Source organism: Nothobranchius furzeri, chromosome 11, assembly GCF_043380555.1.
Source record: "Nothobranchius furzeri strain GRZ-AD chromosome 11, NfurGRZ-RIMD1, whole genome shotgun sequence".
Lineage (NCBI taxonomy): Eukaryota > Metazoa > Chordata > Actinopteri > Cyprinodontiformes > Nothobranchiidae > Nothobranchius > Nothobranchius furzeri.
In genome coordinates, this window is record NC_091751.1 from 46,946,149 (window position 1) to 47,209,940 (window position 263,792).

Here is a 263,792-nt window from a genome sequence, read left to right on the forward strand (position 1 = left end):
GGTATCTGAGAGACGACTCAAAAGGTGACTGACCTGTGGCAGAGGATATATGGCTAATGTGCGCATATTCAACCCAAGGAAGGTGAGTACTCCAGGAGGATGGATGAGACAAGCAGACACAGCGCAGCATGGCACCCAGCTCCTGGTTCATCCGCTCCCACTATCCATTGGTCTGAGGGTGATGTCCCGAGGTGAGCGCAACCTTAGCTCCTAGGGCCTCCGCAAAATCCTTCCACACCCTGGAGACAAATTGCGGCCCACAGTCAGACAGGATTTCCTCTGGGATGCCATGGAGACGGAGGGCGTGCTTTACCAGGAGCTGCGCTGTGTCTGCAGAGGAGGAAAGAGATTTAAATGGGATCAGATGACAAGCCTTAGAAAATCGGTCGACAATGGTGAGAATAGTGGTGAAACCGTTTGAACTAGGCAGACCACATACGAAGTCCAAGGCTATGTGAGACCAGGGGTGAGATGGAGTGGGTAGTGGATGGAGAAGACCGGCTGGGAGGCAATGGTCCCCCTTATGTTCTGAGCATGTATGGCAGCCTGAGATATAGCTCTTGGTGTCTTTGAAGATGAGGGCCACCAGAAGGTCCATCTTATGAGCGCCATGGTTCGACCTACTCCTGGAAGTAAGGAAAATTTGCCTGTGTGTGCCCAGTGTATTACCTTACTCCGCATGAACTGAGGTACGAACAGCTTCCCCGGAGGACCGTGGTTGGGACCAGGGTCCCTCCTTTGGGCCTCCAAAACCTGGTCTCTGATCTCCCACGTAACACTTCTGAGGATACAGTCAGGAGATAGGATGGTAGCAGGCTCTGCTTCCTGATCAGGAGCGTATTGTCTGGACAGGGCGTCTGGCTTGATGTTCTCGGAACCGGGGCGATAAGAGATCTGGAAGTTAAATCTTGAGAAGAAAAGAGACCAGCGGTACTGGCGGGGATTTAATTGCTTGGCTTCCTTGAGGTAAACCAGGTTTTTGTGGTCAGTCCAGATGATGAACGGATTCTCCGCCCCCTCCAGCCAATGCCTCCATTCCTCTATTGCCAGCTTTACCGCCAACAACTCACGATCACCCACATCGTAGCGACTCTCTGCTGGGGTGAGGCGCCACGAGAAGAAGGCGCATGGGTGGAGGCGTTGGTCCTTGGCAGAGACTTGAGACAACACAGCACCCACTCCTGTGTCTGAAGCATCCACTTTCAGCGTGAATTGTCGCTGAGGATCCGGACAGTGCAGGATGGGGGCATTGGAGAACTTCTTCTTCAGAGTTTGGAAGGCAGATTCGGCTTTTGAGGACCATACAAAAGGCTTATTTACTGAGGTGAGACTGGTAAGTGGAGCTGCTGTCTGACTATAATTTCTTATAAATCTACGATAGAAATTAGCAAAGCCCAAAAACCTCTGAAGTTGTTTTCTGGTCGATGGAGTGGGCCATTCCTTTACTGCTTTGACCTTCTCTGGATCTGTCTTCAAATGCCCGCTCTCAATGACGTAACCTAAAAACTTAACTGTGGTGACATGAAACTCGCACTTCTCAGCTTTAACATAAAGTCTGTTTTCGAGGAGACGCTGAAGTACAGCTCTCACGTGTTGGGTGTGCTGTTCCATGGTCTTTGAGAAAATCAAAATGTCATCAAGATAAACTGTAACAAACTTGTTAATAAAATCACCCAGAACCGAGTTCACTAGAGATTGAAAAACAGCGGGAGCGTTTGTTAATCCGAATGGCATTACCAGGTACTCAAAATCTCCCAATGGAGTCTTGAATGCAGTCTTCCACTCGACCCCTCCCTCACCCTCACTAGGTGGTAGGCGTTCCTGAGATCGAGTTGGCTGAAAATGGCTGCGTCCTGAATAGGTTCAAAAGTGGAGGAGAGTAGAGGCAGTGGATACTTATTGCGAATGGTGATCTGGTTCAAACCTCTATAGTCTATGCAGGGTCTCAGTGTTCCTTCCTTCTTAGGCACAAAAAAGAACCCAGCACCCGGGGGGGAAGAGGAAGGTCGAATGGCACCTGCGGCAAGACAGTCCTGGATATACTTCTTCATGCTCTCCCTCTCAGGCTTGGAGAGATTATAGAGACAGCTAGATGGCAGTAGGGCCCCAGGTAGCAAGTTGATGGCGCAATCGAAAGGCCTGTGTGGAGGCAGAGAAGATGCGCGATCCTTGCTAAAAACCAGCTTGAGGTCGTGGTAGATCTGAGGGACAGAAGATAGATCAATATCCTCCATAGGAGGCGCAGGAGGACTGCGAGTGAGCGAGGAGACAGATTTTAAACATGTTTGGGAACATTCAGGGTTCCATCCTAAAATTGTATTTTCTCTCCAGTCCAGGATGGGATTGTGGCGAACCAACCACAAATGTCCCAAAACTAGTGGCGACTGAGGTGAGGGAAACACATAAAAGCTCAAAGTCTCTGAGTGATTACCTGACACCAACAGGCAGATGGGTACGGTCTGGTGGGTGATTGTGGACAGACCTTGGTTATCCAGTGAGGAGACAGATAGAGGTTTAGACAACCTGGTAGTGGGAATCCTCCATTTTGTCACCAGCTGAGGGTCTAAAAGAGACTGCTCACATCCAGAGTCCAGGAGAGCCTCGAGAGATATCTGCCTAGAATCAATTATCAAAATACAGGGAAAAGAACACCGAGAGCTAGCAGAGTCTGAAAACCCACCCACCAGTAGTCCCGGTTTAACTGGTGGGCAGAGCGGGGCAAGTGCTTCGAAAACGTCCAGCCATCCCACAGTACAAACACAGTCCTGACCTGATCCGATGCTCTCTCTCTTCCTGAGAGAGACAAGTTCTCCCCATCTGCATAGGCTCCTCCGCAGAGGGGGAGTCCATTTGTACACGTCCTTTAGCTCCATACACTCTCTCATGTGAGGAGGAGACCATGGGCTCCGACTCACGTCTTCTCAGCTCACGGTGCCATTTGTCGATGGAAATAGCCCGCCGTATAAGCTCCTCCAGAGAAGTGGGTTCCTGGCATAAAGCCAGCCGGTTTTGAACTCGATCACTCATGGCCTCAGTAAATGCTCCGATGAGGGCGTCCTCATTCCAAGAGGTCTGAGCTGCAAGGATCCTGAATTCCACAGCCAAGTCTGCCACCGATCTCCTGCCTTGAGATAGATTCCATAATTGCTTTCAAATATCAGAAACAGACTCAAAGCTCCCAAAAGTCAATTTAAAATCAGACAAAAAATCACAGAAAAGACCATTAAAAAAAGAGTCATTATGGCTTTTGGCCTCTGCCCAACGTAGGGCTCTTCCTCTCAACAGCCCCACGATGTAGGAGATCTTAGCCGAGTCTGAGGAAAAGGCTGTAGGGCAACATTGGAATGCTAGTTGGCACTGTAGTAAAAAACTGTGGCAAAATTCCTCAAACTCACCATCGAAGGTGACTGATGGCGGGGATGGAGCAACACGGAAGTGGGTCTCGTTCCAGGACCTTGCTGTTTCCGGTCCAGGACTTCCGGCGGCAACCCGACCTACTGCTGAAGGTTCCGCTGAAGGGGGTGGCTGGTGTGTGTGGGACAGGGCTTCTTGAATTTGACGAACCATATTTTCCAATTGCTGATAACATTGGTTAGCTGCTGTAAGTTGTTCCATAAGTAAAGAGAGAGTTTGTTCCTGCTGAGATAAGCGATGAGAGATGTTAGAGATAACTGATTCTGTGGGGTTAGCGTTTTGGCCGGATGATTCTGTCATGTTGTGGGGCAAGAGTCTAACCCAGGACATGCAGAATCAGAGTCAGAGTCAGATTGTATAAAAAAATAATAATATTTATTGACGAAACGGTGAACTAAGGGCGCACTGGAAAATCCGGCGGGTGCAGAAACGGGAAGCAGCGTCTAGAGGGAAAAGTAGCAGAGGTGAGTATGGGAGTTGTAGAATGGCAGGGGAATTGCTGGCTGAGGGACTTACGGCTTAGATAGACGAGAAGCGTGTGGGAGGGGTGAGCCGGGGTAAGTCCAGGTAATGATTGTAGAGCGGTAGAGGTGAATGAGGAATGGGATCCGGACTGGTGTGGTTCTGGAGAGGGAGCGAGAGGTGGAGGAGATCGGGTCGGCACTTGGAGGAGGGTGAACCAGGAAACGAACTAGATAAAAATCCAAAACGGCATCGGGGAAAACTCTGATGATTATCCAGACCAGTCAGTAGTTAATCATCCGGCGTCGAGTCATGTCCACCTTCCTCCTTATAAACCGGCCCGCTGATCAGCTGATTGGAGACAGCTGTTGCTCCCTCTCCTGAAACCAAAACACTCAGAGATAGTGAGAAGATGAGACGAGTACTCACCCCGGCTCATGACAGAAATGATCAGTTTAAAGACTGAAGGCAGAGAGGAAAATTATCTCAGCCTGACCCAAACAAATTCTTGTTATCTGAATCTGACGCCCTGGTAGCCTTGAGCTGCAAGAAACTAAAAAACCCCACGAAGGAATGCAGGCAGATGCTGTGAAAACCCGACCCTTTGAGTTCACCTAGTAATGCTTCTGTGAATGAATTCGCAATAAAGCTGCCTTGCCTGAATAAAACAAATTTTACAGCTGCTACCAGGTAGTTAAGATCTGTTTTTACCACCTGAGACATCTCTCTAAAGTTAAGCCCATTTTAAAAAGGCTTAATCTCCATTCAGTTGTCCATGCCTTCATTACTTCCCGTCTCGACTACTCTAATTCAGTGCTATATAGTATCTCCTCCTCCACTCTTGCTCGCCTTCAGCTTGTGCAGAATGCAGCAGCTTGACTCTTGACTGGCACCAGGCAGCGAGAACACATCACCACTTGCCCCTCCTGATCAGACTCTCTTCCTCTCTTTCCCTTTTTAAGTCTTGTTTAAAAACTCACTTTTATTCGTTGGCTTTTAATTCAGTCTAACTTATTCTCTTTCTCCTTTTCTTTTTGATTTGAATTACTCGATTTTAATGGATTTAGTTTTTATTTTTGATTGTTTTTATTGTGTGTTTTTGTTCAGCACTTTGGTCGGATCTCATGCCGTGTTTAAATGTGCTATACAAATAAACTTGGTATGATATGGTATGGTAAATAACTCATAATGAGTAAACACAAACATGTTTGCCTTGCTGTATAATTGAAGAAAAAAACATGAAAAATGTCAGAAATTTACATCTCTCACCAATAGTCACGGCTATCAGAGTGGTGGCGATGAAGTAAATTGTAGCACGCAAAGCAATGTTTCTGGAGGTGCTGATGCTGAGACCCGCCACTCCTGTAAAAATATAAAACATAAGGAAACAGAAGCTGTGCAGGTGAGTACAGTCAGTATACCGAATAAAACAAAAAGGTGACAAAACCAGAAGACACTGATTATTTGCCTGCATGCCTGAAATACTGAAGATTGAGATATTAAGTTGTTTGCAAAAACAATGTTATGCAATGGTCATGACAATAGTTTTAGTTAATGGTCAGGCTTTGTGATCCAGTACAGCAGTTTCTAGTCATAACTGGAACTATCAGCCAAGAGAGGTTTTGGAGGTAGAAATATTCAAATGAATCCTTAACGGGTGTTTATGTCATGCATTAAGTAAATTTAGATGATGATGAAAAAATACCATCATAATTCTATTATTTTCCTAACAGAGGAAATTTAAACCTTTTTACGATGAAATAACAAATGTTTTAATGCAATAAAGAATAATAATAATAAAAGAAAACTGCATCACACACAGAATTTTCACCTAAAACGATCTAATATTAATACATCAGCTTTGTTACAAAATCAGTGCAGGAAACTTTTCTTTCTGATTTTAATTGGACCTAAAATCACATTTTATTTTATTTATTTATTTTGTCAATAGAGAACATGAAAAAAAAAACAACTTTGCAGGGACATTCAAGAGGAAGAAATGTTGAGAAAACGAGATTGGCATTGTTGAAATAAGATCTGGTCATAATGCAATCTCTCTCCAATTGGCTTACAAGCATATAATTTTCATCTCTTGATTCATTTTCCCCCTCAGAAAAAAGTGTTTTGCATACTTTTTACGAGGAAAACTTTAACTTTTGGTGTTTTTTTCAAACGCAGTCAAGCATTAACCTTACCGAGCGTTACGCTCGTGGTGATCAGGGGAACCGACACAAACTGCAGCATCCGCATCAGAATCTCTCCTGGGAATTTGATGTACTCCTGCTGTTCATCCGTCAGGATGACGTAGGTTTTCAACACGACGCCCAGAACGATCCCTGCGTGAAGAGCTGCGTTTAGATGGGAGTTTAAACCTCAGATCTACAGTTCAGTCAGAAACTCACCCAGAACGACGGCCACCAGACTGGCGACTATGAGGTTGTTCTCCTTCATGTAACTTGTAAACGCTCTCCATTTCCGTTCTGCAGCTGGTTCAACCATAATCATGATTAAAGTATTAAGTCGCACTGAGAATATTTATGTATGCCTATGCGACCAAGGATCCGGTCCCTGTTGCCAGGATGCGCAGTTCCGATGGTAACGTTAAACATCATGTTTAAATGATGCCACTTTAACAAATTATTATTTCACGAAAAGTGACTTAATATGACTGCGATCAGACTTTAAAACAAATTCAGGGAAAGTCTCCCGAATTTAGAGATTGATCTGTACTGAGCTGGTGTTGCATTCACGGAAAGCCGCATATTTTACCTCCATGCTTGCCACGTGGCTCTTTAGTAATATGTGTAGTGCTTTTTTCTGAGACTAAAAATTCATAAGGCACAGTTACATTAAAAATATAATAATAATAATAATAATAATAATAATAATAATAATAAAGATGATTCCACCACTCATGTCATGATAAATGATTCACACTTATATAGCGCCTCTTAGAATAAGGACCCCAAAGCGCTTTACACTACAGTGTATCATTCATCCATTCACACACACATTCACACACTGGTGGTGATAAGCTACGATGTAGCCACAGCTGCCCTGGGACGCACTGACAGAGGCGAGGCTGCCAAGCACAGGCGCCACCGGTCCCTCCGACCACCACCAGCATGGGTTAAGTGTCTTGCCCAAGGACACAACAGCAGAAATCTCTGTCCAGAGCCGGGATCGAACCTGCAACCTTCCGAATAATGGACAACCCGTTCAAGTTGTTGAGCTACCGCTGCCTCATCAGAACAAATGGATGAAATCTTTACAACACTGTAGTCTTCTCCTTGGCCACTCTAAGATTGAAATGGTGCAGAAGAAATTCCAAGGACTCTAAAATATGTTAAACACAGGCCAGTTGGTGCTGTTTAAAGGTTTTTTCATTCTCTAAAGATGGCAAAGTTTTGCTTCATTTTTATGGAAACAAATATTATTTGAAGGGATCCTAAAAATTCTAAAACATTTAGATTTTTCAATAAGCAATTTTTTTTGGTTGTGCAATGAAAAACAAGCAAAAATGTGAAAAATACATAATAAAATATTTTCTAATTTGCCCTAAAATGGAACATAATTTAGGACTGATCTTCTCATATGCTAAAATTCAGTCTCAATGTGATGAATGTTTTTTGCATTATATGTTAACAGGTGAGCTGCAGAGGGCTGGAGATTGGCTCAAGAAGATTTTATTTAGTCGTGGAAGGAGCGGCAGATTCCCCCATCACTTTTTCTCCTTGTGCCATTTCTTGTCGTTTGTTTAAAATCCTGCACAGACAAAGTACAACACACCAGATAACACAAAAAATATAAATTTTACCATCACTGATTTGTTTAATTATATTTAAATAGTCCAAAACATACAAAGGCTACGTCTTTATGTTCTTTACGCTGAGTTAATAAAGCAAATAGTTTGTGGGGCTTTCTAAATAAGTTCCTGAAAAGTGAATCCTTCAAGAACTGACCGGAATATTAGAAAAACAAATCAAAGGGCCAATAAAATGCAAATATTCTACAGCCTTTCAAGACAGAGTTTTAAACATTTATCTTGAACAATGTTAGGGATGATAATAAAGGATAAAAGTGTCTTCACCTTCCAGTTTCCATGTCCTCTTTGTCCATTTTCTCCAGTTCTTGTCTTGACATTTCATGGACAAGAGAAACACCGATGCAGTCTCCAAACACGTTAATCACCGTGCTGAATCGGTCTCTAAAATAAGGAAACAATATTAATTCTTCCACATGAGTGCCAGGTGTGACTTATAGTCATTAGATAGTTTTATAATTTATTTTTTTCTGTTTGTCCCTGATTTAAAGCATTGCTGAACTTACAGCAGCCACTCGGTCACCACCAGGAGGGCAGCGTCCCTCACAGGCAGGCCGACAGCGGTCAGAACGAAGAGTGTGGTCACTGCTCCGGTCGCTGGGATCCCTGCAGCTCCGACGCTGGCAATGGCAGCTGCCAAACTGTACAGAAAATGTTGTGAAACATGGCAGTGAAACAGACTTCCCTAAAGATTGTTCTCATTTATCAATCACTGCCGATCAGGACTGAAAAACTGACCCAATGATGAACAACTGAGTCACGTCCAGATAGATGTGACTCAGCTGTGCGATGAAAACTGCAGCAGCCGCCTCGTAAAGCGCCGACCCGTCCATGTTGACGTTGGTCCCAATGGGCAGCATGAAGCGGACGATTCTGCCATCAATCTTGTTGTTTTCCAAGCAGCAGCGTAAAGTGTGAGGCAGTGTGGCAGAACTTAGAGAATGGAGGTGAAACCCAGAACATTTTATCTCTCTCATATCACGGTGCTGAGGTAAATATAAAACCAGTGGTGGTGATAAACGGACCTGGAGGCGATGAGCAGAGCCGTCAGCAGTGCAGGAGAAACCCCCCGGATGACCTTAAGGGGGTTTTGTCTCGTAACCAGGATGTATATCATTGGCAGGACGATGGCTCCATGAATTATGAGCCTGAAACAAATACTGTCTGGGATCAGTTCCTGATCTAACATCGCAATTAAATTAGGATTACAACAGCAACAACACAAATTCAAAGAGTTAGAGTTCATATTATTTAATTTTTCCAGATTTTAAAGATAAATCATTTTCCAGATGTCAATAGATACAGATAAGGCATTTGTTTTACTGCCTGGTTCACACATTTTGTTTTAATAGTAAACACCTTAGAATTGTGAACTGTCCATGGTCCTGAATCATCAAATTAAACAGTTTCTAAAAGTGTGTTGGATTATTAATCAGCATTATTCTGTCTAAGTAGACTATTTTTAGCGTTGTTTGAAACAAGATTACTTCCTCTGATGACAGATGGCTGCTCCAATTTAAACTTATTCCTGCATTGCAAACATTCACTAAAGTATCTCTGTAGCTGAAAAACATTTTACCCAGTGAGGACCACAGCTATGAATTTCCCCAAGTTCTCCGTAGTTTGCCAGTCGCGAACTTCAAGGACATGGGTCGTTATCATGAAAAAGACTCCGACTGGTAAGAATCTAAAGCAGAAACAATGAAATCTCAACTACGGAACTCTGTGATTTAGTATAAATTAGCAATGATAAAATAACTTAAAGACTCATAAAAGTTAAGGATATTTTTCAACACATTTTATCAGATGACAGTAATCCACCTCACCTCAGAATCAAGTTGACGGCAGCTTTGGTGATGTCATTGATGGCTTTGGCAACAAGCACTAATACATTTTCCTTTTTCTTTTTCAGAGAGTTGATTGCCAGTCCAAGCACAAAGGCGAAGGCAATGAGGCCAAGTGTGTTTGCACCGTCAACATAGTGACCCCTCGGCACGTCTGCTGTGTAATTCTGAGACATCAACACAACAGATTATGTAATTCTTGCTTATAAATCTATTTTTGCACTGGTGTGTCTTTGGTCTTGCATAAAAAGGCAGAAAGAAAATTCAACATTACCTGGCTAGAGTTGGAACCTTCAAACACTTGTGGTTTATCGGTCTGGTACTGCACGAATAATTAAAAACCCACGTAAGCATATATTTGACTCAGAGTAAGACAGTGGATTTGAAAATAAGATGACCTGTTGGAAACAAGCCTGGAGGAAATCCGGCGGAACCATGTTTCTAGAGAGACAGAAGAACACATAAAATAGGTCAAAACTTCTTATTGTTCTATAAAATATTTAAGGGGATGCAGATTTAACATGATGTAGCATGACCTCACCTGCCCAGATCCAATAAGGCATCAATTGTTGAGAAATCAGTGTTACTTCCTGTGAAATCTTGACCCAAGTGATTTACTGCCCCTGGTCTTATGATCACCGCCAATATCAGACCTGCAGCGCGCGTGCACACACACACACACACACACACACACACACACACACACACACCCACACACACACAGCTGTTTACATGATGCTAATCCTAAAAAACAAGTCCTAAAAATAACGAGTCTTTAGCTCACGTGGAAAAATCTCGATAAATAAAATCAACTTTTCTAGTTGCTGAAAATATCTTGTAAGAACACAATTCTGCCTTTAGAATAATTCAAGAACAGAAGCAGGAATTTAAAAGCCATCCCTCACCAATTGTCACAGCTACCAGAGTGGTTATGGTGAAGTAAAGTGTTGCACGGAAAGCAATATGCCTGGAGGTGTTGATGCTGAGCCCGGCCACTCCTGGGAAAATGATAACATATCAGAAGCGGTGCAGGTGAGTACAGATAGTATACAGAACACATCACAGTAGTAAATTAAGGTTAGTTAAAAAAAAACTGAGACAAAAGTGGAAAACTTTACAATTACACACTCATGGAAATGAAGACAACCGGGGCATTTTAATTAGCTTGCCATGATAATCTAATGCAATGTCCATAATGATAGTTTTAGTTAATTATCAGGCTTTGTGATACAGTACAGGAGTTTCTGACTGGAATTATCATCAAAACTGGAAAAATACTTTCCACAGTAAATGGAATTATTACACAAATCCAGTAATCAAAGCTTCCTAAAAGGAGGTAGCAGCAACAAAGCCAGGGACCTAAAACGATTCAACAATCTGAAGAAAAAGCCTGGTTCCTTTCTGGGGACTACTGTGGAACCACTGGAGATGATGATGGAGCAATAAATAGATTCTTCATAAAATAAAGACAATTATGGAAAACCCTGATCATCCTCTTCATGACACCATCATTCAATTCATTTCAATTCAATTCAATTCTTCAGCTTGTCCAAAATGCTGCAGCTATAGTTCTGATGAGAATTAGATATCATATCTCTCCTGTATTAGCTTCCCTACATTGGCTGCCTGTTAAATTCAGAATATATTTTAAGCTCCTCCTTCTCACATATAAAGCTTTTAATAATCAAGCTCCATCATACATCAGTGTCCAGATTGTTCCATATGTTCCTAACAGAGCACTTCGCTCTCAGACTGCAGGTTTACTGGTGGTTCCTAGAACATCTAAATATAGGATGGGAGGCAGATCTTTCTGCTATCAGGCTCTTTTTTGTGGAACCAGCACCCAGCTTTAGTCCGCGAGGCAGACACCTTGTCTACTTTAGAGACTAGGCTTAAAACTTTTTATTTTATTGGCCCTAGATTAAATTCTGATGTTAGCCCAGATCTGGACGAGTGGGGGAGTAGAGGGAGGTGGAGTGTACAGTGGAGAATACAGTCGGTAATGGCGGTTCTCCCTTGCCCTGCCTCCAACATGCCTCCAAAAGGCTAGGTTACCCAGTCATCTCTGTAGTTATGAGGCTAAAGGACATTTCGACCACTCTCCAGACTCTGTTACTTTCTTGTACCACTTCTCTCTAATTGCATTATTTCCTGCTAGTTCAGCTGTTACCTTTCTTTTTTCTCCAAGTGTTTTTCTCTTCAGAAGAAGCTACAATGGTGTTCTGCTGAGCTGTGGTAGCCTCGTGAAGGGGGCCATCGGCTGGCACACTGCTGCTAATCATTTAACATTCTCCCTCTCCCGATAACATTTTAATATCTTTGACATGGAATGTGCTACTACTAGTTCACCTGTTGAATCAACTATAGGTTCACTAAGATAAAGACAATAAAGTTAATCTCTTACTTAATTGAATATTAGTACTACTTGGTATAAATGTTATGTGTGTGTGTGTGTGTGTGTGTGTGTGTGTGTGTGTGTGTGTGTGTGTGTGTGTGTGTGTGTGTGTGTGTGTGTGTGTGTGTGTGTGTGTGAGAGAGCGTGCGTGCGTGCGTGTGTGTGTGTACTTCTGCTGTCTTCTCGATCCCCATTGAGTCATGGTGGGTGGCTGCTTATCCTGAGCCAGGATCCTCTGCAGGTTTCTTCCTGTTAAAAGGGAGTTTTCCTCTCCACTGTCGTTACATGCTTGTAAGTATGAGGATTGGGTAAAGACACTGACACTTGTCAGTGACTTGATGCAATCTGCTGGGTTCTTTATATCGGAAACTTTTTAGTGATTGGCGTAATGAACTGAACTGTAGTGGAATGTTTACTGTGTGAAGTGCCTTGAGACAACTCTTGTTGTGATTTGGCTCTTTATAAATAAACTTGAATTGCATTGAATTTTAATGTTTTCATCATTGCTTTTCAAGAATGAGTTACAACAACTAACGTCCCTCTGGCATTACTAAAATATTGTTGAATAGGATAATTATAAACTTATGATGACGTCATAAATGTTTGAGGCAATAATGGTAAAAAAATAAAAGAAAATCCTGCGCCAAATACAATATTTTCACCAATAATAATTTAACCAATAATAACTCCCTATCACACCGCTTTACTCCAAAACCAGTCCTGGAAACAACTTTTTACAGACTTTTATAGCAACGTTTTTGAAATCTAAAATCATATTTCCCCCAATAGGAACACGTACAAAAGGTTTAAAAGAACATTTAAAATGCCAAATTTGAGAAAATTACAAATGCGCTGTTAAAATAAGGTCCGATTTTATATTTAAATGAGTTGCTTAAACCTTACCGAGCGTTACGCTCGTGGTGATCAGAGGAACCGACACAAACTGCAGCATCCGCATCAGAATTTCTCCTGGGAATTTGATGTACTCCTGCTGTTCATCCGTCAGGATGACGTAGGTTTTCAACACGACGCCCAGAACGATCCCTGTGTGAAGAGCTGCGTTTAGATGGGAGTTTAAACCTCAGATCTACAGTTCAGTCAGAAACTCACCCAGGACGACGGCCACCAGACTGGCGACTATGAGGTTGTTCTCCTTCACGTAACTTGTAAACGCTCTCCATTTCCGTTCTGCAGCTGGTTCAACCATAATCCTGATTAAAGTATTAAGTCGCACTGAGAATATTTATGTATGCCTATGCGACCAAGGATCCGGTCCCTGTTGCCAGGATGCGCAGTTCCGATGGTAACGTTCAACACCAAGTTTAAATGATGCCACTTTAACAAATTACTATTTCACGAAAAGTGACTTAATATGACTGCGATCAAACGTTAAAACAAATTCAGGGAAAGTCTCCCGAATTTAGAGATTGATCTGTACTGAGCTGGTGTTGCATTCACGGAACGTGGCATATTTTACCTCCATGCTTGCCACGTGGCTCTTTAGTAATATGTGTAGTGCTTTTTTCTGAGACTAAAAATTCATAAGGCACAGTAACATTACAAATATAATAATAATAATAATAATAATAATAATAATAATAATAATAATAATAATAATAATAATAATCAAGATGATTCCACAGCTCATATCATGATAAATGACTCGCACTTGTATAGCGCCTCTCAGAGTAAGGACTCCAAAGTGCTTTACACTACAGTGTATCATTCATCCATTCACACACTGGTGGTGATAAGTTACGGGACGCACTGACAGGCGAGGCTGCCGAGCACAGGCGCCACCGGTCCCTTCGACCACCACCAGCATTGGTTAAGTGTTTTGCCCAAGGACACAACAGCAGAATTCTCTGTCCAGAGCCGGGATCGAACCTGCAACCTTCCAAATACTGGACAACCCGTTCAACTTGTTGAGCTACCGCTGCCCCATCAGAACAAATGGATGAAATCTCTACAACAATGTAGTCTTCTCCTTGGCCACTCTAAGATTGAAATGGTGCAGAAGAAATTCCAAGGACTCTAAAATATGTTAAACACAGGCCAGTTGGTGCTGTTTAAAGGTTTTTTTTTTTTCATTCTCTAAAGCTGGCAAAGTTTTGCTTCATTTTTATGGAAACAAATATTATTTGAAGGGATCCTAAAAATTCTAAAACATTTAGATTTTTTAAGAAGCAGAAATAATTTTTTGTTGTGCAATGAAAAACAAGCAAAAATGTGAAAAATACATCATAAAATATTTTCTAATTTGCCCTAAAATTGAACAAAAGTTAGGACTGGTCTTCTCATATGCTCATATGCTTCTCATAGTCTCAATGTGATGAATATTTTTTGCATTATATGTTAACAGGTGAGCTGCAGAGGGCTGGAGATTGGCTCAAGAAGATTTTATTTAGTCGTGGAAGGAGCGGCAGATTCCCCCATCACTTTTTCTCCTTGTGCCATTTCTTGTCGTTTGTTTAAAATCCTGCACAGACAAAGTACAACACACCAGATAACACAAAAAATATAAATTTTACCATCACTGATTTGTTTAATTAAATTTAAATAGTCCAAAACATACAAAGGCTAGGTTTTTATGTTCTTTACGCTGAGTTAATATAGAAAATAGTTTGTGGGGATTTCTAAATAAGTTCCTGAAAAGTAAATCCTTCAAGAACTGACCGGAATATTAGAAAAACAAATCAAAGGGCCAATAAAATGCAAATATTCTACAGCCTTTCAAGACAGAGTTTTAAACATTTATCTTGAACAATGTTAGGGATGATAATAAAGGATAAAAGTGTCTTCACCTTCCAGTTTCCATGTCCTCTTTGTCCATTTTCTCCAGTTCTTGTCTTGACATTTCATGGACAAGAGAAACGCCGATGCAGTCTCCCAACACGTTAATCACCGTGTTGAATCGGTCTCTAAAAGACGGAAACAATATTATTTCTTCCACATGAGTGCCAGGTGTGACTTATAGTCATTAGATAGTTTTATAATTTATTTTTTTCTGTTTGTCCCTGATTTAAAGCATTGCTGAACTTACAGCAGCCACTCGGTCACCACCAGGAGGGCAGCGTCCCTCACAGGCAGGCCGACAGCGGTCAGAACGAAGAGTGTGGTCACTGCTCCGGTCGCTGGGATCCCTGCAGCTCCGACGCTGGCAATGGCAGCTGCCAAACTGTACAGAAAATGTTGTGAAACATGGCAGTGAAACAGACTTCCCTAAAGATTGTTCTCATTTATCAATCACTGCCGATCAGGACTGAAAAACTGACCCAATGGTGAACAACTGAGTCACGTCCAGATAGATGTGACTCAGCTGTGCGATGAAAACTGTGGCGGCCGCCTCGTAAAGCGCCGACCCGTCCATGTTGACGTTGGTCCCAATGGGCAGCATGAAGCGGACGATTCTGCCATCAATCTTGTTGTTTTCCAAGCAGCAGCGTAAAGTGTGAGGCAGTGTGGCAGAACTTAGAGAATGGAGGTGAAACCCAGAACATTTTATCTCTCTCATATCACGGTGCTGAGGTAAATATAAAACCAGTGGTGGTGATAAACGGACCTGGAGGCGATGAGCAGAGCCGTCAGCAGTGCAGGAGAAACCCCCCGGATGACCTTAAGGGGGTTTTGTCTCGTAAACAGGATGTATATCATTGGCAGGACGATGGCTCCATGAATTATGAGCCTGAAACAAATACTGTCTGGGATCAGTTCCTGATCTAACATCGCAATTAAATTAGGATTACAACAGCAACAACACAGAAATTCAAAAAGTTAGAGTTCATATAATTAATTTTTCCAGATTTTAAAGATAAATCATTTTCCAGATGTCAATAGATACAGATAAGGCATTTGTTTTACTGCCTGTTTCACACATTTTGTTTTAATAGTAAACACCTTAGAATTGTGAACTGTCCATGGTCCTGAATCATCAAATTAAACAGTTTCTAAGAGTGTGTTGGATTATTAATCAGCATTATTCTGTCTAAGTAGACTATTTTTAGAGTTGTTTGAAACAAGATTACTTCCTCTGATGACAGATGGCTGCTCCAATTTAAACTTATTCCTGCATTGCAAACATTCACTAAAGTATCTCTGTAGCTGAAAAACATTTTACCCAGTGAGGACCACAGCTATGAATTTCCCCAAGTTCTCCGTAGTTTGCCAGTCGCGGACTTCAAGGACATGGGTCGTTATCATGAAAAAGACTCCGACTGGTAAGAATCTAAAGCAGAAACAATGAAATCTCAACTACGGAACTCTGTGATTTAGTATAAATTAGCAATGATAAAATAACTTAAAGACTCATAAAAGTTAAGGATACTTTTCAACACATTTTATCAGATGACAGTAATCCACCTCACCTCAGAATCAAGTTGACGGCAGCTTTGGTGATGTCATTGATGGCTTTGGCAACAAGCACTAATACATTTTCCTTTTTCTTTTTCAGAGAGTTGATTGCCAGTCCAAGCACAAAGGCAAAGGCAATGAGGCCAAGTGTGTTTGCACCGTCAACATAGTGACCCCTCGGCACATCTGCTGTGTAATTCTGAGGCATCAAAACAGCAGATTATGTAGTTATTACTGATAAATTTATTTTTGCACTGGTGTGTCTTTGGTCTTGCATAAAAAGGCAGAAAGAAAATTCAACATTACCTGGCTAGAGTTGGAACCTTCAAACACTTGTGGTTTATCGGTCTGGTACTGCACGAATAATTAAAAACCCACGTAAGCATATATTTGACTCAGAGTAAGACAGTGGATTTGAAAATAAGATGACCTGTTGGAAACAAGCCTGGAGGAAATCCGGCGGAACCATGTTTCTAGAGAGACAGAAGAACACATAAAATAGGTCAAAACTTCTTATTGTTCTATAAAATATGTATAGTGTTTAAGGGGATGCAGATTTAACATGATGTGGCATGACCTCACCTGCCCAGATCCAATAAGGCATCAATTGTTGAGAAATCAGTGTTACTTCCTGTGATATCTTGACCCAAGTTATTTACTGCCCCTGGTCTTATGATCACCGCCAATATCAGACCTGCAGCGCACGCACACACACACTCACACACACACACACACACACACACACACACACACACACACACACACACACACACACACACACACACACACACACACACACACACACACACACACACACACACCTGTTTACATGATGCTAATCCTAAAAAACAAGTCCTAAAAATAACGAGTCTTTAGCTCACGTGCAAAAATCTCGATAAATAAAATAAACTTTTCTAGTTGCTGAAAATATCTTGTAAGAACACAATTCTGCCTTTAGAATAATTCAAGAACAGAAGCAGGAATTTAGAATCCATCCCTCACCAATGGTCACAGCTACCAGAGTGGTTATGGTGAAGTAAAGTGTTGCACGCAAAGCAATATGCCTGGAGGTGTTGATGCTGAGCCCGGCCACTCCTGGGAAAATGATAACATGTAAGAAGTGGTGCAGGTGAGTACAGATAGTATACAGAACACATCACAGTAGTAAATTAAGGTTAGTTAAAAAAAACTTGTGTGTGTGTATGTGTGTGTGTGTGTGTGTGTGTGTGTGTGTGTGTGTGTGTGTGTGTGTGTGTGTGTGTGTGTGTGTGTGTGTGTGCTGTCCTCTCGATCCCCACTGAGTCATGGTGGGTGGCTGCTTATCCTGAGCCAGGATCCTTTGGAGGTTTCTTCCTGTTAAAAGGGAGTTTTCCTCTCCACTGTCGTTACATGCTTGTATGAGGATTGGGTAAAGACGCTGACACTTGTCAGTGACTTGATGCAATCTGCTGGGTTCTTTATATCAGAAACTTTTTAGTGATTGGCGTAATGAACTGAACTGTAGTGGAATGTTTACTGTGTGAAGTGCCTTGAGACAACTCTTGTTGTGATTTGGCTCTTTATAAATAAACTTGAATTGCATTGAATTTTAATGTTTTCATCATTGCTTTTCAAGAATGAGTTACAACACCTAACGTCCCTCTGGCATTACTAAAATATTGTTGAATAGGATCATTATAAACTTATGATGACGTCATGAATGTTTGAAGCAATAATGGTAAAAATAAAATAAAATCCTGCGCCAAATACAATATTTTCACCAATAATAATTTAACCAATAATAACTCCCTATCACACCGCTTTACTCCAAAACCAGTCCTGGAAACAACTTTTTACAGATTTTGATAGCAACGTTTTTGAAATCTAAAATCATATTTCCCCCAATAGGAACACGTACAACAGGTTTAAAAGAACATTTAAAATGTCAAATTTGAGAAAATTACAAATGCGCTGTTAAAATAAGGTCCGATTTTAAATTTAAATGAGTTGCTTAAACCTTACCGAGCGTTACGCTCGTGGTGATCAGAGGAACCGACACAAACTGCAGCATCCGCATCAGAATTTCTCCTGGGAATTTGATGTACTCCTGCTGTTCATCCGTCAGGATGACGTAGGTTTTCAACACGACGCCCAGAACGATCCCTGCGTGAAGAGCTGCGTTTAGATGGGAGTTTAAACCTCAGATCTACAGTTCAGTCAGAAACTCACCCAGGACGACGGCCACCAGACTGGCGACTATGAGGTTGTTCTCCTTCACGTAACTTGTAAACGCTCTCCATTTCCGTTCTGCAGCTGGTTCAACCATAATCATGATTAAAGTATTAAGTCGCACTGAGAATATTTATGTATGCGACCAAGGATCCGGTCCCTGTTGCCAGGATGCGCAGTTCCGATGGTAACGTTCAACATCAAGTTTAAATGATGCCACTTTAACAAACGTTTCCATGAAAAATAAAGATATGTGTAACTTTGGTTAAACTGTGATCTGATAAAAAATATTTCTTGGAAAATCTCAAAATTCTGAGATTAACCTGATATTGATCTGGTGTTGCATTCATGTAACGTCGTATTTTGCACATCCATGCTTCACTCGTTAAAGAGCAAACCATCCCCAAATCAACTTGTTTTTGCTGATACAATATCTAAATGAGTGTCTAATTGTGCTGTAGACACATGTAGTCAACAACTTGGCACATTAGTGCATCTCAATTAAAATGTAAGTATTCTGTCTAAAACTGTCAGTGTAATGCCGTCATCAGGTAAAAATTCTGCACTGCATTTGAATTTGTCATGTTGTGTGGTAGATGCCTAACCCACGACATACAGAATCAGTCCACAGAGTCAAAGAAGATCGCAAAAAACAATTTATTAGAAAAGGAGAACAGAAGGAGCTGCTAGGAAGTCTAGCAGTATTCGGCAGAGAAGCGAGGTTCGGGTGTGGAGAATCCTGGAGGAACAGGGAGAGTTAGGTCTGGCACTCGGAAATCTGAATGTTGGATCTGATGGAACTTACAGGTTGGAGGTGAGACCTCGTGAGAGAGGGAGGAGTGACCGGTCTGGGGAGGGCAGGAGGCTTACGGGAGGCTGATGAGCTTGGAGTCCAAATGAGGAGGGAGCTGAGCATGAAGGGTAATGGTGATCCAGGAGGGAGGGTGGGCAGCCTGGAGTGGGGAGACCAGAGGAGGACGCTGAGAGACGAGTGGACAGTGAAGAAACCAGGTTGGTAGCAGCAAACGAGGTGAACTGATAGGTGATATCTGCAGGAGGCAAAACAAGCAGTCAAAAACACAGAGATCTCAAAAATCAAAAATCCATAACCCAGAAATTCTCAAAATCAAAGCTTAGTTTGGATTTGGCTGTTAGGAGAAATACCCAAGTTGAGTTAATCATCCAGCGAAGTGAAGGCGTCTCTCAGGAGCTTAAATATCCCTGGCCAGCTAATCAGCAAATTACCTGCAGCCTCCCAACTTCCAGGCACGCCCACCTGCAGAGGAGAGATGAGACTCTACACCAATTAGTGTGTGAAAAAACCCCAGACCGTGACAGAATTTAAATTTGCCATCACTATTGGCTAAGAGGTACACAATGACATTATGATGTCACAATATCGTTGTGAGCCAACGACAATGTGACATCATAATGTACCTCTCAGTCAAAAGCAATCGCAGATTTAATTGAGTTTTCCCTGATGACGATGCAACACTGACAGTTTTAGGCAGAATATTGAAATTTTAACAAAGATGCACTACAGTGCTGAATTATTGACTACACGTGTGTACAGCTCGATCAGACACTCATTCATATAGTTTATCAGCAAAAAAAAAAGTTGATTTGGAGTGACTTGCTCTTTAAGGACAAATACTGGCCAAGGCCGGTGTACAAATATAGTATATATCAGCCCGATGTTTAAAGAGCAGGTCAAGTGTGCCTCAGAGTCCTTCTCCACCCACGTATCAATTTTAAAAACTGCAACATTAGTAGGCGTTGCCTGGAGGACCGAGAGGGCGGAGCTGCAGCAGTGACGAAGACGATGGCTAACTAGACGATGCTAGCTCCCTTCACTCTGAGCAGTCATTAGAAGTGGAGGAAGTTTCTCCCCCTCCTTACACAGACACTCGAGAAGAAAGGGACCAAGTCTATTTGGAGGAGACAAGCGGACCTGAGCCTTATTGTTTTGAGCTTGTGAGTTGCCTGAAACTAGCGGAACCGACCCAACAGAACCAGCTCTGAATGGTAAGTAGCCGTTAGCCATAGCATTAGATTAGTTGCAGGGTTTGGCTCCACGGCCCTAGAGAGCTAGTATTCAGCATGTTTTAGAGTTTTATCTGCTTCAACACACCTGGTTTTAATCAACAACAACTAGCTGAGCTGCTTAACAGCTAATCTAACCTGTTAAAGCAGGAAAACCACTGAAACGTGCTGGATAGCAGCTCTACAGGAGCCCTGGGCTTAAGTTACAGTCTGCTGCAGAGAAAGTTATGAAACTACCCCATGAGAAAATTATTCTGTAATGTGTTCAGCCCACTAAAACTGCCCTGATTTCATTATTTATTTACTGATACCAGCTGCTCTCTTGGTTGTAGGTGATCCTCTGGTGTCTGCAGCTGGTCTCCTGCTGGTGTCGTCAGGATCAGGAGCTTCCAGAAGAATGTGCCTTTCAATGACTCTTTCCCCCTTATTTGTTAAATTAATTAAATAAATCTCAATTTATATATTTCCTGTTTTTGTTCATGTCCATAAATACTTAAACATGCTTGAAATTAAAGCAAACTTTTAACAGTGAGGTGCTAGTTTAATTCATCACAATAGAGCTAGTTAAACATGCAACAATGAGATAATTCAATTAATGTAATTTATAAATATCCATTAAAATATCAAAACTGGAATAAAAATGAGATATTTGGCAGCACAAAAAACTTGTCAAACACAATATTTATTATAATAATTGTAGGCAGACAGGAGACAGAGCTGATGGAGGTTCTCAGTCATCAAAGGATGGCTGAAGGCTTTCCAGGAACAGTAGATGTGGTGTTGTCTCCTCTTTCTATTCTGCCAGATGAGCTGATAGGTTACAGGTGTGTGAGGACATCCTCATGCTGTCATAACCAGATGACATGAGTTATCAGGTGATCAGCCAGGCTAATGATGAGATGCAGAAAGAAAACAAATCCAGGACAGTGTACAGTAATAATAATATGTGGTGTTGCTCACCTTATGTGTATTAATGTGTGCCTGCCTCATGGTGTAGAGTCCATATTTTGCTGAGTGTCCTGCAATAATGCAGGCTATTAGTTAATTTACTTTTGATAGCAAAGAACAAAATATTTAATGAAAGTTATTTACCAGGTGAATCAGCTCACACGTCACCACCAAGTGTCACGGGGCAGAATCAGTAGCCTCCTTCATGATGTCATGATGTAATCACATACATTTATTTAATTGTTAATATCTTAAAAATTCTGAAATGTTTTAATTTTTTACCTTGAACAGTTCACTGAGCTTGCACTGTCACTGAGGTGGAGGCTGGAATCAACAGCAGACACCTCACATCTTGGTCTTTTCAGGGGTGTGGACGCTGCTCTGGGACTTTCTGGAAGAGGAATTTCCGTCATGGTCTCTGTGTCACAAGACACACAGCGGCTGGGAGCTCTAAACTGGGTGTCTATGTAAAAAACAAAGAAGAAGCACATTCATACATTTTTAAAAGAGCATAAAATCACGTATAACAATAATCTGTAAAACAAATTAAAACTAGAAGGTGATAATAAAATGTTTACATAAATGATTATTAAAAATAATTCACCTTTGCTACGCCGGTAAGGCTTCACGTCAGCCTGGACAAGTGCATTCTTGCAGACTACTAAATCAGTCTGACTGCCAATGTCTTGGGTAGATTTAGGCTGAAAAAAAAAATATAAGCACATTGTTTTTGGAGTTTATAAAGTCATAGATAATATACAAAAGAAACTGTCCTATATAGGCGCTTCATAACATTCCTAGTGTGTGATCGTTGTTATACCGTAAAAGTCAGTCACATATGATGTGAAGAGAGCCTGAAATGTGACCTCCTGAACAGAATTCCTTACAGAACCGGGTCACGCTGTGGTGTAAAGCTGGATTTCACGCTGTAATGCTGTCTGTCAACTAGTGCTGCGTTAGTTAGAGCCACTGTTGCAGAATTACCGACTGACACAAAAACAACCCAAATTTTCTCCGAGCCTTACAGTAATAGTCATGTGGACCGTTTCGTCGGCCAGGGCTTCGAGATATGTTCCGATTCGCCGCTGATTCTAACCTTACATCCCGTTCCACATTTTGTGAACTTGACAAATCAGCCCAAAGGCAGTGCAGGCTGATATTAGCTAAATTAAGTGAACCAGGTCTCTCAAACTTTGCATTTAGGTAGGGAATTGTCTTTAGAAGATGTTAAAAATTTTTATTTAGCTTACTCACCTCAGACTGGAGCACGCCATGGTGGGGGAGCAGAGTCGGTAGGCTGCATCTAAATCGTGGAAGAGCCACGGTGGGCACGGCCTCCCTCTTCAAACGGAGACGTGCAGAATAACCCAGTTCAAACTCCATCATGTTGGCGAAGGAATCACGGGTAAAATGCTGGTTGCAAACTACAGCACCAGGGAGCTGACTGATTTCCAGTACACCGACTGCGTGCAATCACTGGAGCCTAATTTCTAAGTCCAGTGGAAAGGAGTGTAACCCCATGGAGCCACCACAACCCATTACTGTCACACCCTGTCCTGTCTCCCCATTCTGTTATATCAAGTGTCTCTGTTAATTGCTCCCACCTGCCTCTCGTTTTCCAATCACCCAAGTTCCCAGCCCTCATGTATTTAAATCCTTTCAGTTCTGTGTCTCTTGTTGGCTCATTGTTTCCATGTCAGCGTGTTCCTTATTAAAAGACTTTATCTGTCCCAGTTTGTCTGCCTGCCTGATTCTTCCCCAGCGTGTGGATCCTCACCTCCACTCCACTCACCAGCGCGCCTGACAGAATGAGCCAACCCACAGAAGGATCCAGTGGGGAGGTTATCCCTAGGAGTACCTGCTCCAGTTTCTCGCCGCGGACCAGTGGCCGGCTCCTCTTCCTCTGGCATCCCTCGCCGCGTACGCCACCGCCGTGCCCGGGCCTCAGGGATCCTCTCCACCCTCCCGGAGCCGGATGGAGAGTTGGACGGGGAGGCGCAGATGGACCGCTCCTGCTATGTGGGCACCAGACTGGCTGTGTGCTCCCCCAGAGTTGGCCCACGGCGTTGGGAAGGATGCTGGGCTCCACCGTCACCCCTTGTCCCAGGACAGAGCTGCGAGCTCGCCGCTGCCTCGGCTCGGCACGCTAGCTTGGACCCGCCCCCAGTCAGACCAGCAGTCCCGTCTCCGGTCCAATCAGCGCCTCCGCCATCTGCAGGCGGAGGAACCACACCTACAGCCCAGCTGACAGAGCTCGCCGGTCTCCAGGCGGAGCTTGGCCGGATCCGTCAGCTCGTCAGCCTCCAGGAGTTCCAGCTGGACACCCTATCCTCCCCGAATCATCAGGAGAAGGTTTCGGTCCAGTCAGCAGCTCCCTCGTCTTAGGGCCAAAGGATCGAGCCCACAGTCCACCCAGCAGAGCTCACCGGTCCTCGAGCTGAGCTGCCCCAACTCCATCAGAGCCTCAGTCTCCAGGAGCTCCAGCTGGACAATCTATCCTCCCTGCTCTTCCAGTTACCAGCGCCACCAGTTCAGTCAGCTCCAGACCCAGCGGTGACCCAAAAGGCTTTTCCCCCAGGCCGGCCTGTCCAGGTGTCAGAGCCCAGTCCGGCTGCTTCAGCCAAGGAAGCGGCCCCGTCTTCAGCGGCTCCGCCTCCACTCCAGAAGTAGACGGATCCGGTCCAGAAGTCGACGGTTCCGGTCCAGAAGTCGACGGTTCCAGTCCAGAAGTTGGCGGTCCAGGTCCAGAAGTCGGCGGTCCAGAAGCCGGCGCCTCCGGACCAGAAACCGACAGTCCAAGTCCAGAAGTCGGCGGTCCAGGTCCAGAAGCCGTCGCCTCTGGACCAGAAGCCGGTGCCTCCGGACCAGAAGCCGACAGAGGTCGACGCTCCTTCCAGTCCAGAGGTCGACGCTCCTTCCGGTCCAGAGGTCGACGCTCCTTCCGGTCCAGAGGTCGACGCTCCTTCCGGTCCAGAGTTCGACCCTCCTTCCGGTCCAGAGTTCGACGCTCCTTCCGGTCCAGAGGTCGACGCTCCTTCCGGTCCAGAGGTCAACGCTCCTTCCGGTCCAGAGGTCGACGCTCCTTCCGGTCCAGAGGTCGACGCCCCTTCCGGTCCAGAGGTCGACGCCCCTTCCGGTCCAGAGGTCGACGCCCCTTCCGGTCCAGAGGTCGACGTCCCCTCCAGTCCAGAGGTTGACATCCCCTCCAGTCCAGAGGTCAACGTCCCCTCCAGTCCGACGTCCCCTCCTTTCCAATGTCCCCTCCAGTCCAACGTCTCCCCCTCCAGTCCAGTGGCCGACGTCTGCCCCTCCAGTCCAGTGGTCGACCTCTCCCCCTCCAGTCCAGTGGTCGACGTCTCCCCCTCCAGTCCAGTGGTCGCCCCCTCCAGTCCAGTGGTCGACGCCGTCTCCAGTCCAGTGGTCGACACGGTCTCCAGTCCAGTGGTCGACGCCGTCTCCAGTCCAGTGGTCGACGTAGTCTCCAGTCCAGTGGTCGACGCCGCCGTCTCCAGTCCAGTGGTCGACGACGCCGTCTCCAGTCCAGTGGTTGACGCCGCCGTCTCCAGCCCAGAGGTCGATGATGCCGCCTCCAGTCCAGAGGTCGACACCGCCGCCTCCAGTCCAGAGGTCGTCACCGCCTCCAGTCCAGAGGTCGTCGCCGCCGCCTCCAGTCTAGAGGTCGTCGCCGCCACCTCCAGTCTAGAGATCGTCGCCGCCGCCTCCAGTCCAGAAGTCAAGGACGTCTCCTCTGGCGTCTCTGCCTCTGGTCACCGCCAGTCCTGCCCTCACAAGGCGAGGGCCCCCAAGAGCCCGTCGTCACCTCCTCCTCTGCCACAGACGCAGGCCCCCCAGAGCCCGTCGTCGCCTCCTCCTCTGCCCCAGATGCAGGCCCCCGGACTCTACTGGTCCCTGCCTCCTCTCCATCGGTCCCTCGGTCCCTCTCGGCCCTCCCTCCGGGTCCCCCTTCTCCCGCCCTGCTCTGTGTTCCTATGGGTGTCTGGGATCCGCCCTTTTGGTGGGGGGGGGGGGGGGGGTACTGTCACACCCTGTCCTGTCTCCCCATTCTGTTCAGTCATGTGTCTCTGTTAATTGCTCCCACCTGCCTCTCGTGTTCCAATCACCCAAGCTCCCATGCCCTCATGTATTTAAACCCCTTCAGTTCTGTGTCTCTTGTTGGCTCATTGTTTCCATGTCAGCGTGTTCCTTATTAAAAGACTTTACCTGTCCCGGTTTGTGTGCCTGATTCCACCCCAGCGTGTGGATCGTCACCTCCGCTCCACTCACCAGCGCGCCTGACAACTACACTACACCTTCTCACCATACTAACACGACGTGGAACACTAAACCCGAACTACTTTCCTAATAACACTAACAGCTAAACACTAACTAAACTACAATATCTAACAGCCAAGCTAACACTAAATAAGTATGTATAACACTAAAAGCTATGCTAAAGATTATAATATGCTAATGCTATATGCTAATGCTGAACTACTGCAAACCCTCCTACACTCGCTTGCAAATCCAGCTCCCAACTCGCCACAAGGCGTGGCCGAGACTCTCGATGCTTTTATAACTTTGACACAGAGCTGCTACGTAGTACTCTACTGGTTTATGGCTAAAGCATTTTCAAAATGACTCAAACTGTGTTTCAAGCTGAAGGTGGCGCTATGCTGTGGTATTTAGGCAGAATTTTTAATTTTTAAAGAAAATGCACCAAAATGCTAAAATAATGAATACACACATTTAAAACACTATTAGACATTCATTTATACAGTTCATCAGCAAAAAAAAAAAGTTAATTTAGACGTTACTTGCTCTTTAAGTCAACCTCTACTACTCACGTCTGTGTTCGTGAGTTTATTTGTATAAATGTAACAATAAAAAGCCCTATTTTCTGCAGTGGATTTTCCCTAGCAGCTAAAAAGACTTTGGATGTATTTTGTCCATTTCAGAGCATTAATTGTTGGTTTATGATCAGATCTTGTACTGCTTTTTCTTACAACACTCTTCTCTGAACAAGTCTCTTCTCTTGTCCAAATACAGTGGGGCAAAAAAGTATTTAGTCAGCCACCGATTGTGCAAGTTCTCCCACTCAAAATGATGACAGAGGTCAGTAATTTTCATCATAGGTACACTTCAACTGTGAGAGGCAGAATGTGAAAAAAATCCATGAATTCACATGGCAGGATTTTTAAAGAATGTATTTGGAAATCAGGGTGGACAATAAGTATTTGGTCACTTCAAACAAGGAAAATCTCTGGCTCTCACAGGCCTGTAACGTCTTCTTTAAGAAGCTTTTCTGTCCTCCACTCGTTACCTGTATTAATGGCACCTGTTTGAACTCATTATCTGTATGAAAGACACCTGTCCACAGCCTCAAGCAGTCAGACTCCAAACTCCACTATGGCCAAGACCAAAGAGCTTTCGAAGGACACCAGGAAAAGAATTGTAGACCTGCACCAGACTGGGAAGAGTGAATCTACAATAGGCAAGCAGCTTGGTGTAAAAAAAATCAACTGTGGGAGCAATTATCAGAAAATGGAAGCCATACAAGACCACTGATAATCTCCCTCGATCTGGGGCTCCACGCAAGATCTCATCCCGTGGGGTAAAAATGATCATGAGAACGGTGAGCAAGAATCCCAGAACCACACGGGGGGACCTGGTGAATGACCTGCAGAGAGCTGGGACCACAGTAACAAAGGTCACCATCAGTAACGCACTACAACGGCAGGGAATCAAATCCTGCAGTACCAGACGTGTTCCGCTGCTGAAGCCAGTGCATGTCCAGGCCCGTCTGAAGTTTGCCAGAGAGCACATGGATGATGCAGCAGAGGATTGGGAGAATGTCATGTGGTCAGATGAAACCAAAGTAGAACTTTTTGGTATAAACTCAACTCGTCGTGTTTGAAGGAAGAATACTGAGTTGCATCCCAAGAACACCATACCTACTGTGAAGCATGGGGGTGGGAACATCATGCTTTGGGGCTGTTTTTCTGCTAAGGGGACGGGACGACTGATCCGTGTTAAGGACAGAATGAATGGGGCCATGTATCGCGAGATTCTGAGCCAAAACCTCCTTCCATCAGTGAGAGCTTTGAAGATGAAACGTGGCTGGGTCTTCCAACATGACAATGATCCCAAACACACCGCCCAGGCAACAAAGGAGTGGCTCCGTAAGAAGCATTTGAAAGTCCTGGAGTGGCCTAGCCAGTCTCCAGACCTCAACCCCATAGAAAATCTGTGGAGGGAGTTGAAAGTCCGTGTTGCTCGGCGACAGCCCCAAAACATCACTGCTCTCGAGAAGATCTGCATGGAGGAATGGGCCAAATTACCAGCTACTGTGTGTACAAACCTGGTAAAGACCTATAGTAATCGTTTGACCTCTGTTATTGCCAACAAAGGTTATGTTACAAAGTACTGAGTTGAATTTTTGTTATTGACCAAATACTTATTTTCCACCCTGATTTACAAATAAATTCTTTAAAAATCCTGCCATGTGAATTCATGGATTTTTTTTCACATTCTGTCTCTCACTGTTGAAGTGTACCTATGATGTAAATTACTGACCTCTGTCATCATTTTAAGTGGGAGAACTTGCACAATCGGTGGCTGACTAAATAGTTTTTTGCTCCACTGCACTTGCTCTCATATTGACTATTCTCACTTCTATAAAATAAGTCTTTGATTCACGTAAAACTGCCATTTCTGCTGTATCTTTTCTTGAGAAGTACCGGCCAAACTCTTCCTTTTTAATCATCTCAAAGTAATTTCATAATCTGGATATAAAATGTTACCTGTAGTAATCTAATGAAGTAAAAATACATCAAGTATGGAGGTTGACATCTGTCAGTAACCTGTAAGCTGAGCAGAAATAGTTTCTGGTGCACAGAAGGATCATCCTTCCCACTCGTAGTTTACGCTGAGTAAAACTATTAGCTGAGCATTTAATTTGAATTTTTATTTATGACATCTGCTTTCTACTGATGAGCCTCTCACGTAGGGCGGGGTAAGACACTCATAAACTTGAAAATTCCAGCAAAACATTTAAATTGATTAATTGTGTAAATTTAGAGTGGACACACTCAAATAAAAATATGTTTCAACTATTTTTAATTTCACCACGTTAAACCGAATTGCTTAGAAAAGAAAAAGCACCCCAACCACGACCGAGCCGGTCGATTTGATGTATAATTTGTGGGGTTGCGCACTGCTGTTCGCGTTGCATTACCGTCCATCAAAGAATATTAATGAAGGCGACCAATGTATGAAAACTCCTCAGGTGCGTAGCAACTAGAGCTCCGCTTGCTGCAGCAGAAGGTCCCTTGATAAGTGAATACATAGAATGACACCACAGCTGACGGAATAATTTCATGTAATCATGTGACCTTTGTGACAGAATCAGACATAAACGCTCACAGTGCCCTGTCAACACACAAAGACAGACCTCTTCTGTGAAACATTGCACTCTTGGAGATTTCTTTGAAACACAAGAATATTTACACATAAACACAGAAATGCCTGGAAACAGCACGTCTGATAACACAAAACAGCCTTGGTTTGATAAATGCCAACAAGAACCAGAGATGGATTATAACTTAATCATTCATTTTGATTCAGATGGGGACGGACAGCAAACCTCTGAAAATGATTTAAACCACAAGAAAAGACTCATCGATCTCAGAAAGTCCAGCAGGACTCACCCGCTTGTGAGAAACAAGAAATCACGGAAGATCTTTTGAAGGAGGTGAGCAAACTTAAAAAACAACTGAGCTTCACAAACGAATCTGAGTATTGAGAAGGCAAAAAGAACCAAAGTGGAGTCTGAATGTTCTTCCTACAAAAAGAAAATGAATCAACTGGAACAAGGGCTCGATTATTATCAACGAAACGCAGAAACCCGCAAAAAAACGAACGCAGGCCTTACAGATTCAGCTGCAGCAAATCAATAGAGGCAAAGGGAAGAACAAGATGTGGTAGAAAAAAGTGTACAAGCAAGAGATACCTGCACCCTGGGGAAGATTGTAGAACTAACCTATTCGAAAATGTGGAAGAGGTTCACAAAGAGTAGACTGCAGCTGGAGTCAGTGCTTCAAGAACCACCACGCACAGACGTGTGCAAGACATGGTTTCAGCTGTCGCATTCCTTGTGCCAAGCCACTCTTTAACAAGAGACAGCATCAGAAGTGTCTCACCTGGGCTAAAGCTGCTGAGTGGTTCTAATTAAGTTCTCTGATGAAAGTACATTTTGTCTTTCCTTTTTAATCAAGGTCCCAGAATCTCGAGGAAGAGAGGAGAGGCACAGAATCCACGTTGCTTGAGCTCCGGTGTAAAGTTTCCACAGTCAGTGATGGATTGGGGCACCATTTCATCTACTGGTGTTGTTCCATTGTATTTTCTGAGGTCAAAGGTCAACGCAGCCATCTATTAGGAAGTTTTAGAGAACTTCATGCTTCCTGCTGATGGCCAACTATATGAAGATGCAGATTTCATTTTCCAACAGAACTTGGCACCTGCACTCATTGCCAAAGGACCTGATTTAAGGACCTGACCTTAACCCCATAGAAAAACTATGGGTTATTGTGAAGAGGAAGACGCAACAATTCAAAAGAGCTGAAGGCCACTATCGGAGCAACATGGGCTCTCATAACACCTGAGCAGTGCCACAGACTAATGGACTCCATGCCATGCAGCATTGCTGCAGTAACCCATGCCAAAGGAACCCCGACTAAATATTGAGTGCTGTACATGCTAACATTTTTCATGTTCATACGTTTCAGATGGCCAACATTTCTTAAACTGCTTTTTTTTTTGCATTGGTCTTCATGATTGATTCTAATATTCTGATATACTGAATTACGGATTTTCATTATTTGTCAATTATAATCATCAGCAATATAATAAATATACATTAGAAATTATCCAGTCTGTGTGCAATAAATAAATCTAATATATGTTTTACTTTTTGAATGAAATTACTGAAATAAATCAACTTTGTCATGATATTCTAATTTTATGACCAGCACCTGAATGTTAATTTATGCACAAGAAAAGGCTGGAACTTGTCTGCAGAAGTCTTTATTTGCTGCGAAAAGAGTCGTTGAAGGAGTGTCTGGTTTCCCACTAAGATTTTTCTTCTTGTGGTTCTTCTGGTGGTTTGTTTAAAGTCCTACAAAAACAAAGCTAAACACGTCAGTGGGGCATGAAATAAACGCGTACAATCACGGATTTACTGATTTGTTTAACAGATTTTTAATTAGAACAAATAACTCTGAGTTAGTATAATGGGAACAACTAGTGGGTCATTCCAAATAAGTTTCTGAAAATTAAATAATCTCAGAACTGACTTATTAGAAAAAATAATTAAACGGCTATAATTCCCACCATACTTCCAATTAAGGCAGAGATTTAAACTTTTATCTTGAAAAACAATAAGGATGAAATTACAGGATAAAAGCGTCTTCACCTTCCAGTTTCCATGTCCTCTTTGTCCATTTTCTCCAGTTCTTGTCTTGACATTTCATGGACAAGAGAAACGCCGATGCAGTCTCCCAACACGTTAATCACCGTGTTGAATCGGTCTCTACAAGAAGGAAACAAGATTGATTCTTCCACATGAGTGCCAGGTGTGACTTACAGTAGCTAAAAGTTTTTATTTTCAAAACATTCTTTCTGTTTGTCCCTGATTTAAAGCATTGCTGAACTTACAGCAGCCACTCGGTCACCACCAGGAGGGCAGCGTCCCTCACAGGCAGGCCGACAGCGGTCAGAACGAAGAGTGTGGTCACTGCTCCAGTCGCTGGGATCCCTGCAGCTCCGACGCTGGCAATGGCAGCTGCCAAACTGCACAGAAAACATTATATAAATGTTAATGACATTTATTTCCCTACATATTCCTCCAAATCATTGATCACTTATCTTGTCTGGACTGAAAAACTGACCCAATGGTGAACAACTGAGTCACGTCCAGATAGATGTGACTCAACTGTGCGATGAAAACTGTGGCGGCCGCCTCGTAAAGCGCCGACCCGTCCATGTTGACATTGGTTCCAATGGGCAGCATGAAGCGGACGATTCTGCCATCAATCTTGTTGTTTTCCAAGCAGCAGCTTAAGGTGTGAGGCTGCGTGGCAGAACTTAGAGAATGGAGGTGAAACCCAGAACATTTTATCTCTCTCATATCACGGTGCTGAGGTAAATATAAAAACCAGTGGTGGTGATAAACGGACCTGGAGGCGATGAGCAGAGCTGTCAGCAGTGCAGGAGAAACCCCCCGGATGACCTTAAGGGGGTTTTGTCTCGTAACCAGGATGTAGATCATGGGCAGGACGATGACTCCATGAATTATGAGCCTGAAAAAAATACTGTCTGGTGTCAAATACATCTGGATGAGACTGGTCACAACACAAACATTAAAAAAGTTCATCCATCCATTTTCATATTCTTATCTTGTGTTGGGTCATGGGGGCAGCAGCCTTAGCAGGGATGCCCAGACGTCCCTCTCCCCAGCCATTTGTTTCTGCTCCTTCGAGGGAATCCCAAAGTGTTCCCTGGTTAGAAGAGAGACACAGTCCCTTCAGCGTGTCCTGGGTCTTCCTTTAGGTCTTCTCCTGGTTGAACGTGCCCAGAAAACCTCTCCAGGGAGATGTCCAGGAGGCATCCTAACCAGATGCTTGAGCCACCCCAACTAGCTCCTCTCGATGTGGAGAAGCAGCGGATCTACTCCGAACCCCTCCCGGATGACCAAGCTTCTCACCCTATCTCTAAGGGAGAGCCCAGACGCCCTGGGGAGAAAAGTAATTTTGTCCGCTTGTATCCACAATCTCTTTCTTTCTGTCATGACCAGGGGCGTCGGACTGGGGGTGGGGGGGTGGGGGGGAGGGTACCGTTTACCCAGGGCCCACTGCAGAGAGGGGCCCTGAGACAGCTTTGAATAAAAATGTTTTTATTGTTGTTGTTGTTTCCCCCCAACTTACTTAATGTCTTAATAAACTTCCCTTTACCTGGATAAAGAGGTTAAGAAACAGAATTTCGCCTTAAAAATAATAACTGAACAATCTCTGAGGCATCCATCACCCCTTAAAAATGTGCAAAGTGGTTTAGTCCACACCTGCGGCCAGCTAATGAGACATCGCAGATGCCGACAGCCAGAGCTGGAGGCAGGAGAGTCAGTCATGTCTTTTTCCCAAGAAAGGGAAATCTGGCTTCCAGAAAAGAAAAGAAAAGAAGGAGAAGGAGGAAAAGTTAATTGAACAGAAGCAAGTAGAAGGAAGGTGAGCAGCGCCAGCAGCAGCAGAACAGTTTTAGCTGATATTAGCTAGCTCTCAGAAGCTGCATTCATGTTAGGTGTTCAGTGTTAAACACCTTTAGTTTCACCATCAAGATCAAATATAAATTAATTAGTGTTATCAGTGAAAACACTAATTAATATATATATATATATTAATCAGAATTATTATCGCGGGCGGCCGCCGCCAATTAATTCGCGGACCTCGCAGTAAAAACAGGTTCAGTCTGTGTGGATATTTCAGCTCCTTCCCAGTCATGGACCAGGACAAACTTGGTATCGATGGATTCGTGGTAATCTCAGGAATGGGAAGCTGCCACTGTTTTTCGTATAGCATGATGACACTGGTGTTAAAGGATTGTTATTTACTTGGTTAGATATTTTAAGACTATTTTAAATTTCTTTATATTTGATCTTGAAAACGGACAATCTTATAATTTGGCTGATAATGCAGGGATTATAAAATTTAGAGTACATTACATTCACAGAGAGAACCTGGTTTATTTCATGTCATATGTATTTAATATCAATACATATCAGCAAAGCTTAACATCATGAACCATGATAGACATGACCAAAGAGCAGATGAAGATATCATGCCAGGCACTGATGAGAAAATATTACAAGGATCTCACAGCTGAATTTGAGAATGAGATGCTACACCTGAGAACAATATATGGTGCCACATTTCCACACATTCGGTCTCCTCTTGAGCTGCTTAATGCCATACAGGATGCAATTACAGAGAATTTTTGGAGAAGTTTGTATTGGACTGAGGATATTTTGCACACTACCTGTGACTGTTGCTGGGGGTGAACGGGCTTTTAGCAAACTGAAACTGGTGAAAAATTATTTGAGATCAACAATGTCCCAGGATAGACTGAACAGCCTAGCTCTTCTTTCTATTGAAGCCAATTAGCCAAAGGATTGGACTTTAAATATCTCATAAGTGATTTTGCTAACATGAAGACCCGTCAGTGGGCATTTACTGGAAAATAAATTCCAGGATTTTTGTTTGAACACATTGTTGGCAAATAAAAATAATTATATGTGAAGTCTGGGCATTTCACTTTTATTATGCTGGCATTTGTATTTGCTCAATATAGAGGTTAAACTAAGATCATATTTATTATCTTGTCTTATAGCATGACAAAAAATGTGTAAGAGAGATATTAAGTAATTGAGCATGGGGGCCCACCTAGAAGACTTGTACCTAGGGCCCAGAATTTGGTGCTATGCCCCTGGTCATGACCCAAAGCTTGTGACCATAGGTGAGGGTAGGAACGTAGATCGACCGGTAAATTGAGAGCTTTGCCTTCTGTTTCAGCTCTCTCTTCACCACGACAGACCGGTACGGCGCAGCACCAATCTGCCCATCGACCTAATGCTCCGTCTTACCCTCACTCATGAACAAGACACCAATATACTAAGATATTTTCTTCTTCTTTCTTCTTCTTAAACTCCTCCACTCAGGGCAGGACCTCGTCCCTGACCCAGAGAAGGCCTTCTATCCTTTTCAGACTCAAGACCATAGTCTCGGGTTCAGAGGAGCTGATTCTCATCCCAGTTTCTTCACACTCAGCTGCGAACCACTCTGGCTGTTTATAAAGTTTTAAATGAAAAAGAGCCACGTTCACTTTGATGTCCCACTGTGCAAAGACATTAACATTCGACAGAAGAGGTCTGGACCAATGGATGTGACAGATACGATCTGCACATCTATGCAACATTGATCGTCTTTCAGATTTGAAAATGTGATGATGTGTTAATCACTTCATACCATTTTAAAATGAGTAATTCAATATAGAGCTAAAAAATGACCAGAATAAAAGTAACCCGTGGCATTCATCAAGAGCTTCAAACTTGTTTACCGTCTGATAATTTTATACAGTTTTGTTTTGTTTGTGACACTGTAGAACCACCTGATGCCACTTACACAAGTTACAAATGAAGAAAATTTAGGATTTTTTTACATAAACAAAAATCTTATATCACATTAGGTTTGAGCTCATGTTATTTTATTTTTTCAGAGGCAAAATGATTTTCTAGATGTCAAAAGATACAGATCAGACATGTGTTTGTACTGCCTGTAGGCACTTTGTTTTAATATAGTAGTAAACAACTTAGAGGTGTGAGCTGTCCCTGGTCCTGAAAAGAAAACTGATTATGATCAAACCTCTAAAGGTATGTTTGCTTCATATGTGCATACGTATATATGTCGATGGTTTGCTTATGAGGCAGAATTTATCCGCCTTAGACTACTTTTGGTCATGACTGAAATGAGCTGAGTGCATCTAATCACACATTTGTGAAAAGTTAGAACTGAAGAAGATGAAAACAACAAACCCTGTGAGGATGACAGCTATCAATTTCCCCAAGTTCACCGTAGTTTGCCAGTCGCGGACCTCGAGGACACGAGTTGTGATCATGAAGAAGACTCCGACTGGCAGGAATCTAAAATAGAAACAAGAACATTTCAAAACTCAAAATAAAACCCAAAGCTAAAATACGTTTAAGAATGCACTGATAAAAACGCTTCAGAATTCAAAAGTTGACATTGTTTTATCAGATGACAGTAATCCACCTCACCTCAGAATCAAGTTGACGGCAGCTTTGGTGATGTCATTGATGGCTTTGGCAACAAGCACTAATACATTTTCCTTTTTCTTTTTCAGAGAGTTGATTGCCAGTCCAAGCACAAAGGCGAAGGCAATGAGGCCAAGTGTGTTTGCACCGTCAACATAGTGACCCCTCGGCACGTCTGCTGTGTAATTCTGAGGCAACAAGACAACAGATTATGTGGTAATTGTGAATGAGAGAGAGAGAGAGAGAGAGAGAGAGAGAGAGAGAGAGAGAGAGAGAGAGAGAGAGAGAGAGAGAGAGAGAGAGAGAGAGAGAGAGAGAGAGAGAGAGAGAGAGAGAGAGAGAGAGAGAGAGAGAGAGAGAGAGAGAGAGAGAGAGAGAGAGAGAGAGAGAGAGAGAGAGAGAGAGAGAGAGAGAGAGAGAGAGAGAGAGAGAGAGAGAGAGAGAGAGAGAGAGAGAGAGAGAGAGAGAGAGAGAGAGAGAGAGAGAGAGAGTGTGTGTGTGTGTAAAGAGGCAAAAAAAATTCAACATTACCTGGCTAGAGTTGGGAATGGCGAACACTTGTGGTTTTTCAGTCTGGTACTGTAAAAAATTATTAAAAGTCATGTAAGTGTAAATTTGTCTCGGAGTAAGACGGTGGATTTGAAAATCAACAGACCTGCTGGAAACAAGCCTGAAGGACATCCGGTGGAACCATGTTTCTGGAGAGCCAGAAGAACATTTAAAATATGTCAATCGTTCTGTAAAATATATTTAAGTTTGGTGGGGAATGCAATCAGTTCCAGATTTAACATGTACAGTGTTATCTCACCTGCCCAGATCCAATAAGGCATCAATTGTTGAGGAATCAGTATTACTTCCTGTGACATCTTGACCCAAATGATTTACTGCCCCTGGTTTTATGATTATGGCCAGTGTCAAACCTGTAGAACGCACGTACGCACGCACGCGCGTACGCACACACACACACACACACACACGCACGCACACACACACACACACACACACCGTTTACCAAACTAAAAACAATTCTCCAGAGTAATTATAGAGGTTTGGACTATTTGCTAAACTCTGAAAGAGCTGTATTTTTGTGACAAGACCATCATGTCTCAGTAAGAATATGCCGCTGCCCTGTTTTAGTCCATAATCAATACCAATACCACAAAGTACACTTGAAACTTGAAAGATTAGTGCAAAAATCCACTTATGTCAACTTAGTCTGAGAGGTCATCTAAAGGCTTTGCAGCTGTTTTGTATTCATTAACTAATTAGTGACACTTTGTGCCAAGAATCCTTTTCACAATATTCTAAGTCTGAGGTTTTTTTAATTTGGGGTTTTCATAAGCTGTAAACCATAATCATCACAATTATAACAAATAAAGGCTGAAATATCTGGCTTTGCATGTAATTAGGCTATCTCATATACACTGCCTGGCACTGGATTTAAGAAAATATTGTATGTATGTGCCCTCTACTGTATGGACGATTATCTTTCAAATGACAACAAGGTATTTAATCCCAACTAGTGCAATGAATTGTTTCTCATTTCTTAAACAACCATGTGGAACGACACATCTGATGGTTGTGGAAAAGATGTTAGTCTGTTTGAGAAGGGTCAGATCATTGGCATGCATCATTGGCATGCATCAAGCCAAAAAAAAAAAGAAAAAAGAAAAAGCATCTAAGGAAATTGCAGAAATGTCTAAAATTGGCTTAAGAACTATCTGACGCATTATTAAAAACTGGTCTGATGAGTCCAGATGAACCCTGTTCCAGAGTGATGGGCGCATCAGGAAGAAGAGGCAGATGAGGTGATGCACCCATCATGCCCAGTGCCTACTGTACAAGCCTGTGGGGGCAGTGCTATGATGTGGGGTTGCTGCAGTTGGTCAGGTCTAGGTTCAGCAACAGGATGTGCTTCAAGAAAGAGGTCAGCTGACTACTTGAATATTTCTCTGTTTACTTTACAGCACAATGGTAACCCTTTAAACTGACTTGATAAATAAAATCAACTTTCCAGTTGCTAAAAAACATCTTGCAAAAAATACATAAAAACATTTCTACCATTGTGAATAATTCAAAAACAGAAGCATGAAAAATGTCAGACATTTAGAATTAATCTCTCACCAATGGTCACAGCTACCACAGTGCTTATGGTGAAGTAGAATGTAGCACGCAAAGCAATATGCCTGGAGGTGTTGATGCTGAGACCGGCCACTCCTGAGAAAGAAAAAAAAAAAAAAAAAAAAACAGAAGAAGCCAGTGAGCACAGTTAGTATACAGAACACATCAGTAAAATAAAGTTAGTTACAAAAAATATAAAAATAAAAAAAGGAAATTACAGCTCCTGAAAATAAAGGCAACTTAAATATTTTTATTTTCTCATAATTTAATGTTCACAATATGTTTAGTTAATGACCAGGCTTTGTGATCCAGTACAGCTGTTTCCAGTTAAAATGAAGTTATCACCCAAACTGGGTTTGTTTGGAAAATGGATTAGACTTGAATGACTCAACCAACCACAAAGAAACCCCAAAAGGCTGTTTGTGGCAGAAATAAAGTAATTTTAGATCAAACATTAATTAGAAGTAATTATGCCCTATGATGTGATTTAACCAATTCTATGATTAAGTTACAGATTTGAAGCATAAATAAAATAAATAAAAACAGCGCCAAAAACGCTATTTTCACCTTTAACGATTTACCAAGAAAAACAAAATCTCAGCTTTTCTCCTAAATCCGATTCCGAAACAACTATTTTTTCAGATTTTGATGGGATCGTTTTAAAAACCTAAAATCACACATTTATATCCCTACAACTATAAAAACAACTACTTTACAGGGACATTCATGAGAAAAGAACTGCAGAGATTGCACTGAAGAAATAAGATTGCGATCTCTATCAGTGGATTACTAAAATAGTTACTTTTCTGTCTTTAAGTATTTTCTTTAATAAATGTGTTTTGTATCTTTCTAACGGATAAACATGTTGTTTAAAGTTTTCCTTAACCTTACCGAGCGTTACGCTCGTGGTGATCAGAGGAACCGACACAAACTGCAGCATCCGCTTCAGAATCTCTCCTGGGAATTTGATGTACTCCTGCTGTTCATCCGTCAGGATGACGTAGGTTCTCAACACGACGCCCAGAACGATCCCTGCGTGAAGAGCTGCGTTCAGATGGGAGTTTAAACCTCAGATCTACAGTTCAGTCAGAAACTCACCCAGAACGACGGCCGCCAGGCTGGCGAAGATGAGGATGTTCTCCTTCGCGTAACTTTTGAACGCTCTCCATTTCCGTTCCGCAGCTGGTTCAACAATAATCATGACGACGGAATTAATGCTCACTGAGAATAATGATGTGTGCGAGCGAGGATCAGGTCCCTGTTGCCAGGATGCGCAGTTCCGATGGTAACGTTCAACATCAAGTTTAAACGATGTTTTCTTTGCGCGAAAGTAGAATTTTATTTTGTTTGAAAAACTACAAATGTGAGCGGAAATATGAGATTTTCTCTTTATATTTTTACGAAGCGGGAAAAATTCTTAATTTTATTTTCATGCTTAATTTTGTTTAGATCATATTTTGGTGAAACTGACACGTTTTTAATTGATGAAATGTCCAAATGTACTTTATAGTTCAGTAACATTGTGTTTGCAATTTCTAATCAACTCAAAAGATTATCTTGACATATTTTAAAATAACAGTAATCAGTCTTTTAATCTTCAAGTTCTCTGTAGATTTCCTCTGGTTGAAGGAGGGTGCTAAATGGCTAAAAGGAATGGGATGATTGATCAGTAAAATGCAAATTTGCTGCTTTCTATAGCAGATATTTTTCTGACATACTAGCTTTCATGTTCCATGTTGTGCAAATTTAATCATAAATCATGTAAAAATTGAAAACTTTATAAGATGTTGAGGAGATGATGATGCATTAAGAGAGGATTATTTAATGCTATTCTTGTCAGTGAGCATTAAACTTTCCTTTGATGATTAATAAAATGTGCAAACCTTTATGGAGAACCCTTCATTGTTGAACATGAATCCTTGACTCTCATGTAAGAAGGAATAGATGCAGACTACTGTGTTTTCCATTGATCATCTGAAGTATAAAGAGCTGAATAAGTGCTCATCATCACATCAGACATCATTTGCAACCTGTTCTGCACTAATTCCTTCCAGCAGATTACAGAATGAATCAGTTAGAGGGAGGGTAATCATGGCTGGGAGGAAATTAGGGGAGATTCATTGTAGTTTTCATACCTGTAAATAAAATATAATTACATTCAAAGGTATTTCGTTAAACCCAGAGGGAAAATATAACTTGAGTGTCTTTAAGCTAATTGGTAAAGGAGGTTCAAGCTGCAGCCAGGAAGGATCTGGATGTGCAGCAGATCAGAAGAAACCTGTGACTGAAGACAATGGTATTGAATTACTGTCTTGTGCAAAAGATGCTAAATGTTTCCCATCATGTTCTTAGTTGTGAAGCATACTCATTTTGTAAAATTCACTCTAGAAGCTCCAAGGAGAAGCAGAAGCCGAGCACAGGCATTTGAACCACCTGTAGACGGTTCAGGGAGGTTCTGCTCAGACACGTGAAAAGAGAGTTACAGTAGTCTAAGCGTGAGGAGATGAAGGTGTGGATAACAATCCCAAGTTCAGAGCGAGACAGAATGAGACTCAGCTTAGCAATGTTCTTGAGATGAAAGAAGGAAGAGTGAACAAGAGAATGGACATGAGAATCCAGGGTGAGGGATGGGTCAAAGGTCACACCAAGATTCTGGACAGACTTCCTCAGGATGTCTACTCTGCTCTATCTCTACAGCTTCAGTATTGTCTCCAGCCCAGTTGGCTGGTCAGCTGATCACTGATGGATCTACATCCCTCATCCACCTCTACTCCTACTCCCATATTCTAAAATCCACATTCGTCTCCTTTGTTTTGTCATTTCAGATGAGATAATTTTTCTCACATCATTCCATAAAGTGCTCCACCAGGTTTCTGCACTCCGTCTCATTTCTGAAATGCAACAACTGCAGAGTCACAAAATGAAGTCTGTTTGTCAGATAGCCTTTAAAACAGGTGTCTTCTGGAGCTTCGTACATAATAGATCAGGTTGGGTTGCGTTGAATAAACTGAAGAAACATTCTGAAAGCTGCCAGATGACTATAGGTTTGCTGAAGCAGGTGAAGCAGACATCTTCAACTCCAACCCCACACAGTGATAAGTGTTTTTTCATTCATTCAGGTGGACCAGTAGCAGTTTCTCCTGGACTTTCATATGTGATGTTGGAACAACAGAAATGTTGTTGTTTAAGACTGAGGGGTGAGATTTCCACATTGGAATCTTCTGGGCCACTCTAGGGATGAAGAGGTGCTCCAGACTAGGTCACAGCTCCTTATTTGGTGACATATTAATCACATCATCAGTAAAACCCTTAAATTTATTTTTAACATAAATGTATTACTTTATCAGCAGCAATGCAGCAATTTCTCATTTAAATGACTAAATTCCTTCAATAAATTCAGTGCTTTGGGGTAGGAATTGGTTTGGGAGCTCCGTTTAAATGTTCTTCCCCAGCAGCACCAGCTCATCCATCACAGGGACCAAAACCGAGTTCAGAGTGGATGCAATTCTGTGAAACATGTCCTGGTGAAGGAATTCAGGCGACATTCTGCAGTGATACGAACAGGCAAATGTAGATATTAAAATACGTAAAAGGATTTTACCCCAAAGGCCTTTAAACAAAAATGAAAATTCCACAAAAGTTTTCTACATTTCACATGTGCAGTTTCTAAAAAAGCAAACTTTGCACTGTTTTAACATGCACTTTCAATCAACCCCTGTTTACAAAATATGTTTTAATCAAATAAACGAGTAATATTTGTATAATTATTATAAAGTGTGCAATACCACCTAACTCTAACCTCAAACACAAGAGAGCATTATGGCATGAAAGGGTTAAAATTCATTTTCAGAACAATTGTTTAGATCTTAATTAAGAACATATTGTAGCAAGCTTGAATATTTTGTTTATTTAGTTTCTTAGAAAAAAGCTGCTGAGAGCCTAAAAGAAAATGATTTTGACATATATATATATAAAAAGCACATGTCGATTTTGTCCTTTAGGAAAATTACGATAACAACACATTTAATGTGTTGGGTATATATTTAAAATGTACAAAAGAAAACTTACTCATAAATTGGTTTACAAATGCAGAGGAAGAAACTGAAAAATGTAGCAGACGTAAACTCAGATATGAATAAATAAGTCAAGATTTCAAAATGTTATTAAAATGAAAGGTTGTGTAAAACAACCCACAACTTAATTATTCTTAATTTACAGGTGCTGGTCATAAAATTACACTATCATGATGATGCCGATTCATTTCAGTGACTCCATTAAAAAAGTGAAACTTACATATTAGATCCTTTCATTACAAAACAGACAGATATATTTCAAATGTTAATTTCTTTAATGTTGATGATCATAACTGACAACTGGTGAAAATCCTACATTCAGTATATCAGAGTATCAATTAAAATCAATGCAAAAAAAAGTTTTTTTTTTAAATGTTGGCCATCTGAAACATATGAGCATGAAAAATGTTAGCATGTACAGCACTCAATATTTATTTGGGGTTCCTTTGGCCTGGGTTACTGCAGCAATGCTGCGTGGGATGGAGTCCTTTAGTCTAAGGCACTGCTCAGGTGTTATGAGAGCCCATGTTGCTCTGATAGCGGCCTTCAGCTCTTCTGAATTGTTGCATCTTCCTCTTCACAATACCCCGCAGTTTTTCTATTTCGCTGTCTCTTGTTCAAGAATGGCTTGACACATTGAATGTGACAGCTGAAACCATGTCTTGCACACGTCTGTGCGTGGCACTGACTCCAGCTGCAGTCCACTTTTTTTTGTTTTACCCTCCTTGTGCAAGGTGTCAATGGTCATCTTTCAGACAACTGTCAGCAGTCTTCCCCATGATTATGCAGAACTAGACTGACAGACCATTTGTAGGCTTTTACAGGTGTTTTGATCTAATTAGCTAATTAGAATGTAGAACCAAGGATCTTCATTATCGAACCTTTTCACAATAGTCTAATATTCTGAAGTGCTGGATTTGGGATTTTCATTAGTTGTCAGTTTAATAATCAAAATTAAAGAAATAAACATTTGAAATATAGTCTGTGTGTAATAAATGAATCGAATATACACATTTCAATTTTTGAATGGAATTACTGAAATAAATCAACTTTGTCGTGATATTCTAATTTTTTGACCAACAGCTGTATGTTGACGACTGGTCTCTTAATGCAAGTCTCTTGAGCTCCAAGTTTCTTTGGCTCCTTTCTTATCTAAAGAAATCAATCCACTTCAAAACATGCTCTGCCTTTTAAAAATCCTCAGCTTGGTCAGCCACGTGAAGTAGATGTAAGTCAGGGTGACCAGAACATTTTTCAGTGGATAAAATATAGGCGTTACAAAACCAAACTCAGCGATCAGACCCACCCGAATGATGAAGAAAGGAAGATCCTGCAGAGCAACTCCAGCTAAAGACAACAAGGAGCTGTGAGGCGTTATTATCATTTGCAGGCAGGAGAGGAAAGCTAAGACGTAAACTGGGAAGACCCATGCTGAGTAGAAGACTGATGGTTCCCCTGCTACCCGCACCATTTCCACAGTGTCCAACCAGAACATGAAACCCTCCACAAACACCTCTGACCTTCCATCTTTCTTCCACAGAACATGGAGAGGACCTGAGTAAGTCCTATGGGAGGATGAGGAGTACAGGTAGGCAGCGCTAGGAAGCCGGATGCTGATAGGCGATCGACTGGGCGTGTCTGTGAAATCCTGCTGTCTGCCAGAGGTGATACCATTTCTAGTCTCTGGCTGGTTTTGGGTGAGACCTTCATCAGCATGCTGCTGGCCTGAAACGGTGGTCACCTGTTGCAGGTTGGTGAGAACGAGACCCGACATGTCCAGATCCAAGTCCAGATTGTCAGCTGCAAAAGAACAGACCAGATGTTAGTCAGTGAACTCTGGATAACATGCATGTGGTTATTTATTCATCATCTAACTGCTCTTGGCGGGTCTTTGAATATGCTAAATCACATTGTGTACACTTTACACAATTTATACTTGTTTCTTCTGTAAAAATCTTTAATTGACGTAGACTTGAGTTAATTATTAACAAAGCAGAACACACTAAATTTCCTTGCATTGACAAATTTAAATCAACATAATCATGTCCAACAACAACCAAAATTGACATAATGCACAGAAAAAATCTAAATCATCTGTTCAAGTCTTATTTCTTACATTTAGTTTCTACATAACTGGATCACGTTTGTAGGACGAACATAATTAACTTGTGTAGCGCTAACCTAAGGGTACAATGAAGTTTCTACTTGGTTCCTTCTTGTTTTGGTAACAAATAGATTGTGTTCATGATTCAGTTCGCGGATTACTGCTAGGATTGAACAGATTTCCCATCATGCCACGCTTTTTTTTTAAATGTTGAAAATCAAAATAAATCAGTTAATTACAGTTTTAGCACAAAAGTGACAGATACTTTCACCTTTTGGCCACAAGAGGCCCTCGGTACTCTGCCTGCACAGCTGTGGGCTGTCAGACCAATTGTGCCTCCCTGTTAAAAGGGAGCTCTGCCTGTCGTTCTAGGAGAGGTTACAGATGGGCGTCGACACGGAGGTGTTTACTCTCCTCTCTAGCTCTCCTCGCATTATAGACGTTAAAGTCTTCGTTTGACACCTGGACTGGTTCTCCAATTGTTACCTGAGTGGTTCGTTTGGGTTTGACACCTTAGTGGTCCTTGTTTTGCTACCTGAGTGGTAATTTTGGTTATATTAATAATAGTAGTAGCTGTGTGTCCTCGTCTACTGAGAGACTTTGCTCACCCTTTTGGTGCAGATTTTGTGTTTATCCATGTAGCATTATTCCAGCCCTTTTTCTCTGTGCCTCTTGTTTATAAAAAAACATTTTATTAGTTAGAAATTCCTTTTGTTTATTAATTCCCAGTACTTGGATGACCCTTTTGTTTCCCTTTTCTGCCAAGAGCTTCGTTTATGTTAATAAATTTCCTCCAGAGAGTTTAAAAAGTTGTTTGTTTCATTCCGGTGCAAAATCATCTTTACTCCCTAAATCACACCGTGCTCCTAGCGAGGCCAAGGGACGTAAAAACAAATAATTATTAATTAACTGAAATATATATGCATACATACACACTAAAAGGTTGTGTATAGTTCTTCAGCTGGCAGTGAGCAAAAATAAATCAATAAAATTAAAAAAAGGAACATGACTGTAAAGGATAGTGGTACAGAGGAGTTCAAAAAGTAGTCACTAGTATCTCAAACTGGGATGACGCCTAAATCACAGGGAGCATGAGCATGTGCAACTTGGTCTAGACAGACAGGTGCACAGACACCCCAGCCCCAAGCTCAGATCATCCAACTAAAAAATGAATGACATCAATAAAATCCAGTTAATTTAGTTCATAAAAAGCATGCAGAGTCAACATGATTTTCTGTTTCACATCAATGAAATATTTAGTTTGACGAGAGTTCATTAGTAAAGGGAAAGAAATATTCTATTGGTTAAACTTATTTTAATCACGTGGAACCAACGTACACAATAAAATCATGCAACTCCTAAGAGTTTTTTTTATGCGCGGTCCAATCTCAAGCAGTCACCATTCCAAATAATTAACCCTTCGGGCCCGAGCGTCCCCTGTTGGGGGTCAAACGTGTGTAGCAACAAAAGGCCTAGGGCCCAAACAGCATGAAGATAAATTATTTTTATCCTCTTATGAGCTATTGTCACAAGTTAGCGCCTAAACCTGTTAAGCTGTACTATTATATTATACCTTTGTCAAAAGCCTCTCATACCCATGCCGCTACATAATGGCCTCTGGTGGATCTACGGGTAGCAAGAGCCTATTTTATTTGTCTATTACTGTTATATCATTACAAGTTTACATAATAAAATGAAATATATTTTGCAGTTGTTTTATTGACATTAGGCCTTAGAAAATCATTGCAATTTACAGAAATATGTTATGTTAACGACAGCGTAATGACTGACTGGCCAGTAAAACAAAGTGTTATTGAAATGAATAAATGAGCAGAGTTCAAATGAAAATGAAGCTAAACTACTCCCACTGTGTTTATAAATAATTAATCAGCCTTGCTTACATTTGCCCATCAGCCTGCAATGCCGGATCCTCTCTACGATATCCACACAGACGAGAGAGAAAAGCACCAAGGACGCAGGCAGCTCAGAGAAATCATTGTAGCGTTTTCCACAGTCCACCTGGATCTACAACAAACACATCGGCATTTAACTTCCTCCTCATTTATTAGTAAATTAGAGGTTAAATGAAACAACAAGCATGTTGGTAAAAGTTAATTGCATTTCAGTTCGTAGTTGATAGTAACCAAGTTAATATGCAACCTGTGTTATCCACTAGCTGTTACTGAGTATCTAAAACAGGCAGCAGTCTCGTGGCTGAGTTTTCACTACCTTCTCCTTTTATGTGTAATGGTGCCAAAGTCCTGTAGCGTGCTTTCAAAACCATGCTTGGTTTAAAGCACAACAGCTTCCTGGTTCTTGCATCAAGATCAAATAAAGTAGAATTTATTTTTTTTTATTAATCATTTCATGAACTCTGATTGATCTTTGGACTATTACAATCTATTTCTATACCAACATGAGTGTAATAAAGGATACTAAGTGATGCTAATAAACTAAAAACATGTCTAAAAATATGGGAATGTTTTAATGAGAGAAACAATGTAATAATCTGTTGGAAATTTTAGGTCATTGAGATTATATAAATAACTTCCAGGTCTTTCTGCATTATCATGAGTAAAATAGACAAGATCTGACCCCTAGGTGATCTTTAGCTCTGATAATTGTAATTATTGCTGTGGTGTAGATGTACAGTATGCGTGCTAGAATCCCTGTTTTTCACAGCACGTGTGACAAACTCTGGACCAGTTTTAAATATTTAATTCGGTGGCTTAGTTATTTTTCACCAACTCTTCCAAATCCTGTTAATCACCCATTGTATCAAAGCAGGTGTACTGATGCAGAGATACATCTAAAACATGCAGGAAAGTGACCTTCAGAGATCAGAATTTTTATTTTTGCTGAATTAATTGACAAGATAATATGGTTTTCTACTAATAAACAGTAAAACATGAGGCTTAAAGGTGCAGTTTACTGATTTATTCAACACGTTTGCAGTGTTTTCTAGTGCAATTCAATGCCTTATGAGTCATTAAAAAAGCTATGATGCTCCTGTTCTGACAAAGGTGGGCTGAAAACAGCAGGATTGCTCCTTATTATTAATGCTATGCACACACCTTGCTTCTGATTGGCTAACAGAATGCATTCAACATTGTTGCAAAGTCACTATCACCAAGACACTCTCTGCTCTCTCTCTTCTCTACAAATAAGCCTTCCTGTGGGCGGGAGTGAGCCAAGATGGGCAAGGCCATAAAAGCAAATTCACAGTCTGACATCACAATGTGAAGATGTTCAAATCCTAGCATTTCACCATTAACACAGGAGATAGGTGAAGACTCTTTTCATGTTCAGCCTGCAGTGACCAAGTAGAAGAAGAAGAAAAGAAGAAGAAAATATCATTTCTATAGCGCCTCTCAAGATAAAAATCACGAGGCACTTCACAAAAAACAAAAAATGTAAAAATATGAAAAAAAATTAGAAAATGGTTAAAAATATATGTAAATGAGCAAAAAAATAGACAACTGTGATTTTTAAAAAACTGCTAAGAAAGAGAGAGTGAACAGGAAAGAGGGAAATCAGTGGATCCTGAGGAAGGTGGAATAGGTGGGGAGAGCAGAATAAAGAGAGAGTGGTGAAGAAGGTCATACAAAAGTCCAGCTTGAACAAGTGAGTCTTCAGCTGCTTTTTGAAGGAGACCACTGAGTCCACTGATCTCAGGCTCAGGGGGAGAGAGTTCCAGAGTCTGGGGGCCACAGCAGCAAATGATCTGTCACCTTTGGTCTTTAGCCTGGTGCTGCACAACCAGTAGGCTTTGATCACTGGACCTCAGGGACCTGCTGGGGGTGTAGGGACTAAGATCACCAATGTAAGATGGTGCTTGTCCATGTAAGGCCCTATAGACCATAACCAGGATCTTGAAATGAACCCTGAAGTTGACTGGCAGCCAGTGAAGCTGGAGGAGAAGCGGGGTGATGTGGGTGTGTTTGGAGGACTTGGTCAGAAGCCGAGCACAGGCATTCTGAACCAGCTGCAGACGGTTCAGGGAGGTTCTGATCAGACACGTGAAAAGAGAGTTACAGTAGTCTAAGCGTGAGGAGATGAAGGTGTGGATAACTGTCTCAAGTTCAAAGCGGGACAGAATGGGACTCAGCTTTGCAATATTCCTGAGATGGAAGAAGGAAGAGCAAGCAAGAGAAATGACATGAGAATCCAGGGTGAGAGCTGGGTCAAAGGTCACACCAAGATTCCTGACGGAAGGTTTGGTGTGAGAAGCAAGCTGACCAAGAGAGTCTGACTTTGGGAACCAGCTTGTCTGTATAAGCTCCCAGCCATCCAGGTTTTGATAGAGTCTAAGCAGGTGTGTAACAGCTGCAGCTTAGACATCTCATGGGGCTCAAAGGAGATGTACAGCTGGATGTCATCTGCATAAAGATGGTAGGAGATTCCTTTGAAGGAGCTCAGGATGTGCTGAAGAGGGAGCAGATAGAGCAGGGGTGTCAAACTCAAACTCACACGGGGCCGAAATGAAACTCTGGGACGAAGTCGAGGGCCAAACTTAATATTTTTTGAAAAAGTGACGGCAAATTTGCACATTTTCTTTATCAACATATATGCAATTTTGAACCTTTAAATTTGGAAACAAACTTATTTCTGCATTAACACTGAATGTGGAATAACCAAATTACACACAAGCAAGTCAGTTTTAAATAAAAGGCATCAGTGGTATTCATTACTTGTGGTATATTCAGCATTTTTAAAATCTATTCAGGATTTATGTTTTCTTGTTTATTCATTTTTCTTATTTTTTATTCTACTTTTTTTCTCCTGTAATACGTGTCATCGCTGCTGTGACGTCTAGCTTTCCCCACTGAGGAACAATAAAGGGATTTTCTATTCTATTCATCTATCTGCAGCCTTTCCACTTCCTGTTTACTGTAGGTTAAATCTTTTCTCACGGGCCAACAACAAAATAAAAATATCATTTTATCTTAAATGAAAATGCAACATCTCATCTGTTAACTTTCAAGTTTTGGAGCAGAAAAAGAGCATAAAACCAACATATTTAAAGCTCAGTTTGTTCCACTGGTTTACTGTGATGCTCACCTGTTCCAGCCAGATACCTGCATTATGGGGATGATCTGAGCTGAGGAGACTCCTGTTATTTTGTTCATCTTCATCATAATAATGACAAGATTAGATGACAACAGGTGCTCACATAGGTTTGTGCTGATGAACATGTCTGAGCAGCTTGACCACGTTGCTGTGTGTCGGGGAGGAAACACAACCACAGAGTCGTGCTGGTTTGAGCGTGTCGCTGCTCGCTGGAGTTATATCAGCTCTGTCTGGACGTTGGTTGAAAAACTTTCTCTGTCAGTCGTGAACACATTACTGAGCGGCTAGAATCTCCGTTTCTGGGCTTCAATGTCAGAAAACAGCTGAGTGAACTCGGCGCTGAGTGAGAGGAGTGTAGTTTGTCCGAGACAGCGGAGCTGCAGAGACCGGCAGCAGGTGGAAAAAACACAAAGGAGGGGGCTTCGTCGGCTCCGCGCTGACACCGCAAAGCATCATGGGAGTTGAAGTCTTTGCGGTAAAATCGGCCAGCGGGCCAGTTTTAATATATTTTTGATATTTATCTCGCGGGCCACATAAAAATGCTCCGCGGGCCGCATCTGGCCCGCGGGCCTTGACTCTGACATATGTGAGATAGAGGAAGAGAAGAGGCCCCAGCACAGAACCTTGTGGGACACCATGGGTAAGGGAGGTATTGGAGGACCTAAACTTGGAGACGGCCACAGAAAAGGAGCGCTCAGAAAGATAAGAGGAGTACCGCTCCAGAGCAGTTCCTTATGGGCCTACCCAGTCTCTGAGCCTCTCCAGTAGCAGGTGATGGTCAACAGTGTTAAAGGCTGCAGTCAGGTCCAACAGGACCAGAACAGAACAGTCCCCTGCATCACTGTGAGTCAGAAGGTCATTAGAGACCCTAAGAAGAGCTGTTTCAGTAGAATGAGCTCTACAAAAACCTGACTGTAAGCTATCATAGATGTTATGTTCATCAAGAGCAGCTGTGAGTTGTTTAGCCACAACCTTTTCCAAGATCTTGGAGATGAACGGAAGTTTAGAGATGGGTCTGAAGCTGCTATAGAGAGAGGGGTCAAGACTTGTTTTTTTAAGAAGCGGGTGGATTACAGCGTTCTTAAAGTAAGCAGGGACCTGACCAGAGACCAGAGAAGTATTAATAATGAAGAGCAAGCTGGAACAGATGGACTGAAAAGCACTTTTAAACAAAGATGAGGGTAAGATGTCGAGGGGGCATGCAGAGGTCTTCATAGAGTTAACTAGTTTGGTTAACTCAGGCAAAGAAACAGGAGCAAAGCAATCTAGGATGATGGGCCTGGTTGGAGTTGGGAGAGGCGGCGATAAGGCTGAAGGAGAGATGCTAGATCTAACCTTATTGACTTTGTCCACAAAGAAAGACAGAAAGTTCTCACAGTCTGTAACAGAGTGGATGGAGGCTGTAGGAGAGGCAGGAGAGACGATGCTGCTGATGGTGTTAAACAGCTCCTTGGGGTTCCCTTTGCTCTGGGACACCAGGTTGGAGAAATAGGAAACCCTAGCGTCTCTGACTGCAGAGTTAAAGGATGTCAGAAGATCCTTTAGGTGCAGCAGATGGACGTGGAGATGGGTTTTCTTCTACAAACGCTCAATTTTTCTGCATTGGCGCTTCAGGCTGCGAAGGCCGTCATTAAACCAGGGAGTAGGGTTCACTGCAGGAACTGATCTGGTTCTGACAGGACAGATGTTGTCCAGAATGGAGAGGCAGTGCTCGTTGAACTGAGAAGTTAAGGAATCTGGGTCGTTATCAGAAGAACAGGGTGGATCAAAAGCAGCAGAAAAATTGCTAGCTGTGCTCTCATTAAGAAAACGAGAACTAACCATACGGCGAGCAGGAGGTGGGGACGCAGAAACTGACAAGTTAAAGAAAATGCAATGGTGATCTGAAATATAAACATCCTCAGGACAAACACTGTCAGCATTTAGACTCAGGAAAATACTCTAAGAAAAGAATAACCACTTGGGCAGAGTTCAATCAGACCAGAATAATCTGATGTTTGCTGCCAAACTTCAGTCAGAAACAGAAAATTCAGGTTTTTAAGAGAGAATTAAATCATTGAGCAGGAAGGACTTATTGTTAACAGAGCGGGTATTTAATAGAGCCATGCTGTATTATCAGAAATAATCAATAAAATCACGTTCAGTCAACCACACCTTTAAGAGCAAAACAAAGAAATTGTTTTGTGGTTCAGAGCATCTATTGACACTCGATGAATAATAGCTGCACCTTAACATACACAGACGGTCGTAAACTAGGTTCGTGCCACAACTGGGCTGTTTATAACAAATATGTGCCTCTTCAAGGACCCAGCCGCAGCATGACAGGACTAAACACCAACAGGTGCACCGTGGTGACAGAACCAATCAATCCTGAAGACAGTCATTACCTTAGAGCTGGCTATCACAATGGCAAAACACGGGAACGTACACAGGATGAGATACGCCAGAGCTGTAGGTCTCCTGGAGAAGAGAACATTTCTTTTTGAGAAAAAATTAAAAGGCAATGAATGTTGCTTGTTATAATTTACATTTATTAAACAGAGGCATGTTTAAGGTTTTTATTACAGCATCAACCAGCTGCAGTTAAAGGCATTGTTCCTTTAGAAATATTTTATTGCCATTTCAAAATTTCCCTCATTCCTGAAGTGTTCCTATTTTAACTGAAGGTTTGGATGTTTGAAATTATTTGGCTCGTCACATTTTCATTTGAAGACACAAGTCAGACTGAACTCACCACTGTGTGATCTCTGTGATGAACCTCCGCTGCTTCAGGATCACGTATTTGAGAGGTAACCAAGCCAGCAGGGTCACAGAGGTCACATAAGCTATAGAGGCCGACACCACCAGCCAGTACGCCGTCACATCCTGTCCTCTCACGTCTCTTATGAGCAGGGCGAACCGCTCCATGATGACAAAGACGGGCACAATGAGTGCTGCAAACTGCAGCAGCTCATACAGAACGAGCTTGAGCGTCTTCCCCGAGGGCATGATCCCTGAATGCTGGTGTCTGGAACAAACTAAAATACTTGGACAATCATCTCCCTCGAAACGAGCCAGTTAGGATGTTGGACTCTGCACACTGCTTACTCTGCAATGGAGGCTGAATTGTTATATTGCTGTGCTAATGAGGTGGTCACACTTGTCTCTTTATAGCCACAGGATGAAGAAAAATCATATCTCAAGATTTTAGGAAGACATTCTACAAATGATGAATTTTACAAAAGGCCTGTTACAGTGAAACATTCCTGTTTGAACAGCTGAACAAAATAAAAATACTTGCTCCAACAATGTGTGAATTTCCTGTTAATCTGATGTAAACTGGCAATAAAATCTTACCAGAAAGAGAAAAGCAGTTAAAATGCCACAATGGCTTCTCGTCAAATCATCCTAGAGCAGCTATTATTAAAACAAGCAGATTTCCATCTAGTGGCAGAAAAGAAGATGAGTTAAAGTTTTGTGTGTGCATATATATATATATATATATATATATATATATATATATACTGTATATATATACTGTATATATATATATATATATATATATATATATATATACGGTATATATATATATATATATATACACAGTATATATATATATATACAGTATATATATATATATATATATATATATATATATATATATATATCTACAGTATATGTTGTGTTCTAACTTAATCTCCAACCCTTTATAGATATAATGAAATAAATATACAAAACACACACAAACACACACTTACTTAATCTTAATATTTAGTGTTGGTGATAAACGTTGGAACTGGCCACCTGTAGCTCTTGGATCTAAACCAGAGAACTGAAGATGTGTTATCCACTTTTTTTTTGGGTAGGCTCATGGATGTCTACTTCTGCCTTCATTAGGGCAACCGCCGATGTTGGTGGTGGCACTTCCCTTTAAACAGACGTGACGGCACCAACATTGGCAGATGCTCTGACGAAGGCAGCAGTAGACATCGAAACATGTCAGCAAAGGTAAAATCAAGCTTTATTTGCTCTGTGTATGTGGAAGAACCACTAACAATGTGAGTTTTCACCACCTCCCAGAGATGAGGAACCCAGAAGGATGTGGCTGAAAAATGTTAAGGTGGATAGGCTTTGGTGCAACAGGTTGAACATATCAATCCTGTTTAAGAGGGAAAGCTTTTCAAAACTCAAATTCAGGCTTTTCAATGATACGATATGTTTTGGTTTAAAAGAAACAATGTTTGTCCTGATTGGTTTGATGATTCAGAAAAGTAATTTACTGATTCTTATAAAACAGCTTTGTCAAAAGGACTGATACACCAACTAAATTACAACATTAGATAAATGTGTGAATTAATTATCGAGATTGGCCAGAAAACACAAAGATGCTGTCAGATGTTACTTTTCAAGCTACTCTTGTTTAGGGATAAACAATTGGTGGCAATTGGTCACAAAATGTTGAGAACAATCCTATAGCAAAGTCCTACTTAAAGGTGAATAACACAGTTAGAACCGGAAGAGAGACAAAATGTCCTTTTTTAATTTTTTTTTTACTTTTGCTAATTTTGAACTCAGTTCCCAATGTTAGGACAAGAACAGCAATCACAAAATAAAATGAGCCACTTGTCAACTCTCATTTATGAGTTAAAACATCATTTGTCAAATGTTTCAATGTTGAGTTGAAAGGTGAAGAAAATCACTTTTCCATTGGTAAGAAAGGTCACTATTAAATGAAAGTTACCAGGTTGAATGCATCTTTTCCCTGAGCCAAATAATAATAAAATAAATAATTAAAAAAAAACATCAAATTTGAATGATTTTGCAGAGGTTTAGTCCCTCACTAAAAATTGGAACCAGAGGAGGTTGTCTTTGCGTTTACATCTTACTTCCTAGTCTTGTTTTAAAACTGAAAATTATGTTTTTGTTGTATTTTGCAAGCTTTAAATCATGGTGGGTGTGTGTGTGTGTGTGTAAAGAGTTGGGGAAAAAAAAAAAAAAAAGAGAATAAAATTCCAGCAGCCAAACATGTTTTTAGTCTGTACACTTGGCCTGGTTTTATTGTGAATAAAATTATTAGGTATGGTTAAAATAACACATAGAAACAACAGAGTACAAGTTTAGACAGAACTTTTACAATAACATTATTTTAAACTTAAAAACAGGCAGCATCTCAATCCTGAACAAAAGAAAATTTCACATCGGGGCTGAAGTCCAATACAGCGCTGCAGTAAGATGCTCCGTTTGGATCGGATGACGATGATAAACTGGCTCTTTGTCTCACAGTCCTGGAACAACGGCTACTTTGACCTTTGTTGACCCTTTTAGAACCAACACATTTATAGTTCTTGCTTCAAACTGAAGGTGGCAAAATTTGTTTGAATTAGTGCTTTAAATAAATTGTAGAAAATGTAGAAGAGGAAATAAAGTTCAGTTAGGAGTAGTTTCATATTCCTAGAGGGATGACGAGAAGTAACATGAAGACAGAAATCTGTCCGGTGAGGACTGAAACTTCACCTCCATATTTAAAAACGTTGATGTTCCTTCATGACGTTCCTTCAGCGTTATATACATTGGTTTTACTTCTCCACTGCGTTAGCTTATTGCAATCCTATCAGTTTTTCTAAACATCAACTTTCTGAGAAACTCTACATGTAAAAGCCATCAAAAGGACTCAGAACCAGGAAAACGTGAAGTGCAACACTAAGAGAAGTATTGATCGCCATCTTGAATGCCTCTTTTTTTAGTGAAACACAATTTACAAATGCCGAATTATACCCACATTCCTAGCAGCCATTTTTCTTCTGTCTGAATGTTCTCAGGTTTAAGAGAAAAGTAAACGAATCAGGGTTCTGTCAGTTCCAAGGTCGGCGTGTAACCCTACAGTACAATAATCACGTCTCATGAGCTCCATATACAACTAAGTTGGGCAGAATATGGCACACCCTGCTCTAGTCTCTGAATACATACATCCTGCACATCTTCATTTAAACTGGTCTTAATTATCAAGCATAAATTAGAACGCACTACAAAAAATAACACTTTTCAGCAATGACAGAAGGGTGTCTGTTAGCAAACGCCTCATAGAAACAACCAAACCTGCATTTATAAAAGAAGGACAAACGGCTTAGGTTGAAAGTTTGCAGTACAGAGTCTGGGCCGGTGATGCTGAACAGAGGACTAACTCTCAGGCATGTGGGGTTAATTACACCTGCAGTTCACCAGGAGCATGCACCTGCTGCAGAAGTTCATCCTGCCGCTTCACTACTACTTTACAGTATTTACCCGAGTCATGTGCATGCTGCAGTTCCTCTCGTTTCTTTTCCATCCAGAACAAAATAGTTACTTCGGTTTTCAGCACTTCTAAAGGCGGACGACACGTGTAAAAGGTGGCAGCGGCAGCACAATCTTATCAGATTAGATAATCCTCTGATTTTGAGTTAAATAAAAAAAAAAAGTAAACAAAAAGTCTGCACCTTCTTTTGAGTAGACGCCAGCTGTGGTAGTGTATGGATTTTCTTCTGTGTGAAGTCGTGTCTGTCCACTTGACTAATGTGAAGGAATGTTTGTGTATTTCCCACACAGTTCAGAAGCTACACTTAACTCAACCATTGTTACCACATCTACATAACCTGTTAAATAAATTATTTATTATATTTTCATGTTGGGTACAGCTGAGAATAAGATCAAATGTGGAAAATAATAACTAAATAACAATGTTTTGCACAAAATCATGCCAGAAAGTTCTGAGTCAAATATCCTTACACCAAAAAAGTCACAGCCCCGAGAACATTAAGCGTTACCACAGATGTTTCTGTCAAAAGTTAAAGTTTCAGGAGTCCCAGATAATCGGCTGGGTGTGTGCGATCCAGCTGGAAGCTGCAGTAAGTCCTAATGTCTCAGTCAGTGAAAACCTAAAATATTAAACTCAAAATGTGCAAAATTATTTATGTATACTAAAGGACTTGTCAGCACTTCCAAGTCAAAACCCCGTGGACACGTTTTAACCTGAAGACAAAATATTTTGTGTATCTGACAAATTAAACACAAATGACAGTCTGCCTGCAATGCTGTGAATTTTAAACCATCCGTTGCCTCATAATAAAAAAAACGAGAACTATTTACTCAAGTGTGTGTGTTTCTTTACTGGGGGATCGTTCCAGAGGCCCTATAGCAGGGCCTTCTCCGAGTAAGGGGGCTGTGGGGTGTCTGCCTGAGGTGGTAGACTTGTGCCAGAGGGGGCGCTGTAGTTTCCTGTGTGTGTCATGCCTGCAGGTGTGCACGGCGCGGGGCCTGTGGCGCTGGCTGGGTAGGACTGCATGTCTGCTGGGGCCATGGCACCAGGAGCTGCGGTGTAGACTGGCGGCTGGCTCATGTACATGTGGGCGTCGCTGTGGAGAAAGTAACAAAGCGTCCTTCATACATCAGGGAGGTGGAAATTAAATCAGTGATTCAAAGAAAATACAAAAGAACAGAGGTGGGACCAAGTTATTATTCTGCAAGTCTCAAGTCATTATCCTCAAGTCCCAAGTCACGACTGACAAGTTTCAAGCCAGGTCCCAAGTCTGAAGTGTTGAATTTCAATTTTGAGTCATTATTTCCTAACAAATTACTCTTTGAAACAAATAAGGAGCAGTTGGTTAGGGTGGCTTTTCCCCCCTTTTTAAATCTGGGGAATCTGTATTGCAGATCTTGCACACATACGAGCCTACAGAGAGAAGTCTCTGTTAATACGGGATGAGTGAAACTAAATCTATATGTATAGTTATCATTTATTTTACCAAGCCAACTGATGACCCAACTTCAAGATAACCGTTAAAAAAATGGTTTCAAAATGAACGTATTTTTACCTTCATCACTTTTATACCCGACAATGTATTTAGAAAAAAGTCTTGCAGGAAAAGTGAAAATCAATGTAGACTATTTTGATTTGTGCTATTTAATCATAGAAATAATCTAATCACTGATAATTCTGGATTTTGGGAGATTTCTAAAATGATGACTGAGACTAAACTAAGAAATGAGACGAGAATAAACAACACACATTCACTGAAGTTTCCATATAAGCCCATCCCCCCAATAAAAAAATGATAATAATAATAATCAAAGCTGTAATAAACAGAAGTACAGAGGTCTAAACTTCACTATATTATCAAACTAACAAAATATCCAAAGGGGTGGCAGAAAAACTTCATCTTTCAAGGCACAGAGCAGAATTACAGAGAAATGTTGATGCTATAGTGCAACGAAGGTTTAGGAATGTGAAACTGACCTGGGAGCAGGCTGAGAAGCAAGTTGGGTTCCAGCAGGAAGCTGCTCAAGGGGAACACTATAACCTTGCACCCCGGTACTGCTCATAGCGTATGACCCTGATGCAGGTGGACCAGGGTAAACCTGCAGACACACACACACACACACACACACACACACGCACGCACGCACGCACGCACGCACGCACGCACGCACGCACACACACACACACACACACACACACACACACACACACAGAGACAGAGAGAGAGGCTTTGGGAGCTATAGGATCCTTTAACATTGTGAAATGAATTTTTAGACACATATTTCCAGAAGCATCACGATAGAATGTTAAAATCGACTGTACCTGCTGCGCTACGCCGGCAGGCTGTTGCATGTAATACTGCTGGCTCTGCAGCTTGGCATACATGGCATAAACTGGATCTTCATTCATCAGCTTTGCATACAAGGACAAAGCTTCCATCACCTTGACGTTCAGCTCTGACAGCTCCGAGTGCTTCCTGATGACACAAACATTAACATCTCTGTAAATGAATTGAACTACATCTCTTCAGATGATGGCCTGATGTATTTTTACTTTGCTTTTTCCTGAACAAAACCTCTCAGTACATACATACCTGTCTATATCCTCCAACTTCTGGTCAATAAGAGGTCCCATTTGATTACAGGCACCTGATGAACAACATGAATGTTGTGATTCATCTAGAATAATAAAACACCTGTACGTTTCTGCTACTAAACTGTTGAACTGGTGTTACCTTCCAGCTGCAGTAACTCAACACTGTCTGACTGGTTGTCTGTTGGATCTGCACTTTGGATCATTTGCAGTAGCTGGTCCATTTTATCCTAAATGAGTCCATGAAACAGACTCGTAAGTAATTCAATTACATTTACAGCAATCAAGAAGCAATAATTTATACTTACATCTTTAAAAAAAACATATTTTTGGGTACGTGCTTAAACAGATGCTAATATTTACATGAGCATTTAAAATGTTGACATTTTGAATGAGAAAAAGGATCTTTATCCATTTAACTGTGATATGTTGAAATGCCGTTACCTCGTCTATATACACAGGCTCCTGCTCAGGCTCTATGGTCTCCACCTGGATGTCCTCGCTGAACTGGACTGTCTTCTTTTCTGTTTTCACTGCAGATTTCAAAGCAACAGACGAAGTAGCAGATGAAGAAAATAACAATAAAGGTGATCAGTTATATGCATAAGACTTAAACGTTAATCAGAAACAGTTTGATCCGAAGACAGAATGCTGCTCTGGACTTTAGATTAAACTAAAGGACGTACGAGTCTGTAAATCACTTGTTTATTGATTTTTATAATATTTGTGATTGAATGTTAAAAATAGTAAGAGTTAAAATAGACATGAACTTCAGATATTTGGAAGTGTAAGTTGCAATCACTATAACTGTTTTAACCCTCCCACTGTCCTCATGGATGTGACCCCGCGAGGAAAGTTGACCATTGAGCAGGATTGATGGTTGATCCCTTGAGGTCCACGTGGCAGGGGTGAGGTGGTGCTCCCTCCTCACCCCTGCCACGTGGAGCCAAGGGATAAACCATCAATCCTGCTCAATGGTCAACTTTCCTCGCGGGGTCACATCCATTAGGACAGTGGGAGAGTTAAAAAGCTATTTGGATGACTTCCATTTGGAGAATTAGTTCAATGCTGACTAGATCGACATGCTAACAGCCAGTCTAAGAATATGGATAGCTGCCATCTTTAAAAAAAAACACCAAGTCTTAGAAATCTCATAGAAGTTCATGTAAACACTAATTTATAAACTATTACACCAGAAGTTCCCAAATCATTTTAATTGAGACCAACATAATAACACTGACCATTAGTAAACCCATTAGTATACAAATACTGTAACAAGAACACGTTGACAATACAGAAATATTCTATAATTCTGAACATGTGTTTATTTAAATCCACTATGCTATTAAATGCTAATAGCAGGGATGTTTTAAGTGCATTTATCATTCTAAAAATCATCTTTATTTGTCGTTTCAGGCCTCACAGTGGGTTCCTGACTCCGACTTGGAAACCACTGCTTTGCATCACTGTCATTTTCACATTTCACAGCCATTCTAGCAAAACGATTATGATAATACCACAGGAAGTACTCTAGGCTAGAGATAACAACATAGCTTCATGTAAAGAGCAATACAAAGTAGACAGTGATGCACTTGCTTTTAAAAACTCTGCATACGCTTGTACAAAAATGTTACGTTGGTCGCTGCTCAGATAAGGTTAGAATTAAACTCCATTTCTCCCAAATGAGGCTTGTTAAAGAGCTGCTGAACATGATGGACACACTCAAATATGTAACAATATGAAAACTACAAAATCTACTTTAGATCAACTTTTTCTGTAAGATTAAACATCTTAAGGCAAAACTCAGTCAAAATAAAATCAAGTGGCCAATTTATGTATATGCAGACAACAACATTCTTTTTTTTTTATTCTGTAGTGGTATAGATAATGAAAAACAGTAAAGAAGAGTAGAATAGATCACTTCCTCTGTTATGCATGTCCAGTAAAATAATGGTCTAAATAAGAAGAGCTGAAGTTTGTAGATCTCCAGAGTTCTATGGAGCTCATTGATCTAGGAGGAAAAGCTTTTAAATGCCATCGCACACAGCAAGGCTGTTCGCATGTGCATGTGAAGTGCTCCATCCCTTTCTGTTTATGCCACTGCCATACTGACTACGTTATCTCTCTAAATGAACTGAGGTCTTTGTGCTGTTTATAAACGATGAAGCATTTTCCAATCCAGGATCTATAACTAAATGTACTCACTCATCTCAGGTTCTGCAGTGAGATCAGCGGTGACGAAGTTGGAGGGGAACAACCCGACTCCCTGGTATGTTTCCCCCTTCCACCAGTTGGGGTCACTAAGAGACGAGACACATACAGAAGAGCAGGAAGGGAATCAAACTTTTGTTAAAATATCATTTTACTGATCTGCAGAATGAGCTCATGCAGAGTTTCTACTCACCTGTCATCCAGGATGGTGATGATTTCTCCTGACTTAAAGGTGAGCTCGTTGTCTTCTGCAGCCTCAAAGTCGTAGATGGCGCGGACTTTTCTGCCGTCAGACTTGTGTGTGGAGAGCAGGCTAGAGGTGTTCGGGTAGAGACTCACCAAGGTCTGCGGCTGCTGGCGTTGCTCCTTAAGAGACAACTCAATAGCTGCAAACAAGAATGGAGAAATATGAGCAGCGTTACAAATTCTTTTTTTTTTTTCAGGCAATGGCACATTTAAGTAAACAAGGTAAATATAATCATATTATACAAAGGAATAAACATACATGGCCATATTATTCTGCCCGAAAGGGAGTGGGAAGAAGAAAACTAATATAATCCCACCCCCAAATCCCCATACAGTCAAAAACAAATAAGAGTTTTGCTATTACTTTGTTTAACTATTTCGTTTTACATTTTTATAGCATGATGGTGTTACCATAGGCAACAGGTCATTTACTATTTACATGTTTACACTATACAATTTTACCGTTGACCACAACTCGTATCAACGATGGTAAAAGACAAATACCAAATTTTAACAGGCAATATAGCAACAATTGTAAGGAACCGTAAGCACATGTTTATGCTTTGAGTAAAATGACAGATTAATTTAAAGACCCTCATCTCTATATTTTGACCAGACCTGATGTTTATATAACAATTTAAATTGATGGACAGTTTGACTTTGCTTTTTTTGTAAGTCCAGTTTGTTCCACATTTTCACTCCACATACACACACACAAAAACATTTCTGAGTGGTTTGGGCTCTCGGCAATGAAAAATATCCAAATCCTCTCGAGGTATAAACTCGCTCTGGAGTTATAAAAAAATCATTGTAGGTTAGATGGTAATAACTTATTGAATGCTTTATATAAAACTATTAATGTATTATATTTTACGAGATCAACACATTTTAGCAGCTTTGACTGTGTAAATAAATTATGGGTATGTTCCAAAAAACCAACCTTGTGGATGATCCGCACTGCCCTTTTCTGTGATATGATCGGAGGATGTAATGTGTTCTGTTAAGTAACCCCACACTTCAACACAGTACATAAGGTATGGGAGTACCAAGGTGCAGTATAAAATACGGAGTGCATTTCCATTAAGGTATAGTTTTGCTTTGTTTATAATTGAGAGGCTTTTGGAGATTTTTGTCTTTATGTGTCTAACATGGGGTTTCCATGGCAATTTACTATCAATTGTTACTCCAAAAAACTTAGTTTCATTTACTATTTCAATTTGGATACCATTAATATGTATTTTCTGTTCAGACATTGTGTTGCAATTTCCAAACATCTTTATCTTAGTTTTATTTATATTCAAGGATAATTTATTTACGTCCATCCACTGTTTTATTATATTTAGTTCATTGTTAACCGTATTTACAAGCTCATTATAATCATCATTACTGTAAAGTATTGTCGTGTCATCTGCAAATGATCTTTAACATCTGTAACTCAACCCTGACAAAACTAGAACTGAACATCTTCCGTCACAGGCTCAGTGACTGCAGAAATCAGCTGATGTGTGGTCGTAAACCCAAAGCCTCTTCACCTTTAGCCAAGTCTTCTTCTTCTTTTTTATTTGTGGAGGTGGCAGGATCCTTCACCGCCAATGCTGGGCTTGCTTTGGCTTGCTCTGCAGCCTGTGTGAGAAGACGGTTGTGTGTCAGGCACATGGGACTCAGGGAAGGAAAACATTAGATCTGTCTCACTTTAGTTTGACTAAATAACAGAACCGAGACATAATCCACCACATTGCAAACCTGGGAGCCCACAGCAGGGAAGGTGACACCTTGCTCACGTAGATTCTTGATCATCGCCGAGATCAGACTGAGCTGTGGGTCGTTGCGGAAGTCCTCTGCCCACTCCACCATCAGCGCTTTCAGCTTCTCACACACTTTAGGATGACCCTGGATTAAAAAAAATACATGACAATGAAAATTAGTGCACAATCTACGGTAATGATGAAACATGCATAAAACAGTCTAAATACCTTGTTTAGGACGTTACTGACTTCACTGGCAAACTCTCTGGAGCACACCTCCAAGTGGAAAATTTTCCCACAGTTGGACACACAGGCACCGAGAAGCTGAGGACAAACATGTTCATGCAGGTCGTCATAAGACCACAATACTTAAACTAACTTTGATCATTCCCACAACTTATGTCACAGTGAGTAAATTTAACATAGCAAAGTTCTACTTGCCCAAAGCAGAGATTAGCTTTAATTAGCGTAGCTTTACTGTGGTAAAAAAATGTTTACAAAGCAGATTAGTTCAAGAAAAGAAATGAAGTAGTGAATGCTTATCATCATTTTGTTTTCTGGTGTTTTGGAAGAAAAAATGTTTTCCTGGAATAGTAAGCAGCTCCACTCCAACTTTTTCTCTTCCTGTGATTTAGATTCATTCTAGTTTCACATTTCCAGAGAATGAGGTTTTACAACAGATCTGACCATTTAAGAGGTTTACTCAACAACGATTCGACTGAAGTTTGTATTTCTGATTCTTCAGAGTGGGCTGTCTGCTTTTATTCTCATAAAACCTCAAATTTATGTTAGAAATGTAGATTTTTCTCTTGAAATTTAAAATCCAAAACTACAGCCCACCTGTTATTTTATTTATTTATTTATTTTAAATCAAACAGCTTTTGACTTTGCTGGTGTAGATAAAATGGAGATAATAGCTTCAATTTCAAAACCATTGCTCCAACCTGGATGCAAATGGCCTCCAATTACAGTTGACAGTCTACACTTAAAGCAGAGTTTCCCTGTAATTTCATTGTGTTGCTGTAAACGGCTAAAGCAGCAGCCTCCAAATGTTTCCGGTCTACACTGAATCGTCAGCAGGGCTGTTTTGTTTGCAGGTTACTTACGGTCAGGGCCTGCATGGCTACGTGGGGATCCTTGTGGTTCACTCTTCTCATTATGGAGCGGAGGCATTCTTTAGGGCTGGAACAGAAGAGCACAATCTGGAATTCTGAAGACATAATAAAAGCTTAAGAGCAAAATGCTTTGTTTAATTAGAAATGTTTTTGCAGAAAGATTATTTTTTGTTTGTTTTTGTTTCCTTGAATTTTACCTCAACAGTTATAGCAGAGGATATTTTTCTTCTTTGTGGATCATAGGGCTGGGGGTAAATGATTATTTCTAAAACGATTACTCTGACAATTATTTTATCGAATAGTCGACTATTCTAATGACTATTTAGACAATTAATCAAATGATTATTTTTCTATTGCACAGTTAATAAAAACCAAAAAATCTCTAATAAATTCCTCAAAAAAATTGATAAATTTTTACTGTAAGAGAATAAACCCTACAGGCCTTCCATTTTGTATAACACTGCTTTTATTGTGTTGCGGTTGGTTATGTTATGGTGACGTGTAGAACTTGGGAGAGCAGGCTGCTGCCTGAGAGGTGGTTGAAGATGGAGTGTCTCCATACTGCTTTGTTTTGGTCACTTATGAGCGTGATGCGAGTGGTGTTACGACTCTTCCTGGGGAGTTTGGCTTGTGTGCAAAAAGGAAGAGACAATAATGTGGGATTTAAAAGTTAAAATGATGATCAGGTTTATTCAGAACTACAAAAAAACAAAAATCTTTCCATCCACAGGTTGGGAATTAATAAAACTAATTCTGCCTGTGGGGAATTAAAACAAAAGTACAAATAAGTATGTCCCACTGGGCAAAGATTACAGGGTTCTGGACTAAAATAAGAATCTCCAAAGGTCCAAACTCTAAACTGGGTGGTTAAACCAAACTCACGGTGATATTTTAAACCAAACCGAAAACCCACAACACTCTAAATGTAATAAAAGGGAGATCTGCACCACAAAAAAGATGAACTCTAAACCAAAACGTAACAGCTTATCCAAACGCAAGAAGCTGTTAGCGAAAATGCTAACAGTAGCTTTACCAACATTAAGGTCAAGTTACCAAGTTTAAATAAACCAAAAACGCCCAGCAGCAAACAGACCAGCACGGAGGAGAGACTGCTACCACCAAAACAGCTCTCCTAATGTCTGAAAGAAGCTCCCTTATGAAGGGAGAAACACTCCCGGTGATTTTCTACATCTGCGGTAGAGACGAAGCAGCGCATCTGACCCTGGAAGTTGTTGTCCGTTGTCGGGAGACGAAGGCAGACAAAACAGGAAAGGAATCTAGTAGCGGACGGACGTTGTTCCGGGTCTTCGGTGTTTGGCGGAGATGTTAGTGAAGGCGGAGAAGAGGGCGAACTAGAGGAAAAACAGGCAGATTCCACCTCTAATTACAAACTCCTGGGGATGCAACAAGTGGGTGTGGTGCGTCGACTACCGGATCTGAATGCCAACGAATTTTTAGAATTGAGCCGTCGACGTCATCGAGGCTTCGCTACAGCACTAGTGGATCATCGGAACCATTGGTCCGCATAACCGTCAATCACTCTGGTGGAATGCCTTTGTACGTGCTCGTTCCTGGGTTAGTGTTCACTTCCTGTGCATGCGCATTCTGTTTATGTGTAGAGCTTTACGCCATCAAGCATTCATTCTACCTTACCACTCTCACCGGGTTCTTTTGAAAATGGCTGAGAGAAAAAGTGTCTTCAAATTCAACGATAAGAAGAGAAAGGCCTCCGACGTGAGAAATAAGACCAGAGTTTTTTTGAGAGAATCTTTTCAACGATGGCGTGCGCTGAAAGCAAAGGTTGGGCTCCGCACAGACGCCTTTGTTGCTAAAGCTAAAGTTTGGCATGCTATTTGAATAAATTCATCTCAGACTACTGCTAGAAGAAGTTATCTATGGCTATGTTCTAACTTTCCAGGGAAGAATTGTTTGATTCTGATCAGAGAACAAACCTAGTGTTTATTAGCTGAGACGTTAATCCCAAAAAAGGAAATACTTTATTGATCCCACGGGGGAAAAGCATAATCTATGAAAGCATAAACAAATCAGAAAAGGAATAAAATGCAGAAGTAGAAAGACAGCAGTGGTACAATATGGGTGGAAGAAGAAAGAAGTATAATAAAATGCAAAAAAAAAAACTTATATAACTACACATAAATGTAAATGTGACGTCGAAAAAACACAAATCTTTTCTTGAGTGAGCGTGTGCTGCAAGGCCTGCAGCTACTTGTAAACAGAGCATGCACGAGGATAACTGGGCGTTCTTTCTCAGGCACAATTTCTCCAAAATGTGGAGAAGGCAATTCTTTCCTGAAATTCAGAAACATCCTTCGCCATACTTTTAATCCACAGTTCACATGTTTTATAAAAGCCTTTTAAAAAAATGTCTCAAATGTGCTTGTGTACTATTTTAAAAACAATGAAAGTTGAGTTACCCGGTGCGGGACTGTCCTATCTTATCACATATGTCCAGAATGAGGCCCCAGTCTTCAGCTGTGTTCATCTCACTGGTTGCTTTCTCTATAAGAAAGGATCAAAACCAGGATGAGTAGAGAACTCAAAAATAACCCAGAAAAAATACCATTCAATTTCTCTTTTCGTGGCTTTATTTTCACAGATCTGCCTATTTAGTATAAAAACTGATTAGCTTATTTCAGTGCACATAAGACCCTTAACCAGTTTCAGTTACTGGTTAGGGTTAGGGTGGTGTCATGATCAAATGGGGAGCTTCAGCAGGAAATTATATTAAAAATCAAACTAAACATGGGCAGTTTGTTTAACTTGTTGAACACAACCAGCTGAGATGGTAAACTGGGGTGATGTAGAGCTCTGGGAGCTTTTCTCCGTTAGCGCCAAGCCCCCACAATGCGGGTGAAAAATTGAGGCAAACGCGGAAGTGACAAAAATTGCAGTTCCACCCTCATCCGCTGGGGGCTGGTGTCAGAAGCGAGCAAATCTTCATTGACTCCCATGTTAAAAATACCAATTTCACAGCAGAAATAAACATGTTTACAGCCTGGTACCAGAACATGTTTTTGGTTTAAATTATCTAGTTTACACTCATGACAACTCTGAGGGGGGTGAATTTTTTTCTCACTCTTCTGTTTAAGTGTATTAAAAGCCTAAAATTCTGTATAATTAATGAGCATCCGACCCACGTGACCGCCGCCTCAGACCCATGTGACCACAGAGCTAGCTCCGTGGAAAGGCCTCAGTAGAGCCTCGGTCTGGCCTGGAAACTGTTCCAGGATTTTGAGTCTCTGTGTGTGTGTGTTCTTTTTTGGATATTATTTGTGAAATTGTTGGACAAAATGACTTGCTGTGGCATTAATTGCACTAATAGAGAGTCCAAGGAGTCTCCACTTCATTTTTTCGGTAAGTAAAATTATATTTATGTATTTTAGGTCACTGCCGAGCTGAGCTTAGATTTTAACATGTACTGTTTAACCATAAAATTTAAATGTAATAGGGTAAAACCCAGTGCATTTAACATAATGCTGTACTTTAGAAAATGGGTTGAAATATAACTTGTTGGTGGAGCTGGGTTCCGACTATCGGCTTGTAGAGCTCTCGGAGACCGATGTTTTCCACCTGGTTCTCCCCTCCCCGCAGCTCGGCGCATCTCTGTCTGACCGCGGCTCCTGACTGCTGCACGGGCTGTCGGCTTGTGGAGCTCTGGGATGGAAACATTTCCACCCGGTTCTCCCCAGCGGCAGCTCTGCGCATCTCAGATCGCAGCAGCGCTTGTCTGCTGTGCGGCTGCTGGCTTGTGGAGCTCTCAGGAGACCTCTGTGTTCCACCCGGTTTTACCCAGCGGTCAGCCCGGCGTATCTCTGACTCAGAAGCTCTGGTGTTGTGCACAGTTAACTCCGGTTGTAGCTAGGTTGCTACCTCCGTTAGCTTAGCTCCCACCTCCGCGTTAGCTTTGGGTTAGCTTCAGGTTAGCTTGTAGCTAGTTAGACCGGGTGTTGTCAGTTGATCCCAGCCTTACAGCCCCACCCTCAGCTCCACCTCTCTTCCCTTTTGTGGAATTGTCTGGGCTTGACGGAACCTGTGACACGGTCAAAATGGCGGTGGTGGCCACCTCCCATTTATCTTCCAAAACGTGTTATTGGAGCCTATGGAAACCCATTGTCTAATATTTATATGTCGATGGTTAGCGCTGGAGCTCAGATCACCAGACAGTTCACAAGGACTGTGATTGACAGCCACCTTTAGAAGCAGCTTGTCAAAAAAAACATCATGAGCACACCTTCGATTGCAATAAAAGCAAGTTATGTCCAAGTTAAACAAAAGTCCGCAGCATAACCCCTTTACACCGCCATTGCGTAATCTTTTGTAAAAAGGGCATGATTACATCACATTAACACCACGGTCTGACCACTTATAAACAATCCAAGGCTCCTTGATGCCAGTTCAAATTAGCGACACTGTTTTCTAAAAGAGTCTTATGTAAGAATGAAGTAAGAACGACATCCTTTGGTCAAATTTGGTTACTTCAGTCTATTTTTCTTCTCACTCCAGTTCTGTGAGTTTCATGGCTGTTGCCGGTTACAGATCAGTGCCAGCAGATTCAACAGGACAAGCAAAGATGAGTCATACACTGTAGATAAATACCTTGTTATTATCTGCTGTTAGTGTTTAATGATAGAAAGCACTTTAATAATATTCCATCTTGCCGTTAGCTTGCCGTTTTAGTCCTGAACGACTCATTAAAGAAAGTAAAACGCCACGACTGACTCATTATTTACTTCACACATACAACTCACTGTAATAGGGAGTTGTCGGTAATTGAAAAAGTGACTTGAGACATTTTTTAGAGACAACCATTTGTTTCTAATTCACCGTTAGCATCGTAAGCTCAACATCAGCCTCTAGCCTTCTTTACCCAATATTAGAGTAAAACAAAAGGATGCCGTGGCTTCTTGGGGTAAAATAAACAACTTTTGGGTCACACCTGTTTACTAGCTTTGGGTTTTTTAAACAACTCTAGCTTTTTGTCTGCCGGTGTCAAATAAGGAAATGCCTATGCTGCAGCGTTAGCTATGCGCAGACTCTGCAACATCGCGGACTCACAGATTGTGACTGTGTCCTGCTTTAGTTAAATAAATAAGTAAAACTGAGAAGAGAATCTGTTTCAATCAGTGTGCATCAGCAAACCAAACTACTGCCTTGAATAGACTTTTAATGCATGTATATGCATTGGTTGGTTGAAAGCAAACTGGTACTGGAAGAACATATATTGTGGTTGGAGCCTGGCTTCCTCAGTCGAGCTGATATTGGCTGGACAGTCGCGCTCTTTAGCTGTCTGCTTTGTTCCTGCCAGCATTTTCTATTTGTGTTGCTATAGGCTAACTGGAAGAATGCCAACATGAAAGGGTGCATGCTGCCACCACCTTAGAGGAGTGGAACATGCTGCATTCAAGAGTTTGGTTTTCTAACGTACATGTAAACTAGGATAAAGGCTCCCAGTTTATTGCAATAGATCCACCTAGATCGACTTGGATGTACATGTAAATGCACTGAATATAACCTTCCTTCCAACATGACTGCAACATTAGACTGTTTTCATTGTACAATTCTGACATTTAGCATGCAGTTTCCACTGCTGATGCTGTTGTTTTTATTGAACATAACATGAGCAGACACAGAGGTGTCATCGCTGTTTATTGGCTTGTTTGTTTGGGTTGTAAAATTTTAAAACTATAAACATGATTACTTTCATGAAACTTGGTAGAGACTTGTTGAATACAAATTACTTTTAAGTTGGACACAGACTAATGTTTTTGTTTGTTAAATCTACTTAATACAATGCAAAATTGCAAAGTACATGAGCTGCTGTCAAGACTAATGTGTTGAAAAGCAATGATGATTTCAATTTATTTATGAATCATTAAAAAAACAGATTTACCTCAATATTAAAATGACAGAGGTGAAATAACAAAACAGTCGTAGCGCAATGCAAGAAATTATTTGGTTCTGGTGGTTACTTTAATAATTACCGTAAATCCTCTAATACAGGCCGGTATTCAATTAAAAGCCGGGTCTCCAATTGTGGCCGGTGTCGGAGTCGGCTGAGGTGAATAGTGGCCGGTCTCTTATTGTGGCCGGGTGGAATGTGGTAACAGGCAAGTACCACAGGGGGGCGGTAGTGCCATTCGTCTCACTTTTGATTTGCCGGTGATAGACCACGAGGGTAACTACGGTGAACATGGCTGGTGCAGAGCGTGCAGAGCCGAAAAGGAGGCGAAATTTCGATTTAAAGTTCAAAGAGAACGTGCTGATTTATGCTGCGGAACACTCTGGGGAGCAAGCTGCTAAACATTTTAACATTGACCCAAGAAGAATCAGGTACTGGAAAAAGCAGAAGATGGATCTAGCCGCAGCTAGCAAGAAGCGAGCGAGGCTCCCAGGAGGAGGGAGAAAAAAGATTAGCGAAGAATTGGAAACGGAGCTTTGTAACTGGATCCATTTAATGAGGGCAAATCATAACCGAGTGTCTAGAAAAATGATCCGAAACAAGGCTTTGGAAATATATCCAACCATGAGTGATGCAGGTGCGCGATTCCTGGCAAGCAGGGGTTGGCTGGAAAAGTTTTTGAACCGAAATGGCTTCGCTTTGCGACGTCGCACCACAATGGCGCAGAAGGACCCCGATCTTCTCACACAGAAACTTGTCTCATTCGTCGACTATGTGAGTAAGACTGTCGTCTCAAAAAGAATTTCAGAGAAGGACATAATTGCCATGGATGAGACTGCTGTTTGGTTCGATATGGTGTCTCCCAGCACCATTGATGTAAGAGGGACAAAAAGTGTCGCGCTCAAAACAACCGGCCATGAGAAAAGCCATCTCACTGTTGTTCTCGCTGCTAAGGCTGATGGCTCTAAACTGAAGCCTTTTATTGTTTTCCGTGGGGCCGTCCGTGAAGTGAAGGCAATGCAGCAAGAAATCACCAGAGCAGTCATTGCTACATCTGCTAACGGCTGGATGAATGACGACTTGACCTCAGCCTGGCTCAAAACAGTGGTGGGAAAATTCAGTTTCCACCCGCGCCTGCTGGTGTGGGATGCGTACCGCTGTCACATCAGCGCCTCCACCAAGCAGGAACTGAAGCCCTACAACATCACCACCGCGGTGATCCCAGGAGGCTGCACCAAGTACATACAAGCCCCCGATGTTGTGTGGAACCAGCCCTTCAAAGCAAGCCTGCATGCGTCTTATGAAGAATGGATGTCTGGCGACACAAACAAGCAGTACACAAGTGGAGGGAACCTGAAAGCACCATCTCGCCGTCTGCTTGTGGACTGGGTTCTTGCTGCTTGGGACAAGCTGGACACGGAGCTGGTCATCAAGTCCTTCAAAGTGTGTGGCCAGTCTGTGAAACCCGACGGGAGTGAGGACCACCTCATACTGTGCTTCAGAGACGGACAGGTACGTTGAAATAATGTATTATTATCAGTCTAATTCATCTACCATTAGGTGAATTTATTCGTGAGTGAACCTTTCCACTGTTACTTGCAATTGCAGCTAAACTAAAATGTAATGTATCGTAATCTTTGCAGCCCTGCGCTGCTGGACGGCAGGCCCTGACCACTGCCCGCCTGCGCCAGGATGAGAACAGACGTGCAGAGGAGAATGAGGAGGACGAAGAGGAACTGTTCAATAATGAACTTGTTATAGAGGATGGCGCAAGTGATGAGGAGACGACAGGGAGAGATGAGGAGGAGGACACTGAGGACGAGGAAGATTAAGCTGAATTGGACCCCCCCACACACACACACACATTTTTTTTCCATCAAACTGGATGAGGATTAAAGTGAATTGGATTATTATTTTTTTATATTTTATTTTACTTTAAACAGGACAAATATTGAATTGAATTTGAGGGGTTTTATTTTATTTTTTGCTACAACTGAAGAGGTAAGGTGGCTGTTGCCTTTTCTAATACCGGTATTATTTAATAACATTTAATATACAATACAGGTATGTTTGCTATTGTTTTGTTACAATACAGTATTTCCCTACTGTAATTTAGCCTTGTTAATGTTTTATATGCAAACTGTACCACGTTATGGTAACTGTACATGTTCAATAAATGAACCTAGTATTTTATAGGTTCAAATAGACACCCCGTTTTTATTCATTCTACTGGTAGTTCGTTTTGCTCAAATAGAAATAGAGGCCTGCCTCTAATACTGGCCCTCCCTCCAATAAAGGCCTGGGGCTTGAGGAGCTTGAGTCAAATACAGGCCCGGGCCTGTATTAGAGGATTTACGGTATTACTCATGATAATGATACAACAGTAAAACACCAACTCTGCATACAAAAGTACTCTATTTTTAGCAGCTTGGGCTCTTAAGGGTCGGCAATACTGTCTATTAAAAATCAAAATGCAGCACAGGAACAGTTCAAGGGAAAGGCAAAAGTTGTAAATTGACCTCACAGGACACCATAGATCAGGAATTACCTATTCTGGTCCTGCAGTTCCGCTATCCAGCATGTTTTAGTTGTTTCACTACGCCAAACTCACCTGATTAACAGGCTTCTGCAGAGGCGGATGAGCTGATAAATAGATGTATTGGAGCAAGGAAACCACTAAAGGGTTGGTAGGTTTTACTACAGGTAGGACGAACATATTTATTGTATTAAGAAATAAACAACTCGTAGCATTTCCCCCCACAGAAAACCTGCTAACTGTTCGCTCCAAATAAACGCAGACGCACGTTAACCGCTGGGTCTGATGGTGTGCTAGCTTTGCATGGTACTGTTGGTGATTTGTTTTTGTGTACTTTGTATCCACCCCCTGCACCACTGCATGCAAATGAAGTGGTTAACCACGCAGGAAATACAGCGTTACATTATGGTTTCTTCTAAAACCGCATATTCTTTCACTTCCTCTGATAGGTTAATATCAAACACACGATGAGATACTGAAAAGAAAGCTAATGATCAGCTGGCTAAACTAATGACAACATATGTGCCCCACGTCTTTTTTTTCAACACATAACGTGACTGTGAAGGAAATTACACACATTTTGGGACTAAAAATATATTTTTATTGGGTTTAAGCGAATTCAGGATGCTGCTTGTTGCGGGGCTGAAATGCTTCGAGATCCCAAACAAAGCTGTCTAATCACAGCTACTTATATTAGCATTTGTTGTGGTTACTCACCAACATCTTGGTCAAAAGGGTTGGTCGTGAAGAGAGGCATCGCTGGTGTGTTAACAATAGCTTTCGCCTTCCCCAGATGTTCGTTTTCCTTTTTATTCTCACTTCATGCGATATAAATGCATAGTACCAACAACTAAATGGGTGTCAAATGGAGCTAGCCGACTCTTTTCTACACAGTCACTCCTTCTCGTCAGTCGGCAACAAGCGGGGCATGATGGGTAATTGAAGCGGCTAGTCGGGTGTCGAGTAAATCTCTGACACCCACTGATAATCTACCTCACAAATCGGAACACTTGCCACCGTTTGAAGTCACCATAAACCGGGGGAAAAAACACGCAGTATACAATACAAATTACCTTCGCTGGAAAGAAAATAAACATGTCATCGTCAGGTGATGGTGGTCACGTGACACTTTGTCAGCACCGTCAGCACTCGATTAAGCGGTTTATAATATTTTCTTAAACAATGACGCTAAATTGATGTAATATGGTGAACTATTAAAATACAGCTTTTTATCATTTTTATAACGCAATAAAATGAGATTTTCCTGTTGCAGTTTTCACCTTGAATTTATTATATGAAAGGTATTTCTGTACATTGTTGATCTTCCTGGTGTAATTTTATTTCTTTTAAACAATTATTGTTCCAAAATAATTTACTTTGTAACACAACAATAACATTGCTACTACTACTACTACTACTACTACTACTACTACTACTACTACTACTACTACTGATGATGATGGTGATAATGATTGTGATGGTGATTTTAATCTACATGTAGATAATCTTTCAGATCCTTTAGCCACAGAATTTTTAAACATCTTGAACTATATGGATTTTATTCAACATGTCACACAGCCAACTCACGACAGGGGACACACCCTGGACTTGGTCATCGCGTATGGCCTGTTCACCGGTGTGTCCTCTGTCGTGGATTTAGCGATCTCTGATCATTTCTGTGTGTTTTTTTTAACAGCACCAGTATAATTCAGCAGGAGACCTCTGTGAGAACTGTAATGAAACGCCATCTAACCCATGAAGTGGTTGCTGGTTTTCTGGACGCTTTTAAAAAGATCCCTCCTATTAATTCAACTGTCCCCGTGATCGTATTCTCAACGATTTAACAGTAGACTCAAATCTACTCTGGACTTGCTTGCCCCATCCAAAGTCAAAACACTAAAGTCAAAACATACATCTCCTTGGAGTAATGAAAATCTGAAGCAGCTAGAGAGAACTTACAGGGAGATAGAGAGGAGATGGAGGAAAAACAAGATCACAATAAATAAGCAAATATTTAATGAACAGTTAAATTTATACAATAAAGCAGTTAGAAATTCCAGAAACAATTACTTTTCCGAAATCGTCGTTGTCGTCTTCCTCCGCTTATCCGGGTCCGGGTCGCGGGAGCAGTATCCCAACTAGGGAGCTCCAGATCATCCTGTCACCAGCCACATCCACCAGTTCCGCCGGCAGGACCCCATGGCGTTCCCGGACCAGATTGGAGATGTAACCTCTCCAACGTGTCCTGGGTTGACCGGGGGGGGGGGGCTCCTGCCGGCAGGACATGCCCGAAACACCTCCCCAGGAAGGCGTCCAGGAGGCATCCTGACCAGATGCCCAAACCATCTCAACTGACTCCTTTCGATCCAGAGGAGCAGCGGTTCTACTCCGAGTCCCTCCCGAATGTCCGAGCTCCTCAACCTATCTCTAAGGCTGAGCCCGGCCACCCTACGGAGGAAACTAATTTCGGCCGCATGTTTTTGCGATCTCGTTCTTTCGGTCATTACCCAAAGCTCATGACCATAGGTGTGGATTGGGACATGGATCGACCGGTAAATTGAGAGCCTGGCTTTCTGGCTCAGCTCCCTCTTCACCACGACAGATCGGCTCAGCGTCTGCGACACTGCAGACGCTAAACCAATCCGCCTGTCGATCTCCCGATCCCTCCTACCCTCACTTGTGAACAAGACTGACATGAGTACCCAGCCCGGAGGGTTACCGGGGTCCCACCCTGGAGCCAGGCCTGGGGTTGTGGCCCGTGAGCGAGAGCCTGGTGGCCGGGCTTTCGCCCATGGGGCCTGGCCAGGCCCAGCCCGAACCGGATACATGGGCTCATCCAACTGTGGACCCACCACCAGCAGGAGGAACATGAAGGGTCCGGTGCAATGTGGATCGGGTGGCAGACCAAGGCGGGAGCCTTGGCGGTCCGATCCCCGGACAAGAAAACTGGTTTTGGGGACCTGGAACGTCACCTCGCTGGCGGGGAAGGAGCAGGAGCTTGTGGCAGAGGTTGAGCGGTACCGGCTAGATATAGTCTGACTCACATCGACACATAGCATTGGCTCTGGAACCCAAGTCCTTGCGAGGGGTTGGACACTCTCCTTTGCTGGAGTTGCTCCTGCTGAGAGGCGGAGGGCTGGGGTTGGCTTTTTGTTAGTCCCAAGACTCTCTGCCTGTGTGTTGGGGTTTACCCCGGGGGACGATAGGGTAGCTTCCCTGCACCTTCGGGTCAGGGAACGGGTCCTTACTGTTGTTTGTGCTTATGGGCCAAATATCAGTTCAGAGTACCCACCCTTTTTGGAGTCCCTGGGACGAGTGCTAGATAGTGCTCCATCGGGGCACTCCATTGTCCTGCTGGGGGACTTCAATGCTCACGTGGGCAATGACAGCTTGACCTGGAGGGGTGTGATTGGGAGGAACGGCCCGCCTGATCTGAACTCGAGTGGTGTTTTGTTATTGGACTTCTGTGCAAGCCGCAGTTTGGCCATAACGAACACCATGTTCGAACATAAGGATGCCCATCGGTACACTTGGTACCAGGGCAGCCCAGGGCAGCCTAGGTTGCAGGTTGATGATAGACTTTGTAGTTGTATCATCTGACCTGCGGCCGTATGTTTTGGACACCCGAGTGAAGAGAGGAGCGGAGCTGTCAACTGATCACCACCTGGTGGTGAGCTGGATCAGATGGCAGGGGAAGATGCCGCGTAGACCTGGCAGACCCAAACGCATAGTGACGGTCTGCTGGGAATGCCCGGCAGAAGAACCTGTTAAGACGGTCTTCAACTCCCACCTCCGGCAGAGCTTTGACCGCGTCCCGAGAGCAGTGGGGGACATTGACACCGAGTGGGCCTTGTTCCACTCTGCGATTGTTGAGGTGGCTGTTGCTAGCTGTGGTCGCAAGGTGACCGGTGCCAGCCGTGGTGGCAACCCCTGTACCCGCCGGTGGACACCAGAGGTTCGGGGAGCCGTCAGGCTGAAGAAGGAGGCCTACAGGGCGTGGCTGGTCTGTGGGTCTCCGGAGGCAGCAGACAGGTACCGGATAGCCCAGCAGGGTGCAGCAGTGGCAGTTGTCGAGGCAAAATCTCGGGCGTGGGAGGAGTTTGGTGAGGCCATGGAGAAAGACTATCGATCGGCTCCAAAGAGGTTCTGGCAAACTGTCCGGCGCCTCAGGAGAGGAAGGCAGCAACTCTCTCACACTGTTTACAAGGGAGATGGGGAGCTGTTGACGTCAACTGGGGCAATAGTCGGACGGTGGAAGGAATACTTTGAGGAGCTCCTCAATCCCACCTATGCACATTCCGAGGAGGAACCAGAGCCGGGAGACCTGGGGATGGACTGTCGAATCTCGGGGGCAGAAGTTGCTGAGGTAGTCAAACAACTACACAGCGGCAGAGCCCCGGGGGCGGATGAGGTTCCTCCTGGGTATCTCAAGGCTATGGATGTTGTAGGGCTGTCATGGTTGACACGTCTCTGCAACATTGCATGGTCATCGGGGGCAGTTCCTGTGGAGTGGCAGACCGGGGTGGTGGTCCCCATCTTTAAGAAGGGTGACCTGAGGGTGTGTTCCAACTATAGGGGGATCACAATCCTCAGCCTCCCTTATAAAGTCTACTCCAAGGTACCGGAGAGGAGGGTCCGATCGATAGTTGAATCTCAGATTGAGGAGGAGCAATGTGGTTTTCATCCTGGCCGTGGAACTGTGGACCAGCTCTATACCCTTGCAAGGGGGACGGAGGGGGCATGGGAGTTTGCCCAACCAATCCACATGTGTTTTGTGGATTTGGAGAAGGCTTATGACGGTGTCCCCAGGGGCACCGTGTGGGGGACGCTCCAGGAGCATGGGTTGGGTGGCTTTCTGTTAAGGGCAATTCAGTTCCTTTACCAGAGGAGCGTGAGTTTGGTCCGCATAGCCAATAGTAAGTCGGACCTGTTCCCGGTGAGGGTTGGACTCCGCCAGGGCTGCCCTTTGTCACCGGTTCTGTTCATTACCTTTATGGACAGAATTTCTAGGCGCAGCCGTGGTGTGGAGTGTGTCGAGTTTGGTGGCAGGAGAATCTCGTCTCTGCTTTTTGCGGATGATGTGGTCGTCCTAGCTTCATCATGCTCTGACCTTCAGCTCTTGCTGGGTAGGTTCTGGCTGAGTGTGAAGCAGCTGGGATGAGGATCAGCACCTCCAAATCTGAGACCATGGTTCTCGACCAGAAAAGGGTGGCTTGCCAGCTTCGGGTCGGGGGAGAGGTTCTACCTCAAGTGGAGGAGTGTAAGTATCTCGGAGTCTTGTTCACAAGTGAGGGTAGGAGGGATCGGGAGATCGACAGGTGGATTGGTTCAGCGTCTGCAGTGACGCAGACGCTGAGCCGATATGTCGTGGTGAAGAGGGAGCTGAGCCAGAAAGCCAGGCTCTCAATTTACCGGTCGATCTACGTCCCATTCCTCACCTATGGTCATGAGCTTTGGGTAATGACCGAAAGAACGAGATCGCGGATACAAGCGGCCGAAATGATTTTACTCCATAGGGTGGCCGGGCTCAGCCTTAGAGATAGGTTGAGGAGCTCGGACATTCGGGAGGGACTCGGAGTAGAACTGCTGCTCCTCCGGATCAAAAGGAGTCAGTTGAGGTGGTTTGGGCATCTGGTCAGGATGCCTCCTGGACGCCTCCCCAGGGAGGTGTTTCGGGCATGTCCTGCCGGCAGGAGGCCCCCAGGTCGACCCAGGACACATTGGAGAGGTTACATCTCCAATCTGGTCCGGGAACGCCATGGGGTCCTGCTGGAGGAGTTGGTGGAGAAGGCCGGGTAGAGGACAGTCTGGAGCTCCCTAGTTGGGATGCTGCCCCCGCGACCCGGACACGGATAAGCAGAGGACGACGACGACAATGATAACGACGGCGTGTGGAGTTGGAGAGGGAGGGAGCGGAGACGTGGTGGAGAGCGGGTCGGCCAAGTGGGTGATGGTGAACCAGGAAGCAAGCCGGTAAGAGATCCTTGCAGGGTTGGATGGAAATCCAGAGGAGAAGCCAACCTGAGGTGAGTAATCCAGACAAATATCCAAAATTAATCGAGGTTCAAAAACATTCACAAAAGTTCAAAGACAAGAGATGAGTTTAGTTTGAAGGGCAAGAGACTACCAGTCAGTATTAATCTTCCGGCGTCGAGTCATGTTTACCATCCTCCTTATAAAGCTGCCCCACTGATTAGCTGATGAGGATCAGCTGCCGCTCCCTCTCCTGCAACCAAAAATACTCAGAGATGGTGAATGATGAAAAGAGTACTCACCCCAGTTCATGACAGTGTGCCTCAGGGTTCAGTTTTAGGCCCAGTACCTTTTAACCTCTATATGCTCCCTCTTGGCGGCGTCATCAGGAGACACAGAGTGAATTTCCACAGTTATGCTGATGATACACAGCTGTACATCTCTGTATCTCCTGATGCCACACGGCCAATGGATGAACTTTTTAATTGCATTTTAGACAATAAATCCTGGATGGCAGAAAACTTCTCCAGCTCAACCGGGACAAAACTGAAATTTTAGTCATCGGTCCTGAGGCCCAGAGGGAGAAACTTTTACCAATACTACAATCAATGTCTTTTAATCCTTCTTGACAAGTGAAGAACCTGGGCGTGGTTTCCGACTCTGAGCTGACTTTTATCCCCCACATTAAAACATTACTAAAATAGGTTTTTATCATCTCAAGAACGTTGCCAGAGTCTGCCCCATTCTCTCTCGGGCCAATACGAATACGGAGACGCTGTTGCATACTTTTATCACCAGTAGAATAGACTACTGCAATGTCCTGCTTTCTGGTCTTCCTAAAAAGAGCACTTCAGGTCTACAACTTTTACAAAACTCAGCAGCTCGTGTCCCGACGAAGACAAGGAAGTGGAAGCACATCACTCTGGTTTTAGAATCACTGCACTGACTCCCCGTATGTTTCAGGATCGATTTTAAGATACTTTTAATGTTTTTTTAGTGTCCTAATGGTCTTGGCCCATCTTATCTCTCACAACTGCTTTTACCAAATGAACCCTCACGGTCCCTGCACTCCTCTGGCAGCCGTCTCCTTGTCATTCCTAAAGTCAGGACACACACTGACGGCGAGGCGTCTTTTAGTTATTGCGGCCCTCGCCTCTGGAACGGGCTGCCGGAGGATCTCATGGTCGCAGAGAACGTTCAAGTTTTTATGGTCAGGCTCAAGACCCACCTTTTTAGTTTAGCTTTTAACTGATTACTATTTATTGTATTGCTTGTTTTACTTATTTGTTTGTAAATATTGTTGTTACATATTTATGTTGTTTTATTTGTATTATCACATTTTATTGAATATTTTACATCATTCATTTTAGATATTTTCCATGGTAGCTCTTGTTATTTTACATGATACATATTTTAATTCTTCCAGTGTTTCCTCTGTGGAGCCCTCTGCCTCGGGACTGGTGGTCGGTGGCGGCGGCTGGGGCGCTCCTAGGGTAGTGCCCAGGTAGTGGTGGAGGCTGCCACCCTTCCTTACGGGGTGTCCTGGATTGGTGTCTTGGCTGCTGCCATCAATCTGCTGCTGTCGAGGCAGATGGCTCCCTTGATGGCGTGTCTTTCATTACCCATTCAAAAAAAAGAGGACTTCTTTCTAACTTTTAGAGAACATGTGGCACAGCAACGATCAGTCATTCAATGTTGCTCCTGGTGTGTTGAACAAATAAACTTTAAACTGCTTATTCACAAATATGTATAGCCTAAATTGTTAATAGGTACCAGATATTAAATGTATATATTAATATGTCATTACATTCAGGTTTGGGTCGGAGAAGGTCAGTTATAACAGAGCAGTACAATGATGTTATAATTGTGAAAAGATTTTCTTTAAAGCTGCAGACATGTGATCAGTGTTAGTAAGAGCACAAGGCATTTATGTTTGCAGCTGGTGAATTATTAAAACGGTGGAGTATTTTCACAAAATCTAAACTAGTTCCACTTTTTTAATTATTTGAAACTGATTTCGTTCTTATTTCCATTTTATTTTACTGCAAGTGTTAAAAAGAGAAAATTGTCAGGACATTCAATAGTACAAAATAATCACACTTTTTGTCTGATAAAAGGCTATTTACAGATACTTATGTACAAAAGTAGCTTTCCAAAACAATGCTTTGGTTAAGCCTAATGAATGACTACAATCTTATGTTACATTAGTACCAATTTTAACCAGTACTGCAGTGGAGCAGCTCTGCTCTTGCTCCATCTTAGGCGTTATTGAGTGTTTAAAGTGTCTCAGAAGACCATTATGAGTCCTTGTGACTCTGATCAAGCATGATTTTGCAGAGTCATTCATGTAAAAGACTGATTATCATCTTCATTTTCACTCTCTTTTCCCAGCAGAGGTCTTCCACGGATGCTATAAAACAGGAACTTCCGCTGTGAAGAGAACAGCAAAAACACAACACATGAGGTAAACATCCACACCTCTGATGTATGCTTACTGCATTTACTGTAAAAGCATTCCATGTGGTTGACATTTTACCAATATAGAAAAAGCAACTGTGATGCACGATCCAATTACTGTTGGGATTAAATAATTCAAATTTATTCTAGCATATATTCTCAAAAATAAGTATTGCGTGTCTGATCCCTTAAATTGAACCCACAAAAAGTGTCTACAGTTTGTAAAAAAACCTTAGCTGTATTTGATTTATTTGATTTTATTTTTTATTTTTTGCAGGGTGTGTTGGGGGTGATAAAAAATGAAGACTGTGGTATAAAAACTGCAGTAAAAAATTTTAAAATTTTAAAATGATACTAACAGTCTGATGGGCGTTCGCAGATAAAACCAATGCTGTCAGTGCAGTAGAAATCATTCCAGTTGGCATTATGGATGAGACCTGCACAATCTTCGCCATCTTCATGACCGTGAGTCCAGTTATCAGGCTGACCAGGTTTCCACTTCCTGATAACAAAACTCAGGTCAGTTATTAAAAGAAAATGCCACAATCAAGCTCAAAAATATAATTCGAAATTTCAAACTCACGTGAAAACTGGTATGGTTCCATCCACCCACTTCCAGACATTTTCCTTCTCCTTGTCAGTAAGCCCAAGCCAGAAAAAGCCTTTTCCTGCAATTGCCTTCCTCACAAATTGCTACAGGCAGAAAATAAACAAAAACTTTATAAATTCCCCAAAAATCAACTTGAATACTTGAAATCTGTTATTCTTTTTTACCTGTTCCTCATCATTATTGATTATGATCAAATGAGATGATATGTTACTGCAAAACGTGTTCGCTCCATTAAAGTTAAGCCTCTGAGAACCAGAGGAGAAGTAATAGCAGCTGTCTCCAAACTTTCTGAACTGAAGAGGACAACCTGAAAAAATTAACATCAAAATTTCAAAGCTAAAATAAAATCTTTGGAGATGCAATTTCAATTGTTGTGATGCTGGAATTTGAAAATGCATATTTATACTCACTGGCCACTTTATTGGGTACACCTCTCCAACTGCTCATTAACTCAAATTACTAATCAGCCAATCACATGGTGGCAACTCAATGCATTTAGGTATGTTGACATGGTTAAGATGATCTGCTGTGGTTCAAACTGAGCTATAGAATGGGGAAGAAAGGTGATTTAGGTGACTTTGAATGTGGAATGGCTGTTGGTGCCAGACAGGTTAGTCTGAGAATTTCAGAAACTGCTGATCTTCTAGGACTGTCACACACAATCATCTCTAGGGTTTACAGAGAATGGTCCAATAAAGGGAAAACATCCAGTGAGCGATGGTTCTGTGGGTGTAAATGCGTTGTTGATGCCAGAGGTCAGAAGAGAATGGCCGGACTGGTTTGGGTTGATAGAAAGGCAACAGTACCTCAAATAATCGTTACAACCAAGGTATGCAGAAGAGCATCTCTGAACGCACAACATGTTGAACCTTGAGGCAGATGGGCCACAGCAGCAGAAGACCACACCGGGTGCCACTCCTGTCAGCTAAGAACAGGAAACTGAGGCTACAACTTGCACAGTCTTACCAAAATTGGACAATAGAAGATTGGTCTGATGAGTCTCGATTTCTGCTGCGACATTCGGATGGGAGGGTCAGAATATCAACGGTTCAGGCTTCTGCTGGTGGTGTAATGGTGTGGGGGACATTTTCTTGGCACACTTTGGGCCTCTTAGTACAAACTGATCATTGTTGCACGGCCTACCTAAGTATTGTTGCTGACCATGTCCATCTCTTTATGACCACAGTGTACCAATCTTCTGATGGCTATTTACGGCAGGATAATGGTCCATGTCATAAAACTCAAATCATCTCAGACTGGTTTCTTGAACATGACAATGAATTCACTGTTGTCAAATGGCCTCCACAGTCACCAGATCTCAGTCCAAAAGAGCACCTTTTGGGATGTGGTGGAACGGTAGATTCACATGATGGATATGCAGCCGACACATCTGCAGCAACCGCTGATGCTATCATGTCAATATGGACCAAGGTCTCTGAGGAATGTTTCCAACCTTATTGAATTGATGCCACTAAAGATTAAAGCAGTCCTGAAGGCAAAAGGGGGTCCAACCCAGTACTAGCAAGGTGTACCCAATAAAATGGCCAGTAAGTGTAAATAGAACTGATCACATTTACACATTCCAGTTTCATAAACACTAAACTCACCAGGTTCTGCTGTAGGGGCAGCAGATGGAGGCAGGGCCTTCTGAGGCACTGAGCTTGGTAGTTTCTCTCTGGGTAAAGCTGGACCTACAGTTTGTAGGGTGGGTTTGAAGACTGGAGCCGGCTGTGATGGCTTTACAAATACAGGAGGCACTGCAGCAGGTAGTCCTGGAAGGCCTGGAGGACCTGGAGGACCAATAGGTCCAATAGGCCCACGAGGTCCCTCTAAGCCTGTAGGCCCTGCTGCTCCTCTAGGCCCTTGTAGACCTTGTGGTCCCATATGTCCAGGTATTCCATTATTACCAGAGATCCCAGGAAGTCCAGGGTCACCCTTCTCACCAGGGTCTCCAGGTCGACCTCCAGGGCCTCTAGAACCTTTAGATCCTGGAAATCCTCGAGTCCCGGGCAGACCTTTTGGACCTGCCATGCCAGATGGTCCAGTGGGACCTCTCTCTCCTTTAGGTCCCACCGTTCCTGGCATCCCCTTGTCCCCTTTATCACCCTTTGATCCTTTCAAGCCAGCTGAGCCTTCTGGACCTCTGTCACCCTTGGGACCTTTTGGACCTGGTGGACCTGGTCCAGAAAATAAACAAATTAGTATAATGAAGTAAAAAGAAAAAAACAGGTCTGGACCAGCTCTATACCCTTCGGGGGTCCTGGAGGGTGTGTGGGAGTTCGCCCAACTAATCTACATTTGTTTTGTGGATTTGGAAAAGGCGTTTGATTGCGTCCCTCAGGGGGCCTTTTGGGGGGTACTCCAGGAATATGGGGTACCAGGCCCTTTGGTATGGGCTGCTAGGTCCCTGTATGTCCGAGCTTGGGCCGCATTGTCCACAGTAAGTCGAGTTTGTTTCCGGTGAGAGTTGGACAAGGCTGTCCTTTATCACTGATTCTGTTCATAACTTTTATGGACAGGATTTCTAGGTGCAGCCAATGTGTTGAGGATATCTGTTTTGGTGGCCTAAGGATCAGATCGCTGCTTTTTGCAGATGATGTGGCTGGCTTCATGTGCTGGCTTCATCAGACAGTGATCTCCAGCTTTCACTGGAGCGTTTCACAGTAAAATGTTCATTTATTTCTTTTAAAAAGAAATAAAGGAACATAAATGACATTTACACCTTCTATTTTACTAATAAATGCTAAAGTAATGGCAGCAAAAGTTAAACCAGCTCAGGTTTGAAGCATGGCTGTGATTTATGATAAAAACCTATTATCAGTTGATCATCATGTAATCTGAAGCTTCTCCAAACACACCGAGTCTGTTCTTACCCTGCAGGATGGTGAAGTTGGTGATGAGCTGTGAGTGCTTGCTGTCCACAATCTTCAACTCCTCCATCACCATGGACAGATTATTCACCTCTTGGTCCAATTTGGCAGATAGCTCATCCTGTTGGCTGTGCAAATATTTGCTGTCTGCCTTGGCTGCGTCCATACTAGCATTCAGTCCTGCTAACAGATCTGAATGTCTCATGACTGTCTCAGCACAAGATCTAAGCCCATTCAGGTCAGAGCTGATGACTCCTAAAATCTGCGCTGCAAAGCTCATGTTTCCAGTCACACGGCCCATGCCATTCTCATATCTGTCTAACCGAGCTTCCATCTCATCAAATTTGATGGAGGTGGCATTATCGTGGTCTCTTTTATGGTCCATCAGCTGGCGTAAGTTCTGGTCATGGTCTTCAGTGAGGGCTGAGGTGTTCTGGATTTGGCTGGCTAAAGCGCTAAGCTGAGTTCCCAAATCATTCAGAGTGTCTTCATTGGATCTGGCCAGAGACGAGTAATTGGCTGCCAAGACCTGGAGATTCTGAACCTTTTCTTTAAGCCAGTCGGTGTCTGAACGCGTTTGTCTGACTGTCTGCTGCAGAACCTGATAGTCAATCTTCAGTTTCTGAAATGTCTGGCTTGTATCGTCAACTGTCTTCTGAAGAGAGCTGAGCAGATTGCGCTGCTGGGTTTGGGTGATATTAAGCGCACCAACACTAACTTGGATCTCACTCTGATCTTTGACCTGATCCTGCATTTCAGACTGGAGCCGCTCTGTGTCTTTCTGAAGGTTCTCAATCATCCCGCTGTAGGAGGACAACGACTGATTGATCCCACGCAGTGAGGCAGCATTGCCTTCCAAATAACTTTTCAACGAGACATGGCCACTCTGCATGTCGTCTCCCGTGACTAGAAGTTTATCCAGCAGCTCCTTGTTGCTGACTGCTTTGGTGCTAATGTCTCTCATTTGGTTTTGTAATGTTTCCAGTTCTGACTTGAAAGTGCTCCTTTTCCCAGTTGCATTAAACGTCTTGTCTTCCGCCTGATTGTCTAAAAATATAACATGCAAAACAAAAAGCAGAAGTGTCAACAGAACATGCAAATGTAGTAAAATGTGAAAATCAAAGCCACATGTGTTCAAACTTTTTGTCATGCAGGGTCACCTAGTTTCTTTAAGTCTGTCTCCACAGCATTGATCTTGCCACGGTAATTCTGCATTCCTTCTGTGACATTGTCCATTTTCTGAACAACTAAGAGAACAAAGTGATCCATTGATTAAAAAAAACATAGAATTGGGAGATTTTTTCCCCTTGCATTTATTACATTTAAAACAAACTTTTACAGAAACATCTAAACAGGACCTTGAAGGGAACAAACTTTTTGATTGAGATGGATTAATTCACACCAGCAGAGGGTGCTGGTGTTTTCATACTTCTTGTTCTGAACACACAATTTTGGTCAACTTCCTGGCACCTTTGCAACCTGTAAACAACAAAACTGTTGATTGATCAAGCTAACAGCGTTCATAGTTTCCACTACATGCTCTTGGGTCAGTTCTCTTTTTTTCTCATGATTTCTGCAGCACCTCCTCTCCCCTATGGGACAGCAGCAAGGGGTGACGCTGGTAACTCAATTGGAAAACATTCTAAGATTTTATGGAAAGAAAAAATCAGCAGGACCCAACTTCTCACAGTCGAGTCTTTCTTTGACTTAATTCTTCCACGATTGATTTGAGTTTTTGAGGGGTGACAGAGACACCTACACATCCATTCAGCTACGTTTGATCTGAGCATGCCGGCTCTCTCCGTAAACACATTCTTTCCACATTCCTGTATTAAATTTTTCCAAAATGCAGATCCTCCTTAGGCTTACGGCGGTTGCCTGTTGTGATAAGTAATGAGCGATTTGCAATCTGAGTTGGAACTGTGGCAGGTATTTAGCAACACAGCAGGTAACACAATCTAAACAAAGCAATTCCTTCAAGTGCCAAATTTATGTGAAGTACAAAGCAAGGAGATGAAAATCCAATGAAGAATTCAGCTTACATTATTTTCTGTTGACATTTCCAGTCATTTGTGAGTCAACCTGCGGTTATGAGACAACAAAGTACTACTGAACCATAACATTTCCTCTGGGTTCTTAAGCTAGGGTAGTCCCTGCATGGTCATCTGGTAGAAATTAGAGAAAAAACATCTAAATCCCAAAGTCTCCGGGCCAATTCAGGCCTAAAGCTGGAAACCAACATAATCCTGAGAGTAATTTTGCTTTCCTCACTGCACATTTGTTTTTTTCACACCTTAATCTAACAGCTGAAATGTCTCCCCAGCCTTCATTAGTGTCTACAGAAGTGATTCATCACTAAGTCAAACAAATCAGCTTTTTTTCATTTTCAAAAACATGCAGGAAAGGTGCTGGAAGCAGACTGCAGCCCTGGCATTTCAGCTCCACTTTACTGGAGTTCAACAGGGAGCAGACCGGATCTCTGAAGTTGCAAGTGCCATGTTCTGGCCACAAGGCTGTGGGGGTCTGAGTGACATTTCCTTACCCCTGTAAATGATTATTTGAGCACATACTGGCTCAAGGAAATTATTTAAAATATGAAAAAGTTGTATAGTATTCCTTAAAAGACATGAGTTTGATTTATACCTGAACTTGTAAATTACCCTATGAAGCCATTCCCAGTGAGCTTTGGATGTGAACAAGGTGATACATCAGAATATGTTGCACAGAGAAGGCTTGACAGGATTTAGGTGATTGGTTAGGATTAAAAAGTGTGAAGCTGGACACTACACAACCAACCGTCGGGATAGCTGAAATTCCTCTGTTTCTATTTAACATCATTCCTCTGGTTCCAACCACAAAAACAGGTTGCAGTGAGAACAATGTTGCACACTGTGTTTTGTTTCTCTAGCAAACACTTATCTCAGGAAAAAAAAAAGAGATTATTTTCAGGGCAGAAAAAAACAACAGACGTCTTCCAGAACTTGGCCGTTCACTGTGGAATGCCTGATCTTGATCAAACAAAGAAATATTTAGTATACTGATAGGGTAGAAGGTGAGGAAATACTCTAAAATAAATTTAACCAGATCACAATTAACCCAAGCTGTAAAAGCAAATACTTTTAAAGCAAAAGCTGTGTTTGATGTGTTGATTGATTATAAATCTTCCAATTTAGACTAAATATCCAAAATATTTTAGTTCATTTCTATGTTTGTAATTCCATAGGCAAACTAAACATTTCCTAAATATTGAATGAATCAGATTATATGATGACAAGGACTAAAAAGACGTGTAGCATTGAACCTCTAAAACTTAGTTTAAAAATTTCTAATGTATTTAGGAAAATCTTATTTACCATCAAGCAACTAGAGCCATAGTGTAACAGAAAAAGTGGGAAAGGTTCCATTTTTGGGTTAATGGTAATTGGCCCCTTTGGATTTGACTAACTCCATCTTTGGAAATCAGAATAAGTCATGAATATAACTTTGAATCGCTGTCAATAGATGGTGTTAAAGGGAAACTATGCAGTTTTGGCTTGCTTTACACACCCCCTGAGTCCTTTATTAATTCCATCCATTTTCTGCCGCTTATCCGGAGTCGAGTCGTAGGGGCAACAGCAAGTGGAGAGGCCCAAACTTCCCTCTCCCCAGCCACTTGGGCCTGCTCTTCCAGGGGAATTCCAAGGCGTTCCCTGGCCAGGTGAGAGACATAGTCCCTCCAACGTGTCCTGGATGTCCCTTTAGGTCTCCTCCTGGTTGGACATGCCCAGAATGTGGAGGAGCAGCGGATCAACCCTGAGCCCCTCCCTGATGACCGAGCTTGTCCCCCTTCCTCTAAGGGAGAGCCCAACCACCCTGCAGAGAAAACTCTTTTTGGCTGCTTGTATCCACAATCTCGTTCTTCCGGTTACTACCCAAAGCTCGTGACCAGATCAGTACAACGCCCGCATCACTGCAGACGCAGCACCAATCCGCCTATCGATCTCGCTCTCCAGCTTTCACTCACTCGAGAACAAGACCCTGAGATGGGGCAGGGCCTTATCCCTGACCTTGGGAAGACATTCTACCCTTTTCCAATTGAAGACCATGGTCTCAGATTTAGAGAGTGATTTACTGTTGTAAAATCGAAAGTTAAACTCTTCTCCTCACTGCATGTTCGTCTTTTTAACACCTTAATCTAACTGCTGAAATGTCTCCTCAGCCTTCATTAGTGTCTACAAGAGCGGCTCATCGCTAAATCAAACAGACCAGCTGTGTTTATGATCAACCAGCAAGGACCAGCCCCTCTTCTCTGAAGTTGCAAGGGTGATGTTCTAGCCACAGAGGGCGTTGGGGGTCTGAGGGACATCTCATCAACCCTGTAAAGGGTAATTTTAGCACATGTGACAAGGTGGAGTAACGAGGGCCTAGGCGAGATTCGATCCCGAGAGTCGAGGGTGATAGTCACGTACACTACCCAGTCAGCCAAAGGGACATCCCTGTGGCTAAGTAGCAGGGCGCATAATCAATCAGGATACAGCGACAGGATGCTCACCCTGTCACACACATACTCGCTTAAGAAAATGTTTTAAAAATATGAAAACGCTATTTAGTATGCATTTAAACTTGATTTTCATTGTGCACGTTTTTTGAGGAATTCTGGACTAAACTTAGAAAGGACTCATACTCATTGTGGTGAAATCAGAAACCAACTTCTATTTTATTTGATCTTACCTTTGTATCCAAGAACGGCCACTGCTATGGTGAGCAGGGCGCAGAGAACATAGAGGAGAGCAATGGCTGCCCTCAACACCCAGTCATTTTTACACTTTGTGCACTCCGTAGCCTCCTGGATTCCTGCAACACACAACAAGGGCCGTGTGAAAAATCAGTCGCATGTAGTCTGCGACGCCGTTATAACAAAGGGAGCAGCAGTAACTCAGATGTTGTACAAGTGCAACCTAGAGTAGAATCAAACACACTGAGCTTTTATTTTTTTTTCAAAAGTTTCCTTTTGTTCCTAATTTTTGCCTAGGAAGCAGACGGTAGGACTCGCTGTAACTTCTGTAATAGCCAAAGCTCGACTGAAAACATTAGGCCTCGTGAAAAACAAGAGGATTTGTAACGAAACAAAAACAACTTTGCACGTGCGATCCATACGGGGAAAAACAACCCCCCTCTTGACGACCTACAGCAAGGAAGCACTCAGCCATTCATCATACATTTGTTCACTAAAATGTCTTAATAATCATCGGCAATACATGATTCAGTTCAAAACATTCGCCAGGATGTTTACTCAAGTTCATTAATGCTGACCAAGTCGCTTTTGGCAAGCTGAGCAAAGGGCAGCTGGTGTAGATTCACAAGAAGCAGATGCAAACCTAATGTCAGATTAGATTTTTATAAAACAAGTTTCACAGAAAATTGTGACAAGTCATAAAGATAACATCTTTAATCCTGACCAAACGTAAACAGCACACACAACACAGAGTTTAATTGTGGTTCAACTGGACTGAAATGCTCCGTGACTGACCCAGATAGCTTTCATTTACATTTGAAAGCCAAATTTGAACCAGGAGGTAAAACGTATGTGAACAGATGGCATGATGGATAGAAAGAGACCTACACGTTTGGTAAAATGTTTTGTCCCCATTTAAAGTTCAGAACTAAAAACCTAAGTTGTTTTCCTCAGATCCAATTGTTGTTGTTTTTGAGATCTGACAGTAAAATAACAATAAACAAAAGTGGCTGCTGGTCAAACACCCCCTCAGGCATTATGGGTAGTCTGACTGTTTTCATGTACAGCTGGAAAGATATCCTCACATGACTTCCTGCTTGAAACAGTCCCAGAGGCCCACCTCCGTCTCTCAAGTTCATGTCACCCATGATGAGACTGCAGCCAAAATAGAGAATGTAGCCAAAAGAGGCTCCATCATTACCAGAGCGGGAGGGGGGTTCGGACCACCAGAGGGGCATTGCTTTGGACCCACACATCTGTGCAAACATCATATCTGACCACCTCAAAGGGGCCCCTTGGTGGATCCAGACATGAATATGCAGGACACTGTTGTCCTCATGAGTGCAGAGAGCCCGATGTTGGAAGAGAACACCCCTCGATTCCTGACCACATGCTGCTGAAAGTACAACACCATGTAAACAGGCAGCTGGACAGCTGCAGGTTCAAGGTCAGAATTGATGCCGACCATTTTTTTTTGTTCAATGTTGTTCAGACTTTGAACTAAACTTGGTTCAAAGTCATAAAGTTACGTTAAAATCAAGCACACCATTGTTTTTCTTGTGAAATGACCAATAAGTTTGATGTGTCACATGACCCTCTTCCTATTAAAAAAACAAAAGTTGAATCCAAGATGGTCAACTTGAAAATGGCCACCATGCTCACCACCCATCTTGAAAATTTTGCCCCCTCACATATACTAATGTGCCACAAAAAGGACGTTAATATCACCATTCCCTGTTTATTAAGGTGTATCCATATAAATGGCCCACCCTGTTGTAGCAGCCAGCTGTTTCTCCTCTGATATTATTGAGCCACGATCCTCTCACACCAGTGCTGTTCTGTTGCAGAATGTGTGAATGCATAATGAACAGAGGACCCACGGTAGTGCAGCAGTTCGGCGAGACCGACAACCGGATGGTCCAATGGTTGCTTTTCGTCCGAAGCATGGTTTTCTGTGACTGTGTTTGCGTTGCTAGCTTGTTTTACACAAATGCTAGAAAATAAATGTATTCATTTATGTAGTTTTCCATCTCCACACAATACATTAATAGCTACACTTTGCTATTGTAGATTTAATTCTCAGTTGGTTTGTTAATGACCAGCTTTTTAATAAACTATCTTCGCTAGTTGCCATTTCAGATTAACACGTTACCATGCCAGCAGCAATTTTCCATTAGTGTCATTTGCAAAGCCTGAGCAAAAATTTTGAGAAACCAGCAAACAACAGAGCACAAGTCAGGCAAAACATTATGACCACATACAAAAACTGAAGTATATTATTCTTATAACGTGAGAACCAATAAGGAAATTAAAAAAGCATCTGAGTGATCTGAAAATTCCAATTTTATTAGCAGATCATCATGTGGCTTTTGAAAACGGATCCTTTAAATTGGTTTTTATGATTTTAGAAACTAGTGGGAACTTCAAAGATTTTGTGGGGTTCTTGAAGACAATTCTGTGCAGTTTCATCAATCACTTTCTAGACGAGTTGGGGTTATCTGTCTTCTTTGAGGGAGTGATGTTTTCATGAAGGTGCTGGAGTCTTTTCAGTGGGCAAAGAATGTTTGGTTGGGTGACATATTTCACTTCAACACCCATGTGTAAATCCCAGAAAGCATTTTTTTGTGCAGAATTTTGTATTTTATTAATAGAGCTGATGACCACAATTGTTTTGGTCCAAATTCATAATTGTAGCAACACGGTCTAAGGGTTAGAGCCGAATCATAGAAAAACAACATGCATAACTGTGTTTTGTAGTTTTGTTTTTTTGAACAAGAAACCCAACAAAAAAAGAACCGAGGCAGTTAACTCCTCCTCATCCAGCATGATACAGGTAAATCTTCAGTTTCATTTTGACTGAGTCAGCTGAAGATGAAGAAGAAAAACAAATAAGCACTTATTCCCCCCATTCCAAGTACCTGCCCTTAGACTTCCCTGCATGTCTCACTCCCAGGCGGCTGTGGAAATTTCCAAAGCAACACAAAGAAAGCTTTTACAGACTGGAGGGGTTTTGTGTGAAGAGCCTTTGTACAGACTGTTATTACTATGTCATATTCAGTAACTGGGTGGCTACTGCAGAATTCCTTTGACTTCACACGTTTCCATGTTGAGCTGTTTGAATGCTGGAAATGCTCACAACTCAGTTCTCCCCCTCAAAGGCTCACTTACTCCATCTAAATGAAGTCTGGAATACAAAATTCATGCATTATTTACAATATAATTCCTATTATTCACTCTTAGTTTGTCTTGCGGGTAAAGCATCTGATAGAAACTGTGGATGGTGATCATTCCACAGGTTTAGGCTGGTGTTGCAGAAGCAAAAAGAGACTCTTGTCCCTGCATTTGCCGAGATAATAAAACTACAAAGACATGTCTGTTGTGCAGCACTGTCCTTATTTAATAACATTCTCCCACAACACAGTCTCGATGCTGCATTTTGTCTAAAATTTTCAGAACAAAAAATACATAAATAGTATTTTTAAGTGGTTAAACTAATGTGAGGCACAATTACATGTTCAAAATCCTTCCATCACATATAATTAGGGTTTTGGTTGTTTGCGTGATCAGTCTTATACTTAAACACTTTGGTTTAAAAATGACAAAGCAGATAGACAAAAAAATGTGCCGTTTATAAAAGAAAACTATGGAGTAAGATAATTTTGAAGATTTTCTTTGATCAAATCCTTCAATTACAAACTGGTACAAGTTGTAACTCTACTCTGAACTACACTTTAAAGTCTGTGATGACACAAGATTAAATATTTAGGGTGTATATAAAGACATAATTCACACTTAGCCAGTTCTAATGTTTGTTCTAAGTTGGTTCTTTTGGCAAATATCCTATTCATTGATCTGGAAAAACTCATTCATGCATTTATCTCCAGCAGGCTGGTCTATTGTAATAATCTCTTGTCTGGTCTTTCCAAAAAAGCTGTGAAGCAACTGCAGGTTATTCTGAATGTTGCTGCTAGGGTCTTAACAAGAACCAAGAGAATTGAGCACATCACTCCTGTTCTTCAATCTCTACACTGATTACCAGTGAACTACATGATTGATTTCAATGGGCTTCTACTAGTTTATAAATCACTTAGTGGCATGAAGTCAAACTACACATTGGATCATCTTCTTGTATATACACCCAGCAGAGCTCTGAGATCCGTAGAGGAAGCAAACAGCTGGTAGAACCCCAGGTCAAAACCAAACAGGGTGAAGCTGCTTTTAACTACAATGCTGCACAGAGATGGAATCAGTTTCCCAATTAACTCAAATGAGCCCAAACACTAGTATCTTTTAAATTAAAATAAAAACCTTTTATGTAATAATCAGCCTTTGAATGAATGCTTCTTATAATGCACCCTTAGAACTTTGTCTTTTTATCTTATTCATAAATCAAATTGTATTTGTGTATTTAAATTAGATTTTAAAATCTAGTTTTATGTTGTCACATTGATTTCAATGTTTTACATTCTTGCTGTTCTTGTTCCTGGAAAGCACATTGAATTGCTTGTATGAAATGTGCTATACAAGTAAAGCTACCTGGCCTAGCCTCGATTAAAATGGTTTGTATTTGTAGACTTGAGTTTAGTAACTGCAGACCGAGATGTGTGTTTTGTGTCACGAACTCCTCCTGTTAACTACACTACCCAGCATTCCCGCCACCACTTCCCTGCATTCCTGCCACCAACGTGGCTTGCCGACGTCATCACGCCGACACTATTTACGGAAGCACCGCCGCTCATTCATCACTCAGTCATCGTTCCTACCAGACATTGAATCGAGTTCTCAGGCTTACCAGCCCTCAACCCAGGGGAAGGATCTTCCCACGCTGTCTACTGCTAGTAAGTCAGCTTCCTATCCATTCGGAACTGCTGCTCAGTCTCGGCTCTCTCCGAGCGCCGCGTCGCCGTTCCTAGAATAAAGCTGCGTGCTCTGTCTAACCCAACGCTAGCCACTCCGCGTCTGGGTCACACAGTTACGCCACAAACAATCTCCGCTACGCTTCAGCTCAGCCGCTAAAACCTGACAGGATGACTGAGTCTAAAGTTGACCCAGCGGAGTTCACTCACCTGCGTGCAGAAGTGGCTCAATTACGCACCACTGTGGTTCGACAGATGGCAGAAATGAACCAGCTTCGTGCCGTAGCAGATCACCAAGCCACGAAGCTCGAGTCTCTCACCGAGCTAGTTCTCCAGCTTTCCACTGCCCTGCAACGACAGACCGCAGCCGTCACCGACAAGATGGAACCACGTCTCAGCCTTCCAGAGAAGTGGGATGGGACCAGGGGGTCCCCGGAAGGCTTGCTGGCGACCCTAGCAATGACGTTTGAGTGCCAGCCGGCGCTATACCCCACGTCCTGTTCTCGCGTCGCCCTGCTGACCTCCCTGCTGACGGGTCGAGCCGGTGAATGGGCGGCGGCTCTTTACAATCAGAAATCTCCTGTTTGCAAAGACTATGAGACTTTTGTGAAGGAGATGAAGAAGACGTTTGTTCATCCCAGCAGCGAGGTCGCGGATGAGACCCGGCTGCTTCAACTGCGTCAGGGCTCCCAGACGGTGGCTCATTACACCTCCCGCTTCCGGACTACAGCCGCTCGGCTGACGTGGGATGACGCCACTCTGAAGGCCGTTTACCTGGAGGGGTTGTCCCTCCGAATCAGAGAGGGCATGATTGGACATGAGGCCCCAACCTCCCTAGACCTGGCGGTCGATCTGGCCCTCCAGTTGGACCGCTGTATCCTTAACAGACCAAGCGCCATGTCGGCTCCCATCCACACCAGAACATCACCCCGTCGTCAGGCCCACCAACTGACGGAGGAACCCATGCAGCTCGGACATCCCCCCCCCCCCCCCCCCCCCCGAGGAACGGGCGCGGCGCTATCAGGAGGGACAATGCGCCTACTGTGGGCATTTGGGTCACCACCGTGGCACGTGTCCGAGACGACCGGGAAACGGTCCCTCCGGGTCGGAGTAGGGGCTGTTCCGCCCAGAGTCTCCACTTTTTCGGTCCCACGCCGCACCACTCTCCCGGTCTCTCTCCACCTGGACCAGGGCCCGACCAGACTGGAGGCTCTTCTGGACACCCGAGCCGCTGAATGTTTTATCGACCAGGGACTAGTCACCCAGCTCAAGATACCCCTTGCCGCTCTCGACCGACCCATTCCTGTTACCTCTGTGGACGGCCGCCCACTCATGCCATACCCTCTCACCCACCGAACCCAGGACCTCCACATGTCCATTAACCAACACCTGGAGACTCTTCACTTCCTGGTCATCCAGGCCATCCTACACCTCTCATCTGGGGCCATTCCTGGTTCTGCCGCCATGAGCCTCACATCTCCTGGTCCACCAATAAGATCCTGGCCTGGGGGCGCGGGTTGCCAGAACCACTGTGGCTCTCCTACACCTCAGACTGGAGCAACTCCTCCCAAGGACGTAGACCTGACGCTCGTTCCTCCTCAATACCACAACCTCGCTCAGGTCTTCGCTAAGGAACCCGCTACCAGGCTACCTCCTCATCGGCCCTATGACCAGGAGATCAGGCTCCAGCCCGGCACTACCCCGCCCCGGGGTCGCCTGTACTCTCTCTCTCCGGCGGAGACCCGGGCAATGGACTCTTACATAACCGATGCCGTCCAATTGGGGTTCATCCGCCACTCAACATCCCCCGGTGCCACAGGGTCCTTTTTTGTGAGGAAGAAGGAGGGAGATCTCCGGCCCTGTATTGACTACCGAGGGCTGAACAAGATAACGATCCGGGATCGTCACCCTCTTCCTCTCATGGGCACCGCTCTGGACGCCATCACCCAAGCTGCCCTGTTCACCAAATTGGATCTGCGCAGTGCTTATAACCTGATCCGCATCAAAGAGGGTGAGGAGTGGAAAACCGCCTTTATCACACCAACCGGCCACTATAAATATCTGGTGATGCCTTTTGGCCTCTGCAATAGCCCCGCCGTTTTCCAGCGTTTCATCACGGATGTACTAAGAGACATGTTGGGTCGTTGGGTCTTCATATATCTGGATGATATACTCATCTACTCTCGCACAGTCGAGGAACACATCCGGCATGTTCGAGCCATTCTGTCCCGTCTCCTGGACCACAATCTGTACTGCAAACTGGAGAAGAGTGTGTTTCACCAGGAATCCACCTCCTTCCTGGGCTTTACCATCTCCTCCCAGGGCCTGAAGATGGACCCTCAGAAGGTTCAGGCAGTAGCACAGTGGCCTTTACCCACAACCCTGAAGCAAGTGCAAAGCTTTCTGGGCTTCTCAAACTTCTACCGGAGGTTCATATGCAACTTCAGTTCCCTCGCAGCACCTCTGACCTCCCTCACCAAAGCTACCAACCAGCCGCGCTCTTTCCGCCTTACCCCAGAGGCTGTCCGTGCCTTCCATGATCTGGTCGGGTGCTTTGTTAAGGAACCCATCCTCCTCCACCCGGGCCTGATCCGGCCCTTCGTCGTGGAGGTGGACGCCTCTGATGTGGGAGCGGGGGCCATCCTCTTGCAATGGGGTCTGGACTCCAAGCTCCACCCCTGCGCTTACTTCTCCCGGAAGTTCTCCCCCACACAGCAGAACTATGGGGTCAGCGACAGAGAACTGCTGGCGATAAAATGGGCCCTGGAGGAATGGCGGCAGTGGCTCTTGGGTACCACAGACCCTTTTCTGATCTGGACCGACCACCAGAATCTCATCCACCTTCAGACCGCTCGTCAACTCAATCCTCGCCAGGCTCGGTGGGCCCTCTTTTTTGAGCCATGCAACTTCCATATCACCTACCGGCCCGGTTCCAAGAACCTCAAGGTGGACGCTCTCTCTCGGCGTTTCACACCAGACTCAAACCCCCCGGATCCTCTAACCATTCTGCCGGCTCAATGCTTCCTAGCCTCTCTCCAGTGGCCTTTGGAACAGACCATAAGGGCCGCACTTCCTGGCGATCCGGCACCCCAGAGACTCCCCCGAACCGCCTCTACGTTCCAACCTCCTGCCGACGAGAGGCACTCATGTGGGGGCATTGTTCACAGCTCGCGGGACATCAAGGCCAAGCCCGTACCCTCCAGTTCCTCCGGCGGGCTCTCTGGTGGCCTTCTATGAGGAAGGATGTCCGCGAGTTCACTGCTGCATGTGAGGTGTGTGCTCGTTCCAAGTCATCTAACCGACCCGGCGCCGGAGACTTCCAACCACTCCCCATGCCCAAGCGGCCATGGTCACACATCGGGTTGGAGTTTGTCACGGGTCTGCCAGCCGTCAACCACCTGGACACCATACTCACCATCACGGACCGTTTCTCCAAGGCCGTGCACTTAGTGGCCCTGGCCGGCCTCCCCACTGCCAAGAGAACGGCCGAACTGCTCCTCGAACAGGTGGTGCGACTCCATGGTTTTCCCCAGGACGTGGTATCTGACCGAGGACCTCAGTTTGTCTCATGCTTCTGGAAGGCTTTCTGTCGCCTGGTCGGCACTTCCATCAGCCTGTCCTCTGGGTACCATCCGCAGACGAACGGTCAGACAGAGAGGGCCAACCAGCAGCTTGGACGTTACTTGCGCTGCTTCACCTCGTCCCAGCTGACCACCTGGCCCCGCTTCCTCCTATGGGCGGAACTGTCACACAACCTCCAGACCTCCTCTGCCACGGGTCTGTCTCCCTTCGAGACTTGTTAAGGGTACCAGCCCCCTCTGTTCAGCCATCAGGTGCCTGAGGTGGAGGTCCCTGCTGCCCAGACTCTGGTCCGCCGCTGTCGGCTCGCCTGGATCCGGGCCCGAGCTGCCATCACCCGGACCAACACGGAGTACTCCCGTCAACATCGCCGCCGCCACCGGCCTGGCCATGTCTTCCGGTCTGGCGACCAGGTGTGGCTCTCCTTCGCCAATCTGAGGATGCCGGCTGACTCCCGGAAGCTCTCTCCTCGCTTCCTGGGCCCATTCCCTGTCCTTAGGGTCATCAATCCTGTCAATAACCGGCTGCGCCTTCCGGCCACTCTCCAGATCCATCCAGTCTTTCATGTCTTCCAGTTGAAGTCGGTGGTCTCCTCTCCTCTCCACCCTCCACAGGGGGTCCTGCCACAAACTCCTCCTGTTAACTACACTACCCAGCATTCCCGCCACCATTTCCTTGCATTCCCGCCACCAACGTGGCTTGCCGACGTCATCACGCCGACACTATTTACGGAAGCACCGCCGCTCATTCATCACTCAGTCATCGTTCCTACCAGACATTGAATCGAGTTCTCAGGCTTAACAGCCCTCAACCCAGGGGGAGGATCTTCCCACGCTGTTTACTGCTAGTTAGTCAGCTTCCTATCCATTCGGAACTGCTGCTCAGTCTCGGCTCTCTCCGAGCGCTGCGTCGCCGTTCCTAGAATAAAGCTGCGTGCTCTGTCTAACCCAACGCTAGCCACTCAGCGTCTCGGTCACACAGTTACGCCACAAAAAATCTCTGCTACGCTTCAGCTCAGCCGCTAAAACCTGACATTTTGAAAGCTGTGATTTGAAACATGTACATTGATTTTTTTCTGCAAGTTATAAAAAGAAAGTTTCATGTTATAAACCAAAAGTTACATGTTACAAAACGCGAATTACATGCTACAAAACTAAAGTTACGTGTTACAAAACATCAATTACATGCCACAAAGCAAAAGTTAGATGCAGAACATGTTACAAGTTACAAAACTTGGTACAAGTTACATGTAATATTGTCCCAATCCTAGTTCCATAAAATACTAAATAAATGCTGATAGGCTTCATTATGAACTACAAAGACTAAACTCAACTAAAAGAACAAATGGGCTGTCAGAATCCTTTTTTCCCTTTTAGCAAATTAGGGTGATAAGCTATCATATTTTTACTAATTTGCATTGCTTTAAGATTTTGTGGTTTAATGGCCTGATGAGTGACGTCTCACAGCATCTCTCTTGTGATGATGACCCTATAATTGTTTTTATTAGGTGCATTGGTGTTATGTCTCCTTCAGGCTATTACAGTCAAACGTCTGCAGCAGGAATATCTTAACAAGAAAAGCCCAGTCCAAAAAGGTAAGTCTCTACTGCGACAAATTACTAAAACATTAGGTGCGTTGAATTGCTGAGCCAGCCTAGCATGCCTCAGCTGTAAGGTTTTGTTTTTCAATAGTAACCGTTTTTCTTTTAACCCCCAGTCCTCCTGCACATCTGGGTCTTGTTACAGTGGAAGCAAATGGAAGGCTGCCTGAGAAAATCTGATACATCATCTCATTATGCCAGGCATCAGAAGAATGAAGGGTTGAGCCTAAACATTGCCCTCAGTGAGGCTATTTTTGGTGTTTTTTTAGGAGCCCCTTCTCAGTGGCGCTCACTTCCTTTTTCATGATGAATATGGAACTCTGTGTTTTACAGCCAGCTTTGAAAACACACACACACACACACACACACACACACACACACACACACACACACACACACACACACACACCTTAAATTAGTCAAAAATATTGAGAAAATCATTGTGGGAATTAATTATGTTGAAATACTTGTAGTTGCCTTTGTCCCTGAATTATGTTTTGTTTCTTTTGTTTTAGCAGCTTCATGTACAATTATTATCCAAGTGTGTGGAATCTTTTGTTTAAACAGAGACTGAGATCCAGTGAATCTGTGAACGTGGAGTTGATGAGACCTCTTTTTATCATCACATCTGCATTTGGTTTGGAAAGACAAATGGGTCCTATATCGTAATCCTGACAGATGGACTTCTGGGCATGCAAGTGGGCCACTTTAACAAAGATGGGCCACTCTTTTAGAAAATCTTATGATTTAGAGAGATTCATCAGATTTTTTTTATTTTTTTAGTATGCAGTTACCTTTAACACCCTGATTAGTCTAATGGCTCATGATTAGGAGTTAGAAAATACAGTTTGGCTCACATCTGCAGTTCAGTTGAAAAAATGGATGAAATTCAGTTTGTAGCCTGCATAATAATAATAATAATAATACATAGAACTTATATAGTGCTTTTTAGGACACTCAAAGACGCTTCCGTGTACTCTCACATTTACACACTGCCAGTGATGATAAGCACAGTTAATATATAAACAGTTAATGACTGAATATTTGTAATGATTTTCCCTTTCTTTCCATATATGATTAACTGATGTGCAGCTTGAAGGTCAGGTGGACTCCTTAAGAGCTCCCTTTTGCTCCTGCTGGCTGTGTGTCATGTTCCTGCGTTGATAACATTTTCTCACTACAGTTTAGTTGAGTTTGGAAATTACCCGCAGTTATGTTTTAGATGGTGCTCAAAAGGTTTCTGGATCTGGAACAGAGGAGATGCTCACTTAAACGTAAGTGTAGGAGGTTTTATGCATTTTTGTTTGTTTTGGCTACCAGCTCCTATTATTGTCATTAAAATTATTCTTAAATATTGCAAGGAAATGTTTGTGTCCTTTGCGTCTTTTTGACACGAACCCTGACATACTTGGGGGCTTGTCCGGAATTGTTGTTTGTGGCTTTTGATAGTTGTTGCAAGGTAATGACTTCATGCCTTTGTGTCATACAGTATGTATGTCTGCTTTTTCAGTGGTGTATGTTTTGGGAGCATTTTTCCTCCACAGAATTTTTCCTGTGCTTCACTGTCATGTTAAAGCAACAAAGATCACTATTCTTAAGAGCAGAGACCACCATCTCCAGTCCTCGAGGTCTACAGTCCTGCATGTTTTACAAGTTTCCTGCTCCGAAACACCTGAACCAAATATTCTGATCACCTCTGTACCAGGGATGGTCTGAATTATTTATTAATTTATTTTTTTGCTTGTTGGAGCTGAGATGAGGATTGTAAAATTTAACTGGTAAATGGTCTGTATTTGATACAGCACCTTCCAGGTTTCTACAACCCCCCAAGGTGCTTTACAACACAAACAATCCTTCACTCCCACACATAATCAAATGCTGGTGGTGATAATGATCAATGTAACCACAGCTGCACTGGGGCACACTGATGAAGGCAAGGCTGCCAAGTGCTGGCGCCACTGGTCCATCTGACCACCACCACCAGCAGAAAGATAGGTTAAGTGTCTTGCCCAAGGACACAACAACTGCAACAGATGGGCCTCAAACCTGCAACCTTCTAGTTATGGGGTGGATACTTAACTCCTCTGCCCCATCGCCTTTTACACCATGAATTCAACTAATTGGAGTCAAAAGATGTTTAGAGCCAAAACAGTGGAACTGTTGTTCCTATTTGCATGCATTAAGTAGACAGCAGTATATTTGTGGACAAACATACCTCTCAATAAAAAGTGTAAGATTTACAGTAAAAGGCACCTTTTAAATAAAGGACATTTTAACATGCCTGCATTTAGAAAAACATTGAAGCCATAAACAAATTGTATTGGTCTTGGTGGAGGACAGGAGACCTGCTGGCTCTTCCTGCTCATGTTCCAGTGATGACATGTTGGACTCAGGTCATGTGGAGGAAAAAAAAATCACGTGAGTTTTAAGATGAGCGAAATATACGCAAGATATCGATCCTCAATTTAGTTGTGACACACAAAATTTAGTATGTAGGTTTTAAATCAACAACTTGTTCTATTATAAAAATAAATTCTAGTCTTTGTGATTAAACTAGAGATAATCAGTCACTGATCAAGAGTGAAGCTTGGAACAAAGATAAATTACAACCTGGGAGATTGTAAACAGTAAAATCAAACAGATTTTTTTGTGTGTGAAATGACTTCATACCTCCCTACAGTTATATTCTTGATTTGAAAGGGTCACCAAATTCCTAATGAAATCCAGCTGCCTATGATTTAAATCATCAACCTAGATGTTTTTTTTTCCGTGAAACAATTTGTCAATACATCAAAATACTCATCCAGCAAACATAGTTCAAAGCTAGCATGTTGGCAGGTCACACTCTGCCGTCTTGTGTAAGCAGATCGCTGCTTGTATCGCTCTCTTGTGGATTCTTCGTCAGCAGTTCAGTCCTAATGTGATCAAGACCCATAATTAATAATAACAACAGAGTCTTGTGACTTTTACCTTTCAGAGTCAAGAACAAACTGGAGCTCGAGCAAATGACAACAACAAAGCATTGAAAAGACATCTGGAAAAAGACAAACGGCATATCTGGCAACAATAAAGCTGGAGATGTTCTCCTGGCCATCTTGGACTCGACTCTCATTTGAGTCAGAACTGCCAAAAAAGTCATCACTCTTTCCATCTGAGAAAAATCTCCAGACTCCAGCTGTCAGTCCCCGACTTTGTGGCAGAAACCCTCACCTAGGCATTCATCACTTCCTGTTTGGACCATTGCAATGGAATCTGGTTTGGCATGCCTTTTAAAGCTTTCAACTGCTGTCAACACAGAACTCTGCATAAAACTCTGTTCTCCAAGCATCCTTTGGTATGTTCAAAAGTACTGCAAATATCCCAGTTATTTGGTGTTATACCACGTTTACTCTTGTATTTCCACTGGAAAGTAATGATAATGTGGTATTACATTACCAACCCCACCCCCAAATGTAAAGTTCATCATTGGGCGGGCTTCACTAAAAATAATTGAGAAGCACCAGATTAATTAATTAGAAAAAAAATGCATTAAAAATTACTGCTTGAGCCCGATACACTGTTTATCATCTATATTTGTGCCTTATGTATCAAAAATATCAACCTGCACCTTTAAAAGGACTGCAGAGCCTGGGTTACAGGCCATATACATGCTCCACACTAAAGCTAGAATTAAATGAATCATGACAAATCGCTCTCTACATGAAGAAAATAAAGAATGAAAAAAATCTACTTTTTACTGTTATGTTTTGTAGTTGGTAGAGAGCAGGCAGCCAATATTTTTATCCATTAGAACAGGGATTCCCTAAGCGTGGGGTGCGCGAGCTGCCGCTAGGGGGTGCGCGAGGTGAAAAGTGTAATGGCTGCGGAGCTCAGAGAAGTCTGTCATATGTCACCATTAGCATAGCCAGAAACTCATTTGTGGGTGGGCCAAAGAAAAAGTAAGCGGGCACAATAAATGTAATTGAAAACAAGTATATTTTATGTGCCCTAGCTTCATAATAACAATGCGCCGAGCTACAGCACTCTGGCCTGCGCATGCAGATGCGTTCCGTATTTGATCATTTTTAATGATGTTGGAGGAATCTGAAGGTGGTGAGTCATTCTGGCAGATTGTAATTAACTCATTCACTGCCATTGACGACTAAAGTCGTCATTTTAGATCCAACCGTTCACTGCCAATGACGACCTAAGTCGTCATTTGCATTTTTTTACTGTTTGAGCATCGGAACGAGCCCCTGCGCTGAGAGAACAAACATCTCAGCCCTGAAGCCGATCTTCATCCGCGTACGTCACAGATCACATGATCAGGAAGCAACACATCCATGTGTTTGAAGATTGTTTTGGGCCGTTCCTGTAGAAAAAGTGAGGCGCGAACCGGAAAAGCGTCTGCCGATCACAATTCGACTACGGATTATGAAAGAACGGATAACGCTTGAAACACGTGGCTTCTTCCTGATGTAAGAGGCGAGTCTCCTGTTTGTTTTGGTTGTTTTGGCATCGACATCATGCTAGCGCGCAACGTTCTGTGACTCTTAAAAAAACTGTAAAAACGGTGAGAAACGCTGGCAGCGAAGGCCGTTAGCGATCAGGAAACGGCTGGCAGTGAATGAGTTAACACCCTGTCTCATGCAGGTGTTCTGACATTGTAAACCTCACAAACAGAACATTGTGGATGTAACTAAATAAATCAAGAAATTATTCCCATTCAGGCTATTGACAGCGCTGAAGATCTGAAGTTCAGAGTGCGTCTGTCAAAGGTCAGACGCGTTCCAACGGAACCACGGCTCACGGGTGCACATGTGAGCACATCTGGGCTGGGCAGAAGTAATTTTACAACACTGGTTTAAATAGTGCCAATAATGAGACGCAGTGACTTGAGCGGCTCATGGAGCTGTGCCGCGCACACACACACACACACACACACACACACACACACACACACACATAGATTCAATAAGTGCGCATGCTGTGCAAACTCTGGCGCGCCGTCAGACTGAAGACAGAAATGAGCGCTGCCTCCTCCATGATAAAAACTTTAAAGAGGTTTTATAACAACATTTTTCATTCCAGGTCAAATTAAGATATTTGCTTCTATTTTGGGATGACGTATTAAAGTCGGGTCCGCTCCAGCCAGTGACTCCTCATGAACCTGACCAACTCATTTTACTGCAGCATTTGTTGTTCCAGTCAGCGTGGCAGCGGATCGCAGATTCAGCCACACCATAAAACAGCGATAAGTCGGTCTGAGGCAAAAGTGAGCACCGCCAAAAACCCGGATATGCTCATAACCGGGTTTTTTTAAACCCGGTTACTACACCTGGGGTAACCCTTTTCTAACCTGAATGTTTGGTCGTGTAAATGCATATCAGGATATCCCCATCAAAGCGTGTGTTCTGCGCATGCTCTGTTCGCAAGGAATCTTGGTCTTTTGAGTAGCAAGATGTCTTGTATGCGCCAGAACACCGGAAGTAAACAACAAGTTGGGAGCAACAAGTTGGGAGCAACATGGCGAGTCGCGGCACAGCACCACACTTTTGGAGTGACGAGGAAACTAAAGCGCAAACAAACGCGGTCGCTATCTCTTCCGAACTGGGAAACATGTTGTTGTTTTCACGGATACCGGAACAAGAAGAACCGGAAATGACGCATGTTGCGTCTGGACGTAGTCCATACGTCCTGACGCTACCCCAACGTCCGCATTTAAATAGGGTTATGCAAGTTAGGGGTAACTCTTTCTATTTATGCTTGTAAACGGGTTATTCTGATCAACTCAGAAACCCGAATACCGACCTTAACCCGATCATAACCCGGATATTGGCTGCATGTAAACGTAGTGAAAGGTAGAGTGGTGTTGCTTTTAGCCAATCAGAGGCGAGATGTCCAAATAAGAGTCCTTATCTAGCTAACTTCTACTTCCTGAAACAGGAGCGTCAGAGTAGTGATGTGACGTTCACGAACGAATCAAATGTTTTGAAGGGATTTTCAAAGTGAATGATGAGAGCCGAGTCCCTGTAGAGAGCTGTTCATCTTAACAAACCTCCTCAGAAGTCAGTCAGACTCACCCGCTCAAACCCCACCCATCGCAGTGACGGATGTAGGAGGAACCATAGATATGTCTATAAACACGTGTTTATAGACATATCTATGAGAGGAACGCTAACCAACCCCGTGCGCCCTCACGGACACCGCAGGAAGACATTGCTCTTGACTGAATTACTTTTTCACACAGGGTAATGTAGGTTTGGATTTTGTTCTCTCCCTAAATAATAAAACCCATCATTTCAAAACTGCATTTTGTATTAACTTGTGTTATCTTTGACTAATGGTTAAATGTGGTTGATGATCAGAAACATTTTGTGTGACAAACATGCAAAAGAATAAGAAATCCGGAAGGGGGCAAATAGTTTTTCACACCACTGTATATTGGTGAAATTCTGGCAATACGATATGTATCACGATACAGGGGAGACGATATGATATATCATGACATATTGCGATACATTCAGCCAGACTATATTAGCGATTTTTCTTAGACTGAAATTGTTTTAGGAAAAATCAATAAACAGTCCAAACTGATACTGATATAAGAACCATAATAGAGGGATTAACATTTCAATGGTGGGAACAAAATCCATTGCACACTGCTGCCAACTAGTGGCCGGTGTTTGAATTGCACCAGAAGAAAAAAAAACACAAATATTTGCATGTAAATTTTTCAGAAAATTTGATACATGGCTTTTGATATAATACCGCAGGGAAAAAGATTGCGATACTGCCATATCGACATTTTCTCACATCCCTACTCACGAGTGAGAGAAAGCTGGAGCACAAGATTGACAGGTGGATTGGTGCTGCGTCTGCAGTGATGCGGGCATTGAACCGGTCTGTCGTGTTGAAGAGAGAGCTGAGCTGGAAGGCGAAGCTCTCAAACTTACCGGTCGATCTAAGTTCCAACCCTCATCTATGGTCACGAGATTTGGGTAGTGACCGAAAGAACGAGATCACAGATACAAGCGACAAAAATGAGTTTTCTCCGCAGGGTGGCTGGGCTCTCCCTTAGAGATAGGGTGAGAAGCTCGGTCATCCGGGAGGGGCTCGGAGTAGATCCGCTGCTCCTCCACATCGAGAGGAACCAGTTGAGGTGGCTCAGGCATCTGGTTAGGATGCTTCCTGGACATCTCCCTGATGAGGTTTTACGGGCATGGCCAACCGGGAGAAGGCATAAAGAGAGACCCAGGACACACTGGAGGGACTATGTCTCTTGGTTGGCCAAGGAACGCCTTGGGATTCTCCCAGAGAAGCTGGCCCAAGTGGGCCTCCACGACCGACCCCAGATAAGTGGAAAAGAAGAGGAAATGGATACAAGAAAAAAAATATGTAGTTTTATCATGATTTTTAAGGATATGTATAGACATTTGTGACCATCCTTGTTCTTGTCTTGGATATGAGAAATGCAGAGCTCAAAATGTAAACTGTAATCAAAACTGGCAATCAAGGTAGCAGGAGCACACATGGAGATGGTGACAAGAACCAACAGGTAGCAGGGAACGTGCCATATCAACCATGCCACCATGCAGTCCTAAGCTCATTTTTTGCTTGCCATAATTTGATAAGTATGTTGAAACTAAACTCAACTTGTTTTTCTAAAGGTGGTTAAAATGAACACATCTTGTTTTACTCATTTGATTTTGGGAGAACTTTTACCGTGAAAAACTGAACTGAAATAAAAAAGCTGCTGTTGGTATGCCCCGTCAGACTCAGTGGCTTTGAAGTCTCTCCCTGCAGCAGCTGCACAGATGTTCCAACACAAACACGTCTGACTTGAAATTGGGTAAATGGCAAAGAAACAAATCTTTTAATGATTGACGTTTTGCAGCATCTAAAGAATATGAGTACCAAAGCACACACACACACACACACACACACACACACACAAAAAACGGCACAGTGTGTTGGTTGAAGGCCAATGCAAGCTGAACCAGTGCTACAAAAGCACTCGTCGGGTCTGAGAGCTGGATAGTGAGCAGCACTGTGACTCACAGATAAACAAAGATTAAAAAAACACTTTTTCATTAATATTTTCAACAGTTTTTTAAATTAAAAGTAACAAACTTTCTTTTGGCTTTCTCTAGAGCCAAAAAGCTTCCACTAAAATAAACGCCAGTGCTGAGAAGCATGCAGAACGTCTTAGCCTGCCAGGGACCATTCACCCAAAAATAACCTAGACACTTCCATTTGCTTTGCTTTTTGTAACTGAGCCAAAAATGGCTGCCAAAGTAGCACTCTAAAAACATTTATGTGAGAAAAGATACCCAGTCAGATGACAGTTGGTTACAGGCGTGTCAGTAAAATTGGCCACGTTATCCCATGGGAGTGGTGTGAAGATGCTTGATGAGGTGGTTAGGGCTGATTTCAGTCAAAACAACTGCAGCTACTGTATATACAACCGCTCTCAGACAGAAGCTGTGGAAAGTTCACACTTGTCAGGAATTATGTCTGAGATCTTTTAAAGAAAACGCCTCCATAGATCAGGTACTAGGACCAAGCGGAAAAACCCTCCCAATCAGCATAACACCCCTTATTTGTCTCTCAAGGAAGGATGCACCTTCTGCACACCAAGTCAACGCCTTAGAGACTGAGCTAGTACACCCAGATAATATTTAGATGTTTCCTGGAATCAGAACATTCTGAACAAAAATTCTTAACTTCTGAGCTATTCCGACATCCAGATCACACAGCATCTCACTGGTAAAACCTATTGATAAAATACTCTTAGCTTTACAAGGAGTTATGTACACTGAATAAAAAATTCAGTCAAAAAATACACCTTTTCTAATGACTTGAGATTCAGATTTTTTTTACTTAAAGGTGCAGTTTACTCATTTATTCAGTACATCTGCAGTGTTCTCTTGTGTAAATCAGTGCCTTATGAGTGATTTAAAAAAAACAGCTATGATGCTCCTGTACTGAGATGCAGATGTTTGCTGGTGCAGATGTGGACTGCAAGTAGCATAATGATATCCACACACTTGCTTCTGATTGGCTAACAGAACACGTTCAGCTATGTTACAAAGTCACTATCATCAAGACACTCTCTGCTCTTTATTTGCTGCAAAAAAAAAGCCTTCCTGTGGGGGAACACAAGCCAAGATGGGTGAGGCCATGAATGCAATTTCACAGTGTGACATAGATATGTGAAGATTTTCTAATCCTAATGTCTCACCATCTATTGTCTATCAGAAGCTATTGCAGTAGATAGGTGTAGGAGACTATTTTCATGTTCAGCCTGCATGAAAAACTCAGAGTGGCTCGTTATAATTGGAAAAAATCATCAGAAAATGTTTTTTCAACCATACCTTAATAGCCAATTCTAATATTTGAACTCGAGTCCAGGAGTCTGTATGTCTGACCTTGACTAAAGGATGTCTGCCAAAACACCTTACAGTGTGTTTTCTATGATAGTATAACAAAGTCATTTAACTCTGTGGTTTTATTTTCCATTGTCTCCTTTTCATTCCATGTTGTAAACTGTTTTTCCATTGCTCTGCAATCCTTTAAAGTCATCCCTCTATCTCCTCCTAACCTCCTCTCCTCTTTATTGAAAACATGAGCGAGTAATCTTTCATTAGGACAACGGAGCACAAACTGCATGAGTGCCCTGGAGGGGGTCATAAGTAACAGGCAGGAATTCTGAAAACATTCTTCTCTCGTAATAAAGTCCCCGTAAATTAAAACCACTTGCTGTTTTGCTTCCAAAAATAAGTCAAGTAAGGAATGCGACTCCCCCACCCTACCCCCCCTAAAAAATAAAGTTGACAAATGTCTCCCTGCTGGATCACACATAAAGTGAAAGAGGATTACTTTAGGTCAAAGAGTACCAAGAAGCTGATTTATTTTGTTTAAAACTAGAAGTAGAGTTTTGGAACACCCCCACCCCCCCACCCCCACCCCGCTTCCCTCTGCGGCTTCAGCACTTTGCTGACACAGCACAGACCTGGACCCCAAATCCTCCAGACTTCACTACCCCCTCTTTCTGACTGTATAGTTTTGCGTAGAATAAACCTTCAGTACGGACACAGGAAGCAGATCAGCAGCTTCTCAGGTTTGAACTCACAGAGCGAAAATAAACGTCTTTTGGAAAGCAGATGCCAAATGAGTCACGAACTTCATTCCTTTGCTCATTGAAGACACATGAATGACAAAAAGCAATAATGTCACGGAGACCAATTAGTATGGTGTTTCTGGAAAATGCATTTGTAAGACAAATAAGACGATCATGCCACTATTAGCTGGAACTGGTATGTGGGGTCAGCTTAGAGTGAAAACAACTAAAGCTTGTTTAATCAGGACATAAACAGCAACACAGGAAACTAAAGTTTGATGATTTTCTCAGACTTGATGTATTTCTGTATTTTTTGGGTTTGGATGAATTTCTTTTGACTTCTGTCAGGCGTGCTGGAGTGTGAAGCGGAGGTGAGGACCCACACGCGGCTGAAGAAGGTAGGCAATTAGACATGCACTGTTAAAGGCTTTAATAATAAACACGCTGACACTGAAACAATGATCCAACACGAGCCACAGAACTGAAGGGGTTTAAATACAAGAGGACTGGGAGCTTGGGTGATTGGAAAACGAGAGGCAGGTGGGAGCAATTAACAGAGACATGGCTGAACCAAACGGGGAGACAGCACAGGGTGTGACAACTTCACAGCATGAGGGTAAAACGAAACCTTTTTAAAAATCCTAACTTTTTCAAGAGAAGTTAAGAAGAAACAAATGTTGATACTTAACTGTTGTTAAATGTTGAAAAAACATTTAACATTATTTTAGCGTTGTAATCTAACAATTTGTAAAACAGTTACTGGTACTCATGTCAGTAGAGCTTCTCAGCAGCTGCTGCACTCACTTCAGGTGTTCCTCAGGGATCCGCTTTTGGGTCTTTTCTATTTAAAGTTGAATTGGGCAGTTTTGGCACTTTGTTGCTTTTAGCACCCCTAGTGTTCATTTGTAGAACCAGAAGCAAAACCTATCTCCTTGCTGTGTGTTTGTCTTTTTGATGCCTTAGTCTAACAGCTGAAATGTCTACCCAGTCGTGCTTAGTGTCTAGAGAGGTGATTCATCACTCAAACAAATCAGCAGCACCTTTCCTGCTAAAACATGCAGGAAAGGTGCTGGAAGCAGACAGCAGCTCATTTTTTTTTCTAAGTCCCAACAGCGCAGTCCATCAATTAGAAGTTGCAAGTGGAATAGTCTGGCCACAGGGGGCGATAGCGGCTGGGTGGCCTTTTATTAACCCTGTAAAGGGCCATTTTAGCACATACTGGCTCAAGAAAATGATTGAAGAACATAAAAAGTGGCAAAGTATCATTTTAACCAGTTGTTTTTGTTGTTTTCCCAAGGGATGTAACAGTCTTTTTGATTGCTATGCTGATGATATTCCGGTCTAAGCTGGATAAAATAGTGATTATGGTACAGATGTTATTTGTTTTGGAAAATCTGATCCCTCTCTAGGTGTAACTTCCAACAGCTCATTAAAAAAAGCTTTAAAAGGTATCTCCTTTATTAAAGACCTGTAGAAAGAACTGTAGGAAACTTTTGTTATGTTTTAAAAGCTTTTTTAGACTAAAACAAACATTATTTTGTGTTTTTAGGAGTATTTATGTTTCTGTCATTGTTCACTTATTTGTGTTTTTGTTCATCTTTCTGTAGTTTTAAATTTCCTCAGCTTGTTCGACTGAGTTTTGGTGAAATTGAGTAGAAAATCATAACATGGCACCATTTGAATGTGTGTGTGAGAAATGAAAGGTCTAAACTTAAAGCCTTGGTCATCAGACACTTAACAGATGTTTTTTATGAAGAGTTTCTTTAACTGTTTAGCTAATTCTTCACAGCTGTGTGGTTACCAGAAGTCAAGCTGCCGAGCACAAATTACAGATGCTCGAAATAAAAAATCAGTAGGATAAATCTCAGCTGAGTGACATAAACAAGAAAAATGTTTGGTTTGGGTGCAAGAAAATCCAAACGGTCCCCTTGAAGAAACAACTGCATCAGCACACACACACACACACACACACACACACACACACGCACGCACGCACGCACGCACGCACGCACGCACGCACGCACGCACACACACACACACACACACACACACACACACACACACACACACACACACACACACACAGGAAAATGCCTCTTAAACCACATGACCCCAATGGGTGTAACTCAATCTTCACCGTATGACCATCATCACTGACGCTGATCACTAGAGCTGCAACTTTTCATAACTCTGAAATCATAACAGCAGCAGTAATAATGAATAAGTTAGTGGCCTTTATGATGTTTACAAATGTTTCTTTTTATTTGTTTGCTGGTTTCATGCTGAGCAGAACCAAAGCTCTGCAGATGCAGGCTCAGGAACACCCAGGACTCTGTGGTTTGTGTTACTGTACAAAATGCTGTTGTAAGGAGGAGGAATAACAATGAAGGCAGCGGCCAAAAATAAGACTGGTGCTGGGAAATGAGGTACGGCCTCCTTTTGACCTTAAGCGTGACCGTAGATGGGCGCCGACCCAACCCAAATACTAGCATTTACACACAATGAACTGGAACAGCATAACTGATAACTCATGAGAAATAAGGACCAGTAAAAGAGGCGGGGACTGGAACTTTAAAGGCCACTAGATACTCACCAAACCTTTTGTAACCGAAGGACTGAACCTCCTCTTCATCAGCAAATTCGTCTGGGGAAGAAACAGAAAATTAGTCATGAACCCGACATCTTCAATAAAATATGGAACAAGGACTTCTTGTGGAGTTGAAACTTCTCTAAACACATTAATCATTAAAATCTACACTTGGCTAAACCAAATAATGGATTCAGATCAAAGCTTAGAGTAGAATTAGAGTAGAAGGATCCTAAAAAATAAACCCTTATGTCAAAGTTCTGAGAATAATGTTTGTTTCAAAGCAAAACTGAGTCAAAATTCACTCATTTATCAACTGTGATCTTCATTTTGACTCACAACAAAAATAAATTCTAAGTGTAGTTCAGGTTATAGGTTTGAAACTAATCACAATCCCAATGACCTTTGACCTGGCCTAGACCCTGGATGTGAAAACAAAACAGATAAATAAAGGGCTAGCCTCCCTTAATGGAAGGGATTGCAAAGTTAAAATTCCATTGTCATCATCACACATTCATCTCTGTAGTTGACCCATCTCCATGGGGAACGGCGAGCTGCAGCTGTGGCTGCGCTCGGGAACTATTTATGGGCCATTCCCTTCTGTACCGGGTCGGCCCGGGCCGGGTAGCGCAGGTTGTTTACATATCTGGGTGGCCTGGTATTTTTCCGGGCCATCCAAGGCTCATTCTCAGCCCTCTTCTCGAGGGGGTCTGCTTCAGGCCGACCAGGGCCAACACACCCACTGCTGACAGCAAATTCACACCTTCCATTAGAGCAAGCCTCTGATTTATTTTATTTTTATTTATTTATTGAGAACCTCATTAGCTCACACCATAGTGTGGAGCTATTCTTCCTGAGGTCTCTTTCAATTTCATTACAAATATTTTACAAAACACCCCCATCCCCATCCCCCCCCCCCCCCCCCCCCCCCCCCCCACACACACACACACACACACACACACACCCAACAACAACAAACTCCAGGAGCTCATTATAAGCATACCACCTCAATTGCTATAATGATATACCAATAAGTTACCACACACTTCAGAGTTCATGAAAAATTTAAATAGGTGAAAATGGAGAGTTTACACAGAGCAATAAATAACTATATTCAAGAATCAAAAATCATATCACATCACATCCATAACAAACAAAAATTATAGAAGCTGTCATATCAGTCACATTTACAATTCACTGTGCAAAATTTACTGTTGTGTAAACAAAAAAAGCTTTAACTTCTTTTGAAAACATCTTCTGTTGTTCTCTAATAACAAAAATCTCCATGCAACCATGGCTCTGTAATAAACTGCTCTTTGCCTTTGATTAGTTCTGCAGCGCGGTAGTGCGCACCTTATGTCACTTGTCTGTCTCGTCGTGTAATCATGATTGTCTGAAAAAAATGATAATTTGTCATAAATTATTTTAGGTATTTTTGTAGTTATTATATTTCTTATAAATGTGATCAGTGAATACTTTAATCTACATTTCACTGTTAACCAGGCCAACCTATCGTGCATCATACTAACATTTGTTCTATAATTACAACCCAGAACAATTCGTGCAGCTTTATTTTGTGCCACTTGTAACTTATTTAAATTCATTTCACTTGTATTAGACCAAATAACTGATGCATAATCTAAATGAGACAGTACTAATGTTTGAACTAAAGTTTTTATCTGCAAACGAGGAATAAATTTACAACAATATTTGATTGTGCCCATACTTCTTCCAAGTTTCAGCAGGACATGATTTATGTGACTAGTCCATGACAATCTAGAATCCACAATTACCCCCAACAGTCTTGCTTCTTCTACCTGCTCTATCGCTATGTTACCTAGCTTCAAATGCAGTCTAGGTGTCATCTGTAGTGTATATGTATTTCCCACTATCATGCATTTAGTTTTTCCTGCATTGATTTCTAGTTTGTTCATTCTAAACCATTGTGTAACTAAATCCAACTCCTTTTTTAAAATATCATTTAATTGGCCTTCTGCTTGTGCTGATGCAAATAATGTAGTGTCATCTGCATATATAGCCATGGTTGCATGTTTTAAAATCAAAGGTAAGTCATTAATAAAAATAGAAAACAAAAGAGGGCCCAAACAACTGCCCTGTGACACTCCACAATCTAACTGACCCGTTTCAGAATAACTGCCATTGAAATAGAAGTTGAATTTGCGATTCGTTAAATAACTTTCTGTCCACTTAATGGCAGACGACTGAAATTTATAACATTCTAATTTTTTAATAAGATTTTATGATCAATCACATCAAAAGCTGCACTCAAATCTAAAAATATAGTACCAACTAACTTTTTATCATCTATTTCTTCTAACCAATGATCAGTAATCTGAGCAAGTGCAGTAGTAGTGGAGTGACCCACCTTATATGCATGTTGAAAAATTGTGTTTAATCTATTTGTTATAAAATTTTCTTGTATTTGTTCATATGCTACTCTTTCCAAAATTTTGCTTAATGCTGATAACAAACTTATTGGCCGACTATTTTTACCAGACAGTGGTTCTCGGTTATTTTTGATTAATGGAATTACTTTAGCCTTTTTCCATTGGGCTGGAAAAATACTTTGATTAAAACTTATGTTAATAATATGTGAAACTGGCAGTAAAATAAAATCTGCCACCAATTTTAGCAATCTTATATCAATATCATCCATTCCAGGGGGTTTATCTTTACTATTTAAGATGAATTTTTAATGTAATCCTCTGATACCTCCATAAACTTAAACTCACAATCTTTCATTTGCATGATATCATCCTTAATTCTTTGATAAGATGTATTTTCTTCTTTTCTCTCCTCCCTGGTATTATTCAATGTTTTACTTTTATTGATAAAAAACAGTTTTAAATAATCAGCTATTTCTTTTGGTTTGGTTAAAAAAACTCCATCTGCCTTTAGAACAGTAGGTGGGTAGAATCAGCCCACATGGGCTTAAGGCAAGGATGTGTGGAATCAACCGGGCCAGGCTGGGGCCGACTGGGGCTACCCAGCCCGGGCCGACCCGGTACAGATGGGAATGGCCCATTAGTGGTTTAACCACCCCCCCAATCCATCCCCTTAAGGCTGATTGTCAAGCAGGGAGGCATTGGGTCCCATTGTTAGGGTCTTTGTTATGACCCGACTGGGATTTGAACCCTGATCTTTCACTCCCAGGGCGGACACTCTACTGCTAGGCCACTGAGAAGGTCAAGTGCTACTCCCTGTCAGGGAATTGAACCCCGGTCTCCTGCGCAAGCAGGGAAACTCACTGTTATGCTAACGAGAAGCTGGTACCATTCCCTAGTTTTAAACTCTGATAATCTTCTCATGTTGAGAAATTATTAATTTAGAGATGTTTTGATCAAATCTAGAAAATGTCTTATTTAGCAATCTCATGTGAAATGACAAGACCTCACAGATTCTGTTAGTTACCATGACAACATCCTGCACTAGCAGTAGCAACATCTCCTGTATCAACCTGCATGCAGGCCAAATGTTAAGCTGTTGTCTCAACTTTAAAGGATCATTCTTTAACTTGTGTTTTTCTTATTAAAAAATTCTATTTAAATTCAGTTTATTTATACGGCAAGTAAAGTAAATACAAAGTAAACCTTCCAGTAGAGTTCTGTTCATCAGTAAAAGGTTTCCTATATTAAGAACCCAGATTGCATCGAGTCACTGACTTGCTGCATCAGAGACTGTGCAGCAAGCCAGACAATGTAGCTTTTACAATTTTATTTTTCAAGTTTATCAGAAAACATTAAGTAAGAGTTGGATTTTTTTTCCCGGTTGTTTCCAACAACAAACATCAAGTGTTTCCGCCCTGGCAGAAAAACAACAGTTAGTGACTAGGAAATCTTTGCTGAAGCACCCAGATGGTCAGAAGAAAATCAAAACAACAAAACATGAATCAGTGGTGGGAAACAGTTGTTTTAGATTTTATACTTTTTTGTTTTTTTCTTGCAAACTAATGTGTTCAGGATAAATGCAATCCATGGAATGAAGATCACTATGGTATTTAAATCACAAAAGTACTATAAATACTTTATTCTAGAGGGGATTCTGTATGCCAGCAGTAGTGTTAAAAGTTCTGGTGAGTTTTCTGAGTCTGACCACTGGGTGGCAGTAGTCACGGCAGGTCTGATTCTTGAGGATGAGATGACACTTCAGTCTTATTTTAGAAAAGTCTGTCATGGAACCAGATGAGGTTTTTATTTTATTTAAAACCTTTGTTTATATTCATGAGCTCTCTGCAGCTTTCTTCAGCTTGTTGGAAAGCAGCTCATTACATTTAGAGTTACACCACAATAAAGCTGTTCATTAAGTCTGACTCGAACTTTTAAGGAGTTCGCAACGTCTTCATTTAACAATACAATCAAAACACTTGAAAAGGTCGAGTGTGGATGCGTTTTCTGTGTGTTGGCAGAGCTTTTTAACTGTCTGATGCTCATCAGTGAACAGATGTAAAACAATCCCAAACAGAGCGTGATTGAAACCAGATGTGCAGCAGGAGCCCACGCATTCCTCACGTCCCACACCGAGAAAAGAGAGCAGAGAAGCGACAAATAACGAGTCAGAGGACTGTAACAGGAGCGGGAAAACCATCAACAGTGACACTTGACGTCAGTCAGCATCAAAACGTTTTCATTGATCATCCGATCATTCTGATTAAACCTACCTTTCATGGCTGCAGCCTGAAGTCACATCCACAGCATCGCACTGGTGTTTGCATGAAAACTCCTCTTGAGCACCTTGAATCTGCAGGTATCCTTCCTGGTTTGTTGGGGAGACTTGAAACTTTAACAGAATGCGAAATTAAAACAAAATCAAAGTTCCATCTGAAGTATTTTTTTCACGAAACCCCCTCCTCCTCCTCCTTAGGCGCAGGTATGTGGCGCAAAATAAGAATTATTAAAAATAAAAGAAGGATGCAAGCTGGATTTGAACTGTTTGTTAGAGATGCTGAGAGGATGCGTGTGTCCTTACCCAGCTCGGGTCTGGAGTGGTACCCGCAGCAGCAACATGGGGAGGCTGGAAAAGGGAAGGAATCCAAATGTGTGGTGCGCCTGTAGGGCTGCTGGAGCAAAGCACGTGTTCCTCACATCTGGGCGCATCGTCTGCGCCCAGATGTTCCTCAATGCTTCGGCTTTTTTTATCTTTACTGCTGAGCGCAATTACTCTAAACAGAAGGGTTAAGTGTGTTGGATAACACCGTTTAACCTCGTGCAAGTTTGGTTTGTTAAGCTGTGGAAACATCAAAGAGCGGGCTCAAAGCTTTACTGCTTTTGAAAAAAAAAACCCTTTTCACTATAGTTTCGGTGTTTAGACTCACCTGTAAAATACATAAACAAGACACTAAAAAGTGTTTGTCATTTAAAGTCGGTTCAAAGCTGGAGAAGGTCCACCTGCGCAAAGGTTTTGTTTTGGCCGCTAGGTGGCAGTAGCAGGGATGATGTAACAGGAGATGTTTACCAACATCAGACTTTTTTTTTTACTCTCCTTTTCAAGATCTCAGTCGACTCATGACACGAAGGTATACCTTAAAACAGCGTTTAGCTGAAAAAAAAGTACCAAGAAGTTAAATTTAGACATCACTGTTCAACCCTTTGGAACACTGTCTTTAAAACGTTTAGGCCAATAATGAATAAATACATAAATAGATCATTTTGAGGAGTTTGTTCTTCTGCTGTTTTAATCAAACCAAAACTCAGTAGATTGTCATTGTCGCAGATAAAAGCAATACAGCAGAACAACATGAAACTAACTAGAAATATCAAACAATTGGTTATTTTTTTCATACATGTTTGAAGGATGTAGGAGGAAGTAAACCAATATGTAAAAAAAAAGCATTTGAAGGTGAAATTTTCAGACCACTGTTGAAGTCTTATCTAAGAGTGCTGACATGCGATGCTGCAGGACCCAAATGCAGTTGAACCCAGAGGCAAAAGGAAATAAAACGTGCTGCAATGCAGAATATCCCATCTGCAGATTCTAACGACAATGAAAGGATCATTTAACATCAGGACAATGTTTTCTAACTGCAACTGAAAAGCCACACATGCAGAGGACGGCAAAGCAAAGACAACCCAAAACAAATCCAATAAATCACAACTTCCACCCCCTTCCCAAATATATATATATAAAATAAATAAAAAAAACATAAGACCTACACAGACCATGACACAGTCGATGCGTTTAAAGAGAAAAATGTGTCATTTGACCTCTGGGGGACCCTGCTGGAAGCAAAACCACATTTTCCCTGTTGGTGCTTCCAGCCACTCAGATGCCTTGTTGTTGGCTGTAAGATATTTATTTAGAATACGTTTCTCCAAAGCTACTTGAGTGAATTTCCTGATTGGATTTGATTTAGTGCATGTTCTCAGTAACTTTGCATTTGTAGTCTTACTGTTTCATGTTTAGCTGGTGAACATGGAGCGTTTCTCACTGCAGCATGATATGATCCAGGTGCTGGAGGTGTTACAGGCTGGAAGTCGGTCTGGTTTCCATTATTATCCAGTAAAGACTATTTTCAGGGTCACTAAAAGCAGAGGGGGCAACAATAAAGAGATAGGAACAGAGAGAAACCTCACTTATTATTAAACACATGCTGGATTCACATCTGCTGAAGGAATATTGTTTTATTTATTGTTCTATTTGATCAGAACGTCTCTGACAAAGCACACCTGTCAGCGTGCCCAGCACTGGATTAATGGGCATCAGCCTGAAGCAAAGACAGTAATAGGATGAAGTTCACAAAGGACGGGCATAAATAGATCCAACCAGGTCAAGATCACCAGCTCTTTGTTCATTTCTGTCGGTAAACAGGCAGCTTGCTTCTCCTGCTGGTGAGTAGAACTGGTTCATCCTGTAATCATGGGCACAAATCTCATTTAAATGGGATTTTTTTTACAGAAAAATGTAAATGTTTTTTAAAAGTTTGGTTTAAACTTCTTCAACTGCTTCTTTAAGAGATATTTTCCAGTTCCTGAAACCTAATTAATCAGTTTGACACTTGTTACACAGTTTCATCCTATTTATGATCATTTTTTGTTTGTTAATGAGCCTTAGAGAACAAAGACAGTGCATGTCTCCAGCTGGATTTAATAGAACAGCTTTAGTCCAGTGGGTACATCCCAATTTAGTGTAAATCCTGGACACCAGCTTGTATAATTCCTCACATGTGTCAGCAGAAGAGTGAGATCAGCTGGTGAAACAAACAGGAGACCAGCCTAAACATGGCTTCCCAGCTGAGACGAGTCCCGTGGTCTGTTTTATTCAGACTGTTGAACTTTGTTTTGTGCCTCTAATCTAAAACTAAAATCAGCTGAATTAATTAAATAGAAAAAGAGAAGTAACTCAAGATGTAATGTGTTTTACTGGGATGTGGGTCACCATTTAGGGCCTGAACTTTGGAAAGTAAACACAAGTGTGGATTAAAGCAGTTTTGTGTCTTTATTTGTTTTAATTTAACATAAAATTAAACAAGTTTGGATGGATCTTTAAAAACACCTCATTTCTGGGTGAATCATGGCGCTTCAAGTTGTGTAGCACCACCTCGTGGCCAAACTCCTTATTGCACATATTTTGACATTGAATTACATTAAATACAATTAAACAACTCTCCAGCTGAAATCTTACTAAACAGGAATAAACCGGGCAGCAGTTATCTGCGTGTTTGATGCAGTAAACATGTGATCTGGAGTTTGCAGCCAGTGAGTAAATATAAATGTGTTTAACTCCTTGCTTGTTCTTCCAGTGTGGAAATCTGAGAATGAAGCTGCTGCTCAGTTTGGTGCTGATGGTGGCAAGGACAAGCATCCTCAGCTCTGCTGCTGCAGACCAGGTGGAAGTTATCTCAGAGGACACCTTAAAACGTACGTCAGCAGAGCAGAAGCTTTATTAACATTTCCTTAAAGAGCAAGTCACCCCCTACCAGATTCTTACTGAACATCCACTTCCTGTTTGAAAAATGCAACAAATGCCTTTGCCTAGCAGACCGAAAGGGCAGAGCCCCTGAGCCCCTAACACACACACACACACACACACACACACACACACACACACACACACACACACACACACACACACACACACACATTGTGACATCATATGGTACCAGCTAACGTTCTAGGTTACCTCTCAGCCGATGGCGATGGCAGATTTAAATTCAAATGCAGTGCAGTATTTTTTCCTGACAACGGCACAACACTGACAGTTTTAGGCAGAAAATTCAAATTTTAACTAAAACGCACTAAAGTGCGAAAAGATTGACTACACATGTCTACAGCACAATTAGACACGCATTTTATAGTTTATCAGAAAAAAAAGTTGATTTGGGGGTGACTTGCTCTTATAGATGTGTTTTTATTTGAAAAGATCTGATTGTACTCCCCCTCCCCTATTGTGTTTTGATTCTCGCAAATATTTCTTTAAAGGGAAAAAGCTACCCTAACCAGCTTTGGCCCTATGTGTAGTTGCCCCTTGTTAAATCATGAATTACCTGTAAATAATCACATTATCTGGTAATCTGAGTTGAATTTTCACAGCCAGACTCAGACCTGATCACCACCAGACCAGAAGAATTTAGAAGTTACTTCAGTACAATCTACATAAAGCAGGCTAAAAGATCCCAAAAGCCAACACATCCACCTCTCAAATAAAAGCAACTGGAGATCATTAAACCCAGAACACCTAATCTCTGCATTAAAGGTCATGACTGAAAAATGGCCTCCATGGAAGGAAGGAGAAACCGAAACGGAACCAAAACCTCTCGAGGGCAAGTTCTGTCAGGCCGCTTGAGGAGCTGTCGGCGAGCCACACAGAGGACTGACACGAGCCAGAAAGAGATTAGAGTCCAGTGTGGCGTGGATCTCTGGAGCTGCAGTGAGATGGAGCAGACGCCAGCTGCCAGTTAGCCACTGGCTAACAGAGGAAGGCTGTAATGTGTTGGGGGTGAAACAGGAGGCAATGAGAGGAGAAGCTACTTGAGGAGAAGGAACTTTAGGAGCAGTCTTGAAGAAGGACTTTGGAACTGGTACACTGGGACCAGAATAGGAGCTCTAGAACAAAGAAATGATGAATGAGCGACATGAGGTGAGTGAGGGAGTATCTTCACAGCTTGGAGGCTTGGCGGGTGGGGAGCTCATCACGTGACTGCCGAGAGTTGGGTGTGATGAAGTCTTGACAAGCTTGAAAAGTCTTTCGATTCCATTCTTTGTTAATCAAACTAACCGATTACAGCAACAGTGTTTATGTTTTCATCTTCTTGGTTCAGCAGACACCATGCTTCCAGGGCGTACTGCTGCCCTCTGCTGTTTCCTTCAGTCACGTTGAAGCAAAAACACAAAATTCAGAGCTTTATGTCAAGCATGTCCCTAAACAGCTGCCGTATTTCAAGATGGCGCATAACAATGGAGCGTCGACCACAGTTTATGCAAATAATAGTGTAAAATTCCTTAGAATTTACATTGGTGAGAAACATTTATGATAAAGTGATTTCATTTATTTAGGCATAAAAGCAAAAACCTGCTTGCCACCTGTGACGGTGGCACAGGAGTTAAGTGCTCGCCCCGTAATCGGAAGGTTGCAGGTTCGAGCCCCGCTCAGTCTGTCGCTGTCGTTGTGTCCTTGGGCAAGACACTTAACCCACATTGCCTGCTGGTGGTGGTCGGAGGGACCGGTGGCGCCAGTGCTCGGCCGCCTCGCCTCTGTCAGTGCGTCCCAGGGCAGCTGTGGCTACATTGTAGCTCATCCCCACCAGTGTGTGAATGTGTGTGTGAATGGGTGAATGACTGGTTATGTTGTAAAGCGCCTTGGGGGGTTTCAGGACTCTAGAAGGCGCTATATCAAATACAGGCCATTTACCATTTATAAAGGAAAAGTATTTTACAGTAAACAAGTAAAAATATTACATGATGTACCTTTAAAGGAGCAATATGAGGTGTTTTACTTGAAATGCACATACCAACAGTAACCAATTTATCAAATGGTTTGTAAAAGAAAAAGACTCATTTCAATCACCTTCAAACTCCTATAACCTTTGAAACCATTCTCTAAAGACCGATGGGACAAACGCTAGCCCAAATTCTTGCCTTGCCTATTTAGTCTGGCTTGCCAGGCTAACAAAAATGTAGTTATGAGAGACCCTCATTGTCCTTTATCATATTTGTTGCCAAGGAAAAAAAAACAGTTTTTCACAGAGGCCAGTCACAGAAGCAGGTTTTTGCTTTTATGCCTAAATAAATGAAATCACTTGAAAACTTGCTTTTAGAATTGCTCCGTTTACCTTTGATGTTGAAATTAGTTTTCTGATCTGAAACACGTGTGCGTGACAGTACTGCTCTCCTCCATGTGTTCTCAGAGTTGTCAGAAGATGGTGAGATGCTGGTGAGCGAGGAGCTGAGGAGAGCTCTGTATGGGGTGAAGCAGATGAGGGAGGTGATGTGGAGGAACGAGCAGAAGCACGAGCACCTCATGAAATCTTTAGAGCGCAGCAGCGATAAGAAGAGGGTATTGTTAGCTCACAGAAGAAAGAAATTGAGGACATTAAAATATTAAATTATTTTAAAGGCTCCTTTTTTCACATTAGGGGGCTGCGCAGCTGGCGAAGGAAGTGAGCGAGAGGCTGGAGGAGGCAGAGGAGAAGTGCAAAGACTCCCTGCAGTCAGAGTGGGAGGAATGCAGACCTTGTCTGGAGGACGCATGCAAAACCTTCTACACCTCCACCTGCCGCAGGGGCTTTGCTTCCTTCAGCTCCAAGGTGTCAAAACTTTCTTCTAGCAAAAAGAGTTGGTCAGTTGTTTTTGGTCCAAAAAAATATATATATAAAATACACAGGATCCTTATAGTTTCCATTTAAATCACACTAAAGTCTGGAAATGGGCAACAAAAAAGTATTTAACAGGAAAAAAAAAGTTAAATTAAAATATGTTGCCCTTGGAATGCTGATTACATCAAAGCAACCACAGGGAACATTAAAAACTAAGCATGTACAGGTTGAAAATCTGTGCATCTTTTGTTTCAGTTTATTGTTTTTGAAATGAGTGAAACTCTGAAAAAGACTTTTTAATGATTTTTTAAAAGTTCTTCATTCAGGCTGAATATGAAAATAGTCTCCTACACCTACCTCCTGCACTAGATTCTGATAAAATAGATGGTGACACTCGAGGATTTGAAATCTGACAGATCTACATCACACTGTCACTTGATATTCATGGACTCACCCATCCTGACTAATGATGGGGAAGGCTGTTGTTTTGGCATCCATAAAACGACAGATAACATCTCTGCTAGTAGAAGCTACCCGTTAGCTACACCACCACAGAAAAACTCCAGGCTTGTGTTATTGTGGAGACAACACATCCATTCTGCAAGTCAGCAGTAGTCACGCAGCTGTTATCCAATCCAAAGGAAGATTTCCAAATATCAGGAAATAAAACTCCCAAATCCTGCCGTGTTGTGTCACTGTCCCAATCTCAATACTCGCCCTGCGGACTTCAGCAAAGTGCACTTGGAGAAGGTGAGCTGTAAGGCTTTGAGTGCGTAGTACACAAGTGTGCAAATAATTGCAGAATTGAGACAGGGAGCATTGAGTCATCGATCGCAACCCATGCCGGGATGCTGGTCGCTGTGATAGTTTTTCAAAAACCTTTATAAAACAATTTTTAAACAAACAGCCAAACAGTTGTTTGAAATAAATTTACATTTATTGTTCCTTTGTCTAAAAGTTTTCTAGCATCAACTAATCATCCTAAAATTAACTAATTCCATTAGAAAATACATATTTTCAGACAAGGAACTTGAGCCTTTTCTCCTGCAGTAATGGCTTGTGGGCAACACCCTATCCTGAGGTCCGCATCACTGCGGACTTGGGTGAAGTGCAGATTAAGGGTGCAACGGGGGTGTGGTCAACTTCTGTACTTTAGAATCGGGAAACTCTACACCAGGGGTGTCAAACTCAATATTTTTTGAAAAAGTGACAGCAAATTTGCACATTTTCTTTATCAACATATATGCAATTTTGAACCTTTAAATTTGGAAACAAACTTATTTCTGCATTAACACTGAATGTGGAATAACCACATTACACACAAGCAAGTCAGTTTTAAATAAAAGGCATCAGTGGTATTCATTACTTGTGGTATAATCAGCATTTTTAAAATCTATTCAGGATTTATGTTTTCTTGTTGTTTATCCATTTTTCTTATTTTTTATTCTTTTTTCTCCTGTAATAAGTGTCATCGCTGCTGTGACGTCTAGCTTTCCCCACTGAGGAACAATAAAGGGATTTTCTATTCTATTCATCTATCTGCAGCCTTTCCACTTCCTGTTTACTGTAGGTTAAATCTTTTCTCACGGGCCAACAACAAAATAAAAACATCATTTTATCTTAAATGAAAATGCAACATCTCACCTGTTAACTTTCATGTTTTGGAGCAGAAAAAGAGCATAAAACCAACATATTTAAAGCTCAGTTTGCTCCACTGGTTTACTGTGATGCTCACCTGTTCCAGCCAGATACCTGCATCATGGGGCTGATCTGAGCTGAGGAGGAGACTCCTGCTGTTTTGTTCATCTTCATCATAATAACGACAACATTAGATGACAACAGGCGCTCACATAGGTTTGTGCTGATGAACATGTCTGAGCAGCTTGACCGCGTTGTTGTGTGTCGGGGAGGAAAAACAATGACTGCAACCACAGAGTAATGCTGGTTTGAGCGTGTCGCTGTTCGCTGGAGTTATATCAGCTCTGTCTGGACTTTAGTTGGAAAACTTTCTCTTTCAGTCGTGAACACATTACTGAGCGGCTAGAATCTCCGTTTCTGGGCTTCAACGTCAGAAAACAGCTGAGTGAACTCGGCGCTGAGTGAGAGGAGTGTTTATAGTTAGTCCGAGACAGCGGAGCTGCAGACACCGGCAGCAGGCGCTGGAAAAAACACAAAGGAGGGGACGCATTGGCTCCGCGCTAACGCCGCAAAGCATCATGGGAGTTGAAGTCCTTGCGGTAAAATCGGCCAGCGGGCCAGTTTTAATACATTTTTTATATTTATCTCGCGGGCCACATAAAAATGCTCCGCGGGCCTTGTGTCTGACACATGTGCTCTACACACTCGCACCCCTGGCCGGGAACGCGCAAATGAAGGGCGCAAGTGCGAGTATTGGGATTGGGCCTATCTCTGCTGCAGCACACTTATCCGTGCTGATCCAAGTGATCCTGGGCTTTGTTTGCCCCGAATAAGGCCTGCAAGGCATTCATTCCTACCAGAGGCCTCTGCAAATGATTCAACGACTTTCCCATAACTTTAAATACTTTTGCTCATTTACATCTGCTTTTTGATTGTTTTATTTGCATTGATTTAAAAGAAATTGGCAATTTTAAATGTTTTATATAGATTCTGTGTCTCTTCTAGATCTGGTGAAAAAAAAATAAAGAACACCAGATTCCACTAACTGGCATCCCGTCTATCTTGTAGGTAGAAAACTTTTTCCAAAGAGTCTCCCAGCGCTTTGGGCCCCGAGAGCCTCCAATGGCACCAGGGGACATCCTTGTAAACCAGGATGAAAGCCTTGATGACTCGGAGACGGATGTCGACCAAATTGAGGATTCCTTTAACCGGGTGACGAGCAAAGTGGGCTTTCTGGTGAACCGCAGCATCTCCTTGGCCTCCAAGATGAGCAACCAGCTCGATAAAGTCCTCCAGAGAGCCTTCCTGAACATTACTAATGTCCTGATCGAAGAAGCCACCTCTGAGCCCTTCTACCCCGCCAGGGACTCGGGCTTCCTGGAGGGAGTGGGTCTGGAGGAGGTGCTGGAGTCTTTCTTTGACTTTGGGACGAGAGTGGTTGAGGAGTTTGGAGCTGTGGTCACCCAAGTGTTTGATGACCTCCATCAGGCAGTAAAGGAGAAGAAACAGAAAGGTAGCGAGATCCTCAAGAAACATTACAGCACCAGAGAATGCAGCTGTTGTGTCCTCGGGCAAGACAATTATCCCGCCTTGCCTGCTGGTGGTGGTCAGAGGAACCGGTGGCGCCGGTGTTCAGCAGGCTTGCCTCTGTCAGTGCGCCCCAGGGCAGCTGTGGCTACACCGTAGCTCATCACCACCAGTGTGTGAATGTGTTTGTGAATGGGCAAATGACTGTGTTGTGAAGCGCCTTGGGGGATGGGGGGTTAGAACCCTGAGAAAGCGATATACAAATGAAGACCATTTAAAAAGTTAACAAATGAAACTAAAAAAGCACTAATCTAACTGCTATTTTGTGTTTCCTTGGTGCAGAGAAGGCAACATTTTCTCACTTCCTGCAGAACAGGAAGTTGTGCAGAGATCTTCGCAGGCAGACGTCAGAATGCTGGCAGCTTCAGGATAAGTGTGAGGCCTGCCAGGGGGCTCTGCTCACAGGTGAAGCGTGCTCTGATGAAATCAGAACTTTCTCACCCCGGAGCTCATCCTGCTCCTTGTTCCTAGAGTGCCCCAGCGTCCGGGAGCTGCATCTGGAGTTGGATGAAATCTCCCAGCTGCTGGATGTGTCTAAAGAGCAGTATAACGAGATCTTGTCCATCGTCCAGCGCCACACTGATGAAACTGTCAAGTGGCTGAGCGACAAGGCAGCGGAGTACAGCTGGGTGGCTCAGGCTGTGAGCAACAGCAGCACTCCTCAAAACATCTTCCACATCACCACAGTGAGAAACTGGGAAGCAGAAGCAGACCAGGTGGGATGAGAACTTTAAACTTGAAAAACATGATTTTTACACTCTAGGTGGCGCCAGGGAGTCGTGATGAACCGAACATGTCTGCTACGGAGACCAGAGTGGAGGTGACGGTTCTGAACTCCCCTCCCCTCATACTCACTCTTCCTGGGGAGCTGGATCTGCAGGATCCAGCCTTCATCCACTACATCACACAGGAAGCTCTGGAGAAGTACAAGGAGATGGTCCAGTGAGTTTCATGGGCCAAATTTCATTTTCATCTGTCCTGGAAATAAGTCCATGTCTGCCACTTAGACATTTTTTTTTTTTGCTTCTTCTACAGGACCGAGGACAACTAAGCTTCATCTTCTTCAGCACTTTACGTGTGAACAGAACTAGTGTGCATTTAGTGAATCGCATTGTTAAGTCATTTCACAGTGGTTAGAAAATGTAGCAAAAAAAAAAAAAAAAAACACTGAACAAGGACATTAATTTAAAATTTATTTTATTCTATTCTGTACAAAATCATATTAGTTACCATTCTCAGTTCATTATTTATGTCCCCACTAGTTCCAAGTCTCCGTTTCCTGAAACAAACCGCTTAAAATAGACAGGCAGGGAAATTTTTTTTACACATTTTTCTTCCCATAGTCTTAATTTTCAGGCTTAGAAAAAGAAAGAAGCGTGAAGAAACTGGAGGTACCTCTGAGAAATAATTTTTAATATTCTAGTTTCTACAACAGCCCTGCTTTAACCAGTGTGTATGATGTGCTTGTGTGGAAGCCTCGTCTACCAGAAGGTTCATTTTCTTGATAAACAGAAAAGTAGGAAGAAAAAAAAAGAAAGTAGGAAGAAAAAAAAAAAGAAACTTTTTACTGATTAAAATAAAAAATCCAAATATGTTATAACTAAGATATTACTAGGCTTGACATTTAACTATGTGGGTGTGTGTAATTAAAAAGTTAATCCCTTCAGTTATGTACCAAAAATAAACTTTTTGTTTGTTTGGCTAAAGCACCCTCTTCTAAACTTTCATTAAGTTGATATAATAAACCTGCCATAGATTAAAATGCAATTTAAAGTCAAATTAAATAAAACAGTTAAAGCAAAATAAACCTTGTTTTTCATCGAAGTGAAGGTGTTAAAAAAACAATCAAAACATGTTTTTATCATTGATCACACTTGCTAAAAATACTCTCTTCATAAACTGTACATCTGCTCAGATCCCAGTACACTCTTGCATCCACACAGCTGACCTTTATTCGTTCACACACGCCTTTACAGCACGTACCTGACAAGTTTAACCACAGTTATCGGTCTCATAAACACACATCCTCATCCACCTACATCAAGCCAAACATATAAGAAAGGTCGAGATTCATATTAAGATTTGTTTGAACTAAAACCAAACATAAAAAGTGGGAAATTACAGGAAGGTGTGGAGTTTGTTTGAAAAGTTTAAGAAAAACTCTGCAAAAGTTAAATTTGAGGTCCCACTCTCTGATCACAGTGTTGAGGCTCTTAAGATACCAGCACCCATCTGCTCTCTTGGTCTGGAGGTGCACGCAGGACAAACATCTTCAACCACTGCCAAGTAGTTAAAAACTACACAGCCTCATTAAAATGTTCCACCTCCACTGATGTACCTTGATGAGTAAAGCGTTCATCATGGCTACTTTTAGATGATGTCTCCAGGCTGGTATTGTGGCTCTGTAGCTGTAAAGTAGTCTTCCAGGAAGGACTGGATGTATTCAAAGGTCGGTCTTTCGTCTGGCTCCTTCTTCCAACACTGTTGCATCAAGTCATGGAGAGACTCGGGGCACGCCGGGGGGCAGGGCATCCGGTAACCTCGCTCTACCTGCTCCAGTACCTCTCGGTTCACCATACCTTAACGAGAAAAAAACCCCCACTGATTTTAGTTGTTAGCTAAATATTTATTCAGCTATGTTTACTGAAAATATATTTTTTCTGCTACCAAGCATAGAAAAATGTTTCCTGATGACGGTAGCTCAGAATTGGGTGTAAAATCGATTTAAAGAGGTTAAAACTAACAGAAGTAGGGAAAAAGGTATTTGTAATGAAGACAAAAATGAAATGAAAAAGTCATCTGCACATCATCTGACTGATGAGACCGGAGCTCCACAGGTGAGGGACTCAAACGTTTGTAGAAGAAATAGCCTGTACTTAATATAGCACCGTCTATGGTTCTACAACCCCCCAAGATGCTTTATAACACAGCCATTCACCCATTCACACCCTGGTGGTGATGAGCTACAATGGAGCCACAGCTGCCCTGAGGCGCGCTGACAGAAGCGGGGCTGCTGAGAGATGGTATCAGTGGTCTCTCCGACCACCACCAGCAGGCAAGGAGGGTTAAGTGTCTTGCCCATAGACACAATGACTGCAATAGACTGAACTCGAACCTGCAACCCTCCAGTTATGGGTCGGGCGCTTAAAAAGCAAGTCACCCCCTACCAGAGTACTACTCCACTCCCACTTCCTGTTTGAAAAATGCAACAAATGCTGTTGCCTAGCAGACAGAGAGGGCGGAGCCGCTAACAAACACACCACACACACACACACACGCGCACACACGCACGCGCTCACAACGACATTGCGACATCATACTGTACCAGCTAACGTTCTAGGGGACCTCTTAGCCAATAGCGATGGCAGATTTCAATTCAAATGCAGTGCAGAGTTTTTAACAGCACAACGTCACAACACTTAGACAGAAAATTAAAATTTTTACTAAAATGCACTAAAGTGCCTAACTATTGATGACACGTCTGCAGCACGATTAGACACGCATTTATATACCGTATTTTCACGACCATAGGGCGCACCCTGTTATAGGGTGTAGCTTCAGTTACCGGTGTCTTTTTGGTATTTAACACATAAAAGGCGCACCGGGTTATAGGGCGCGGTCACGGTAAAACGTACCGGTAAAACATCTGTGCGGGCTCGGGACTCGGAACATATCAGTGCAAACCAGACATTGTGAAAATTATAAACAGCCAAAAGCATGTTTCACTTTACTGGTCTAGTCCTGGTTCAGACCTGGTTTAGAGCGCACGTGCACTTCCTCATTGCGTGCGCTGACGGCTCGTGCTCTTCTAATGGGCTCGACACGGGAGGCAACTTCGCCTCTCCTCCATTCATTTTCAATGAGACATGCGCGACAAAGCGATAATTGCAGGTCTCCCTCCTACTAAAGCCGGGCGTACACCGGGAGTGCTGCAGGAGGACACACAGGGATTTATGGGGGTTGGATGAGGAAAACGAAATAAAGAAAGTAAATCTGTGTTTTGTGATCAGTTTAATTTGACATGAACACGACAAACACGCTTTCTTGACAATCTTTGTGAGTAAAAAAACGTGTAGAAACTAAAACGAACAACGTGTGTTATTAGGGAAATAGCGGGCGAGCAGTGTTGATGCATGATTGCGCATGCGCCGTGAGCGGTTCTGGTACGTTTTGGGTCGCAGCTGCTCGCAGTGCCGCTTCAAGCGCTGATGTGCTGTGTTGAAATTCAGAATGTGTTTACCGGTAGTTGGTGGATTTAACCACATAAACTTTCCACATGAACAAAACCATGTGTGTGTGTTATTAATAGGCTTAAGAAAATAGTGTGATTTAAATTGTGTTTTATTAACTCTCTGGGGTCCATGGACGAGTATACGCGTCTTTTGAACAGGTCTGATTTGGGACGCTGTAGCAGCAAGACTCCGCCTCCCTGAGTTTCAGTTTCAATTCAGCTTTAAAAAGGAGATTATAAACTACACCCCAGTTTTTAAATTTTGTTAATAGGCAACGTAAAAGCGGAGTTGTGGGCTCGACACACGGGAGGCGACAAACGACCGCGATCAGCGAAATTTGTCGCCGTCGCTTTTATTACCCGACACACGGGAGGCGATCCGCGGCAGCGCGCATGTCTCATTGAAAATGAATGGAGGAGAGGCGATGTTGCCTCCCGTGCGTCGAGCCCACTATACTAAACTAAAAAAACGACCTATTTTTAGACAATCTGACAACTTGTCAAAACAGCAGTTTAGTAATCCGTGAGAGGGAATGTGCTTGTGAACATAAAACCCCACAAAAACATGAGATCCTTTTGCTGTTGGTGGAAGTCTCACATATTCAGCTGATAAAAAGTATCATCATGTAGCTGAGAGAGAGAGGAAGGCTGCACGAGTAACGAGATGTGTGCAAAAAGGAGCCGCTTCGCGGGGAAAGTAGTGGCACGAACGGAGTAACAACAGGTAAACAGATATTGACGGTAAACTTCATATTTTGGAGCGATCCGGACAGATATATTGTCTCTGCAGTTTTGTGGGCTTTTAATAGGTTTTAATAAAGGATGATGAGAAGGATAAATGTCCACCAGGCAATTCAGATAGTATACGGCTGTTTTTTGAACTGGAAGCAGAGAAAGTGGGCGGAGACTCACAGCCGGAGTCTGAGGCAAACAGCGAGGATGTTGATGAAGATGTGGCAGATCCACAGGTCTGTCTTCGCTCACGTCTGCACGTTCACGCCACGCCCCCTGGTCTTCTACTACGTTCGCGTCTCACAACAACACAATAGGCACATCGCACCATACGGCGCGGCGTACATTTTGGAGAAAATTTAAGACTTTTTGGTGCGCCTTATGGTCGTGAAAATACGGTAGTTTATCGGAAAAAAAAGTTGATTTGGGAGTGACTTGCTCTTTAACTCCTCTGCTACTGTCACCCTTCAAGAAGAAGTTGGAGCATGAGACAAGTAAGCTAAAGCTTCGACACACACACTTCCAGTTAAAGAAACAAAGATCATTTAACATGAAACAGCCTGGTAAGTGTGTTAATCAATACCTTTTTTCTTACGAATCAGAACAGTTAACTTAAAAAAACATATCGGTCAGCCTTTAGTTTAAGGCCAGTTTTTCTAAGGCTGATTATCAAGGCCTGTGTGTGTGTATATTAGTGTGTGCATATATACACACACACACACACACATTTTAGCAGCACATTGATTGTGAAGGACAACTGAACACTCACTGCGTGCAACAAAAATTACGTACAGTCAGGTCCATAAATATTGGGACATCGACACAACAATAACATTTTTGGCTCTATACACCACCACACGTGGGAGGCACATATGCAAACTGTTGTACCGTATTTTCTGGACTATAAGCCGCTACTTTTTCCCCACGCTTTGAACCATGCAGCTTATAATGAGGTGCGGCTTTACTGAAGATTTTCCTTCACCTGCCAGGGGGCGCTTTAGCAGAAAGTGAAACAGGTGGAAGTCAAAAGTGGAAATCGAAGAAAGTGCTCCTTCTAATTTAGCACATGCAAGCAGCCGGCACGACGAAGAATTTTTTTCACATCCATACCCCCTCATCATGGTAACTACAAGTATGAGATCATATGTTGCCGCAATTAAGTTGAAGGCCATCGATCTGGCCGTAAAGGAGGGAAACTGCTGCCGCACATAAGCTTGACATGAATGAATCCATGGTTCGGCGCTGGAGACGGCAGCGGGAAGAACTCATTCAAGCCAGCTTCTCCTGGGGATGATGACAGCAACACAGACAGCGACACTGACATTGCCACAGAAAAGGTGTGTGACAAAGCTCTTCTAAGGCTGTTCAACTCCGACACTGAAGAGGACGACTTTAATGGCTTTAGTGCGCAAGAGGAAGATGAGAGCGAATGACTTTTTCTGGTAGGCAAGTGTGTTTTATTTACTAACCAGGCATGTTTTATATGCAGTTTCTTTATTTTCTAATCATCCGGGGCTTATTAATGCTGTGTCAGCGCTGTTCTTTTCTTCTAAACATGCATGCAAATTACCGGTAATAACGTGTCAGTTCTGTTTTTATTTCATAACCATCCAGAAATATGAATGCTATCAGTGCTCACCCGTGTTTAAAATTCGGTTTGTTGAATTAAAACAACAACGAAAAACCTCTGTGTAGCGTATTTCTGTCTAATGATCTTATGTCATGGCCGTACATGCGCTGTGCGCCGGAGACCTGCATGTGGCTGCTGCGCCGCGGCTTGTATTCGAGTGCAGCGTGTGTGTAGAAAACCCTTTTTTTTGGTGTGGCTTATATTGAGGTGCGCTCTATAGTCCGGAAATTACGGTAATTCCTACACCGTTCACCTGATTTGGATGTAAATACCCTCAAATAAAAGCTGACAGTCTGCAGTTAAAGCATTTCTTGTTCGTTTCATTTGATATCCATCGTGGTGGTGTATAGAGCCAAAAATGTTAGCACTGTGTCGATGTCCCAATATTTATGGACCTGACTGTAAGTCAGTAAATCATTTAATATTTATTGAACTTCAAATATAAAACAAACTCATCTAAAACAGCAAAGTGGGGTCCTTTGGGTCCTTTCTTCAGTTTAGTAGTGGCAGCAGTTGGCCATACAGGTGCCTGATATTGTTTTAGTTTCAGCTTTTAAAAAGAATTTTGTCTGATAAAGAAAAAAATTAATTTATCGGTCAGCCTCTACCTAATATCACGTTCTGGAACAAACTACTTTCCTTCAACAGGATGGAGGTTTAATATGTGATTTCTAAAATGCACCTAGTCTCATTCCTGTTCCAGAAAAGATGTGACTAACTTATGTTTTCTCAACATAACAATAAGGAGCGATTATCACGTAAACGGACTTTATTATGATTTCAGGTCCAGCTTTAAAACACACAGGACTCCTTACTACTGATCATTTCTGTTTTATAAGCAACATGCTAACAGCTAATCCTTGAGTTTAGTTTTACTTCTTTTTTGACGAACCACTTCTGAACAAACCGGTTTGAAGCTGGTTCTGTGGAGAAGATGGGCGTGCACGTTCTTGCAGAGGTTGTTGACAAAACTGTTTAAAATGCATTAAGCCTGATATTTGCAACTGTAGTTCTGAGAGAACATGCAAACGATCGTGCACAGCTGGGGGCCAAACGACTATGGCACTATGTGGGAATGTCTCCAACTTCTTTTTTCTGAGATAAAAGGTCATTTAAAACCATTTGACCACAGCAGTAGCCAAGAATCTTAATCTTCTAGTTTTGTTTGGAACGTTTCCTTGTGGTCATCTCTACTGTAAAATATGCTGCATCTTTCAGGGATCTTAGAATTCCAACATCATGTGATTTCAAAAACATCAGCAAATAGTTCCAGCTAGTCCTGCTTCATCTTTGAGTCCCAACTCCATCTCCAAGACAGGAAGCCTGAGTTTTTGAACCCTGTGACTGTACAGAGATGGCTCCTATGGGAGTTCAACTCCAGCTAAAAGAGGTTATGACACAGAGTCAGTGGCATGGTCACAAACCCCCTCCAACCCCCCTTTCATCTTTCTGTGGGAGACTGGGGATCAGATTATCTCACACTCGAACAGAGGCTGTGTCCACAGCAGCTGCTGGGACGCGGATATGGTGGCATGCTGGTGTGTCGGATGCAGTGGTGCTAAAACGATTTATGCCTTGCATCTTGATTTCAGAGCTCTAATCATGTCAACCATCTTTCCTCGTCTCACAGAAACAATAAATTATGCTCCCACACCGATGGCTGGTCTGAACGAGATTTAAAAAAATAAAAGTTAACTTTTAAAGTGGAAATAGGATCAAAATCTGCAGCTCTATACTTAAACTGAGCTAAAACCAAGACGACGAGAACCAGATGGTCATGCATTCATAAACAGGGTTGAATTAGCCAAGTGGCATTGGTGCCAGCAGGGGGCAGACATGATGAGGAAACTACAGTCAACACATTACCAGGGTAAGGTACTCTGCCCTTCGTCACCAGCTCTGTCAGAACGATCCCAAATGACCAGACGTCTGATTTGATCGTGAAACGTCCGTATAAAGCTGCTTCAGGAGCCGTCCACTTAATGGGGAATTTAGCACCTAAGTTTGTAAGAAAAAGTGTTCAAAACAAGAAAAAGGCTTTGAAATGACCGATACTGAAACATTCGGCACACCTTGACGTGCTGTGTATTCGTTGTCCTCGATGAGTCGAGCCAAGCCAAAGTCAGCGATTTTACAAATCAAGTTGTTAGCTACCAGGATGTTTGCAGCTCTGAGGTCCCTGTGGATGTAGTTCATCCTCTCAATGAAGGCCATGCCTTCTGCGACCTGAGACAAAGCCCATAAAGTGGGATTAGACTATAAAGAGGAAAACACAGCATGAGGCTAAAACACTCGGGGAAAATAGGGTCTAAATAGTATCAACTTCCACTGAAGCATCTCAGATTTCAGTCCGTCTGAAAGGTTTCTCACCTTTCTACTCTACTGAGTACAGAGAGAAGCGTCAAGCGTGTAAGTAGGAACAAATCATAGTAGGAGACTGAAACTGTGAACTTAAGAGGCCTCTGGTGAGATGTGTTTAAGTGCTTCAGGTGGTTAAGAGCAAAGGAGATGTATAAAGAGGAAAAATAAGGTAAAGTGACATATTTCACAAACCCAGCAGTAATCAAGCTCACACAGAACATTATTTGTTGTACCTCCAATAACAAAAAGCCTTCCCCGTTTTGAGTGAACACAGCTGGGCAGGTAGGAGACAAAGGCAGCTGCTGCACCTTTGTTAGTAGAAATCCTGTTTCTTTTCAGAAATCTTACCTGTGAGGCCGCATCCAACAACTGGGGTAGCTTCAGTACTTTTCCCTCTCCCTCTTTTATATAATCCAGCAAATTACCTGTTGGGAGTTAAAGACAAACAGGATAAGGCCGAGTGTGTTGAAACAAGAACTCATAAAAAAATGCTTCTTCGCTGCAACATGTTTAAAGTTTCATGACACTCATCACAAAACCAGGTTCTTTTTTTCTTCTTCTTTTAACTGGAAACACAGTAAGATTTGATCCCGAACTATAACTTAAAGGTGAACTTGGCAGTTTTGGCTTGCTTTTAGCACCCCCTAGTGTCTGCTTAGTAGAATCAAAAGTGAAACTTCTCTCCTCGCTGTGCACTCGTCTTTTTAACACCTTAATCTAACTGCTGAAATGTCTCTACAGCCTTTATTAGTGAGCTCATGATCTAAAACATGCATGAAACGTGCTTGAAGCAGACTCCAGCTCAATTTTCTTCTAAGTTCACAAGTGTAAATTCTGGCCACAGAAGGTGGCAGGGACCTGAGTGAATTTTCATTAACCCTGTAAAGAGTAATTTTAGCACATACTGGCTCAAGGAAATGATTTAAAAATATGAAAAAGTTGCACAGTATGCCTTTAAAGCATTAAGAGCACCACTAATGATTTGCAAAGTATACTTTAAAACTAAATAAGAAAAGAAAATAAGATATTGACAAAGGCTGAGCTTTGATCTGTTTTTTTTTCTGTCACACTGTTCCTTCCCAAAAACTGGTAGAGCCAGAAACCGTGCTCTAGTGCTGCACCGAGCCAAGCTCCCAAAAACACATGTTTGTATAACAGCATGAGTCAGTCATAGTCCTCTGCACGTCCTGCATAAACAAATGTTAGCTGCTAGAGAAGCCCTTTAGATTCAATCGGTTTGGTCGTGTAAAACAGAGGCCAACAAACTTTTTAGCTATTGACCAAAGCATGTTTAGGCTCCAAGAATCTGCATCTGGTTCCATTTTAATTAGGAAATTTGATTATTATCTTTTGTTTCTAACGTATTCACTATATTTATTGTAGTCACACGACTGCTCATGTCACACTGTAGAGAGGTGGAAACTGTACGGAGCATGAATTCAGTTAGCCAAACTTCACAACGCCTTCCTCTAATAGGACGTTACGTCACAAGAACACCCACCAAAAAGCATACGTTACCGAAAGCAGACTGCTAACTAAAACAACGCTGAAAAGAGAAAGATGCTCCACTATTAAAACACTTCTTCCATTTCCATGCTTTCGTTCTTTTTTAAACACAGAAACAGTTTTGTTTACCTGTTTGTAGCTACGGTTTCGCCGACAGCTGCCGGCTTCTTCAGGCTGACGCTGATGGTGGCGCGTCACTTCCTTCTCCGTTTATCTGCGGGCAGCAGAGGACGTTGTCGCCCTCTACTGCCCGCTCTCCCCTCTCCGACGATGCAGTCCCATGCGTGGTCCAGCGTGTAAACTCCGTCATCCCTGTTCATGGTCCCACATCCACGTCTCCTTATCTCTATTGCTTCCTTGATCCATCTTTTGTATTTTTGTTGTTCAGTGGTTATGATCCGTGTGCTGTCCCAGTCCATTATATGGTTTTCTCTTAAGCAATGTTCTGTTACGGCTGACTTTTTTATTGTACTTTCTGCTTCTTATTTTGCTGCTCTTGTGTGTTTACGATTTGCCTCTTTCTCGCACTCCTTTCTGTGTTCTATTGTCCGTGTATTGAGTTGGCGTCCGGTTTCTCCTATGTATGTTTTATTGCATATTTTGCATGGGATTTCGTAGATGACTCCACATTTTTGTCCAGCTGATATTTTGTCGTTTGGGACTGCATCGTCGGAGAGGGGAGAGCGGGCAGTAGAGGGCGACAACGTCCTCTGCTGCCCGCAGATAAACGGAGAAGGAAGTGACGCGCCACCATCAGCGTCAGCCTGAAGAAGCCGGCAGCTGTCGGCGAAACCGTAGCTACAAGCAGGTAAACAAAACTGTTTCTGTGTTTAAAAAAGAACAAAAGCATGGATTTACAAAGACACAGCAAGAACACACCTAAGACTTCTTCCATTTGTCTCCAAACCAAACTCCAAAAGGAATGATCCACGTGTTGTGTTGTAGCTTCCACTGTTGCCAATTCTACGCTCGTGTTGCACTCCCGTTACTAGTTGTTTGTGCCACTCCCTGGGTGTATTTTCATTGGTTGATTGCAGATGGAAGTCATAGGTTTTCAAGCAGTGCTTGAAGACTGCTGGAGGCTGACTTTGGTCATGAGGGTATTCATTAAGCTGCTCTAGAGAGTGCAGAGCCGGTTCACCATTTTCTCTCATGATTCTGTTCACGATAAGGTATTTTTCTAGCACAGCGTGGTCCGGGCTTTAGTGTGATTGAGGTGCAAGTTAAATGTGTAACAAAGAGGGATGAGGAAAACCAATAACCACCAGTTGGTTAATGCAAAAGAAAACATAACAACCGAGAGACGATTCACTGAATTCATTTGTTCAGTTAAAGAGCAAGTTCACTCATTTCCCAACACATCTGCAGTGGTCTCTAGGATAAATTGTGAGTTGATCTCTGGGGGGGGGGGGGGGGGGGGGGGGGGGGACTCTGGCGCTCTTGCTTCAGGAAATAGAAGAGAATCACAGTTGAGTTGAGCAGAACATGGCAGGATTTGGGAGTCTTACTTCCTGATATACAGACTCTGATTGGCTAACAGCAACATGACTCTACCGCTGACTGATTGCTCTGCAAAACTGATGTTTTCTCTCCATAAATAACACAAGCCTGAAGGAGTTCTGCTATGTTGTGGAGTGGCTAATGCTAACGGTTAGCTTCTACTAGCAAACATCTTTTGTGCGTTCCTTTTGTGTGACTTTTCTAACTGCATTACTTGGTTCTTAAACACAGTTTTATCGTTGTTTGCAGACGTTTCAATTACTACTGCAGTCTTCTTCAGAGCTTTACAGTCTTACTCTGCTGCCCGCGGATAAACAGAAAAGTGACGCCGCCAACAGCGGCGAGCTCTGAAGAAGACTGCAGCAATTCTACTAGCCAACACGTGCTCTGTTCTCTCCTGGACACTAAACCACCGACAGCATTCTCCATCACTAAACAAGATGCATGAGTCCATTTATGCTAATTTTCAATGTGACTTAGAATTTAATGGCTTTTCTGATAATCTTTTTCAACTCCATCTTCAATCATCTAATGCAGGAAATAGGGGTAGAAGACTATTTTCACATACATGTGAAACTCATCATTTTTCAACAGTAACAAGTAAAAACAAGCTGTTTCTCAGTGAACCTGGTCTTTAAAGCGTCACTGCTTCTTAGCATCAAAACAACCCTATGTTGTTTTTGTTTCCATTAGCCATATGATCCAGGTGGTTGAGTGGACTGAATGTTATTTAAATGCTGTGCAAACTTCAACTCAGCTGCTGCATGAAAACAGTGGCAACTAAATGTGATAATGAAGTAAATCAAAGATCCTGGGATTTGTAGTAGCAAACATCAAAAAAGTCCATCAGTCTGAGGCATGTGTCCCCTCGCACATCTGTGGTTGTACGAGGGGACATTTGCGCACAAGGTAAAACTACGCTTATTTGAAGGAAGGTGTTGCTTATTTCAGCAAGCCAATGATCCACATTGTGCTCTAGGGTTGAAATGATTCATCTACTAACCCAAACATGTCCACATCACTGCCAATTTGGGACTTTTAACTGTCCTTACCATGCGTCATAAACTCAGTAATGATGTATATTGGCTCCTCGGACACCACGGCGTAAAGAGGCACAAGTTTGTCATGTCTCAGTTTCTTCATGACCTGGGCCTCCTCCAGGAAAGCCTGTGGAGACATGGTCCCTGGTTTTAGTAGCTTGATCGCCACTTCAGTAGTACCGTTCCATGTGCCTGAACAAAAACACAGAAAAAGCTAAATTAATGTTGATTTTAGTGCTGGAGAATTATATTTTCCACTTTATTTCTAAAAGTTGAGAACTGTTATACTAGCACATCAAAACATGCTCATCAAGAGCTAATTTAGGACTTTTTAATGACCTTCAAAAGGCTACAAGGTGAAAATCTGATGACATGTTGCTGATCTCTTACAGTGTTTCCATGAAGATCAGGTGAAAAAGAAAGTGACAGCTTCAATAATCAGCCACTTCCTGGCTGGGACAAAAGTATCCCACAACGAGCATGGCAAATTAAGGTGAGAAAAACATGCGAGCAGAGAAGATATGAGGTAAAAAATAAAATAATAATTTAGCAGAGGAGGAAACTATTGTTAACTAGCAGCACTAGCTGCAGCAGGAGAGGCAGAGAGCGATCTCAAAACAGAGGCGTGCAAAGACAAAGGGATAAAAGATGAGCTGTTTGCTCAAAGGCCGCCATCTCACAAGTAGGCAGGAGAAATGAAGCGTAGGAAGTGACCTGTGATGACTGAACTCTGCGTGCGAGAGCGAGAACTAACACCAATCAGTGTTTACATCGGTATGTGGGCCAGTGTAGTATCCGAGTAAATCGCAATCAGCTTCTTACCCATCCAGACTTCCCCGAAGCAGCCCTGTCCCAGTTTGACTTCCAGTTTGAGGCTTTCTCGTGGGATTTCCCAGGCATCTTTCGATAGTCCCTGAGTTTGAGGCTTTAGTATTGGACACACAGTCGTCAGCCTGCAGCACAGACCGTCTGAATGCTCTACCAAGAGAAAAATGAAAAACGCTCATCTTCTTTCTCCACACATCCAGAGACGAATATGTGGGTGCTAATCCAATATTTTCACACAATTTACTTTAAAATCATATTTTCTAAAGAATTTATGAGAACGGTGACATTTTTTTTCCGTGCAGAACAAGATTATTGAAAAACCGATTTCAATGGGAGAAAAGGTTTGATGAAAAACATCTGAACAACCCCTCGCTTCCTAGAAAGTGAGGATTTCCTCTGAGCTGGAAGTTTCATTCAAACAAAAACACAACCTGCATGTTATCTGTTATGAGCGGGCTGCATACCTTTGTAGTGTTTCACCAGTTTCTGTAGTGTGTCAAACTGGGCCCGCGTGGTGATGTAGAAACCACCGTTATCCAGTTTGCGGATCTTGTAATGTTTGACGTTCTCTCCCCTCGCATCATCCCAGTCACGTACAGACAAAGAGTAAGCACCTTAGAGATCCAACAGGAATTCAATCAGTTGTGTTTCTCAGTAATCTGAGCTGTTTAATAGCGACGTGCTATAAGCAAACAATTAAAATATGAAAACATAAATAAAAACATTAATGGCACTGTTGAGATGTCATTTATCTTACATACGAGTTATTTTCATCAGCCTGAATTTATACCTGGAAAAAATACAATTTGTTTTAGTGAAACTCCGCCCACGCTCGCTCCGACAAAATGTGCCTACAACAGCATCTTAGGCAGTCGGTTGATGTATTGGCTATGGTAGTCCAGTGGTTAGGGCATCCAGCCCAGCACTCCAACCTCTGGACTACCAAGTTTGCTATGACATCAGTCGCCTAAGCCACATATCCTGTGCTGGCCAGAGATGACAGGTTTTCAGACCAGAGACTAGCTTCCAGCAGGGCCTGATGATGGGACTAGTTTCCATTGATGCTTGATACGATTTTCAAAGTAAAACTCAAAATGTGCAGCTGAAACATGCAAAAATAAAAAATAATAATAAAAAAAAAAGAAATATATTTGGCTGCATTTTCCTGAGGAAATAAAAATATCACACGGTAAAAAGCTCCAAAAAGTGGATTTTTCATGATACGACCCTTTAAAACAATGAAGAAACTCAAGCATGCTTTGCTCTTTTTGATCAAGAACATCTTTACTTTGCATTAAAAAAAAATCCTTACCTTTTGTCGTCTCACTTTCTCGAACCAAATAAGTGCCCCTTTGGTTCTCCTGATACAACAAGAGACGTTCTGTGTCTTTACGACCCAATTTACCAAAGTACCATCTGCCAGAAAACAACAGAATAAAGATGAAATCTTCAGCATCATACAGAAGCAAACTACAACTTCATATTTATGTGAAAGTTTTATCACGTGGGAAAGTAACAACTGTATCAAGGTGAAATTTAGCATTAGTTGGTTCTTAGTCAAACAGAGGCAAGCAAATATTATAAAACTAAACCTAAAACAGTCTATCGGCTTATCATTCAAGGCACTGAGGTCGTTAAAGGCACACTTGGCAGTTTTGGCTTGCTTTTAGCACCTCCTAGTGTCCGTTTTTCAAAACCAAAAGTGAAACAAATCTCCTCACCGTGCATTTGTCTCTTTAACACCTTAATCTAACAGCTGAAATGTCTCCCCAGTCATCTTTAGTGTCTATAGGAGTGGTTCATAAATAAATCAAACAAATCAGCTGTGCTCATCAAATAAAACATGCAAGAAACATGCTGGAAGCAGCTCCTGTTTTTTCTAAGTCCAACAGACTGGACCGACACTCTGAAATTGCAAATTCAGTTTTCTGGCCACAGAGGGTGATTGAGTGACATTTCATTAACCCTGTGAAGGGTCATTTTAGCACCTATTGGCTCAAGAAAATGATTTAAAAATATAAAAAATTGCATAGTAAGTATTTAACGTGCACCACTGGATATATAAAAGACTTCAAAAATCTTCATCACTATAAATATTTATAGAGCTCCCAGGTGTAAACGATCAAACTTTTCTTTCAAACAAGCAAAACACTATTTCAAGAAACTCCTACATGTTGCAAACGAGAAGAATTTTCTCACGAGGCAACAAGTACGTGTCATTTAAGGCAAATGCTAATTAGGTGTTTAATTTTTATTCCTGTAAGGATGAAGATTCAAAACATCAGTAAAGAGAAATTAGAGCAAAAGCGTGATAACAGTTGCTTAACGTTTCTGATAAACCAGAAGAAAAACATCGCCACCGGTCCTCTGCAAAACCACAGGGCTCTGTTCCCACTCTCAATACATCAAAAAGAAACTGGGCAGGGTGAGGAGCAAGACAACAAGGGTGAATAAATGTCAAAAAGTTGACAGAAACTGCAGTTTGAACAAGTAATGATTTGAATTCTCACTCTTCAGCCTGTATGGAGTCAGCTGGAGCCACGTAATTACTGGGGATGTAGCCCACGTCTCCTGTGTTCAGGTTGAGGGCCTGCCACCAGTCCCCTTCACTGAAGAGAAATATCAGACGAAAAGCTTTTCATAAACAAAAAAATAAATAAACCCGCCTACTTTCACAAGAAGTGATTAAAGGAAACAAGGTCATTCTGTGCGTCAGCTGGCTTCAACAACATCAGAAGTCATTTTAATCAAGGCAGAGTGTGGCTTAGATGCATCACTTTAAAACAACAGGAAATGTATCATCTTTCACTTACCTGCTAAAATCCTTCATTTGTGTTAATCACACATGTTCTACGAATGTAAGACGTTATTTAGGTTATGTCACCCAAACCCCGATGTTACATGTACATCTTTTTAAATCAGACGGAAGGAACTCGGATGTTGTCTGGTGGCATTTTGAAATACTTTAATCTGTCCTTCTCCCACCTATGCTGTTTAAGCAGATGGCATTTTCATCACTATAAAAGCCACGTGAGTACAGACAGCGGTGGGATGCGATGGGACATGTGATGAATGAGGAGGGCAGGATTTGTGCAGCACTTGAAGCATTGTCAGTTGTCTCAGCTGTGCACACGCCGGACAAAAAAATTAAAATAAAATCAAACAAAAATCTCTATAAGCAGCACAAAGCAAAGAATTAGGGTCCGACCGATATGCTTTTTTTGGGGCCGATACCGATATAATTGCCGATAAATCTCCCACACAAAAAATAAAAATACAATTTTCTTAAGCTTAAACCCTTCATTCTCTGCCTTTTTGATGCAAATTTATTTCTCTATTACACACCAAAGAACTGCCTCAATAACTCACTAGGGTTTCCAAGTAATGCAAATAAGATTTATTTAGCAGAAAAACAACAGAACACACAAACTCAGTCACAGCATAAATCTAACATTCTTGTAAACTGTGGTTGCCACAAATACATTTTAACTTAAATCAATATTCCACCACTCAGTAAAATTGTGTCTTGTTAAGATTCCCCAGAGTTAGACAAGTCAGAAAAAGCATTTTATGACGGGCCCAATATGATCTGGCAGCAGTTGGTTTTCTTAGTTTAGCATAAAACAATGTAAGTGAATTCACATACATTGTAGTGTTTTTTTTTTAATGCAGGTGAATGCAAGCCTTCCCTTCCATTGCTTTAAGCCAAGGATTCCCTAAGTGTAGTGCGCGCACCCCCAGGGGTGCCACTAGGGGGTGCGCGAGGTGAAACGTGTAATGGCTGCGGAGCTCAGAGAAGTCTGTCACATGTCACCATTAGCGTAGCCAGAAACTCATTTGTGGGCGGGCCTAAGAAAAAGTAAGTGGGCACAATAAATGCAATTGAAAACAAGTATATTTTGCATGTGCGTGTGTGTCCTCCGCATGTGCCCTAGCTTCATAATAATAATAATGCGCTCCGAGCTTCAGCACTCTGGCCTGCGCACGCTGTTAATAGCAAGATATGTTCAGTATTTGATCATTTTTATCGGTGTTGGAGAAATCTGAAGGTGGTGAGTCATTCTGGCAGATTGTAATTAACACCTGTCTCATGCAGGTGTTCTGACATTGTAAACCTCACACACAGAACATTGTGGATGTAACTAAATAAATCAAGAAATGATTCCCATCTGAGCATTTTAGCATTATATTATTATATTAGCACACTGACTGTGGGACAGCATTCTAAACGTGTCAGGCTATTAACAGCGCGCTGAAGATCTTTAGTTCAGAGTGCGTCTGTCAGAGGTCAGACGCGTTCCAGCGGAACCACGGCTCACGGGTGCACATGTGAGCACATCTGGGCTGGGCAGAAGGAATTTTACAACATTGGTGCGCACACACGCGCACACACACACACACACACACACACACGCACACACACACACCGATTTAAACAAGCACACGCTGCACAAACTCCGGCGCTGCGCTGTGCTGTCAGACTGGAGGCAGAAATGAGCGCTGCCTCCTCCGTAATAAAAACTTTTAAGAGGTTTTATAACAACATTTTTCAGTCAAGGTCAAATTAAGATATTAGCTTCTATTTTGGGATGACGTATTAAAGTCGGGTCCACTCCAGCCAGTGACTCCGAGCCTGACTACAACTCATGTTACTACAGCATTTGTTATTCCAGTCCGCATGGCAGCGGATCGCAGATTCAGCCACACCATAAAACAGCAAAAAGTCGGTCTGAGACAAAAGTGAACCTCATGGCTATAGCTTTTCCATCTTTTCCCCTATAGACATTTGATTACGCACAAGTAGGTGACCAGTTCAGGTTTACGCAGAGCAGAAGGAAGGAGAGCGCTCTGGTTAAACATTCCTGCTTTAAGAAAACAGTTAAATTGCATTGTTTATGTGCTACCTGGGCACTCTAAATATTTATTTAAAATTAAATCAAAGGAAATTGTAATGGTATTGAATGTTTATTAATTACCATTTCAAAAATACATAATACATAAACATGAAAATGAAAGTAATGGGGAAAAAGGTCGATCATATTTTTTTTAACCCCGTCTGTCGAGTGACCGTTTAGCTTGACATCTGATATATATATATATATATATAGCCATGCCCTGATGTGGGGCTGGGGGGGTGCGTCGACATGGTCGGGACATAGAAGGGGGTGCGCGGCTAAGTAAGTTTGGGGACTGCTGCTTTAAGCTAAAACAACTGTTTACAAAATGTTTTTTCTGACTTAGCTAACTCTGGGGACCTAATAACACACACAAGTTTAGGGACAGAAGATCCCTATAAGAATATTAAAATAATAAAAATGCAGCAATAAATAAAACGTAATAATTGTGCTTTGTAACAAAGTAACACTCTGTGGAAGTTAACTTGGTGAACTTATTCACCCTGGACAGGAAATAATTGCACATAAGAAACATAAATATGAATACATTTTAAAATATTTCCAAAACAATAATTTGTGTTCAAAGTTCAAAGGAGTCGAGCCACACAACATGAGTTCATAAAGCTGGCGCCATCTGCTGGATAGGTAGCGCAATATTGGCCATATCGGCCGTCTTTTTCAACTACCCCTGACTGCATCCCGGAGATCGGGGCGGGGCTAAATGTGGGCGGGGTCAAACGTTTAGAGGTGGGCGGAGACAACTATTTGACTCCTGCCCCTCTCTCAATGGAACCAGGAAACCGCTGTGCTATGTGTGTGTGCAGTGCTGTAGCCGGGACAGAGGGAAGTAGTTGCCAAAATGGAGGTAAGCTGAAGTTCATCAAAATATTCCAAACAAGTGATGACACCAAGAGAAGCATTAGTATTAATAAAGGCTATTTTTAGACATTTATTTCAATTTTGTGTCTTTACTGTTTGAACTGTTGCTTTTATACAATAGAAATACTGCAAGGAATTAGGGTAATACAATTAACAATAATAAAAAAACGTCTTAAAATTAAACTAAAATATAGGCAACAAAAATTATTGTTACGGTTCTAATGTCAAACCAGAGGTCCGGTTATATTTTTAACCATTTGTTTAAAAATATAACCGATCTTCTACCAAGTGCACACCCAGTGTTTTCTCAAAATATATTGGTAAAGATATATAGATAAATAAATGAAAACTAGTTCAATAATTTTATTTTATTTATTTACTTTTTTGCTGATAGTGCCGTGAAATAGGTATTAATTTTCTATATGGCTTTAGAAAGATCTTAAACAGACTTAAATTTAAGTTGAAGAAACCTGTAGGAACACTTTTATAGCTTTGGGGAGATATGTTGTGTGGTCATGATTACTTTTAGGTGGAAAATATTTTTTACAGGGGGAAATATGTTAGTTTTTTAAGCTTTTTATGTTCGTATCTGGGTTCTACACCTGATGGGCTTCATTATTATGGTTAGAGTGCTAATCTGATATGTGTAATTATATAAACCTTGACTTAAAGCTCCTTTATCAAGTTTTAGAACAATATTAATATATGGCACGATCTACTGTTGAGGGAGAAATACTATATATTACATAGGGAAAATATGTTAGTTTTGTTTTTTAATCGTTGTTACATGCTAAATATAGAATAAGGAAAGAATGGTGTAAAGCCATTTTTCCTAACTAGCAACTAATTAGTAAATGATGTGACTTAAGCAGACTTAAAAAGGTACCATTCATAACATAATAATTAGAGGAGTGTTTTTCAACCCTGGTCCTCAAGGCACACTGCCCTGCATGTTTTTGGAGTTTCTGTGATATAGCAGACCGTATTGAGATGATTGCAGTGAAGCAAAAGCTTGTTCATCAGCCATCAATTCAAATCAGCTGTGCTGAAGGAGGGAAAACCTGAAAAATGCAGTGTGCCTTGAGGACCAGGGATGAAAACCACTGGATTAGAGATTCTGAAAGCACATCTGAGTAATGTGTAGAACATTGATGTTGGTCTTGTTGCGATAGTACATGTAAGTATTCATGACATGAAATGTTGTTGGTAAAATGAAAAATGTACTTCATATGTTATGTAATACATTGTTTCTTGTGAATTTCTTTTTCAAAGGAAAACATGCGGCAAATTAGGAGATGGTGGTGTCTTGTTCTGCTGCAACACTTCCCCATGCCGTAAGTGCCCTCCATGATCACACTTTTTTTATCAGATATAAAAAAAAAATGTCTTGCTCAGTCAAGAGTCAACAGAATAACATTAATGTTTTCATAGTGAATGAACGTTGTCATTGTATCACCAAGGTCTGAGGAAGACAGAGTGCAGGCACGAAAAAGACGGAGAGAGGAAAGAGTAAAACAGGTGAGAGACAATTTGATTAATTCTTGTAGTTTAACTGTTGCTTGCAGACTAAAGCATAATTCCTTCACTTATTTCAGGGCCTGGAAGTGGTCCCTCCTAAGAAGTCCTGCCATACTGAAATAGTCTGTGCAGCATCAGGTATTGATCAAACAAGTATTGTTGTACACAACCCCCTAGGTTGTCAAAATGGGATGTGGGAAGATTCAAGATTCAACCTTTTGTCATATGCACAGCTAGAAAAACACACTTTGTGCACAGTGAAATTCTTACTTTGCCAAGATTAGAAAATTAAGACTGTTGCAGACAGAGCACTTTTTTTTCAAAGCAAGTTTTTCAGTCATTTCTCTATTTTCATTAAACCAGAGTACTAAGCAACTGATCTTTTTTTACAACTTGCACTGTTAATATGCTTTTTATGAACCACAGACTTTTTCCTTTCTAGCAGAGGCTGAGAACTTGCTGGAACTGGACACAGGGAACAGAGTACGTTTTATATTGTCGGCTTTTCTTGTGTCATTGTTTCTTCTCCAACCTCTATTTTAATTAGAGGTGTCAAATAATTCCATTACTTGCAATTTTTTACAGCCATGATTAACGTGTTTTATATTTTAATTATGTTAATCATTTTTAATCTACTGCTTCTTTATGGGACTTTTAAATAAACCAATTTCTTTTCTTTTACGCTTCTTGCTGGTGTTCTTGAAGGGTTGATGTAAACTCATAAGTTGAATGGTTGACGTTACAGTGACAAGACCGGTGAGAGATTAGCTGCAGCAGTGTTTATTTCAGCGACCTTGTTATCTTTACTCTGTTTTTTTCACCCTTCTTGCAACTTTTTCCAAAGTTATTGTTACCATTTGGATGTAATGGGTGTGTCACTGAGCATCAAGGCTGCTGACAGCTTCTCTCCTGTATCAGATGCACTTCCGTGCTGCAGTTTGGAAAGACCACAGCATCAGCTGTTTGGCTAGCTGTTAGCATTGAAAATAAGGCTTATATTATGTACAGTTATTAGATTAAATTAAAAGATTGGATTACTTTCAGATCATACATAATTAATGTAAAATATGTTTTTAATCTCTTGACAGCAGTAATTTTAATATTGTCTTTATTTTTGATTAGAAGAATTCTCTGCTTGAGGACACCTTTGAGGCAGCAAGGTGGTGTACCACAAGGTCCTTCAAAGGAAGCCTTTCCCTTCCCCAGGTCATCACCATGGACAGGGAAGCTTGCCGGAGGGCAGTGGAGAGGTTATGCTTCTGTTATGGCCTGGATGAAGAGGAGATGAACGATTGCAGGGAACCGTTCCTGTTCATGTTTAGTTTTCAGTCCGACTATGAGGAGTTCTGCTGAGAAATTGAGGAAAAAAGGAAGATGAAGGTGTTTTCTGGTTTTGAAATGCCATAATACAGCAGTGTCAGTTTTTGCATTCTTTTTCCTCCTCACATTGTTTTTTTGGAGGTTTTGTGTGCTTTTTGGTTCATTTGTACTTTTTTTATTCTTGTGTTGGCTGTTTGCTCTATTAAATGTACCTTTTTTGAAAAATTTAGTCTGCATTCTTGTGTGTCTCACACAATGTCTCACCACCCCGCCTCAAACCCTGGCATGTTTTAAGAAGTATCAGCACAATTTAAGTCTCTGGTCCTCTTAATGTAGCTGATATAACTGAGTGTACAACAAATTTACCCGTGTCTGTCTATACTGTTTTACACTCACTTGGGAAATGACTATTAAAATAAAGGCAGCATTGATAAAATCAACTATTAAAATGGTTTTGACAGGTTTAAAGAATAGTCTATCAAATGCCTGAACCTTTTATATAGGTACCAAAAGTATAGCTAAAAGACACAAATACCTATGTGCTATAAATACACATACCATACAAAGGTAGAAAAAATAATAAAAATATCAGAACAGATTGGATCAAAAATGGCGCCTGTAATTGTCTGCTCTTTAAAATTATCATGACATCCAGCAAACAAGTCATTTGTTTACCAATGTTATGCTTTACATGGGTTTTGTGGGTTTTTAGGGCTTTCTAATCCTTAGAAAGGGGCTACTCGCAGTTTACTGGTTCCATTGAGAGAGGGGCAGGAGTCAAATAGTTGTCTCCACCCACCTCTAAACGTTTAACCCCGCCCACATTTAGCCCCGCCCCGATCTCCGGGATGCAGCCAGGGGTTACTCGTCTTTTTGGCAGATAGCCGATATTGTTAATGACCCCAATATCGGCTGATAATATCGGCCGGTCGATATATCGGTCGGGCACTACAAAGAATTAACAAGCACATTTGTTTAGCCCAGATTATTTATGCTTTCTAATTACAGTAAGGTTATGGGTACTGCTACATTTAGGCCCTATGATTTATTTGATTTATCCCTTTATTTGCTTCATTATTAAAACATAAATGAAGCATATTTTTAGGAATACTAAATTCAAAGAGCATTTGTTTAGGTTAAAAAAAAGTAAATTAAAATCAGATTATTTCCTCTAAACATGGAGATGATCTGAGTGATGGTCCATTAAAGGAAGCCATTAATCCTGCCAAAATCCAGCATTAATGTCCGACCTGAATATAATGAGGGATTACACACACACACACACACACACACACACACACACACACACACACACACACACACACACACACACACACACACACACACACACACACACACACACACACACACACACACAGGGTTATCATCGTGTAAAAGCCCATTTACTCACTCATTTTTGATAATCTGAAAGCGATTCCCTTTGCTGAAAGACAAATCATCAGTGGTCCTTGCTTCATAATCGTACAGTGCAACAAACATCGTCACTGCATCTAAAAAGACAAAAATGTAAAACAAACAAACAATTTACTTTAATTGCGTCTTTTGTGAAATGTGGTCCCACTACACAACAAAACAATGCAAGTTTAAAGGTGCATGAAGTGCACAAATGTAGGTACAGCAGACTGTCAGAGTGGTGATATTGCACTAATGTTTTATTTTATATTGCATGTTTTACTTGTTTTTATTCTGATGCGCACATTTTTATTGGTTGTGTTTTTTGCTTATTCTGATGTGCTTGTTTTTATTGATGGTGTGTTTTTAGTTGTGGTGCAACATTGTGTGTTCTGTGTTAATCAACCCAATCATCTTCACCTGCAGCAGTGTTGCCTGGACTGCCAATTGATGGACAGATGCAGGCAGGACAGAATTTAAAGGGAGGAACGCGTGGACACAGGACAGAGAAAGAGAGAGCCAGGATGGCAGACGGGACGAGCTAAGGGGCAGAGACGCACCCCAGGACGGCGTCCTGAGGACCACATGTGCCTGGACCCCCCCCAGCCAGAACAGAGGAGCACCCGGAGTACGGTCCCGGATGAGGGACGGCGGCCGAGTGTGGAGGAGCGTGGGTGTCCCTCCCTCCACACATGAGCGGCGCTCGTACGGGTGCCGCTGGGTCCGGTTGGAGTCTTGGACCGAAGAGGGGGTTCACCGGCGGCGCGGACAGCGAGCAGCAGCGGAGAGCGAGATCCGCAGTGGAGAAGCCAGGGCACGGAGAGCAACACGGCAGGCGGGCAGAGTTACTCTGCCCCTGCCCGTAAGTATTGGAGCAGTGCTTGGCTACATCTGGAGCTGCTGTCTCTCTGTGTGTGGTCTGGTGCTTGGGGACTTGTGATTGCCGGAGTTTTTGTGTGCCACAGGGGCCGAGGAGGAGGATTGGATCCACTGGCCGTTCAGCCTGTGGTTCCCCGAGGACGACGCGTACCGCAGGAGGGCGGGGTCGTGGAGGTTCCCCTGGCAAGCTCATGCAGGGGCGTATTGGACTGCTTTGTCCTCTGGAGGCCCGGCAGACTTTATTGTGGAGAGCATCTTGGGCATCATCTGAGCTTTTAGAATAAATTCCCTTTTTTTTTAAATTTGCTTTTGTGGTTGCGCTGCTTGCCTTGGTTTTAGAATCTATTTGAATCTGTTAATATTAGTGGCACAAGCCATCCATTCCACCTGATATGTGTCACAAGTCCATGTATCAAATCAACCAAGTCTGCTCTGAGCAACCGTTGCCAGTTATGGATCAGCAACAGAAGTTCTTTTTATAACTTCGTTTGGGTTTTTCACTATGGGAATCGCCCTGGCGTGACCAACTACGGAAGCTCCAATGACGAACTGCTCCCATGGCTACTATGTTGTCATTGACGGAGTAGTATTAGCGAGTGTAGCTCAAGCTAACGCATTGAGGCGAGCTTGTCCTTTGCTTATTTAGCATTTATTTGCTAATGAGCTACTTTGGTGCAGCTAACGTGTCACGACGAGTTGCACTACATATAAAATACAGCTTTAGTTGCAGACTTACACCTGCTAACTAGCTTGCTAATGCTTTTTCAGGCAAACGTGTCATGATGAGTCGGATTTTCAGCTATGTCTTCCACACCTAACCCAACAGACGGATCGGAACCAAAGAATAAAGAGGCTGCATCCCACCTGTGCCCGGCGTCATGTGGGGCTTCTATTTCAGGCAGGGACCCTCATCCTATGTGCATAGCCTGCATGGGTGCTGCTCACGCTCAGGCATCGCTGGCTAACACGCAGACATGCCCTCACTGCTCCTCCATGCCGGAGAAGATAAGGGAAAGGAGGCTTAGAGTGGCCGTGGCTAACGGCCAGGACCCAGGCCTCGGCCATGCCTGTAGATGCAGGTGACAACCATCAGCCACGAGCCTGCACAAGCTGGGCGGATATGATGGAAGAGGAGCCCCCGCTACCATCTCTGTTCGAGGGTCTGGTTGAAATAGGCTGCTCGATGCGGGTGATGACGAGGCTGGAGGCGATGCAAACTCAGAACTCCTCGACTTGGGCATAGAACAGGAGGAAGAGGATTCCAACTTCCCAGCTCAACACTCTAAAGCCGGGCGTACACTGTGCGACTTTTTCACTCGCAGCGTTCAGCTTCAGCTCAAACTGTACGACTTCCTCGCAGAGCAGATCTCACGAGTCGTGTGCTCACACTGCACGACCCAGTTCTCGCATGCGACCTGACTGCTCACACTGTACGTCTGGTAGCAACACGTCGGCCCTAAAAATGTGCTAAAAATAGCAGTTTTTACTCAACACGTCAGACTTTTTTGTCTTGCCTGTTGTCCTTCGGGAGTGCTGCAGGAGGACACACAGGGATTTATGGGGGTTGGATGAGGAAACGAAATAAAGAAAGTAAATCTGTGTTTTGTGATCAGTTTAATTTGACATGAACACGACAAACACACTTTCTTGACAATCTTTGTGAGTAAAAAAAACGTGTAGAAACAAAAACGCACAGCGTGTGTTATTAGGGAAATAGCGAGCGACCGGCCGGCGTTGATGCAGGATCGCGCGCGCATGCGCCGTGAGCGGTTCTGATACTTTTTGGATCGTAGCTGCTCGCAGCTGCTCTTAGCGCCGCTTCAACAGTGCGATACCCTCACGAGGGACGAGCGAAATATTAAACACACCAGAAGTCCCTGCGACCTCATGACTGCTGATCGGCGGCTGGTCACGTGGTGTTAATCGCCTCTCGTAACCCCCTGTACACTACACGACCGCTCGGCGCAAAACTCGCCCCGATGTCGTGGCTTCTCGCACGACTGGAAAATCGGCTCAAAAAAGTGAAAAAGTCGCACAGTGTACGCCCGGCTTAAGCTGTCTAGCGGCACTGGGGTGGCATCACAGGGGGACACCGGCCTGTATGAGGTTTGCAGACCAGCAGCGGCAAAGCTCAACATTCAGTGGCAGAAGTGGTGGAACGAGACCTGTATGATGGTAAGAGGCTCCCACTATCCTCCTCTCCACCCAAGCAGCTCTTGCCGGCTGTCCCAGCATGCATGAGAGAAATGAGCCGTTACTGGTCTAGCCCATTTAAGAGCAAACTCCCCACCAAGGGATGCTCTAAACTGGAGGTGCATGGGATGGGGAATTGGGACTGGCCGAGCCCCCAACGGTGGAGCCTTCAGTGGCATTCCACCTTCACCCCAACCACAGATCCGTGTCAGCATCTCTCTCCCATCTAAAATGGATCGTCTCACTGCATCCATTTTTCAGAGGATGTACAAATATGCTCGCCAATCTGTGTGTTCCCTCAATGCAGTTACTCTCATCAGCTTATCAAGGAGAAATCCTGGAGGAAATGGATCGTCAGTTGGACTCTGGGGACACCTAACCCTGCTTTATGGGATGAAATTTGTGTGGTGAATGATCTCATCCTGAACTCTTCTAGAGGAGCATTCCAGGGCTGTGGACATGTGATGGGTGGCGGTTTCGGGTGAGAGAGCCTTGTGGCTAAACCTGTCAGGCCTAGGTGATGCCCAGAAAGCTGATGTCATGGATGCAGCATATGACCCTACCAAAGGTCTCTTTGGCCCTGCCTTGGAGAAGATGACTGAGACAAGTACCCACAGACAGCAGGAAGGTGAGGCCTTCAATCTCTGCTTGCCTCGTAAACATAACCCTCAGCCACTTCAGGTACCCAAGCTTGGGTTTGCAGCAGCTGCCTCAGCGGCAAAAGGTCGACAGGGTGGGGCTAGACCACAGCGATCAGCAGGTGGTCAGCCAAACAAGGCGGAGAACCCTCGCCCATGGGGGAAGCACTCTTTTGCAGCAGCAGCTGCCAGGAACTGCTCTTCTCACCCCAGCGAGGGCAAGAGGAAGAAGACATCCTAGCTGCTCTTGCTTCTCCTCTCCAAAAGAAGAGGAGGTTTTCAGAGGAAAAAACTGACCTGTGTTCAGGGTTCAGACACTCCTGTGGTTCCCAGTCCAGCAGGAGTTTTGTTAGCTACTTTGTCTTCAGTTCAGAGAGACGATTGTGTGGAGCAGAAAACCCAGTGTCACCAAACACTTCAGTTTTCAAATGAGCACACAGTCAGTGTCACCAAGCACTTTGTTCCCAAATGTGTGCAAAAATGTTCATGGCTATCATTTAAAAATAAAGACAGCTTTTCTGCAGCCAGGCATTCAGCCAAGGGCAGACAGCTCCCCACAAAAAAATAATGAACAAACCCCATCAGGTCCCTCTGCACCCAGCAGAGGGCCCTCTCGCTCTTCCCACGGGACGAGTCGAGGCTACTCGGGTGACGGAGAGGACGTCACCCAACAGTGGCTCGCTTTCGGCTCGGGCCGAGAGGTGGCGCGCATGCGCGGCTCCATCTTGGGTTCAGATGACAATTTATCGGGGTTACAGGCTTCAGTTTGCCTCAAATGTTTCATCGGGATAATAACATCAGTGGCAAAAGAGGACTCAGTGCATATCCTGGAAGACGAAATTGCTTCACTGTTGAACAAAAAAGCAATCAGGATGGTGCCGAGTGACGAGGCACACCAGGGTTTTTATTCACGCTACTTTCTCATTCCAAAGAAGGACGGAAATCTCTCTGTCCCATACTCGACCTGCGTGTGTTAAACACTTACGCGAGTACACTTTCAGAATGTTGACTCACAAAACACTGCCGTTCCGTGATTGGTTTGTCACGATCGATCTCGCGGATGCCTGTTTTCACATCTCTATTTATCCTCCACACAGGAAATTTCTCAGGTTTGTCTATCTGGGCACAGCCTATGAGTTCCAAACCATCTCGTTTGGGCACAGAGGGTGTTCACCAAGTGTGTGGAGGCGGAGCTGTCCTCACCGAGGACTCGCGGGATCAGAATTTTCTCTTACATAGACCATTATCGGATTTGAGCTCCCTCCCGGGAGCAAGCAACCAGTGACGGGCTGGTGGTGTTGAACCATCTGACCGACCTGGGGTTCAAAATAAACTGGACAAGGAGCAGTTTATTCCCCAGACACTGCACAGAATATCTGGGTCTTCAGATAAACGTTCTCTTATCGCGTCTCGCTGTCACACAGTGTGTCGCACGTCTTCAGTTAGGAAACCGTGCGACATATATACTTTGCATGTGCCTTCTCAGCCTCATGGCGTCAATGATTTCTGTGGTGCGACTGGGGCTTCTTATGATGAGAGATGTTCAGCGGTGGGTGAGGTCGTTAAGACTGTGCTCCCGCAGTCATCTCCACGGCGTGAAAATAACTCTGGTGTGCATGTCGGCTTTCCAACCTTGGAGAGACCGAACAGTTCTCAAAACTGGGGTTCCGCTAGGGGCGGTGGTGTCCAGAGTTACCATAACGATGGACGCGTCCGTTACAGGTTGGGGGGCTACCTTGATGGGGAGAGCAGTGAACGGCGTTTGGTCACGCAGTTTGAAACAGGTTCACATAAATGTGCTGGAACAGTGTTTCTAGCTTTAAAGCACTTCCTGCCCTACTTAAGGGACCGTCATGTCTTAGTGAAGACAGACGACACCACAGTGGTAGCTTATATCAACTGTCAGGGCGGGACACACTCCCTACAGCTGCACTCACTAGCCAAGGAAATAATTGTGTGGTGCAGCTCCAGACTCCTATCAATCCGCGCAACATATCCTGGACAACACATGTGATGGGCAGCTTGAACAGAGGGGCAGACCTTCTGTCCAGAGGAAATCCTCTGTACGGGGAATGGAAACTCCAACCCCAGGTGGTGCACCAAATATGGCAGAGATTTGGCCAGGCTACCATAGATCTCTTCACCTCATGGGAAAGCGCCCACTGCCCACTCTTCTTCTCCCTGACAGATGTGGACGGGCCTCTGGGAGTCGACGCATTGGCTCACCAGTGGCCGAGAGTGCTGCTGTATGCGTTTCCTCCTCTCAGTCTGATTTCCTCCATTCTAATAAGAGTAAGGGAACAGGGCCCGTCTTTGATCTTGGTGGCTCTGTTGTGGCCATCTAAGCCGTGGGTGGCAGAAATAATCCAGATGCTTTGGGACAAACCCTGGCCCCTGCCTGTCCGCAGGGATCTCCTGTCCCAAGCCAGGGGAGAGATTTATCACCCTCCACCCAGGCCGCTCGTCTCTGTGGGCCTGGCCCATGAGAGGTGGAATCTGAGCGTGGCAGTCCTGCCCCCAAGTGTCATTAACACCATTCAAAACAGAGTGATGGACAAGGGTAAAGCTTTCTCCACTATTAAGCTTTATCTGGCTGCAATTTCTGCATGCCATGTGGGGTTTGGTGACAAACCAGTGGGACAACACCCATTAGTGCGTCGCTTCATGAAGGGTGCTCGCCGTAAGCTACCAGTCTTTAGGCCACTGGTACCACTGTGGGACCTCTCTCTTATTCTGGAGGCTCTCTGTCATCATCCTTTTGAACCTGTAGATGAGGCTGGATTTAAACTTCTCTCTTTAAATACTGCACTGCTTTAACTACAGCAAAGAGAGTGAGTGACCTTCAGGCATGGTCAGTCAGTCCCTCTTATTTACAGTGGGCCCCTGGCTACACTAAGGTGTGTCTGCGGCCCAATCCAGCTTTTGTGCCTAAAGTAATGGAGTCATTTTATAGCTACTCCCCTGTGGAGCTGCTAGGGCTGGGGGTAAACGATTATTTTTAAAACGATTATTCTGACGATTATTTTATCGAATAGTCGACTATTCTAATGACTATTTAGAAAATTAATCTAATGATTATTTTTCTATTGCACAATTAACAAAAACCAGAAAATCTCAAATAAATTCCTCAAAAAAATTGATAAATTCTTACTGTAAGAGAATAAACACTACAGGCCTTCCATTTTGTATAACACTGCTTTTATTGTGTTGGTTGGTTATGTTCTGGTGACGTGTAGAACTTGGGAGTGCAGGCTGCTGCCTGAGAGGTGGTAGAAGATGGAGTGTCTCCATGTTGCTTTGTTTTGGTCACTTATGTGCGTGAGGCGAGTGGTGATACGGGTTAAACCAAACTCAAGGTGATATTTTACACTAAACCGAAAACCCACAACACCCTAAATGTAATAAAAGGGAGATCTACACCACAAAAAAGATGAACTCTAAACCAAAACTTAACAGCTTATCCCAACGCAAGAAGCTGTTAGCGAAGATGCTAACAGTAGCTTTACCAACGTTAAGTTCAAGTTACCAAGTTTAAATAAACCAAAAACACCCAGCAGCAAACAGACCAGCACGGAGGAGAGACTGCTACCACCAAAACAGCTCTCCTAATGTCTGAAAGAAGCTCCGTTATGAAGGGAGAAACGCTCCCGGTGATTTTCTACATCTGCGATAGAGACGAAGCAGCGCATCTGACCCCGGAAGTTGTTGTCCGTTGCCGGGAGACGAAGGCGGGCAAAACAGGAAAATAATCTAGTAGTGGACGGACGTTGTTCCGGGTCTTCGGTATTTGGCGGAGATGTTAGTGAAGGCGGAGAAGAGGGCGAGCTAGAGGAAAAACAGGCAGATTCCTCCTTATTTACAAACTCCTGGGGATGCAACAAGTGGGCGCGGTGCGTCGACTTCCGAATTTGACGTCGACAAATTTTTAGAATCGAGCCGTCGACGTAGTCGAGGCTTCGCTGCAGCCCTAGGAGCTGCTGGCTTTTCACCCACCTCCTTTTTTCTCAGCAGAAGAGCAGAAGCTTAATTGTCCGAGCTTTAAGGGCTTATTTGGACAGGACTAATGGTTTCAGAAAATCAGACCAGTTGTCTCGCCAGAGACTGGCACACTGGACTGTAGAAGCAATAAGCCTTTCATATAGGTGTAAGGGTGCTGAGCACACTGTGGGGGTGAGGGCTCATTCTACAAGGATCATACCCACATCTTGGGCCCTGTTTCGTGGTCGTCAGTCCAGGGTATTTGTGCAGCAGCTAGCTGGGCCATGCCGCTAACTTTTGTGCAGTTTTACATGCTGGATGTGTCTCAACCTTCAGTGGAGCATTCAGTGCTGGAGGCAGGATGCACAGCATCTGCTTAGTGGTTAAGCAGAATTTTGCTGCAGCTCGCGTCGGGATGGACATGCAATTGGGGAGTGGGCCATATCTCCCATAGTTAAACACCGAACGAAGTTAGAAAAAGAGTGTAGGGTTACGTTACGTAAACCCCGGTTCTTTAACAGACTAAAGTGTTTCACCAATTCCCTTCTTGCATTAACGGTAAGAAATCGTCCGAATGAGTAGGAGGGGTTGGTTGGCTGTGTATATACTGGGTGGGTGGAGCATGGGCATGGCACCACAGGTCTGTCAGGTACAGACGTGATGTCATTGGAGCTTCCGTAGTTGGTCACGCCAGGGCGATTCCCATAGTGAAACACCTCACTCTGTTATCAAAGAACCGGGGTTTACATAACGTAACCCTACGATTCCTAAGCAAAGGTGAGTCATACACGATGATAAGCAAAAACATACATATTTCACTGTAACGTCTAGTAATTGTTGGAAACTCAAAAAGTAGCTAGATTTTTTTTAATAGACAAGTTTTTTTCCAATTCACCGTTAGCATTGTTAGTTCAACGTTAGCCTTTAGCATTCTTAAGCCAAGATTACAGTAAAACAAACTGTTGTTGTGGCTTATTAGGGGTACAGAAATAACTTCTGGGTCGCTCCTTTTACTGGCTAACATTCTTTCCATAACACCGCTGTGTTTTGGCGGTCAGTGTCAAATTACAAATGCCAAGTCAGCAGTGTTTGTCCGTGCAGACTTGGCAACCCCACAGGCTCAAATAGGATTTGCTTTGGAACCAGGAAGTTTTGAGGCGGGGTAGATTGTAAACAATGCCTTTGTCCCTCCATTTTTTTCACGGCTGAGAAGGAAATCTGTTTGAACGCAGCCTTCCTTTCGACATGATTGAGACATCAGACTGTGATAATTTCACTGTAAAATTTTTACTTTTTGTACCTTTAAACTGCCAACTTAACCAGAGAGCTCATTTTGTTTTTTTTATTTCATAACAGATCCAAGGGTATTCTAAAAATACAGACTGTTTCAGCTGTGATTAAAGTCTTAATACTCGTTGAAGAAATTCTTCTGGAATTTTGGTCATCGTTGCCATTTAGATCAGTGAATAAAACCAATGTAATTTAATATATTTTATAAAATGAAAAGAACAGACAGCCGACAAAGTGTAGAGAGACAACAGGGCTCTAGATGTCTTCTAGGTACTGGGAAAACTAATTAGCTCTTCAGACCGTTTTACGCTCTTGGAAAAGATGTAATCCAATGGGGGTTACAGTAGAAGCTCAATATACTCAAGTAGGGATGAGTGAGCACACCACTATCTGTATCTGTATCTGTTCAACCATCTAAATGATCTGCATCTGTACTCTGAGTGGGCATGGCCTAACCCGGAAGTGGATGTGGTTTACATCAATACATTATTTTAAGTCTAAAATTGATATGGATTGATCGGAAGTTGCTATGTGTGTTGTTTATTTGAAAACTATTTACAGAGCAGCCTCAGAACTGAGATTAAACATTTTTTATCACAGTAGTAAAGGAACTAATACAGAACAAGTTTTTCAATAAAATCAGAACATTAATATTTAAGTGCATAAATTAATACATCTGAACTCATGCAGTAGGAACTAGGAAATATGAAATACTAGAACCAGACAACTTTTTATTTTATTTTAATTTGATTATTTAAATAATTTGATTCAGTCTCAGCTGAAGTACCCTTTGTATAGCTCATTGTATGAGGGGAGAGAGAGAGACAGAGAGACAGAGACAGAGAGAGACAGACACATGCACGAGCTGTTTTCAGCTCTGTTTTGTTAAATGCACCACATACATTATGAAAAATGTTACTTTAAATATTAAACCGAAAAAGAGACGAGCTGAAGAAAACCTAGGGAGTACTGAAGAAACGTGAGCAACAGTGAAGCAAGTACAGCGAGATCCGTGACTGTGTGTGTGTGCGTGGATGGGCCGGACGGACTGAGCTCCCGGCTGCAGAGTTTTGTGTGTAGGGAGGGGCGGGCGCTCTATGTGACTGGCCAATCACAGAGCGTGAAGACAGTCAGTTACCCAATGAGGATTTTCCTTCAGCATGATTACAGATATTTACTAGTTTTACTCGTTTCATGCTCATATTCGTCAAAAATGCTTTATGCGTAAACGAGTATCCGGCTCATACCTGCTCATAAGGTTCAGGAGCTTGGTAGGAAGTAAACTGCAGAACCATGCAGAGTTACATGGCAGGGTCGACTTCAGGCTTAGGTTATTTAGGTGTAATTCAAACAGAAAGGGTAATGAGAAAAGGAATCTAGTATCTCAATGTCAGGAACTCAGGGAGGGTGTGTGTGCACTGGTCTGTTGTACATCTTCATTGCATAATTAAACTTCTTAGCTTGAATCTTTATTGACCCTGATCTCAGAAGGTCAAAATAATTACAGACAAATTCCTAGCTCAACACAAAACAAGCGTAAGCAATGAAAACTTTAAATGTGCAAGTCTGAAGTCAATGAATTCAGAACATGTTATGATTACTTTTTTCCAAGCTTAAAGGGCATGACCGTTGCACTGCTTCACATATTTTGGAGCAGTCTTCGGGTTCTGCTCAGCCCTGATGTTTTGGTTTATTCCGTCTAAAGGTCTCATTTGCATAACATCTGTTTGCAACATCCCAGGAATAATAACTGTTCAGCAAAGTGTATTCTACGGTGGTCTTATGCATGACAAAATCAGAACAACACAGTTAGACCTGCCTGGGAAAACATTGGACTTGCAAATTAGGCCATCATTTTGTGTTGGGTTTAAACCCCCAAAATATAGCGATGAATAAAAAAATGGAACCTACTGGAGAATTGGTTGACCCGAGCCGCTGGATGGAAGGTTGGGGCTCCACTGAATGGCACACCTGCTGAAGTAGATGACCCACCAAAAGGTGTGAGGGCAGCAGTCTGGGTATTGTAAGAGTTATTCTGTGCCTTTACAGCAGCTGTATGACACATCAAGGTGGGCTCTGGCCCATACTGGCTTGTGCGATCGTTGAATGGCGTGACATTTAAGTCAACGGGTCCGTACTTTGACGTCGAACTCTTGGCCTCTTTGCTTCTGACGCAACCCATCGTCAAGCCTGCAAGGAAGAAGAATCAAAATTCAGAATCTCACAGCTCGTGTGAATGTTCAGAGGAACTCATTTAGTAAAAGAACTAGTTAGTCTTTTGTCTCTCAGGAGTTGGTTCATTTTGTTTTGTAATTTAAAACATCTCAACAGCTTTGGTTAATTTAGTTTACTGTAGTTTAAGAAATTAGAAGTAGCGTATGGCCTTTGAGCATAAGTTGTTCTCTTGTTAAATTAATCCGTTTTATAATAAAAACCTGGTTTTTATGCCATCTCCCACACATCTTTATGTTACCCCTTCCTTCAAACCTTAACCAGCCAAGGGTCATAACAGGATGAAAAGCGGCACATTCCAAATCCTTTAAATATAAAATTGTTAGATTAAACTTGGCAACAAAGTCTTTTCTTCTTTTCGGGAATTGAAGGGCTCGTCAAGCCTGCCTCAAAGTCCTTCTCCACCCACATATCAATTTTGAAAAATGCAACATTAGTAGGCGTTGCCTGGCAGACCGAGAAGGCGAAGCCGTGGCAGTGACGAAGACAGATGGGCAACAAGACAATGCTAGCTTTTTTACTCTGAGCAGTCATTAGAGGCGGAGGAATTTTCTCCCTTCCTTACCCAGAATATCGAGAGGAAAGGGACCAAGTCTATTTGCAGGAGACATGCGGACCTGAGCCTTATTGTTCTGAGCTTGTGAGTTGCCTGAAACCACAGGAGCCGACTCAACAGAACCAGCTCTGTATGGCAAGTAGCCATTAGCCATAGCATTACATTAGCTGCAGAGTTTGGCCCCACGGCCTTAGAGAGCTATTTTATCCAGCATGTTTTAGAGTTAACTTAGATTGGGCCCAAAATCTCTGTTTTGGGGAAGCGACAGTCGGCAGGATCCGGCTAATTACTGGAACGGCTTGGACTAATTTGTGAAATGCTCTTCAACCCAGCATAACCCGGTTCAAACTCCATCAAGTTGGTGAAAGAATCACATGTAAAAAATACTAAACAACAAAATCTAACAGCCAAGCTACTGGAACTAAATAATTATAATACTAGACCCTGACTCAATGCTGATGCTAACTGCAGCTAAGCTACAACATAAACACTCACTTGCGGCTAATCCGAGTCCACTGCTACAAGGCTGGCTGAGACTGCGATGCTTTTATAACCTACAAACACAGAGGTCTGACACCTTACATGGGACTTGGTTACGTTGCATGGGACCTTTCACCTATTGGTCGAGACAGATTTCAAACTGCTGTTGTAAATTTGTGTAGAATATTTTTGAGCTGAAGAGGGCGCTGGACTGAAGGTTTTAGTCAGAATTTGAAGTTTTTAAAGAAAATGCACCAAAATGCAAAAAACAACAACTACACATGTCAACAACACTAATACACTTATTTTTACTAGTTATCAGCAAAAAAAAGTTGATTTTGGTGTGACTTGCGCTTTAAGTATGATTTTTTCTAGAAATCCCTAACAGTGATGATCTTACATGTGATTTAATGTAGAAAATAAGTGTTTTCTTTTTTGTTTTTGCTTAGCCCACCCCATGTCCTGTAAAGCCCGATCCAAATATACTTGACTGATGCTCAGAGTTAGCCAGTAGCATTTGACAGTCACTTATGTACAGAATGTCAATCACAGATTGTGCACATGCTTGAATAAATAACCTACACTGAGTGGTGTTTTAGCTGTTTACAAAGACAGAAAATCATGAAGTGGCTTCAGCCACCTTCATAGTCACAAAAAAACACAAATTCCATGACTGCCTGCTACAAATTAAAGAGACAAATGTAAAGAAAAGCCCACGGACTAAAATTTCCAAAAAGTGCCTGAAAAACCTGCAGAGAACACCCCTCTTCAACGGTGGAAGGATCTTCACGTTCAGCTCAGATGTTGAACAGATGCAGATTTGACAACATTTAGTCTTTGAAGTGTATATATAAAGTCTAATGTGAGAAAAATAATCCTAAAAAAATGAGTTAACTCCTTTGCCCGGCTGGAGGTGCATGTTCACAAATAAGGGGCATTGCTTCCAGCAATGTTGTGGTCCGTGTGGCAGGAGTGAGGTTGTGCTCACAAGTCAATAAATAAATAAATAAAACACCTGGAGCCTCGCTCATCAAACGTACTTACGTACAAATCTGTGCGTATTTTGTGCGTGGGAACAATTCTACGCATTGTGTGGTATCCTTTTGTACTTGTACGTACAAACGTTCCTAAATGTAAGAACATCTCTGACCGTGTGTACAAACAGCATCTAGTGACAGAATGGGGAAGCACAATACCGAATGTCATCCAAATGTGTTTCTCATCCCCAGATTTTATGTAATTTTGTCAGTGGAAAAACTGCTTTCTCGCATAAGTGGTGCTAAAACCAATAAGACAGCTGTGACCGATGGGAATCTGACATATCATGGCTGTTCTGTGTTATTGGGGGATTTACCACAACATGCACACTGGATGGAAATCCTTCTGCTGTGCTGTGACTTGGAACCCTTTGCAGAGCAACAGATAAACAGCACAAATCCGATTCCAGGTCATATTTTATTTTACAACTATGAGAACTCCCCAGAACCTCCTCTGCTCCCGGATCAAACATGCAACCAAAGTGAATGACAGCTCAGAAGAACCTGAGGCTTCGTTCTCAGACAACATTTTTAAATGAAATAAACTCCAAACAGAACAACTCCTTAATCCGTTATTCCACAAGTCATCATATTCATTTTTTTATTTATTTCTGACAGGAACCTCTCTGTCCCAACCGTGTTTATAACCTCTGCAACTTGTTTGGTTATGTTGTGCTTCAGCAGCCAGTTTCGATCTTGCCATCAATAAAGTTTTCTTTTCTTCTTTTTTTTGGGGGGGGTAAAAGCAGGGAACGCCCTCAAATGCTGAGGACGTAGCGTGACCAAATATGGTTGATTGAGGGCATTTCTGTATGTAAATGACGGCGAACGGACACGAGCACCTGGGTACGCACAGGTGGGTTTTATCATCAGACGACTGCAGAGAAACGTGGGTAGGAGAGGCCACAGCATGTTTCTTAAATGAGTCTTGAGACTGTTCGTACATATTCTAAATTTCGGTCGTGGGAGGGAATATAGGACCGTTTCTATGAACGTGTGACAAATGAGGCCCCTGGGGATCACTGGACCCCATTAGGGATGTAGGAGAATTAAAGGTGCATGATTCAAGAATAAACAAGAATGAAATCATGTGGTCAAATTAGGTTACTGCGGCCCATTTTCAAAATAAATGAGTCACTTTCACTACCGTTGCCAAATACGGATCAGCACCAGAAAATTTTAGATGCCGAGCGAAGACGAGTCACATATCGGAAGTTTTTGAGCAGATGAAAACATTTCACCCAGAAGAAAAATGAAAAACACGCTTGCCGGCTTATACCATACCAACTTTATAAAGCACTTTTAAAAATGGCATGGCAGCCGACCAAAGTGCTGAGGAAAGTGCTATAAGGAAAGCTGTTTCAATTTAACCACCCAACATTAAGACTCTAGAGATTATTTCACTATAAAGTTTAAACATTTAACATTTAGGGAGCTGTTTTAAATGTTTCTGACAAAAGACTCATTCACTTCATAAAATGTGTTTTTTCATATATTTAATTATTTACAATATTAGTTTAGATTTTGGTTGACATAGTTCAGTACTTTTTATTATTATTTGACGTAATATTGAGTTTACTAATGTCAAACTCACTTCCAATATTCGAGAAAGGATAAAAAAAAGGTTCCTTTAAAAAAAGCACACATTTTCTTCCTCAGGCCTAATGACTTGAGTTCTGAAATGCAACACGAGGTCACATAAAGAGAGACGCCACAACACTAACGAAACTACCCTGGAGCTTTCAGAAGGGTTCGGCTCACCTCTCCCAGGTGATCAGAGCATAAAGGATCTGAAAGGAATAAAGGCTGCTCTAATTTTCTTTACAGGTTGTAGACACTAACTCTTCCACTTTTGGCCTCTTTTGTCAAACTATTTCTGTTGTCTGTGTGTGCGACTGTGCAGCGGATACACCAAGCTGCACCCGCTGACTCATCCTGGCATTTGAAAAACTATACAGCATAATAATATGTGAGTCATATTTGCATCAGAACAATTTTTTTTTACATTGCGTCATGACAAGAGTCATCTCAAGGCGCTTCACGCAGTAAACATTCCAATACAGTTCAGTTCACTAAGCCTATCAGTAAAAAGTTTCCTATTGACCCTTTGCACGTGACGTCACGCCACTCATGTGACCGCCCCCTTCGCCATGATAGAAGGCAAAAAGTCAGTTCACACTCGTAGAAACTCCAGTGAAGGTAGTCAAAACAAGCCAGTTTGTCGCCTTTTATCGCGTTTACTTAGTTGATTTGACAGTAAAATGGTTTTAGCTTGTTGCGTGGTTGGCTGCACTAACAGACAAGGATGTAAACTCAACTCGTTTTGTTTTTTTAATAACTCTGAAGGAGACTGAGGACGGAGGTGAACTGCAGCGATCAATCAAGCGGACTAGCAGGCCTCAGATTTGCAGCGAACATGTTTTTACTGAGTAAGATTAATGTTAATTTATTTCACGAGGAAGACAGGAACAGGGATAAATGTGATGCGTTTTATACTAGTTATTGATCATCCTGATGGACGGGTATTTCACTACGGAGGACGTCCACTGTAGTGTAAAGCGAGACAATTATTAACAATATTAAAGCTCCGATGTATGATTACGTGTGTTAAAATCACATTATTTATTTAAATGAGCATCGGCGTTCAGAGATCTCATTCCGGTGAGAGAGCAGCACCTGAACCCGGTAACACCACCAGCGACAGAAGCTGGTAGGGATCCGGACTTTTTAAAAATCAGCTTTGGTGTAAAGTGAAACGCTGTTTATAACATAAAGTTATAAATCCAGAGGGGTGAATTTAGGCAAAGTCAGCACCATGTTTACATCGGTGAACAGCTGCAAAGAGAACGTAAGCTAACGTTGGTAAGCTAGTTAACATACCCCTCTCTATGAGCCCCCGCTAGATGCGCTACTTCTTCTGATAACTGAACTGGGCATGAACTAGTTGAAGGAATGCTGGAGGAGTTTAGTTTTTGTTTTGATCGCAAAAACAATTTCAGGCTCTACTTTTCCCTTTGTTTAGTAATCGTGTCGCTCACCGTTTACATGCTTTTGCCGTCCACCATGGTGGACCCACGTGATAGGTGACGTCGGTGCAAAGGGTCAATATAAAGAACCCAGCAAATTGCGTCACTGACTGGTGTCAGTATCTTAACAGCAATCCTCATACCAAGCAAGCATGCAGTGACAGTGGAGAAGAAAACTCCCTTTTAACACGAAGAAACCTCCTGAGGATCCTGGCTCAGTATAAACAGCCATCCACCATGACTCACTGGGGATGAAGAGGACAGAGCAGTCACACGCACATGGAGGAGCCTGATAGCTAAAAGATCTGCCACTCATCCCATTTTTAGATATTCTGGGAACCACCAGTAAACCTGCAGTCTGAGAGCAAAGTGCTCTGTTAGGAACTTATGAAACAATCAGATCACTAATATGTGATGGAACTTGATTATTAAGGGCTTTATATGTGAGAAGGAGGACCTTAAAATCTATTCTAAATTTAACAGGTAGCCAAAGTAGGGAAGCTAGGAGAGATATGACCTCTTTTTAATTCTCATCAGAACTCTAGCTGCAGCATTTTGGACAAGCTGAAGACAACTACATTCTGTGGACTTCTGATAGTAATGAATTACATTAATCCAGTCTTGATGTAATAACTGCATGAACTAGTTTTTCAGCATCATTCCTGGAAAGAATGCTTCTAATCTTAGCAATATTCAGACGGTGGAAAAGGGAAATCCTACAAACCTGTTTAACGTGGGATTTGAATGATATGTACTGGTCAAAGATCACACCAAGGTTCCTTACTTTGTTCTCTGAGACTACTTTCATGCCATTCAGGTTGGGTTATTGACTAAGTAAATTAGTGTGTGATTTTGCAAGATGCAGTCAAAAATAATGACTAAGAAGATTCTGTCAGGACTAAATATTTAAAGATCAGTGCAAAAGTTATTTAGAAATTATTTGAAAAATAACTGGTACTTCTAAGGATTCAAACACTAAGGCCCTATGAAATCCATTTTCTTTTTAAGAGTTTGTATTTTTGTCTAACTGTCTAGTTTGTTGTTGCATAGTTCTCTCATTCAAATTACTTGTTCTACCAGAAAAAAATAATTTGCTGAGTAGCTCCTTGAAGTGTTAAGAACAATTAGAAACATCTGGCCACAGCTGGGGAACAACAATGACAGGCTGTCTAAATATGAAGCAAACAACAAAAGCAGAATGATTCACAATCTTGATCTTGTCATTTGAAAGTTTTATTACAGGACAACTGTTTTTAAGGAACCCAAATTAAAGGCTACTTGAAACAATGTTAATTGTTCAACTTTGAGGACGATTTGATAGTTTTTGTGCAAATGTTTGTAGTTAAACTTATTTTTAGCTACACTTAATATGTAGCTTCTCCAGGAATATTTATAACAAAAAGACACAACTGATACTTTGGCGGCAGAAAATGTTAGATGCAGACAGAATTAGAAGTACATTTTAATATTTACGGGGTGATGGCAAACCTATAGGTAGTTTTTTTATTAAAAGCCACAAATGCATGCAAATAAAAACTAAAATTTACTTCATATCTAAATGAGATTTAGCTTTATTTTTAAAGACAGCCATGATTCCAGACTTGTTTTATCATAGTGTGTGAAAAAAGCTTTTAACAAAAGACCATCACCAAAGTACAACTCAGCTTGTGAACAGCTGCACTAAAACCAGGAGCCTGGTGAAGCTTGAACAGTAATTTATGGATTTATTTCCGAGAGAGAATGATTGATTTTCACCCAGTGGATAAATGGTAGTGACCAAAAGCCAATGCACAGTAAAAAAGCAGAAGGTTAATTGCAAAAATTAATAAAAGGCACAGGAAATGATCTGAGGCAGTTTCCATTAAAATAGAGAAACAGTTTCCAGTTCAGTTGCCGACTTATAATTCATCATGTTTTCATGATAAATCACTGTTATTAGCTACTTTCTCAGTCCTGTATTATAACAATACAAACCTGTTCTTGTGCTGAATAACAGCTGATCAATAAATAATGATGCATTAAAAGATTAAATTAATTTTGATTTTATTTTGAAGGCTCTTTAACAAACATCTATTAAAACTAAAAAAGATAGGCTGGCTCGCCAATATGTAGGAGTTGGTAAATGTAGTGCTTTAAAAGCTTAATATATTACCTCTACTTATGACCAATAAGCTGCAATACTGCTAGTAAAAACTACACATTGTCGCTTGAATGTGATATTTGAAATCGCTCATTTGACTTTGTAAATAATCTAAACATGTTGATTTTATACCTCTTAACTCTGGAGAATATTATCAAAAAAAGAGGGGAAAAAAGGTGAACTTTGACACCTTTCCTTCACACATCTGATGTTACAACAACAATCAAGCATGGGTTTCCACTTTAAAGACAGGCACGCCATGCCACGCCTGCAAGATCCTGTTTTATAGATTTTTGTTACATTTTTTTTTTGCGCCGTTTCCCGAAGAAGCGGCAGAAACTACTCTGTTATTGCTCGTTATCACAGCCGGCAGGCAGCAAGGAGGAGGAGGCAGAGCAGGGTGGTTACAGCTAGGGATGAGCCGCGAATAAAGCATTTGACGAATACGAGCATGAAATGAGTAAAACTTGTAAATAACTGTAATCGTGCTGAAGAAAAATCCTCATTGGGTAACCGACTGCCTTCACGCTCTATTGGCCAGTCACATGGAGCGCCCGCCCCTCCCTACACACAAAACTCTGATCCACCCCACGCACACACACACAGACATTAACGGATCTCTCTACGTTTGCTTCACTGTTGCTCACGTTTCTTCAGTACTCCCTAGGTTTTCTTCAACTCGCCTCTTTTTCGGTTGAATATTTAAAGTTACTTTTTTCGTAACGTACGTGGTGCATTTGACGAGACAGAGCTGAAAACGGCTCGTGCATGCGTCGGTCAATGCCTCCGCTCCGGTCGGGTTTTTTAAAAATATTTTAACTCCTCCCACCCCTGTCTCCCCCTCTCTCTCCCCCTCTATCTCTCACACACACACACACACACACACAAAACTGTGTGTGTGTAACTGCATGGGGAAAATGCCAACAACATTAAGAAAAAATCAGTTTAATCAAATTGAAATAAAAAAATTTGTGTCTGGTTCTAGTATTTCATGCTTCCTAGTACCTACTGCATGAGTTCAGATGTATTAATTTATGCACTTAAATATTAATGTTCTGATTTTATTGAAAAACTTGTTCTGTAATTGTTCCTTCACTATTGTGATCAAAAATATTTAACTATTAAAAAAATATTCTTGTGCAAATATTGGTGTATTCACCTTTAATACTAGCTATTAAAATGCAGGAGTTGCTGGATTGGTGCAGTTCAAAGTGGAGTGCATCTAATAAAACCATAGCAACATAAAGGTGAGACGTGCCAGCTGTGTATTAGCTGCTGAACCTATATTATTTAAAAAAACATTTATACTTTTGTTTTAATCACCCCTCTCTTAAGTCGACACCATATTAAACAGCCTGATTTATTTCACCAATAATTGAATTAACACCAACATCATTCTACTGTGATGATTCACCTCCAATAATAAAAAACTCATCACAAGCCTGAACGAGCCTACGCTGTGTGTGAAACTGGTTTAACGGTCGTGTTCTCAGCATCTCCCCCGGAGAGCAGATCTTCATGCAACCCCCAACTGTCATTCAAACGCTGCAGGGCAGATGTGTGTAGAGGAACAGACATGGTGTTCTCACACTGGAGCTCAATAGCCAATCATTCAATCAAGCAACCCGCTCCAGTTAGCGATCTGAAACCAAATGTGCTAAACAGTTCACACATTTACAACTACAGCTGGTGGGAACAAGCAGTTTACTGCCACCGAATCAATCTGAAATCAACTTCACAACAAACTGAACAGTAGTTATATATTCTGTCTCCCGTGAATTCCTGAGTAGATTTACCTGACCACCAGAAAGGAACGTGAACAACGGAGAGCGTTCATCCACAAAGAGATGTGGGGCATGGCACTCAATACAGTTTAAAGCTTCAGTTCAAAAGGTGGCAATAAGGAGCTGGTTTGGCAAATGCCCGAAAGAAAATACAGCTGAATTTTAGAACAGTTTGTTCACCTTTTGCAAATCTTCTCAAAACCAGAAAATTGGAGTTTGATAAAAGGTCTTATGGTTGTAGGGTGAATTAACTGAAATGTGCTGAAGAAGCTGAAAATGAGCAGAGACGCTTCAGAAATTTGAAGAGAAAATAGAAAATTTAAACAGCTTTGCACAAAATTATTTAAAGCATAGTACATAACGAATGTGTATTGGTGAAATTCCGGAGATTATGATATGTATCACGATAGAGAAGAGACAATATAATATCTCACGATATACTGTGATACATTCAGTCAGACGATATTAGCGGTTTTTTTAGACTGAATTTATTATACGCAAATTTAATACACAGTCCAAACTGATATTTAACATATTTAGCATGAGGTATCTGAACCATAATAGAGGGATTTACATTTCAAAGGTGGAAACAAAAGCCATTGCACACTGCTGCCAACTAGCGGTCGATGTTTGAATTGCACAAAAGAAAAATACACAAATGTTCGCATGAATATTCTTCCAAAAATTAGATATGCGACTTTTGAATATTGATAAAATATTGCAGGAAAAATTATCAAGATATATTGCCATATTGATATTTTCTTGCACCCTTATAGTACATTAAACTGATTAAATGTGGAAGAATAGGAAACCATGCACTCCAAGCAAGGGCTTTTCATGCTCCTGCTTTTGTATATAATCAGTATAATGTCAGAATGGTGTGGGAATAGGAAGAATATATTTGCAAAAGTTTAGAAAAGTTGGGAAAACTTTCAGGGCTGCAGTAGGGTGATGCAGACATACACGCTGTAAAATCTGGACTTGTATATAAATCGTCATAAAACTTAAACATAGGCCTAGCCGAGCCTTGGCTTTTGACATGTTTGAAGACTGAACAAAGTTTCTACGCAAAGCTACAATACAAGTAACTTTCAAAAAGTACATTTTTGAATGAAGAAAACATTAATGAAGAATTCATCACCATTTCCTGTGACAAAATGAATAATTTGATGTATATTAAAAGTTATAATTACCAAATGTCAGCTGTTATGTCCCAAATAAAATGAAAATTTTAAATATTGGAATAAATCACAATGATTTTAGAACCATGAAACTCATCTCCAACAGCTTCACTGGCCAGAACACTTGATTATCATCACACACATTAAAAAAAATATCATGCATGGCTGACCTGCAACTAGAGATGAGCCGGATACTCAAATCAGACGAGTATCCGGTACGGATAAAGCATTTTTGACGAATATGAGCATGAAACGAGCAAAACTCGTAAATATCTGTAAATGTGCTGAAGGAAACTCCTCATTGGGTAACTGACTGTCTTCACGCTCTGTGACTGGCCAGTCACATAGAGCGCCCGCCCTTCCCTACACACAAAACTCTGCAGCCGGGAGCTCAGCCCGTCCCATGTATCCACGCACACACACAGACAGTAACGGATCTCTATGCTTGCTTCACTGTTGCTCATGTTTCTTCAGTACTCCCTAGGTTGTCTCCAGCTCGTCTCATTTTCGGTTGAATATTTAAAAGTAACTTTTTTCGTAACTTACGTGGTGCATTTGACAAGACAGAGCTGACATGCTGCGTCAGTCACTGCCGACCCGACCGCTTCCGGTCGGGTATTTTTTTTTTTTTACCCTCTCTCTCGCTCCCTCTCTCCCTCTATCTCTCTCACACACATACACACACCTTAATCAACATTGTTTTGTTTAACTTTGTGTGGGAAAAATGCCAAGAACGTTAAGAAAAAAATCAGTTTAATCAAGTTAAAATAAAAAAATATAAAATTGTGTCTGGTTCTAATATTTCATATTTCCCAGTTCCTAGCATGAGTTCAGGTGTATTGATTCATGCACTAAAATATTAATGTTCTGATTTTATTGAAAAACTTGTTCTGAAATAGTTCCTTTACTATTGTGATCAAAAATATTTAATCTCAATTCTGAGGCTGCTCTGTAAATAGTTTTCAAATAAACAATACACATATCAACTTCTGATCAACCCATATCAATTTCAGATTTAAAATAATGTATTGATGGAAACCGCATGCACTTCCGGGTTATGCCATGCCCACTTTGAGTACAGATACAGATAATTTAGATGGTTCAACAGATACAGATACAGATAGTGGTGTACTCGCTCATCCCTACCAGCAACCTTTGTCTAGTTTCTTAAAAACTTTAAAATTCTGTTTTAGTTATTTATGTTAATATGTTGGGCCTTAAATTGTAATTACGCTAGAAACAACCTCAAATCAGACACTTCATTAAACATCCCACACATAATTTGTTCAACTCAACTCACAAGCAGAGAAAAAAAAAACACAAGAACCTGTTATTCTGTCAAATAAATGCAGGAGCGAGACCCCCTCCAAGGTCATATGACATGAGAAGCTGTTTGCCAGAGTGCCAGTGATGCCTTGTCAGATTAAATAGATGCAGGCTGTTACTTCACACAGGACTGAACACCAATGCAGCAGCGCTACAGGCAGGACGCTTTTGTGTAGCTGGCATGCGTCATCAGCACTCAAGAGAAAGAAAAGTCCTGCATTTTACACTTTGTTCCAAAATTCTGAACTACTTCACAATGACAACAATGTCCTTCTTCACAGTAATCTAAAGTATTTTCTACAGTCTAGTTACAGTTTCAGCACACAACTTTTATATTATATATTCAAAAACATAATTAGTTAAACTCAAGAAGCAAAACCCAGCGATCGCTATCATGAGCATAATGAAACTGTGTTCAAAACGTGGTCATCAGACCATCAAGCTTCCACCCATTCATCATTTTGAAGTCACTTGGAACAAACGTACAGTACAAGCCAAAAGTTTGGACACGCCTTCTTATTCCATGTGTTGTCATTATTTTTGTGACCATATACATTTGGAAATTCTCACTGAAGGCATCAAGTCAACTGAAATGGTTTTCCAATAGTCTTGAAGGACTACCTCTTGAAGCTCATCTAGAGAATGCCAAGAGTGTGCAAAGCAGCAATCAGAGCAAAGGGTAGCTTTAAAGAAAGTATAAAAAAATAAACAAAAACTAATATCTATATCTCTATATAATTTTTTGAGATAGGAATTTGGGGTTTTCATGAGCTGTATGCCAAAATTATCAATCTTAGAAACAATAAAAGGCTTGAACTTCTTCAGTTGTGTGTAATGAATCTAATATATATGAAAGTCTAATGCGCTGCCGTCTCCTCCTTTGGCCATTATTTCAGCTTTAGACTCAAGTAAGTTTTGGTTGTAAAGAAAGCGCACATGTGCCGCCGGCAACTTCAGGAGATGATACGGTGGCTGGTAAGGGTCATCGCGCCTACACCGCAGCCACGGTAATCCACCGAGATAATAGTGTTTTTTAAAACAAGACGGTTATTATTAGTGTCAACTTTTTTACCGGGGTTTAATGTCTTTAAAACCACAACAAGTAGAAGCGCTAAAAAACCTTTCTTCTAAAAAAATACGTTTGCACCACCACCAGACACCATTTTCGACTACAGCTAAAAAACCAAAGCGTCGCGTGGTACAGTCTGCATTTTTGCCTTTTTTCTGATTGGTTATTTTCGAGCTGGCTAGTCCCGCCCCTCATGTGTCTCTCTGCCTGTGTGTAACCAGACTAGTTCTCTGTGCAAAACAGAGGACGATTCTGGCAGGCCAGGCTACCCAACTGCCAGATAATTAAAAATCCTGATTTGCAGGTGCTTCTTTCCTGCGTGTCTACACCTGTTGTGTGGTTTTCCATTTGAGAGAAGCTATTTCACGAGGATATTCACCTTCTGTTTAACACATCTGTTAAAGTGCGGCTGTAAAACAAAATGCCCAAGAGATTCGATGATATTTGTTATGTTTAAAAACATTGAGGAAAAATATTGTCTATATTCTCAGATGGCTTTTCTAGAGTCCGCTGTGTTGAATGTATCTTCTGTTTGTCTTGAGCCACAAAAGAAAGCTCAAAACTCCAGGGATTACAAGGTAATGTTCACATGAAAAATTGCTGTAACTGTGATAGCAAGTACATTTTATTTATATTGCACTTATCACAGATATAGAATCACAAAGTGCTTCACATAGATCACTGATAGTGCTGCCACGACAAGTCGATTCGTCACGACAACGTTGACAAACAATTAGTCGACGTTAAATTTAATAGTTGACATTTATTCTATGAAGCCTTGCTTTTTTTCCATCTTGCCTGCTGTGGCACCACTGCTGCTTTCTGCCTTTCTACTCGCGGCATAGTAGTGGCCATTCGGGTGAGCCGTTGCGTCACCGGAAAAAAACAAGGCATGGCAAGCCTGGCAACATACACCGTGTAGCTCAAAAATTTGGGAACATTTTACAAAAGATAAAAAAGAAGCATGTACAGTGTAAAATCTGCAAAGAACTCTCCTTTCACAGGAGCACAACAGCGATACACGAACACCTTAAAAGGAAGCACATTGTGGTGGAGAACGAAGTGGAACAGTTGTCTTTGTAAGCTTACCTTTCGCTAGCTGCTAACATCAACGGGGAGTTACTTGTATTTATAGCTGTAGCAACAACAGTAGTGATGGCGATTTCATTAACTTTTGCTTTAACTTTTACAGTGTTTCCCCAACATAGGTGTAGCTGTGGCGGCCCATCACGGCTGAAATCCCAGCGCCACGCCTACAAGATCCCAAGTTTTATTGATTTTATTTATTTATTTTGCGCCGTTTCCCGAAGAAGCAGCGGGAACTACTCTGTCATTGCTTGTGACCACAGCCGGCAGGCAGCAAGGAGGAGGAGGCAGGGCAGGGTGGTTACAGCTAGGGATGAGCTCGTTTCAGACGAGTATCCGGTACGGATAAAGCATTTTTGACAAAATACGAGCATGAAACGAGTAAAACTTGTAAATATCTGTAATTGTGCTGAAGGAAAATCCTCATTGGGTAAAATGACTGTGTTCACGCGCTGTGATTGGCCAGTCACATAGAGCGTCCGCCCCTCCCTACACACAAAACTCTGCAGCCGGGAGCTAAGTCCATCCCATGCATCCACGAACACACACAGACAGTAACGGATCTCTCTGTGCTTGCTTCACTGTTGCTCACGTTTCTCCAGTACTCCCTAGGTTTTCTTCAGCTCACCTCTTTTTCGGTTGAATATTTAAAGTTACTTTTTTCGTAACGTACGTGGTGCATTAGACAAGACATAGCAGAATACGGCTCGTGCATGAGTCGGTCACTGTCTCCGCTCCTGTCGGGTTTTTAAAAAATTATTTTAACTCTCTCCCCCTCTCTCTTGCTCTCTCTCCCTCTCCATCTCTCTCTCACACGCACATACACACACCTTAATCTAGGGATGCACCGATCAGGTTTTTTGTTGCCGATCACCGATACGATATCAAAGAATGCTGATCACCGATACCGATCACGTGGATTGGCCAGAAATTTTCTACAACATTATAATGAGTGCTACGAACTACATAATCTGGGAATAAAGGAAATGTAACCTAATCTAAAATGGTCTGTATTAAGGTTTTCACGGTGTGAAAATTTAACCTCACGGTTATTGTGACCAAAATTACCACGGTTTTCGGTATTATCGCAGTATTTTTTTTTTACACGTGCTACATGTTCACACAATTAAATAAACCCTGTATGTCAGGAAATATTGTCCTCAGTTTGTGTCTAAATTTTGCCTAAAATTTGTTATTTTGTTATGTTGTTTGTTTATATTTTTCCCCTTTAGTCTTTAAAATGCCAATATTTGCCCATAACTTCTTATTTTATGTCTGTTTGATGTCATCATTTAAAAATATTAGTTCAGATGATACTCAGTACTCAAGTAGCCTTCTAATCAGATACTTTTTTTTACCCTTACTTGAGTAATAAACCCTATATCAGGAAAATATTGTCCTCGGTTTGTGTCCTTCCAGTGAGCTTTGCAGATGTGGGAAAATGTCATCAGGCAGTAATCATTGTTAAATTCATAATTATTCTCAGAGGGAGACCAACTCTTATCTGCCCCTGGGAGCACCGTAATGCATAGCGTCATTTCAACATGGCGGTGTCCGCGACACCGTTTGTATGCAGGTAGCGGCGCTGCGGCTGCTTTATATAGCGACTCGTTGCATTCTCCCTCAACCCAAATCCTCGGATCACGCATTTTAGCTAAAACGCTAACGTTAGCTTGCCTTGCGTTGACTGTAGAGTTGTGGGTGATGGTCACGCAGATGTGTCATGAGATTTGAAGCGTTGCTGCCTTTCACAAACACTTTTTCTGCACGTGCTGCAAACAGGACAGCCGTCTTCTATAAACTCCCTCGGCATTCTTCAAATATCTAAAAGATGCCCGTAATTCCGACTTTGTCTTCTTTGAGGGATAAAAAATGTCCTCCTGAACACTGCCATCTCCTCCTTTGGCCATTATTTCAGCTTTAGCTTCAAGAAAGTTTTGGTTGTAAACAGCAAAGCGTGCATGTGCCGCCGGTCCTGCAACTTCAGCAGATGATACGGTGGCTGGTAAGGGTCACCGCGCCTACACCGCAGCCACGGTGAACCCACCAAGATAATATAGTTTTTTAAAAAACAAGACGGTTATTATTATTGTCAACTTTTTTTTACCGGGGTTTACCTCTACACCGGTTACAGTGACAACCCTACCTGATCGGTCTGCTTTGATCTATTTTGAAAATTCCGATCAAAACCGATAGGGGCGCTATCGGCCGATTACGATCAAATGCCGATCCATCGGTGCATCCCTACCTTAATCAACAATGTTTTGTTTAACTGTGTGTGGGGAAAATGCCAGCAACGTTAGGAAAAAATCTGTTTAATCAAATTAAAATAAAAAATAATTTAAAAAGTTGTGTCTGGTTCTAGCATTTCATATTTCCTAGTTCATACTGCATGAGTTCAGATGCATTAATTCATGCACTTAAATAATAATGTTCTGTTTTTATTGAAAAACTTGGTCTGTAATAGTTCCTTTACTATTGTGTTCAAAAATATTTAATCTCAATTCTGAGACTGCTCTGTAAATAGTTTTCAGATAAACAATACACATAGCAACTTCTGATCAACCCATATCAATTTCAGATTTAAAATAATGTATTGATGTAAACCACATCCACTAATTTCCAAATAATAAATAAGAGATGCATTCATATGTGTATCTCCTTTGATCCACATTAGTGATATTTTCAGCACCAGAACAATGAAGCAAAGAAACAGATTCCTGAGTTTATGTTTGTAATGTTATGCATTAGGTGCATCTGATCTGTTCTATTTTTCTCTGAAAGGAGATCAAATCAGTGCTTCTATAGGTTGTCTCCTCTCTGCACTAGAAATATTTACTTTATTATAATGTTCACTGTAATGCATTTTGATGTTCTTAACAAATAAATTAAATCAAAGATATTGGTCAATAATGCCAAATATGTAAATTTGTGTTTCAGTCATTTTTATACTAGCTTAGAAATACTTCATTAATTCTACTAAGCAGAGGTGTAGAAGGTGTTTAACAGGGCCAGCCTAGTAATGATCTTGGACCAAAATAAAGGGAGCAGAAAGTCAAATAAAGGGGACAAAAGAAGATTTTTTTTCCAGACGCCAAGAAAAATTAAATGCCAAATCCCCTCTGCAAAGCGTTTCACTGAGAGTTTAAAACAAACATTATTCTTGGGCAAATATTGGTGTATGCACCTTTGTTACTAGTTATTAAAATGCAGCAGTTGCTGGATTAGTGCAGTTCAAAGTGGAGTGCATCAAATAAAACAATATTAACATAAAAGGTGAGACGTGTCATAACCCAACCCCCCCCAAGGTAAATTGGGCTGTGGTGGGGGCACCACAGCTGGAAAAAATCCTAGGGGAAACACTGAAACACTAATGATTTATAGTACCCCGCTACATTACAGCATTTCCTCTTCAGTGGAGGAGTTTGGTACCAAGCCAACATGCACACCTTGGCAAGGAAACGTCCTAACCGAGGCAATTTTGAACTTGTTGATGACGGACGAGACACCTGTTTGATGGCACATAACAGATCGCAATTCAAACTAGAAGCTAATGATGGGTAAATTAAAACAGCTGCATCCTGTTGCAATAATCTATGCTTTATGCACGACCCGATTATTCGACTAATCGCCAAAAAACGAGTGGTTAGTCGACTACTTCAATTATTTGTGGCAGCCCTAAACTATGATAAATGCTACTTATTTGGGGAAAGACCAACAAGCACACATTTTAAATTATGCCTCACAAGAAGCAAGCATCTTTTCACTTTGTATTTTATGATTAAACACATCCCTTCCTCTTTGCTAAAGCCAAACATATTGCTTTGTTGAACTAGAAGGCTGTTAACATTCCTCATATCAAGCACGAGAGAAATTAGAAGAAAATGGACCAGCCTGCATGAACAGACTATGATAACAATCCACCAGCTCTTGATGTGCTGACCGTTTGTTCATATGGAGAAAGTATCAGCATGAATGGACTGGGCTAAATACCTTCAGACACCATCAGTCACAGCAGCATTACCTTTGTAATCCATGGAGTTGTGAGATTTATTTTGTGGCTCAAGACAAACAGAAGCTACATTTACTGCTTTGCTCTGGAAGCCATCACTGAGCAGAAATCATCCTGACTAACTCTTTGTGGCACAACTCCGTCTTATCTTTAGCTCAGCCTGCCATCTCTGCCAAACACAGCAAGTGGAAGTGGACCGGCTGGGGGAGGAGAGGAGAGGAACTTCCTTCCAAATCCATTCATGCTTTGGAGGCCACCTGCTGTGCCTGTCAAAGACTGGAGTGAGGCTGGGAAAAAAAACGAGGGAGCCATCCTCAAGCTCTTTTTGTCCCTTTTGCCCACATGCACGGATGAGTGAAATCTCCTTTTGTCAAGAATCCAAACATCTGTTTAAACTACTGGCATACAAGTATGTCTTCTTATGGTTTGGGCACAAAATACAGGAAGCCTGTAATCAGCAGACTGTAATGATGATGTAGAGTCTCATTTTGTGCCATGAGGACACTTTGGGAGTATGCAAGGATCCTCCATTCCTCCAGTTAAACCCAAGTCCCTGAACCTGGGCCAACACCACCTGTTAGTGCTCCTCACTCCCCTACCAGCAGTGCTCTTCACCCCAGCTGTATGTGTGTGTGTGTGTGCGCACAATTGTGTGTGAGAAAGATAGACGAAGACATGAGTGTCCAGCCAACTGGGGTCATGCTTGCAGAGGGATTACGGTGGAGAAGGATTACTGTGCCACTGGAGTATGTGAACAAACCAACAGGCCAATGCATGCAGGCAGCAAAAAAATAAGTGCAGCCATATAATTTCACAGCAACTCACTTGTACTTTACAACTTCTTGCAGACAAATTGTTGAAGGATTAGTTCAAGAAAGAAAGAAAATGTACATTTTCAGAATAAGAGCATGCATGACCTGATTTGGACACGTGTGTATGTGTTTACTTGCACGCTGAGAACGTCCACAGTTGTGTATTGCTTTAAAGGCCTACAACAGCTGAGGCCTGCAGCAGCTGATCGTGTGTGTGTGTGTGTGTGTGTGTGTGTGTGTGTGTGTGTGTGTGTGTGTGTGTGTGTGTGTGTGTGTGTGTGTGTGTGTGTGTGAAATGAGTGAAGCAAAGATGAAAGAAGCAGCTGAACTTTTTAGTGAAGCAAAAGTGAACAAAACAAACCTTTAAAGGCAGGGTTTGGTGTTTTGTTAATTATTTTCTTTTACGCCACTAGGTCAGGGTGTTGGGAGTCTCCTCATTGTTGACTGTGGACAAATTGAACTAAATAATCATAAAACTCAAGTCGTGTTTAAGGTCTGAAAAGAAAACGAGCTTTTTCACTAATTAGCAACACAAACAACCTCTCCAGTTGTCTCCCGACTTTCACTAAACACCCCTAGGCCCTATTCATTCACTTCTGTGCGAAAATAAAGAGTTTCGAGGGAGTTTGTTTTACCTTAATTCCAACCTCCGCAGCGTTGTGCGTCGGCTACATGCGTCCTGTGATCTTTTTCCTCTCTCCACCTTTTTATTTCCCGTAGAAACTCCAGATTAGGAGGAAACAGGCGACACACCAGCTCTAACGTGGAATCTCAGTCCTCCTGTCCCATGCCGATGAAGTACTTAACCAGTTCCAACTCGGTCCCTGTGCTCCTTTTAAATACTTTACAACGAAGACACATCAGTAGCTGACGAAGACTGACTAATATAGCCACGTACTTACATGACATAACCTTTTAAACGACAGAAATCTCCGCATGACGGCGGGACAGTGCTGCTCCGAAAGACGCACAATAGCTGGACTAGTATCGCAGAGGAGGCGACGAGGCCAAAGAAGAAGTCGTGCTGCGTTCAGAAACTCAGATTACACTCGAAAAGTCATGTTTGAGTTTGGTGTTTTCATGTCATGATGACAATAAAACTAAATATATCAATTAATTTGTCAGATAAATTTTCTATTTCCTAAAATAAAAATAAACTCTAAACATGTATGCATTTTTTTTATATTTTTGTCTTCTTCTTTACTGGTATTATATAATTTCCGATAGTACCTGAAGGTTACACATCAACTGAATGTGCCCAATATGGCTGCCATTCTTGTCCCTCACAGCGATTATAATCCTCATTCTGGCTCTAAAATACACCAATAAAAGTCATTAGAGTTTATTTTATGGCTTACTAGCATATGCATTTAAAGTAAAAAAAAAAAACCTATTTAAAACTACCTGAGAGGTTAGAACACGCTTCTTAACCTTTGAACCCTAAATAGATACTTGGCGCCCCCTAGTATTTGTTTTGTTTTTTTGCACTGATTTATTTAGAACTAATCTTCAAAAAAGAAAAAATCCCTGATAGAATTTAGCGAACATTGTCTGCAGCAACATTGTGTTTCTATTGTTTATTCCTTGTTCACATTTGAAATGAAAAAGAAAAACTATTTGCTGGCTGTTTTAAAGTTGTTTAGGTACTTTGTCGAAAGCCTGTAATAATATAGATTTTCGATACATACCTATATATATATATATATATATATATATATATATATATATATATATATATATATATAAGTTAAACAAAGAGTTTAACTTATTTGCTGTATGCAGGCCTATGCAGGTTCAACATGCATATACCTAATATAAAAGTTGCTGAGATGTTTGTGAAGGGATTTGCTGACCCCTACTGACTATGACTGCAATGTAGCCAGAAACCATTCATAAATGCCTCCTAGAGAAACACTGACTGAAATAAATAGACAAAACATTATGATGCACACTTTCACCCATCCTTTTAGCACAACAATGATAATCTGGATTATTGTCACTTGCAAAAACAACAAAAAATAATGTGTATTTTATAACATTTAAGTGACACAATTTCCAAATTAAGAACCTGATAGTTTGGGTGGTTACATAGTCAAAGCCTTAGGTCATAAACTGTTAAACAGCTGAACTGTAGAGTCAAGTCACGTGTCTTGCAACAATTTTAAGGTTTTAGACTTGACTTGAAGAGACACACGTGATTTGAGTCAGATTTATACACCAGTTGCTTGTGACTTCACTTGAGTTTCTTTAAAAAACTTGCCCTCTTCTAGCCTAGTGAACTAGACCAAATTCTTGCTTTGCAAAGTTTGGTCTAGACATGCTCCATTGGAACCTCAGCAGCTCCTACCAGGACTCTGGCTAGCCAATCACAACTCTCTAGAGGGGTTTCAAACACATAAAGAGCTGTGATTGGTCCATAATGGTGGGCCAATCATAGTGCTCTATCTGCTTAGTGAACAAATCACAGAGCTTTATCCGCTTTGTGGGCCAATCAGGGCACTCTATATGCCTGGTGGGTGGGATGATGCAACAGAGTGAAACAAGAGTATGTCACATTCATTGTCCAGTGGAATGCGGAGATCATTTGAAAGACAACGGTAGAACCCGCCCCACAACCGAGAGCCGTCAATGGAGCATGGCCAGACTAAATAATACATTTATTTAGTCTGGCTTGCCAGGCTAGCCCTGTTCTACAGAGTGAACACATAACTTTATTGTTTTTTTTTATTAATAAATAATCAGCTCTCTTTTTCTGATCATATTCATTGACTTTTCATAGTCACTGGTCTTGCAAAATTAATGTAATAAGCCATAATTTCTGAAAACTATTTTTTGACTCATTAACAAAAAAATCTGCTCGGATGAAATCAAAAATTGAGGACTTGGACTTAATCCTTGGGACTTGATTGAGTGGAAATACTTGAGGCTTATTTATGACTTGGACATAATTTCATAAGCACCAATTTACTCTCCAGCAGATTAAACGTTTGAAACTTGATAGCTGATAAAAATCAGAAGGTCCTTTTCTTTTGACAAGTAGACTCAAAACATATAGACTTTGCTTTATTGGGGCCCCCTACTTTTATTTTATTCACTTTTAACCAGTATTTGGATGTAGCGAGTGCGTATACAGTTGTCTCCAATAGTTTTTCAAGTAGTTTCCAGCAGGGCCTGAGGATCACATCCTTGAAGAATTAAAAAGGTTCTTAGAACTGATACCTACCAGGAATGTTTTTCAAATTTTCTATTCCAGTAATCATTATTGTTGAATAGTTGGGCTCACTGTTGATAAATGGGCTCACTCTAATTTTTTTATTTTATTCAGAAAACAGTCTCAGCTCCTCCACACCCCTAATTATGCTTCTTATTCTCCCCATGAGATGACATTTCAATGATACACATTTTATGTCTTCTGCTGCACTCATCTGTGATGCTTGCTGGTATAAAGTTTAATCTGGGCTTTCATCTTTTCTCATAAATCAATAAAGTATCTCAATTCCAGCATTTTATGAGTTCTTTGAAATATATAATTGGGTCTAGATCAATTACAATTATATTTATTATATGTATGTGGAGTTGCAAATTGTATTTTTGATGTTTGCTGAGAATTACTTAACCTTGGTTTTGCCTCTATCACATAAAGTGACTGTATAGAGGTTAACGATGCTCTAATAGAAATATATTTACCTTTTAACTAATTGGTATTTAATAAATTGTATTAAACCTCCCTGGATTGTGTCCAAAAATGAGTTGACAATGGTTGTTTCTTAACTGGATGAATCTGAAAATACTTAACTGAACTAATTTAAGTGTTGTAATTGGATCAACGCCTAATATATCGGCTAACTTCAGGAGACTTTTTTGTGATATGGTAAAATAAATAAGTAGAATTAAGAATAAACTTTTATTATCCCGCGAATGAGAAATGTAAGTGTTACACAGCAAATTCTAAAGTGTTAATTTTCTGGTGTTGGTTCAATTTAACACCAAGAATAGTTAATTTAACACTAAAACGAGTTATATAGTTGACATGGAACACTGACATGAGAGTTAAAAACCAGTATTAAAAAGGAGTGTTTCCTTATCAACTCTGTAGGTGTCATTTTGGACAAAATGACTCCTGAAAATCTAACTCTGAACTCGCACAGCACCTGTAACCTGCAGAGTCCATTTGTAGACTCCACTCTTTTATTCTAAAAGTTGGACCGGTAGCGGCGGATTGGCTGCAGAGAGTTGCAGGAGCTGCAGTGGGCAAGGTGCATTGTGGGTAGTCATGTTTTAGTTAGTTTGTTCTATTTTTGGGTGTTTATGCATGTTTATTTTCGGGAGTTGTGTTGTACTTAGTTAGTACTTTGTTCACTGTTGCAAATGTGGTTTTGCTTGTTATGTCATGTTTGTACCTGTAAGTGAGGAGGCCAGTCAAAAGAATGGGACTGCTCTGAGTTCCACTATCACAGTAAAAATGTGGTGTATAGTTCATACTACGTGCAAAACTTTGTGTTCCTCTCCCACTGACTGATTGCAGTCATGAGTAAACAAGGCATGAGAAAGCCAATGTTCGTTAGTGTAGCTAGCAGCACCCTGGTGTGGCACACTGAAAGTAATTCATTAACTCATGGTGGTGATTGATGACTTGAGTGTAAACTGACTCTGAAAATTAACACTGGTTGTAGTGTACACAGCAAACCCAGCATGCTCAAAATAACTCTTATCAGAGTTGATTCCAACACTTTTAAAGTGTCTATATGGGTCCACCCCAGTAAGTGTTGATTTAACACTTTTTGGAGAGTTGGTACTTTAACTTTGATTTAGTGTTAAATATTTAACTATAGAGTTGGTTTTTAACACTAAATCAGAGTTAAAGTACCAACCCTCCAAAAAGTGTTAAATCAACACTTACTGGGGTGGACCCATATAGACACTTTAAAAGTGTTGAAATCAACTCTGATAGATATTTTGAGCATGCTGATTGCTGTGTACACAACTTCTATAGCAAAGGAAACTAGAAGAAGACTCAGAGTAGCCGTATAGACATAAGCAACATAATAAAATCACAGAGAAACTGAATTAAATGTGTAACTAAATCCTAAATGTGAATAACCAATAATCTTATGTTTTTAAAGGATCGTTTCAATTCTTTCTCAACTTGAGACGTTTATAAACACAAAAACTGACCTTCTGAATCAATATTAACTCCGTTTATTAAGACAGTAAATCCAACTGGATATAATTTTTACAACTGAGCTTTATTGTAAACAATAAATATTTACAGAGCTGCCAGAGATGATTTGGGGCTGTTCCTTTTCTCTCATGACATTGTGCGCCCTGAAGCTGAATGAACCTCCTGTTCCACTTCCCCCCTCATGGTGGCGCCGTTCGCTCAGGCTGCTGAGCCTCTTCACCCGCCTGCTGCACAAGGCCTCCCAGCATTTACAGTCTGCTCCTGTTCAGACATGTGGGGCTTAAGTTGTGCGCTTCACAGGACTCACGTCCCGTGAAAAGAAGTTGTGTATAGGCCGTTTCTGGGCGTGGCCGGCTCCGTTCGTCACATTGCGTCAGCCCAAACAAAACGCTGACGTGAGTCCCTCTCCTTAACGGTAAAACTCTTCAATTAGTTGGTGAGCTATGGGTGTGAATCAGAGATGGATGGTGTAGAATGAAACAAACCCATTTTGCTGATCTCATGGTGATCAGACCGAGACATTCATTTGACTCATCGGCTTTTAATTCAGTCGCGTGTCCTTCCGAGAAAAACAATCAACTTTCTAGAATAATAGTTATTTAAAAAAAGTAATAATTCAGTTTGTTACTGCTTAAAATTAATGATTGAAAATATCATTGAGCTTCAGTAGGTTTAATGCGTGCTGCATTGCACAGAAAAGACAAGATTGGGCTCAACATGATTTTAGTTAACTGACGCACAATCAACAGTTTAGGCGCAAAAGCCCTCAAAAATATTCGTTTTTACGCACATGATAATGCATTTCAGCGTCACATATCGAGAAGATTTAAGTAAAAATGTCAACCCCAAATGTTTGAATTAAAGCGACATAAGATGTAAACCAGCATCCTGCTGCGTCACCAGCTCTTGATCTGATTATGTGTCTAGTTCATTTCAGCAATCTAACGGATAGGTCGAGACCTCGATGCTTTACTGTGCGTCCTTTACCCCCCCCCCCCTAATACGATGAGTAATTATTGTAAATGATGAAAAACGCGTCTGTGAAGTAGGGGAAGTCGCAATTTGAGAGGATTGATTTCAGCACCGGACAGCTCCCGCGTCTCCCCAGAGGCCTTGAACTTGGCCGGAAGAAGTCCGAGTCACCCCATCGACAACATACAGCCAGTCACGTGAAAGCAGCCACAGAAAAGGACTATTTGACGGTGTTAAATGACTGACTGAAAAAAAAAACTCAAGTGGACAGTGTAACGTCTGAAACTGTTGGAGCGCCTCTTTTTTCTTTAAATAAAACAAATGAAGAAGCAAAGTTTTAAAGTAAACTTCAATATTTGGAGAGAGGATGGGGTGGGGGTCGGATGGATGCATAGAAGAGGAAGGAACTGTACTATTATATTCCGGGAGGAAGACTTGATGACGTCTATAGCATCCTTAACGTGACTGGAGGGGGAAGGAGGAGGAGAGGAGGAGGAGGGTGAAGGCTTACCGTCCGCGGATAAAAGTCCTCGGCAATCACAGCTCAGGACAAGAGTTTGGAGCAGCGATATGTAGACGAACCACTCAGCGCACTTTTTCCACCAAGTTTTTCCTTTGAGGCTTTTTAATTGTGTCTAAAACAAAGTGAGCCGGGTTGCGCTGAGGGGAACATAAAAGAGGCGACGGAGGCGCTCCAGCCAGGGAACAAGTGCTGTGAGAAAGAAACGCTTCAAAAGCACAGCCGCGCCCGGATCTCACCCTACAGCACAGCGCGCGCTCTGCGTTCCTCTAGGTAGGTGTCTCCTACTCTTTTCCTTTTTATACGGATCACCTAAAATCGGATAATTCGATGCTGGAGAGCGAAATCTTTGGTGGAAACATTTTTTTTAGTTGTTTGTAAGTTTCGAAATGAATTTCGTGCAGAAAAGCATGACACTTTAATACAATTTATTGGATTTTTTAAAGAACGGAACAGTGCTTGGTTTAATTTGTTTGTTTTTAATTAAGGAAAAAGTCGAATTTTGCCGCCCTACAGTGAGACTAATATTTGTGTCTGTTTTATTTTCCAACAGCATGGCCAGTTCAAGTAAAGCGACTTTAATCTTGCTCATCTATGGGATCTTAATGCACTACAGCGTCTTCTGCACACCTATCGGACTAAATTACCCTAGGTTGGTGCTTTAAAAATCTTTCTTTTCATTTTTGGTTCACATAAAACTCAGTTTGATGCTTAGATCCTTGAGCTTAATGATTTTAGACAAGTGCGTAAAATTACGTGAAATATGCGCACAATTAAAAAAAGGCGCATGCCTAAAAAAAGGCACGTCCAGTCATTTGAAACCACACAATAGTTGTATGGAAAATGCAAACGGAAATTACGTGCCTGCATCTGTCCGCTGGGACGGTTCGCAGAACTCCCCTTATTAAAAATGAGAGCAGTCAGTGTAGTGGATAGCCCTTGGGATGACGATGGATAGCGTCACCAAGGAGAGGCGAGGCAAAACGAACAGGATCACTCTATCTATATAAGATTTATTCGTTGTTTCCCCTTCTGCTCCAAAAACACATTCAGAACTTTTGGGCGTGGTTCATACCGATTTAAGAAAAACATTAGCAGACATTTTAAAGCCCGGTTTGAATGGATTTTATGGCTCCGCGCGACTAAACGTGTGCAGGTTCACACCTATTGTTTCGAATTTTAAATTATTAATGAGGCTGGCGCTTTAGTGCGCAGATCGGCAGCAGCAAGTTGGTTTTATAAACTGATTTTCTAGATTTGAATGGAATATTTACAGATAAAAACACACGTTTATTATTTTTATGACACTATTTCAAGCAGATTTGATTTCTGGTCTTTTGTTTGAGGCCTTTTTTGTTTCCCTTTCAAAATAAAATACCTTGGATTCTTTTTATGCGCATAATTTGTGGTTTCATCCCTTTTTTGCGCAGACTTGAAAACGACGCCTTCGATGAGGACGGGAATTCACTGTCCGACATGGCTTTTGACAGCGACCGAATTGCTATACGAAGCCCTCCGTCCCTAAACGACGACGCATACACTCTATACTACCCACCAGAGAAGAGGTATAGCTGCTGGATCACAGCCTACGTCTTGAGCTGCTTTCATTTTGATGCCATTATTCTTTGGGGCTGATAATGTTTGCTGGCTTTGTTTCTCCCAGAGTTCTTCGTGTTATTTGTGTTATTTTCAACCAGAGTAGCCTGAAATGTTCGTTAGATTAGATAACAGGCGCGGAAACGCCCGGTGCGCATTTGGAAGCTGCGTATGGGTGGGTGGGGACATTTTAGGCTACTTTGGATCATTCTGTCTGCACCTTTTTTTTCTCTTTCTTTTTTTATTTCAACTCTGATGATCTATGTGTTTTGGCGCTTTATCATCTCAGACCAGAAAGGCATGCTGAGGAAGACTTAGATAGAGCCTTGAGGGAGATCCTGGGTCAGTTAACAGCGAGACATTATCTGCATTCTCTGATGACTGTTCGTGCAGGGTAAGGGCATTTCTCTCAGCGTTCACCTGCACTCCTCCTCCTCACTCACTCTCTCCCCCTTTTCCTTTTTTAAACCATGCATCTATACGTTGCACGACTTCGGGCTGCTGCATGCACTTGTGTGTCTTCTTATGTGTTCATTTTAATTTTCCTCATTTATCCGATAATTACAAAGTCTCCATTTCTCCTTTTTGGCTGTGTGGTCCTATCATTTGGAATAAAGAGACTAAAGCATACGCAAATATGATTATTTGTTAGACGTAGCTGTTAAATTAATCATGCGTCAGAATATCCAACAAGCTCCAAATGAATAATGCACAACTTTTCTTAAATGCGCAAAGCAGTTTCCTTTCATTCTGTTTTGTTTGCTTAAATTTTTTTCCAATAAGGAAATTACAAAAAAAGCCTCTGAACACATTAATGATAAGGAAACTTTCATCTTCTATTAACAAAAATATAATAAAAAACACACATTTGAAATAAGATACAACAAAAAGGGTTTGTGCGTAAAATAAGCTGAATTTTCATCTTTATTATTTATGTTCTTGTTTGTTTTGCAGTGAAGACAACGACATGGAGGAAGAGTCAGAGCCCTTATCCAAAAGACATTCAGATGGGATCTTCACTGACAGCTACAGTCGCTATAGAAAGCAGATGGCCGTGCAGAAATACCTGGCAGCGGTTCTGGGTAGAAGGTACAGACAGAGAGTTAGGAACAAAGGACGCCGGTTCGCCTATTTGTAGCGCTGTTATAGCGCCCAAACTGCCCCCTGTGTATATACATCCAGTCGTTAAATCAGAGTCCTTCAGATATATCTGACCAACCAGTGGATTGCGCCTGTGTTCTCTCAACATGTATTTATTTATGTATGAAGTAAAGCCATTAAAATGAATATTTTATTAATAATATCGTTTTTTTTTCTTTTTGTACGAAAGCACTTGATACCGCAGTGGTGGACCAATATTTTATTTTCATGTTAAGATGTTGAAAACAGCAAAAAAAAAAAAAAAAAAAAAAAAAAAAGGTGGTTACGATAGAAGAAAAAAAATAGATGTGCACCTTTAACATGCTTGAAATCTTCAAAGGTCATCTACATTATGCAGAAAATAAATAGATTTTCAAAAGACAATCAAAGTATTGAATGTTATACTTATTTTTGTAACCAACGTTCTATTTTTTTAAGTGTTGTTTAATTATGTTATTTTTTTCCAAACAGGCCCAAAGAAGCAGTGAGCATGCTATGTGAGGCATATCATAAATGATAGATGTTGTCCTTGCTCCCTTTAATGGGAGCCCTGTGGATTTGGACAGTTGGCTGCCCCTCCAAGGAGGCATGGCTTTTGTTGGACAGCCTCTTATTAGAGAGATAACTGAACGACTTAGTGGTTTTTCATTTAATTTTTACAAATAGAAATGTCAATTCCAGTCTTTGGAGGGGGGTTAATGCCTTTATTGATGGTGAAGTTGCTAACCGTATGCAGAAAACACTGCCTGCTCACTTGCCTCAAACTCATTTCCAGTAGGAGATAAATTACACTCAACAGGACTGTGTAAAGAATGTTTAACGCGTGTTTGTGTGGTACAAAACGTACACAGCACACACTCATCTCAATGTCAGCCAGATTATTTAGGTGGAATGGGGTTCAGGTGTTGATTGTATTCAGGCATATATTCAAGGAAGACGATAAGATACAAAAACAGGAGAACCTGAAAGGTAGCGCCAGAGTTCTAGTGGAGAATATTTACCTTTATATGGTGCATGTGAAAACTGACACTGTGCTCATTTTGTTGGCTTACATTCAGCATGTTGTTGCGCTTCTCTTTGTGAGGCAGGCTGTGTCCAAGCCTAATTCAGCACCTCTCACTCCCCCTCAGATGCTTTGTGACAAAAAATGTGAAGAGAGGGCTAGAGGTGGTATATACTGGTACTGCACTGACATGTTGCTCTTCATTACCTCCCTTGCCACTGCTATTGTGGATATGGGATCCTAGTTTTGCTTCTTTGCTGAGATTTTTTTAATCCTCAAAGCAGATTTTGAGATCCATTTAAATGGGCATGCTGAATAGTTCATTTGGCGGTGTTGTTGTTGAGCTGTTAGGATGAAGCTGATCCGTGTCGTACTGTGAGGATGAGAGAGGTGAGATGGAAGAGGAAGCCAGCGACAGCACTCACAAGCCAGTAGATGCAGGCGAATGTGGGAACACAAACAAGAAATGACGAGAGTGGGTCGGCATCGCCTCAGTGAGATCAGGGTCAATGAGTCTGATAAGAAGAATATCAGACGTTGAATTCCCCTCACAGAGTCCCAACGGGAGGACGTTAACAAGACCACTCTTGAGGTTTCCCTCTCAACTGAATGATATGCCCTCCCACCAGAAGAAGGAGATCCCCTCTGACTTTTACTACAGATTTTATTTTATGTTTTCATTCAACATTATGCAAATGCAGCTTTCTGCACCCCCCCACTGGGTAGAAACCTCCTACAATCTGGCTTTCCTTTCCCCACATGCCTTTTCTGTGAGTGTGCCGCGTTCCTGTCTGATCTAATGTTTACGTGTGAGGATGAGTGACTGAATGCAAAATGTGGAGGTGGAAACAGCTTTTCTGGCTTTGGTGCCTTGCTTTGATGTGAGAAATTATATATATATAAATATAAATGTATAAAAAGAAGCTAAAAAAATATAAAATTCGCCACAAGTGACAGATGGCAATTTTAGTGGCCCTAAGATGCTGCAGTCCATTAGCTTACATTGAAACTTCCTTTTACTATGTTTAGCTGCTCAGCTTAGTCCGCCCCAATAGTAGTAGTAGAATTAGGCTTTCGTTTTGTAGCATGGCCATTGACTTTATTTTTTTGAGTGACAAAACGTAGAGAAGAATAGAGCGTACGTGTTGGTGGAGCAGAAGATGTGTGTGTGTGTGTGTGTGCATGAGTTTCTGTGTCTGTGAGAGTTGTGAACAATGTTCTTGTTAAATATGTAGTGTTGTTGATTATTTTCATATTGGTCGGTCCTTTATTATTCAGAAAACAACCTCTATATATTATTTAAAAATCTGTGCATCACCATCTAGAACAAAAAAAGGGTTTCGGAGCATAAAGGAGATGTTTAAATCGTAGAAAATGCCTGTTGTTGATAGCTCTGACAGCGCCAAAACGCCTTACTTCATTGTGTAATCTCTTATCTATTTGAAAACAATGTGTTTTAAAAGTGAACCTCAGTGCAAGTGGCATCATTAGACACACAGGAGTCCTTATTAAATGGGGTTTTACGTTTCTCACTGTCATGAAAGTGTTGTAAGATTTGTATGAATAAATTTTTGTAAACAAGAACATTTTTTTCCCAATCAGTGTCTAATCTTTGACATGCATCATTTCTTAGGGGAAGTGCAGCATCCACAAACAGCTCTCGCACATTCAAAAAAATAAAAAATAAATAAATACATTTAAAAAACTCTCCCTTTCCTGCAGGATCCATTACAATAAAGAGCCCATATCTTTTAAAGTGGAGCAAACATGACTCCACTTTTTTTTGGAGTTGATCTGAACAAACACAAACTTCCACCTATCACAGTTAAAGCCTGAGGTCAAGATGGATTTAATTCTCTAAAGCCAGATAAACTTACATAAACGTCAAAAACTCGGGATGGAACTACATTCAGGATCAAAAACAAAACAAATCACTTTTTAAATCATCAACCACCAAACACATACTTATTGCATTTGAGCCATTTAAGAGGCTCTCTTGAAAGAAAAAAGTTAAATCTTACAAATACTGTAAATATGCAATAAACTCACACATACAAACTGAAACATCTCCGAGAATCTCACCAAGTCAAGCTTCGACTCTGGACTGAGCAGCGGAGCTCAGAGAAAGGGAGTGCTTCATCTCCTCATCATCCATACCCGACCTTGGAGAAGCAGCTGCGTCCCACGGGATCAGAGGAGGAGGATGGGTGTGGCAACGAACTGCATGTGATCAGATCCTCATCAACCAGCAGGACCGTGTGTGTGTGTGTGTGTGTGCACATTCACCAGAGCTCAACTAACCCAATCAGAGAAATGTTGCATGGCAACGGCCCACAAAGGGACACAGTTATGCATGTGTCAAGTGTGATAGCTTGTGTGGAAACGGAACAATGTGGAGGAAGGATGCTGTTGTCTGTTGGTCTGCTTTGCACATCCAGACCTCAGACACTTTCTGCGATGGAATTTGTGCCAACACAACAGATGATTCACACGATCATCTCTCAAAAAATATTATGACTGTTGAATTATAGCGAGAAGCCGCCACACATAAACACACACTTATGGACATATAGTTGCGTCCCTGAGGATGCTGATTCATGGTTGCTGCTGAGAAAAGGCTGACAGATCGTCAAGTATCAGAACCCCCCCCCCCCCCCCCAAGCCTCTTCTTTAGCTGTCATAAAGAAAAGCAGGCGTAGCCGTCCTGACAAGCGGAAATCTCCTGCGACGTTTCGGTTCCAGCAAAAGATGTGAGCAAATGAGTTAGGATGAATCGAAAACAAACAAGAAATGTATTCACAAATAAATTGGATTTCGTATGCAAACTCTCAAACGCCCACAAGTGGATATTGAGACAAATGCTCCAATTTGTTGCAACAGCAGTGGACTGCACATGAGGGGCCACCCTCAAACCAATTTGTACATAATGTACATTAATGCCTGAATCAATAAAAGATGACCCCTCCCTCCTCTTAGCGCCACATCACTTCTCCTCTGTGGCAAGCTTCACTGCACGTCTCATCTTCCCATCAGCATCTTTGAGCTGTTTTGCAATTGATCTCTTTTTCTTCTCTCCTTGTGGGTGAAAAGCTCCCCAAATTCTAGTCTCCAGCTTTGAGCGATACACAGGTCTTAATAACCTTCCCTCTGCCTCCAGACACGTCTTAATCATCTGTAAAGTGTTGGACGGGGGGAAGGGGAGGTTGTGTTTGGAGCTTTTCCAGTGAGGATTCCCTCATCCGCCTCCAGCAGCACAGCCACACCCACCATTCTTTGCTGCTATGTTTTGGATAAAGCCAGGCGTGAGTGAGGAATATGAATCCATTGTTTGTCGCCCCCCCCCCCCACCCCTCCTTTCTCCTCCCAAGTGTCCCTCTTTTTGCACTTCAGGGTTAGAATGCAGAACTCATAAAAGAGGCTGGCAAACAGCAATGATGCAATCACCATCCCACCCATCTCCAGTGTGTCACCTCATGAATCATTCAGTGGTCAGGTGTGTGTTTTATGTTTTGTTGGGTGTGTGTGGGGGGGGGGGGGGGTGTAGTTCTCTCTGCAATAAAAGGTTTGATTGTAGAAGCCATGAACCTTCAATCTCCCTCTCTCCCAAATCCCATCTCATGGCGGTGCTGTCACACGCAGCTGTGAGCGGGAGGTATTCTGTGCTGAACAGCAGCCCCCCCCCCCCCGGGGAGCAATGTAAGACACAGGGAAAGAGACAGAAAAGACAGGGAACCTGGAGAAAATAAAAGACGTGGGCGAAGGGTTGCCAGCATGGACCACTGATCAAGAGATGCTTCTGTCTTAGAGGGAAACACTCTACCTACTGTGCTTGGTTAACCGTCCCTGACCACAACAATCCCTCATTTATTATAAAGATTTTTGGCCAGGAAGAAAAACAAATAAACACTTTCTCAGCTGCTGTACTTTAAGGCCCTGTCCACACGTAGCCGGGGATCTGCCAAAACGTAGATATTTTTCTACATTTTGGCCTGTCATCCACACGAAAACTGAGTTTTTTCACATGAAAACGGATCTTTTTAAAAACTCCGGCCAAAGTGAAGATCTGCGTTTTCTCCGTTTTGGGTGTCTGCGTGTGGACAGACAAAACCGGAGTTTTAAGGTCCGCAACGTCACTTTCCACAACAAAAAAATGCTGACATCACGTGTGTGACCTGTGTTTACACTAGCCGACAGCATGGATGCCCTCAGAGCTCCGCTCGCTTTATCAATTGTCCAAGCGCTTTTTGCTTGTTTGCTTTTGCAAGTGGAATTACTGTTCCTTGCGGAAGACCACAGACGAAGGACGAGGTTAAGAACGGGGGAAGTACTGCCGCCTACAGGTCTGGCATGTCCTTAACAACGTATTTATCCGGGTATGTGTGGACAGTTTTTTTTTAAAACGAGGTGGTGTGGATGCAAGTTTTTGGAGGGGCGGATATTCGTTTTTAAAAAACCCCGGCTACGTGTGGACTAGGCCTTAGTCTCTCGCCCTCTCTCTCAGCTGCAGAGAAAAGAAGGGTGAGCTAGAAATGTTGATCAAATGAAAATGAGGGGTCGTTACTCGTAGAACTCAACTCAAACTGGTGTTTGTTGATGTCAGTAAACGAGTTGGAGCAACCTCTGACTGCGTTTATATCAGAAAACCTGGATTCAAATATTGCACGGGAACAGGAAGTGATCCGGACGGATCCTAATTCATTTCCTGGTCTTGATCGCTAGACTTTATGGTTCAATGTTTAAATGCGTTTTCAATCATCTACATTTATTAGTACCAATGCCGGCTCGCTAATTAGTTTTTGTCATTTTATTTTTAAATGAAAGTCAAGAGATTATATTTCATGTGATCTAATCTCACTTTTATATGGTTCATGCTGCTTATAATCTGGATCTCTTCTCAAGGCTGAAACACAATTTTTATTCTTAGTTATCTCCATAGTGGTAATCGGAAGCAATTAACACAACATTGTTATCACTAACAAGCATATTTTTGTAAATCCAAGCAGGATTTCCTTACAGAGTGAGATTAACAAATAAACAGAACAAACATTTTTTGTTGTCATTTCTAATTTTTGACTTCTGGAGGTCTCCTTCTGGTCTTAGACCAAGGGTCACCAAGCTTTTTGAAGCAGAGAGCTATTTTATGGTTACGGAGCCAAACGAAGGGTGACTGATGTGATCATGATGTTCCATCAAACCCACAAAACTAACCCTAGAATAGATTGGTTCATGTATAAACATTTATCACCTAAAATTACAAAAAATACGTGAGGATTACAAGACATTTCTGGCTCAAACACATCTTTAGAACAGGTAAAGTTTCTGAAAGTCACAAATGAAATAAAAAAATTCAGCAAAGACCTGAAATGAGACCTGTGAGATGTATCACTTTGAGCTTGTCATGTTGGGTTGAAGTCTTTTTACCCACATGAAAGAATCACACATGGAGAGAGGCAAGTAAAAATACAAATGCTTTATTATAAAGAAAATTAACGAGATCGAAGGGCGCTGATCCAAACTGGGCCGGGGGGTGGGGGTTAACTCCGATTCTAAAACAAAAGATAACGAGATGAATACAGTAAACTGAGAACCAGGAAAACACAGCAGGATCATGGTGGAGTCTTACGGTACGGAGCGGGGGTTTGAGCAGGAGAGGGAGGCAAGTCAGGTCTGAGCTGGAGATTGTCTGGTGGAGAGGAGAAGCAGGTAGAAGTGTACGATCCAGGGGAGGTGAGCGGTAGAGAGCAGGAGGCCAGAGGAGCTGAGCGACGTTGAAAGTATGGCACACTTCAGGCAGACAGGAACCGAGGCTAGAATCCAGGGTTGGTACTGGAGCAGACAAGGAAGATTTAAATGAGCACAGGAATACACACTATTCAGAGTTCTCAAACAGGAACAGAACGTGGCGAGGCTAGAGTACCCAACAACAGAGTGTCAACTGGTACTGAAGTGTGGCAACACCGCTCCTTAAATCCTCTGGCCCTGCTGATGGAAATCAGCTGCAGCTGTGACTCTCCGACACACCGACCTGCAAAACACTTAGGAGCACAGCCAACAGAGAAAAAGGCACAACCATGACAGAGCTCTGAAGGTCTGAAACCATCTTTGTTCCAAGGTTTTAACCTTCAGATTTCAAATAACAATTAAATAAATAACTCTTTACAAGAACATCTGGGTCATTGGAAGCAACGTCCTATCAAAAGGGAATACGTGGACATTTGCATGATGTTGCATTCCCGCAAAAAATGATAAAAAAAATAAATCACCTACCCGCAGATCCACAGGTGACCTGAAAAAATGGAGCTTAACAATTCTGTAAAGGTGATCAGGTGTTTATTTAACAATAACATTTATTTTAGTTATAAATGTTTTTATTTTATTTGGTCACCATTCAAGTCAAACTCCAGTGCCCCCCCCCCCCCCCCCAAATACATCCTCAGATGTCCAGTTTCCTTTTGACAATGGTATCTAAAAATGAAGTTTACTCATGTAATCATTACATTTGCAGTGGTATCTAGAATGAATGAATGCCTTGTAAGTCATACTCTGGGTGATAAAAAGCTCACATGCACCTGCTTCAGGAAAGACAAGACAGCTGGAGCAGAATGTACCTTCAGAGACAGAATTTAGGTCAGGGTTATTTCCTGATATTCAGACATCTCTGATTGGCTAACAGCAGCACACATCTAAAACACTGACTCGGTTTTTGTTGCAACGCTGATGTTTTATCTCCACAAATAACACAAGACTAAAGGAGTTCTGCCATGTGGTGTAGTTGCTAATGCTAATGGTTAGCTTCTAAGAGTCGAGACGTTCTCTGCTGTTTCCTGAACGCTAAACCAACAACAGCCTTTCCTGTCAAGAATCAAGATGGGTGACCATCTTTGGTATGTTCTTACTGTGTTACTTTTCTAACGGCATTGTAGGTTCTTTTTTAAAACATAGAAAATGTTTCTTTTTACCTTGCTGCTGACAGTTTCGTTCGCGGCTGCGAACTTCCTCAGAGCTGACGCGGATGGTGGCATCACTTCCTACTCCGTTTATCCGCGGGCAGCAGATGTCTACAAACTAGATGAAAAAACGGAGGAACAAATTAAAGGACACATGATGGAACAACAGGAAAAAGAGTTCATAAAAGTAAAAGAAAGACACATAAAGAAGTTAAACAAACTCTTCAACAAGAAAAAGAGAAAAGAAATACAAGAGAACACCACACAAAGCTCATGGGTATGTAACCTTTCACAATACGAACTAATAGAAGCAGAAGAAAGCTTATTAAAAAGGGTTTAAATTTTGCTGTAACACCAAAGAAAATACCATATAAGGAATTTATTGTAGCAACAGAACTAGCATGTCAACAGATCACAGATGAGGGAAAGAAAGCAGAGCTTAGAAATAATGTAGTTGGGATATTAAAGAACAGCAAAATACAACACAGCAATATTACAAAAGAAGAACAATCAGCCATGACAGCATTATCCAAAAATGAACAGATAATTATTCTACTGGCAGATAAAGGAAGAACCACAGTGGTAATAGACAAAGAAAAATATAAACAGATAAACAGATGCTAGAGGACAAAAATACATACAAAACACTTAAAAAAGACCCAACAGAAAACATTAAGAAAAACTTGAAAAAATTACTGAAGCCACTGCAAGAAAAAGGCAAAATAACAGAAAAAATGTACAAACACTGGATTCCTACAGCAGACATAATACCAAGAATCTATGGAACTCCAAAAATACACAAACAAAACACCCCACTTAGATCAATAGTAGATGGCATAGGCACACCAACATACAACATGGCAAAAGATATCAGCAAAATCATCAGCCCGTTATTAGGTAACACAGATCAACACTGCAAAAATAGTACAGAACTGGGAAAAGAACTAAAAAAAGACTACAATAAAAGATAACGATATACTCATCTCACATGACGTCACATCCCTGTTTACAAAAACACCAACCCAAAAAAACCATAGACATAGTAGTTAACAGAATCAGACAGGACAAAACTTTACACAAAAGGACAAACCTCACAGCAGATGACATAGCACAACTGATAGGACTGGTAGCTAACTCCACTTACTTCACATACGACAACACAATATACAAACAACTGGAAGGCTTCGCCATGGGCAGAGGTGGAAAGTAACGAATTACATTTACTCACGTTACTGTAATTGAGTAGCTTTTTTGTAAATTTATACTTTTTAAGTCGTTTTTAAAATCTGTACTTTTACTTTTACTTGAGTAAGTTTTTAAAAATGAATTGTAATTCGCTACATTTTAAATCATATCCGTTACTGAGTAAAAATAAACTGTAGGCTTAATAAATTAAAAATATTATGTGTAGCAGCGTCGGAACAGAAAGAGACACCTGCATGTGCACCACGTCTAAACCGGGGAGGGGGGGGGGGGGGTACACGCTTTATGATGAGGACAGCCATTTTTACCGCAGTTTTGCTCAAAAACAAAAGTTCTGTGATCCACTCGCTGTTTACCTCCTCTTTCCCTCCTCTCCCGTGGGTTGGAACCCGCACCTTCGCGCACCGGTGTGACGTCATCAGAATTCTGCTCGGTTCGGCAACCAGACTCGGTTCCGTGTTTGAAATGTGTTTCCATACCGCGCACGGAAGTGGCAAAATTACGTTTAGCGCTCCTAAGAAGCGGATTCTCAGCACTCTGCTCATAAAACAGAAGACCTGCAGGCCTCTGTGAGTTAATCCTGATACTGTTCAGGTGTAAACATTGTGCTCCATCCCTGTGTTTGAACTCAGAAGATGCTCCTTGATGCCACAGATATGTGATGATTTAGCTTGTTTCTTTATTTTACTCCAGAATAAGAGATTAAATTATTACTAAAGCAGTTCAGTGTAGTTAAATTAGTGATTCAAATGATTCTAACATGCTGCAGTGTGTGTGTGTGTGTGTGTGTGTGTGTGTGTGTGTGTGTGTGTGTGTGTGTGTGTGTAGGACTGCATAAGACAGCATGGCTTCATCAAATCCATGCATCCAATATCTTGGCTGAAGTAATGGCTCAGGAAAATAACTTGTGTTTAATAAACAATGATGTCTCTGCAGTGTTTATGATAATGTTTTATCTTATATTGGACCTATTTTTGGTCTGGGAGGTGTAACATATCATGATACAAGCCTTTTAAAACATGTTAAAGTGTTACAAGAGGAGATAAATGCATGAATTTGAAGTTCATGTTTGGAGACCAACCTTCACAGTTTGGAGGCTCACGCTGGTGAGGAGACACCATTAGTTCTAGTAACACCTGGGCTCCCACGGCCTGTTCTGACAGGACGGACATTACGGGACCCTTAAGGATTCCAGTTGGATGATTGGAGGATTATTTAGGAGGATTGGGATGAACAAACTGATTTCAGTGGTGAAGGGTTAAAGGTATTGGCTCGGCATTAAAATTGTAGAAATGCAAAATAACTACACTTTATTATCTATATAAACATGTACTGAGTTCAGTTTATTTTATTAAGGACTTTTGTCATAAATGATTACAGAAAATCCAAATCCTCTCCTCCAGACAGTGAAGAGCTGTGTTTCGCATACGTCGCTCCAACACGTAAAACAAGCTAGCTGCTGATGCTAATATTGTGAATCACTGTTATTTGTTTACTTTCATGCTCCTAATCAGTAGCGGTTTTAGGCACGGACAGACAGGGCAGTTGCCCGGGGCGGCATTTTTTCATGACACAAAAGGGGCGCACAGGCGCTGAGTAAAAAAAAAAAAAAAAAAAAAAAAAAAAAACCTGCGCCACACCGAGGTTTTCTATTATCTGTCATATGACAGTGTCTGGATTGGAAACAGCAAGTTGGCGCCCCCTGCAGCTGCAGGCGCTCCGTGCACCGTGTGTGTATGAAGAAGAGGAAGGGGAGGGGTGCGGCGGGGGAATTCACCTCTGGGTGGGTCCAAATGAAATGAGCTAGGGGCTGAATCAACTGTATCAACATGGCTAAAGTCAATCACATCTTGATGTTCTTCCATATTTCATTCATAATATCATAAACACAGGCCTATCATTCTTTCAGGTTTTTCTGAATTGTGTGAAATGGCCGAATAAAAAAAGGAAAAACAAAACGATTTTGTGGACACCCCTCCATCAAGGTCAAATAGTTTAGTCCTGACTAAAGGAAACTTATTGAGTCAAGAGCCAAACAGAAGAGATGAACATAAAAAGGCTAAAACCACCAGGTGCCCCATTCAGGGGAAAAAAGAAAAAAGAGGAGAAAGATAAAGGTATGTACGCTCTCATGATGCATGTTTTCAATTTTTTTAACCAGTTAACTGGGATTTTAACGGTTACATTCGGTCAACTAATTGCTAACAGAGCTAATAGGGCTGAAATATTGAAACGAATATTCAAATGGTTCAAAAAAATTCCTTCAATCATTTTTTACTGATTCAAACTAGGATTTGTTAAATGCTCGCTGCAGCCTGTGGCCTGCCTGAACAACAACAAACACATGTTGATCATGTTCACATAATAATAAATAAAACAACTCTACAAACAGAAGAAAACTCCCCATTCACCTCTAACTATCCTGTTTATTTATTGCAGATGGCTGCACTGATTATTTTTACATGATTTGTTCTGTAAAAGTTGGCATTTTTGGTAGTCTACAGTTTTTTTTATGTCAGTTTAAATTACAATTTCAGAGGCAATTCTAAAATATTATGGATCACGAGATCTATTGGAGATCTACCCCAACTTTTGGACTGCTCTGCCAGTCACTGTGGCTCCAGCTGAGAGGAGCTTTTCAAAACTTGATCGTCGTACCTGAGGTCACCTATGTTTCAGGGGCGGCTCACTAACCTGGCTCTGATTAGTATCAATCACTCAGTAGGGGAGCAGATTTCATATGATGACATTATTGATGACGTTGCATCAAGGTTAGGTTTTAATTTTAGTTTGTGTTTTCTGTTCTAAGTGCAGTGCTGTAGTGATTATCTTTAGTTTGTTATGTGTGAAATATTTTTGCTATTTAGAATATTTATTATATATTATGTGCATATATTCTTAATATTTAGTTAGTTTAGTTGTTTTTGTATATTTGATTCTATATATTTTGATACAGTGTATAATGTATATTGCTTTACATTCTGACAACTTCATAGTAATTAATGTAAATTTGTGCAACTTAGAAAAATGAATGTTCAATAGTCGTTCTAATAAAACATGCCTGTTTGTAGAAAACGTGTGTGTTCGTGCAGGTGGGGTGGTGTGGTGTGGTGGTGGTGGTGGGGGGGGGGGGGGGGGCGCTCAAAGGGGGCCTCGCCCGGGGAGTAATTCCATGTAGAACCGCCACTGCTCCTAATTATTACGTAAAATTGCGTTTACAGCTGCAGCAAAAGGTCTGAGCCATGTGTCTGTGTCCTACACGCATTTTTTAATAACAGGTCTGATCTAAAATAATAACTTACATCTATAAATCCATCTAGAACTGCACCGCTACTTCTGGACTCTAGACGAGTCCCGTTAGCATGACTGCAGCAACACTGCTAACCGTGTTAGCTCCGGTAAGGAAAGAACAAGTTCTTTGGGAAAACTACGACACACACACACACACACACACACACACACACACACACACACACACACACACACACACACACACACAGATATAATCTAAAAGATGATCTCTATATTTCAACTTTAGAACCTCCACGACATCCTGGATTAGTGCAAACAACGAGTTGAGCCAAGGAGTTACTCCAGCATCAGGAAGATTTATTCTGGTAAATTGTAGGTTCATTATTGTCCAGAGTTATGTCAATAAATACACACAGCAGTAAAACTGTAGATTACTGAACTATATTGGGACACATGATGGAGCTAAAACCAGCTGAAAACTCGTCAGCTTAGAGCTCTCAGTGGAGCACAGAAATGAAATATTTAAGAAAAGTAAACAAACTGTTCCGATTTTGGTTCTGAAGATGAACAGAATCCTCCTCTATGTCCAAATCAGGTCGCAGGTCTTCTGAGTCAAATGGTCTAAAACATGTCTGCACCTCTGGTAGTGATATCCAGCTGGCGGGGTCGAAGTTCGGTTGAACTTCTCCAGTAATCTAACATCCGTTCTCGTCGCCGTATCCCAGAGAAAAAACAAATCTGATGGACTAGCAGAGGCTTCAGAAGCTACATCTGATTGATGACACATTGTTCTCTGCTATAACGCTAACGCAGAAACAGCGGAGCCAGGCGTTGTTTACTACAGCTGTTTCAGCAGAGCTCCATGTGAAACGCCAACTGCTGCCCAGGGCTTAGACCAGAAGTTAGTTTCTGTTTTTCCTGCGCCGGTCACAAACATCAGATTTTCTTACAATTCCAGCCGTCAAAATCCAAAAACCTTTTTCATCTGAGATTTTAATACACATTTACACATGCTGTTCAAACAAATTTTGCCTCTGGCCAATATCTTTAAATGAGTGAGTGAATCCACTACCAAAGATGAACTCTGCTAACTTTAAAAATCAGCTGCTCTAAATAAGCATTCAGGGAAAAGTCATGGGCTTGTGACTATAACCTAATTTATGTTACTAGTTTGCAGTGTAACTGCCTTTGTACTTCAATATGCATATTTGTTCATTTAATTAAAAAAACGGCCACTTTGACATTTATACCCCATTGTCTTTTTTTAACTATTCAGAAGAGCCCGTCCTTGCACAGTCAAAAAAGTAACTAAGTAACTTTTACTCTGACTACATTTGAAATGAGCTACTTTTTACTTTTACTTGAGTACATTTTGAGGCTGGTAATTTTACTTGCAATTGAGTAAAATTTCAGGAAAGTAATTATACTTGTACTTAAGTACAACATTTTAGTACTCTTTCCACCTCTGGCCATGGGTAACCCGTTTTCAGCCACCCTGTGCGAGTTTTTCGTGGAAGACCTAGAGCAAAAAGCCATAGCCACTGCCCCCCCCCCCCCCCCCCCCCCCAAAACTGCTAAATAAAACTATGGAAACGCTACATAGACGACATACTGGAAATCATAACAAAAGTTCAAACAGAAACACTAACACAACACTTGAGTAACATTGACGGCACAGGCAACATATAGTTCACTTATGAGTTTGAAACAGAAGGCAGCACAGCATTTATGGATATGAAAATAACCAGGCAGACCGACGGGACCCTAAACATAAACACATACAGGAAACCGACACACACAGACCAAGATCTATTATGGACATCAGAACACCCCACCATACACTAAATGTCAGTAATTAGAACATTATATCACCGAGCAAACATAATAACAGAAGAAAGAGACTGTAAACAAGAGGACAAACGCATACAACACACTTTAAAGACTTGTGGATACCCAACATGGGCAATAAACAAAGGAAAACGGCAATCCACAACAGAAAGAAAAGAACTACCTAAGAAAAGAACCAGAAACCAGAAAGACAAGAACCAAAACCAGTGATAACCTACCATACATCAGAGGCATAACAGAAAAAATAAGAGCAGCAATGAAAAAACACAACATAAACACACCAACATAACCATACACAACAGTTAGAAACAGACTAGTACACCCAAAAGACAAAATACCAGCTGGACTTAATGTGGAGTTGTTTACGAAATCCCATGCAAACTCTGCAATAAAACATACATAGGAGAAACCGGACGCCAACTCAACACACGAACAATTGAACATAGAAAGGAGTGCGAGGAAGAAACAAGTCGAAAACACACAAGAGCAGCAAAACAAGAAGCAGAAAGCACAATAAAGAAGTCAGCCATAACAGATCACTGCACAAGAGAAAATCATATAATGGACTGGGACAACACAAGGATCATAAACATTGAACAACAAAAATACAAAAGATGGATAAAGGAAGCTATAGAGATAAGGAGACGTGGATGCAGGACCATGAACAGAGACGATGGGGTCCACACATTGGATCGTGCATGGGACTGTATCATCAGAGAGGGGACAGCGGGAAGCAGAGGGCGACAATGTCTTCTGCTGCCTGCGATAAATGGAGTAGGAAGTGACGCCACCATCAGCGTCAGCTCTGAGGATGTTTTCCAGTCGGCAAACAAAACTGTCAGCAAGGTAAAGAGAAACCTTTTGTGTGTTTTAACAAAGATGGGTGACCATGAATGTTAAGTGACCGAGTGGCGTAGATCTGTCAGATTTTTCAGATTCTAGAGTTTCTCCATTTATTTTCTAGTAGAAGCTACTGCAGGAGCAACTCATTCTCACACCCGAAGCGGAGGAAAATGAAGCGGACACTCCGCGTCATTTTCCTCCGCTTTGGGTGTGAGAATCAGTTGGCAGGAGGTAGATGTTTTCATGTTCGGCCTGCATGAAACACTCAGTGACCAATTATAGTCAGAAATAATCACTATAAAATGGTTTTTCACTGTTCCACACCTTTAATAGGAAAACTCCCTGGAGCTCCACAACCAGCACGATTTAACATCAATCACAGCTGTTCTCACATCTTTTCACTAACATTCTTAAGCACAGAGATGAATTTTTTTTTACATTTTTAATGTTCCTGTGGAAAACTTTAGATTAGGTGCACCACAGCGAAGGATCTGCAGGCTTTTGGGAGTTTTTGTTTTGCACCACTGAATGTTGGTCATTTGTTTGGTTGTCATGCACCGCTTCACTTCCTCTTAATGGGTATTCAAACTACAGAGCTCATTGTCATTTGAACAAACCAACAACATGCACCCTTACCACCTTTTTAATTTAACTGGTAGCTAATTTTCTCAGAGGCCATCGTGCTTTGGGCAAGGTTGTACAAACACTGAATAATGTATCATTGCTGGAGCAGCTGGGTGTGAAAACTTGGTAGGAGATAGGTGAAAAGGTGTGTTCGTGCTCTTTAAATTCCCGTCTCGTCCTTCTCTGCTGCCTCCGATTGCAAGAGAAAGACAGCCTATTCCCCCTGCCGGCTCCAATTGTTGCACTCTTTTGCACGTCGCTCACCTTCGCGTCTGAAAAGACCGATTTCCTGAATGATAAGAGTGTTAATGAATGGAGAACAGTGCTGAGTGAAGAGTGAGAGAAAGCTTCATGGGCTGTGTGCTCATGAGAGCCAAATTTACACCCCGACGCATAGCTTCTGGTAATGTTGCCTTTCCTCTTTCCTTTTTAATGAAAGATGAGTGTGTGTATCTGGCAGGGCATGTATGTGTGGTGGGAAATCGTTTAATATGCCAACATAATATTGGAAAAGACAAAGGGATTAAATAGTCTTACTTCTAAGAGCACATCTCCATACTTGACATCTTCCATGGAAACTGAAATATGATGTCTGAGGAGAATATTGCAGGAATAAAGGGACTTCTTCAGGTTTCTGCAACAAAAAAGGTGATGATGTCCAAAGGAATAGTCTAAATGAAACTGCTGCCTGCCTTCTTATAAAATCTGAGACTTGGCAAGCGTTCACATGCTGCAATCCTGAAGGGGGCTTTGTCCCCATCCCCATCCCCTCGCACACCTAACACAAACGGTAAAAGTCTGGTGAAGAAAGAAAGCACAGGCTTTTCCTGTCTTTCACACATGTTCAAAATAAAAGGAACTAGCTGTCAGGGAACAACACACAACTCCGTGGGAATAGACTGTGGCAGCTCGGTAAGAAACGAAGCTGTGTGTTAAGGAGAGACACACTATGAGAGAGAAACATGGAGGAGTGAGGTAACCACCCAGGTTTTTTCTTCACACCTGTGGGCGACATCCCGTGCTCCCTGGGGATCACAGCATTTCCATCACACCTTGTAGCTTTTTCTTCTGTTGTAGGGCACTCCTCCAACTCTGCTCCTCCTTTGTTACACTGATTGACACAGTGCTGAAACAGCTGTACTCCTAAATGAGAAATCCATGATATTAACATTTCATGTTTTGCTCCTCTCTCTGATTCAACCCGTATCCTTTAACTTGCTGATCATCAAACTCCTCTAATGGCGATTTGCACTGACTTTGTACCTGTGCAGACACGCCAGACGAAGACTGAAGTGCAGACGTTGCAATAAAGATCCTTTGTGCTTTGGTGCCCAAAAGGCCTTTTCTGTCTATATGTCCAATTAACGTTGACTTGTAGCATGTCCTTAAGCCTATAAGAAATAAAACACATTAAGCTAGGCAGGCTGTGGTTTAAAAAAAGCAATTAAAAATAAAAACAACACTAAAAAACGACAACTAAATTGGTTCATAAATGGTCACGATGCCAAGTAAACACAAAGCATCTCCTTTTTTACCTGCAGCAGAGAGAGCAGGATATGTCAAAGGCCTCTTTAGATCAAGTCAAGTCCCTTCAGCATCAAACTGTGGGGAAAAAAATGCCACAAAGACCAAGAAAGTCTAACCAAGACATCTATTTTTGCCTTTAGAGTCTCTAGGTGAGCAAATTACAAGTGATGCATTTTATTTTTCACCAGTTTTCAAGAAGTAACATAATAACTAGCTACTGCACAGTACCTGAAGGACAGTTAAGTCAATAAAGATTAAGGAGCTCTTTGCAGCAGCCCACACTTCTTCTAATATAATGGAGCACACTTTGAGACAATTATTAGATTCATTGATTTTGCTGTTGACAGTCTCACTTGCGGTGTCCTGCTGACAGATGTTAAAGCTGATTTAAGGTAATAAAAGGAACTTTTTGTCACATGTGTTGAAAGTGTCTCCGTGTGGCAGATTCCTGGCTCCTTCCTGTTCTTTATCGAGGGTCTATTGTGTCCAAGTGAAAACTTGAGTGAGACTTGGAGGTGTCTCCAACTGCTGCCTCTTCTACTGTTGCTATGGTTACTATTTTACATGGCATCAACCTCTTTAAGGGGAGAGACTTTGGAGTTAAAGCTGAAGCACAGCAGAGAGGGAGTGGATCCACCTGTTTTACTATCTGGACACTTTTTAATTTGTTAAATGAAAATACATATTTTTTGTCCTTGCTCTTTGAGGTCAGGTGGGCTATGTCAACAAAACAAGAAAACACAGGAAATGATTTCCATATTTTCCCTCACATCAGCCAAACGTTTTATGAATTGTGAAATGAAGACCGACTTGTTCATTAAAGGTTGCCCCACTCAAACAACTGTCAAAAATTCTTTACAGAAGTTAAAGATTTATGATGTGTCTAACGGTAATTTTTCATGATATTTAGGAAAAGACACTTACATGGCAGATACCTGCAAATTCAATGGGGGCCAAAATAAATAGCGTATTCTACAGTAGCTAAAAATAGATCCTGATGTATCGTTGCAATGCATTGTGGGATGTAACGTTAGACAAGCAAGCGTGTATTTTCCATGGGTGCCTATAGGTCTGAGTTGCTCAAAGTTGTATTTTGTCCCCTAATGATGTTCACTAGCACCCAGCAGCACTAACACCCAGCAGCACCAACACCCAGCAGCACCAACACCCAGCAGCACCAACACCCAGTACCACTAACACCTTGACCTTTCTCAGTGGCCTAGTGGTAGAGTGTCCGCCCTGAGACTGGGAGATCAGGGGTTTGATTTAGAGCTGAAACAACTAATCGATTTAATCGATTATAATCGATTATTAAAATAGTTAACAACTTTTTTAGTCATCGATTAGTTGTTTAATAACCATATTTTACCGCATAAAGTCTATTTTTTACCACAATCTGACATTGGTTACAATCTGTTAAATTTGCCGCCAGTGTGTGGCAGTAATGAGCCACTGATCTACCAGTGGAGCCGTAGAAGAAGAAATGAGCCAATAAGTGCCCTCGGTTTTCATGACGTATCACGTTACTGACGCTCATCTTGCTGTGAGAGATGGCGGATCAACAAGAAATACGGAAGAAAAATAGAAGCGACAAAACAAGAGAAACCCCGGACAAAAACCTCACGAGTATGGGAGCACTTCCCTAGATGCCTTGAAAAGACTGGTGACCTGCAAAATATGCAAAAACCATGGCACGACGGAAGCACGACGTCCCTAAGTGAACATTTGAGACGAAAACGTGGGGGCTGATGCAGCAGAGGAAAGTCCGGTAAGTAACAGAAAATAAACAAGCTAATGCAGATCACATTTGGGACTTAGTGTTAGCTGAGTTCGTTATAGTGGATGTTAAACATGTTTTTTTTGCCGCGTCAGTTTACGGTGTTCTACTTCTGATTGACTAGATGCAATCGTGAATCTCCTCTGTGTTGTGTATCATGCGCTTGCCAAATTTAGCACGTCTGTTTATAAGAATGTTCTCGTTAAGAGAAAAACGGCACAAACCCATAACCGTGTTCCTCATTCAAAAAAGGACAACTCCGCGGAGAAAAATATACAGACGAGCTGTGTCCAGGTGAATATAACGCGGCATAGTTGTACGCTTTCAATTTTTAAATACAGGAGAAATTCAGAAAGTCCTTTTTTTTAACTATTAAAAGGCTGTTTTACTGTCTAACGTTGTAAAACGCCTCACAACACATTTTTGTCAAAATAAATGATCACTGTATATTGTTAATTAATTCAAATAATGTAATATTGATTTAGTGTTGTAGTGTGTGTGCTGCTTTATTTTATATGTGTACTTAATTCAGTTAATTTGTGTTTCTTATGCAGAAAAAAACAAGCAACGATGGACAACTACATGGGGAACAAGACACTCACCCCCAGCAATGCATACCACTTACAAACTCTATTCCAGATTCTACATTATTTTTTATGGAATTTACCTCTTATATTTTGATGCCAAAAAATTATTCTGGACTGATATTTTGCACTGTTTAGCTCATTTTACACCACTGACTGTGTTCATGTGCAATAAAATAGATTGCAGTCAACTGCACAATTCTCTTATGTTTTTCTTTTTCTTAACTGAAATGTATTCATCACTTGTATAGGTTAAATAGCTAAACGATAACAAACCGTTTAATCGAAAAAATAATCGAAAGATTAATCGATTATGAAAATAATCGTTAGTTGCAGCCCTAGTTTGATTCCTGGTCGGGTCATACCAAAGACTTTGAAAAAATGGGACCCAATGCCTCCCTGCTTGACACTCAGCATTAAGGGGTTGGATTGGGGGGTTAAACCACCAAATGGTTCCCAAGCGCGGCTGTGTCTGCAGCTCACCGCTCCCCCAGGGATGGGTCAAATGCGGAGAACAAATTTCACACAAACACCTGTGTGTGTGACAACTAATGGGACTTTAACTTTAACTAACACCCAGCACCAACACCCAGCAGCACTAGTACCCAGCAGCACTAGCACCCAGCAGCACTAGTACCCAGTACCACTAACACCCAGCACCACTAACACCCAGCAGCACTAGTACTCAGTACCACTAACACCCAGCAGCACTAGTACCCAGCACCACTAACACCCAGCAGCAGTAGCACCCAGCAGCACTAACACCCAGCAGCACTAGTACCCAGTACCACTAACACCCAGCACCACTAACACCCAGCAGCACTAGTACTCAGTACCACTAACACCAAGCAACACTAGTACCGAGTACCACTTACACCCAGCACCACTAGCACCCAGTACCACTAACACCCAGCAGCACTAGCACCCAGTACCATTAACACCCAGCAACACTAGTACCGAGTACCACTTACACCCAGCACCACTAGCACCCAGCAGCACTAACACCCAGCAGCACTAGTACCCAGTACCACTAACACCCAGCAGCACCAACACCCAGCAGCACTAACAGCCAGCAGCACTAACACCCAGCAGCACCAACACCTAGTAGCACTAGCACCCAGCAGCACTAGCACCCAGCAGCACTAGCACCCAGCAGCACTAGCACCCAGCAGCACTAACACCCAGCAGTACTAGCACCCAGCACCACTAGCACCCAGCAGCACTAACACCCAGCAGCACTAACACCCAGCAGCACTAGTACCCAGCAGCACTAACATCCAGCAGCACTAACATCCAGCATCACTAGCACCCAGCAGCACTAACACCCAGCAGCACCAACACCCAGCATCACTAGCACCCAGCATCACCAACACCTAGTAGCACTAGTACCCAGCAGCACTAACACCCAGTACCACTAGCACCCAGCAGCACTAACACCCAGTACCAATAACACCCAGCAGCACTAATAGCCAGTACCACTAGCACCCAGCAGCACTAACACCCAGTACCAATAACACCCAGCACCACTAGCACCCAGCAGCACTAACACCCAGTACCAATAACACCCAGTACCACTAGCACCCAGCAGCACTAACACCCAGTACCAATAACACCCAGCACCACTAGTACCCAGCAGCACTAACACCCAGTACCACTAGCACCCAGCAGCACTAACACCCAGTACCAATAACACCCAGCACCACTAGCACCCAGCAGCACTAACAGCCAGTACCACTAGCACCCAGCAGCACTAACACCCAGCAGCACTAGTACCCAGTACCACTAGCACCCAGCAGCACTAGTACCCAGTACCACTAACACCCAGCAGCACTAGTACCCAGTACCACTAGCACCCAGCAGCACTAGCACCCAGTACCACTAACACCCAGCAGCACTAACACCCAGCAGCACCAACACCCAGCAGCACCAACACCCAGCAGCACTAGCACCCAGCATCACTAGCACCCAGCAGCACTAACACCCAGCAGCACCAACACCCAGCAGCACTAGCACCCAGCATCACTAGCACCCAGCAGCACCAACACCCAGCAGCAATAGCACCCAGCAGCACTAGCACCCAGCATCACTAGCACCCAGCAGCACCAACACCCAGCAGCACTAGTACCCAGCATCACTAGCACCCAGCAGCACTAGTACCCAGTACCACTAGCAACCAGCAGCACTAGTACCCAGTACCACTAACACCCAGCAGCACTAACACCCAGCAGCACTAGTACCCAGTACCACTAGCACCCAGCAGCACTAGTACCCAGTACCACTAGCACCCAGCAGCACTAGCACCCAGTACCACTAACACCCAGCAGCACTAACACCCAGCAGCACCAACACCCAGCAACACCAACACCCAGCAGCACCAACACCCAGCATCACTAGCACCCAGCATCACTAGCACCCAGCAGCACCAACACCTAGTAGCAGTAATACCCAGTACCAATAACACCCAGCACCACTAGCACCCAGCAGCACTAACAACCAACAGCACTAGCACCCAGCAGCACTAACACCCAGCAGTACTAGCACCCAGCACCACTAGCACCCAGCAGCACTAACACCCAGCAGCACTAGCACCCAGCAGCACTAACACCCAGCAGCACTAGCACCCAGCAGCACTAACACCCAGCAGCACTAGTACCCAGTACCATTAACACCCAGCAGCACCAACACCCAGCATCACCAACACCTAGTAGCACTAGTACCCAGCAGCACTAACACCCAGTACCACTAGCACCCAGCAGCACTAACACCCAGTACCAATAACACCCAGCACCACTAGCACCCAGCAGCACTAACACCCAGTACCACTAGCACCCAGCAGCACTAACACCCAGCAGCACTAGTACCCAGTACCACTAGCACCCAGCAGCACTAGTACCCAGTACCACTAACACCCAGCAGCACTAACACCCAGCAGCACTAGTACCCAGTACCACTAGCACCCAGCAGCACTAACACCCAGCAGCACCAACACCTAGTAGCACTAGTACCCAGTACAACTAACACCCAGCAGCATGAACACCCAGCAGCACTAACACCCAGCAGCACCAACACCCAGCAGCACCAACACCCAGCATCACTAGCACCCAGCATCACTAGCACCCAGCAGCACCAACACCTAGTAGCACTAGTACCCAGTACCAATAACACCCAGCAGCACCAACACCCAGCAGCACTAGTACCCAGTACCACTAACACCCAGCACCACTAGCACCCAGCAGCACTAGTACCCAGCAGCACTAACACCCAGCAGCACCAACACGTATTAGCGCTAGCACCCAGCAGCACCAACACCTAGTAGCACTAGCACCCAGCAGCACTAGCACCCAGCAGCACTAACACCCAGCAGCACCAACACGTATTAGCGCTAGCACCCAGCAGCACCAACACCTAGTAGCACTAGCACCCAGCAGCACTAGCACCCAGCAGCACCAACACCCAGCAGCACCAACACCCAGCAGCAACAACACCTAGTAGCACTAGCACCCAGCAGCACTAGCACCCAGCAGTACTAGCACCCAGCACCACTAACACCCAGCAGCACCAACACGTATTAGCGCTAGCACCCAGCAGCACCAACATCCAACAAAACTAACACCCAGCAGCACCAACATCCAACAAAACTAACACCCAGCAGCACCAACACCCAGCAGCAACAACACCTAGTAGCACTAGCACCCAGCAGCACTAGCACCCAGCAGCACTAACACCCAGCAGCACTAGCACCCAGCACCACTAACACCCAGCAGTACTAGCACCCAGCACCACTAGCACCCAGTACCACTAACACCCAGCATCACCAACACCCAGCAGCACTAGCACGCAGTACCACTAGCACCCAGCAGCACTAGTACCCAGTACCACTAACACCCAGCAGCACTAACACCCAGCAGCACCAACACCCAGCAGCACCAACACCCAGCATCACTAGCACCCAGCATCACTAGCACCCAGCATCACTAGCACCCAGCATCACTAGTACCCAGCAGCACCAACACCTAGTAGCACTAGTACCCAGTACCAATAACACCCAGCAGCACCAACACCCAGCACCACTAGCACCCAGCAGCACTAACAACCAACAGCACTAGCACCCAGCAGCACTAACACCCAGCAGCACCAACACGTATTAGCGCTAGCACCCAGCAGCACCAACACCCAGCAGCACCAACACCCAGCAGCAACAACACCTAGTAGCACTAGCACCCAGCAGCACTAGCACCCAGCAGCACCAACACCCAGCAGCAACAACACCTAGTAGCACTAGCACCCAGCAGCACTAACACCCAGCAGTACTAGCACCCAGCACCACTAACACCCAGCAGTACTAGCACCCAGCACCACTAACACCCAGCTGCACCAACACGTATTAGCGCTAGCACCCAGCAGCACCAACATCCAACAAAACTAACACCCAGCAGCACCAACACGTATTAGCGCTAGCACCCAGCAGCACCAACATCCAACAAAACTAACACCCAGCAGCAACAACACCTAGTAGCACTAGCACCCAGCAGCACTAGCACCCAGCAGCACTAACACCCAGCAGCACTAGCACCCAGCACCACTAACACCCAGCAGTACTAGCACCCAGCACCACTAGCACCCAGTACCACTAACACCCAGCATCACCAACACCCAGCAGCACTAGCACCCAGTACCACTAGCACCCAGCAGCACTAACACCCAGCAGCACTAGTACCCAGCAGCACTAGCACCCAGTACCACTAACACCCAGCAGCACTAACACCCAGCAGCACCAACACCCAGCATCACTAGCACCCAGCATCACTAGCACCCAGCAGCACTAACACCCAGCAGCACTAGTACCCAGCAGCACTAGCACCCAGTACCACTAACACCCAGCAGCACCAACACCCAGCATCACTAGCACCCAGCATCACTAGCACCCAGCATCACTAGCACCCAGCAGCACCAACACCTAGTAGCACTAGTACCCAGCAGCACTAGTACCCAGTACCAATAACACCCAGCAGCACCAACACCCAGCAGCACTAGTACCCAGTACCACTAACACCCAGCACCACTAGCACCCAGCAGCACCAACATCCAACAAAACTAACACCCAGCAGCACCAACACCTAGCAGCACTAGCACCCAGCAGCACCAACACGTATTAGCGCTAGCACCCAGCAGCACTTGCTTGGTGATGTCAACTGCAGAATACGCTATTGAACAGCAACTGCATTTATTATTGTTTCTTGAACCATAATAAACAGTGTTGATTTATTCACAGCACATTTCTGCATATTTCTGTGAGTGTTTCATTAAGTTGAGAGTTTGTAATATAAACTGAAATAAGAAAAAAATAATTAACAAGTATGAAGACAAATTGTTCAACCCTAAAGTGTTACACAAATTCTTGCTTCATTGGATGTTGTCACTGGAACATTGGGTTCATTTCTGCCACTCTGTTATTTGTTGTCTCAGAACAACTCATGCTTGTTTGTTTGGAGGTTTGACAGCAGCTGCCGGTCCAGTGATGTCATCATCATGTTGGCACAGTTATTACTGAGAAATGCAGAGAAACAACATGGCAATGGCAACTGAGCACCAAAGATGCCTCTAAATACAAACAAACACACTGCAGATAATTACCCTGAGCTTCTTTAATGACTGGTATTAAGCTGTGGAAACTCAAAGAGTCTGAACAAAAGAATTTGATATAAAGTTTCTGGAAATGTTTGCTTTGAGAGAAAGTGATATTTAAAAAGCAAATTATTAAGTGCTTATGTGACATCTGTTTCACTTCAGAGATGTAAAAGTGGTATCAAATGTACTGTTCATACAAACTTAAGTAATAAAAGCATCAGAGATGGGTCTGATTTAGGGTGACAGAAAGCACATTGAATCTGATTTGTCCTGTTCTGACAAACAAATGTCAGATCTGTATACTGGAAAGAAATTTATTATCAAACACACTCACTTAGATAATTATTCAGTCAGAGTTACATCATATAATCCATTTGTTTCACTGGAAAAGGAGCAGGCAGAACTATGAACTTAGCCCGTCCAAGTAACATGGAATAAAAAAATACATGCATCTGTATGTAAATGTAGTTTAAATGTCTTCCCACAATAGCTCATGTTGATTCTGTCTGAGTTATACCATAAAAATCCTGCAGTTCCACTAAAAGAGTATTTACCTGCAAAACAGCCTGTTAGCTCAGCTTTCTGCTGCTTCCTCTGTAGCAAGTTAGCAGTACACAGGTTAGCTCCAGTAGCTGCAAAGTCTCTGATGTTCCATAGGTTCCTGAAAAATTAGCAAACTTATTAACATAAACTGCAATAATTAATTCCATGAAACCAGTAATGAATATGTTAAGATGAGTTTTTAATACGTCTCTCTGGAACAATAGACCATTGTCCTGAGGCTAGCACAATGGCTTGCTTATCAGCTAACTAGTGAGCTAACGTCTGGTTAAAACCAACTAAAAAGTGGCTTAACTTACAGATTAACTAAGAAAAGATAAAATATATTATCAATACTCACTTTAGATCCTCAGTAGACACCACAGACAGTGGAAATAATGTGTTTGGGGCTCAAAATTCATGTTGTTGACCAGGTGGGAAAAAAATGTCTTGGAGGCTACATCACTTCCAGGTCACTGAACTGTCACTCAAGAGAAACCACTGTCCTATGGGAGAGGACTTCTCAGAAGTCCCACCCACCCAAAAGGGTTGTGTCAGAATTGCAACCAAAAACTCAGGGATTGCAAAGGAGAAAGCCAGACAGTGTAAGTGCAAATCTGGAAGTGAGAGCAAAGCGCTGAGCAGAGAGAACAAAACTAAGGAAATTGATAACAAAAACACATAGAGGCAAACAGAAAAAAGAAAAATACTTTGTTTCTCATTTTAAGAAGTTGATTCAGATTGTGTTTTTCTTTTGAAACAATTTGTTTTTCTCTCAATGTCTTAATATTTGTTTGATCTTCAAAGTGATTTTCTTGATCCTATTGGCACAAATCTAATCTGATACAAAGTGTCGGTACATTTAAAAAATACTTAAAATAATAAAAGGGGCCCAGAGAGCTGCAGAGTGAGTGGAACATTGGGTTGTGGAGGAAGAACAGTTCTCAACAGTGTGATATGAGGGTGTAGAAGGTGAAGCCGGTGCAGGTCCTCCATCATGTTCACCAGCTTCACACTGCTGACCACCCCCATGCCATTGCCGCCACAGTGGATGAGAAGGACATCAGGAGCTGCTCTTCCATAGCCTGGCAAGCCAGACTAAATAAATGTATTATTTAGTCTGGCCACGCTCCATTGACGGCTCTCGGTTGTGGGGCGGATTCTACCGTTGTCTTTCAAATGATCTCCGCCTGCTACTGGACAATGAATGTGACACTCTTGTTTCACTCTGTTGCATCATCCCACCCACCAGGCATATAGAGTGCCCTGATTGGCCCACAAAGTGTATAAAGCTCTGTGATTTGTTCACTAAGCAGATAGAGCACAATGATTGGCCCACCATTATGGACCAATCACAGCTCTTTATGTGTTTGAAACCCCTCTAGAGAGCTGTGATTGGCTAGCCGAAGTCCTGGTAGGAGCTGCGGAGGTTCCAATGGAGCATGTCTAGACCAAACTTTGCAAAGCAAGAATTTGGTCTAGTTCACTAGGCTAGCTCTTCCATGCATGGAGTTGAAAAAGAAGGGGAGAAGGTCTTTCCACCTCAGTCCGACCCAACCGAACCAGGAGACACAGACGTCAAGGAGGCCAAGGTAGTCTCAGAGGGTCTCTGCAGCTCTCTGGGCACCACGCCTCACGCAGCTGTCACCAATGATCCAAATAGCTATGGAGAAAAAAATAACAGGTTTGGCCTAGCTGTTTAAAGTACAAAACCATACATGAAGTTGTCAAGACAGGTATTTGGAACTTACACGCTGCGTTGTGTAGCCGACGTTAAAGACACACAGGCTGCCATGGTGACCTTTTAACAGATCTCAGAAAAAAATGTAATAAAAGAATGAAACTTAAAAACTCCCAGACCTCATTTCATGATTGCTAATCATGAAATCATCTATGGCTGATTTATTGTTTGGATCACAGTGAGTTACACTAATTCTAATATATTTTTATTTCTATTACACATACATACTTTTTAATTGTTATTTTCACATGACTGTTATCAGGCTGTCTTGTTCTGGTTCTCATGATAATAATTCTGTTTCTTCCAGTACGTTATCTTGTGCTTACTTCATCTGTATAATGTCTCTTTACTTTTGGTGAATTGTACTGAGTCCAGAATAAAGGCTACTTGGCTGTACAAGATACAAACAAGTATTACGTTTTGGAAATATATACATATATTTAGCCTGCTAATTTATCTCAAATACTAATAAATACCGTATTTTCCGGACTATAAATGGCACTTTTTTTCATAGTTTGGCCAGTCCTGCTACTCCGGAGCGACTTATATAACAAAATATGTAGGCTACACCGCGCTGCTGCAGGCCGACTCCGACCCAAGAATGAGTTCCCCTGTCCCGCTGGGAGGGTTTCAAACACCGCTTTCCTCTGCTGGAGACCGTGACGCGCTGCTGCGGCGCATTATTCGGTTATTGTTACCGGTACTTGTCTTGCAATGTGAAACGCTTGGTCTCAGATTTTGTAAGAAAAATAATAAAATTTCCCCCCAAAATACAACTTATATATGTTTTTTTCTTCTTCATTGTACATTTAATGGCTGGTGCGACTCAGGAGCGTCCGGAAAATATGGTACGTTAAAAATAGTGAAAACTTGCTCAAAGCAAAATATATTTTCATTACGGAAATAACTTATAAACTTACCGTTTTAATATTTTTTTATTCACAGAAAGGTACTTTTCATGAAAATGTGCCACAAACCTCCACCTGAACTCCATGCGGTCGATGGGTATTCCACAGAGTTAGCTCCGGTTGTAGCTAGGTGGCTACATCCGTTAGCTTGGCTCCCACCTCCGCGTTAGCTTTGGGTTAGCTAGGGTTAGCTTCAGGTTAGCTTGTAACTAGTTAGACCGGGTGTTGTCAGTTGATCCCAGCCTAACAGCCCCATCCTCAGCTCCACCTCTCTTCCCATTTTTGGAATTGTCTGGGCTTGACGGAACCTGTGACATGGTCAAAATGGCGGTGATGGCCACCTTCCATTTTAGCACAGAAACGTATTATTGGAGTCTATGGAAACCCATTGTCCAATATTTATATGTCGATGGACCTAAAATACATAAATATAATTTTACTTACCGAAAAAATGAAGTGGAGACTCCTTGGACGTTCTATTAGTGCAATTGATACCACTGCAAGTCATTTTGTCCAACAATTGCACAAATATCCAAAAAGAATGCACAAACGATACAACTACTGGTCTAAGTTCAGAGACTTAAAAATCGCGGAACAGTTCTATTTCATATGGCTCCGCCCTTTAATCCTCACCTATTCGGAGTTAGTCCCCGACAACGACCAATGACTGAAGAGCTTTAATGTACGCCCGCCTATCAGGTGGGCCCTGGTCCTATAAATAGGTATGAGGACCAAGGATTGTCTCCTTTTAGTTCTTCAACTAGACCTGACTGTAACTGAGCTATCTTCAACCATCTCTCAACAACCATGACGAGCAAAGCAATCCGACTGTGCCAGTCCTGCAAAGTGGCAGTCATTATGCCCGGCGACCTCCATGCCAGATGTGACATCTGCCTCAGGCCTAGACACGCCGGCCTCGCCCTTACACCCCAGGCGGCCTGCCACTTCTGCCAGCTCCTGCCGGCGGCTGAGAAACTCCGGCGTGTGGATTATTTCCCCGCCATCTCCGAGGGCTCTGAGGGCGGGTTCACTCTGCCCAACACCGTCTCACTGGAGGAGGCCATGGACTTTTTTACGCTGGTCTGGATCCAGCTGGATCCGCGCTAGCTGGCTGCTCTGACACGGAGCAGCTTAGCTGCGCGGGATCCTCACACTTGTCCTCGGAGGCTGCGGACAAGTGTGAGGTGTGAGTTCGGGTCCCGAGCGGGACCCGAACTCACACCTCCAGGACACTCACACACCGCTCCCTCCCATCCGAATGTTGCTGCAGGAGCTGCCCACCATCATCTCAACAGCGGCGAGCTTCAAAGGACTAACGATTCCTGCTCCCACCCCTGCTAAGTCGGACGACTTGGCGGGCAGGTTTGGCGCAAAACCGACTCGCTGCCCTAACCCAGTGTTCCCGCAGTTCCCGGCAGCCATGGAGTACTGACACAGCTCCAGACCTGAGCCCACCCAGCTAAGGATTCCTGTGTCCTCCTAAACGTCTATCACTAAGGTGGAGAACCTCACCGAGCATGGCTTCCCAGCGGTTCCGCCCTTGGAGGCTGACTTGGCTTCCCTGCTCGATACCAAGGTTAAAAGGATGGACAGGCGAACGGTTCCTGCTTCCAGGAATGACCAGCAGCTGGCACGGTTTGCTGACCATTCCCACCAGTGCGCAGTTCGTCGCGGCCTTGAACAATGTGGCGCTACTCGCCTACGGCATCTCCAAGGCGGCAGAGACATGTGACCTGCCTGAGGGACCCAAGGGCCTCATCTGCAAGTCGGCGGACACCATTTTAAACTTGTGTGCCACCAACCTGGTCTGTGCAGCTCGCATCTACGCCTGGCAGACCCTCATCCACCGGCTCCTGTGGCTCGGAGTTCTTCCGTCCATCCCGGAGCAGCTCCACAAAGAGATGCTGGAAGGCCCAATCAGCTCGGACATGCTGTTTGGGCCCAACTTCAGAAATGCCATCGAGAGGGCTGAGAGGTCTGCTGACCTCTCCGCCACTGTGCACAGTCTGGCCCGACCCCGGCCCAGTCACCACTACCTTGCCTCAACCAGAACCTGGGAAGACCACCGGGGTGCAAATAGATGCCCCACTTCCTGATCCGGCTCCAGACCAACGCAGGGTCGGCCGCCGCCGGCAGACCCGGAACCTCCGGTTCGCCAGCCACTGGCGCAGCGCTCCAGACCAACCAGACAGCTTGCCCCTACCTGGACTTGGCAGCCTCAGGACAGTCGCAAGAAGAATCCAAGGAAATTACTCCTTGGGGAAAACGTGTGTGTTTTTGATTGTGACGATTTGTGTTTTGAAATAAAACACTTAAATCACTTAAAGAGCAACATGCTGTCACAATCTTGTATAGACGGTTTGAGCGTACTGTCTGCTGTTCTCTCACACGTTTCCCATACCAAGCACAACCTCTCCCCTCACACACACCTGTCAAGGGCTAGGGTAGAGTCGCTACCAATCCCCTCTGCACCGCCTTCTCGGCACGAGAGCGGGGGCCAACCAACGGTAAGGACTTCGTCATTATACGGCGGCTCAGAGAGCTCAGCGAACGCGTGCTCTGCCGCCAAACGGCGCCTTCTCCCCTCTGTGACTGCTGCAAATCTGCACAATGACGATTTTCCGCATTCATTACAACCACCAAAACGGGCTGTCATCTATGATCACCGTCCATCTGCGCACGCTTCGGAGCTTTTCCCGCGCTCGTGTACTGGGTTTCCTCCGCATGGGCCTGACGCGCGGCAGCGCTCTCCATGCTCGCCGGCACCGAACGAACAACCTTGTCCGTTTATGAGGGAACCGACGTCGACTGAGACACAACTCCGCGACCGGCACTTTCCAAGCCAGCCCCCCATGGGTCGCTCCCGATATTCCTTCAGGTCAAGCGACGGCTGTAGGGGCCCGGACCTGGATTTTGGATGCGTTGCAGGCCCAGGCGCCATGTACGTGCCCACTGTCAGAGCGCGCCCACAACTGGAGCCGCATGTGCCACATGACCAAATGGATTTGAGACATAATTCGCAGCGGCCACAGGCTGCAGTTTCAGCCCCTCCCACCCACTGACGTCAGCCTCTCACGCTGCCACCCTCGAGGCGGAGTTGAGGGAACTCCTGTCGAAGGAGGCCATCTCCGAGGTTCCGCCAGGGGAGGAGAACACAGGTTTCTACTCCCGTTATTTCCTGGTTCCGAAGAAAAATGGTGGCTCCAGACCGATCCTCGATCTGTCTGTTCAACACCTTCATAGCAGTGAAGCATTTCCGCATGATCACAATCAAACAGGTGTTGGAGTACGTGTGCCCAGGCGATTGGTTTACATCCATAGACCTGAGTGACGCATACTTCCACGTTCCAATTGTTCCGAAACACTGGAAATTCCTGCGCTTCACAGTCAACGGGACTCAGTATCAGTACAACAGACTCCCGTTTGGATACTCCCTAGCCCCACACACCTTCTCCAAGTGCCTGGCGACGGCGCTGCAGCTGTTACACACGGCGGGCTTGACCGGTTCCCAGATGGACGCGGAGTCGCAAAAGAGGACGCTGGCACTGCATCTGATCACTCTGGGCTTCTCTATAAACTGGGAGAAGAGCTCCTTGATCCTGTCCCAGTCCACCGTGTTCCTGGGCATGGCCCTGGACTCCGGCTCCATGACAGCCCGTCTCTTCCCGGAGAGAACAATGGACTTGATTTCCCTAACCCACCGTGTGTGACCACAGAGGACAGTCACGGCGCTGTCAGTAATGAGACTTCTGGGCATGTTGGCGGCAGCCAACTTTGGGGTGCCACTCGGTTTATTACACATGAGGCGCATTCAATGCTGGTTCAATTGCCTCAAGGTGGACCCCATATGCCACAAAAGGCGCATGATACTCGTCCCCACTTCAGTAAAGAGAGACCTACAACATTGTTCAAACCCCGACACCCTGCAGCAGGGGGTTCCTCTCGGGCAAGTGACGTCACAAGTGTCTGTGTTCACAGATACATCCCTGTCGGGGTGGAGAGGCACGTGCTTATCCCATTCTGTGGGCGATCAGTGGCCCCCCACATGAATGTCCACATAAACGTTCTGGAGCTCATGTCAGTGCAGAATGTGACCCTACATTTCGCCCCCGTCTTCCGGGACCAGCATGTCCTGATCCATACGGACAACCAAGTCGCTGCAGCTTACATAAATCGCCAGGGCGGGACTCGATCAGCCTCACTCCTGAGAGTGGCCAGGGAGTTATTGTGCTGGGCTCACGCCAACCTCATGTCAATCAGAGCTGTGTACATTCCGGGAATCTTGAATGTAGGTGCGGACATCATGTCCGGGGGTTCCACGTCACTCGGAGTGGCGGCTCCATCCCGGCCTGATATCTCAGGTCTGGACCAAGTTCGGACGGGCAGCTGTGGACCTGTTTGCATCTCACGAGAACACACAATGCCCCCTGTGGTTTTCTCTCAGACCACGAGATCTTCCACCGCTGGGGGTGGACGCCTTTGCTCACAAACCCGGAGCCCGAACTCTTACTCTACGCTTTTCCTCCAGCCCCTCTGATCCCCTGGCTTCTGGACCAGATTAGATCGGAAGAACTCTCGGTGATCTTCGTGGCTCCCCGTCACACCTCAGCATCCTGGTTTCCAGATTTGCAGACGCTGTTGGCAGTGCGTCCTTGGAAGATCCCACGGAGGGTCGACACGCTTTTGCAGGTGTGTGTGTGTGGGGGGGGGGCACCCCCTGGTACTGGGCCAGCATCTGTGGGTTTGGCCGCTGAACGATCTCATCTGGAAGCATCGGGCTTAACTTCTGATGTGCTTCGAACAACTCAATCTTCTCGTGCCCCCTCCACTGTAGCTTCTTATTCTGCGAAGTGGGATGCTTTTCAGCGTTGGTGCCAGGACCATCAGGTCGACCCACTGTCAGGTCCCTTGGCCAGCGTGTTGTCATTCTTACAGATGTTGATGGACAAGGGCCTGGCCTTCAGCACTGTTTAATCCTATGCGGCCGCTGTTTCTTCTTGCCACCAAGGGTTCAGGGATAGGTCTGTTTTCAGCCACCCCCTTACCAAGAGGTTACTGAAAGGAGTGAGGCGCCTCAGACTGGTGCAGCGCTCACTAGTCCCACAGTGGGATTTGGGAGTGGTCTTACGCGGCCTCACGTTGGGCCAGTTTGAACCACTGGATCAGGCTTCTCTGAGATTTTTGTCTCTTAAAACAGCCCTCTTGTTGGCTCTTACGTCTTTTAAGAGGGTGAGCGACCTGGCTGCCCTTTCTGTGGCCCCTTCCTGCCTCAGGATCCGGGATGACGGGGGTTTGGCTGTTTTGTGTCCCAACCCAGCGTTCACTCCTAAGAGCCTTAACAGCTCCTTTAAGTCCATGTCCATCACATTGGAGGGATACTTTCCCCCTCCTCACAGCTCGGAGAAAGAAGCAGGATCCCATTTGTTATGCCCGATACGGGCTCTCAGATGTTATGTTTCCTGCACCGCTGCCCTTCACCGCACGGATCACTTATTTGTGCACTATAGGGAGAGCTCCCTTGGCCAGCCCCTGTCTTCACAGCGCCTTTCTCATTGGTTATGTGATGCCATCTCGCTCACATATGTCTCTTCGGGGTTGGATCCACCAGAAAAGCTGAAGGCTCACTCGACGAGAAGCGTATCGTCTTATCTGGCGCTCCAAGGAGGAATGTCTGTTTTTGACATCTGTTTAGCGGCTTTATGGGCCTCACCCTGCTCCTTCGTGAGGTTCTACCTGAAAGACGTGTCCAGCACCTCTGCTTCCAGCGCAGTGCTTGGTAATGTATCAGTTTAATTCTATCTGCTGGTGTCATCGATTCGGCATGCACCTCCCTTCTCACACGTGCTGCTGCCATGGGCAGGGGTGTGTTGATGAGTTCCCCTTATCACCTGTTGTTCTCACATGTAGCTATTAGCAGCTTAAGTTTTCACTCGTTGCTCTGCGGGGTCAGCGAGATGCTATTGAGCCTTCCTCAATTAACCCTGCTGTTCTCCACCTATTGTTATGGTGTTGATTCTTCTTCCCATTGTTCTCTGGCTCATTGCCAGGTGACCTCGGGATAACCCCACCGTCCCCCACGCAGTCTTCCCTCACAGCTGCTCATCTTATCTTACGCCTGCCGCAGCTGTGTTAGGATGTTGGGGGCTTTTTTTGTTACTTGTTGTTAACCAGTGGGCGTTTACTACATCATGCTCCGCCTTTAACCCAATAAGCGAGGCTTAAAGGGCGGAGCCATATGAAATAGAACGTTGGTTACCTTTGTAACCCCAGATTCTATGAGTATGGCGGAGCCGTTTAAGCATCTGGTCCACTGGTTCTGGGGTTCTTTGAACTTTTGGAGATGATCCTTGTTCCTCATACCTATTTATAGGACCAGGGCCCACCTGATAGGCGGGCGTACATTAAAGCACTTCAGTCTTTGGTTGTTGTTGGGGACTAACTCCCAATAGGCGAAGCTTAAAGGGCGGAGCCATACTCATAGAATCTGGGGTTACAAAAGTAACCAACGTTTTCAGGTGAGACCGAGGCTCAGACTGAGGCTACTGAGGCCTTTCCACGGAGCAAGCTCTGTGGTCACTTAGGCCTGATGCTGCGGTCACGTGGGTCTGATGCTCATTAATTTGTCAGAATTTTAGGCTTTTAATACACTTAAACAGAAGAGTGACAAAAAAATTCACCCTCCTCTGAGTTGTCATGAGCATAAACTAGATCAATTAAACCTAAAACATGTTTTGGAACCAGGCTGTAAACATGTTTAAATCTGCTGTGAAATTGGTATTTTTAACATGGGAGTCAATGAAGATTTGCTCGCTTCTGGCACCAACCCCCAGCGGATGAGGGTGGAACTGCAATTTATTTCACTTCCGCATTGGCCTCACTTCTAGACCCGCATTCTGGGGGCTTGGTTTCAGCTAGTAGAAGCTAACCGTTAGCCCTAGCATCTCTATAACATAGCAGAATTCCTTCAGGCTTGTGTTATTTGTGGATATAAAACATCAACACTGCAGACCAAACAGAGTAAGAGTCGTGTTGCTGTTAGCCAATCAGAGAGGTGAGATGTCTGAATATATTGAATAATGAGCAAGACCTGCCATATTCTGTCCCCCCACCTCTCAGATTAAGGTCTACTTCCTGGAACTGACAACACTGAGCCTTTTTTCCACAGAGAATATACTAAAGACCCCAGCCCATGTATTGAAAAAATTGAGTGAATAAGAGCTTTAAAGATGTGGGATACGCGTTTAATCAATATATTTGCAGTGGTTTCTGGTACAAATGAATGCCTTACAAGTCAATCTCGGGGCAAAAAAGAAAGCCCAGAAACATCATTGATCAGCACGGACAAGTGTTGTAGCAGAAAGTGGCAGCAGACAGCTGGATTTGGAGTCTTATTTCCTGATATTTTGACATCTCTCATCATGCAACTATCACTAATGCCATTTGCTCTGTGACATGGATGTTTTATCTGCACAAATAACACAAGCATGGTGGAGCTTCTGCCATGTGGTTGACTTGCTAATGCTAATATTTATAGTATGCTAGCCGAGATGTTTTGTGCTGTTTCTTGGACGCTAAACAACAACAACCTTCCCCATCGTGAGCCAAGATGTGTGAGTCCATGAATGTTAAGTGACATTGTGATGTAAATCTGTCAGGCTTTTCAATTCCTAGAGTTTCACTGTCTATTTTCTATCAGAAGCTAACGCAGGAGATAGGTATAGGAGACTATTTTCATGTTGCATGAAAAACTCAGTGACCAACTATAATCAAGAATAATCATCAAAATAGATTTTCTTTAAACAAAAGCTTGAAAATTCCTTAACAAAAATATTTTGTGCAAAACAAACTGAAATAAGATTCTGACGTTACATTTAATGAATGAAACAACTGGATGAAAAAAAGGCAGAAGCGAGAGGCGGGCTCAAGCAACAAAAATGTAACCTCCATGAATAAAATCTCAGTTAGGTTATCTTTTACTTTGTTTACTTTACAACTAAATCCTCATTTTCAAAGTGAAAAATAGGCCAAATAATCTTTTGAATTACATGAAATAATTGTTATGTTTTATGGGTGTTGTCCCCCTAATTACCTGTTATGTGGTAAACACGGTCTGCATCAATTAAATCAACACAAAAATACAGGTCAGAAATCAGTGAAAAGCATACACATACACTGACAACAGTATTTTAAATAAGACATCTGGTGAAAGAAAAACAAGATGAACCCTGCCATCTGTGCTGATAAGCTGTTTCCCCATTCTGGGATCCTACAGAAACTCACATGCATTGATTGGAATCATTTCAATGTACTTTTTGTAAGAAGTCTGTCAGTTTTTGCTGTCAAAGTAAATAAAAGGAGGAATTATGCAAGGATCAGATAGATATCTGGTATCTTAATCTAAAAGTACTCAGATGAGTATCGGGGAATAGAAACATTAATTTTTAGAAAATCTGTTTAAAAGCAAAACACAAAAAATGACATTACAATTTAAAGTCTTAAAATATGTCATCTCTCAAATGGAGTAAACGTGTGTATTTAAATCGACTTGAAAGAGTAGAATTAGTTTAATCAATCTAAAGGGGTTCAACCAGGTTAGGAATTTGAATTAAACATGTATTTAACTTAAATTCATCAATTACTAATCTGGTGTAATTTAAGATCTGAAACAAATCATTACTGGAATAACATTCATATTAACACATCATTCATTAGAGTATTGGACACATTATGAACACTTTGGATTTAAACATATTTAACAAAATATGATTATATAAAACTTAAAAAAATTATAAAGTAATTTATTAGCCAGGGGAAATTAACTCTATCCAAAGAGGACAGATAAGAAGTCCTGCGTCTTTTGCAGCCTTGATGACTTCTAACCTACCACCGGATAAGTTAAGAATATCAGGTCAAGTTCATGGACTTCATATCGGCACCACAGTGTCAGATTGACCTGTATGAAGAAGTTTGGCCTCTAAGTTAAAAGTTTCTGGTCATTTTTGATTAAACACTTGGCCATTTGGTACGCTACACTTGCAACGTGGAGGTTTTAGCCCCTTCTAAAGCACAAGTCTGGAGGAGATTCTCCTGTGTGATGGTAATGCTAAGGCTAATGGTTAGCTTAAACTAGCCGAGACGCCCTCTGCTGATTCCTGGACGCTAAACCGACAACGGCTTTCCCCGTTGTGGGTCAAGACGGGTGAGTCCATGAACACTAATTCAGAGTGTGACGTAGATCTGTGAGTATTTTTAAATCCTATGTTTCATTGTGTTTTCTATCAGAAGCTAATGCAGGAGATAGATGTAGGTGACTGTTTTCATGTTCAACCTGCATGAAAAACTCAGAGCGACTGATTTTAATCAGAGATTAGATTTAAAAAAATGTTTCTTCAGTCAATCACATCTTTTACTCATTCACTGCCAGCCGTTTTCTGATCGCTAAAGGCCTTCGTTGCCAGCATTTCTTGCTGTTTTTACTGTTTTTTTTAAGTCACATAACGTTGCGTGCTAGGATGATGTTGACGCCAAAACAACCGAAACAAAGAGGAGACTCACCTCTTACATCAGGAAGAATCCGCGTGTTTCGAGCGTAATCCTTTCTTTCATAATCCATTGTCGAATTGTGATCGGCAGACGCTTTTCCGGTTCTCGCCTCCAATTTTTTTTACAGGAACGGCCCAAAACGATTTCCTAACACATGGATTTTCTGCTTCCTGATCACGTGACGTGTGACCTATGCGGATGAAGATCGGCTTCAGAGCTGAGATGTTTGTTCTCTCGGTGCGGGGGCTCGTTCCGATGCCCAAACAGTAAAAAAATGCAAATGACGACTTAGGTCGTCATTGGCAGTGAATGAGTTAAAAACAGGAGTAAAACCATGAGTGGAGACTTATTTCAACCAGACTTCCTGTTAAAAAAATACTTGGAAATAAGGTGTCTGGAGGACAGAGAGAGAAGCACAGAGGCAATGATTGACTGTAATGATAATATTGGGCAACAGTGGCACAAGTGCTCGCCCTGTAATCGGAAGGTTTCAGGTTTGAGCCCCACTCAGACTTACACTGCCTTTGTGTCCTTGGGCAAAACACCAAAACACTTAACCCCTTGCCTGCTGCTGGTGGTTGGAGGGACCGGTGGCGCCAGTGCTCGGCAGCCTCTCCTCTGTCAGTGCGCCCCAGGGCAGCTGTGGCTATGATGTAGCTCATCCCCGCCAGGGTGTGAATGTGTGTGAATGACTGATTGTGTTGTAAAGTGCCTTGGGGGGTTCCAGGACTCTAGAAGGTGCTATATTAAATACAGGCCATTTACCATTTATTCATCATCATTAATAACATGCTTATGAAAATCATGAGGATGAAGCATGATGAGAGCCAGCCCAGCTGTCTTGTTTATGGATTTACTTTACTAGGTTTGTCTAGGTTTCAAAAATAAATAAATACATTGACGACAAGCAGAAATTTTATCCCAAATAAGTCACAGAACGTTCGAGACCCTTGCTTGTGCTAGCAATGGTTGTTAACGGATTCTAATCATCACCACCATTTCTTTCCACTTCTCATGCATCCGACTCATGTGCAAAACCGACAACTGGCAACTTTCAAACCCCACATGCATCAGATCGATGGAAAGATCTGCATTCACATCTTCTGAAATGTGGGAACTCTTATTATAAATTTAAGCTGGAAGCATGTCGAAAGTCTAAAGATTTTATCACCACAGGGCTTTACAGATGGGACGTGAAGATGGATCAGTTCCTGATTGTAACTCAGCTCACTGATGGATGCAGCAGTTGCTTATTGTAATAACTAAATCCCATTCTTAAAGTTTAACAGGTAACATCTGCATCACGCCATTAGTAGTTTACCCTGAGACTGCTGATGACGCTCCAGAGTGGATGCAGAATAATAAAACAAAACATTCTATTTTTCACATTTTATAATGAAGGCAGATCAGGTGTGTTTGTAGTCATGACTACACTGACCATGTATGTGTCTACTTTGGGAAACAATTATGAAAATTAGTGTTTCATTAAGCTACAGAAAACAGCAGAATCTAATGAGATTATTTACTTGTAGCTTGATCTGTGAATATTAATGTGCTTCTTTGAAAGAAGAAAAAAGCAAAAGTGAACAAAAGACATGGATTTTTTTCTACAGAAAAAAAAATCCTCAACAAAAGGTGCAGACTGGTGATGTCATATTTGGTGATTCAGTTCTCTGTACCTGCACCCCCCTGCCACTACACCCTGCAGGTTATTTTTCTGATCCAAGGCTGATTGCATCACAACTGGACACTCGCTGAGAAACAGCTGTCACTCAGTGGAGCCTCAGAGGTGTCCATCACAAAGGCTCGAGCATCCAGAATCCTCACCATCTGCTGCTGCTTTTACTGGACGGGAGATGCAGGCAGACCTATATCACTTCTGCTGTTTGGTGTGGGAGGCATCGTCGCTGACTGACAGCAGCTAGTGAGCATGTTCACAGCCATATGGGCAAAAGCTGACTGTCGCATGTTGGCAAAAGGCTAAATCATTAGTGTTTGAGTCGGAGTGTCAAAAATAGCACTCCGCAAGACAGATGCCTCGATCTGCTCATTTATGTAAACGTCTAAACCACGTACTCCAGAAGCATAATTATATATATTTGTAAATCACTACCTTATAGACTAAAGAAGGCTAGCATAAAAAGAGAGAAGAACAACATGCATTTATGAAGGCAATGCTCTGTATGCTCTTTGGGGATGTGGAGGACGTGTTTAGATTGTGACTGAACCCAACTGAGTTATGGTTAGGTTGAGGTTTTTTATGTGTCCATGAACCAACTGGGAGCTTGTCAGGGATTTTATGTATATAGCTCCTACAGGAACTCGCCCATATGTTTGCTGGAACACTTTGCTACAAAATGTTGTACTTCAGTCAGATGGATGATGGATGAACCTGATTGGCCAGAAAATATAAACAATTGCCCACCAGGAATTGTTGACTGATGAATTGTACAGATAAAGTTGCTAATGTGTGGTTTTCCTTTTTTTTTTTTTTTGCCTTTATTCATTTAAACAGGGACAGTGCACAATTTAACATTAACTTTAAAGGAGAGATGTATTGTACCAGGTTATAGTAAAGATGCTAATTTCCACCTGTAGTCCCTTTATCTCCTTTTATTTCTTCTTGGTTTTCTTTGTCTGATGCTTCTTAATCCAATGCACGAAGCTTGTGTGGTAAAAAATTAAACAAAAACTGTTACATGAGTCTGATGGCAAAAGCGATCTGAAGAACCCTCAGAGACTGACAGATCAATCATGGTAAACTATTCACAGCTTTTTCATTTATTCAGAATTAAAAGGATTTATTTGGTTTTGAAAAGCTGAAATGCGGTTTCTGTTTCTTTAAGGTTTTCACCCCAAAGGGTCTGACTGCTCTGACTGACGAGCAGATGATTGGTTTAATCTGAGGCCTTTGCACATTGCAACCGATAGGCAGACTTGTGCTTTCATGGCTTTGCTCTCAAGTCCAGGAGGAAAACAACAAATGAGGCATTTTATACAGAAAGAGGAGTGGAACGCCCAACAGTGTTGACTTTGTTTCAAACTTTCTACAAAAAGCAAAATGTGATGTTATATAAAAAAGAAAGGAGCAAAAAAAAAATAGTTATTACATGCTGGTTGCACATGCGATTTGATTTGATTTGGTTGCAGAAAGAGTTTTCTCTAAGATGACATCACATAAACACACGCAAAAGTTAAATGTAAAACAATATAAAACTGTTTAGTATGTTCATGATTTACAGAAAATGCTTTAAAATGTTTGGTTTCAAGAAAATCTGTGCATGGGCGTCGTGTTATGGAAAGACTTTAAAAAGAGCCTTGCTGTAATTGGGGTAATATAATTAAAACTGATTCTTTTTGTGGCCCTGAGGTAGAAAACAAACAGAACACAAACAAGATAAACAAAACTTAAATAAAAATTGTTTAGTTAAATTTCTAAAAAATTGAACAACTGAACCTCTGAACTGAACTGAATTAATTGAGAACATTGTCACAAACTAAATAATTATAAAAATAACTCCTAATGAATATTATTCTTCCAAAAATATCTCAAGAAACAAGAAATGGAACTCCCAAAACAAAGCAGAGTAAAAAAGACAACTCTGTCTTGTTCTGTGTTGTGTTTTATCTTCTGAGCGGCTGTTGTGTTGCTTTTCACCCCTGAGTTTTGCACCTCAGGCCCACTTCAGCTTCTGGTATGAAACATTTAAAAACAAACGTTTCCAAATGACTCATCTCCGGTCTGCATTATTCCAAAGTAAGCTGACTCTGCAGGCACTAAATATTCTTTCTGTAATAAACTTTATTTAAATCTAAATTGCTTCCTCTTAAATCAGGGCTCAGCCTGAGAGGAACATGCAAAACAAAATGCAACGCTCGTGAAAATGCCTCCAGTTTAGGACTGGAGGTGGATTGAGAGCGTATCGATCTTTGGTGGGAACAACTTCCTCTGTCAGCAAAAATCTATTTCTGGATGCATCATATCATCAGGAAGGCAACGAGATGTGATTTGCGCTGAGGGACATTAAATTACCTTGTCTGTCCTGCAGTCGCGCTGATCTGTTTCTATCAAAGCTCTCCTAACTGTGTTGCGGTTTAAGTTACATTTAGGTCAAACACAGAGACGCTCCTTGTTGATGCAGCGCAAGATCATTAATTGGCTCATCTCTCTCTTCTGGCGGTCTCATCAACTCTTGTGACATATCACCTAGCTAGCGTGAATAAAAATGGAAGTTAATGAGCAATACTTTTTCCACTTGTCAGCAAACATTTAGATGCCGTGAAGCGGAAACCAGAACTCCACTGACTGGAATGCTTTTGCAAACAAAACAACAACAAAAACGTCAAAAAGATTCCTTTTTAGGATGTCTTTGATCAAGCCGGAATAAGGAACTTCTGTGTGTGTGAACGGTGAGGACGTTAGGTGACTTCCTGGATGTTGGTATGCACAAGTCCTGCTTCGGTGCTTTAACAGGGGCTTAGTTAACTCAACCGTAGCTTCTAATAACACACACATGCCAAGGAAAATGATTTCATCGAGCCGAGACGGACATGTCTCTGGAGAAAACCTCTGAGCAATCAATGGGTTTAGATTAAATCGACAACGGTGGTGGTGAGGGCACCGCACATGAGATGTGATGCAGCGTGATTCATAGCAATCCTGAGAGTCCTTCGTCCCCCATCAGAAGCTTGTCCCTCACGAAGCCTTGGGTCAACCTCATAATAAATATAGATGTTGACACACAGATTCTACCAGGCATGGAGGCGGACAATTCATGTTGTGGGTGGACCGAATTTGGCCCCGCTTCCCCACCTGACACCCTCCAATTACACGTGACAGATGCTTGGCGCGTGCACACGCACATTAATACTCTGCACCACGAAATGAAATCTCCATATCTGACATCGGGCACCCGCAACTCCCCCACTCCTTCACCCTTTTGTTCTCCGCGTATATAGGACCAGATGTGGCTCCACTACAAATTTAATAAGGATACATGAATGCCACAGAGAGGCCTCCCCCATTATGTTGGAGATACTTTAATATTTTTAAGGTTTTTTTTAAGTAATTGTTGATGCATCATGCCTGGATGGATACAAACCGTTTGGGTTTCTGCCTGGAGCATGTTACACACACACACACGCGCACGCGCACACGCACACACACACGCACACACACACACACACACACACACACACACACACACACACACACACACACACACACACACACACACACACACACACTGATCAACTAGACAGCTTTCTCCAAATCGCCTTATTAGCAGACTCCATGTGTCAGTGGTTAATCCCACTGGCCTCTCAGGGGATGCCCCGTCCTCCTCCCCTCCTCCCGTCACCTCCTCATCACCACCTCCACAGATGGGTCCTTTTATTTCCCCACAGAATACTAATAATGCCCACTGAAGGATTCCAAAAGGGCTGGTTTCTCCCCTTAATACCAACCTCTGGGCTGAATGGCGTAATGAAGCAAGCCGTGGCTGTGGGGAGGGTAAAAAGGAAGATCGGACGAGCAAACACACAACAGCTAATACAAACAAAGGCTCTCTCCATTGATAGTTAAGTGGTTGCTTTTGAATTCATGAAGCACTTTTTATGTGAGCCACGTTTCTGTGAAAACACACACGGACAATTAATTAGGAAATGTCAATATAGTTTAAATGAAAATATAGAGCTAAATTTATATCAACCAATTAATGAAATTAGAACATGTGGCAAGTGTCAGTTTGACACGTTATTTTACAGCATTTATGTGGTGTTGTAACATTTTTTAAGAGTTTAACACATTTTTATTCCTTCCTGCTGTTAAACAGAAACAAATATTAATAAATATGTTTGTAAATGAATCATTCTTTAACTTCTTAGAAATGTTTAAAGGGGGCCTATGATGACTTTTTTATGTTCTAACATTTTGATGATTAATAGAAAACATGTTTATGAAGTTCTTGTATTAAATCCTTCTCACATAAAGTGATTTCAGTAGTTTTATTTTAGACATTTTCAGTATGTTCCAGAATTAGCCGTTTCAGGGGTCTATCACTTTATGGAAACAAGCTGTGGCCACACCCACCCAACCCTTGATAGGCTGCCATACACAGAGGCTCAGAGAGTTGCTGCTGCTCCTCCAGCAGCAACTCTCTCTTGCATGTGAGAGGTGATTCTATGCTATTTTCTAGGGATATGCTAATTCACCATTTAATCAATGCATCACTATGTCACTCAAAACTTTCAGAAATTATTATAAATAAATGCCAAAAAACAGCTGCAAAGCGTGGCAGGAACATAAAAGTTGCACGTGTCGCCCGGACACTTTAGGGGATGGACCAGCGGAAATAAACAATACAGCAATGGTGGAAGCTTGTTTATTAGCTTTAGCCACTGAGCCACTGATCAGTGGGATTAAATAAAGTTATGTAAAGCAAAAATAAAATACAACAGCAACACAATTCAACATGCGATAGCACCTTACACTTTTCTATTGTGGGTTAGATAAAGAGAAGAAGCCGGTGGTTGTTCCTCCTAAGCAGCAAACAAACTGAGAAAAGATTAAAAAAAACTTGCCCACAACTTCAGCCCTTTTCACAAAACTACAGTGTTACTTTGCTGCAAAGCTGAGGCAGCACCAGGGAGCCTTGGGTCATATACAAGTGGTAAGCCTGTGGCAGAAATTTGGTGCGATCATGTGTTTTGTCAAGATGGTGGCATAAAGTGGGTTTGGGGGCTATCTCCGCACCATTACGGACTTCTTTTTAGTTTAGCTTGTTTTTTAGGCCGATCAAAGCCACACTCCTTAAGATTTTTCATGTCTGCTTGGTGATCTAAGCTTTAGATCTAAAGGCCAGGGGTTCCAGATTTCTGTATCACTCCAGTTTGCCACCTCAGCTGATACTGTTCACAAAAGCGAAACTGGCTACCGATGGCTTTCATCTTGATTCACCTTTACGCTGTAGATTTCATGCAAAATCATGTTGGAATATGTGTTGTCTTACGTGAATAAGATAGTAATGTAAAAGGTATTTGGTAACTTGATTTAATGTGTGCTGAATTAATTTGAAAGTATGAAAAAGCTATAATGTAAGAAAAAAAACTAAATGGTGAAAAAAATGCATCACAAATAGTGGTAATCGTATTAATCATGATAATCATTTAATAATCGAATCAAAGGACCGTGAATGAAAATCGAATCAAATCATGACGTACCATAGATGGCACACCCCGACTAATTTCCCCGTTTGTGACTTCACAAATGGAGACTTTTTGAATCAAATTGTTTTAGGCACATAATTTCTAAAACCAAAAACAGATGGATGGATTTTTATGGAGTCTTTATGGAGACAGTAGAGACCCACATGGCAGCACAAAAGCATGTGTAACGTCACGAAATGGCCTGATTTTGAGATCCCACAGGTCAAGATCTACAGCCAGGCCAACTTAACCTGGCTATGACACAACCTACAATATTTCCCCCCCACAGAAGACTTGAAGTCTACACGTAGTCCCTTTAAATTAGAGCCTGCTTCCTCACACCAGCTTGAATCAGAGGCTGACAGAGATAATAAAAGATAAACAATAACATTCTCCACTCCAAGGTCCTTCACAGAGGAACTCTTTTAAATGAACTCCTTTATTCACAGAAGAAGGAAGATTTTATAATTAAACGCAATGAAATGTTCATTGATATGTGTTAATGATATATGCTTAGCATGTTTACTGGATGAGGTCATCACAATTTGCACTCATATAAGACAGAGTAAGGTTAAGTTAACGCATGACACATACTGTAGTTAACCTTTTGCCCAGATTCATAGTCTCCATGTCAAAGAGGGTGAGTCTCTGAGATGCTTGGTAACATCTCTCAAACTTGTCAGCCCCTGATTGGCTGGCCAAATCATAACATCGATTCCTTAAAATAAGATGGCTTCGAGTAATTTGTCAGTTCTAGAGCGAGCTTCAGACCATCCACAGGATATTGACATGTCAAAACCTTTAACATTTTTCGCACCTGCGAAGCTGAGAACAACAAGAAAGTATCTACAGTACAAAGCTAACGCAAACTCCTTCAGAGTTCCTTTTAAGACGTTCGGTTTCATCTATCGTTGTGACCCGGAGACATCCCAGGACTGATTTGGTCGCATCGAGGTTTCTCTACGAACCACATGCAGTGGGGTCGTCGGCTCCTTGACATCTCGGATCCAAACGGGGGTCTTCAGAACGGGTGAGATAGAACACAGCGAGATAGCGTCTGTATGTGGTTTTGATAAGAACAACTTTATAGCTTATTTGCAAACCAAATTCTTTTATGTCCAGAACTCAGCTCTCTGAGAAACGGAGATTCTGACTCCATCACATTATATTCACACATAAGTCCCAGACACCATCCTTTTAGTTTGCATCCACTCACAGTAAATAATAGTTTAAACATTTAGTCAAGTCTTAATTGTTTGTAAAATAAATTCTTTATTTTTATAAACCTGACTGTTTCTTGAATCAAAACGAAGTGTGTACGATCCCTTAATGAATAAAAGAATCCTAGAATCTTCTGACTAAAACAAATAAAGACCAGGCAAGGTGATATTCTATTTAAACAGAGTATTACAGCTTATTGGTCTCAAGTAATGTTAATAAATAAATAGCTCTTAAAGCTATTTACTTAACCAAACATACTATTTAATCTAACATTACACATGCAAAAAGTGAGTTTCGCATAATTTCTCCATTTTAACAAATTATTTCTCATCACGGATTTGATTTATTTACACATGTTTCTGGTCCTTTAATGGTTGACTATCTATTGCAACAACAGGACTAATTTTCCAGCCACTGGGTTGTTGGTTCACTGCTGATACGTTCCAGCACCATGTTCAAAGACAAATCATACAAGAAAAGGACTAATTCCTACTAATACATTTATTTTACAAGAGTATTTACCATTATAACATCTTCTGGGCCCAGAATCAGCTGCTTGACTTGTCAAGTCTGCCATTTTACACAGTCCCAGGGTGTTTCTCAATGTCAAGGAACCTTGCCTTGATGTCTTTGGCCCAACCTGGTTGCCTAGAAGATATGTCACCAGTGACCGCCAAGGCGTGTTCCAATGTTCATGTTCTGCAGAGGCATCTGTTCTCCGTTTATTAGCCTTTTAGCTAGCTGAGCAAGGGTACACGGGAGGGGTCTTGTAGCATAGCCTTGGTCAATAATTTCCCAGAATACAGCAAGGTATTTTCAAAAGGGTGGCAGATCAAGAGCTGATAGCTACTTTGGCGACAAATTTCTAGTTTAAATGTAAGTTAACTAATTGTAGCTATTGAGCTGATATCTGAACTGTTTTTTTTATGTTATTTATTTTTATATCCAAAGAAGTTATCTATGGTGGGTTAGTTGCATAGTAGTTGCAGCTTTGGTGGCTAGCAGGTAGTAACTCACCTACATATTAAATTTAACAACTATATACACAAATTTCAAAGTAAAAGACTCGTTATATATTTATATTGAAACTTAAAGGTATAAAATATAACATTATCTCCCATGTCACGTGACGTTAAATGATGCAAGCCTGTTTGGTTTAACCGTTTTCTTTGACCAAGGAAGAATAGTGTCCTCACAAGACATCGCCTCTCAGGGCCAGGCGGTTTGACATGGAGAAACACCTCCAGACTTGCCTTGCTAAGCAGACCTTTTAGTGCAATGGTGCCCTCTAGTGGCTGGTAGATGTAAACATAAACACAGTGCCGTGCCTGACAGAATAAAAATGTTATCATTTATCTTTAAAAATATAGCTTTTAAAGGAGAAACTGTACTTCCATTCTGCACACCTCTGAATGCCCTGGGGAGGTATTATTTAAAAAAAATGTGTACAGCTTTTTATTAAAATGTTCAATATTCTAACTTTAATATCTATATTCTTCTTCCACACATGGTCATAATCATGAATTAACTAAACAATATAAACTTAAATGAAAAGCATTTATCTAGTAAATTTACTGGATATGTTATCTTTTTTATAAACATTCCCTCTAAATGAAAATCCTATCAGTTTTTGAAGTACTCAGACCAGCCATGTCACGTTCAAAATCACTTAAATCCCTTTTGTTTTCAGTTCTGGTGCTCGATTTCAACTTCAGCAAGTCGTCTTCACCAAGTCTAGATGCATGCTTGCATTGCGCTGCTGCCATGTGATTGGCTTCATTTCCGTTTGCGTTAACAAGAAAATTAACAAATGTACATAATAAAGTGGCCGGCGAGTGCTTTTGTCTCATTATGTTTTATAGAGAATAAAAATACAAACTTTCTGCTTGAGGACAGCAGAGGAAACTGAATGAATGAACAAAATGAGTGAAATCACATAACATCTACGTTTAAATCTAATTATTGTTCACCACCTCAACCAATGTGCTTTTGCTGTCAAAACGTCACTATAGACAGGACTCTGGATACAATCTCCCGACTCTGGAGTGCCACAACAATGTAATGTGATTTCTGCCACTCAAAAGTGGTTTGTGCTCACTGTGGACACAGAAAGTCATCAAAACAAGGATGCATTTAATGAGATAATACCTCTAATAAAATAAAGACGGGAAAAGTTGAACAATCCACTTTTAACCTCTCACATTACAGCATCATCACTGAATCAGATGGGAAATTAATGCGCTCTAACAAAACCGAGGATATTGCAGGGATTACTTATATGTCATGTTGCCATATAGTGGGGAAATATAGCTCACTTTTTCAATTGAGGGACAAAGCCAACAGCAGCCAGGAAGAAATAAATGTGGGGAATTAGTACTCAGTTTTTAATTATAGTGGGACATTATTGAATGTCTCGGAGTCGTTGTGGTGCAACACAAACACAACCTAGAGTGATATCATTTCTCAGAGCTGGGAAAGAGAGGAAAAAGACATTCAGAGCTTTTAACAACATTTGGGACCTACTACAAAAAGCAGCTAATTATGACTTTTATTTTTATTTTGTATTCTGCAATAATTAAAAAATTTAAACAGAGGTCAAAAGTTGGAGAAAAAGTCACATTTGTGAAGAAAAGGGTAATTCTTTGGCACAGATTTCCAAATGTCTATTAATGTACTGCATTCAGGTTTAAAGATAAAATTGGCCTAACAGGGTGTTGTAGGAAGATGAGTGCTTTAAATTCCAGAATACTTGCTCAGGGGTGTGTCCAGGAAGTGGCCTGGGGTAGCACATGCCACACAAGTCACAAATCTTTCCAGTCCAGTCTCAAGTCAAAGACAATGAAATCCAAGTCGAGTCCAAAGTCAGTGATGTGGAAGTCCAAGTCACGTCCAAGTTCTTAACTTAGAATTTTCAAGTCATATTCAAGTCATCTGTCCAACTTCATTTTAATGACAATGATAATAAATAAATTCCAGAATTAAAGCTTCTTGTCTTCTTCCGGCTCTTGGAGGGTGCAGATGCTTTTTTCCTCCTCTCCTCCATATCTTATCCTCAAGGTCTTTGTCTGTCGGTGTGTGCTGGGTGCACAGCTGCTTCTGCATTTTTCTGGAAACTGGAAACTGAAATTCACTTAAAATGGATCTCGTCAGTTGGTCTCTCAACGCGACTGATAAATTTTTTTCAACGATGAGAACGGGAGAAGGGGCTCCTGGATGCCCCGCCGGGACAGACCCAGTTGGACACATCATGGACTCCTGGAAACAGTGGAACCCGATCTGTCTTTCTCAGCTGTTTGTGGAAGACTCTGAAGATGTGTGGATATTCGTGGTGTTGGTGTCAGGTTTCCTGCTCATTGGCCTTGGAGGCTATCTGGCTTACTGGAAAATTAACAAGCTGTCGAGGAATATTGGCCTGATCCCGGAGCTGGTTTGCACCGTGCTGTGAATTCACAGACTCAAATAATTGTCGAGATGAATCATAAGCTTGGGACTTTGGCGGAGATTCATTCTTTGGCACAAAAGATGGATGCCATCAAGGACAGAGTGGACGAATCAGCATGGATTGGGATAGATTAATGTCCATTATTGGGATTTTGAGAGGTTGAGGACCAACAAACTGTAAGACAGAGATGAAATTATCTCTGTCTGGCCCCAAAACAATTTCTAATCGCAATCTGGCACCCTTGAGCCTGCAAGGCTCCAACAAATACTCCCCCCTCAGAAGATAGGTGGAATGTGCCATCGCTATGGCAACTCAACTCTGTCTCCTTTCCCAGCCTGGGCGGGACTACGGGAAGGCCGCTGAAACGTTCCAGGGTCACTGCAACCCTCCAACCCTCAGTGCTCCTCCCCCTATCCACAATGAGGTGACATGCGCTGCTTATGGTGGCTGCAGGAACTGAAGTAGGGATCGTCCCAACCCATCACCCCACCTAGTGGACACTTATGTTGTGTTGTCTGAAGTCTGTTGCATATTTGTTTGAGGTGTTTTTTTGCAGAGCAAAGCTGCCCTCCTGGTGGGAGGGTAACTCTGAAGTGCCTTTTTTTCCCTCCACGTGAACCAATCCTCATGAAACCCTCCTATCTCTATTAAGGTAGCGCGACTCAGGGTTGCAAATGACCACAGTCACCAATTCTTGTCATGTGTCTTGCCCATGTATGTTTGATCTCCGAATTGTGTGTACTGAAACTCTAATTTCCCTCTGGGATTAATAAAGTATCTTTGATTTGATTTGATTGGATTTCGTTTGATTTGTTTGCTCAAACAAGCAGAAACTGCAATCGATTCTAAACAAAGTGCTGCTGCATTTAGCAGTACAAAATCAAACTCAGAACAAAGAACGATTTATGACTTTTGTCCATGTCGTGCCACTTTTGTGCTAAAATATCAAATATGCTCAAGTCATCATCAAGTCAACAGATGCAAATCGATTCAAGTCACAAGTCATTGGCGTTCAAGTCCGAGTCAAGTGGTATATCTTTATAGATTTTATCAAGTCAAGTCAGAAGTCATTAAAATAATGATTCAAGTCTGACTCGAGTCCAAGTCATATGACTCAAGTCCACACCTCTTATTTCTAGCCCCGGCCAACAGAGCATTTCTGTATTATTTATTTATATTTTCATTTATCATAATGACATAAATTGTATTCCCGGTCCCACTCCACTCCAGCTGGTGACAGTAATGCACCAAGGCATGGCTTGCTAAGCACCACAAAACAGCTGAAAGAAGAAGAAGAATAAAGAGAAAATAATTGTGTCACAATGTGGAACTCACAAATTTACTAGAATGCAAAAGAGAGAGAGAGAGAGAGAGAAAAGAAAAAAGCGTAACCAATGGGGCCACCGTGGTGCCACCTGGGCCCCATCATTTTAAAAAGCCTGGACACGCTACTATACTCGGTGGGCAGGCACAAGATTGTGTTGTGCCAAACACAGTGGTCAAACCAGACTGGTAAGTGGTCAAACTTTTCAGCTTTTATATTTATGTTTATGTATTTAGCAGACACTTTTGTCCAAAGCGACTTACAAGTGATAATCAGCATGTTGCCCTTGAGGCTAACAACAACAATAACAACAACAAACAATTTCCAGTCAGTCGTAGGTGGCAGTGAGGCAGCATGATGAATCATGGAGAGGAGGGAACAAGGAGTGGACAGTAGAGAGGGGGGACGGGTGCAGGGAGGGTGCTAGTTTAGAAGATGCTCTCTGAAGAGCAGGGTCTTCAGGAGTTTCCTGAAAACCAAAAAGGAAGTCCTTGTTCTGGTAGTGCTTGGTAGCTCATTCCACATTTGTGGAACGATGCATGTGAAGAGTCTGAATTGCCCTGAGCGTGGTGTAGGCACTGCTAGCCGACGATCCTGTGATGACCGGAGCGGCCGGGCCGAGACGTAAGCCTTCGCAAGAGGATTCAGGTAGATGGGAGCCGTAACATCTCGGACTTTGAATGCTAGTGTTTGCAATTTGAATTTGATGTGTGCTGCTAGCGGTAGCCAGTGGAGCTCAATGAACAGAGGGTGACATGTGCTCTTTTTGGCTGATTGAAGACCAGACGCACTGCTGCATTCTGGACCATTTGAAGAGGTCTCACAGTACAGCCTGGAAGACCAGTTAGAAGGGCATTGCAGTAATCAAGGTGGGAGATGACAGTAGATTGCACCAGGAGCTGGGTGGCATGTTGTGTTAGGTATGGTCTGATCTTTCGTATGTTATACAATGCAAAGCAGCATGAATGAGCAACAGAGGCAACATGATCTTTAAAGGTCAGGTCTTCGTCAATCACCACCACCAGATTTTGAATTGCCTTTGAAGGAGCCAGAGATAGGAAGTCATTTTGGATTGAGATATTGTGCTGTATGGATGGTTTTGCTGGGATGACAAGTAGTTCAGTTTTAGAGAGGTTGAGTTGGAGATGGTGGGATTTCATCCATTTTGATATGTCAGAGAGACAGTTTGATATTCGTTCAGAGACAGTGTGGTCGTCCGGTGGAAATGACAGATAGAGCTAGGTCTCGTCTGCATAGCAGTGGTAGGAGAAACCATGTGATCGAATGATCTCACCCAGTGAGGTGGTGTATATGGCAAAGAGAAGAGGTCCTAGTACAGAGCCCTGGGGGACTCCTGTGGCAAGATGGTGCACGGTAGAGGATTGTCCAAGCCAAGATACACTGAATGATTGTCCTGTGAGGTACGATTCAAACCAGGCGTGTGCTTTCTCTGTGATGCCCATGCTAGAGAGTGTGGACAAAAGGAAGCCATGGTTGACAGTGTCAAATGCAGCCGATAAGTCGAGCAGGATAAGCACTGAGGATTTGGCAGCCGCTCTAGCTTCTTTTAAGGATTCAGTCACTGCTAACAGAGCAGTCTCAGTGGAGTGGCCCTTTTTGAACCCAGACTGGTAAGGGTCAAGCAGACAGTTTTGTGAGAGGTATTCTTGAACTGCTTGAAAGCCACCCTTTCAATGATTTTGGACAGAAAGGGGAGGAGAGAGATAGGTCGGTAGTTCTCCACATGATTTGGAGGAAGAGATGGTTTTTTTTAGCAGCGGTACCTGAGCATGCTTGAGAGAGGTGGGAAATGTACCAGATGTCAGTGAAGCGTTGATCACATGTGTGACTGCTGCAGCTACTGTAGGAGCAATAGCTTGGGGCAGCTTAGTCAGAATGGGGTCAAGTGGGCATGTAGTAGGGCGGCTGCTCATGAGAAGCTTGGACACAGTTCTCAGTGAGAGGGGAAAAAGAGGAAAATGAAGCAGTAGGGCTTGAGATGGTTGGGCTAGAAAGAGTTTGTGGTAGCGAATGTTCAGGAGTGGCCAGTTGAGTAAATTGTTTGCTTATAGCTGCCACTTTGTCAGTGAAGAATGAGGCAAAGGTGTCAGCTGATAGATTGTTGGTAGGAGGTGGAGACGGAGGGTTGAGCAGAGTTTTAAATGTCGAAAATAGTTTCTGAGAGTCAGTAGAGCTGAGAATTTTGTCAGTGTAGAAAGTAGTGTTGTCAAAAAAATCGATACCTAGATATAAATCGATACTAGAAGTGGTATCTAAATTAGATATTCCATCCCTGTGGTATCGATATTATGGACTATTATACGCAGCCTTCTTCAAGTACACCGACACGCACGACAGCCAGATGCCGTAAAGCAGCCTCCGCCTCCCAGACAAACAGAAGAAGAAGACGCCGCATGGCTACATAGCAATTTCCCACGCGAGTTGTCTCCGATCCAAGTTTTGTCTGCCAAATAAATAAACAAAAACATAAACAGCGAATTTGGGAGGCGCTTCGCAGCCCAACTTATTTAGCATACCAAGTCCGACACGTAGTTGTATATTCACTCTTATGTGCTTAAAGGAAACTCCCGTTTATTGCAACCCGGACTTAATTTCTAGCATGCAGTACGTTTGTTTACTCACGCTGACAACTTTGGTGCTACTTGGATTCCCCGGGGTATTTACCGTAGGTCCATCGCCGAATCGCCGTCAGCGTATATCCATATAACGGGTGCGGACGGGCACCCATGGTGCAGCCTCGAAATAAGACATTATCTGCTCCAAAACATCTTCATGTCGAAAGGTTTTGTTAGGAATCATTAACGTGATTCCCCTGTTCGTTTGGAGCGAGTCTGGGATTCCTAGGCGTGAACAGACTAGCCGTGGCTAATCAAACCGGCGCTTTTAATGACGTCACTGCCGTGCGCCAGTCTGTTTTTATTAAGATTACCGGTAGATGTACCTTTGTCCTACTGTGGAGAAATTCGTTTTCTCCCTTTATTGACCAACAGAGTTGTTCAAAAGTACAGAACAAAACATATGGCATTACATCTTATGACAAAAATGCACCTTAAACAGAGTTTAAGCAGCAAAACATCACTCTGCAAATAGTGTATATATAGTGAGACAATTCATGATTTAAAGTGTTAACTTTCACCAGTTTTTGTATGCACGTTTTAAAAAATGCTGATACTTGAAAGGTTTAAGCACTTTACACACTTAATTCTTAACATTTAATTTTTGTAATACAAATTGAGGAATGTTATTTTTTGAATAAACTTGTTCAATAAATTGGTGTTTTTAAATAGTATCGAAATCGAGTTTTTTTTCAAGTATCGAATCGAGTTTGAAATTTTAGTATCGTGACAACCCTAGTAGAAAGCTTTCTTTGCATCAGTGATGCTGGCAGAGAATGAGGACAGTAATTCATGAAATTTCAATTGATCACCAGGATCTTTTGTTTTGCGCAATTTCCGTTCCGCAGCTGTAAGATTGGTGCGTAGAGACCGGAGGGTATCATTTAGCCAAGGGTGCGACTGAGAGGATCTAGCAGGTCTAGTGGCTAAAGGGCACAAGTTTTTAAGACAAGAGCAGAGTGTGGAGCAGAGTGACTCGGTGGCATCGTTCACTTTATAAGCAGAGAATGTGCTGGGAGATGGAAGAGTGGAGGCAACAAGAGCGGAGAAGTGGTTGGGTGCCAAATTGCAGAGGTTGTGGCAGAATGAGACCATTGGGGAGGAAGCATTGGACCTCCCTTGTAGAGTCTTGCTGAAATGGATGAAGTGATGATTGGAAAGATGCAGCGGTGTGACAGAGATTGTGTCTATGGCACAGTTTCTGGTGGAAATGAAGTCAAGTGCTTTTCCAGCTTTGTGAGTTGGAGGACTTTGTACTAGTTTTAGATCAAATGATTACATTAGTGACAGGAAGCCTGATGAGCTGGGATTGCCCACTCCACTCCAGTCTAAGTCTCAGAGATTCAACCGGAATCATTGCTGCTTTAATTACACAAGCTTTGCTTATAAGGTATCATCAATTATTACATTATTTTATATAATTTTATTACTTTTTTTCTTCTTTATATCAATTAAGGTTAAAAATGCTATTAGAAAGGAATTTTATGGTTCATTTAGGAGCCGCTAACACACACACACACACACACACACACACACACACACACACACACACAGGTGTACAACGACATTGTGACATCATATGGCACCGGCTAATGTCATAGTTTACCTCTTAGCCAATAGCAATGGGCGATTTTAATTCAAATGTAGTACAGAGATTTTACCTGAAGAGGGCGCAACAGACAGTTTTAGGTAGTATATTTACATTTGAACTAAGATGCACTAAAGTGCCAAATTATTGACTACACATGTCTACAGCACGATTAGACACTCATTTATATAGTTTATCAGCAAAATAAAAATTGATTTGGGGGTGACTTGCTCTTTAAATAGAAATCTATTTGCACTCTACTAACACCGTTGACTAGGCAAACACATTTCTGTATGAGGTCACTTCCATTAAAAAAGGGTATTTCCCATCACTCAGAAACAGCTCTGATGTGTTTTTCTGGATGTTCCCTGGCAGATCTATCACTCCCTCAACTCCTATAACCTGTCTTGGCATATTTACATCTCTATGGTATCTGTATCTTCATGGTTCACTGTGTCAGAGGAAGTCTATCATCCTCTCAGGGTCCAAAAAAGAGTGGAGTTGGACATTTGTCAGCATGAATATTGCATTTTTCCTTCAGTCAGGAGCTGAATTATTGAGGAGAATGCACTCTGAATAACAGTCTCGGTGAGGTGCTTGGAAGATACAGCAGAGTCGATGCTTTTGGGTCATTCTCTTTCTTTCGGTGTAATAGAAAGACCTCTGCATGAGCTCAGGAGACGGAAAGCGTGGTGGAATTCCTCCCTGCTGGCTACAGCACAGGCCAACTCGTCTGTCTGCAGAAGCAACAGATGGCCGTGTTCTTTGGTTGCTAGGAAACTGGTAATCAAATACTTAAATTCAGATTGATTTAGGAATTGGATGTTTATTAAAAGAAGGGTGAAGTCTTTTGTTTTTCAGATGGCAGGATGTCTTATTTGCCCTTATTTTAGTTAGTAAATATTTGCTCCTAGAAGCTGGATGACGACTTGGCATCGAGCAGCAAACAGGCTGTGGATTTGTGCTGCAAGTAGAGAATTTGAGTGACTGACAGTCGACGGCTAATGGTGTCACTAGAAAGATGAGGATGGAAACAAAACCAGACAAAATGCCCACTGATGGATTTAAATCTACGCTTTATTGATAAACCAGATCATTTTTCTCTAAATGTTGTGACTTGTACATATCTGTAAATCCTACTTTATTGGCTCATTATTTATTATTTTCAGTTTAACTTGAACTTCCACAGGGTATCTGCAGGTTTAAGGGAGCCAAATTTAAGACTTTTTAAGACCTTTTTCAAGGCCACTTTGACCAAATTTAAGCTTTTTTTAAGTTAAATTTAAGCTTAACAGGTGCTAACCACATCGCAAACGTGGGATTAGCCATCCAGTTACCATAAAACTTGCAATTCCCCATGGCGCAAGCTCTCACTAGCTTAACCAGCTAATGTGCTCATCTAAAACTAGCCTCCTTTCACAACCAACTGAATGTGTACGGTTTTGCTTACACCAATATCATACACAAGAAATGCTGAACACTAACTAGAAATTCACGAAAATTTTATAGAAATAAAATAATCTTGTTTAGTGGGCCTTTGGTAATTTAAGACCTTTGGAAACTGTATTTAAGGATTATTTGTAATTTTTAAGGATTTTTAAGGCCTTAAAATTTTGAAAAGCAAATTTAAGACTTTTTAAGACTTTTTAAGGACCCGCGGATACCCTGCTTCCATAAAAGTCATAAAAAAATATGCATTTAAAAGAAATATGTGGGTTTTTTTTTTCAAGAAATTATCCAAACCCTGGTTCTCCCTTAATGATTGATGCTTCTGTCTGGTTTCCTACTTTGAGAAAACGGGAGTAAACCACCAAAAATATGAAAAATTGATTCATTTTTAGCCTGCAAGAATCCATTTAGTCTAGAGGTTTCATTTTACAGCAAAGGGCATAGCAATCAACGTAATTTCTATGAGTTTTAAAACTTTCATTAATAAAAATGTAAAAAAAAAATAAAAAAAAAGTATCTCTTGTTTAGAATTTGGTATTTTGTTGCTGCTGCAAAATTGTTGGAAAAAAGCAACAAATTATGGTTTGATTATTGCAAAATGTGAAACTGCCACAAAATAAAAATGTATGCCTTTAGATAATAAAATGATGGTTGTTATTTGCTTCTTGACTTAACATGTGTAAAGTATTCACTCTTTTATATTTTTTCATGCAAATTATCAAAAATGTCGTATCAAATGCTAATCTGGAACTATCCCAAAACTAAACCAAGTCAAAGTCAGAGCGTTATCTTTACATGATAGTTCAGATCTTATGAGGTGTGAATCAATAATATCATTGCAGACTCGTGAGCTAGCACCTTGGCACCACTTGCTGTATTTAATCAACTTTTATCAGGAAAAAAGTCCGAACGGTTCATGAAAATGTTATTTTATACACTTTACACCAGCTTAAACTTGACTTTATATGGTCATTTGCAGTGGAAACTGTTAGGTGAGCTTCAAAAAAATCACTTTTAACTTGAATAGCATCAAAAATCTGCCAGAATAATCATGAAAGGAAAACTTAAGACAACAAGGTTGTAAAACTGCTTTTGCATAAACGCCTATGACTCTTTGGAGCAGTGGCGGCTCCAGAATTCTTTTTATTGTGGGTGCTATGAAGGAAGTGGTCATGCGTACCTATTGTTCTCTAAAACACCTTCAACACTTGCAGACACACATGCATGCACAAAACCTCAACAACACCTGAAACAATCAATAATTTATATCATAAACATATGAACAATCGCTGACTTTTCCATGAAATCATAAACACATTCAGTCACACAGAAAACCATCTTTAGTGTTGCAAGGTTAGCTTACGTTAGTGTTAGCATTTTCAGCAGCAAAACCCTCGACTGCTGCGGCGGTTGAGGGTTGACGCTCTTCATCCAGATCCGTAGGTTTTTGTGGGTCTGAGATCACTTCCAAAGATTTATTCGTTTCTGACTGAACCCGTGGAAATTTGGACAACAAAAACCGATCCATTTTACCACTAGCTCTACCTTTCACTCATTCCCAGGTGGAAAATGAGGTCAAAGGTTAACATCAATTTCCTGTTTTGGTTTATGTTTTTACTATCTATATGATAATCTACTGATTATTTTGTTTTGTATGTTAAATATTATCAAATCCACACGTTAAATTAAAATTAAATTGTAAAAAAAAAGTATCTAATATTTACTTGGGGGTGCAATGACTAATCCAGGGGTAGCTATAGCGCCCCCTAGCGCCCCCTTGGTACCACCACTGCTTTGGAGCTCTTTTAAAAACATTTTGTAGCAGGATCCAATAACTCACTGTTCTTAGAACTAAACCCTAAAACTCCAGGAAGCTCCGATCATCAGCTGAACTAAATGATTATGCATCGGTGATTGTTTCAGCTGTTTGCTTTCTTTCACTGCCTTTCAAAACTATGATTAATCCATTGCAAAATAAAGGACACCACTGAAATACTGAAAATATATCTTGCCTAAAATGACAGAAAAGGAGAAATGCTCATTATCAAATAAACATGTGTATTTGTAGAGTAGGAGTCCAACTGGAAGCAGCATATTTGTTAATTAGTTGTCAAGCTATCTCTTGAGTTGTGGTTTCTTGTTGCTCCCAGTTTCTGCTTCCCTGCATCCCTCTGGCCATTACTCACTCATTCATGTAAATAAACACCAGCTACTTAAAAAGCACCTAATCAAACGTGAATGGCTTCCCCAGAAATAGATGTTAGAGTTAAAATATCTTATTCAAGTTAAATTTGTACATTTTACAAAATTAAAAGGATGCAGTTATTTGTCAAAAGTCATAAGGATAAAAAACGTCTCTTTTTTTCATAGCAACAGTTTAGGCACAAAAACATCTGCCTTCAGTAACAAAAATCTAGATTGAACTCTGCAAAGCAAGCAAGACAGAAACAAAAGAATCAGAGAAATGCAATGAAGCTGGCAAAGGCAGCAGTTTTTTATCAGGCAGCAGATTTGTTGATTTGGCTGTTGTTGGTGCAGGAATAGTTAAACCCCTGTGATGCTGCAGTGCTGCAGTCGGTTCCTTCAGTCAGACTGGCTGATCAGAGCTGATATAACATTTCCCTGGTGACTTCATAAATAGATCCAAACAGAACAAAGACCAACCTGGAGGAAAAACAACCACTGGTTGTTGCTGTTGGGGCTTATTGTTCAGTAAAGCCAAACAGAGGCGTTGTTTTGTCATTTATCTAATTTTAACCGTAAGTTATCCCTCAGCCTTATTTCCTCTTGGTATATTCTGTATGAATCATGACTTGTGGAGGAAGGGGAAGGACGGAGAATATATGAACACACCAGCAGCTGCAAATGCTCCGTATACTGCTGCACATATCAGTAGCTATTACTCACTCTGCTATCATTGGTCACATTTGCCGTCAGGAATCAGAACAAACTACTAAATGAAACCTAAGTCAAAATATTAAATATAAAAGCAGTCAGAGGTGTTGTTGCAAACCAGTTGGAGGTGGATTTCCGCAGTCTCACTGGAACACCTGTGTGTGTGAAGTCAGCTCTGAGATGGCAGATATAAAGGAAGAATATTTAAACACGTGGTGAAAGTTGAACATCTTTAAAATGGTTTCAGAAAATAGAGTTTGGACCATCTGAAAATTAATTTAGCCAAAAACCCATCTGTCTACATTTTTCCCCGTTAACAGTTTTTGACAAGGCACAAACTCTATTTCCTACCTTCGGTCTGGTGTTGTTCATCAGAATCACATGACCACAAACAGGCTCGCCTTCAAAATAGCATATGTTCCACTATTCACGTGATGTCACAAGACTTTATTTATAGAATTGACAACTCCACATGTGATACTTTGTTTCCCAGCATGGAATGGTGAGGGAAAATGAAATCTTGACAGGAAAATGAAATCTTGACAGTGGTGGAGCACCGAGGCTGTGTAATATACGACCTCAAAGGGGCACAAATTGCAAAGCTCACACAGGCCTGCAAACCTTAAAAACAGCCTCGGGTAATGCATTAGCAACACCAGGAACCCGGGTTCTGCAGCCAATCATGCAATGGTCACAAAGGAGCAAAGAAACGTCATCATCTCTGTAATGTGAGCGCGTTTTTGGGTTTGTAGTGACTAAAAACACATTTATAACTTGTTTTACAGGCCGTGCTGCTCAAAGGAACTTTGAATAAAAACAAAGTGATTAAAAACACATCTTTGCATTCTGCAGTTGTGATACTGAAGGGTGACATTACTGAAACTAATTCATAAGAGAAACAAATAAGCCTCATTTCTGATTTGCTGAAAGTCTCAAATATTAAGGTGATTATTGCAAGAAGTTTGGTGAAGAAAATGCAGAACAAACTTTGTGACCCATGTTCACTTGAGATCAACCTTGATGTGAATAAATAAATCACGATAATAAATTAAATACCTAATATTTACTTAATACATTTCAACCTCCTCCTTTAAACTAACATTTAGACATTATGAAGTTAAAAATGAAGTTTGGTCAAAACTTGCAAATAAACAATCTTTAATCTGTTTAAAACTCAATTCTTAACTTCTTTACTCTGTGACTACTGTTGAGAACGACTCCAACCAACGTTCGCACTATAGAGCTCCCACAAAGTAAAACTAACTGAATTTTTGTTTGCTAGTTGTTGCTTCCATCTTGAATTGGACTAACACCAGATGTTAAAGATGCACATCCAATGAAGGCCACCTGACAATCTGTACAGTAGTTTGAGACTTTTTGCAAACAGGATGACTCCAAGAGTTAATGGTAAATTTTCATCAAGGACCCTATGACTCTCAGCTACCACCCGTCCCAACTGCAGATATGTAAAATGAACCAATGTCTAGTCATTGCTGTGTTTTCTAACCCCTACTTCACACTGGAGGCATCAGTGACATGGAACAGTTTATGCACAGGCTACGCTGTGCACCAGTACACACCGGGAGGATCGTAACCACAGAGCTGCTTCTCTGCGTGCTCCTCGCTGCACTCGCAAGATCACAAAATTCCTCAAGGCTTAACCCTCCCACTGTTTTCATGGATGACCCCACCAGGAAAGTTGACCATTGAGCCAATGGCGGGGTCACCCATGAAGACAGTGGGGGGGGGGGGGGGGGGGGGGGGGGGGGGGGGGTTAAAGATCATTTTGTTTATGCCATCCGCCATTAAACCAAAAGGAAGGAAGACATTGCTGCTCTACTGCCAAGATTAAAGCAATAAAATCACACCGTATAGATGTAATCTACATAGATATGAAATTGCATCTCTGCAATAGTCTTATTTTGAAAATTACCTAAGTTTTGATACAGGAATCATATGTGATTTCCTGTCTAGCCCTATGTTAACTGCGGATATTGACGTGTCCCAGAAAGCGGTTTGCGGCAAAAATAAAACCTGATTTTATCTTTCGGGGCACAATGTGGCACAACGCTTCTGTACCACCAGAATTAATCAGTGGTTTCTGTACATCTAAGTATCACATTCTAAAAAATTCTCAAGTAGTTTATGAGAGATTTTGCTTTAAAGACAATAGCATTAACATGAACGTCTGCTTTTCTTACACTCTTGTAAAGGTTGTTTGATATGGTAGATTTTTGCTTTCCCTTTTCGGCTGATAATAGGTGTGATTTTCTTTCCTTCTATGCCACAAGATGATTTACACCTCAACAAAAACCAGTAGACAATGCCGGATCCACACGTCAGACGGTTACTGTCGTAAGAGACATTTCCCAGAGGCAACAAGTCATCAGCCTGATGATGATTCCAGTCCCAATTCAACCAGTTAACACACCAGTGATCCACTAACACAGCCTTTAGTGTTAACCAAACTTTGAAATAAAGCACATCTTGCAGATAACACAGCAGATGGCTTCTCTGTAAAAATCAAGGGTAAAATCTACTTCCCCAAATTCTTCTTTCATGCACAAAACATCTCCTATAAATCCAACATTTATGAGCCATAAATTAAATGCCAGCAGGGAAATGTTCAATCAGCGTTTTGTTTTAGAAAGCTCACAGGGCATCTTACAGATTTTTCGATCTTAATAGAAAAGAATCTGATAAAAACACAGCTCAGCGTGATCCAGAGGCATTAAGGTCACATTGCTGCAGGCTACTGGAGCAAAGCAGCCTGATAGTGACTGAAAGAGATGTTTAGTGTACGAATACAGTTTCATCAGTACCAAGGACCGAGATGTGTGACGATTCATTCTCAGCAAGAAAGAAAATACTTTTTACCTTTTGAATTACGAGATAATACTGGTTTTTATATTAGGAAAAAAGTTAAACTTTAAAGTACTAAATCGCATAAACTTAATGCCCTTTAATAATAAAGAAAAAGTTAAAGTGACACAGAGCAGTTTCCCGTTTTCTCCATCCTATTGGTTGAAAGTGGAATTACATCTGTCGTAAATAACCCTGCTGTAGCTAGCGCTAACAATGAGCTTACACCAACATGAGCCAACTAATACTAAAATAAACCACGAAATATTATTACTTACAAGTTCTGTAGCAACAAAGCCAGGTCACCATCAGTTGGGGATTTTGTGGCCTCCTTTAGCTCCTTCAAACTAATGTAGGCTGCGCCAATGTTCACTCTAGTTTTAGCTCTTAAACCTGATTTATAATTCTCTGTCAGCTCTGCAAAAGAGACACACACACACGCGTGCGCGCGCACACACACACACACACACACACACACACACACACACACACACACACACACTGAGAGAGCAACACATTCTCACGCCCGAAGCATCAAAAAATGACGATGGGTGACCAAGCGTTTGTTTCCCACGGGTCGGGAACATCAGCGCGTCGCAGCAGACGTGCTGTGCCAGAGCGTCATTTTCAGACTGCCGTGGGAAACAGACATTTCACTGAATTCTGACCTTTACCCTCTTGCTGTTTAAACTTCCCTTCACCCGCATCCTAACATTAACCCTCTTACACATGCAAAACTTTGCTTCTAGTAACGTCCCTCTCAAACACGGTTAATGGAAAGTTTAGAACGAGAGACAGGGTAAAGGTTAAGATGGGGGTGAGGGGAAGGTAAAATAGCAAGAGGTTACAGGTTAAACTGAAATATGGGTTTTACCACACGTTGCTCCAAAAGTGCTGGGACTCCCAACGTGTCAGAAACAAACGCTTGGTCACTCATTGTTTTTCGACACTTCGTGTATGAGAATGTGTTGGACAAAGACGTTTTACTCTTGGACTTCGTCATCTGGAGATTGTTGCAAAGCAATTCCTGCCAGGACAACAAAGGGCGTAGTGCTTTTCTGTGGTATCATGCAACCAATACACTTATGTGCCCGTTCCACGATAGTAAATATCATTTCACTTTTTGATGGGGCAACGGCAGTGCTGTTGATGAGTTTATGGTCCTGACCAATCACAAGCTTGCGGTCTCCGAATCTTTTGATGAATTGTGGAAAATGTGGGTCTCTCTCTCTCTCTCTCTCTCTCTCTCTCTCTCTCTCTCTCTCTCTCTCTTTATATATATATATATATACACACACATATATATATATATATATATATATATATATATATATATTACTCAATACGTCATAGATTTATGATCAACATAATTGTAATGTCTATATAACTTTTTATATTACAAATTTAATTTTAGCTCTTATTATTTTATATTTTAACCTTAATTTAACCTTTTTCCAGTGTTTCCTCTGTGGGAGCCCTCTGCCCTGGGGGCAGTGGTGGGCTATGGCAGGCTGGGTGCTTTCCAGGTGTGCCTAGGTGGAGGTCTCCGCCCTCCCTGCCCTGGGCGCCTTGTGCCTGGCTGCTGCTGTGGATCTGCTGCTGTAGGGGCAGATGGCTCCCCTGATGGCGTTTCCTTATCTTAGCTGATAAAGGGCTCATCTAAACTTAGTCTGCATGTGTGTGTGTGTGTGTGTGTGTGTGTGTGTGTGTGTGTGTGTGTGTGTGTGTGTGTGTGTGTGTGTGCGTGTGTGTGTGTGTGTGTGTGTGTGTGTGTGTGTGTGTGTGTGTGTGTGCCAGAGGATGAGTGTTGTGAAGGGGTTTTTATTCTCAGACTGTTTTTAAATTCTGGGTATAGGAGGGAACGTGGGTATGCGGGGCCTTTTTAATTTGTTAAGCACTTTGAGTTACATGCATTGTATGATTAAGTGCTATATAAATAAAGTTTGATTTGATTTGATCGGCAAACTGAGAATGCTAACTGCTAGCATAACAGCTAACAGCCATTAAGCAGGTAGAGGACTCCTTATAGAACGCCTACCCATTCCACAAAAAAGTGCGGTTTTGGGGGCAGTTTCTAACACAACAATCACTGATATTAATGTTAAAGCTTAAAAAGTTTTTTTTTTAAAAACTATCTATTGTTACTTTAAATGCCATTTTTCATCCCCCAAAAGATTTTCTTCAAGTGGTGGTTTTAGGCCAAAAGGAAAAATAAAACTGTTGTGTTTTTAGATGCTTATTAAAAACTGGGCTAATAATAATGTAAAATAATGAGCACTATCTTGTAAAAGTGTTAAGCCATGTCTTGACGTGAAAATAGTCCACACTATGTAACCTTTCTGCTCTTTCTGAGCTGGAACAGCGTCTCAGTAAAATTCTTCTTGGGCTAATTGTCTGCTGAGAGCAAATGTGAAGCGACAGCTTTTCACAAAAGATGCCCGTGTTTACTGGAGAAGACTACTCTTTATATTTTCTTTTTTCTTTGCTTTATTTTAATGAGCTTGGTGTTTTGGAAATGGTTCATATACATTTGAAGACTGACTTTGTAGCTATGGAAAGCTTACAATTGTGCCATAAAAACAAGGCCGGATTAACCATATGGGCAACTGGGCAATTGCCCAGGGCCCACGAACTCTAAGGGGCCCAGGGCAGCAAGCGCACGAGCAAAATACTGTAGGCATGTCTGTAATCTCCTGCATTATATTAAACTAGGGTGACCGACCGTATGTCCGGTTTTCCCCGGACATGTCCACTTTTCACTGTCTGTCCGGGCGTCTGGACTGGGGGTCCGCGGTCGTATTGATGAAAATGTCCGGCTTTTCATCCAGGAGCAGGGATCGAATTATGGGGGAGCTGTATATCTTACACATCCAGGGGAGCCGGAAACAAGTTTTCTATCTATATTACATCATTTATGGACTCTTCTGAGCAGAGAGCACAGAGAGCGGCACAGCGCGTTCTTGCGCAGCGCTCCAGGCAGCTGCTTCCAGCGCACGGTCCATTCTCAAAGTGGCGCAACCAAAAAACTATAATTAGCACACGATCATTCATGTCCGCACATATTCTCTATTTTCTGTCTTATTTGTTCCTGAAGCGCTCTGCTGCTGCGCAGCTCATCACCTGTGCTGCGCGGTGCTGCAGTGATTTCACCTCACTGACACAGCATCGAAAGGTGCACTCCGCTTTGCGGTCAGGAGATCCCTTTGATCTGCTCAAAAGTAACCGATGAGGTGAAAAAGTAAGAATCCTGGCAGCAGTTTTTTCTGGAGAGTTTAGAGGAGACGCAGGACGATGAGAGTCAGACAGGGCAGGAAAATAGTTAAATAAAAACAAGAAAACAATACTAAGTGTTGAAAAGTAAAATGTAGGTAGATTTATCTCCACTACACATTTTTACCTGTATAAAGCAATAAGTTACACACATGTCATATTTACACATCTGATACAATTCAGATCACCTTCAAAACTCAGTCACACACCCAGGGCCGTTTCAAGACATTTTGGGGGCCAAGGCAAAATGACCCCACCCACCCACCCCATAACTGGGCTCCCCAGAAGCCTCTGTGTAATTGTTACCCTCTCCAGGAGTGTTAGTTATACGGTGTTTATAAAAGCCCCTCAGACATTACTGACATGTTCTAATATTATCAGATGAAAAACAAAATTATCAGACATGCTGTCTCATCTGCTGCTTTTCTAAACTTGCAAAAAGTAACAAAACCATTTGAAAGCCACTATTTGTGGATTCTCTGAAAGTTTCCATGGAGTGTGGGACAACTTATTTTTTCATTTATCCTATCGTCTAATCTCACAGCTGAAACAAGCATCCTTAATAATCTGTGCACAGGAAGCTTACTGATGCTGAAGTAAAACAAAAGGTATAATAATTTATTATTAATAAAACCTTGTTGCAGCACTAAAGCAGAAAAATGAGATTTTGCAATAAATATGCTAAATATTTACATATGAGTTGTTTTAGAGCCCTTTTATTGGCAGAATCTGATATTAATTTAGTTCTTACAAAAAATGGGTCCCAACATGGTTTGTGTGGCGTTGCCATAGTGTGACAACATAGGCACAGATTCCCTGTCCTCTTGTTTGGAAATGGAAATATGATCACCCTACATTAAACAAACTGTCCACCCGGGCTTTTGCGCTGCACAGAGACGCTTCGCTGCCTTTGACTTTGAACGTCAGTTGAGAGTCAGTCTCATGCAGACTGACCAATGAAGAGAGGGCCTCAAGTTAAGACCCTCTCCTCATTGGTCAGTCCACACAAGGTGGGTCAAAGGTTACCCTGAGCGGGTTACGTGATGTCAGGCATTCAAGCATTGAGTATATTTACTGCATATTACAGTAAAATATTCTTTATGTGACCATATTATGGTGAGCCTTGGGTCGTGATGATGGGGCCCTTGAATATTGTTGCCCAGGGTACAACGAAGTCTTAATCTGGCCCTGCATAAAAATATATTTTAGAAGCTGAGGTGTGGATTGCAAAGAAGACTACTGGTATGAAAATAATTCCAAAAGAATTGAAAGAAATTATCAGCAAAACACAACTTTCACAATCCACTTAAGACCAGCATTTCAGGCCAAAGCAAATCTTTTCTTCATCAGCTCCGGCTGCCTCGGGAAAACAAGAGCACGTGGATGATGTTTAACCTTATCAAACTCCACTTATCATGTCTAAATAGTAATGTTTCAAATTTATGTTGGAGAAAATGCAGGCTAGTGGGAGACTTTTCACATATACTTTTGGACTGCCCTAAATTCATACCATTCTGGGAAGGTGTTAGGGAGAAATTGAAAGAACCTTGAAGGTGAAATTACAATTTAAGTTAAAATGGTTTGTACTGGGAATGCTGTACCAAAAATCATACACACATAATGGAGACATAATCAGAATTCTGCTTATGACTGCCAAGAAGTGTATTACAGTTTTATGGCTGGACACAGAACCCCCAAGGGTGGCACAGTGGAGAGACAGAGTTAGACAGGTCTACAAAATGGAACAAATTAATGCAAGACTATGACTGGGACTAGGGAAATTAGAAAAAAATTGGGAACCAATAAAACAAATGTTAGAAAGATAGTACTCTCATGTGAAAATTATTATTATTAATTTTTATTTTTTTTATTTATGTATTTTTGTCTTTTGGGTGAGTTATTTAGCTAGATCAAAGTAAAATGTAGAATGTAGTAGAGAGCAGATAAGATGAACACAGAGAAAGCTTGTCAGAACTATATGTACTGACTGGTGATTTGGTTAAGTTGGATAGATCTTATGGCCACAAGGAAATTCGAACTTTGTTCAGGGAAACACCGCCCTGGAGAAGGGAAGAAGAAACTCAAATGCATCTCCATGTAAATGTTGTTGTTCTAATTCAAAAATAAAAAGTTCCAAATATATATATATATATATCAAACCCTTTTCGCACATAAGTGTCGACAAAGGGCACTTTTGGCATCGGGGTCTGACGCGGAGGGTGGCTGACCAAGCGTTTATTTTTGACGCGCTGGGAGTGAGAATGTGTTGACATCCGTCCAACGAGATGGAGAATGCAAGTGATTGGCCAGAACACTGCTTTCGTCAACAGCACCTCCATTGTGATCTCCAAAACATAAAAGAGAACAAAGATATCTAGCAGCAATAATTGCATCACAAAACAATCACCTACAAGGAGTTTGAAGATAAATCATTATTGGTGGGGAAAAAAAAAAAGGTTTTCATCAGACTAAGGTGCAGAATAAAAGGTTTTTAATGACTTGTGCCTTTTTATTGCACTAGGATTGCATTTGAAGCACCATTCAGAGCATGATGGAGTTTAGACTCTTTTGTAAGACAAGGAAGATTAGTGGCTTAGCAAATGAACGCCAAGTTCAACTTTAGGTCTTAGATGTAACAAACACACAGAAACTAACAAAAGATGAACAAAATTTGTCAGAAAAAGTATAGGAAATAAACAGTTACAGTAAAAAAAAAAAAAAAAAAAACGATGTCAATTTTTATTTATTTATTTTTTTGTCTGAAGATTGTAGAAAAAAGCAGCAACTCACTATTTTCCTTTTTCAATGCATTTTTCCCTCATGTATGTCTCTATTTAACTTTTCTTTTAGGTTAAAAATTGCACCCCACTTTGGATAAAAGCGGCTGCCAAATAAATAAACTTTTTCTCCAAAATAAATGAACATTTATAATGTGTTAGTTAAAAAAATAGAAAACAGGAAAAAAAATAAATGAACTACGTTTTTCTTCATATTTCTGATAAGTTTTCATTAAAAGAAAAATCCACTTCACTGGTTAGGATATTTACATCCAGGGGTTTAAACCTCATCTCAAATTCCATTTTGGGGTATTTTTAATTTTCCTTTCTATAAGATTCCCAGCTCCATGGAGCAGGTTGCTGCATTGATTGCAGTTCTGGTGCTCAAAGCAGATTGCTCAAAGTGACTCTGTGTCTATCAATAAGTTAACAAGCAACACTTGATTCCTCAAAGAAAAACATTGATTTCTGAAAATTGAGTCACAGCTAGTGACACAATCGAATGTCTTGACTTATTTAATAAAAACAGAACAGCAACGGTGAAATAGGTAAACATTATTAGTTAGTTAATTCAATTCAATTTTATTTATATAGCGCCAAATCACGACAAGAGTCGTCTCAAGGCACTTCACATAATAAACATTCCAATACAGGTCAGTTCAATAAGCCAATCAGAAATAATGTTTCCTATATAAGGAACCAAGCAAATTGCATCAAGTCACTGACTAGTGTCAGTGACTATACAGCAATCCTCATACTAAGCAAGCATATAGCAACAGTGGAGAGGAACACTCCCTTTTAACAGGAAGAAACCTCCAGAGGATCCTGGCTCAGTATAAGCAGCCATCCACCACAACTCGGGTTAAAGATGTCAGCTCAAAAGGACGTTTATTCTAAAGCTAATGAATTTACTGTCAACTGGCAAAATTGTTTGCTTAAAGAGCAAGTCACCCCCAAATCAACATTTTTTTTCTGATAAACTATATAAATGCGTGTCTAATCCTGCAGCAGACACGTGTAATCGAGTTTTTGAACAAGCCATGGATGACAAAAGGGCTGCTGAATGCCTGTAAGAAAAAAATACATTATATAGATGTTTTTTTAAAACTAAGAATAAATGAAGCAGAAAGGAAATTAAAAAATATAAGAATAAATTTGTTTCTATAATCAAAAGACAAAAAAAGGATTATTATAGCAATTTATTAGAAAAAACAAAACAAAAATAATATTAGAGCAACTTGGGGCATAATAAATAATGCCATAAAAAGAAATAAAATAGCTTCAACTGTTCTAAATTATTTTGAAAACGGACAGTCTGAAATTAGTGAAACCAGTAAAATAGTAAATGAATTTAACAATTTTTTTACTAATGTGGGACCTGACCTGGCAAAAAACATTCCAAAAAGAACTAATTATAGTACAAGAATATCAAAAGCAATAAAAACTGCATATATCCAGTCCAGTAACTAGTGATGAAATAAGAAATATTATCAATAAATGCATCAACAAAAGAAGTACTGACTGTGACGGTTTAGACATAACATTAATAAAAAATATAATAGAAAGTATTATTCATCCATTGACTTACATATGTAATTTATCTTTTGCAACAGGGACATTTCCTAACAGGATGAAAATTGCAAAAGTCATGCCACTTCATAAAAGTGGAGACAAACATATCTTTTCCAACTACAGACCAATATCTTTATTGTCACAATTCTCAAAAATACTAGAAAAATTATATATTGCTAGGCTGGACCGATTCCTGATCAAAGAAGAAATATTAAATGACAGTCAGTATGGTTTTAGAACAAATCATTCAACATCCATGGCATTAATGGAATTGACAGAAGAAATATCAGAAGCCATTGACAAAAAATCTTATCTCATAAGTATCTTTATTAATTTTAAAAAAGCATTCGATACAGTGGATCATACAATTCTTATTAAAAAACTTAGTAAATATGGCATCACAGGGATGGCCCTAAAATGGATAGTAAGTTATCTAACTGATAGGCAGCAATATGTTCAAATACACAACACAAAATCACATATAAATAACATTACTTGTGGTGTACCATGAGGGTCGGTATTGGGCCCTAAACTATTTATCATTTGTATAAATGGCATTGTTGAGGCATCCAATATATTAAAATGCACCTTATTTGCAGATGATACAACTTTTTATTATTCAGGAGATAATGTTGAGCAAATGATAGAAGTGATACAAACAGGGATGAAAAAATTAACCTAAGGTTTGATGGGAACAAACTATCATTAAACAGCGATAAATCGTGTTTTATGTTATTTAGTAATACATATTCAAATGATGAAATTTTATTAAATATAGATGAGATTAATATTAAAAGAGTTAAAGAAGTCAAGTATCTGGGAGTCATCATTGATGAAAAAATGTCTTGGAAACTACATATAAACAGTGTCTAAAGTATCTAAAACTATTGCACTGTTACATAGAGCAAAATGGTTACTTGATACTATTTTTTCTGTTTATTTCATTCAAAATAAAAACAAATAAAACATATAAACAATAACAAATACATAACAAAAAAATCTAATTTCAACGAAAAGGAGCAGAATGAAGAAAAGCATCTTATAATTTCTGCTCCCTTTTCCAGTAGAAATAATTAATTTATATATAATTACCATTTGTCAGACACTCATACAGATTCATTTTCAACTTTTTCCTGTTCTAAATTCCAGTGCGATCATGATCATTGATTTAATTTACATTTTCATAATTATTTAGTACACTCAATTTGGTACATTTTCTGAATATATTAAATGACAGAGTTTTTTTAATTTCCCTTCTAAGGTTTTTCCATAATTTAACACAATTTACAGATATATTCCACTCCTTAATTTTAGTTCTAAATCTGGGTTTTGTAAACACATGTTTCTTTCAGCATGTAATTACTAGTTCTCTTTTCAAATATCCACTGAATGTTTGTTGGCAGAGTACCTAAATTGGCTTTATACATGGTTTGTATCATTCTCCAATCTTTTAAATCATGAAATTTCAGTAATTTATATTTAAAAAACAATGGGTTTGATGGATCTCTACAGCCATTATAATTGATGATTCTCGGAGCTCTTTTCTGTAAAATTAATAAGGGTTGTGTATAGTTTTTGTATGTTGCTCCCCAGATTTCTACACAATAAGTCAAGTATGGAACAATCAGTGAATTGTACAATGCCAACAAACCAGAATCAGTCAGTAAAAACTTGACTCTATGTAATACTCCTAAGGATTTGACTGTTGTAATTTCTTCTGACATAAAGCTCAGTGATTTCTTTATCTCTTCCAGTTCCTCCCCAGCCACATTGTTTCTTTTTGGAGGCATCGTTACTGACTCACCCCAGTTAGAACCTGGGTCTGGTAGCTGGAGCAGAACCTGGGCCTGGTAGCTGGAGCAGAACCTGGGTCTGGTAGCTGGAGCAGAACCTGGGCCTGGTAGCTGGAGCAGAACCTGGGTCTGGTAGCTGGAGCAGAACCTGGGCCTGGTAGCTGGAGCAGAACCTGGGTCTGGTAGCTGGAGCAGAACCTGGGCCTGGTAGCTGGAGCAGAACCTCGGTCTGGTAGCTGGAGCAGAACCTGGGCCTGGTAGCTGGAGCAGAACCTGGGTCTGGTAGCTGGAGCAGAACCTGGGCCTGGTAGCTGGAGCAGAACCTGGGCCTGGTAGCTGGAGCAGAACCTGGGCCTGATAGCTGGAGCAGAACCTGGGTCTGGTAGCTGGAGCAGAACCTGGGCCTGGTAGCTGGAGCAGAACCTGGGCCTGGTAGCTGGAGCAGAACCTGGGCCTGGTAGCTGGAGCAGAACCTAGGCCTGGTAGCTGGAGCAGAACCTGGGTCTGGTAGCTGGAGCAGAACCTGGGCCTGGTAGCTGGAGCAGAACCTGGGCCTGGTAGCTGGAGCAGAACCTAGGCCTGGTAGCTGGAGCAGAACCTAGGCCTGGTAGCTGGAGCAGAACCTGGGCCTGGTAGCTGGAGCAGAACCTGTCGCTGGAACAGAGCCTGGTCTGGTAGCTGGGGCAGCACCTGGGCATGGTAGCTGGAGCAGAACCTGGGCCTGGTAGCTGGAGCAGAACCTGGGTCTGGTAGCTGGAGCAGTACCTGGGCCTGGTAGCTGGAGCAGAACCTGGGTCTGGTAGCTGGAGCAGAACCTGGGTCTGGTAGCTGGAGCAGAACCTGGGTCTGGTAGCTGGAGCAGCACCTGGGTCTGGTAGCTGGAGCAGCACCTGGGCATGGTAGCTGGAGTAGAAACTGGGTCTTCCTCAGGTGTGGAGGTTTCACAGGTAATGGCAGGATTTTTTTTACTAAGCAATTGCTAGTTTTGCATTGCATTTTGAATAAAAACACAAATGTGTTATTTAAAAACATGGTCCCTTAGCATCCAAGAAATCTTGAGGGTCTAACCGGTGGTTTGTGTGATAAAAGCAAATATCAGTTAAACAGGTTCACTGTACATTAATATAAATTACATTTGTGATCTAGAATGCATAATCTACTAATCCCAGGACAAGCTGCACTTTAATAAGATAAGGTTATCCACCTCTGACACTTTTAATCTATTGTCCAATGCCGACACCTGAAGAGCTTTGAACACAAGATGGACGTTTCCGCTCAGGTTTCACTTTCCCAGAAAAGTATCTGCTTGACTATTTTCTTTATATTAAGTTTAATAAAAAACAACTCTGTGCATCTTTCTGCTTTTCTTACTGCTTCAACCACTGCACTTGGATCAGATAGACCTGCTGTCTCTCTGAGACAGCTTGTGCTCCTTACAGCACGTCTCAATGAGAGAAACAGATAGACCACTTCAGTCAGGTGATGTTTACTCCACAGTGACCAGAATGATGATAAATCGCAGATGCAGGAAGCCCCCGCTGGCTGATTCTAGCCGTCAATCAGAGGCTCCCCCATAGGTAAGTGTGAATTTGAGCAGGCCAATCAGTCGGCAGTGGGTGTGTTGAGTCGCCTCAGCACGAAGCAGACCACGGAGGGTAGAGGTCTGAAAACACGACAGGTTACAAAACTGGCTACCCAGATGGGAACAAAAAAAGCCTACCTGGGCCAAGATATGAAAGTGCCAATTGAATAGCTTCTGTGTATGACATGTGCTACACAAATCAAACTGCATTGCCTTGATGTCTGATGTTAACACTGAGCAGTGCAAAAACTTGGATAATTTCAGTGTTCAAACACAAATCCGGCTTCAGAAATTTTGTGGATCAATAGATTTGATCAGTTTAGCATGAACATAAATGTGGAAAACGTCTTGATATCGGCCAGGAAAACCATCCCAAATGCACATATCGGCTGATCATTACCTCTCAACATTAGAAAAACTCACATTGGTTGATCTCTAATGTGTCCCAACAGTGAACAGAACAATCTCCACTATAGCAACAGAGATATTTTTGGCTAATACATATTGCAAACAGTAAATTCAAGCTGAAATGAGCTAAGTCAGGACAACATGTGTCTGAACTTCCTCACAGAGCCGTGTGGATTTGTTGACGCTGAACAGTTTCATGCAGCAGCTCAATATGTCAGCATGGGGCAGTCTGAAACACATGTTTGGAGCATTTAGCTCAGAATTCATGCTAAAGTAAAAATCTGTAAAGCGTCATGAATGGCAGAATGTGTTCACGCAGGTCCATTGATCAGATTTAGGCATCTTGAGAGAGTAATGGTTCTCGTGTGGTTTTTGATTAAATGTTTTCCTCTGGAGCTTTGGAAAACCTGACAGCAAAGATTTATTATGGTCCTTTTTTAAAGCTAAATGTAATGCTAAGTGGTTTCCAGAGTGAAATCATTACACACACTGTTGTTTAAATACATCTGAGCCTGATTTGTTTGGTCTTAAATGTGATGGTTTTTTTTAGTGATGGGTGGACACTTTTTTCTTTGGACCTTTAAACTTGACTGAAAGAAAGATGTGAAAGTGGCGAGAGAAGTGGAAGAAGAAAGAGAAAGATTGTCTATGGATCTAATCCAGATGTAAAACAGCTGCTGCTATAACATGACAAAACTATCTCTTAACATTTATGGACTCACCCATCTTGACTCACGACGGGGAAGGCTGGTGTTTTAAAAATGTCCGGGAATCAGCAGCGGACGTCTCGATTAGTTTAGAAGAAATAAAGGATCTTTTATATAGCACCTCTCAAGAAAAAATTATGAGGCGTTTCACAAGAACAAAAAAACAAACAAAAAAAAAAGGTTTAAAAATGATTAAAAATATAATAAAAATGGGAAAAATAAAAATTGTGAAAAAGGTGAGGAAAGGGAAACAGGTCATCAGCGGATCCCGGGAAAGGCCGTTTAGGCTAATCGTTAGCATTAGCAACTCCACCACACAGCAGAAGCTCTCCAGTCTTGTGTTATTTGTGGAGGTAAAACATCCATGTCGCAGGTCAGTGGTACAGTCGAGTTGCTGTTATCTAATCAGAGGCAAGATGTCGAAATATCAGGAAATAATACCAGTAGCTGCTGTCTAAAGCTCAGCTGTGATGTGGGTCACATTTAGGTCAGAGAAATGGTGCACTGGGTTTCACCCAGAGAACAACTTACAAGGCATTCGTCCATACTAGAGACCACTGCAAATGTAATGATTAAAATAAGTGAGCCTCTAATTTGATCCACCTTTTGCAACGTAGAAAGCTTCAACTCTTCTGGAAATGTTTTCACAAAGTTTTAGAAATGTGTTTATGGGAATTTTTGACCATTCTTCTGGAAGCATACAGTCTCTGTGGGATCAGGTGCTGATGCTGGGTGAGATGTGTGCTCAAATTAATTCCAAAGGATCTCCATTGGGTTGAGTCTTCCATATGTAACACGCTCATCCATGCCTTCATTGGAACAACTTAATACATTCATTTGACTTGGTTTCCAAATACACCAGATATACACATGCCTACCAATGACGGTGTGAATCCTTTTGCTTTATAAACTTGACATTACCTTCAGTCTGCTTGTTTTAGTTTCTCCTGCAGATGTATGGCAGAATGAGGAGGTATCAGAGAAAATAATGACACATGTTGTACATTTAATAAAACAGGCATGGAGTGTAGAGCTTTACACTTACCTAAATAAATAAGTTTATTTGGCTCTTTTGTTGATGAATGCATGTAAATTATGAGTGAAAGTCCACATTTTTTTTGTCTCATTATGTTTTATCACATTCCCATGCATCCCAGAAGGGAAAGCACTAATATCTTCTTTATTAATGTAACTAAGTGAATGTTGGCATCAAAACAAACCCGTTTTTCCAGTCAGCAGGAGTCTGGAATGCCCCACTCCACATGAATATTCTCCCTTAAATGTCTTTGATTAAACCAACATAACATCAATTATGTTTAAAAAATCTTTGTAATCTGATTACATTTTTAACCAGTGACTAACACAACGTCCACCGAGACGAGCTGTCAGCTTGAAGTTGCAC

The 263,792-nt window shown here is 42.1% G+C and overlaps 10 protein-coding genes and 1 long non-coding RNA gene across 17 annotated transcripts; 3 read left to right on the forward strand and 8 right to left on the reverse strand.

Annotated features, from left to right (window-relative positions):
- Window positions 1-5,059: 5,059 nt before the first annotated feature.
- On the reverse strand, window positions 5,060-6,391 carry LOC139061756 (excitatory amino acid transporter 3-like). The gene is made up of 3 exons (XM_070541623.1): window positions 6,279-6,391; window positions 6,072-6,212; window positions 5,060-5,238 (listed from the first exon to the last, which is right to left on the reverse strand). The coding sequence occupies exons 1-3, from the start codon at window positions 6,379-6,381 to the stop codon at window positions 5,060-5,062; spliced, it is 423 nt and encodes a 140-aa protein (XP_070397724.1). The 5' UTR covers window positions 6,382-6,391.
- A 1,114-nt stretch (window positions 6,392-7,505) lies between these two features.
- On the reverse strand, window positions 7,506-13,415 carry LOC129164873 (excitatory amino acid transporter 3). The gene is made up of 13 exons (XM_070541622.1): window positions 13,049-13,415; window positions 12,842-12,982; window positions 10,449-10,541; window positions 10,085-10,196; window positions 9,942-9,984; window positions 9,818-9,865; window positions 9,526-9,710; window positions 9,279-9,386; window positions 8,725-8,847; window positions 8,438-8,632; window positions 8,206-8,340; window positions 7,967-8,083; window positions 7,506-7,641 (listed from the first exon to the last, which is right to left on the reverse strand). The coding sequence occupies exons 1-13, from the start codon at window positions 13,143-13,145 to the stop codon at window positions 7,563-7,565; spliced, it is 1,476 nt and encodes a 491-aa protein (XP_070397723.1). The 5' UTR covers window positions 13,146-13,415; the 3' UTR covers window positions 7,506-7,562.
- Window positions 13,416-14,192: 777 nt separating this feature from the next.
- LOC129163671 (excitatory amino acid transporter 3) lies at window positions 14,193-19,011 on the reverse strand. Its single transcript, XM_054741833.2, has 13 exons — window positions 18,497-19,011; window positions 18,290-18,430; window positions 17,291-17,383; window positions 16,871-16,982; window positions 16,719-16,761; window positions 16,595-16,642; window positions 16,303-16,487; window positions 16,056-16,163; window positions 15,501-15,623; window positions 15,214-15,408; window positions 14,982-15,116; window positions 14,743-14,859; window positions 14,193-14,417 (listed from the first exon to the last, which is right to left on the reverse strand). The coding sequence occupies exons 1-13, from the start codon at window positions 18,597-18,599 to the stop codon at window positions 14,339-14,341; spliced, it is 1,482 nt and encodes a 493-aa protein (XP_054597808.1). The 5' UTR covers window positions 18,600-19,011; the 3' UTR covers window positions 14,193-14,338.
- A 128-nt stretch (window positions 19,012-19,139) lies between these two features.
- Window positions 19,140-41,687, reverse strand: LOC107384424 (excitatory amino acid transporter 3-like). The gene is made up of 17 exons (XM_015957703.3): window positions 38,583-41,687; window positions 38,376-38,516; window positions 37,488-37,580; window positions 36,172-36,283; window positions 36,019-36,061; window positions 35,895-35,942; window positions 35,367-35,551; window positions 35,124-35,231; window positions 31,720-31,842; window positions 31,432-31,626; window positions 31,199-31,333; window positions 30,957-31,073; window positions 22,092-30,659; window positions 21,770-21,950; window positions 21,632-21,688; window positions 21,500-21,558; window positions 19,140-21,384 (listed from the first exon to the last, which is right to left on the reverse strand). The coding sequence occupies exons 1-13, from the start codon at window positions 38,683-38,685 to the stop codon at window positions 30,614-30,616; spliced, it is 1,449 nt and encodes a 482-aa protein (XP_015813189.1). The 5' UTR covers window positions 38,686-41,687; the 3' UTR covers window positions 19,140-21,384; window positions 21,500-21,558; window positions 21,632-21,688; window positions 21,770-21,950; window positions 22,092-30,613.
- Window positions 41,688-41,811: 124 nt separating this feature from the next.
- Window positions 41,812-52,040, reverse strand: tmem236 (transmembrane protein 236). Its single transcript, XM_015956563.3, has 4 exons — window positions 51,466-52,040; window positions 51,119-51,191; window positions 45,563-45,686; window positions 41,812-43,357 (listed from the first exon to the last, which is right to left on the reverse strand). Exons 1-4 carry the CDS (start codon window positions 51,717-51,719, stop codon window positions 42,729-42,731), a joined length of 1,080 nt encoding a protein of 359 aa, XP_015812049.1. The 5' UTR covers window positions 51,720-52,040; the 3' UTR covers window positions 41,812-42,728.
- Window positions 52,041-55,648: 3,608 nt separating this feature from the next.
- Window positions 55,649-72,262, reverse strand: stam (signal transducing adaptor molecule (SH3 domain and ITAM motif) 1). 2 transcript variants are annotated; one of them, XM_054741787.2, is made up of 14 exons: window positions 72,085-72,262; window positions 65,347-65,431; window positions 62,903-62,978; window positions 62,025-62,120; window positions 61,795-61,941; window positions 61,584-61,674; window positions 59,999-60,191; window positions 59,800-59,894; window positions 58,039-58,127; window positions 57,737-57,824; window positions 57,596-57,650; window positions 57,325-57,478; window positions 56,980-57,101; window positions 55,649-56,098 (listed from the first exon to the last, which is right to left on the reverse strand). In XM_054741787.2, exons 1-14 carry the CDS (start codon window positions 72,122-72,124, stop codon window positions 55,876-55,878), a joined length of 1,554 nt encoding a protein of 517 aa, XP_054597762.2. In that variant the 5' UTR covers window positions 72,125-72,262; the 3' UTR covers window positions 55,649-55,875. The 2 variants fall into 2 exon arrangements, with proteins under 2 accessions (XP_054597762.2, XP_070412182.1); XM_070556081.1 differs by lacking the exon at window positions 65,347-65,431 and having other exon boundaries at window positions 72,085-72,225.
- Window positions 72,263-79,355: 7,093 nt separating this feature from the next.
- colec12 (collectin sub-family member 12) lies at window positions 79,356-115,834 on the reverse strand. The gene is made up of 11 exons (XM_015956566.3): window positions 115,702-115,834; window positions 115,394-115,512; window positions 110,722-110,772; window positions 87,988-88,110; window positions 84,438-84,524; window positions 83,281-84,324; window positions 82,015-82,584; window positions 80,572-80,714; window positions 80,381-80,490; window positions 80,157-80,299; window positions 79,356-79,770 (listed from the first exon to the last, which is right to left on the reverse strand). The coding sequence occupies exons 2-11, from the start codon at window positions 115,398-115,400 to the stop codon at window positions 79,751-79,753; spliced, it is 2,298 nt and encodes a 765-aa protein (XP_015812052.3). The 5' UTR covers window positions 115,401-115,512; window positions 115,702-115,834; the 3' UTR covers window positions 79,356-79,750.
- A 1,600-nt stretch (window positions 115,835-117,434) lies between these two features.
- clul1 (clusterin-like 1 (retinal)) lies at window positions 117,435-126,267 on the forward strand. 4 transcript variants are annotated; one of them, XM_015956569.3, is made up of 9 exons: window positions 117,435-117,560; window positions 118,472-118,589; window positions 121,076-121,224; window positions 121,304-121,474; window positions 124,190-124,634; window positions 124,991-125,113; window positions 125,180-125,394; window positions 125,472-125,650; window positions 125,744-126,267. In XM_015956569.3, exons 2-9 carry the CDS (start codon window positions 118,487-118,489, stop codon window positions 125,757-125,759), a joined length of 1,401 nt encoding a protein of 466 aa, XP_015812055.1. In that variant the 5' UTR covers window positions 117,435-117,560; window positions 118,472-118,486; the 3' UTR covers window positions 125,760-126,267. The 4 variants fall into 4 exon arrangements, with proteins under 4 accessions (XP_015812055.1, XP_054597719.1, XP_070397726.1 ...); XM_054741744.2 differs by having other exon boundaries at window positions 124,991-125,394; XM_070541625.1 differs by lacking the exon at window positions 125,744-126,267 and having other exon boundaries at window positions 124,991-125,394; window positions 125,472-125,654.
- Window positions 126,268-126,847: 580 nt separating this feature from the next.
- On the reverse strand, window positions 126,848-179,258 carry yes1 (YES proto-oncogene 1, Src family tyrosine kinase). 2 transcript variants are annotated; one of them, XM_054741741.2, is made up of 12 exons: window positions 179,183-179,258; window positions 159,451-159,729; window positions 148,560-148,659; window positions 141,047-141,145; window positions 139,849-139,952; window positions 139,001-139,150; window positions 138,531-138,686; window positions 137,721-137,900; window positions 134,011-134,087; window positions 133,374-133,527; window positions 133,168-133,299; window positions 126,848-127,287 (listed from the first exon to the last, which is right to left on the reverse strand). In XM_054741741.2, exons 1-12 carry the CDS (start codon window positions 179,187-179,189, stop codon window positions 127,079-127,081), a joined length of 1,647 nt encoding a protein of 548 aa, XP_054597716.1. In that variant the 5' UTR covers window positions 179,190-179,258; the 3' UTR covers window positions 126,848-127,078. The 2 variants fall into 2 exon arrangements, with proteins under 2 accessions (XP_054597716.1, XP_015812053.1); XM_015956567.3 differs by lacking the exon at window positions 179,183-179,258 and adding an exon at window positions 178,916-179,144.
- On the forward strand, window positions 145,529-145,966 carry LOC129163670 (uncharacterized). The gene is made up of 3 exons (XR_008563463.2): window positions 145,529-145,644; window positions 145,771-145,828; window positions 145,906-145,966. It is a non-coding gene; the product is annotated as an uncharacterized lncRNA (long non-coding RNA).
- Window positions 179,259-184,981: 5,723 nt separating the features above from the next.
- adcyap1b (adenylate cyclase activating polypeptide 1b) lies at window positions 184,982-187,851 on the forward strand. 2 transcript variants are annotated; one of them, XM_015956572.3, is made up of 5 exons: window positions 184,982-185,227; window positions 185,508-185,606; window positions 186,385-186,519; window positions 186,840-186,944; window positions 187,505-187,851. In XM_015956572.3, the coding sequence occupies exons 2-5, from the start codon at window positions 185,509-185,511 to the stop codon at window positions 187,686-187,688; spliced, it is 522 nt and encodes a 173-aa protein (XP_015812058.1). In that variant the 5' UTR covers window positions 184,982-185,227; window position 185,508; the 3' UTR covers window positions 187,689-187,851. The 2 variants fall into 2 exon arrangements, with proteins under 2 accessions (XP_015812058.1, XP_015812059.1); XM_015956573.3 differs by lacking the exon at window positions 186,840-186,944.
- Window positions 187,852-263,792: the final 75,941 nt, after the last annotated feature.

Bases quoted from the DNA above. Each gene is read 5' to 3' on its own strand.
- LOC139061756 (XM_070541623.1), bottom strand. From the start codon at position 6,381: ATGATTATGGTTGAACCAGCTGCAGAACGGAAATGGAGAGCGTTTACA. The intron at 6,213-6,278 runs GTGAGTTTCTGA...CTCTTCACGCAG, and splicing joins TCTGGTGGCCGTCGTTCTGG to GGATCGTTCTGGGCGTCGTG. The intron at 5,239-6,071 runs GTAAGGTTAATG...ATATTTTTACAG, and splicing joins CACCACGAGCGTAACGCTCG to GAGTGGCGGGTCTCAGCATC.
- LOC129164873 (XM_070541622.1), bottom strand. From the start codon at position 13,145: ATGGTTGAACCAGCTGCAGAACGGAAATGGAGAGCGTTTACAAGTTAC. The intron at 9,985-10,084 runs GTGAGGTCATGC...CTGTCTCTCTAG, and splicing joins GCCTTATTGGATCTGGGCAG to AAACATGGTTCCGCCGGATT. The intron at 9,387-9,525 runs GTGAGGTGGATT...TTTCTGCTTTAG, and splicing joins GCCGTCAACTTGATTCTGAG to ATTCTTACCAGTCGGAGTCT.
- LOC129163671 (XM_054741833.2), bottom strand. From the start codon at position 18,599: ATGATTATGGTTGAACCAGCTGCAGAACGGAAATGGAGAGCGTTTACA. The intron at 16,762-16,870 runs GTGAGGTCATGC...CTGTCTCTCTAG, and splicing joins GCCTTATTGGATCTGGGCAG to AAACATGGTTCCGCCGGATT. The intron at 15,117-15,213 runs GTCAGTTTTTCA...TTTTCTGTACAG, and splicing joins ACTCAGTTGTTCACCATTGG to TTTGGCAGCTGCCATTGCCA.
- LOC107384424 (XM_015957703.3), bottom strand. From the start codon at position 38,685: ATGATTATTGTTGAACCAGCTGCGGAACGGAAATGGAGAGCGTTCAAA. The intron at 35,552-35,894 runs GTAATGTTGAAT...TTGTTGCCTCAG, and splicing joins CCATTCCCAACTCTAGCCAG to AATTACACAGCAGACGTGCC. The intron at 35,232-35,366 runs GTGAGGTGGATT...TTTCTATTTTAG, and splicing joins GCCGTCAACTTGATTCTGAG to ATTCCTGCCAGTCGGAGTCT.
- tmem236 (XM_015956563.3), bottom strand. From the start codon at position 51,719: ATGCCCTCGGGGAAGACGCTCAAGCTCGTTCTGTATGAGCTGCTGCAG. The intron at 51,192-51,465 runs GTGAGTTCAGTC...TCTCTTCTCCAG, and splicing joins ATCACAGAGATCACACAGTG to GAGACCTACAGCTCTGGCGT. The intron at 45,687-51,118 runs GTAATGACTGTC...TGTTTGTTGTAG, and splicing joins TTGTGATAGCCAGCTCTAAG to ATCCAGGTGGACTGTGGAAA.
- stam (XM_054741787.2), bottom strand. From the start codon at position 72,124: ATGCCTCTCTTCACGACCAACCCTTTTGACCAAGATGTTG. The intron at 65,432-72,084 runs GTGAGTAACCAC...CCTTTCTTATAG, and splicing joins CCCTTTTGACCAAGATGTTG to AGAAAGCAACCAGTGAGATG. The intron at 57,651-57,736 runs GTAACACCAGTT...GTTGTTCATCAG, and splicing joins TGAGTTACTGCAGCTGGAAG to GTGCCTGTAATCAAATGGGA.
- colec12 (XM_015956566.3), bottom strand. The intron at 82,585-83,280 runs GTAAGAACAGAC...TTTCTGGACCAG, and splicing joins CAACTTCACCATCCTGCAGG to GTCCACCAGGTCCAAAAGGT. The intron at 80,300-80,380 runs GTGAGTTTGAAA...TTTTGTTATCAG, and splicing joins GGAACCATACCAGTTTTCAC to GAAGTGGAAACCTGGTCAGC.
- clul1 (XM_054741744.2), top strand. From the start codon at position 118,487: ATGAAGCTGCTGCTCAGTTTGGTGCTGATGGTGGCAAGGACAAGCATC. The intron at 121,225-121,303 runs GTATTGTTAGCT...TTTTCACATTAG, and splicing joins GCAGCAGCGATAAGAAGAGG to GGGGCTGCGCAGCTGGCGAA. The intron at 124,635-124,990 runs GTAGCGAGATCC...TCCTTGGTGCAG, and splicing joins AAAGGAGAAGAAACAGAAAG to AGAAGGCAACATTTTCTCAC.
- yes1 (XM_054741741.2), bottom strand. The intron at 148,660-159,450 runs GTAGGTTCCATT...TTGTCTTTTTAG, and splicing joins TCGGGTCAACCAATTCTCCA to ATGCAGTGACGATGTTTGTT. The intron at 141,146-148,559 runs GTGAGTAAATGG...ATTTCTCTTCAG, and splicing joins TTTCAGATTATCAAAAATGA to TGAAGGGGACTGGTGGCAGG.
- adcyap1b (XM_015956572.3), top strand. From the start codon at position 185,509: ATGGCCAGTTCAAGTAAAGCGACTTTAATCTTGCTCATCTATGGGATC. The intron at 185,607-186,384 runs GTTGGTGCTTTA...TTTTTTGCGCAG, and splicing joins ATCGGACTAAATTACCCTAG to ACTTGAAAACGACGCCTTCG. The intron at 186,945-187,504 runs GTAAGGGCATTT...TTTGTTTTGCAG, and splicing joins CTGATGACTGTTCGTGCAGG to TGAAGACAACGACATGGAGG.